This window comes from Myxocyprinus asiaticus, chromosome 3 (assembly GCF_019703515.2).
Source record: "Myxocyprinus asiaticus isolate MX2 ecotype Aquarium Trade chromosome 3, UBuf_Myxa_2, whole genome shotgun sequence".
Taxonomy (NCBI): domain Eukaryota; kingdom Metazoa; phylum Chordata; class Actinopteri; order Cypriniformes; family Catostomidae; genus Myxocyprinus; species Myxocyprinus asiaticus.
The window spans coordinates 55,537,744-55,826,101 of NC_059346.1; the positions used below are offsets into that span (position 1 = coordinate 55,537,744).

A 288,358-nucleotide genomic window follows, 5' to 3' on the forward strand; every position below is an offset into this window, starting at 1 on the left:
CTACAAGTTTTTTTTTTTTTTTTTTTTTTTTTATAAAGTAAATTGCTTCAATGGTTCTTCAAAATTCACGTTTGGGGTATGACTGTGTGTAATTTGTGTTGTAAAGCAAAACGTCATCATATCTTAAAGGGATAGTTCACCCAAATATGAAAATTCTCTCATCATTTATTCACCCTCATGCAATCCCAGATGTGTATGACTTTCTTTCTTCTGCAGAACACAAACAAAGATTTTTAGAAGAATATTTCAGCACTGTAGGTCCATACAATACAAGTGAATGGTGACCAGAACTTTGAAGCTCCAAAAATCACATAAAGACAGCATAAAAAGCAGTTAGTTTTTTTCAGTTTTTTTTTTATTTGTTTGTTTGTTTTAGTCATAGTTTTTGTCTTTTGACGAAAATGTCCTTTAAAATTAGTTAATATTTAGTCATTGCATATTCATTAATTTTAGTCAGTTTTACGCTGACAAAAATGACATATAATTTTAGTCAATGTTCATGATGATGTGCAAAATGGACAAAAAAGTGTGTCAAACTGTAACAGACCAAACTTTAATCAAATATTCAAAGATTTAGAAAAAAATATTATAAACATTTTCTAATTTAAACATACCAAACATATAAATATACATACCTTCTCCTTGTTTTGAAAAACCTGAGCTTCTTAAATGATAATGAATAGACTATTAGCTAATTTTTAGAATTTAGCCTACTGTATTCTGAATTCTTATTACCAAGAGACTTATTAATTTTCTGTGAAAGGATATTACATTGTGTGTAGCGTTTCTTACCGAAACAGCATACTCACAACGCAAGTTGCTAAATGCAAATTACACATATTCTGACTAGCATGTCATTTAGTTTAAATTCACATGATCATTCGCTTCACTGTGCAGATGTAAGTTGTTATATTACATACACATGTTGTGGATAAAGTGATTAAACTACAGTTGTGCTCAAAAGTTTGCATACTCTGGCAGAAATTGTGAAATTCTGGCATTGATTTTGAAAATATTGCTGATCATGCAAAAAAACCTGTCTTTTATTTAAGGATAGTGATCATATGAAGCCATTTATTATCACATAGTTGTTTGGCTCCTTTTTAAATCATAATGATAACAGAAATCACCCAAATGGCCCTGATCAAGAGTTTACATACCCTTGAATGTTTGGCCTTGGTACAGACACACAAGGTGACACACACAGGTTTAAATGGCAATTAAAGGTTCATTTCCCAGACCTGTGGCTTTTTAAATTGCAATTAGTGTCTGTGTATAAATAGTCAATGAGTTTGTTAGCTCTCACGTGGGTGCACTGAGTAGGCTAGATACTGAGCCCTGGGGAGCAGAAAACTGTCAAAAGACCTGCATAACAAGGTAATAGAACTTTATAAAGATGGAAAAGGATATAAAAAGATATCCAAAGCCTTGAAAATGCCAGTACTGTTCAGTCACTTATTAAGAAGTGGAAAATTCGGGGATCTCTTCGGGGACCAAGAAAGATTTCAGCCACAGCTGCCAGAAGAATTGTTTGGGATACGAAGAAAAACCCACAGGTAACCTCAGGAGAAATACAGGCTGCTCTGGAAAAAGATGGTGTGGTTGTTTCAAGGAGCACAATACGACGATACTTGAACAAAAATGAGCTGCATGGTCGAGTTGCCAGAAAGAAGCCTTTACTGCGCCAATGCCACTAAAAAGCCCAGTTACAATATGCCCGACAACACCTTGACACGCCTCACAGCTTCTGGCACACTGTAATTTGGAGTGACGAGACCAAAATAGAGCTTTATGGTCACAACCATAAGCGCTATGTTTGGAGACGAGTCAACAAGACCTATAGTGAAAAGAATACCATCCCCACTGTGAAGTATGATGGTGGCTCACTGATGTTTTGGGGGTGTGTGAGCTCTAAAGGCATGGGGAATCTTGTGAAAACACTGACACACCCCTGGCCCATACAGACACTGGCATTTGGACTTGACGCTGATAACAGCTTGGATGGTCCTTTTCCTCTTTGGCCTGGATAACACGACGGCTGTATTTTAAAATAAATATTTGAAATGTGGACTCATCGGACCAAAAAACTTTCCATCTAAAATGAGTCTGAGCCCAGAGAAGTTGGCAGCGCTTCTGGACAGTGTTGATGTAGGTCTTCTCCTTTACATAGTAAAGTCTTAACTTGCATCTGTGGATGCAGCGGCGAATGGTGTTGACTAACAAAGGTTTACTAAAGTAATCCCAAACCCATGTTCATGATTCATGATTTCCATTACAGATGAATGATGTTTTTTAAGACAGTGATGTCTGAGTGATCAGAGATCACGCACATTCAGAGTTGGTTTTCGTCTTGCCCTTTATGCACCGAGATTTGACCAGATTGCTTGAATCTTTTAAGTATATTGTGCACTTTAGAGGGTGAAATGCCCAAAATCCTTCCAATTTGTCTTTGGGAAACATTGTTCTCAAAGTGCTGGATTATTTGCTGAAGCATCTGTTGGCAAATTGACAAGACTCAAATGATCCTTGCTCGTGAAGGATTAGGCTGTTTTTGGAGGCTCCTTATATACTATGACACGATTGCCTCACCTGCTTAACATCTTCTGTTTCACATCGCCTTGTTATTTCAACTTGTCAAATTGTTATTAGTCTTAAATTGCCCCTGTCCCAACTTTTTTGGAGCGTGTTGCAATCATCTGATTTGAAATTACTGTACATTAAAAAACAAATAATTAAATTTACATAAAACATCATATAATGTTTAGATGTAGTGTTTTCAATTTAGCAAAGGGTGAATATAATTTACAAATCACTCCTTTTTGCTTTTATTAGCATTTGTCATACTGTCCCAACTTTTTTGGAAATGGGGTTGTAGGACGCGTTTGAATGAGGTATTTACCCCGTTTTAAAGGTGTTAGAGTGTTCAACTCACGCAGTTTAAGCAGAGAAATCCCCAACATACTGGATTATTGGATTAGATTAATCCATCTAATATCTTCTTCTATATATAGATTCTCTAGATGTTTTTTTTCTGTTTACATCTTGCGCTGTTAATATCTTGCAGTGTAATTTTTATCTCATCATATTTTCATCAACAGTATGCTTTAATAAAATTATTTATCGTCATGATGCGCATTTTTCATCTCATTTTTGTTACCGTTGACAAAATAAAAAAAAACCTTCATCAACGCATGTTTTTCGTCAGTAATTTCGTTGACGAGATTAAAACTGCATAAAAGTAATCCATATGACTCCAGTGGTTAAATCCATGTCTTCAAAAGCAATATGATAGGTGTGGGTGAGAAACAGATCAATATTTAAGTTCTTTTTTTACTATAAATTCTTCTCACTGCCCAGTAGGTGGCGATATGCACGTAGAATGCAAATCGGCAAAAACAAAAAAGTGAAAGTGGAGATTTATAGCAAAAAAGGATCTAAATATTGATCCACAAGACCAAAAGTTCAAATACGACTTTTAAATGTCACGAAAAGAAGAAAGGAGGAGCTGGATATCTCTCAGGTATGACTTCTGTTTAGAACACTAATTTGAACACAAATTCACATTTTAATTAAAATGGGAATATTATTATTATTTCCCCTGACAACTCTGACAGTTTTTGTGTGTGATTATTTCCTGAGAGTTCTTTTTTTTTTACACCTTTTTTTTAGCTGATCGGATCTACTTTACTCGTCCGGTGAGCTGGAATGATGCGTCTGATCTAATAATAACAGGAGGGAATAATAAATGTCCATGTTTAAGTTGTTATTGATTAATGATCTTATTAACTATGTATGACCTGCTTGTTAGCGTAAATACAGTAAGATCTGTACCAGGGACTAAAAACGATTCAAGGAACACAGTTTTTTGCAGAACGTAACTGAAAACCGGAACAAAGTGATTTTCAATTGTTCCGAAGTGAAAACGTTATTTTTACATGCTGGAAACCGGTTATAACCGGGTTATTTTGTTCCTATTATTTTTTCATAAAACTAAAGGCCTAAGGGTTTTTCACAGTAAATTTTGGAACTGCACTTCATGCTGCCCGAAAAAATGAAACTGATCCTGAAGGAAACTGCTGCATCACAAATTTCTTTGCCTCATTGTTCATTGTGGATGTCATATTCTGGGAATGAAGACCTTTTGAACAACTATCTATAAATACCACATATGCATGCACAGCTAATTCAGATACAAGGAAAACATTATTAGATGTAAAAAGTACTTTTTAATTGTTAGATATGATGCATTAATACAGATTTGATGCTGCCGGGTTTTGACTCAGAAGCAGATCTTTAATTACATTTTTACTTAACTGTTAATTAACTGTATGCTTGTTACTATTTCTATTGTAATAAATCGCTAATTTTGTTTATATATTTTGAGGCAAGTGGCTTATTTTGAGCTTGTTTTTCCAGACCAGATTGCTTGCTTCTCTTGTGAGATCTGGCAACGCTGCAATTGGCATTTCACCCACCTCTTCGCGCAGAGTACTGTCATTTTAAAAAGAACATTATTAACCATTCTTTTATTTTGTTCTAACCGGTAACCATTTGGAAAAGAGGCTGTAGAACTTTTGAACCGGAACGAAAAAAATACAGTTTTTGCTCAGAACGAATTGAAACGAAAAACATTTATTTTTTAATCCCTGATCAGTACAGCATTAACGGTTTAGGCCTCTGGTGGGGAGATGTAAAACAACACAATCTGACTGACTTATTGTTAAATAAAACTGATCATTTCTAAAAACAATAGAAAGAGCATTAATAACATACATATTCTATAATTAACATACCTTTGTACAGTACTCAAAACATAAACAATATTAAACATTAAACATGTATTTGAATGTTAATTAAAACAAAAGAAAACACAACAAACTAACAATGCCAAACAACATGCAAACTTAATAACTTAAAAATTGAACATTACTCAACATTACTCAAGAAGCCATACTCTAAAAGAGGTAAACAAATGTAATTTCTTGATAATCTAATTTAATTTAAAATAGATTGTTTCTCTTCTGAGTCCAGTTTTGTAATTAGAAGCACCTGGTTATTGATGTGTTTTAGTTTCAGTTTCACTGGAAGCTCTTCAAGCAGGTCTTCCGCGCGTCCTGAGTACAGGTTCTCTGGCACTCTGTATTCCTCAAAATCGGCACCAAGAAGGATGATCCCACCACCCCCTTCTGAGACTCCCATCACGTCCATCTCCTCTTCAATAATGCACCTTTCAGCAACCTGTATTTAAACAAAATACATAACCAAAACTCCCATACATCCCCTAAATGCATAACAAGTATTTGTATTGTTAATTAATGCCCCGACTGTGATATTTAAATGTATCACTTTTATTTTGGTGTATAGTGAAAGTTCAGGTCAAGGCTGAATGTGTATGAGTAACATATTAGTATACCAAAGCACAACTGAATGCTGGATTCTAATTGGTTGATTCATCCATTACATTACAGTTATCACTAGAGCCAGAAGAAGAAAAAATAATCTGCTACTGAGAAACCCAATTAACCTAAATACACATACATACTCAAATGACTGTTAATAAACAGCCCAAGCTGTCCCTACTAGTTCTAAATTGACACTGTTGAATAATGAGGGCTTTTATGACTCTTGCCAGCTTGGGCTGTTTCTAACCAAGATGCAGAATCAATGGTGTAAAGAAATCCTTCTACAAACAAGCATTTAAGGGATGAAAACCTGAAAAATGGCTTGTTGTAACCGTGGTATATGCAGAATAACTGACTCTGGACCGTTGTCATTTATTCTATGCATAATGACCAGAATCACATGAACAACCCATAAACAATACTAACCTAAGGGGCAGAGAGAGTTCTCACAATAGCTTTTGTGGGATTGGTGTTTGATGCATGACATTTATCAAGAGAAGTAGCGTATGTGTTGTTGCATCATACTGTGTACCTTGACAGATGTATGAGTGGATGAGTTCAATTTTATTGTTCCATTACTCTTAATGTTGGGGTGGAGGTGTGTCAGTTTAACACTGTCTCTAATGAAGAGCTCTGTTAAGGCCTCATTCCTCCACTGAGAGATTTCAGGCCACACTTTAAAGATGGGTCAAGTACGGGCACTCTGCTGTCCTGCACCTGTGCCATCCTCACTGTGCCAACAGGAATATCACAACCAAGAGTTCACATTGTTGCAGCTGTGTTCAAGGTTAAGTATATTATGGTGTATATATAGTATTATAGTATATTGCATGGTTTCTCAATCCTGGTGCTTGAAACTTTGCTCCCTCTGGAGTCCCTCAATGTTGCACATTTTGGAAATCTCCCTTGACTTTTTTTTTTAATTTTATTTTTTTTATCCCCTTTTTCTCCCAATTTGGAATGCCCAATTCCCACTACTTAGTAGGTCCTCGTGGTGGCGCGGTTACTCACCTCAATCCGGGTGGCGGAGGACAAGTCTCAGTTGCCTCCGCTTCTGAGACCATCAATCTGCGCATCTTATCACGTGGCTCGATGTGCATGACACCGCGGAGACTCACAACATGTGGAGACTCATGCTACTCTCCACGCACAACTTACCATGTGCCCCATTGAGAGTGAGAACCACTAACCGCGACCACGAGGAGTTTACCCCATGTGACTCTACCCTCCCTAGCAACAGGGACAATTTGGTTGCTTAGAAGACCTGGCTGGAGTTACTCAGCATGCCCTGGATTCGAACTTGCGACTCCAGGGGTGGTAGTGGAAATCTCCCTTATCTAAGTTTCCCAATTCAGGTTAAGTCACCTAAATGGGTATTTCAAATAAATCCCAAAAATTCCTAGAGTCGAGTGATTACAGAGTGCACTCTGCTCACCAGGGCCATATTAACGCATGGGGGGGCCCAGTCGCGGCTTTCTCCACCGTATTCTCCCCCGTTGACGTTCTCGGGAAGGCATGCATGTAAAAAGGGTCCAATTCTTCAACTCTCCTCAAAGGTGATGGTAAAAAGAGGGTTTCCTTTGCTACCTTTTCAGCCTCCTCTGTTAGCTCTAGATGTGGTGTTTTGAACTTGTGTGAAGTGGACCCGGCAAAAATGCACTACCGGCAATATATTTGGGACAATGTGTAGTTTTTAACAACATAACTGACCCCCTCTTCAAATCATGGGGTCTCAGCATGCTTGGTTGACAAGTAAATGTTTGTATCATTTGTTAGAACAGTAAATGCTGTTAATTTTCATCTTTCTACCGCTATTATGTCTCCTTGCCTTTCTAGTGACCTTCGTTGCGATACATTTACAATGAAGTGGTCTTGTCCGGCTGGATGGAGTGTTGGTTGCCATCTTGAGGGTAAGATAAGTGTACTTCTTCTAATTTGCATAGAACTTGTAAAACAATGACATCATCACTGTCAATACAGGTAAATGTAATAATTTTTAATAAGGTTATTCAAATATTCAAGTTTTTGCAACATTAAAAAAAAAAAAACTCATTCGTTTTGTTAAAATATAATTTATCATGAAAATCACTATATATAAAGCAATAAAGGTGTCAAAATCTCAAGACACTGTATATATATGCCTAATGAATATAATTAATGGTTGAAATGATATTGAATTCAAGTCATTGAAACAGCCTGAAAAAGACGTCTTTTCAACTTTAACTTAGCAACCAAATTTAGACATAGAGGGATGTCTTTTCAACTCCCACTTTTCAACCAAATATCAACGTTGTTGAGACGTCAGGCAAAGTTGTCTTTTCAATGAGTTTTTGCTGGGTGGGAAAAGGCGAAACTTCACCTGATTCCCAAACATTTGATCAAGTGGGAGGGGCTGTTTGCAGTCTCTTTCATTATTGCCCGACTCTCCACATCACAACGCCTATTAAACCGTGATTATGATGCTAATTCAAAAATTGACCAATAGTTTATTTAAAGGAGCGGAAGTGGGCCGGAGGCTCGCTAGGTTATACGGGGTTAAGCTTGCAGATTTGGCTTTCCCGTTGAAATGAGCATGATGACAAAGTTTTATCGTGCATCTTCTCATCCTGACTTTGATAGCAGAGTTTAGTGATGTGAGGGCCTATCCATGGAGCTCTGACCCCCATATACCCTATCAATCCGGTCGGTCACAGATGAGTGAAAGATTTCCGATCAAGCAACAGTCGAACAAAGTGAACGATTCGCCTGGTAGACTGATCACGCATGTGAAACCCGTAGCCCTGACTTGCCACGAGTATTACATGGAGATTGCGATTAAGGCTGATCTATTTGAGCTTGGTTTACCGGTGGATGCGTCAGAGCTGCGGCTTGGTCCGGACAGTCAATTAATTCCTGCATGTAAAGTGATGGCCTTCTCCTCAAACCAGTTCATCATTGCAGCTGAACTCACTGACTGCGGCACTCAACACTGGGTATGACGAGCAAATTACTTTTACTCAGTTCAAAACTTTTGTATATTTATTTCATTATTGCTTTTTATTTTTTTATATACGTTTTGAGATAACATGTTAAAGTTTCACTCCGTAACTTTAGTCTTTGTGTCATCTTGGACAGTGACACCTAGCGGCTTGGATGTAGCATAATTTAAAATAAACAGTTTTCATTTGCAGATGCTATTGTAGAAATTTAGTATTCACAGTCAGCCATGGTTACTTTAATCAATGAGTGAAAGTGTCAAATAACAGGACGGTTACTGAGATTAAGCGAGTAGTATTCAGCTGGTCATGTGATTCAAACATGGCCGCCCCCATGAGGGGACCCTCTCCATGTAGAATAAAGCTGCTTTTATAAGGTTACTGATATGACTGGAGTCTTCATTTTTTATGTAAGTGGTCATGATTTCCTAAATATATTTCAAAATTACAATTCATGTCTTCAGGAATTAAACTTTTTTTAATGAGGAAAAAATTACTGAGTGCACTTTTAAATGATCCTATATACCTTACTTTTGAACAAACAAAGATTTTTAGAAGAATATCTCAGCTCTGTAGGTCCATATATCGCAAGTAAATGGTGGTGAGAACTTTGAAGCTCCAAAAAGGAGGCAAAGTCAGCATAAAATTAATCCATATGATTCCAGTGGTTTTTTCCGTATCTTCAGAAGTGATCTAATCGATTTTGGATGAGAATAGATCAAAATACAACTTTTTATTTTTTTCACTTGCCATTGCAGTTTTTAGGAACAATCATGATTTCAAGCTCCGTTACACTTCCTAGTGCGCTTTACGCATGCACAGAGATCGATTTGGTCATTATTCACTTTCATTGTATGGACCTCCAGAGCTGAAATATTCTTCTAAAAATCTTTGTTTGTGTTCTGTAGAAGAAAGAAGAAGAAACACATCTGGGATGGCATGAGGGTGAGTAAGTGATGTGAGAATTTTCATTTTTGGCTGAACTATTCCTTTTACATCATTAAAACGTGGTATTTGAAAACAAAACCCACTATAGTAGTTTTCTATATTGGAAATATGGCAAACGGTCCCTTTAAACAACAGGACAACCCAATCCTTCACAGCGTCATTGTCAGTTTCTTCCAAAAAAATAAATGTGCCCATTTATTTATATATATATATATATATATATATATATATATATATATATATATATATATATATATATATATATTTATTTATTAATTATAATTGACAAAACAATGAAAAAATTATAAAAAAATAACACAATCCAAGATGGTTACTGAAAACATGCTTATAATATCTTAGACAGCACATCATAAGTTACTTGCTATTGGATGTTTTTAAGAAAAACTTAAACTCAAAAATGTTGCTATGAAAAGTAATAAATTAATCCTAAAATGAACAAAGGGGTCTAATTTCAAACATTGTCTGTAAAAAGGGAGGGGGTGGGGGCATGAGGGCCCCACTTGTTAAGGATCACCATTAAAAAAATATCAACGATGACGTCATTGTAAATTTGCGAAGCGATTCTTTCAAACAGTTTCAATGAACCGGTTGAAACAAAACGGTTTATTGGTTATGTCATCACATGTTCCCAGATAGCCGTTATATTTTACGTACTTAAACACGTTGTCCATATAAGCGATTATTGCTGTTTATTACTGTTATCAAATATTTTTTTATTAATTACTGCATTTATTGAATGTGTTCCAGTTCAGTTTGTCACTCACACTCTAATGGAATCGTTCATTCCATTGTGTGAACTGGCTTATTGACAACATGTTCAAAGATTCATGCACATCATGAGTATTAAACAATCTATACATGCCTTTCCACCACAAAGATGGTTTTCTTCATGGCAGATCAGCTCTGGTGCAGCATTTCATTTGCCCAGATCCAAAGGCTAAGACTGTAATACTTTTTTTTTTGCTGCAAGCACTGGTTTGTCCTTTTAGACATGCAAATCTAATTTGTTCTTTGCAACTACTTGGGTAAACATAAACAAACCATTTTGGGACAGATTGGTTCAATGAAGACTTTTTGTTCAGATTACAGATGACTCTGTTGTTTACACAAACCTCCTCATCTTCTCTCCGCAACCCTCTCCAGATGGGGTGATTCAACTGGAGAATGCAGTTGTTCCTAGAGAATGCCATTATAGCAGGTAAAGTAGACTGTGCTGTGGAGGTGGTCATGTTAAACTTAAAAAAATTCCTCAAAATATACCATGGTAAAATGTACCTCTTTTGACACTACCATGATGGTAATTGAAGTACTTTTAGTGCCTTATGAATATGGTAATTAAACAGTACCATATTGAAGTGCCCTGGTATTACCATCATTTGTTGAAAAACCCCAAAGAAATGCTTATGGGATGTCTATCATTATTTGGAACCAATTCCCATGAAAAAAAAAAGAACCTTTAACCTACTAGATACACTGAAATTCCTATTTTCATCTCTGTTTTCCCCCAGAATTTCATTGTCTGCCATAGGATCTTATTGGATTCTTTGAGGATTCACGTGTAATCCCATTAGGATTGATTCCAAATGCCATTAACATTCATTTAGAATTAATGTGGGACAATAATATGGGAATTGGGCATGTATTGAAGGAATATTCCTGGTTCAATACAAGTTAAGCTCAATCAACAGTATTTGTGGCATAATGCTGATTACAAAAAATAATAATTTCGACTTGCCCCTCCTTTTCTTTAAAAAAAAGAAAAAAAAAAAAAAAAGAAGCAGAAATCTGGGTTCGAGTGAGGCACTTACAACGGAAGTGAAAAGGGCCAATCTATCAACTTTAAAATACTCACCGTTTTAAAAGTACAGCCACAAGACCTAAACTATATGTGTTAACATGATTTTAGTGTGATAAAATCGCTTACTAACCATATCTGTGTAAAGTTATATCCAATTTTACAACTGTGTCATGACCGCGTACACCATAAACCCTAAAATGACGATTTAAACAACTTTACAGCTCAAATAATAAACTGGTTTTAACAGAAGAATTAATGTAAGTGCTGTTATAAAATTATAAGCTTCACATTTCTGCCTTTTTAAACCCTAAAAAAATGGCCCCATTCATTGCCGTTGGAAGTGCCTCATTGTAACCTCGATTTCTGCTATTTTTGAAATAATTTTCTGTGGTAATAAACATTATGCTACAAATGTTGTCAAGCTGAACTTGTATTGAACCTGGAATATTCCTTTAAAGGCTTGATATACTTCCTACAAAATCGAAGAAAGAATAGTGTGATGACATTTAGAACAAAATTTGGCCAAAAAGGTGTTTTTGAGTTTGTTTTGGTGGTTCGTAACAGCTCACCTGGGTGAAATTTTAACGAAACTTCTTACCGGCTGCTACTGGCTACCAGCAGAGTGGTGGTGGCGTAGTGGGCTAAAGCACATAACTGGTAATCAAAAGGTTGCTGGTTTGATCCCCACAGCCACCACCATTGTGTCCTTGAGCAAGACACTTAACTTCAGGTTGCTCCGGGGGGATTGTCCCCGTAATAAATGAGTCGCTTTGGATAAAAGCGTCTGCCAAATGTAAAAATGTAAACACCTTCTTACTGCCTTTGGTCCATGTCATCGGTAGATGTGACCTGGAGCTCCACCTACTTTGAGGCCGACAGCTATTTTCCGTATAGTCAGTTAAGATCAGTCAACATGAACACATCAGTGTGCAGTTATGCCATAATTGGCGAGCTGCAAATTTATGTACATCTGTATGATCGTTCGCAAGACATCTTCCAAGAACATGTCATGCATTTTAGTTTTTTGTTTAATTGGTCAAAAGGAATCAAATCTACTCAAATACTCTGAAGTGGCCATTCACTCATGTGCCATATGCAGCCGAAAGCCATTCACATATCTGCCCAAAGTAAGCCATCATTCATTTGTCTGTATTCTTCCCATTAACAATCTTTTATACACCCATCTTTGCACCCTAGCAAAAAATGGAATCTAGCCGCAAATTTGCAACTTGTTATTTTCACATGTAAATGAGCTTGTGATATGCAGCAAATGTTTGCCAGAGGTTTGCAGCTCTTCGCCGGTAGTGGTGAACCTCCAACAGACCTTTGGCAACAAAGGACAATTTGCTGCAAGTTTGCCGCAATGCTCATTTACATGTGAAAATTATCATTGCCGAATTTTCGGCAAGTTTGCGGCAAATTTGTCATGAACTAAATTTTCGTAAGGGCAGTACTATCAGCGTCATCATAAATTACTATAACAGTGTAATCAACGCATATTATTGCAGAGTATAGCGTGTTAGCAGATTAGTGTCATGAATTCAGAATGTAAACGACAAATTGTGAATTTTCTACAGCATATATATAACTTTTTGTTTTCTCCCTTTATCTCCCCAATTTGGTATGCCCATTTCCCAATGTGCTCTAAGTCCTATTTGAGTGTTTCATTTGGTGGTACTTGTTGGTGCTTCTTGTACTGCAAACTATTGATGAAATTCAGACATCTCACTAATCGCCTATATTCAATTTGTATTGTTCTTTTTCTCAAGGTGTTTGATGGACGAAAAGCTAACTGGCTCAACATCCCGTTTCCTGCCCAGAATCCAGAATGACAAACTCCAAATTCAGCTGGATGCCTTCAAGTTCCAACAAGAGAAGAGGACAGAGATGTATATAGTGTATTCCCATGGAAACATGTTCTCTGGGACAAAACATTAACATGGTCTGATGGAGGGTTTGTAATGAATGTGAATATGAATGAATATTGGTCAATATTGGAGGAAAAGGGGAGTGGGGATCATTTGTCTTACCTAATTAGGATTTCTTATGATTTTCTAACTATTTACTTTGAATTTTATTTCACTTCTCACTTTGTCATGCAGATATACATCACATGCTCCCTTCAAGTATACCCAGTAATGAATGACGTTAACCCTGTTCATAAAGCATGCTCCTTCATCGACGGAAGGTTTGAATCTTTGACACTTTGACACACAGTATAGTCTAGCGTTGGGTAAAATTCTACATTACAGGGTTCCCACTGTCATGGTGAAAGTGAATAGAAAATATCAGGGAATTTAAAATTAGATTTTCAGGCCAGGAAAATTCATGAAAATTAAGAGTTACTTATAGCAAAGTCTTTTTAGCAAGACAGTCCAATGGCGGCCATCTCTGAAACGCTCTCGGGCAGCTATTTTTCTGTGTAAAGCGGTATACAAGTGCAACTCCTATCTACTTGAATGGGGAAAGACCAATATCTCTAAAACGTTTGGTCAAGTTTACGAACAAATCGGAACGTATTACAAATCAGCAGTAAAATCTGACAACAATATTATCATAAATTGTTCTTTACCTCAGATTATGCTAAAAAATGCAATTTTCCTTTTTTAGCTAATGCACATTTGTGTTCTCGAGTTGATTGACCAGCGATGTCTGTATCTAAAAGGTGATTGGCTCTTTTACCTGCAAGGTGGGCCTTTTCTACATCCTTTTGGGTGTTCAAATTTCTCCCATAATTTTAATAGAAGTGGCCCGTCTCTGCTAAATAGTCTCTGCTTATAGATACACTACGGAATACTGGGCTCTCTATCAACATCTGAAGTTAAAACATAAAATTGCAAGTTACTTGCAGCGCAACATTGAGTGCATTTATACTGTATGCACAGCAGTATGCTAACTACCAAAAATCTGCATATTCAAAAAATTGTAAACGAAAACTGTTTACATGAGAATTGAAATTATAGGGTTATTCTCTGCCTTTGACGTCAAAACATAAAATGTAATATTCAAAACATTTGTGAACAATGAATAAGCCGATGATGTGCCGATAATGAGCAAAAATCAACGCATACCAATTGGTTTATGCTTAAACCGTTTATGACCTTACTCCAATAAAAGAATGCTGTTTTATGGCATTTACATGACTTGTCTGCTTAAGCCCAAAGATCTCCTGACCTCCTCACACACGCATTCTTGACTTGCACAACTCATGTTGTTTACCAGCGACTACATCTTCTAGAGCTTCTTCGTGACAGCAACAGCTCAAATGTGAGTGTTGCCACCTTGTGGACCCACGAATTATAGCAATAATTCCATGCGAATTATGCGTGTTCAAAGACATGGGGTTAGAAAAATTGGGCTGCGTGCGTTCAGTGCTCGAGCACTCTGCTGATGACAAAATTTGCGTCATTCATCCTCTACGCAGACGCTCAGCATTCGCGTCTGACCAGAGTAAACTTTGCGCTTTAAGCATAATCTGTGTAAAGCAGACAAATAGTGCAAGCAAACATCGGTTGTGCTTTGGCACTGCTGAAAAAGATTTAAGTATATCTGTTGTTGCCTGGTGATCACCATATCACCAGCTAGAGATGTATATCCAAAGTAGTTTACAGACATGACGTAAACACGCAAGGACGAATGAGGAAATCACGAGTTACTGGAAAAGTCATGGAAATAAATTGGTCAAGATGTGTGGGAACCCTGACATTTGATAATTATCATACTGCTTGCTAGTTGCAAACAGTAACTGTTGGTACTTTGTTTCTTTTGGGAACAAACCTCAAGTTTCCCTCCTTGTCCTATTTAACCTACAAGCTGGTGCTCTGCAGATGGAGATGATTGGGCTTGTTACAGCTGCCAAAAACAGAAGAATTACGCTCCGTCCTTCCGTTTCAAGCAGGAACAATTTGGGCCACCTGCCGCTTCCATAACAGACCAGACCTCATCTACCCACAGGCTCAGCAAATTCCAACCCAGGATTCAAAACAGTTCTGGAAGTTCCTTAAATGTCCTCCAAACACCATGTGAGCCTGTTCCTCCCTCCTGGAGGAGAATAATTGACCCTCAGGAGGAGGAGAGTGGATCAGTGGGTAAGCAGTGCTGGTGATTGGCCCTGTACCAAATGGTGCCTTCAGCCCTTGTAGTCCACACTTTAGTGATGTTATGTCGAATAGACTAGGTAGTAGTCTGCTGTTAAGTTTGCACCATTGTGGGCTCTGCAAAAGGGCATAGCAACTCATTAGGGCTCATTAGCAACCTTGTAAAATAACAAATTACTTGTCCATATTCACTGAATTTGGCTGTTGTTATTCTTTAGTAGTTATCAATGTAACGGCTCTTAATCTTAAAACTCTTGAAGGTGAAGTGTGCAATTTTTGCACCACTAGCGTCACTAATGAGTTTTGCAAAAATGTGAAAAGCTTGCCAAGACAAACCTTGATGTTGGCTTTACAAAGCCTTATCTGAAGGTTTATAAACTTGAATTTGAAGGTTTTACAGGTCAGACAGAAAGCTAGACACAGAGTCAGAGAAAGAATGGCCACATCCACACTAATGTTTTCGGTTAATCTATACTGTTTCCTAACATCATTGTTCTTCAAATTATGCAGTACTAGAGTGTTTTCGTGAAGTCTTGTTGATTTCAGTTTATTGTAGATATACACACTGCACCTGTGTGGATGTGAGGCGTAATCATAGCGAAATAAATTAATTTTTAACCAAAAACGTATTAGGGTGGAAGTGGCCTAAGACTTTAAGCGTAAGTGTGTGTTTTGACGGTTGGGGGATTGAAATTACGAACACTTCGTTTCAGAATCTTGGCCCATTTGAACATTACATCAGTGAAATGCTGCCTTCACGTGCTTTATCGTAAATACTAGTTTCCCACTCAGAAGTTGCACATGAATGACTCCCAAGTCGTAATTAAGACTGGGAAACTAGGAGATAATTTTTATTCCCAAGTTTCCAAGTTAGGAGTCTTAACTTTCAACATGGTGGAGGAGAGTATGGTTTCTGTAGTGAATGACAGGTTTTATAAATTTTTCTAAATACAGGTAACTGTTGGCGCTTTCCATTTTGGTCATATTCATTTATGTATATCAGCAACTATTTGATGCATGTTGTACATTTTTACACCGTGAAAATAGCTTGTATTTGACAAATTCCATTATCGTCAGCAAGCTAACTGAGTAATATGTATTATGGTGTGACTGATGTCAAAATAAAAAAATATGTATGAATGCGTCGTCCGGGTTTCCTGTGCTTTCCAACAACAAAGCACTTGAATGCGAAGTACTCATAATTCCCACTTCAGAAATGGGAAGTAGGATAATTCTGATAGCACATGAAGGCAGCATAAATCCATGGAATTTTTGGTCATTTTGAAGGGCGGGTATGGGAAAACTAAGTCTGATCTGTCATAAAAGACATAGCACACTAAGTCAGAACAGTTTGAAGGTCTGTGCCAAATTTGTTCAATGTATCTTGATCTGTAGAAGTTAGAGTCAGAAATAATGGTCTTGATTAAGGGACTTGGGGGAATCTCTTAACTCCCAAGTGTGTAGAATAAAGAGGGTCGCACACTAGACGTGTCTGGTGGATGACATGGCACATTCAAAGATTTGAAACAATTGTTTTCTATGACTGTATGCACACCATCGCTGCCGTCTGTCATTTGTGCCCAGCTACAACTCTGTAGGCTGCTCAATTCTGCTGTGTCACAGAACGCCACTTATATAGTTTTCGTTAAATTTGTCCCAAATCATTATATAGCGACATTTATTATTTACTTTAGCTATGGCTAGAAAATACATTGTATAAACGTCGCCATTTGTAATCTTTCAGTTTGCGCAGTTGCACGGTTTTCATACACCAACTTGCAAACTCTGTCACATTGGTCATTTTGCAAATACCTTCGTGACTTTTGTTTGTACGGTGACGAGTCACAGCTTTGGACTGCCACCTGCACAGCACCGACGCGTCCTGTGTCCCATGTCCTTCCCGCAACGTGCCGTGGCGCTTCTCGTCCAGTGTGCGACCGGCTTAACATTATGTTGGCTTAGTCAACATACTAACCATTTTGATAAATGTTGGTCATAGGATGGGAACAGGAGAAGACATTGGGTCCACTGGCCATCTTTCCAAAGAAAGCCGAAATGGGATTTCTGGCTCCCCCCAGAGTGAAGGAGGGTGTTCCGCATTTTCCTTCTCCCAGTAAAGACAAGAAACCAATGCCTCATAGCAGCCTATGGAAAAATGGTGTCACTGAAGAGATGGGTTTGTATTCGACACATGCTGCAGTCTATAATGAATGCATTTTAAAAGCTGATTAAGTCTTGTCCTGGACTGATTTGAAATTTCAATGGTCAACCATTAATGGTGTAACTGGGTCAAGAACTAGAGAACCATCCCCTAAATTATCTTTCTGTGTGTGTACAGAATACAGGAGTGGTTCCCGAAATTAGGTGAAAATTTCTTCCCTTAGAGATGACCTAATTTTGTGTGTTAACTTTTTTAAACTTTGTAAAACATATTTAACTACTTTTAAACTTTACATCCTTGGCTTTAACAGTTCAATAATTTAGACTGCTGTTTTAAGCATTATTATTGTCCCACCAGACACTGAAGGTGATGTAACTAGTCTCCCCACTTTGGAACCCACTGAACTTCCCAATATCACTGCAAGTGAACCAGAAGAAGAGCTGGAAGAAGAGGAGGATAACAGTAATTACTATGAAGAGGAAAAAGGAGAGGCAAGAGAAGCTATTAAAGACATGTGGAAAACTAAAGTCTTGCCAGAAAACGGTACATTTTCTTCCTCCCCTTGTGGTGGTATCCTATTCTTAAGCATATTTTAAAATGTACTTTTCTGAATTGAAATCAACTTAATTTAATGGAAAGTTTAGAAGTACAGTATTTTTCCTCTAAGCTTAGTTACATTGTTTGATGGAATGCATGTTTTTGCTCTGGGAATAATTTTGTCTTGCAGATCTGGAGGAGCTCTTCACAATTCCTGCCTCTACAACTGATGAAGACTATGGAGTGACTGCATTGAGTACAAGCTCTTCTCTACTAGATGAGGTGGAGCAGACTTCCACACATCACCCTCTTAAGGGCTCCTTGGTGACAAATCTATGGAAGGCTATGGATGCTGACAAAGATGAAATGGATCCAACAGTGGTGGAGGACAGCCTAGTCCTTATAACACAAGCAGAAATAAATGCATAACCAAAGTTTCGCCATTTGAACTGATAGTTTAAGAAATAAACATTCCAGGATATCATTTTGTTTGAGTTATTACAGCTCATAGGTTGTGTCAATGTATATGGCAAGATAAAGGATCTGTTCTGCACTGATTTTTGATGGAATACTTTTGTGAAAACACATTTTATTTTTGATATCCTATTCTAGTAAATGAAATCACATATCAAATGGTTGATGCAAAGACCAAGTTGTGGAGTATGCATTCTCCAATGATGCAAACTAGGTGCCTAAAGAAACTGAGCGATGTTGGTGACATCCTCTACCACATTTTGGCTACATGCTCTGTTTTCAAGAAATATGGGTGTTTGCTGTAATCCAAGTCAATTAATGATTTCAAATACTGATATAAAGGAAAATAAGTTTACTTTAACACACTATACACCACATATAGTTTAGCTAGTGTCTATAAGTGGGCTCTAAACGTGACTGTTCTTTGCGTATGTTGCTCATTTTATTCACAGAAATCTGCCTGTTTTATCTTTTCGGGAAGAACACCTGTGGTAAATATTAGAAACTAAGATGATGTAATTTGGCTGGATTGTAGTGAAGACTGTATTATAAAAATATTTTCCTTTGCTAAGTGCATGAATTGTCCAAGCTTATTTCCTTTATAAATAGTGGAAACAGTAGGTCAAATACCAATTTTCAATATATAATTGCAATATTGCAAAAAAGAATCTGCCCATAGCGAATTTTACACACACAAAATCTTCTAAATCCTCTCCTTTTTAGAGCCTTGCTTAAAGGGTTAGTTCACGCAAAAATTAAAATGCTCTAATCATTTACTCACCCTCATGCCATCCCAGATGTGACTTTTTTTCTTCTAAACACAAAGATTTTTAAAAGAATATCTTGGCTCTGTAGGTCCTTACAATGCAAGTGAATGGTGGTGAGAACTTTGAAGGTCCAAAAAGCACATAAAGTCAGCATATAAGTAATCCAGTGGTTAAATCTATATCTTCAGAAGCAATATGATAGGTGTGAGTGAGAAACAGATCAATTTTTAAGTCCTGTTTACTATAAATTCTCCTCCCTGCCCATAGATGGCGATACATGGAAAAAAAAAAGATTTTGAAAGTGGAGATTTATTGTAAAAAAAGGACTTAAGTATTGAATTGTTTCTCACCCAGACCTATCATACTGCTTCTGACAACATGGATTTAATCAAGTCAATTTTATTTGTAAAGCGCTTTTAACAACACACATAATTTCAAAGCAGCTATACAGAAAATTATGCTTTAAAAGAAAAAGCTGTAATATAATAATGTCTTTGAGTCATAATAGTGCGGTTTAATAAAAAAACATGATTGTAAATTGTGCCTTAAAATAAACAAGTACAAATAATTATATTTATATTTAGATCCCCGTTGAGCAAGCCGAAGGCGACTGTGGCAAGGAAAACAAAACTCCATAAGATGGAGAAAATAACCTTGGGGGAAACCAGGCTCACTGTGGGGGCCACTTCCCGTCTGACTAAACAACATGAATATAATGCCAATATTAGTTATTTATGTGTAGTACAAGTCAAGATTTCAAATTAGTAAACTAAGTAAGTGTTAAGGGCAGTGCTGAGTAGTAACGGATTACATGTGATTTAAATTATGTAATAAGATTACAAAAATCAAGTACTTGAAATTGGATTAAAATACATTTTCAAATACTCTTAACTGGACTACAGTTACTTTTTTATAGATTACATGATTACATATGTAATCTATAAAACAAGACAATGACAGTAAATTGTTAATAATTTATTGATAATTTTCATATCAATATCATCATATTCTTACCCTGAAGTGCAATAGTCTCACAGATGTACATTATGAGTCAGCAAACGAGTTTTTTAGCAAAGGATTCAAAAGATTCGAGTCACTGGGATGATTCTCTTTACTCATTTAATTAAGAACAACTGCGTGAATGAATAAAATGCACCCGAATACGCATGCGCACTCCTTCAGTTTCTATCTGCCACGATGACAGAGAGTAACATTATAGGAATTATGGTTTTATTAAGTGTCTGCGTTACAGGCGCCATTCGTACTTTAAAAGATGGGCCGAAGATAGGGCCAGACGGCAGACAGTACAAAACTGCATTTCTACCTAGAGGCGATCTTACAGACGAGCCGCAGAGCAGAGTTGTACCTGTCCAGTTGCGGTGCACTGCGCAGAGCATGATTGTGATCATCCGTGCCGACCTGCACTCGAACGGCCGTCAGGTCACTGCCAAAGAGCTGCACCTCGGCCGGTCAACAAAGAGCTGCGAAGCGACACCTTACAGTGACACTGAATATGTGATTGAAGCGGATTTGCACCTGTGTGGCTCTGAGTTATCGGTATGTAAGAGATCAAAATTGGTACTACCAACAAAGCCACCAATTTGTGATTCCCAGAACGACTTCCTAACCTTTATATTCTGATATCCTTACTGCATGTCAGTTAATTAATGATTAAAATAAGTTAAACACATTATCATACCTACATGAGCCTATATGGAGGATTAAATTAATATGTAAGATGCAATTCTCCCATTGCTATGCAATATTTGCTGTAACTTTATTTTTCTTTTATATCCGTGTAATTTTTTGAATTTCACCCATTAGGACCTTTGATGATTCTTAGAGAATTATTATTTGGTCCTATTAGGATTGATTCCAAATTATATAATGAATATATACATGATTTCAGCAAATATATGATTTTCGCAAATGATCCCTTATCAATAAAATGGGATCAAACAAAAGTATTCTACGATCCCACTGGATGAACCGAAATACAGTGGCGAGAAAAAGTATGTGAAACCTTTGAAATTTCCTGCATTTCTGGAATAATTATGTATAAAATGTGGTCTGATCTTCACCTAAGACCTAATAATAGACGAACACAATCTGCTTAAAGTAATGACAAACAAATAATTATAGTTTTCATGTTTTTATTGAACATGTTGTTTAAATATTCACAGTCCATACTGGAAAAGGTATGTGAACCCTTGTTTTTAATAACTGGTAGAACCTCCTTGAGCAGCAATAACCTCCACCAGACATTCCTGTAGCTGTTGATCCGCTTGTATATCATGGAGGAGGGATATTACACCATTCCTCCCTACAAATTTGTTCCAGTTCATTAATATTTCTGAGATTTCTTGCATGAGCAGCCCTCTTCCGGTCATCCCACAAAATCTCAATTGAGTTAAAGTCTGGACACTGACTTGGCAATTCCAAAACACACATTTTCTTCCTCTTCAGCCATTCTGTTGTTGATTTCTTGTGTGTTTTGGGTCACTGTCTTGTTGAATCACCCAACTGTTAGATAGCAGACTGCTACCCTGACATTTTCCTGTAAAATCCCTTGATACAATTTTGAATTAATCGTTCCCTCAGTGATTGAAAGCTGTCCAAAACCATGATGCTTCCTCCACCATGCTTCACAGTTGGGATGAGGATTTGGTGTTAGTGTGCAGTGCCTTTTTCCTCCAAATATACACAGAAGAGCCAAAACATTATAACCACCTGGCTAATATGCTGTTGGTCCTTTGCGTTCTGTCAAAACGGCACCGACCCGCCAAAGCATGGACTCTACAAGACCCCGAAAGTGTCCTGTGGTATCTGGCACCAAGACATTAGAAAGCGATCCTTCAAATCCTGTAAGTTGCGAGGTGGATAGGACTTGTTGGTCCAGCACATCCCACAGATGCTTAATCGGATTGAGATCTGGGGAATTTGGAGGCCAGGGCAACACCTTGAACACTTCATGATGTTCCTCAAACCATTCCCAAACAACGAGTGCAGTGTGGCTGGGCGCATTATCTTGTGGAAAGAGGCCACTGCCATCAGGGAAAACCATTGCCATGAAGGGGTGTACCTGGTCTGCAACGATGTTTAGGTAGGTGGCACGTCACATCCACGTGGGTGTCCACGTGAAAATGGGACTCATCGGACCAGGCGACCTTCTTCCACTGATCCAAGGTCCAGTTTTGACACTCGCGTGCCCATTTCAACGGTGGACAGGTGTCATCATGTGCACTCTGACCGGTCTGTGGCTATGCAGCCCCATACACAGCGGGGCGCGATGCACTGTGCGTAACCATCGTTAAAATTTTATGTGACTTGTGCCACAGTAGACCTTCTGTCAGTTCGGACCAGATGGGATAGCCTTCGTTGCCCTCGCGCATCGATGAGCCTGGTGCGCCCAACACCCTGTCGGCGGTCTGTGGTTTATCCCTCCTCGGACCACTGTCGGTGGGTACTCACCACTGCTGACTGGGAGCACCCCACCAGCCTTGCCGTTTCAGAGATGCTCTGACCCAGTTCTCTGGCTATAACAATTTGGCCCTTGTCGCTCAAGTATTTACTCCTGCCTATTTCTCCTGGATTCAACATGTTGACTACAAGAACTACCCAGACCTTGTCATGTGGCCTTATTAGGAGATGATCAACGTTATTCGCTTCACCTGTGAGTGGTCACAATGTTTTGGCTCATCAGTGTTGTGTTGTGTGTTTCTGCCAAAAAAGTTCAATTTTGTTCCATCTGTCCACAGAACATTAATCCAGAAGCTTTGTGGAGCATCAAGCTGGTCTTTCGCAAACTTGAGATGTGCAGAAATGTTTTGTTTGGAGAGCATTGGTTTCCTCCGTGGTGTCCTCCCATGAACTCCATTCTTTTTCAGTGTTTTTCTTTTAGTTGACATGAACAGAGATTTAAGCAAGTTCAAGAGATTTCTGCTGATCTTTTGCTGTTTCCTTTGGGTTCTTTTTCACTTCCTTCAGTACTGCATGTTGTGCTCTTGGGGTGAACTGTGCAGGACGCTCACTCCTAGGCAAACTAACAACAGTGCTGAATTTCCTCCATTTGTAAACAATTTGTCGTACTGTAGATTGGTGAACATCAAGGTCTTTTAGAAATGTTTTGTAGCCTTTTCCAGCTTCACACATCTCTTCTTCTCAGGTTCTCTGACATTTGTTTATATCAGGGCATAGTTGACAGGCTTCTTGAGAAGTTCAGACTCTGTCAGTACCCAGACTGTACTGTTTTTATACAGGAGGGCACCTCTAAAGTCCACACCTACAATCTCAGATCACTGACTGGAACACCTGCCTCCAGTTAGCTTTGTTAGGAGTCAGAAGCCCAGAGGTTCACATACATTTTCTTATTTATATATATAAATACATATAAGATTATTTTTATATTTATTTGGTTATTTATTCAGTATTTCTGTATCTAGTAGGATCTAAATTGATTCTTAGATGATTCTTGTTTGATCCTATTATACATTACCTAAATTCCTTATTTAATTGCTTATTTAATTCTCAGATTGAGGGAGATCATTTGGTTTATTCAAACCAGTTGATCTACACCCCTGTGAAGAACAGTTTTGGTATTGTGAGGACAAGTGGTGCTGCTATTCCTATTGAATGTCACTACAAAAGGTTTGGACTCTCACTGTATGCTTATCATAATTTATAGATCTTGCCGCCTTTTTGCATAATTACTGTATGTTTGCTTCAATATACTATACAGGACTCACTTTGTCAGCAGCACTGATGTGAAGCCAACCTGGGAGCCATTAACATCTACAAAAGCAGCTATGGAATTTATCAGTTTTTCCTTTAAATTGATGAATGGTGTGTGTGTGTGTGTGTGTGTGTGTGTGTGTGTGTGTGTGTACAATTAGGTTAAATAAAATGCCTTTTTAGTTTTTTCTTTATGACCTTTCTGCCCCTTGCTGCTTTTAGATGATTGGAGGACTAAAAGGTCTTCCTATGTGTACCACCTGGGTGATATGATGAATATCCAAGCTTCTTTCCTGAAAGAGAAGCATGCTTCCTTCAGATTAGTAATGGACAGTTGTGTGGCCACTCTGCAGCCTGACATCGCATCAGTGCCTCGCTACGTGTTCGTTCAGAACCATGGGTCAGTCGAGATTCCACGGCCTATATTTCAGAAATATGAAGTGCAAGAATTTGCAAATCTCTTTTTTGTGCATGCTATTGTTAATACTGAATTTGGCACCTTAATATTTTCTGAGGAACCAAAGGCCATGTTTATATTAATATACTAATTTTACTATTTTGTGATTTGACCATTTGGTAATGAAGTAATCGCAGCCACATCTCTTTTTGATAACAGGACAAATGAAACAATTATTGTGGAAAAATGCTTTTTTCTAAAACAATTTTTAAAAAATAGTAGGCAGTAAACCGTGTTAACTCTGCAGTATTCAGTAAGTACAAAGTTAGAGTTTCATTCCGAACTTTGCCATACAGTGAGGCCATTGACATTTCTGCCATTACAGACTCCATCTCAAATGGTCAATAGGAATAAATACAATGTTCGGACCCTCGGGTTCCAGAGAAGTGGTCATTCATTATAAAACATTTCAAATCCAAGTTGCATCTGTTTGAACAAATCTAAATTGACACTTAAACTCTTTGCGATATATTTTAGAAATTATATAAAACATTTTATTCACATCACACTGACGATTGTGATAGAAATGTAAAACTATAAATACTTGTTTAACAATAGAATTCCTGTCCCTTGTGTTGTAGTTGTCTTACTGACTCTAAAATGCCAGCCTCCAGTGCCCGTTTCTTGCCTCGAAAACAAAACCACGTGCTTCAGATGCAGATGGATGCTTTCCGTTTCTACGAAGACCACAGAAACTCTGTGAGTCCTTCATAAACTAATGCATTTCATTCCATAGTATGGTAGGAATGTGTTTTGTCATTCAAAGGGTGATTTTGAAGTTTTTTTTTTTAAGTGAGGCTATTACATATTCTCTTTCATTTTTATGATCTAGATCTATATTACATGCCATCTGAAGATTCAGGAATTGAATATCATGAACAAAGCCTGTACTTATTCTGGACAAAGGTATCAGTGTATGGTTATTGTTGTTTTTTTTTTTTTTTGTCTAGATAACCTCCATTATTGGCTAGAATTACCATTGCAATACCAGAGGCAGAACTTCAATTCTTAAAATTCTTAAATTTGATGTTTGGCATGAAGCTTGGTGATATTTCCCCCTGTAATCCAGAATAGACAGTATATTTTATATTCAAGTCATGGAGAGCACTTGGAAGGAAAACATTTACAAGATATGCTAAATGAAATAACAGGGATGCAAACTACTCACCTCTCAGCTAAAGTCACCTTTTCTGAAGCTAATTTGCCCAAATTGTTTGGTAGAATTTCCTACATTTTACTTAAATAACTTGAAAGTGTTACTTTAAGCTTAAACACTTGAAAAAAAGCTTTAAATTCAACAAACAAATCAACTGAAAAGATATTTCTGGAACACCTGCTTTGAACCTCTCTCACCTTTTTCACCTCTCATGAGTTTGCATCCCTGAAATAAGAACTGCACTGTCTTAAAGGGATAGTTCACCCAAAAATGTACTAACCCTCATGCCATCCCAGATGTGTGTGACTTTCTTTCTTCTGCTGAATACAAAGATTTTTAAAAGAATATTTCAGCTCTGTAGGTCCATACAATGCAAGTGAATGGTGACCAGAACTTTGAAGCTCAAAAAGCGCATAAACTAAACATCTCTCTCCTTATCCCTTCCCCTAGAGTCCTCCAAAACCGCCAGATACCTACCCCACTTCCTGAAAAATAAGTCCTCCAGCCCCAGCCTTCCATCTATCATCTTCTCAAAAGCCGCCACCCTCCCCATCTCCGCACACCACTCTGGAAATGGTGGTGCTCCGTCTGACAACTAACCCCTTAAAATAATTTGTCTGCCAATCATCACGCCAGTCAGAACCTAATTTTTCATATATTTGTCCCCTGAATTTATAACTTCCTCATTGCCCAAAATGCAAAGTCTGGGGCAAAGTCAAATTTGAGTGCCCAGAATATCACACAAATAATTCTGAACCTTTAACCAAAACTCTTGGATCTTAACGCATCCCCAAAAAACATGGGTTGTGTCTCTAACTTCTGTTTGGCATCACCAGCAGGTGGGTGTGCTTTTAAGACCAAGCCTATATAATCTAGAGGGGGTCCAATAAAATCTTTGTCAGTTCTTAAATTGCATAAGGCGCACCCTTGCATCTCTAGATGCAGACTTGACATTTTTCAGAATCTTAGTCCACACGCCATCCTCCAATACCAAGTTCAAATCTTTCTTCCATAATCTCTTAATAGAAGTTAAAACTCCATTCCCCAGACTCTGAATCAGCAGGGAGTAATACACTCATGCCTCATGACCTTTCCCAAAAGCAGTAATCACCTCTCCCAAAGTATCTGCCATTTTAGGGGGGTATGTGCTACTCCCAAAAACAGTACAGAGCATGTGGCGCAGCTGTAAATACCTATAAAACTGAGATCTGGGAATCCCAAAATGATGACCCAATTTCTCAAAAGATCTCAACACTCAACTCTCATACAGGTCGCCGAGTGTAGGAACCCCCCTCACAATCCACTCTGACCAACAGAAAGGGGACTTATTAATATATAATTTTGGGTTCAGCCATATGCTCGAGGCAACATTTAAATAAATGTCCGAATTAAATACTCTGGCCACTCTTGTCCAAATCATGTGCAAATGTGAGATAACGGGGTGTGACTTAACTTCTTCAGTTAGTTTGACAGAAATGCTTTGCAATGGTGAAATAGGGGCAAGGACTTCCTGTTCAATAGAAAACCAGGGAGGGGCTCTTTCAGGCGGAAGCAACCAATGAGCCAAATGTCTGAGACCGAATGCATAATAATAAAAAAAATCTTGGGTAGGCCTAGCCCACCTTTGTCAATCGGCCTATGTAATTTGTTGAAATGTAGTCTGGGACGTTTACCATTCCAAATGAAGAACTTTGCTATGTTATCAAATTGCTTGAAATAAGAGAGGGGGAAATCTATAGGGAGTAACTGTAGCAGGTAGTTGAATTTTGGAATACAGTTCATTTTAATAACATTAACCTTCCCAATCATCGATAAATGTAATGAAGCCCATCTGTCCACATCGCTCGAAAACCTTTTTATTAAAGGGTCAGAATTAACTCTAACTAAATCAGACAAATTTGCTGGGAATAAAATGCCCAAATACTTAATGCCCTGTTTGGGCCACTGCAAGGTGCCCGGCTGGAAGGCCGTTACTGGGCAGTATGCTGTCAGAGACAAAGCTTCGGATTTAGACCAATTGACTTTGTATCCTGAGAGCTTGGAAAAGGAATTAATAATTCTGTGGAGGCAAGGCATAGATCTAGTAGGGTCAGAGACAAATAATAAAATATCATCTGCGTAAAGCAAAAGCTTATGCGCCATGCCTCCCGCCATCACCCCTGGAAAATCATCCTCCTTTCTTATCGCGGCTGCTAATGGTTCCAGGGCAAGACAGAACAATGAGGAAAGAAGGCAGCCCTGCTGAGTGCCCCTATTCAGAGTAAAAAAATCTGAAATTAATCTATAAAGTAACTTAATCCATCCAATAAAAGTACTCCCAAACCCATTCATTTCCAAAATCTTAAAAAGATAATCCCATTCTACCTTATCAAATGCCTTTTCGGCATCAAGTGAGATGGCAGCGAATGGAGTCTGATCATTCACTACTGACCGCATGATATTGATGAAACGCCTAATGTTATCAGAAGAGCTACGGCCCCGAATAAACCCCACCTGATCTATATGTATAAGAGATGTCATAACCGGTTAGCCAAAATTTTTGACAACATTTTTACATCTAGCTGGATCAGGGAAATTGGACGGTAACTTTTACACTCGCTTGGATCTTTGTCCTTTTTTAAGAATCAGACTGATCCGGGCTTGTGTCATGGTTGGCGGAAGTTTTCTGTTCTTTAATGATTCTGTATAAACTTCTAGCAAAAGTGGAGCCAGTTCTGTAGCATAAGATCTGAACATTTCAGCAGCAAATCCATTTGGCCCTGGAGCCTTGCCAGTAGGCAGGGCCTTAATTACCTCGTCGATCTTTTCCGAGGTTATCTCAGAATCGAGAGTTTTTTTGCTCAGTCTTCAGTTTAGGAAGATCTAATGGTTCCACAAAGTTTCTAATATCTTCATCAGTAGATGAAGACGTGGAACTATAAAGATCAAGATAGAATTCTTTAAAGGCATTATTAATATCAATGGCCGAGGTAAAAATTTCACCCCCAGCAGATTTTACTGAAGGAATGGTAGAAAAAGACTCTCTGCTTTATATATCTAGCCAAAAGCTTCCCTGCTTTGTCCCCTGACTCAAAATAAGACTGTCTTGCCCTGAATAACCAAAACTCCACTTTCCATGACAAAATGGTATTATATTTGTATTTCAATCGTGTCAATTCTCTGAGGCCATCAGACGACATTCTGTGCTTCAGCTCTGCCTTGGCACTTTCAATATTCCCTTCCAACTCCACGAGTTCTCGTGCTTTGGGTGTTTTGATCAATGAGGCATACTGTATGATCCAACTCCTAAGAACTGCCTTAAGTGCCTCCCAAGCCACGCCCACAGAGGATACTGAGGACCAGTTGGTCTCCTTATAAACACTGATTTCAGTTTTTAACATTTGTTGGAAAACAGGATTTTGCAAAAGGGATACGTTAAAGTGCCAATTATATGATTTCTTTTTCTCAGTTTGTGCCAACACCTCTAAACTCTCCAGAGTGTGATCTGCGATTAAGATGTTTCCAATTGAGCAATCAACAACAGATAAAATGAGGTTTAGATATAAAAAAAAAAACATCTAGAATAAATCTTAAGGACTGATGAAAAAAAAAATTTATAGTCTCCACCAGATGCGTTCAAAAGTCTCCAAATATCTGCAAGACCAAGATTTTTACACATCCTGTGAAGTGTCACAGTTGCTCTAGTGGGCTTACACACTTTTGCTTCACTATGATCAAGGACTGAATCCATCAAAAGATTAAAGTCTCCTCCCAATATTATATCATGAGGGGTGCCAGCGGCTTGCAACATCCCTTCAAGATCTATAAAAAAGCCCTGATCGTCAGCGTTAGGTACGTAAATATTAGCCAAAATCAAACTTTGCCCCTGAATTTCTGCTAAAACAATAATGACTCTTCCTGATTTATCTATGGTCTGTTTGAGAAATTTGAATTGTAGATGTTTACTTATCAATGTAATGACTCCCCTGCTCTTACTTGAGCCCGCACTAAAGAAAACATGTCCACTTCATATCTTCCCAAATTTTTCAGCTTCCTGCTGGGAAAGGTGCGTTTCTTGAAGAAACACTATATCTAATTTCTTACGCTTAAGAAAATAAATAACCTTCCTTCTTTTTTATGGGGTGCCCCAACCCATTCACATTCCATGTGGAGAGAGATAATCCCCTCATATTAACATTTGATATAATAGAAAAAAATAAATCGTGTGTGAAAAACAAGATTATACGGACCACATTCCAACATTATTGCAACTATCAAACCCCGAACTCCCCCTGAACCAAACAAACAGAAAAACGTGCGCTTTAATCCCGCGCATGACAGCGCCAACCGCCGTTAATCCCTCTAAACTCGAAAGGTCCATGTACGCATACGAGAGTCCCTGCGACAACTTTGCCATCGGATTGCTCAAGTCCAATGCTTCTGCACAAATATTTGTATGGCAAAATTACATAACAGAAAATACTTTGTAAAACAGACCCCAGCCAATAGGCAGAATAAACACAAAGAACATATAGATTCATTCACAGAACTGACTCGAAGGCGTGTTCCTCCACAAAACAAATTCCAGCTGATATAAAGCCGTTCAGTTTCCTTGGACAGACAGACAAGTGTTCAGTGAGTCAGTTGTTATGAGTTCGGCAGATGACGTAATCATTCTAATGTCCCTTAAAAATATTCCACAAAAACAAACTCCAGCCAACAGGAGGCATAAGCACAAAGAATGAACAGATTCAACCACAACTGTCCCGAAGGAGAGTTATTCAACAAAACAAGCTCCAGCTGCTAGACGGAACCAGCACAAAAAACATTCAGGTGCCCCGGTTTCTCGAATGGTCAAGTGTGTATTGAGCAAGTCAAATTCACTCGGAGGCTGCATAAAAAAAATATGCCATGACTTACTCAGTCTGTCAACTTTATAAAAGACATCCTTGTGTAGGCATGAAGATATTTTGTAGTCGTTCTTAGTATCCATTCTCAATCTGGCTCCATCCGCTAGATGGAGCCAGCGCAAAAAGAAACAAAAATGGCGCCCAGCTTCCTTAGACAGCCAGAGTAAGTACAGCGAGTTAATCCACTCTGGAGCTACATGAAAAACCCCAAATGGCTTACTTACCCATTGTTTTCATAAAAGACAGTGCTTGCTTGGGGCACGTAAATACCCTGTGACCATCCTTCGTTTCTACTCTCAGTCTGGCCGGAAACATCAGTGCAAAAGTGATCTTCCGTTGAGGTAAGTGTTTCTTACATTCCTTGAACCGATCGCATCTCTCTCTTGTTGAATTTGCAAAGTCCGGGAACAAGAAAATGTGACTCTTCCAAGAAAATCTTCCAATTTTTCCAAAATGGATTCCAAATCTGTTTTTGATGCGGGCGGATTAGCGGATAATTCCCTTTCTGATGACTCAAGATAATCGATCCGTCTTCAACTTCTGCCACTCTTTTGACCAACTCAGAGAATTTTGTTTCCATCGCCGTAATCGATCGCCGTATTACAGCGAGATCCTCCAAGTCAGCAACAACCTTCGTCAGCATCACCGAGATGTTGGACCGTTGACGCTGAATTTCTTCTCCCGACGTGCCATCCAAATTGAGTCCCTGGTCCGCAGGCTCGCCAGAGGTTTCAGTTAGAGTACGTAAGTGTCTTTTAATGTCTCCAGAGTCTGAGGATTTTGACCTCTTTGCCATGTTTACCTCAAAGAGCAAATGTGTAACTGGTGAATCAAATCTCACTGAATTAAACATTAAAATAATTAAAAAACTAGCAAAGTGCGCAGAGCCAGTCGCTCACATGTCTGCTTCTCGCATGGCGTCATGTGACCTCCCGTTTTGGACCCTGCTGACTTGCATTTTATGGACCCACAGAGCTGAAATATTCTTTTAAAAATCTTTGTGTTCAGCAGAAAAATATAAGAAAATAAAAAAATTTGGGTAATCTATTTCTTTAAAATTGCATTGACATGGTTGTAAGATTAAATTAGCACCACAACAAGTTCTATAATACCTGGAAATCTACTCATTGGCATTCCTGTCTCAAAGACAGTTGCTCAGCTGATGCACGACCCCTCAGAAGTATGCAGCCTGCTGTAATAACAATTCGGAGATTCTACTCTGAGATGTTTACATCCTCAGACTGCGAAATGATTTCTTTCTAATGCCAAAACGATCCATGTGTGTCTTTGTTGTTGATGACAGAAAAATACTTAATCGCTCCATTAATACACCTCTGTGTTCTTGAAAATGTTTAATAATAAAGAAAGCACTCCAGGTAACACTGGCCATAACAAAATGGAATATGAAACAGAAATATGTTTAACTACAGTACATATAACTGTTGAGGCTGTCGTCATATTGGTTCTTTTTACATGACGTCATGACTATTATAGATTAAGAATTTACAACTTGTTATTATGATTTCTGCGAAGTTGAGGAGCAACCACATCAAGTCAGGATCTTGTTATTATGGTAATTCCGACATGATGTGAACGCACCATACAGGTTTTCTTAGCCAATCACCTGATATAAATCCTATCTGACTAATCACACTGAAGCCAAAGGAAAATGACATCCTGACGTGCTGACAGCTGATTGGCTGATGGCACTAAAAGAATACGCACAGTCCCAAGCCCTTCACTTGCAACTATCCTATGCCTTATTTCTTAAAAGCAAATGTAAGCCTAAGTAGACTGTAAAAACTATCGTACGAATCAACTTAGAATTACGGGCTGTTTCCCAAACGAATCGTAACTTTAGTACTTGAAAATTGTTGTAGATTTGTGAGTGTTCTGGAGTAATCGAAGAGCACTTAAGAGTATTGTAAATTTATCATTTAAATATAACTATTTATAATTATTTAATCATATATTGAATTATTGTAATTTTAGGGGCTTTCTAAGCAAATATTTATGCATGGATTCATTCGATTAATTAATTGGCATACCATGTAATTAGATTAAAAATGTTAATTAACTGATTGAAATTGTTTGATTGCCCTAATTAAAATTAAATTAATTTCACACTTTTAAAAAATGGTCACTGGCAAAACATCTACTATAATGTAATTAAATCAATGTAATTGGATCAAAATAAATTATATTTGGCTTCTTATGATAATATGAAAAGATTAAAAAACTCAGAATACATGGCTACTTTTGAATGGACGTCAGTTGAGAAAGATGCTATTTGCCCCCATTTTGATAATATCAAATTACAGTGTCTATCAGCAGAGGCTAACCAGTCGAACTTTGACCCTTTGCAAGAGACCCATGGGTTAAACTTAAGGGGAAGAATTCTTAATCTTTGTAATCTTTTACACTTTTTTTTTTTTTTTACATGCATGAATTCCACAAGATACTTTAACAAGACCCCTGTTCCAAAAACAACCACATGTCTCTGATATTAAGGGATGTAATCTGTTTCATCAATGACTTGTTGCTTTCTGAAGGTGGCTGAGTGTGGACGGTATGGATGATGTTTGCGAATGCTGTGAGTCTACTTGTGATGTCAATAGACAGAAACAAATGAGCAAATGGAGCAGACTACCAAAGAGATCTGTCAGTGGAGGTAAGCTTTTAGGACACATTCTGACAAAGAAATGGCAGTATGCTCTGCTGTACACAGTTTCTTCCGTCTTAACTGATAAAGCTAGTATATTTGTCTGTTCTGTTAGACATTTCCTAAAGTCTTCTACAGTACGCTTTGATGATCTGGACCCAACACCGCAGTTAGTTATTAAATGCATATAATTGAGTATTAAATAAAGTCTTGCATTGAAAAGAACAGATTTTTAGTGATGTTAGGTCAGTACTAGAGTCTGTACTGATGTTTGATGTACAATGTTTTTTTTATTTTATTTTTTTTTTATTTTTTTTTTCCAGATTCAACACTGTCCAACATATTGGTGATTGGTCCCATAACAGTTCTTGGCTAAATGTTGTGCTTCATCATGAAGAATAAAAACTCTTGTTTGTCTGTCTATTTGCATTTGTTTTAATCTGATTTAACAGCTTGTAGTTCTGCAAAAGTGGTTGGCAACACTGTATCAATTATTTCTGGTCAGGCTATAATGTGGCTGTGTGTATAATTAGTGCAGTTAATACATTATCATTTAAGTTAGTTTTACTGATCAGACATGAAAGGCATAGTTAAGTACAGTGGCCTCAATTTATTTGGATGTTAAAGCTATGTATTGCACTAGAAAATACAATATAATATAAATGTGTTGGGCTTTAAACTATAAACAACAGATATTCAAAATGAATGCTAAAAGTTAAAATACGTTCACCTATCCCAGCTTAATATGCAGAGACAACTAAAAGTTAGCCATTCATACAGGGTGGCCTGAGAAAAAAAACGAGGCCACATGGCGAAAGAGAATCACTGAAGTGTGCTGCCATTGAAAACTTAGCTAAACGATTTACTTATTTGTAGCAAGTTGTTACTCACGATGATGTCACAGTGATGTCATTTTGTTGTTTACATTTAGTTAAAACAGCAAGTTGTCTGAATTTTAGAAGTTTTTGATTATTTCTGCATGAAAGTAATGTCTATTTTTACATACCATGTGTATCGCCAGATGGCGCCACTTTATTTTGTGCAATTGATGGAAATAAAGTTCACATATGTGTTTGGGACAAAAAGTCGTAAAGGATGCCAAAAATTGTGCAAATGCCTTTATGCATTTTTAAGATAGGAGCAATCAAACATAGTGGCACTGTTTTTTTTGGGGGGGCCACCCAGCAGGTTAATTTTCTCGAAAACTGTAATCACTGTGTCTCTGTGGCACTATGAAAATTCCCCTGTTTGTTTTGAGAGACCCATCTCATGAGACATAACAACATTGACTCGACCAATGGTGTGATTTGGGGACGGGACTATTTGTTTGTTTGATCAACAGCAGACGAGGGGGCATATTCAGAAAACTGTTTTGAAAACATTGTTTATTTTTGAAATTCCGTTTGGTGGTGGTAGTGGTGCAAAAATTACACACTTCAGCTAAAAACTATTTGGATACTTTATGGTTGTCATATGTTACTGCAACATGTAAACAGTTAAAGAACTACACTTACTGGTTACTGCTACACCTCCACATCCACTAAAATAACCTTAGTAACAGTTAAGGGGGTCGCACACCAGGTGCGTCTGGCGGACAACATTGCGCGTTTTAAATTTTGAAACTATTATTTTCTATGAATGTACTCGCACTGCCCAACTACTAATGAACTACACCTGTGGTTACTGCTACACCTCTACATCCACTAAAATAGCATTAGGAACTGTTAGTTAAAAGAAACATGCTTACAATAATGGAAATAATTAGGGAAATTAAGTTAGTTCTGTGAAAAAAAAAAAAATAAAAAAAAAAAAAAATAGCCAAGCATCATTTGTTTACAGATGCCAGTTGATTTGATTATTTAATGCAATGATGTTCACACATTTTTATATGTGGCTTGGTTTTTCAAATATTTTTGGGGCAATTGGGTCATTGGGGCAACTCGTTAAAAAAAACAAAAAAAAAAAACATTACAGATAAATTTGAAAGGCACAATTATAGCGATTTTTGCACCACTAGTGGCATCAAACGACATAAAAATGATTGTTTCCAAACTTTACCCCATCTAACATGGGTGGATCAAACAGATAGTCCCGCCCCACAACTCATGCCATTGGCAGAGAGCCACCTCCCAGTTTTCTGATTGGCTAAGACCCGCGGGCCGCGGTCAGATTCTTTTTTTTAATTTATTTATTTTTAATTATTTTGCTGCCTACAGAGCCTATAGCTGTCAATATCTGTCAGGTTGTAGGGATATTTTTGTGTTGTAATAAAATAAATCGCCTTCAGCAGCTTTCAGTGTGGCTCAAGTGTACAAGTACACTTTTCGGGTCCACTGTATGTAGCTTGTTCAAAATCTAAGGACGTTACAGCGTTTATAATGGGGCATTGGATTGTTTCGGCTCACACCAGGGGGAGGGGAGGGGGCTTCACGCTCCTGCTAAACGTCATAACGCCGCGTTGGCTTTCTCTCTCCTCCCCCAACCTGTATGACGAGCGCTCGCTGGAAAAGTTTGGGAATACTGAGAATGTATGAATACTTGGGGGATTTAACACAACAAAAGGAGACCAACAGGAATACAGTTTATGCTGCAGTTAGTCCAATCTTTACCTCGGACGTAAGAAAAAATGATCGCAAACGACACGGTAAAATCGTTTGTGCCCTAAAATCTGGCTTGTGTCAACTGCTCATCCACTAATCCGCCTGGAAAGTTAGTTTAGTCGGAGCGAAGGAGAAAATAACTGCCGAGGAAATGGCGGAAACCAAAATAATCTATCATATCGACGAGGAGGAGACGCCGTACCTGGTGAAGATCCCCATCTCCTCGGAGGAGATCACACTGTTGGACTTCAAACAAGTCCTTAATAAACCCAACTATAAGTTCTTCTTCAAGTCCATGGATCAGGACTTCGGGTGAGTTGCGGCAGGGAACGCGCATCCTTCACGTGAAACTTTCTGAATGGCTTTCCACAGCCTTACAAATAGTACCGAGGTGGCACCATGATACCGTAATGATAGTACCGTGGTACTTTGATACATAATCTGGTACTGAACAATTACTGAACTCTTGTACCATAATATTTGCATGGTATTCCAAAGTTTAGCATGGTATTACCATGGCACCATGCCCAGAAAACCATGCCATTACCTTCTTCTCTTCTGAATTATCACATTCATGGTTCTCTTTGGTTCTCCAAAGAATATCATGGTGCATGTCCAAAAAAAACATGGTAACACCATGGCGCCATGCCAAGAAAACCATGACATTACCACCTTCTCCTCTGAATTATCACATTCATGGTTATATTTGGTTCTCCAAAGAATATCATGGTGCATGTCCAAAAAAAACATGGTAACACCATGGCGCCATGCCAAGAAAACCATGACATTACCACCTTCTCCTCTGAATTATCATCACATTCATGGTTCAAACATGAAGAACTGTATTACCTTCTTTCAGTGTAAACATGGCATCACCATATTAAAAAAATAACCAAACAAACATGAGATTATCAAGGTACTCTTTCCAAAAAATGGTACTTACATGGTGGTACCTTGTTAAAAATAACATTGTATTACCATGGCACCTTGTCCAGAAAAAACTTGAGATTATCATTGTACACTGTTGAAAATAATATGGTATTACCATGGTACTTTTTTGTTAGTGCATGGACAGACACATTGCACCTATAGAATGAGTGCAGAGATTTCATTTAAAAGCAATTTCACTTACTGTCAACCCTTAACATTTAATATAAAGCTTGTCCTTGGCCACTAAACAATAAACAGAGTTTTCAAAGAGTTTTCAAAGGTGTGCATGGCTACAGATTTGGAAAATCCCCTGTATGTTTACTGAAATGAGCAGGCGGGTAGATTTAGGACTCTAGTTAATGTGATTGAGTGGAATGTGGCTTTAGAGCAGCTGTTGACTAGATTAACACACACCAATGATGCTGCAAATGTTGCCATCAGTTTCTCCTCAAACTATAGGGACAACAGGAACAATACTTGCTATGTTTAACAATATTTACCCTACAGTGGTAAAATGATAGATAGATGGATACATCTAAATATGGTACAAAATAGACCGATGGTACTAGGGTCGGATTGGGAGACACATTTTTACCAGGAATTTCAGGATTCTTGCAGCTCACTGAACATAGGTTTCACCATAGATATCGAATATATCTATTATATTATTATTATTATTATTATTATTATTATTATTGATTGAGATAGGGGTTTAATTGGCTATGTTGCACACAAATCGGATCGAGCTGACCTTTAAGTTGTAAAAAGTTGTAGGGGATCACTATTTCTAATCCGGCTGATCATCCCCATCATTTTTTTGTTTTGTTTTTTAATAACTTGTGTAAACCTCCTATCAAATGTCACTAAGGCATTGCCAAAGTTAAAGGAACTTAGAAACTTGTAGGCAAACTCAATGACATTGTAAGTTTTTGCATCCGTCTGCACTGTTTTTCAGTTGTTTCCAATGTAAACATGCTAGAGAGACCACATTGACCGCTGTTGCATCCCTTGCAGGAACAGTGTGTTTTTTAGACTCCGTGACAAGTTAAAAAGAAAAAATAATTAGTTGGGCATGTTCAGTGTGAAAAGCTTCTTTCTTGATCCTCTGTGACCCGATGACAAAGACATCCACTTGAAACATTCAGGAATGAAGCATTATGGGGTAGTTTTTATTTTTTTAATTGAATATATTTAACAGCAACAATATAATATTTTAAAGGCGATTTATTTGTTTAATTTTTTATTAATGTATTTTAAGGCTATATCAATGTGCATTGGCCTACTAGCGGCACACCGGGAAAAGTCCCGACTCTTCTGATGGCCAGTCCGACCTTGGATGGTACAAAAACTACTATTGTGGTGGGTGATTTTCATGAAAATGTCCTGGTCCTATTGTACTTCAGAGTCAAAAGAAACATGTGAAATTCTATTTTGAATATTTAAAAAAAAATATATATATATATATATATTTTTTAGGGCAGTTAAGAACACAGTTATGCACATTTAACCCCTCATTGTCATTATAGCAATGTAATAAAATGATATATTAAATGATAAATTGTAAAGTATTGAAACATCATAGCAGTACATTGGTACTGACTTTATTTTATTTTTTTATTAAAATGAGGGAAAATGAAAGTTATTGTACAACAGCAAAAAATGTTTTTTTTGTTTTTTTTTTTACTTTAATACAGAAGATACAGTAGTTATGGTAATGAGAATCATCATTTTAAACTTTTTCAATTATTATTTTTTTCTTTTTTGTATTGATTTAAGTATAACCATGAACTTGGAAATCACCCTGATACCAGTGGTCACTCTCGAAATTAATATGTAGCATAGTCTTTTTTTTTTTTGACAAACATGTTTATACTGGAATGTTTTCCGATGGTCTATTTTTGTGGTAATACCATGGTACTTTTTTGTAAGGGTTTCACACAATGAACAGTCTATGGTACAACATACATTGCAATAAATGTAGAATTATTTGCTGCTATTTTTACACAATGCACAATTTACATGGTTAAGACAGGTACAGCATGTACAATGGAAGTATCATGCTACTCTTTGAAGTACATTGGAGTACCATGTAAATGCTATGGTTCGTAAATATGGAAATAATTTAGTCACTTACAAAAAACTACCATGGTACTACCATGTTTTAGGACATGTACCATGGTGGTGCTCTGTAAATACCATAGTACATTAATTTTATTATCATTGTATATAAAAAAGTACCATGGAATTGCCATCTGATACCAACACTGGACCATAGTACCACCATAGTATGTTTTATGTTTTCATGGAATATATAAAAGTACCATGTTGTTGCCATCTGAAACCATCAATACTTGTTTGTAAGGGTGTTGTGTTGGAACAGAAATGGATAATAGGATTGTTTTTAAGAAAGTCATGCCTGTGAAATCCAGGGAGTCGTCTTATCCTTTGTGTTTAAGGGTCTTGTGCCAAACTGGGTGTCTCCTCTCAGCAGTTGTGTGTCCTATATATGCCCCTTCTCCCAATAGACTGCTCAAAGTAGATGCATGTGCTCTCTGTTCCTCTCAGAGTAATCTGATTAAGCCATTTAAGCTCTGATTTCTCTCTGCTTTCTCCATTATTTTGACTTTAGCTGTGGCCAGCTGTAATGTGCAGAGTGCTGACAGTCATTAGTAAGCCATTACACACACACACCGTACGTACATTGTTTTCCTCCAGTGTTTGACTTCTGTCTGACTTCGTACAGCTCACATTAAACATTGCCTGTAGCTGCTTTACTGCGTACAGGACAACAGTCAGTTGTTAGGGGCTCAGTGACTCCACAGCAGCCTCGATATGTAAATAGTAGCTTGTGTTGAGTTGCATTGACACTACATTTACATGGTCCATCTTCTATTGTAAAGTTGTGATTGGACATTGGCAATCAAAGTTGTCTGTACTGATTCATTTCAAAGTCTATAACTCAAGGTTGGACCGTTATATCAAAGTTGTTTTATACTGTATGTTATTCAGTGCAGTGGTTAAGGTTATGTACCATTGTTTTCAAAAGTGCCTGTTAGATTGAACCCTGAATTATTTTTTTATGTTAGTGAATGGCAGTTTTTGGGATGGGAATCATGTGGAATTTAACTATTTAAGTTCTGATTCTGATTTGTCTTAACGATTCCATTAACAAATCTTTAAGTACTTTAGAGGGAGAAATATTTGGAAATAGAAATGCAATTCTTATTAGATTTACTGTGCTCATCAGCCTGTTACCAAATAGGGCTGCAAACTAATGATTATTTTGATAGTTGACTAATCTAACGATTATTAGATCGATTACTCGACTATTCGGCGATTATTGCAACAATTAATCATTAGCTCTTAACCGACTATTCAGCTTGTGCCCTGACTTAAAAGGTTGTATTAAACATGCTTGCTAACAATAAAGCTGAAAAAATCATCTTTTAAAAATACCTCTAAAAATACTTTTTATTATTCAGGAAAAAAAATTTACTGCAAAAAATCCTATTGTTATCAAGTGTTTTTGTCTTGTTTTCCATTTAAAGTGTCTAAAAAATTCTTAAAATACATTTACTTAAGATGCAACATATATTTAGACTGCTTTAAGAGAATGTATCTTAAATATAAGTTTTAGTATATTAGTGTATTCTTTTCACTTGTGTATACTTCTGCGAGTGCAGTAAAGACAAAATATATTAAGATATTTTCTCTAAAAGCAAGTCTTAATATCTTATATGCTGCTGCTCAGGTGAATGCATCTTTTTTAAATGATTTTTAGATATTTTAAAATATTTGCATTTTTTTTAATATTATATTCAACATTCTCAGATAACAATTTTTTTCTTCTGCAGTATAGCTTCTAAAGTAAATGTACATTGTTTTAAAGGAGTTTTAGATATTTATATTGGAAAACAAGCCAAAACAAAAACAAATAAAAACCGTATTTTGTTGCAGTGTATAATGGGGTGAAGACTACCCTCTCTCACTTTTTTTTCACTTCAATACATCTTTAACTCTCAAAAAAAAACAACTCTCTTATTAATAAAGCTGCATATTGCCAATTTTCTTCATGATAAGAAACACACAATGACATATATTATGATTCAATAAGTCACAAGCCATCACGTTATAATATAGCTGCAGCAAGCGCGCGTGAGGGACGAGCGTCCCTGCAACAGAGTGTGCATCAGCCGGGTGCAGTTTCAGGCTCTCCCCCTTAGATCGGGATATTAGCGCAACTCATTGAAGAGGTGCTGACTGCACAGAGAAATGCCAGTTTCTGAGTTTGTAGTTATTTACATGACTAGCTTCCTTATTATTTGAACTTTATTAAAGTTATAACGCATTAAATATAACTGCATTAAAGATGTAACGCGGGGGTGTTTCCTTTAAAGACACTCGACACGTGGAGTCACGTGATGCCATGCAAGGATCAGATGTGTGAACGGCGAGTTCTGTGCACTTTGCTAGTTTTAACTCTTTTAATGATATAAACCGGTGAGATTCGTTACACTCTGTTTCATAACTGTTCTAGGAGGACAATATGTCAAAGAATTCAAAATTCTCGGGCTCTGGAGACATTAAAAGACACTTACGTGCTCAAGCTGATGCCCCCGAAGGGCCGCGAGCCAGGGAGTCGATTTGGTCGGAAAAATGCGGGAAATGCGGCGAGAGTTGCTGGGCATGTCAGCAGTGTTGACGAAGGTCATTGCTGACTTGGAGGATCTGGCTGTGATACGTCGATTGATCACTGCCATGGAGGCGGAGTTCTCCAAGATGGTTACAAGAGTGGGGGATGTCGAGAAATGGATCGATTATCTGGAGTCATCAGAGAGAGAATTATTTTCTAATATGCTAGCAACCAAGTTGGATTTGGAGCATGTCTGGGAGAAGTTGGAGGACGTGGAGAACCGTAGCCGGCGGAATAAAGTCCGTATTGTCAGAATTCCTGAGGCCGAAGTGGGTCGGGATATGGTGAAATAACTGGACGGGCTCCTTCCGAATCTGCTCGACATACCAGGCCATAAGCTGGAATTCGAGCGAGCTCGTCGGGTTCTGGCACGTACATCCACGGAGGATCTGGCCAAATTGAGAATAGATGCTAAGGAGGGCCTTAAAACATTCACATGCCCACAGCAAGCGATGTCTTCCATAAATTCAATGGAGTAAGTCATTTTGTGATACTTGTGTTGCAGCCGAATGGACCGGCTGACTGATCATTCACTTGACTGTTTGAGGAAACTGAGAATTTTTTTGGTGCTGGTTCCGCCTAGCGGCTGGAGTTTATTTTGCACAGTGGCACACCTTCGGGACAGTTTTGTGGATGAATCTACACGCTCTTTGAGTTTGGTCCGCCTATTGGCTAGAGTTTGTTTGAAAGATTATCTTTTGCTATGTAATTCTGTCTCACAAAATTTGTATAGAAACACTGGACTTGGGCAATCCAATGGCAAAGTTGTCGTGGGGGTCCTCGTAGGCGTACATGGACTGTTCGAGTTTGGAGGGGTGGACGCCAGTTGTGCGTGGGGTTAATGCGTACATTTTTCCTTTTTCTGTTTGTTTTGTTCTGGGGGATGTTTGGGTTTTAATGGTCACACCAATGTTGGAATGTGGTCTTTATAATCTTGTTTTTGACACACTATCTGTTTTTTTCTTATGACAGATGTTAATATGAGTGTACTCGCTCTCTCCATGTGGAATGTGAATGGGTTGGAGCACCCCATAAAAAGAAAGAAGGTTATTTCTCTTCTTAAGTATAAGAAATATGATATAGTGTTTCTTCAAGAAACGAAACTTTCTCCGCAGGAAGCGGAAAAATTTGGTAAGATATGGGGTGGGCGTTTTTTTTTATAATGCTGGCTCGAGTAAGAGCAGGGGAGTCATTACACTGATAAGTAAACATCTACAATTCAAATGTCTCAAACAGAGTAAAGATATATTAGGAAGTGTCATTATTGTTTTAGCTGAAATTCAGGGGCAAAGTCTTATTTTGGCTAATATTTATGCACCTAACATGGATGATCAGGGCTTTTTTATAGATCTTGAAGGGATGTTGCAAGCCGCTGGCACCCCTCATGATATAATATTGGGAGGAGACTTTAATCTTTTAATGGACTCAGTCCTTGATCATAGTGAAGCAAAAGTGTGCAAGTTCACTAGAGCAACACTGACGCTTCACAGGATGTGTAAAAATCTTGGTCTTACAGATATTTGGAGACTTTTGAACCCATCTGGTAGGGACTATACATTTTATTTTCATCAGTCCATAAGATTTATTCTAAATTTTTTTTATTTTTTATATCTAAACCCCATTTTATCTGTTGTTGATTGCTCAATTGGAAACATTTTGGTCTCAGATCATGCCCTGGTGTTTCTAGAGGTGTTGCCACATACAGAGAAAAAGAAATCATATAGTTGGCATTTTAATGTATCCCTTTTGCAAAATCCTGAATTTCAACAAATGCTAAAGACTGAAATCAATGTCTATATGGAGACCAACTGGTCCTCAGTATTCTCTGTGGGCATGGCTTGGGAGACACTTAAAGTGGTTCTTAGGGGCCGGATCATACAGTATGCTTCATTCACCAAAAAGTCCAAAGCACAAGAATTCGTGAAATTGGAAGGGAATATTAAAAGTGCCGAGGCAGAGCTGAAGCGCTGAATGTCGTCTAATGGTCTCTGAGAATTGATCCGATTGAAATACAGATATAATACTATTTTGTCACAGAAGGTGGAGTTTTGGTTATTCAGGGCAAGACAGTAATACGTTGAGTCGGGGACAAAGCAGGAAAACTTCTGGCTATATAGATAAAACAGAGAGAGTCTTTTTCTACCATTCCCTCAGTGAAATCTGCTGGTGGTGAAATATTTACCTTGGCCATGGATATTAATAATGCTTTAAAATAATTCTATCCTGATCTCTATAGTTCCACATCTTCGTTTACTGATGAAGATATTAGAAACTTTGTGTAACCATTAGAACTTCCTAAACTGACGTCTGAGCAAAAATATTCTCTTGATTCTGAGATAACCTTGGAGGAGCTTGGCGAGGTAATTAAGGCCTTGCCTACAGGCTTTGCCGCTGAATTTTTTTGATCTTATGCTACAGAACTGGCTCCACTTTTGCTAGAAGTTTATACGGAATCATTAAAGAATAGAAAGCTTCCGCCAACCATGACACAAGCCCGGATCAGTCTGATTCTTAAAAAGGACAAAGATCCAAGCGAGTGTATGAGTTACTGTCCAATTTCCCTGATCCAGCTAGACGTTAAAATATTGTCAAAAAGTTTGGCGAACCAATTAAGTAAAGACAAGACATTTCTTATACATGCAGTATATAGATCAGGTGGGGTTTATTTGGGGCCGTAGCTCTTCTAATAACATTAGGCGATTCATCAATATCATGTTCCGGTTGCTGCCATCTTACTTGATGCCAAAAAGGCGTTTAATATGGAAGAAAGGGATTATCTTTTTAAGATTTTGGAAATGTATGGGTTCGGGAATAATTTTATTGGATGGATTAAGTTACTTTATAGAAACCCGGTAGCGGCGGTACAAACAAATGGATTAATTTCAGATTATTTTACTCTGGATAGGGGCACCCAGTAGGGTTGCCCTCTTTCCCCATTATTGTTCTGTCTTGTCCTGGAACCATTAGCAGCCGCGATAAGAAAGGAGGATGATTTTCCAGGGGTGATGGTGGGAGGTGTGGCGCATAAGCTTTTGCTTTACGCAGATTATATTTTATTATTCGTCTCCGACCCCACTAGATCTATGCCTTGCCTCCACAGAATTATTAATTCCTTTTCTAAATTCTCAGGTTACAGAGTTGATCTTTTTATTCCCAGCACATTTATGTGATTTAGAGTTAATATTGACCCTTTAATAAAAAGGTTTTCGAGCGAAGTGGACAAGTGGGCTTCATTACATTTATCTATGATTGGGAAGATTAATGTTATTAAAATGAATTGTTTTCCAAAATTCAACTACCTGCTGCAATCTCTCCCTATAGATGTCCCCCTCTCTTATTTCAAGCAATTTGATAGCATAGCGAAGTCCTTCATTTGGAATGGTAATCGTCCCAGATTACATTTCAGTAAGTTGCATAGGCCAATTGACAAAGGTGGGCTAGGCCTACCCAAGAATTTGTTTTATTATTATGCATTCGGTATCAGACATTTGGCTCATTGGTCACTTCCACCTGAGAGAGCCCTTCCCTGGTTTTGTATTGAACAGGAATCCCTCTTGCCCCTATTTCACCATTGCAAAGACTTTCTATCAGACTAATCAGAGAAGTTACACCCCGTCATCTCGCGTTTGCACTCTGAATGGACAAAAGTGTCCAGAGTGTTTAATTCTGACATTTATTTAAATGTAGCCTCGAGCATATGGCTGAACCCAAAACTATGTTTTAATAAGTCCCTAACCCATGTTTTTGGTGGTGTGTTAAGATCCAAGAATTTTGGTTGAGGGTTCAGAGTTTTATGTTTGATGTATTGGGCACTCAGATTTAATTTTGCCCCAGTTTCTGTATTTTAGGCGATGGGGCGGTCATTAATATATGAGATAAACGCATAAAAAATCGGGTCCTAGCCAGTGTTATGATCGGCAGACTGATTGTTCTAAGTAGGGATGCACCGATACCACTTTTTCTCTTCCGATCCGATTCCAATATCGGAAATCTCAGTATCGGCCGATCCCGATCCGATACCAGTGTTGTTGTTTTGCATAATCAGTTTAGAATATCTTTACATTATTGTGTGGAACTAATTGGGAGTACTCTTTAATATGTAAAGAAACACAAACCTCTAACTGCACATTATTTCAATATAAATGTATAGCTTATTAAGAAAAACTTTATTGTTAACTAGTATACTGGATAATGTAGCAGCAAAAATTAACAGTAATTCCAGTATAAGTCATCTGTAGAAAAGAAGCCGTTTTAAAAAAATTTTTTTTTAACTTGTATCTGGACTTTAAAGGATTCAGATCTCTTTTTTGTTCAGTTTAGTTGTAAGAAATCAGCTCACATTTCATTCACACAGTCATTTTTTTGGAACCCATTCAACTTAAATATTATTATAATTTGTAAACAAATGATAATAATAATATATTATAATAGTGTTATATAGTAATATATCTCAATTGTGCACCTTTTGTCATGGATCCACCGGTCTCTCTCTCTCTCGCTTCCTCACTGCAGTCAGTGCTCACTCTCCCTTGAGACTGCATATATACCATCACAATCATCTGTTCAATAAACCCTTCTACTGAGTTCATATCTCTGCCTCCGTGAGTCTCTCCATGACACCTTTAACTTTTAAACCCTCATGCTTTTATTTTGACATTCTAAACTCTCCAGGAAGTCCTGTATGTGTCTGTTTGTTGGCAAGTTCACAGTAGTTTAATTCGCTTCTTATTCAAATCCTGGTAAAATGCACTTCCGGTGCCATTCTAAATGCATATTATAAGTGAACCGAACTATTGAGCATCTACATCTGAGATGTTGTTTGTGAGTAATGCTCAAATATTGCACACCGCGTGAAGGCTAAAAATAGCCGTGAGCGTGTAAACAGAGCAGCGCCATTCAATAATGCGTTGGAGCTGCGCATGCATTTTATATATTTACTTACAAAACACAGCCTTTTGTGAAATGCGCGAGTCATATGAACTGCTTTAATGGTGTTTTAATAGTTCTTTTGCCATTTTTTGAGCTTGACAGTAATGAACATGACTAAAACACAGTATCGGATTCGGATCGGGCTCGTCGGACCGATACCCGATATATATATATATATATAATATATTTTGTGTATACTCGTGTGACCACAGGGATGTTTGTTGGGGTTTGGGAGGGTTAATAATGGGGGTTAAATGTTGATTCTGTGAATATATGTTTTGCTTTTCTTTTTTTTCCAATTGTGAATCAATAAAAATTGTTAATCAGAAAAAAGATGCTCGACGCGCAAGTTTTGCTTCAGCGGAGTGGCAGCTCTGTCTCTGCTTATTCCACAACTAGAGTGCTTCTGTATTTACTTATTTTGTATTTTTGTATTATTCTCTCATACTTCGTGATCTACATCACTTGAAACTGGTTGGAAAGTTTGGAGTGCATCTGGTCTGTTTTCTTTCTGTCCTCAGTCAGGCGCGAGCTGCAGTGCTGCTCACACCCGTCGTCATTAGAGTTTAATGTGATCTCATGTTACGTTAAATGAGATCAAACGACTATTCGACAACAAATAAATGTCGACTTTGTCTAACTTCGACTAATCGTTTCAGCCCTATTACCAAATGATGAGATCATGTCATATTAACAGATTCTTGCAAATGGTGTTTACACAGACTTTTTAAATTAAGATATTTTATTTATTCATTCATTTTGATAAAATACAACTAAAAAGTACAACTAGTGCTGCAACAGCTAATCGATAATTAAAATAATTGACAACGAAGTTCATTATTGATTAATTGGATATACTGTATGTGCAGCGTGCACGGAAAAGCTCTGTCAGCGATGTCACTTCACAGTAGGGATGTCAAAATATCGTTATATATCAGTTATTGATCGGCACGTTATTTTATTGATATATTTTTGAGGCATCAATATATTCAAATTTCTAACTTCCATGAGACTGAGCTGCCGGATTAGCCACGCCCCCCTCTTTCCAAATCACCCACTTCAAAGATACCACTGAAACCACCAGAAGAGCAGCATTGGTGCATGTTTTAGATGTTTTCCCATAATCATGTAAGCACATATTGTCAACGAGAAAGAAACAATGCCTTTGCATATGTATTCAAATTAATTAAAACAAACATTCAGACTTTTCTTAATTCAGGCTTTGTTTAAAGTATCATGAGAGTATCAAATCGCGAATTCAGTATAGTGAATTAAACCGAATGGTGAGATGAATTGTTACACCCTTCATTTGTTACGTAAAAAAATCACTTTTTTTTAATCCAATTAATCGAAGAAATAATCGTTAGTTGCAGCCCTAATTAAAACAAAACACAGTGTGTATATCAACTACATATTGTCATATCAACATCCATCTCATTGGCTAATTACTCTTATTTAAGTCTTACACGCCTAAAGTATACATACAGTAACAGTTCTTGATTCATTTAGAGTTGGACATGATGAAATTAATGATTTGCGGTTTAGCGAGTTTTTGATTCACTAGAGCGAAGACTAATAAAAGTCATTAGTTTGTGCGACTTCAGCACCCTGACTCCCGGAAATAAAAGTAAAGCCAGCCATTCAGGTTGTAGTTTGCCGTTTTGGAAAGCTCTTGCCGTTTTTGTGTGCAATATGCATCAGACGGTCAGTTAATGGACTTTGGACATGCTGTCTGAAGCTTAGACTAACCTACATGTAAGATTGATAGAGCATATCAGCCAAAGCCTAAAAATGGAAACAACATATTTGAGAATCAGAACTTTCTGAAGGTAACATAACTTTCCCCTTCCTTTGTAAGACTTGAGTCACTTTTTTATGCTTTCCCATATGGCAAATCCATCAAAGCATGTAAGTAATTGTACTCCAGGGATAGGCCTTTATTGCTTCAGACATTAAGAAATAAACTCATTCTGCATCTCAAGGATTTGTGGAGTTGTATTTTACAGTATTAAAGGAATATTTCACCTAAAAATGAGAATTCTTTCATAATTTACTCACCCTCATTTGTCATTCCAACATACTTACTTCTGCGGAACACAGAGAGAGGTATTAAAATAAATATCCCGGTCTGTCTTTTAATACAACGACAGTGGATAATCATTCACTTTCAAGGTTCAAAAGGGATGCAGAAGTATCTTAAGAGTAGTCTATGCGACTCATGCGTCATATTCCAGGTCTTTTTAAGCCATACAATAGGTGTTGATAAGAAATAACCTGGGCCCGTATTCACAAAGATTTTTATCTTACCACTAAGAGTTCTTCAAAGAGTTCCTAGCTTGGAGTTTTTGCATAATACCTATACACAAAACTGCTAAGAGCAAGTTTTACTAAGGAAATCTTAAGATAAGAGTAAGGCGGAGTTGACCTCGTTGCTATGGATGATGTCATGTTTTATATCGCCCACAGTGATTGGTAGACAGGGAACCGCTTTTGTCAGCAAAGACAGACAACAATGTATACAGTATATACAGAATAGATTTTTTCGGTTGATGAACACTTCCTCATCCTGTGTGCATACAATGAAACAAGTGTCTACTGTATCAAGTGAGCCCCTCGATGGCCGTAAATGCCACTTGTTTTTCCCTCTGCAGCGAGCACGCATCCACAGGAGAAAATATGCTATGAATTGTCGATGATATGCGGTCTAGAGAGGGCAGGGCATATATAGTTTGATAGATGATTCTGCTGATGGCTGACAGAAATTCCCAATTCATCGGCACTACACAGTTTTATTTTAATGTGGCCAGGGAGTGAAGAGATGTCAAAACCTTTATCTCCGGTGTAATTGGGTTGTTTCGATTCGTGGGAGAGGTACCTGCATCTATGTTTACAATAATGAAAACACCCTCGTGATTCAGGCAATACCTTTTTGTAGAGCCGAGGAGGGCGGGGCCGGGCTGGAATGAGACACACCCGGTCCCCAATCAGCCTGATGGGGCGCGCGAGGGATAAAGGCGGCCGGGGACGACAGTTCGAGAGAGAGAGAATTGCAGGCAGCTGTACTGTGTGTTTTCAGTTGTGTGTTTTGGTTGTGTTTTTTTGGTTAATAAATTATTTAAGTTGTCAAGCCGGTTCTCGCCGCCTCCTTTCCACTAAACCCCCTTACACTGGTGCCGAAACCCGGGAAGGAGGAGGGATTCCCGTCGCAGGGTCCTCGACACTGCTGTCCACCCAGGGGAGCGACGCTGCCGTCCGACGGGGGACGGAGTAGCCCGACCACCCGGACGCGGGGAACGGCCGCCGTCCGCGAGGTGAGTGGGAACGGGACTCCCCGACCGCCTGGAGCGAGGGAGCCGCTGCCGGGGGCGGAGGAGTGCCCTGCTGTCCCCCGGGAACGCGGAGGGGTCGAGAGAAGACCGCCGTCCACGGGTGGAGGAGGGAAGCGACTCCCCGACCGCCTGGAGTGGTAGGGCCGCATGTTGTTAAACTCACCGCTGCACTGTAAAAAAAGAATTGTTGAGCAAACATAAAAAATCAAGGCAGCAGGATGCAGTAAGATTTTTGTCTTAATAATTGTTCTCAGTCATATTCTTTTGTTTAGTCAATGTGAATTTGTTTGTTCAATAAATTAGAAAAATTATTTTGAAGAATTATAAATGCAAACCACTGTGTTGGCCATTATGCAGGACTTACGGCGTAGGTTCGACGCATTAGTATAATTTGGCATTTAAAGGTGAAGTATGTAATGTCTGTGCCACTGATGCTATTGGTTGAGCCAGTGCTACTATGTCTTTTTTGGCTGGATGCTCAAACAAACAGGGCAGCGTTTCCCAAAAGCATTGTAAGCCTAAGTAGATCTTAGAAACTATTGGCACCAATGGTCTCAACGATCAACTTAAGCTTGCAGTGCTTTTGGGAAACGCTGCCCAGATCAATGTTTCGAAAGCACCACAGAGAAGTAAATGTTCAAATTTTTGGGGGAATCAACCTATGAATGGCTTACTTATACTTATCTCTGCATATTAAGCTGGGATAGGAGAAAGTACATTTAACAATGGTAAAATCACTTAAATGCAGTTCATCTTGTGATGTATTGCTTTATTTTACTATCCACAGGCATGTGGGAAAATTAAAAGGACCATAGACGGCTAGATACATGCGTGATGTGTTTTCATGACATTCATGCTGTTATCTGAGATATAAGAAATAGGGCATTGTTTGTCATTACTTGCTTCTCTCTTTCTCTTCTCTTTCTATCTCACTCTCTCTTTCAGACACCTCATTGAGATCAGCACTCTGTGGTGTACCCTAACTAAGCCTGTTATATCCATTACATTTGTCCCTTAACACACCCAGCACAATGCAAAGAGAGCTAAACACGGCAGTATGTTTTCTACATTCCCAGACCCACAGTAGTTTAAGTTCATTCAAAGTTAACTAACCAAGCCAGAATATGTTTGTGAACATTTGCGTCCTGTATAATTATGCTATTAAAAACGAAATCACGTGTGCCCTTAAATGATACGAACATAGATTTCTTTGAAATTGTTTCTTGGCTCCGTGGATCCTACTGTTGTAGCTCCCAGTGGGGTCTTTATCCTTAGTTGTCTTGATAATTTCCATATGTGCTGGTCGCTCTCAAAAATTTGAGTAATTTATCGTTTGGGGAAGAAAGCTTGTTCCAAGGAAAAATCATGAGCAAAGTTCCAAGGCCTGCCATACATTGTTGTATTATTTCAATAGGGATGCATTAGCTTGTAATGAAAGGCAAAAATTTTGTAATGGTTTGTCATTTTCAACAAAAAAACCCCCAACATGAACCCCAAATTGAGACTGGTCTTATTGTGAGCGGTTCCTCAGTGTACAGTGAAATTGGACGGGTATGGACCTTAGTTTTGACCATCAAGTGAAGTGACCACTAAGGGTCAGAATCAGCAGGGATCAATATTGGCTATACAATATTTCGATATTTGGGTCAGAATACGATAATATTGTGATCTTTGTGTTTAGTTTATTGTGTTTCAAAGCTGATATCTTGCAATCTTTTACTTGTTTACTTGTTACATCTTAATTGGTGCTTTGCGCAACAGTGCCCCACCCACTTTTTTTCCGTCCATCTAGTTTCTGGAAGTATTTTTCCCACTTATTTTTTCCAAAGTGATTTAATATAATCCTTATGTTAAAAAGCCATGAACCAAACCAACCAGCTTCGAAGTGAATCAAAATATTACAAACTTTGTTTTGAAGCAAAGGAATATTTGAAAATCAGATGAAATGGTTGAAAAGATTGTATACTTAACGTCTTTCATGTGGGAATGAACTACAATCCCATGAAGCATTGAAAATGGCAAAATTAAACAGGAAATTGAATTGGTTGATTTATAAGTACAGAAACAATATATTTGAAATTTATAGCAAAATGTTCAGATACCTTTAAAAAAATATAAGTAGTTTGAGAGTGTTGTCTCGAATTCATCATTCACAGTGTGTCATCGATAGGGATGTCCTGATACCGATATTGGTATCTGAATCGGGTCTGATACGCGCTCATGTATAGTACTCCTGCTTGACAAAAACCGGTACCATCTGACATATGAAAGCATTACATAAACATTCAGCGCACAAATGAATAAATGTCATGTTATTTCCGAGTGTGATTATTAAACCACAAAGGCTGCGATTAAATGAGAGAGACTAAAAAAATTATTAAGGAGCCATTGGCTCCTAAACTGAAACATTGAGGAGCCAAATGGCTGTTTTTAGTCGCCAAATCACAGAATTGCTTGATTTAGATTGCTATTCAGAAACAAGATAGAAAGCAGAAGAAAAGGAAGACAGTTGATAACCCATTCATCGAAGGTTTAATAAACAGTAATACAGTATATAGTTGAGAAGATAAGTGTGCATTCTCTTGTCTCATAAATGTTCATACCCCTTTCATAATTTATACAAATATAAGAGATAAGGATTTTTTTATTTAATACTGCTTTTCACAATCTACATTACAGATAATTACATAAAGTATAATATGAACATAGTAGTTTGTTGTCTTTTGTTTTTTTTCACCCAATTTGGAATGCCCAATTCCCAATGCGCTTTTTAAGTCCTCGTGGTCGCGTAGTGATTCGCCTCAATCCGGGTGGCAGAGGATGAATCCCAGTTGCCTCCGCATCTGAGACCATCAACCCGCGCATCTTATCACGTGGCTTGTTGAGCGCGTTGCCACGGAGACATAGCGCATGTGGAGGCTTCACGCCATCCACCACGGCATCCGCGCACAACTCGCTACGCGCCCCACCGAGAACGAACCACATTATAGCCACCACGCGGAGGTTACCCCATGTGACTCTACCCTCCCTAGCAACCGGGCCAATTTGGTTGCTTAGGAGACCTGGCAGGAGTCACTCAGCACGCCCTGGGATTCGAACTAGCGAACTCCAGGGGTGGTAGCCAGCGTCTTTTACCACTGAGCTACCCAGGCCCCAGTTTGTGGTCTTCTTGAGCATCAATGAATGTGTGCACTTTGTGTAATAGTTGTGAACATGTCCCTCAATTGTCCTAAATGTCAAAAGCTTGATCTCATATGTGTGTGCTTATGTGTATAAACTGTTTTACAATATTGCCTTAGTCTTTTACTGTTACCAGATGGCCCAGACACAGAGACTACAAGAGTGCAAAATGAATGAAATTCCAGATATAGTTTATTGTGCTACTCCAATCACAATCAATAATTACCAGGAGAAAAAAAGTGGTACACAATATGGGACTTTTAATTGTAAAGAAGCCCAAAATACACATGGGACTCTTATTTTGAAATGTCTGCACACCCAGTTGTGAGCTCACTGACGGCTGATTCGCTGAGAAAGTGAATCAGATTCAAACTGCTAGCCTAAGCTCCTGAGTTCAAACCCTCAGTTCTTTTCCGGTGATTCATGAAAAAAATCCGGTTCAAAAGAGTTATTTGGTCACGACTCTCACTCTGGGTTTGTTGCGTGCGGTGCAGCAAGCTCGTCATCACAACAGAAGCAGCGCGAGACACTCTGGTGCGCGCTCTATAGATGTATTCAGTAACTCGCAAGATGATATCTGATGAAACCGCATATGAAGGCACACAACTTGACTGTCGCCAGTGGCGACTAGATTTTAAATTATAGTTGCAATAAATTATTTTTGGTCGCATTTGCGAATGTTTTATTCGCAGTCTGGAGCCCTGATATATAGTGCGCATGTGGTGCATGCTTCAAATGTGAGTGCTTGTGGATGTGTGGAGCCGGTGATGAGCCGACATAGTGTGCTTTCACACTAGCACTTTAAGTGTGCACCCGGATTTGAATGACGTCAATGTTCGGTTAGTTTGGATGATGTGAACACTGTTTTCAGTGCAACTGTGAACCATACCGAGTTCTCTTGAAAAGGTGGTCTGGGGTACGGTTTATGTGCACTCCAGTACGGTTCACTGCTGGTATGAATGCAATCGTACCAAATAGTGGAAGTGAACCGCTTGTGATTTACATATAATTTGTGTCTTTGCAGGCTCCCAATTGCAATTATTAAGGCATAATTCATTTCTCATACCTGCTTGTGTCCAAATAAATCCCCTTCAGAGAGCAGCTCACATTCTTCACATCTCTTGCAATGCATCCGTGGACTCGCGGCAGACAAACGCTAACATTCATAACATCATTGCAGTGCATCCGTGGCAGACAAATACAAGTGTCATTCTATGCATGGCAAGTTTTGATAGTAAATCCAAAGAGACTTTAATAACTTTAATACTACACTTAACAGTGAAGTTGACCTCTTCTTGAGTTGTTAACAACAGTGGTAAACAGCTGCTGCTTGTACTTGCATTGATGATGCAATCGGACCGTGGTTTGGACCCAAATAATAAGATGTGAACAGATATAAGCAGGTGCAGTTGGAGAGGGGGGAAAGGAACTCTTGTTTGGTCCACGAAATCGAACCAAGTGTGAAAGTTCCCATAAAGACGCAAAAGAAAGTGCTCATACCTATTAGAGCTCCTTGGCTTATACACGGAAAACACCATCATGAGCTTTGCGTTCCTTGTTTGCAGCAGATGACAGCGAACAGAGCGCTAATGGACTCTATGCATGGTCACTTCCGCGTTTTGCCTCGGGGGGCGCACTTGCATCCATTATTTACAGGAGTTTCTGAGGATGACATTGAACAATATCCATCACACACTGAGACACAGAGCAGTTGCTCCATCCAGTAAAAAGGAGAAGGGGTTTAACAGCGTTTATTTCAAGTTATGTCAGCAAATATGTGGCTGACCATCACTGGCTTAGCAGTGTCCTTGTTTTTTGGCTATATATACTTATACATGTAATTATGTTGATTAATCTTGCTAAATAAAGTATACCACTGTGATATTATAAGTTCACAATTAACTATACTCCAGCTTCACGTCAAATGTGGGAGCGAACGATGACTATATTTCCTACTTTAATCATATCATCTGTCTGACAGTGGCCAGTATTAGTTTATGCAGTATATATACACTGCCTGGCCAAAAAAAAAAAAAGTCGCCCTTTGGATTTAAATAAGCAGATACTTAAGAGCCCATGATTGGATCATTATTACAGTGATTAATATGTTTCAGCTGGCAGCAGTTCTGTTAACCCTAACTGATGCAGTGTGTAACTTCTCATTTCTTAAACAACCATATCGAATGACGTATCCCGTGGTCATGGAAAAGATGTTACTGTGTTTCAGAAGGGGCAAATTATTGGCCTGCGTCAAGCAAAGAAAACAACTAAGAAGATTGTTGAAATCACTGGAATTGGGTTAAGAACTGTCCAACGTATTATTAAAACCTGGAAGGACAGTGGTGAACCGTCAGCTTTGCGGAAGAAATTTGGTCGAAAAAAAATCTTGAATGATCGTAATCGGAGATGAAAAACGCTTGAAGTCACATCGTAAAGAATCGACAGTAGAACTCACGGCTATGTTTAATAGTGAAAGTAAGAGCATTTCCACATGTACAATGTGACAAGAACTTACAGGGTTGGGACTAAACAGCTGTGTGGCCACAAGAAAGCCACACAGTGAGGCTAATCGGGGAAAAAAATTACTTCAGTTTGCGAGGGAGCATAAAAATTGGACTCTGAAGCAATGGAAAAAGGTCATGTGGTCTGAATCCAGATTTACCCTATTCCAAAGCGATGGGCGCGTCAGAGTAAGAAGGGAAGCGCATGAAGCGATGCCCCCGTCATGCATAGTGCCCACTGTACAAGCCTCTGGAGGCAGTGATATGATCTGGGGTTGCTTCAGTTGGTCAGGTCTATGTTCAGCAACATTATGCGGCAATAAAAAGAAATCAGCTGACTACCTGAATGTACTGAATGACCAGGTTATCCCATCAATCTTCCATGACGGCACGGGCATATTCCAGGATGACAATGACAAGATTCATCAGGCTCAAATTGTGAAAGATTGGAAAGACAGGGAGCATGAGGAATCATTTTCACACATGAATTGGCCACCGCAGAGTCCTGACCTTAACCCCATTGAAAGTCTTTGGAATGTGCTGGAGAAGACTTTAAGGAGTGGTTTGACTCTCCCGGCATCAATACAAGATCTCGTCCAAAATTAATGCAACTCTGGATGGAAAAGTTGTGACGTTGCATAAGGTTGTTGAAACAATGCCACAATGAATGCGCGCCATAATCAAAGCTAAAGGCGGTCCAATGAAATATTAGAGTATGCAACTTTTTTTTTTATTTAGCCAGGCAGTTTATAATATAATTTGTACTTTAATGTGTCATTTATGTAAAAAAATTAATTAAAAAAAAACGCGTCCCGTTTCTGAGAGATTTGTCGTATGAATAGGGAGGGCTCTGCCGAACAGAAAAGAGAGCACTTGTGATGGAGAAATACTTATGAGAAGTGAATTTTTTATTCTCTCCTTTTTCCTTTTATTTGCAGAAAAGCAAAAAGTGATAGTTAACAATGACACTATAATTTGCCACAATAAGTAACGATTACATTGTGTTATTGTCTTGTATCATATTTGTTGATTATGAATATTGTTGTGTGATGTTACGGTTTATACGAACAAAAACAAATTAGTCAGTCCTTAACTAAGTTGTTTTCTTCAGAAGAATATGGTGCTTTGCTCATGTGTAAGCTCATGCAATAATTTACAAAAAAAATAAGTACTGTTTAAATGGTTAGATCACCCAAAAATGAAAATTCGCTCATCATGTACTCACACACTTGGGATGCCATGAGGGTATGACTTTCTTTCTTCATCAGAACACATTTGAATAAAAATAGAAAAATATCTTTGCTCAGTAGGTCCTTAAAATGCAAGTCATTTTTATTTGTATAGTGCTTTTCACAACACACATCGTTTCAAAGCAGCTTTACAGAAAATCATGCATTAACAGAAAATGAAACTGTAATATCTATAAAGTGTTAGAGTCATCATTGTGTAGTTTGATTAAATATGATTGTAAATTGTATCTATATATAAAGATAAATAGTTAAATAATAATTGTATTTAGAACCCTAGTGAGCAAGTCAAAGGCGTCAGTGGATGGTGGCCGGACCTTTGAAGCTCTTAAAAGAACAGTCAGCAAACATCATCCATAGGACTCCACTGGTTAAACTAATGTCTGCTAAAGCAAAATGATTACTTTTGCTGCAAAATGATCAATATTTAAGTACTTTTTAACTATAAATCATCACTTCCAGTCAGCAGCAGTACACGCGTGTGACTTTATCGCGTTGGCATGTTCACGTGAGAACAGACGTATGTGCGACACACTCGGAAGAGCAGCATTGTTTACAACTGAGTAGGAGGAACACTGTACACAAGCTTTTTTGTTTTGGTTTAGATCTGTATCTGTTTGTTTACTCACAATTGGGCATTTGTGTGCTCATCCTGAATGTCGCAACTGAGAGAAAAATGTGTGATTGCATCCATAACATGCCAATGCGAATATGTCACACGAGAACACGAGAAGACTGTCTGACTGTCTGTTCTTTTTGGAGCTTCAAAAGTTGGATCACCATCTGCATTTTAAGGACCTGCTGAGCTAAGATATTTTTCTGTTTCTCTTCAAATGTGTTCTGATGAAGAAAGAAAGTCCTGGGATGGCATGAGGGTAAATGATGAGAGAATTTTCTTTTTTGGGTGAACTAACCCTTTAAGCATTCTGGTGTTAATTTTTCCGATTAACACTTTTTATTGATTCACAAAATTGACAAAGCAAAATGTATATTCACAGAATATATATCACACATATGTAAAACTTCTCTTTCCACTGCCCCTCCTTGAGAGCCCTCCAAGAACGCCAAGTAGCTGCCCCATTTCCCATCAAATGAATCCAAGTTCCCCAGCCTTCTACATGACATTTCCTCGAATGCCGCCACCCTCCCCATCTCTGTGCACCACTCTTGAAATGAGGGCGCTCCAGCCGACTTCCATCCCCTTAGAACAATCTGTCTGCTGATCAGAACACTGGCTAGGACCCAATTTTTTATGTGTTTATCCCCTTTACTAATGACCGCCCCATCGCCTAAAATTCAGAGTCTGGGGCAAAATGAAATTTGAGTGCCCAATACGTCAAACATAAAACTCTGAACCCTCAACCAAAATTCATGGATCTTAACACACCACCAAAAAACACGGGTTGTGTCCCCATCTTCTGATTGGTATCGCCAACAGGTGGGTGTGTCTTTCAGACCAAGCCTATACAATCTAGAGGTGGTCCAATAGAATTGATGTAAAATCTTAAATTGCATAAGATGAACCCTTGCATCTCTAGATGTAGACTTGACGTTTTTTAGAATCCTAACCCACACTACCTCCTAAGTTTAAATCTTTCTCCCATAATCTCTTGAGAGAAGTTGAAGCTCCGACCCCCAGACTCTGAATTAGCAGGGAATAATACACTGATGCCTCATGACCTTTTCCAAAAGCAGTAATCTCTTTCTGGTGTTCTTGATGTTTCGTCGCCCTGTGGATGGCGCTAAAACCTCAGCTGTTCAACAAACTGTCTCGCTACTTCATTTCATTTTATTACTGAGATAATATTTTTATACTTTTACTATGTTAAAGCACATTTGTTGTGCTCAATCTTTTTATGTTAGAAAGAAGAGTAGTTTGCTGCGACTCTTTACACTTTCGCTATTGCTGAATATGATACCGGAAGTGCATTATCGCCCGGAGATTGAACCGGAAATATGTAGGCTAGGTGCTGTGCTTAGTCCATTTACTTTGTAGCACGAGGCACATACAGACTACATATTTCATTAAATAGCAGCCTTTTGCTGTTTAATAATCACATTGGTTCATGTAGCGACCGGCTTTTCCACAAGTGAGAAGCTACCGTCAAAAACGTTTGTCAATAAAATAAAAGTTCAGAATAAAAGCTTCTGCCAAAATATAGCCTAAGCTCAATTTAAATGGAAAAAAGTACGACAGAAATATATCACTACTGTACAGTTATGTATAATATTCACTGTTATATGACTACTACTCCTACTAATATTACTACTACTACTACTACTACTACTACTAATAATAAATCAAAAGTAAATTGCATAATATTTAATCAAAATCTTACATCTGTGATGCTCTGTTACGCAGCACTTTATCTGAAAAAAAGAATTGTATCGGGACATCCCTAGTTATCGGAGTGAGCAGTTGCTGCAAAGCTCTTTTGGCGCACTTTGTTTGCCAAGATTCTCTGATTGGTGGATCTTTCTCTGTAGGATCATGGGTAGTGTAGTTATTCACGAGGAATTCTGCTATTAAACCCAATTTTTTTTTTTACTGAAGTTGAAATAACATGGACTGATGGCTTCAACAGGAGCGTATACCATCGATTAACAACCATGGAGCTCACTGTAGGTCTGTCTTAAAAGATTTATCAGTTATTGCTAATAATCTACTCCCTTATGAAGAAAACGAATGGGATTTTTACTTCCAGAACCAGACTGTTGCATTCTATATGCCTCAGACAGTCTGTGAACAGTCCATGCGTGCGTTTTCTTTGGCTCGGACTAGTTCCTCAAGTTTCCTAAAGCGGTGAACACAAGTTCAGGTTGTATTGTCTTGTTAACAGTAAAATTCTTCCGAAACCAGACGGTGACTTTTATATGATGCATTCTCAGGCAGTTATTGTTTTGTGTGTGTGTGTGTGTGTGTGTGTGTGTGTGTGTGTGTGTTTGTTTTGAGCATAAAGCACCTCACTATTGAGTTCATGAATGATTCCTTATCTAAAGTCTCATGCAGGCAGAGACAGGTCTCAGAGCTCTACTACTGTGAGAGAAAGAGGGATGGAGAAATAGTTTATTGTTCTCTCCATCTTCTCTCTTACCCAAACTAAATAAAAAACAGAGGAACACAAGTCAGGAAAGTCTTCATGTGAAAAATATACATTTTCTGAGGGTTTCTTTTGATTCTTTCCTTTCTTTTGATTTATCCTTTGATTCATTGTGTAATTTTTATACACAACTGAATTAAAAGTGCAAAATAACTCATTAATTTCAGAGATATTAATATAATGTCACTTAGTGAATTATGAATGCATGCAACATAGTGAGATCATGTGACAACAATATCATACATGTTTGTTATACAGTATAGTTTTATACAGAGGTTACTGTCCAGTATGCAATACATTAGGATTCCATTCCGAACATGGTCTTTGTCTTATCTGGGTCTTTGTCAGTGCATTCTGTCTTCCAGCTGGACATATATGGCAGTTATCCACATGTTAACTCTGTGTTTGGTGTGTTTTTGCAGAGTGGTGAAGGAAGAGATATCAGATGACTCGGCAAAGCTCCCCTGCTTTAATGGAAGAGTGGTGTCATGGGTAGGAGACATGCTTACTACTTTATCTCCTGTTAATGTACTTGTATATCATGTATTAGCGGAAGATCAACACTATAAACACACATTTTCCTTATGTCTTTTTAACTAAACCATGTCTTCACACATTCTACACCAGTTTCCAAAATGAACGCTCGCCAAGCACCTAATGAGAGTTAAAATAGCCTTCTGTGACTAAAAGTAATTTTTTCAGTGTTAAAATACTTCTATCCCAGCTTAATATGCAGTGACAACTTTAAGTAAGCCATGCATAGGTTAATATTCTCTAAAACTGTAAACACTGTGTCTCTGTGGCACTATAAAATTCCTGTGTTTGTTTTGAGCGACTTGCTTAGATCCACCCCAAACTATGATACTCAACCAATGGCGTGAGTTGTGGTGGGACTATCTGAACTCCGTTCAGTGGCGCTAGTGTTGTAGAAATTACATACTTCAGCTTTAATCGCTATGCTAAGAAGAGTAGTCTGACCCTCTGCCAAGTTTTTCTTTTATTGCCAGTAGAAAAAACTTAGTGTTGACACATTCCTGGCGTTAAGCCACCTGAACGCACAATTGAATAATAAAATCTCAATGATTTTGTGACGTGCTGTTTCACCAAAATGGGCGACAAGTGACACAATGACCTGCGCTGTTTATCACTAATATACAAGAGGAAGAACAGTAAAATATTTGTTAAAATGTAATAATTATCAAAGAACAAACAACAAAATACACATTTTCATGATTTAATAAAAAAGACCCAGTTTCGTGACCTGTAAGTAGCAATGCACCAATGTATAAAGGCAGTTACCTGCACAGTCGGACATCAATTGATGGTTTGAAAACAGCTGATGATCAGAGCCGATTATTCCCTGTCAATCAAAAGGAAAAGGGCAGAAAAAACACATCGGACAAATAGCATTGTGCTGTGTATGAAAGAAAATGTCTCTTGTGTGGAATTTCTTTTAATTAGGTGACAATCACTGCAGAGTTGAATTTCACGAGAAAAAAAACATACTAAGTTTAACACAACTAATTTGAAAACACACCTTAAAGGGATAGTTCACCCAAAAATGAAAATTCTCTCATCATTTACTCACCCTCATGCCATCCCTGATGTGTATGACTTTCTTTCTTCTGCGGAACACAAATTTAGATTTTTAGAAGAATATTTCAGCTCTGTAGGTCATACAATGCAAGTGAATGGGTGCCAAAATGTTTACGCTCCAAAAAGCACATAAAGACAGCATAAAAGTAATCCATAAGACTCCAGTGGTTAAATCCATATCTTCAGAAGAGATATGATAGGTGTGGGTGAGAAACAGATCAATATTTAAAGAGGCCCTATTATTCTTTTTGGTATTTTACCTTTCCTTTAGTGTGTAACATAGCTTTTTGTGCATGTAAAAGGTCTGCAATGTTACAAAGTACAAAGTATATGCAAAAGGGTGTTATTCTCTCCCACAGACAACACTGCTCAAGAGCTACAAGAAACGGGCTGTTTGTAGTTCAGCCATTTCTTCCGTAAAGCATCTACATCACTATGTAACACATTTGCATAATGCCCGCCTAAGGGCTACTTTGGCCCGCCCTCAAACAAAGGTAGTAATAGCCGAGGCCAGAATGAGTTGGGTAAGTGTTGTCGCCATGTCGAGAGGACGCTGTTTTCTTCACTGCGAAAGCAAAACCTCTTTGTTTGGACTTCCAAATGCAGACGAATTGAAGAATCAGTGGTTCAAATTTATTTTAATTATTTAGCAGTACAATCACAACCAATGCCAGATTTTCAAGACGGTTACTCCTGAAAGATAGTGCAGTTCCCACTTTGTTGGGACAATCTGGCACTTCAGGATCACAATCTGTAAGTATGCTTGATTATTTGTGGATTTATCTGCTACCGAGAGTTCAAATGCGGAGTTTTGTGTTGTAACTACGGTGTAAACCAGTGCACAGCTGTAGGCCTCTGCTAACCTGCTAGCTAATGTTATTGTGTTGAAATAGTTTTGTTAATCAGCTGCGGGCCCACTTTTACCTACAATTGTGTAGAATTATGCCGATTGTTTGTCGTTCTTACTGTCATGAATAGTGATCAAGTGTGGAGATGGATTTATTTTTACAAACGGTAATTTTACATCTGCAGTCCACTGTAGTGCTCGGCTAACTTGCTATGTAATGTTATTGTTTTGGTAAGAGTTTACTATTCAGCTGTGGGCCGGCTTTTACCTAAAACTGTGTAACAAAATGGTCAATCTCAAGAGTCTTATATAATTATATAATTACAAGCTGTAATGTTTCGGCCGCTATCCACGGTTAACTTGCTCTCTTACTCTCTATTACACCCGGTAATGTCCAACCGGGAGTATGCCTCTATTCTCCGGCGAAAAAAGTTTGGCTACACCCTTTCCAGCAAAAGATGACTAACTTAGATGCACTACGTGTCTTTTACTTGAAGCTTTGTTAATTTCACAATAATCAACAGTGTACTTATAAGAAAGCTACAAAGTTAAAACTTACCACTGTGAAACTTCCTGCTCAAGTCGTGCTTGCGAAGGTGGTTCAGGTCGAACAGCTTGTTCTTCCAAACTTTCATTATTTCATTCATTATCGGACTCGGGCTAGAGCTTATACGGCAAAAACCGACGGCACTGTTACCATAGTTACAGTAGTGTTTACAGCTGCTCACAAAGACTTGGGAGCTGAAACTCTGTTATGGTAAGGGCTGTTACATTTCCGACACACACTCTACGCGGTTGACTAATCACAACAGACTAGGCCAGCTGACCAATCAGAGCAGATTGGGCTTTCAGAGAGGAGGCTTTAAAGAGACAGGAGGAAAATCAGAGCATTTGAGCCAGAGGAATAAGAGAGGGGAAAGAAATGTACAGTATGAGAAACATAATGTGTTTTTTGAACATTAAAGCATGGAAACCTATTCTAGTAGACCCCCAAAATAAAATTATGAACCTGTAAATTAGCATAATATGGGCTCTTTAAGTCAATTTTTGCAAGAAGTTCTCCTCCCTGCCCAGTAGGGGGGCGTATGCATGAAGAATGTGAATCACCAAAAACACAAGAAGAAGAATGTGAAAGTTAGGGTGCATTCCATTTCAAAGGGCTCATCCCCAAGCCCTTATCCCTTCAGAAGGTTTACCCTCCAGAGTGAGAGCTTCAAAGGGTTGAAGGGTGTAGGGCTCAAAAATATCAGTAATTCGGAACGCACTTAAGCGTCATCTATCTAAGCCAAAGGAGCTGCTGCCAACGCACAAAGGCTGACACTAATGATCATCACCTGCACCTAATCAGAAATACTTACACATGATTTTGCATCACTAACTGCTTTCAGAATGGAAACGGAAAATAAATTATTTAAATTTTTATGACTTTATGAAAAATTTAATCTTCATGTTTAAATTTTTTTTTAAATTTATTTTAATAAAAAAGAAACCAATATACAAATGTACAGTGCATTTATTAAATAAAATACCATTTTGTATTGTTATTTAACTAAAACTCATTTTGATTAACTGATCCAGTGAATTTCCATTAAAATAACACAAGCATTAACCAGTTTCAAACAAAAAGCCAGGGGTTTAAAATAATTTTTAAAAGTTCATTATAATAATTAAAAGCTTTTATAGACTATGGAGATGAAGGGATGTCACATGTTTTTGTTTATAGAAACAGATTGCAGTTGCAGCTGGTTTAATTTACACTAAATTACACTTGGCAAACCTCCATATTTATGACGTATGCTCCGATTCCTGTCCGCTTGGCAACGAAGTGTCCATCTGTTGAACCCTACAGAAACACCCGTTTCGAAGGGCCCTTTGAAACAGCTATTTATGAGCCCTTCCGTTTAGAACGACCCTTCAACATGGCGGCCACATTCATTCCCACTTCAAAGTGGAGGTAGACCTGAGCAGGGAGAAGTGTTTCTCACCCACACCTATCATATAGCTTCAGAAGACATTGATTTAACCACTGGAGTCATATGGAATACTTTAATTCTGACGTATGTGATTTTTGGATCTTCAAAATGTTGGCACCTTCACCATTCACTTGCATTGTATGACCAAAAGAGCTGAGAAATTTTTCTAAAAATCTTCATTTGTGTTCTGCTGAAGAAAGAAAGTCATACACATCTGGGATGACATGAGGGCGAGTAAATGATGAGAGAATTTTCATTTTTGGGTGAACTATACTTTAAAGCTTGAAAAAAGCATGGAATTAGTTTGTTAGAGCCAAAGCAGAGGCTGCTACAGCTAAAATGAGACAAGCTTCATTATTCAGAAGTCAGTTAATTTGAGTTAATGTGCTTTTCATTTCGGTGTGTTTTGTTTATAACTAAATCCAGTGAATCTGAAACAATAGCCACGTTTGCACTGTCGGGCCAAATGAGGACAGTTAGGTGAATATCTGGTGAATATATAGGCTATAAAAACTTAATTTGAATAATATTTGCATATAGAGCATTGTAACAGAGCCAAGTCCATGGTGTAATTTGGGCTCGTTTATAGTTAAAAGTCCCTTGTTATGCACCAAATCGTAATTTTTTGGGGTTATTATTGGGATTTTGTTTTTGCAATAAACTGCTTTTGGGATTTTATAAATTTTGGACTCTTGTAGCCTCAATGTTTTTGCCCTTCATAATAAGGAAAGATTACGATTTCTTTTTTAATCGTTCTATAAATCAATTTGAAAAAAAAAAATAAAAATTATCGGCCGATAAATCGGTTATCAGCCTTTCCCTACCAACTTATCAGTATCCGCAAAATTCACTATCGGTCGACCTCTAATTGAAAGCATGTAGAGACATTGAGAACTTAAATTTGTTTTGAATTAATTATCAGTGATTTGAAACAAAGTAGCATAAAAAAGCAGAACCACTAAACTAACAGCATCAGCAGAATGTTGTTCTAAACAATCGGTTATCATTATTGGCACACAAATTTTAAATCAGTGCATACATACCTGAAAGAAATATTTTCGCAACCCTTACAAAGACATAGTGTTCCGCCAAACTTAGCAATGCTAGACATTGATGCAAATTTGTTCCAAGTACTTTCATATGCAAATGAGCTTTTATGTGAACAGTTTGTGGTTTGTCTATTGTTGTCACAGGTGCCATAACTTTTTGCCAGTAGTGGAAGTTATTTGCCACTGGTTCACCAAAGAGTTGTTTGCTAGTACTGGCAAACTATCAATTTTTGCCAAAGGCTTGCTGCAGGTTCTGTTTGTGAAGAGCTGCAAATAGTTTTGTTTGCTGCAAATTTTCCACAAATTAACTGTATGTTTATAACCCAGTTTTTGCAAGGGACTTACCCTGCCATTGATTGGCAAAAATTTTATTATAGACCCTGTTGTACATACAAATGCACTCAACACAATAACACAAGAAAATCTGTCTCCTGTCTAATATAGTAGCCACCACAGAGTAAAGTAACCTGAACATTATCTGTTCAAAACATCTTATTTTTAACCTGTTTATGAAATGACACTTGATATATTCCAAAGCGTAATGCTGTCACACAGGTGTCACACCTTCATTGTGCTTTTTGGGATGTTGACGTGGTTTGAATGGGTCCAGGGGTGGAGGTCCACATCTAATATTTCCTCTCTTGTGTCTCCCATTCCAACACGTTCTTCCCTATCTTTTCTAGCTGGTGTCTTCAGAAAGCGCTGCAGTAGAAGTTGCAGCACCTCCAGCCCCTGTTCCAGAAGTCCGGCCAGAACCCTCGCCCCCTCCGCCTCCTCTCCCCCCTCCACCTGCAGAGCGACCGGGTGGCATTGGTGACTCGAGACCCCCTTCCTTTCAGTGAGAGACACACAAAAACACCTAACCTGTCAGATACATAACAAAACGAATCTGTACTAAATTCAGCTAGTCCTCTGGTTTGAATAAATCTTTCACTTTCCAAATTTCATCAACATATCCTAATAAGGTGTGACATGATAAAGCAGCAAGTCATAAATCGAATCTCTTCTGTATTATCAAGTTTTTGTCTTCTCCAGCTGTGACAAGTGATGTGTGTCAAGACATTTGGTGCATCCTTCTTCTGGGTTGTTCCATGTCAAATCAACCAAATTTCCAACGATAAGCATAAATGATGATGAAAGGCAAAATATTAAATGCCATGGATCAGTATTAAATAAGTAATCCATTATTTTCCATTTCTGCAAGAAAAATATTTTTTGACTACTTTAAAAAACTACTTTTTAAAATCGTTATAGGATGTTTGTCTGATTTGCACGAAATTTGGTTTGTATTTTCTAGAGATGAAAATTATCAATATTTTATTTAGGACAATTAATGTTGTTTATTATGTAATTAAAGGAACATTTCTATTTTTAAGAGTTATTTGTATTTCACACCTTTTTGTTTTGTTGAACAAGAAAAACTAGCTTCATACTATGTGACCCACATTTGGTTTTTGGCCATTGAAAATGGGTATGGAGCCACACAGAGTCCCATATTTCTGGGATTTATCCATATAGGGCCTTAAAAATGTAGAAAGGACAGAGCCAGAATCTAAAAGGGTATCTTTAATACTTCTGGAGTTGTAGGCACTCCAACTTTTGTTATTAACAATTTTTATTGATTCCATTCACAAAATAAATGTAACCGAAAATATGGAGTCAAATTATATACATTAAGCCCCTCCCTTTGAACATACCCCCCCCCCCCCCCCCCCCCCCCCCACACACACACACACACACACAAACACTTACTCCAGTGGTCATAAATAATTAGAACATAAAAGTATACTTTCAAAAAAAAAACAATAAGAATACACATAAACATCTAAAACTACAAATCCATCTCCACTAGCCCTCCCCGAGAACCCTCCAAAAAGGCCAAATATCTACCCCCATTTCCTGTTGAACAAATCCCATTTTCCCAGCCTTCTATATATTACCTCCTCAAATGCCGCCACCCCGCCCGTCTCTTTGCACCACTCTCTTTGCACCACTCCTGAAATGAGGGTGCTCCAGCTGACTTCCATCCCCTGAGAATGATCCGTCTGTCGATCATAACTCCGGCTAGGACACAACTTTTTATATGTCTATCCCCTATATTAATGATCGCCCCATCGCCTAAGATACGGAGTCAGGGGCAAAATGAAAATTGAGTGTCCAATACATCACACATAAAGCTCTGAACCCTCAACCAAAATTCTTGGATATTAACACACCACCAAAAAACATGGGTTGTGTCCCCACCTTCTGATTGGCATCGCCAGCAGGTGGGTGTGTCTTTAGGACCAAGCCTAAACAGTCTAGAGGGGGTCCAGTAGAATCAATGTAAAATCTTAAATTGCATCAGGCGCACCCTCGCATCTCTAGATGTAGACTTGACCTTTTTTTAAGAATCCTAGCCCACACTCCCTCCTCCAATACCAAGTTTAAATCTTTCTCCCATAACCTCTTGAGAGAAGTTGAAGCTCCATCCCCCAGACGCTGAATTAACAGGGAGTAATACACCGATGCCTCATGACCTTTTCCAAAAGCAGTAATGGTAACTGCCAGAATATCTGCCACTTTAGGGGGGTGTAAGCTACTCCCAAAAATAGTACAGAGCAGGTGGTGCAGCTGTAAATACCTAAAGAACTGAGATCTGGGAATCCTAAAATGTTGAACCAATTGGAAGGCTTTGCAATGGCGAAATAGGGGCAAGAAATTCCTGTTCAATACAAAACCAGGGAGGGGCTCTCTCAGGTGGAAGCGACCAATGAGCCAAATGTCCGAGACTGAATGCATAATAACAAAACTAAATCTTGGGTAGGCCTAGCCCACCTTGGTCAATCGGCCTATGTAACTTATTGAAATGTAATCTTGGACATTTACCATTCCAAATTAAGGACTTCGCTATGCTATCAAATTGCTTAAAATAAGAGAGGGGGACATCTACAGGGAGAGATTGTAGCAGGTAGTTGAATTTTGGAATACAATTCAATTTAATAATATTAACCTTCCCAATCATAGATAAATGTAATGAAGCCCACTTGCCCACATCGCTCGAAAACCATTTTTATTAAGGGGTCAAAATGAACTCTTATCTAAATCACACAAATTTGCTGGGAATAAAATGCCCTGTTTGGGCCAGTAGAAGGCACCCGGCTGAAAAGCCGTTACTGGGCACTACGCTGTCAGAGCCAAAGCTTCGGATTTAGACCAGTTGACTCTGTATCCTGAGAACTTAGAAAAGGAATTAGAGTCACTTGGCGCAACGCGAGGATTGGATGTGTGAACGGCGAGCTCTGCACATTTTGCTAGTTTTAATACTTTTTATGTCAGAAACCGGTGTGATTCGGTACACTCTGAATCTTGACTGTTCTAGGAAGACAATATGTCAAAAAATTCAAAATCCTTGGGCTCTGGAGACATTAAAAGACACTTACGTGCTCAAGCTGATACCCCTGACAAGGCCGCAGACCAGGGACTCAGTTTGGACGATGCGGTGAAGGAGATTCAGCGTCAACTATTGAACATGTCGGCAATGCTGGCGAAGGTCGCTGCTGACTTTGATGATCTTGCTGTAATATGTCGATCGATCACTGCCATGGAGATGAAATTCACTGAGATGGTTACAAGAGTGTCGGATGTTGAGAAACGGATCGATCATCTGCAGTCATCGGAGAGGGAGTTAGCTGCTAATCCGCTAGCAACCAAGACAGACTTGGAGCATGTTTGGGGAAAGTTGGAAGACCTTGAGAATCATAACCGGTGAAACAACGTCCGAAGTGTTGGAATTCCTGAGGACGAAGAAGGCCGAGATATGGTGAAATTCCTAGATGGGTTCTTCCCGAGTCTGCTTGACATAACAGGCCATAAGCTGGAAATCGAGCGAGCTCACAGAGTTCCGGCTCAGAGATCCGCTGAGGGAGACAGGCCCCGATCAATTCTGGCCAAATTTCTGAGATCATCCGATAAAGATCTTGTGTTACACGAGGCGAGAGAAGTAAAGGAAGGCTTTCTTGGAAGAACCACAACATTTTCTTGTTCCCAGACATTGCGAATTCAACGATACAAATGTGATTGAGTTAAGGAATGCAAGAAACTCTTACATTAATAGAATGTCGCTTTTGCACTGATGCTCCCGGCCAAATTGAGAAAACATACTAAGGATGGCCGCAAAATATTTACATGCTCACTGCAGTCGATGTCCTTCATAAAGTCAATGGAATGAGTAGGTCATCGTGTGATACTCTCTAAGCAGGTGAGTGGGACTGACTCACTGAACATTCACTTGACTGTCCAAGGAAACTGACTGCCGCCTTTGTTTCTTTTTATGCTGGTTCCGGTTAGCAGCTGGAGTTTGTTTTGTGGGATAACACTCCTTCGGGACAGTTTGTGGATGAATCTGAATGTTCTTTGTGCTTATTTCTCCTATTGGTTGGAGTTTGTTCTGTGGAATATTTCTTGCAAAACATTGGAGTGATTAGGGCATCTGTTGCACTCATGTAACTGCCGAGTGGGCCTGACTCACTGAACATTCACTTGACTGTCCGAGGAAACTGGGCACTTTTTTTTTTTTGTTTTTTGTGCTGGTTCCACTTAGCGGCTGGAGTTTGTTTTGTGGAGGAACACACTTTTGGAACAGTTAAGTGGATGAATCTACACGTTATTTGTGCTTATGCCTCCTATTGGCTGGAGTGTGTTTTAAAGATTATTTTCTGTTGTGTAATTCTGTCTCACAAAATTTTTATAGAAGCACTGGACTTGAGCAATCCGATGACAAATTTGTCGCAGGGGATCTCGTAGGCGTACACAAACTGTTTGAGTTTAGAGAGATGGACGCCGGTTGGCGCTGTCGTGCACGGATTAATGCGCATGTTTTTCTTTTTTCTGTTTTTTTTTTTTGTTCGGGGGGGAAGTTCGGGGTTTGATTGTTCCACTAATGTTGGAATGTGGTCATTATAATTTTATTTTTGACACACAATCTATTTTTTCTAATATGTCAACGTCAAATGTTAATATGAGTGGATTGTCTCTCTCCACGTGGAATGTAAATGAGTTGGGGCACCCCATAAATAGAAGGAAGGTTATTTATTTTCTTAAACGTAAGAAATATGATATAGTGTTTCTTCAAGAAACAAATCTTTCCCCGCAGGAAGCTGAAAAATTTGGGAAGATACGGGGTGGACATGTTTTCTTTAGTGCTGGCTCAAGTAAGAGCAGGGGAGTCATTACATTTAGTAAGCATCTACAGTTCAAATGTCTCAAACAGATCAAAGATAAATTTGGAAGATTGATTATTGTTTTAGTTGAAATTCAGGGGCAAAGTTTGATTTTGGCTAATATTTACGCACCTAACGCTGATGATCGGGGCGTTTTTATAGATCTTGAAGGGATGTTGCAAGCCGCTGGCACCCCTCATGATATAATATTGGAGGAGACTTTAATCTTTTGATGGACTCAGTCCTTGATCATAGTGAAGCAGAAGTGTGTAATCCCCCTAGAGCAACATTGATGTTTCACAGGATGTGTAAAAATCTTGGTCTTACAGATATTTGGAGACTTTTGAACCCATCTGATTGGGACTATACATTTGTTTCATCAGTCCATAAGATTTATTCTAGAATAGAATTTTGTGTATATATATATATATATATATATATATATATATATACATATACATATAAGTCCCCCATTTCATCTGTTGTTGATTGTTCAGTTGGAAACATTTTAGTCTCAGATCACGCCCTGGTGTGTTTAGATGTGTTGCCACATACGGAGAAAAAGAAATCATATAATTGGCGCTTTAATGTATCCCTTTTGCAAAATCCTGAAATCAGTGTCTATATGGAGACCAACTGGTCCTCAGTATCCTCTGTGGGCGTGGGTTGGGAGGCACTTAAGGCAGTTCTTAGGGTCGGATCATACAGTATGCCTCGTTCACCAAAAAATACAGTACACAAAAAGTGCCGAATGTCGTCTGATGGCCTCAGAGAATTGACCTGATTGAAATACAGATACTATTTTGTCACGGAAGGTGGAGTTTTGGCTGTTCAGGGCAAGACAGTCATATTTTGAGTCGGGGGACAAAGTAGGGAAGCTTTTGGCTAGATATATAAAGCAGAGAGAGTCTTTTTCACCATTTCCTCAGTGAAATCTGCTGGTGGTAAAATATTTACCTCAGACATTGATATTAATAATGCTTTTAAGAATTCGAATGAAGACATTAGAAACTTTGTGGAACCATTAGAACTCCCTAAACTGATGACTGAGCAAAAAAATTATTTTGATTTTGAGATAACCTTGGAGGAGCTTGGGGAGGTAATTAAGGCCAGATGGCTTTGCCCCTGAATTTTTTTAGATCTTAAGCTATAGAACTGGCTCCACATTTGTTAGAAGTTTATATGGAATCATTAAAGAATGAAAGCTTCCGCCAACCATGACTCAAGCCCAGATCAGTCTGATTCTTAAAAAGGACAAAGACCCAAGCGAGTGTAAGAGTTACCGTCCAATTTCCCTGAACCAGCTAGACCTAAAAATATTGTCAAATTCTGGCTAACCGATTAAGTTATGACATCTCTAATACAGTACTGTGCAAAAGTCTTAGGCACATAAAATGTTTCACAAAAACGTTTATCTTAAGATAGTTATGTATATGTTCAGCTTTAGTGGGTCAAGAGGAAATATACATTTTAGACTCCCAAACATTACTTTTGTAAATAGAATAGATTTAGAATAGAAGAACAAGGAGTTCTTCTTGTGAGTGGATTGTGAGGGGGGTTACTACATTCAGTGACCTATATGAGAGTGGAGTGTTGAGATCTTTTTAAAATTTGGTTCAACATTTTGGGATTCCCAGATCTCAGTTCTATAGGTATTTACAGCATGGCTACCTGCTCTCTATTGTTTTTGGGAGTAGCACACACCCCCCTAAAGCAGCAGATACTCTGGGAGTGGTGATTACTGCTTTTGGAAAAGGTTATGAGGCATCAGTGTATTACTCCCTGCTAATTCAGAGTCTGGGGGTCAGAGCTTTAACTTCTATCAAGAGATTATGGGAGAAAGATTTAAACTTGGTATTGGAGGAGAAAGTGTGGGCTAGGATTCTAAAAAACATCAAGTCTGCATCTAGAGATGCAAGGGTGCGCCTTATGCAACTCAAAATCTTACATAGATTCCATTGGTCCCCCTCTAGATTGTATAGGCTTGGTCTTAAAGACACACCCACCTGCTGGCGATGCCAATCAGAAGATGTAGACACAACCCATGTTTTTTGGGGGTGTGTCAGGATGCAAGAATTTTGGTTTTGGGCACTCAAATTTCATTTTGCCCCAGAGTGTTTCTTGGGTGATGGGGCGTAATTTGGGGGATAAACATGTACAAAATTTGGTTCTGACCAGCATTATGATTGGCAGGCAAATTATTTTAAGGGTATGGAAGTCAGATGGAGCGCCCTCATTTCCAGAGTGGTGTGTGGAGATGGGGAGAGTGGCTGCTTTCGAGGAGTGGTCAAGCAGAAGGCTGGGGAGGTCAGAATTTGTTTGATAGGAAATGGTGCAAGTGCTTGGTGTTTTTGGGGAGAGTAGTTTAGTTTTAATTATATATGATCATTATATTTCTTTTTTATATATTTCTGTGCATGACACCACGGAGACTAACAGCAATGGATGCTCATGCTACTCTCCGCGATCCACGCACAACTTACCACGCGCCCCATTGAGAGTGAGAACTACTAATCACAACCAAGAGGAGGTTACCCCATGTGACTCTACCCTCCCTAGCAACCGGGCCAATTTGTTTGCTTAGGATACCTGGCTGGAGTCACTCAGCACACCCTGGATTCGAACTCACGACTCCAGGGGTGGTAGTCAGTATCAATACTCGCTGAGTTACCGAGGCCCCCAGGAAGCTTTCCATTCTTTAATGATTCTGTATAAACTTCTAACAAAAGTGGAGCCAGTCCTGTAGCATAAGATCTAAAAAAAATTCAGCAGCAAAGCCATCTGGCCCCAGAGCCTTGCCAGTAGGCAAGGCCTTAATTACCTCGCCAAGCTCCTCCAAGCTTATCTCAGAATCAAGATAATTTTTTTGCTCAGTCGTCAGTTTAGGGAGTTCTGATGGTTCCACAAAGTTTCTAATGTCTTCATCAGTAGACGAAGACGCGGAACTATAGAGATTAAGATAGAACTCTTTAAAAGCATTATTAATATCAATGGCCGAGGTAAATATTTCACCACTAGCAGATTTCAAGGAATGGTAGAAAAAGACTCTCTCTGCATTATATATCTAGCCAGAAGTTTTCCTGCTTTGTCCCCCGACTCAAAATATGACTGTCTTGCCCTGAATAGCCAAAACTCCACCTTCTGTGGCAAAATAGTATTATATCTGTATTTCAATCGGCTCAATTCTCTAAGGCCATCAGACGACATTCAGCGCTTCAGCTCTGCCTCAGCACTTTTAATATTCCCTTCTAATTCCACGAGTTCTCGTGCTTTGTATTTTTTGGTGAAGGAGGCATACTGTTTGATCCGGCCCCTAGAACCGCCTTAAGTGCCCCCCAAGCCACGGCCACAGAGGATACTGAGGACCAGTTGGTCTCCATATGAACATTGATTTCAGCCTTTAACATTTGTTGGAATTCAGGATTTTGCAAAAGGGATACATTAAAGCACCAACTATATGATTTCCTCTTTTCCATATGTGGCAACACCTCTAAACTCACCAGGGTGTGATCTGAGACTAAGATGTTTCCAACTGAGCAATCAACAACAGATGAAATGAGGGACTTGGATGGATATATGTGTGTGTGTGTGTGTGTGTGTATATATATATATATATATATATATATATATATATATATATATATATAGTGTTATTTTCCATTTTTGGACTCGCGCCATTGACATATGTTGTTCAACAAGGGGTGACGAAGTCAACTGATTTGAATATTATACCTGGCTATCACTGTGTAAAAATAAAATAATGACGCTTCCACCTTTCTAAGGTTATTTTTTGACCTGTTCCAAAATAATAGGCAAACAATGCCCCAACAAATGTAATTTGTTGATTTGCACAGCTTTTTTTACTGAGGACAAACTTCCTGTTTGGAACACTGTGTAACTGAAAGAGTGTTCAGTTTCAGTTCTTTTGAAGATGCTGATGCGTAATCCCATAATGCACTACAATGTGGAACTGACATAGTGTACCAAGGTTAAAGTAACATGCATGCAATTTAGTTTTTAATTATTTATTAAAAACTAATTATCTCTGTTTCTTGTTCTTTCTTTCTCTTAGTCCTAATGTGGCCAGTAGTGTGGAGACTCTGGACGAGACAACAGAAACCGAATCGGTTGTGTCGTTCAGGAGAGAGAGGCCCAGACGCAGAGAGAGCTTTGAGCAGCACGGTCAGAACATTGTTTTTGCTCTACCTAGATATGTGCATATTATATATTATAATTGCATATGATATTTTAGACTCACTGAGCATTTTATTAGGAACACTATGGTCCTAATAAAGTGCTCGATGTGGTTTTCTACTGTTGTAGCACATCTGCCTCAAGGTTTGACATGTTGTGCATTCTGAGATGCTATTCTGCTCACTACAATTGTACAGAGTCATTACTGTAGGCTTTTTGTCAGCTCAAACCAGTCTTGCCATTCTCCGTTGACCTCTCTTATCAACAAGGTGTTTCCATCTGCAGAACTGCTGCTCACTGGATGTTTTTTGTTTTTGACACCATTCTGAGTAAACTATAATATAATATATAATAACACGATTCGCTATAGATAATCGCATAAGTAGGTGTACAGGTGTTACTATAAAGTGCTCAGTGAGTGTATATTACAACAATGTAGCGTACTACTGTTTTACATGGTATTTCCAAAATGATTATGGTCTATACAACATAATATTTTATTTTAAGTCAGCAGTACACTGGTATTTCATTCTTAACATAGCCATTGAGTTCTGTTGAGTTGAGATTTCACTCAGGATAATGTGCTAACAAATCTGAATCTAGTCTTAGGTGATTTGTTGTTTTTGAATAAATGTGATTTATAAATTCATTGGTTCTGCAGGAGCACGTGTGAATGGTCAGACACGGTTAGAGCACCACCTGGCAGGTTATGAAAGCTCCTCCACCATGATGAGCAGTGAACTGGACACCACCAGCTTCTGTGACTCAGAAGATGACGACACCATGAGCAGGTACACAATGCTGAATAGATGGAGTTCTAATTAAACTGATCTGGGACTGTTGGCATTATAGAGAGATTCACGGTTATCCATAGGCACAGCAGTATCTGAAATGTTTTCTCTAGGTTCAGATATAAGTCTTAGTTTAACCTCATGCGACCCCGTGAACCTGTGTGGACGTTGTATTTTGGCTTTGCAATACGCAAGGCATAATGTAAGTTCATATAAACTGACTGATCTCTGTTTAGAAGACTCAGTAAAGGGTTAAACTTTCAATGTACAGAGTCGTGACAAAACAACACGGTGCAGATCAAAGTGGGGTTTTTCTTTGGGAGAAATGGCAACAAAACTACATCTGGTAAGAGACTTAATTAAACATAATTAACCAGATTTTGTCCTCGCCGGGTGAAGAAAAAAATATTGACACACTCACCTTTGCCTTCTTTGTTGCCACGCGATCCACCGTGAATGTTCGCTCCAGGTGAAAATAGCTTGTTAGCAACCCATTGTTTCGATTAAAGATGTTGATCGTGGCATGAAATCGTAGCGAAAATTAGCTTTGTTGTGCAAAGGCCTTTAGGATGAAAATAAGGTGCATTTCGAATTGTTCTGAGACCAGTGTAAACAGACAGCACTGTGGAGGTTAAGTCATTCACTAAATAGGGAGCAAGGGAGCATCCTTTAGCTCTCTATGGAGCTAAGTGCATACATTTAGGCTGCAGATGATGTTTGGACCGCTCAACATGTTTGGCAGACATGGAATAATGATAGTCAGTACATAGATTCAGAATATATAATTTATAATTTTATTTTAACATGGTTGGCAGTGATTGGATGGTGCTGGCCATTACTTTCGAATCAGAATAAATTATGCTAATTTCTGATGTAATGTCTGTAATGTCATAACATAATTAACCAACACTCTTGGAAACATAAACAATTTGATAAAAAAAAAAAAAATAAATAAATAAATAAATGCCTTTCTATAGCTTGGTGTTATTTAAAATTTCACAACTTAGTCCCGCTGTCCACATATCTGAACATCAATTTTTAGGAAAACTATATGCTATAGAATTTGTTCTGGTTTTTTTTTTTTTTTTTTTGCATGTTTATTAGATGAACACAGCAGTCATGCTCAGGTCTCAGGAGGTTGATCAGAAAATAAGTAGTTAGAGTTTACATTCACTAAGAGTTGATTCGTCAACAGTAACTTACTTACTCAAAGGATATAAGAATGTCTGCCAATGATATGAAATTGATATACAGTTGAAGTCAGAAGTTTACATACACTTAGGTTAAAGTCATTAAAACTAATTTTTTAACCACTCCACAGATTTCATATTAGCAAACTATAGTTTTGGCAAGTCATTTAGGACACAAGTAATTTTTCCAACAATTGTTTACAGACCGATTGTTTCACTTTTAATTGACTATATCACAATTCCAATGGGTTAGAAATTTACATTCAATAAGGTAACTGCCTTTAAGCAGCTTGAAAAATTCCAGAAAATGATGTCAAGCCTTTAGACAATTAGACAATTAGCTTCTGATAAGCTAATTGACTAATTGGAGTCAATTGGAGGTGTACCTGTAGATGTATTTTAAGGCCTTCCTTCAACCTCCACAAGTCTGGTTCATCCTTGGGAGCAATTTCCAAATGCTTTAAGATACCACGTTTATCGGTACAAACAATAGTACGCAAGTATAAACAACATGGGACCACGCAGCCATCATACCGCTCAGGAAGGAGACGCATTCTGTCACCTAGAGATGAACGTAGTTTGGTGCGAAAAGTGCAAATCAATCCCAGAACAACAGCAAAGGACCTTGTGAAGATGCTGGAGGAAACAGGTAGACAAGTATCTATATCCACAGTAAAACGAATCCTATATCGACATAATCTGAAAGGCTTCTCTGCAAGGAAGAAGCCAATGCTCCAAAACCACCATAAAAAAGCTAGAATACTGTTTGCAAGTGCACTTGAGGACAAAGATCTTACTTTTTGGAGAAATGTCCTCTGGTCTAATGAAACAAAAATTGAACTGTTTGGCCATAATGACCATCGTAATGTTTGGAGGAAAAAGGGTGAGTCTTGCAGGCCGAAGAACACCATCCCAACTGTGAAGCATGGGGGTGACAGCATCATGTTGTGGAGGTGATCTGCTGAAGGAAGGACTGGTGCACTTCACAAAATAGATGGCGTCACGAGGAAGGAAAATTATGTGGATATATTGAAGCAACATCTCAAGACATCAGCCATGAAGTTAAAGCTCGGTCGCAAATGGGTCTTTGTGGAAGTGAGGGCGTGGGCGAGCGCCTGTCTGGGGAGAGAGAAAACGGTAAGGACATCCACCTGAGATGATTTGCTACTAATTACTGTTTCCATGTTCGCAGTGAGAGACGGGGGAGATAAAAGCAGCCCAGTCCTCAGTGAGAGCAGAGAGAGTTACACACCAGAGACTTGCGTGTCTGTGTTCTGAGAGTGTTTTGCTGAAAAGCTGATCTTTATTTTCATTGATGCTGAAAAGCAATCTTTTGTTTCGCATAAAGCTGGAAAGCGTTTTCTGTTTTATTTTAATAAAGAGTGACTCATGTTGTCCAAATCACAGTCTTCCAAATGGGCAATGACTCCAAGCATACCTCCAAAGTTGTGGCAAAATGGCTTAAGGACAACAAAGTCAAGGTATTGGAGTGGCCATCACAAAGCCCTGACCTCAATCCTATAGAAAATTTGTGGGCAGAACTGAAAAAGCGTGTGCAAGCAAGGAGGCCTACAAACCTGACTCAGTTACACCAGTTCTGTCTGGAGGAATGGGCCAAAATTCCAGCAACTTATTGTGAGAAGCTTGTGGAAGGCTACCCAAAATGTTTGACCCAAGTTAAACAGTTTAAAGGCAATGATACCAAATATTAACAAAGTGTATGTAAACTTCTGACCCACTGGGAATGTGATAAAAGAAATAAAAGCTGAAATAAATCATTCTCTCTACTATTATTCTGACATTTCACATTCTTAAAATAAAGTAGTGATCCTAACTGACCTAAGACAGAATTTTTCTATGATTAAATGTCAGGAATTGTGTTGAAATGTTGAAATGTATTTGGCTAAGGTGTATGTAAACTTCTGACTTCAACTGCAAGTAACTATATGAGAAGTGTTGTGCAATATATCCCTTTTTTTCTCCTTTCAGCTCTGTTTTACTATTTCTCATGTTTACTCTCTCTCTCTCTCTCTTTCTCTCTCTCTCTCTCTCTCGCTCGCTCTCTCTGTCTGCAGGTTTAGTAGTTCTACAGAACAGAGTACAGCCTCCAGATTGTTGAAAAGACACCGCAGACGCAGGAAACAGCGTCCTCCCAGACTAGAACGGGTACTGCAGTATTACCTCCACAAAGTTATGTACAGTGTTGGGGAGCATTCCCAGTGTGATGAACCTTGTGGCCTTGTGTCGACGGCCAAGTTACAGCTGTGCTCATATTTAGTACAACAGCGTATGGCTAGGCGATTAATACAATTTTATTTTCAATTAAGGTTTTGGCTTCCAACGATTATAAAAATAAGATAATCGAGAGAAAACTTTATTGTGCCGCATTCCGTTTCGCAATGAAACACCCTGGCATTATATCTTTAAAGCATCCTTTATTAAAGTTAAAATATTAATGAAGCGGGTTATGAAAATAAACTCCGAAACTGGCATTTCTCTGTGTGGTCAGCGTCGCATCTACGAGTTGCATGAAGTGACCGGGGAATCAGGGATCTTCTCCCTGCTGATGCACACTCTGGCACGGGGACGCTCGTCACTCACGCGCGTTTGCTGCAGCTAGATTATAACGTGATGGCTCATGATGTAGTGAATCATAATATATGTCACGTTCTTTGTGTGTATCTTATCATGAAGAAAATCGGCAATACGCTGCTGTATTAAGAAGAGAGAGTTCGTTTTTTGTTAAAGATGGATCAAAGTGAACATAAAGGTGAGAGAGTGTAGTCTTATCCCATTATACACTGGAACAAAATGCATTTTTGATTAGTCTTTTTTGGCTTGTTTTCCAAAATAATGTCTAAAACTCCTTTAAAACAACGTTCATTTATTTTAGGAGCTATACTGCAGAAGTAAAAATTGTTATCGGGGAATGTTGAATACAATATTTAATCAGGGCTCGACATTAATGCTTGCCCGCTTGTCTGGGACAAGTGGATTTTTTGAAGAGGCAAGTGAAAGAGAATTTTACTTACCCGACTGGACAAGCAGACTCATTAAAACATCAATAATGAAAAAATAACCGGCTATATTTGTGATAGCCTAGGCCTGTGTCACTTATTAGAAAATTCATATTTTTAATCTGCTGTTGAAAGTAATCCAGAACACGTAATTGTATACTTCGCTAGTGGTCTAATAACAGCTGCGCCCGGTTTGATTGACAGGCGGCGTATGTGTGTGTGCTGAACATGCGCGTGTATTCTGAAAATGCTCATGCTAATGCGCCCCTGTCAAATACATTTCAAAATTCCACCAAAATGCCCGTCTTGATGAGGTATTCATGTAAATACAGAGAGTATATATGTAATATATTTTGGTATTGTGATATGTATAGCCTTTATTGTACATGGTAGATCTTACTGCAATAACATGATGAAAAAGTAGATTTCATTCCATAGAAGTGTGAGCACCCCTGCTGTAAATGATGGCGATGGAGGCTTTCCTTTATTTGACAACCATACTTAACATAAAATAATAATCATATTAAAATAGCCTCCTCCCCTACCCAGTGCAGTTTACATTTCAAGTTCAAGGAAATCCACTGTTTAAAAGACACGTTTTTTTTAAAAGTTCAATAAATGCATGATGTTTATCTTCAGTCAAGTCAATGAGTAATCGTGTTAAATAATCGTGATCTCAGTATTGACCGAAATAATCGTGATTATGATTTTTGCCATAATCGAGCAGCCCTACAAACAGCATGTGTGATATTGCTTAATTAAAGGTCTTCTTAGTTCTCTGTGTGACAGGTATGTGGAAGGGATAGATTTTCAATTGTATTTGTCAGTGCATAAGTTAAATAAACAGAAAAGTGATGTTTGAGATCTATTTGAAAAAAGTATTATAGAGCAAATTTGTGCTGGCAGTATCAGCGAGGCCCGGTAATTGGATGTGATCTTTTTCACCTTTCTGATTATGTAACATGTTCATGGTAATTTGCATTAAAAATACTTGGACATACATGAATGAGAATAAAACTGAAATAGGAATGTGTTCCAGAGACAATGTACATTTATGTAGTTTAGAGACATTTAGAATGTTACACATTTCTATTTCTATTTAAATAAATGTATTCTTAAAATTTTCTGTTTGTCCAAGAATCCTCTTGCAGCAATGCAGGTCTTTGGCATTTAGAAGCTGCTAGTTTAGGACCTGTGAGGAGTCTGTTTCTCAAACTAGAGACTGTGATTTACTTGACTTTTTGTTGTTCATCTGGCGTCCACTTCTCTTTCTATCCTGGTTAGAGATTCTTTTTTCAAAACAGTAATGCATGGAATAGCCTTTATCTCTCTCTAAAAAAAAAAAATAGACTTCAGGAGAAAATAGAATTTCAGGAGAAATGTTTATTTTTGCCTATTTTTAAAACCAAAATTTGACTTGCAAGTGTAAAGCAACTTGTAAGAACTCAATACCTCGGCAAATGGGGAAAAAACCCACTGTATTGTGATTTCTGCATGGTAGTGCAACCATTTTCAATTATTCTAATAATAAGAACATTTTCTTGAGTACCAAATTAGCACTTTAGAATGCTTTTGTAAGGAATAGGTGACACAGTATATGTTTGCCATCACGGGTAAAGAAAAAAATGGAATAAATATCACTTAAAACAGTTATTTCAAACCATAATAATATTGGCAATTAATGTAGTATTTTTGATCAATTTAATGCATCCTTGGTGAAAGGAAGCATAAGTTTCTTTCAAGAACAAAAATGTCTTTGTGTTCTAAAAATGGAGGTGTATATTCTACACTTGAAGTCTTCATACACCTTAGCCAAATACATTTAAACTCAGTTTTTGACAATTCCTGACATTTAATCATAGAAAACATTTATTTTCTTAGGTCAGTTAGGATCACTACTTTATTTTAAGAATGTGAAATGTCAGAATAATAGCAGAGAGTATGATTTATTTCAGCTTGTATTTATTTCATCACATTCCCAGTGGGTCAGAAGTTTACATACACTTTGTTAGTATTTGGTAGCATTACCTTTAAGTTGTTTAACTTGGGTCAAACATATAGGGGTAGCCTTCCACAAGCTTCTCACAATAAGTTGCTGGAATTTTGGCCCATTCCTCCAGACAGAACTGGTGTAACTGAGTCAGGTTTGTAGGCCTCCTTGTTCACACATGTTTTTTCAGTTCTGCCCACAAATTTTTTATCAGATTGAGGTCAAGGCTTTGTGATGGCCACTCAATACCTTGACTTTGTTGTCATTAAGCCACTGTCCATTTGGAAGAGCTTTAACTTTATGGCTGATGTCTTGAGATGTTGCTTCAATATATCCACATAATTTTCCTTCTTCATGATGCCATCTATTTTGTGAAGTGCACCAGTCCCTCCTGCAGCAAATCTGAGCAGAGAGAATTACCCACCAGAGACTTGCGTGTCTGTGTTCTGAGACTGTTTTGCTGAAAAGCTGATATTGATTTCCATTGATGCTGAAAAGCAATCTTTTGTTTGGCATAAAGCTGGAAAGCATTTTCTGTTTTATTTTAATAATGACTCACATGGACTGTGGAAACTGGCTCCCACCTCCTCCTTTATCTGCTCCAGACACGAACCGTTGTCACAGTCTTCCAAATTCCATTTGGAATTCCATTCCATTTGGAAGACGCATTTGCGACCGAGCTTTAACTTCATGACTGATATCTTGAGATGTTGTTTCAATATATCCACATAATTTTCCTTCCTCATGATGCCATCTATTTTGTGAAGTGCACCAGTCCCTGCTGTAGTAAATCACACCCACAACATGATGCTGTCACCCCCATGCTTCACGGTTGGGATGGTGTTCTTCGGCTTGCAAGCCTCAACCTTTTTCCTCCAAACATAACGATGGTCATTATGGCCAAAAAGTTCCATTTTTGTTTCATCAGACCAGAGACCATTTCTTCAAAAAGTAAGATCTTTGTCCCCATGTGCACATGCAAACTGTAGTCTGGCTTTTTTATGGCAGTTTTGGAGCATTGACTTCTTCCTTGCTGACCAGCCTTTCAGATTATGTTGATGTAGGACTCGTTTTACTGTGGATATAGATACTTTTCTACCTGTTTCCTCCAGCATCTTCACAAGGTCCTTTGCTGTTGTTCTGGGATTGATTTGCACTTTTCGCATCAAACTATGTTAATCTCTTAAGAGACATAATTCGTCTCCTTCCTGAGCGGTATGATGGCTGCGTGGTCCCATGGTGTTTATACTTGCATACTGTTGCTTGTACAGATAAACGTGGTACCTTCAGGCATTTGGAAATTGTTTCCAAGGATGAACCAGACTTGTGGAGGTCCACAATTTTTTTTCTGAGGTCTTGGCTGATTTCTTTTGATTTTCCATGATGTCAAGCAAAGAGGCACTGAGTTTGAAGGTAGGCCTTAAAATACATCCACAGGTACACCTCCTATCAGAAGCTAATTGTCTAAAGGCTGGGCATCATTTTGTGGAATTTTCCAAGCTGCTTAAAGGCACAGTTACCTTATTGAATTTAAACTTCTGACCCACTGGAATTGTGATATTGTCAATTAAAAATGAAACAATCTGTCTGTAAACAATTGTTGGAAAAATGACTCGTATCATGCCAAAGTAGATGTCCTAAACGACTTGCCAAAACTATAGTTTGCTAATATTAGATCTGTGGAGTGGTTAAAAAATGAGTTTTAATGACTTCAACTTAATCGTAAGTAAACTTCTGACTTCAATTGTATATATAATATAATTACTTGTAGTTTTTCAGCAAACTACTTATTTACTCTTACTTAAGTCATAATATTTCTTAGTACTTTTACTTGTACTCAAGTGAATTATTTCTTCAGTAGCAGTACTTTTACTTAAAGTAAAAAAAAACAGTGCTCTTTCCACCACTGGTAATTTGTCATGCCATTTCTGTGGCACCCCTTTGATTAGCACTCCTAGTGTAGCATCCCTTCAACATATTCCTTTGAACAGTTCTGCTTTTTATGTCATTAGGCAAGTTTTTCTTTTTTTTTAAATCACAAGTGCATTTGAAAAATCATTTATAGATTTTCATTTTTCTGTGTAAATTTTTTTTGTTTGGTTGGTTTTAAGGCTGTCAAATTAAAATGTGAAATTCGAATATTTGTCGAATTTAAAATAAAATTGCACATTCAAATGCTAAAATGAGCATTTGAATTTTGGATGTGTGCCAAGCACTGATGATGACATTAATAAAAGGTGCAGCGCATCGATTAAAAGAGAATACTGTTGTCTTGAGACACGTTTGTTAAAGGTTGAATTTCATTTTAAATTGACACAGCTTATAAAAAAATATTTATTCCTGCACAAGACCCTTAAAAAAACGAAACTGGATTTACATTGATTTGTTGTGCCCTCTTGTGAACGTAGGAGACAATGTTGATTTAAAAAACAGATGTCTTGTAGTTTTTTCTCCCTACCTAAAATAATGTCTTTATAATTCGAATATAATTATATTTGAAAGAAATTCGAATTTTGTTCCTCTGCCCTGTTGACTGCTCGAGTTGGTATATTTTTAGTAGTGTTTACTTTTTAAAAAAATATTTTTTTCTTTATTTATAGATTTTCAAATGGTTCTTGCCATGAAAATAGCCTTTGTTGCTGATATGGTGTTAAACAAAAAATTGCGTTGTGATTTGTCACCCCTGACTCTGATTATGTTGAGTTGCAATACCATGATGACAGTTGGAAACTTAAATAGATGTAAACATTTACTGTAATTATGGGGAAAGAGAGTTATGGAAAGAATAGGCTGAAATATGATATAACGGGTAATTTTTTTACATAGTCTCTTGTGATTTTAGGCATCATCATTCAGCAGTGTAACTGATTCCACAATGTCCCTCAACATCATCACTGTTACACTAAACATGGGTGAGTTCAGCATATACACTAATTATAACACTGTATACTAATTACTGAAAACTTTTCATAATTGAACCCTGTCATAAATTTGGTGTATTTATGTGTCTCTCTCTGTGCGTAATAGAGAAATATAATTTCCTGGGCATCAGTATTGTGGGTCAGAGTAATGAGCGGGGTGATGGAGGCATCTACATCGGCTCTATTATGAAGGGTGGAGCTGTGGCTGCGGATGGGAGAATAGAGCCTGGAGACATGCTGCTGCAGGTCAGGACACTCCCTGCATCCATCTGTTCATTCAGATGTTTGTTACTGGTGATTTTTAACACTTATTTTTGTGCAGGTGAATGATATAAACTTTGAGAACATGAGTAACGATGATGCTGTGAAGGTTCTGAGAGACATCGTACACAAACCTGGGTGCGTCTTCCACACATTGATCACAAACAAACAGAAATTACACTTATTATTGCTGTGTGCTAAAATATTAATATATTGGGTTAAATGTAACTTAAGCTCTGTCAACACAATCTGTGGCATGCTGCCGAATACCACATGAGCTTTTATTTGACCTTGGGGAAAAAGGACCCATTTTTTATTAGGTGTCTTTAATTAGTATGTATTTAAAGGTGCACTCAGTATCTTTTTCTTCATTAAACCCACTTTTGAAGCATCCGTCTCTAAATAGCGTAGGCACGTTGCAAAGCAAACTCCATGCGGAGTCAGTGATTGTTTTTTATTTAACCTCTAGAGGGCGCTGTTATATCGTTGAACCAAGGAGTTCAGACTGTATAACCCTCCCCTGCCGGCCACGGAGAAATGAAACCAAAAATAAGTGTTGATTTTTGCCGATAGTTAAAAAAACGCAACTATCAACCCCGATTAAGAGATATCGGTCAGCCTCTAGTTGCAACCATCATAATGTTTCGAAAACGTGATCGACACTTAAAGGTGAAGTGTGTAATTTCTGCGTCACTAGCGCCACCGAGCGGAATTGCAAAAATAAACATTGTTTTCAAACAGCTTTCCAAATACGCCCCACGTCTCCGGTTGATCGAACAAACAGATAGTCCCGCCCCAACTGAAGTCAATGTTGTTGTTTTGACTGGATGGGTCGCTCAAAACAAACAGAGGAATTTTTACTGCACCCACAGAGCCACAGTGTTTACAGTTTGAAAAAATGAACCTACAAACGGCTTACTTATAGTTGTCTGTGCATATTATGCTGGGATTGGAAAAAGTATTTTAACACCGATAAAGTTACACACTTCAGCTTTAAACATTACACGTGTAAACCTGATAGTAGTGTGATAGAATTGCTTATCACCAAGGTAACCCAGTCTTTTGACTCTGCTAAAATGTAAACCTGATTACTTTTGCTTATGCGATGGACGTGACATATCTGTAATCCACTGTTTACATGCAGCAAACTCCACCCACAAGATTTGGGAACTCATAACCAGAAGCTCATCCACCTAGAAAAGTAGTCCCACCTCAAAATGACTATTTAGACAACTTTACAGCTCAAATAACAATATCGACAGTGCTTCCAAGAGCTTGTAGTCTTTTAAGATTTAAAATTAATATTGTAAATGAGCTATTTGTAGAGACCCAGTTGTATAAGGGTTAGTTTGTTGATCAACATTCGTTTAAGACCAGTTGTGTTAGTTTTAGTTAAAACATGATGTTTTAGTATGCTGTGTGTGTGTGTGTGTGTGTGTGTGTGTGTGTGTGCTTGCAGACCCATCATCCTGACAGTGGCTAAGTGTTGGGACCCGTCGCCCCAGGGATACTTCATTTTGCCCCGCAGTCAGTCTCGAACCTTACCATTCACTTTACTGTACTTAAACATGTACACACATCTAAATTCTCATATCAGTAGAGACGTAAAATAATATCAGATGAATATTTGCATATATTTTTCTTTATCACACACAGCTGATTAATAGAAGTATTTATTGAGATGTAAAAAACATGTCTTGACTTAAACTCTTATCTGCATCATTGTGACTTCCAGACGAGCCGATTCGACCCATTGACCCTGCAGTGTGGGTGAGTCACTCTGTGGCCATGAGTGGTGGAGCATACCCTCCCTACCCACCCAGCACTATAACATCCAGCTCATCTGTAACAGAGACAGAGAGTAAGTCTCCTCTTAATCACATCCTTTTATTTCAATCCTTTTCACCCACCACTAGTTCCTTTGACCTTTCCTTGCATTATATTATGGCAGGTTCACAAAACAATCTGCACTGAAATTTGTCATTTTCCTTTTTATCCATTTTTACTCTGTCTCTCTGTAGGATTTGATGAGTTCTCGCTCTCCCTGCACTCTGACATGGCATCTGTTGCTAAAGCCATGGCCTCTCCTGACTCTGGTCTGGAAGTCAGAGACCGAATGTGGCTGAAGATCACCATCCCCAATGCGTTCCTGGGTGAGTATGAGAGAGTGTGAGATTTGATAGGTGTGAATGTCATGAGTTAAAGGAGAAATTAGAAGAGTAAAGAGCAAAAAAATAAATAACAGGCTTAAAGACTTGATCAAACTCAAGGACCTACATCCTACATGTGATATCTTAAGGCCTATCAACACAAGTATGAGCACACATTTTTGCAGCAGACAACACATTCTTGTAAACTTTTTTTTTTTTTTTTAAACGAATTAGATATAACTAATGCATTATATGCTGATATAATGCATTAATTTAGTGTGATTAATTAGATTAAAAAAAACATGTTAAAAAATATGCGCAATTAATCATGTCCCAGGAACGTAATAAGGAATATTCCTACCATCTGAGCAGTTCAAGTTTAAAGTGCCACCTGCTTTCAACAGGGGGCAGTAAGCGAAACTCCAGCTGTAAAGGCAACCCGCAGCTGAAAAAAACAAAACAAAACACACTCACTCTTGCATTCAAACACCGCTGGACGGAGTGCAGTTCCGAATTCAGGGATCTTGAGACGTGTTTTCCTAAGTTTCAAACTACTTCTAACTTGACACAGTGACTTAAAAACACTGTGTTAATAATGCGACGCAACCAAAGTGAGATCACATCCCTGAGGAGAGCTTCAAAAGAGTCTGTATGACACGTGTACATTACCGTGTCCTAAAAGCTCTAATAAATCTATCTTGGACAGATTGATGAATTTAATTGCAAAATGGATTGCTGTGGACTCAGTGATAGGCTTATGTCTAATGATATGGAAATAAACAATATTGCCTTATAAAGCTGCTTTTTTTTATTGTTTAATCAATGTTTTAATCATCTGCCAGTATAATGTAATGCATTTTAATTATTTAAATTATATTTATAATGGATTACATATTTATAATTATTAAAATAAAATTGTTTAATCATTATATATTGAATTATTGTTATTTGGGGGGGGGGGGGGGGCTTTCTCTGAAAATATTTATATGCAATTAATTTGATTAATTAATCCCCATGTCATGTAATTAACCCCTTAAACTCTGGTGCATTTGTGGGCTGCCGTCCACAATTTTTCACACTGAATTTTCACAGCTCACCATTCATACACATTCTGGACAAATTGCAAAAAATTGGTCAAATATTTTTCAGAAATCCCCCTAAATAATAAAAATAAAAAGAATCCAATTATTCATAAATAATATTGTATGTGTTTACAATCTTATGATAATGTTTTTTTGAAAAAAAAAAAGAAGTTTGTAAACATTTCATTTCACTAGATGGCAGCAAGCACTAGAAAAAAATATTTTTTTCTCTATCACATTCCATCACAATAACGCATTTTAGCCATCACAGATGTGCTCGTCCATAGACATTTAGTATAATTTTCAGTTCATGCACCACCCTCATTATTTCATTGAATATCTTGCCATCTAGAAGCTCAATTTAAGTGTCATTAGAAAGCTGAGATCCTCCCCTTTGTGATGATATAAAACATTTTATCATCAATAGTTGAAAACATATTTTTCTGATGATTTGTTTAACATAATGTTCCTGCTGGATGACATATTTTGTTCTGGACATCTAAGATATAACATTAGATTATTCATACAAGCAAGCTCACAGACAAGTAAAAAAATTGATTTTTGGTAAAAAGCATTTATAAAAGTTTTAGCTATTTGGGGCTTACAGCAGCAGTGATTGGCGCATAAAAGCGACATTTGTATTTGATGAGCTACAGAAATCATATTTCACTTCTGATTCTTTTGAAAATCTTTCGAACTGTGGTATTAACTTGTGATTTCGGACATAAACTCAAGATGGCACCACAGATGGCTGCTTCGGTGTGGAGCTCTCTAGCGTTTGTATTACTTTTGTTTGTTTATCATGTTTTTTGCCACTCTTTCCCAATCAGTTTCTCCAGGGATGAACTGCTGAATATTTGGCAGAGCATACCTGATCATTTTTTGCCGGTGTTTGATTATTCAGATGTTTTATTAAACATCTTAGTTGGAGGCAGTGCTCTACAAGCGATCCACATGACGCACACGAGGGAAGAGAGCCGGAGTGCTTGTGAAGTTTCGTCAACGCGGCTTTAGGACTCAGCTGCTGAATATTCATCTGGCGAATGTCCGCTCCCTCGCCAACAAAACGGACAAACTGTTTCTGCTCACTCAAACAAATAAGGACTTTTTTAACTCCGCTGCTCTGTGTTTCACGGAAACCTGGCTGAGTGTAGCCATCCCAGACAGCACGTTACATCTGCCGGGCTTTCAGCTGTTCAGAGTGGATCGCAGTGGTACATGCTTTTAGATCAATGAAAGTTGGTGTACAGATGTAACAGCATTGAAGAAGATGTGCTGTCCTAATTTAGAGGCGCTCTTCATCAACTGTAAGCCTTTCTACTTGCCGTGGGAGTTTTCTTAGTTTATTTTGGTAAGTGTTTATATCCCGCACAAGCATGCATGAACGCAGTGTTGCAACAGCTGGCTGATCACATCACAGACACGGAGCAACAGCACCCGGACTCACTTTTATTATTCTGGGAGATTTTAATAAAGCTAACCTCACCCGTGAACTGCCAAAATACAAACAACACATCACATGTCCCACCAGAGAAAGACATGTACTGGGCCACTGCTACACCACTGTTAAGGATGCATATCGCTCTGTACCACATGCCGATTTATGACTCTCTGATCACTGTCTGGTTCATCTTCTCCCGACCTAAAGCAGAAACTAAAATCAGCTAAACCTGTAGTAAGGACTTTAAAGAGAAGGACCAATGAAGCAGAGCTGGAACTAAAAGCCTGCTTTGACTGCACTGATGGACCAATGAAGCAGAGCTGGAACTAAAAGCCTGCTTTGACTGCACCGTTTGGAGTATTTTTGAGGCTGCCACCACAGACCTGGATGAGATACTGTAATATATATCAGTTTCTGTGAGGATATGTGCATCCCTACGAGGACATTTTTATCATTCAATAATGATAAACCATGGTTTACAGGAAAAATCAGACAGCTTCGTCATGCCAAAGAGGATGCTTACAGAAGTAAAACCATTATACAACCAGGCCAGGAACACGCTTATTAAGGATATCAGAGAAGCTAAAAGAAGCTACTCTGAAAAGCTGAAAAACCAGTTTTCAGCCAACGATCCTGCATCTGTGTGGAAAGGCCTAAAAAGCATCACCAAGTACAAGACACCTCCCCTCCGCTCTGTAGAGAGTCAAATAATGGCTGATGAACAATATATTTTACTGCAGGTTTGAAAACCCAGTCTCACACCCCTCCCCCACAAACCAACACCTCCTTGAACCCCCCCTCCTCCCCCCTCCTGCTACTCAATCTGCACTTATGATCTGTGAGGAAGATGTGTGCCGGGTCTTTCGGAAACAAAAGACTAGGAAAGCTTTAGGCCCAGATGGTGTTTCACCTGCCTGTCTGAAAGTCTGCACTGACCAACTGGCCCCCATCTTCACATAGATTTTCAGTAGATCACTGGAGCAGTGTGAAGTTCTCTGTTGCTTCAAATGCTCCACCATCATTCTGGTCCCCAAAAACCCCAAAATCATAGGACTAAATGACTACAGACCTGTTGCTTTCGCATCTGTGGTCATGAAGTCGTTTGAGTGACTGGTTTTGGTCTACCTGAAGGACACTACTGGACCTCTGCTGGACCCCCTTCAATTTGCTTACCGAGCAAACAGGTCTGTGGATGATGCTGTCAGTATTGGACTGCATTATATCCTGCAACACCTCAACAGACCTGGGACTTATGCAAGGATCCTATTTGTGGACGGCAGTTCAGCCTTCAATACCATCATGCCTGAGCTTCTCTCAACCAAACTGACTCTGTGCCCACCTCAATCTGTCAATGGATCACCAGCTTTCTGACAGATAGGCAGCAGCTAGTGAGATTGGGGAAACTCACATCAGGGACCCTCACTATTAGCACTGGTGCTCCTCAGGGATGCGTTCTCTCTCCAATGCTCTTCTCCCTGTACACGAATGACTGCACAGCAAAAGACCCCACTGTCAATCTCCTGAAGTTTGCAGATGACACCATGGTCATCGGCCTCATCCACGATGGTGACGAGACTGCATACAGATGGGAGGTTGATCAGCTGGCTGTCTGGTGCGGTCATAACAACCTTGAACTGAACACGCTCAAAACAGTGGAGATGATAGCGGACTTCAGGAGAATTCCCCCGCACCCCCAGTTTTATTCGGTCCATATTCTCAAATGTTAAGTCAAAAGTAAAATGAGGGGGGAAAACGCTTCAGTAGATGGTTCACATGGTGCTGCACTTGCACTTATTCCTACTACTCCAGACTCGAGCTTCATAATAACAGTAAAATACCACATTGTTTTTTATTCAGTACAGCTGTATGTAGAGTAGTAATATTCACAGATAGCAGTGGTATTCGGCTGAACTCGGTGGTGAAGCGGCTCAGAATATGAGCTCAGGCCAGGGGCTGTTCAAACAGACAGAACACAACAGACTGGAACCGAACGCGAGGATTTCGAGACATTTCCAATTTGAAAAAAGCATTTAAACAACTCATTGCTTAATCTGAGAAACGCTTATAAGAGAGCAAGATGCAACGGCCAAAGACCTCCACCAACAGTAAGGGGCTGTTCAAACCGAACGCTTTTGCAACCATCCATTTGTTTTTCTATGTAAACGTGTGCTAGATGAACGTCTTTGTTTTGTTTTTGTTTATTCAGCGTCTCGTGCAGGAGCACTGTTTTTTTAGATGATGTGTCTACTTAAAAAGAACTTTAAAAGCATGTTGAGACACCTGCTTTCTGTTAAACTGTATTTGTTGTGCTGTGTCTAACCTTTTTTAGCACAAGAATGTGATCAATGTGAAGTCATTGTATTACAGTGAGGATAACAATTTTTTATTGAAATCAGATGCGTTTCTGATTTGTTTATATGTTTCTCTCGGATGCATGAAGATATTAATTTGCTTTCTCACGTCACTAGCTTTAGATATGCAACTTAGCTGGCTAACGAATGCATAAATGTGACCAGCTGGATATAAACTAATGCAAATAAATGGTAATAGATGGTAACAGTCATGACATTTAAACATTTGGGTAGGACTTGCGTGTATTTTTGTCACATTGTTCTAACCGCTTGAGGCTAGCTTTAATGTTAGCATCCTCTCAGCCTTGTCGGCAAACATACTGCTATTCTATACTAATGCAGCATGTAGTCAACAAATTAATTACTTTATAATGATATGACAATGTGTACTGTAGTGTACTGTATACATACCTTTTCGTTGTTGATGGTTTAAATCCGCATCTGAAATGTTCCGCTCCATGCAGAGTGTAGTCTCATGTGTCAAAAAACCCCACCACAAAGCTTCAGTGAAGTAATAGTTTTTATTTCACCTCTAGAGGCCACTCTCATACTGTAAACGACAGCGGACCCTTACCAGCTGCTCCAGCACCGGACGCAATGGGGAAAAACTGTCGATGTCGATTTTTGCCGATAACTGATAGTTCCAGAAATCTGTTATCGGTGCTGATTAATCGGCAAACCTGATATATCGGTCGACCTCTAAAGGAAACTACAACGGACAGTCAGGACTGCCGAGAGGATTATTGCTGCCCCCTGCCCACCCTCCAAGACCTGTACGTCTCCAGAGTGAGGAAACGTGCAGGTAGAATCACTCTGGACCCCACACACCCTGCCTACTCCCTACAGAGCACTGAGCGCAAGGACATCCAGGCACAAGAATAGTTTTTACCCTCAGGCCATTTTCCTCATGAACAATTAAACTGCCTCAGAACTCCCCCATAGTGCAATAATGTAAATACATATCTCATGTACATATGTAAATTCACATATTTAATTCAATAACTGTACATACCCCTACCTTGACATACATTACCTCTTGCACATGTACAGTTGAAGTCAGAAGTTTACATACTCCTTAGCCAAATTCATTTAAACTCAGTTTTTCACAATTCCTGACATTTAATCGTAGAAAACTTTCCCTGTCTTAGGTCAGTTAGGATCACTACTTTATTTTAAGAATGTGAAATGTCAGAATAATAGTAGAGAGAATGATTTATTTCAGCTTTTATTTCTTTCATCACATTCCCAGTGGGTTAGAAGTGTACATACACTTTGTTAGTATTTGGTAGCATTGCCTTTAAAGTGTTTAAATTGGGTCAGACATTTTGGGTAGCCTTCCACTAGCTTCTTGCAATAAATTGCTGGAATTTTGGTCCATTCCTCCAGACAGAACTGGTGTAACTAAGTCAGGTTTGGAGGCCTCCTTGCTCGCACATGCTTTTTCAGTTCTGCCCACTGTTGAGCCTCATGTATTCAGATAGAAGACAAAGGCAGGCCTAATAGAGTCGTAAAAACCTAACTCAAGCCCCCACCTTCCAAGTCGTAAATCTTAATGATAAAAAATCGCACCAAAATCAAACAAAGGGAGTCCAAAACAGACTACAAATCCATGAAGCCTTGCTCACTAAAGGATCGAACTCTCAACTCCTATTGGATGAGGCACACAACAGAACATCCCTCAAACATGACATCATCAGGAGTTGAAATACCTCTGAAATGCTTCTGGGATTTGCTTCCAGCGACTTTGTTTGCAGCGTGTGGATGCAGCTCTTTGCTGCTCTCAGGTGCAACCTCGTGGCACAAGGAAGTAACGTCCGACTTGAAACTGTGGCCATACAATCTCCATCTCGCTGGACGAGTTGAGATTACTCTGTGTTCAACCGAACACTCTAACGGATCCGAAGGAGACCGCCGAACAATTCGCATCTTCATCCGTTTGCCTACAGAAGTGAAGAGATTAAAGATTTCTCTTCCATCTTCAATCAAGTCGACATTTCTGAGTTCTCCGCCAGCCCGCCGAGAATCAACAGCCGTGCCCGCCAACAGAGCGAGGAAACGGCCTCCCGTCATCACCCGAGCCTCAAGGAACCGGGTCAGAGTTAAAGGACGGAGGAAAACACATTCTACCTGTGTCCTCATGCGATTCAAGTAAGAGGTTTACGTCTGGGCAGAGATAGAATATTATAGTGTGTTATTCTTGTGTTTCAAGGTTTTTGCTTGTACAGTTTACGGACCGCCATGTCCGCTCATTATTAATACTCAGGGTATTAATTATCACAAATTTGTTTTGCTGTATTGTGGTCCAACCAAATTGGATTGTTGTGCAAATTTCGCCATCGCGGGTGAGACAGCAACTGAGTTCATCCATTAAAGAGTCAAATAACGCGGGACTTTTACGAGCCCCGCTCGTAAAACCGCGTCTCTGAGTGATAAACACAGCTGCTTTCTCTCCCACTATCACGAAATCGGCTTTAGGGCTGTCACTTAATCATCTCTCTCTCTCTCTCTCTCTCTCGTACTAACCACACACACAAACCCACACACACACCTTATGTGTTATAGGATTATTTCATTTCCATATCTAATCATATCACTGTTTAGTTTGTGTTGTAAGTCGGAAGTTTATTGACTGCATTGTATTAATTATTAATTGATATTACTGCATAAATAAACTTTGTTTATATTACAAAGAGAAGTGTTTTGGTTTGTTTTGCATACACCTGTGTCATGCTGACAAGATGTCAGTGCTCGGATTCAAACCTTCATTCATTGTTTTTCCCGAAAATCGATATTCTTCGGATGCCGATTTTCCTAAGAAAACAATCTAATATTGAGACTGTTACTATCTGGTTATTAGTCCCTAATTCCAGTGTGGTGCCCCGTCAATGTTAAACCTTATTAATATTCTATTGATTTTTGATAATTGATCATTATCTTTGATGATTGAATTTGAATGATCAATAAGCTAGTGTTAATTTTAATTAATGTTTCATCGATGTTAACAATTAACGATTACCTTTGATTTTAAAAAGCTAACATTGATTCTCATCAATGTTCTATTGATTTTAATAATTAATAATTATCTTTGATAATTATTAATTATTGCTAATAACCAAACTTGCTCTTAAACGTAGCACACTACATTTACTGGAGCCCCATATGAGGTTTTAATGAGTTAGATTCAATTGATTAATTTAAATATTAATTAATAACTACAGAAATAATTATTAATTATTTCTGATAGTAACACTGATCTAAACAACCAGTAAAGAGATTGAGATCAGGATTGAGATCAGGGCTTTGTGATGGCCACTCCAGTACCTTGACTTTGTTGTCCTTAAGCCATTTTGCCACAACTTTGGAGGTATGCTTGGGGTCATTGTCTATTTGAAAGACCCAATTGTGACCGAGCTTTAACTTCCTGGCTGATGTCTTGAGATGTTGCTTCAATATATCCACCTAATTTTCCTTCCTCATGATGCCATCTATTTTGTGAAGTGCACCAGTCCCTCCTGCATCAAATCAACTCCACATCCACATCATGATGCTGCCACCCCCATGCTTCACATGCCTCACCCTTTTTCCTCCAAATGTAACGATTGTCATTATGGCCAAGCCGTTCGATTTTTTTTGTTTCATGACACATTTCTCCGAAAAGTAAGATCTTTGTCCCCATGTGCACTTGCAAACTGTATTCTAGCTTTTGTATGACTGTTTTTTCCACAATATAGCACCCCCCTTTGGATCCGCCGGCGGGTCCAATAGTTAATTCAGTTCAACATTTTAATTGATTGACAGCCCTAATAATAACATGTATTATTCTAGGTCAAGTGTATGGAAAAGGCATTCCAGATAATGTTGGCCTCCGAGTACATGAAACATATCAAAGCCATAGTGGTTACAACCAATGGTGAATGGGTGCCATGATGCTGCTGACTGTTTGATGGTCCAAAGGCATATTTAGGCAGCATAAAAGTAATCCACATGACTCCAGTCAATCAATGAATGTGTTCTGAAGCAAATCGATAGGTTTGTGTAAGAAACAAATAGATAATTACAGTTTCTGAGAGAATTATCATTTTTGGGTGAACTAATCCTTTAACACGCATATTGTTTATGTCTTGTGATTATACTTTTTATTGGCTCCCTTTACTTCTGTTGTAAGTGCCTCACTGGAACCCAGATTTGTGCTTTTTCTTTTTTTTTTTAAAGAAAAGGAGTGACGAGTCAAAACAAATGCTGTCGATTGAGCTCATCTTGTATTGAAACTTGAATATTCATTTACAGTAGTGCCAGATGTGAAGGGTGGGGAGAATTTATACATGCATCTGGTGTTTCAACAAAAAATACTTCCACATTGTCCCATTTCGCATATAAAAATGTATTGTTCCATTAAGGCGAAATCTTAACTGTCTGTCTAATACAAACTTTCCACAAAGCCAGACAGTAATTTGTGCGATATCAGTTCTGAGGAGATTTTTTGTCTATTCGAAATTCAAAAAATGCTGTTACTCTTAATTTGAAGGGACTTTACACTGCTAAAAAAGACCAATTAAATAGGTTTAAACTTGTTGTTTCAACTGGACCTTCTGTGCAAAGTGCATTTTTCTTTGACATTGTTGTAAAGTGTTGTGTTTGTACAGGTTCTGATGTGGTCGAGTGGCTTTATCACCACATCGAGGGCTTCCAGGACAGACGAGAGGCTCGTAAATATGCCAGCAACCTCCTGAAAGCTGGCTTTATTAGACACACAGTCAACAAGATCACCTTCTCAGAGCAGTGCTACTATGTGTTTGGAGACTTCAGCGACTGTGAAAACTGTGAGTGTTATACATGTCCAGTTAGATCACATTATCACTGGTGTCAGACCTCTTATGTTAACAGATTTCTATCTCGTTTTCTCTGTCTTCCACTTTCGCCTTCCCTTTTTCAATCAGATATGGTGAACCTATCTCTGAACGATAACGATGGTTCCAGTGGAGCATCTGACCAGGACACTCTGGCACCGTTGCCTTTGCCAGGGGCCACACCCTGGCCCTTGATGCATGCCTTCCCTTACCAGTACCCGCAGCCCTACACCAGCCAGCCCCCTCCCTACCATGAGCTCTCCAGCTATAGTTACACACCAGGAAGTGCTGGCAGTCAACACAGTGAAGGTGAGAGAGCGCGAGCATTGGGTGAACAAATAAAAAAAGCCTTGTGCAATTTTATTTGGCATTAGGGACTCAATCTTGTCTTGATAGAAGTGTTTTCATTCACAATTGCATAGACTTGAGTATGTGTTCAGCCTTTACTCTCTCTTTAAAGGAATAGTTCACCAAAAAATTCTCATGTACTCATCCCTCATGAGAATTCAAGAATCTTCACACTGTTCTTCTCCGTACAACTGTTAATAGTGATCAAAGCTTGTCGAGCTGTAAAAAGGTCGAAATCAAAGCTCATGAAAGTAGAAGGACTGCAACTAACGATTATTTTGATAATCGTCTGATCGAATGATTATTAGAACGATTAATCAATTATTTGGGCAATTGTTGCAGCAATTAATCAACAGCTCTTAACCAACAATTCAGCTTGTGCCTCGAGTTATGAGGTTGTATTAATGATGAAATTATCTTTTAAATATACCTTAAATTTATCTTCACTGAATATAAAGGCAAACTCTCTCTCATGTATATATATATATATATATATATATATATATATATATATATATATATATATATATATATATATACGCACTGTCGGCCAAAAGTTTGGAATAATGTACAGATTTTGCTTTTATGGAAAGAAATTGGTACTTTTATTCACCAAAGTGGCATTCAACTGATCTTTATGTCTAGTAAGGACATTAATAACATGAAAATTACAATTTGAAAAAAAAAAAAAAATAATAATAATATATATTATTATATATATATATTCAGAACTTCTTAAACTACCTCAAAGAGTTTTCATCAAAAAAATCCTCCACGTGCAGCAATGACAGCTTTGCAGATCCTTGGCATTCCAGCTCTCAGTTTGTCCAGATACTCAGGTGACATTTCACCCCACACTTCCTGTAGCATTTGCCATAGATGTGGCTGTCTTGTCGGGCACTTCTCACGCACCTTACAGTCTAGCTCAGAGGTGCACAATTGGCGGACATTGGTCCGGGTCCAGACCGAGTGAAGGTTCTATCTAGACCTCGACACACTTCTCAAATTAAATACTGATGAAGCAACCCTTTTTTTTCAATGTACACATACTGCGCTGGCTCAGCGCAGCTGGGAAGGTCCCAGACAGCGCCCCATACTACTGTGTGTTGTCCAATCACGTGCATTATTTAAATCACTTCACGAAACTCAGCCAATCAAAGTGAATGTTTACAATGCATGTTAGGAGACTGATGTTGTCAGAGAGAGAGACAGCGAGAAAAGCAAAAGCGGAAGCGAGAGGAGAAATTATAGAATGCGTGCGCAAAAGTCAGGAAAGTCGATACAGAAAATCGAGCTTTCAAAGCGGTGTGGACAGACAAATATGACTTTATCCTTCCCGCAGCGAGTGTCAAACCACTCTGCCTGATAAAAATCTAATAAAAAGTGCCAACGTAAAGCGCCACTATGAGGCAAAGCACAGATACATGTCCACAGCAGTCTGAGGTGAGGGCACGCAAAATAAACAAACTCAAAGCCCTGTATGATCGGTCCACCAGAGTCAAGCAAAATCCCATTTCTCTCACTAAAGAAGAGAGATGGATAAGTGAAGTGGGAGAGAGTAGAAAAGATAAATATTAAACCTGTTTTCTTATTTGTTCAAAAATCAAAGCACTTTTTTCTGAAATTTTCAGAAACAGGCACTTTTGTTATTTTTTTGTGAAGATGCAGTAATCCATAACACTCTTTTCCAATTATCTGTTGTCCAATGTCTGTTTCTTTGCCCACTCTAACCTTTTCTTTTTGTTTTTTTGTTCCAAAAGTGGCTTTTTCTTTGCAACTCTTCCCAAAAGGCCTGTACCCCTGAGTCTTCTCTTTACTGTTGTACATGAAACTGGTGTTGAGCGGGTAGAATTCAATGAAGCTGTCAGCTGAGGACATGTGAAGCGTCTATTTCTCAAACTAGAGACTCTGATGTTCTTATCCTCTTGTTTAGTTGTACATCTGGCCTTCCACATCTCTTTCTGTCCTTGTTAGAGCCAGTTGTCCTTTGTCTTTGAAGACTGTGGTGTACACCTTTGTATGAAATCTTCAGTTTTTTGGTCATTTCAAGCATTGTATAACCTTCATTCCTCAAAACAATGATTGACTGATGAGTTTCTAGAGAAAGCTGTTTCTTTTTTGCCATTTTTTACCTGATATTGACCTTAAGACATGACAGTCTATTGCATACTGTGGCAACTCAAAAACAAACACAAAGACAATGTTTAGCTTCATTTAAAGAACCAAATAGCTTTCAACTGTGTTTGATGTAATGGCAAGTGATTTTCTAGTACAAAATTAGCAATTTAGCATGAATACTCAAGGATAAGGTGTTGGAGTGACAGCTGCTGGAAATGGGGCCTGTCTAAATTTGATCAAAAAAGACTTTTTTCAAATAGTGATGGTGCTGTTTTTTTACATCAGTAATGTCCTGACTATACTTTGTGATCAGTTGAATGCCACTTTGGTGAATTAAAGTACCAATTTCCTTCCGAAACAGCAAAATCTTTGCATTATTCCAAACTTTTGGCCGCCTATGTGTGTGTGTGTGTATGTATATATATATATATCTTTATATACAGTACTGTGCAAATGTTTTAGGCACATAAGATTGAAACAACCACACTGTCTTTTTCCAGAGCAGCCTGTATTTCTCCTGCGGTTACCTGTGGGTTTTTCTTTGTATCCCGAACAATTCTTCTGGCAGTTGTGGCTGAAATCTTTCTTGGTCTACGTGACCTTGGCTTGGCATCAAGAGATCCCCGAATTTTCCACTTCTTAATAAGTGATTGAACAGTACTGACTGGCATTTTCAAGGCTTTGGATATCTTTTTATATCCTTTCTTTATAATGTTCCATTACCTTGATATGCAGGTCTTTTGACAGTTCTTTTCTGCTCCCCGTGGCTCAGTATCTAGCCTGCTCAGTGCATCCACGTGAGAGCTAACAAACTCATTGACTATTTATACACAGACACTAATTGCAATTTAAAAAGCCACAGGTGTGGGAAATTAAACTTTAATTGCCATTTAAACCTTTGTGTGTCTCCTTGTGTGTCTGTAACAAGGCCAAACATTCAAGGGTATGTAAACTTTTGATCAGGGCCATTTGGGTGATTTCTGTTATCATTATGATTTAAAAAGGAGCCAAACAACTATGTGATAATAAATGGCTTCATATGATCACTATCCTTAAATAAAAGACAGTTTTTTAGCATGATCAGTCATATTTTCAAAATCAATACCAATTTTTCACCATTTCTGCCAGGGTATGCAAACTTTTGAGCACAACTGTGTGTGTGTGTGTGTGTATATGTGTGTGTGTGTATATATATATATATATATATATATATATATATATATACTACCGTTCAAAAGTTTGGGGTCACTTGCCTGAAATGTTTCTCATGATCTTAAAAACCTTTTGATCTGAAGGCGTATACTTAAATGTTTGAAATTAGTTTTGTAGACCAAATGTATAATTGTGCCAACATATTCATTTATTTAATTACAAAACTAAAATTGTATTAAAAAAAAAAAAGTTTTTGAAATGGATGACTTGGACCGAAAGCAGCCACTAAGTGCCCAGCATATAGAAGGGAACTCCTTCAATACTGTTTAAAAAGCATCCCAGGGTGATACCTCAAGAAGTTGAAAATGTCAAGAGTACATGTCTGCAAATTCTAGGCAAAGGGTGACTACTTTGAAGATGCTAAAATATAACACAGTTTTGATTTATTTTGGATTTTGTTTAGTCACAACATAATTCCCATAGTTCCATTTATGTTATTCCATAGTTTTGATGACTTTACTATTATTCTAAAATGTGAAAAAAATAAAAATAAAGAATAAGTGACCCTAAGCTTTTGAATGATAGTGTGTGTATATATATTAGTATTTGGTAGCATTGCCTTTAAATTGTTTAACTTGGGTCAAACATTTTGGGTAGCCTTCCACAAGCTTCTCACAATAAGTTGCTGGAATTTTGGCCCATTCCTCCAGACAGAACTGGTGTAAATGAGTCAGGTTTGGAGGCCTCCTTGCTCGCAAACGCTTTTTCAGTTCTGCCCACAAATTTTCTATCAGATTGAGGTCAGGGCTTTGTGATGGCCGCTCCAACACCTTGACTTTGTTGTCCTTAAGCCATTTTGCCACAACTTTGGAGGTATGCTTGGGGTCATTGTCCATTTGGAAGACCCATTTGCGACCGAGCTTTAACTTCCTGGCAGATGTCTTGAGATGTTGCTTCAATATATCCACATAATTTTCCTTCCTCATCATGCCATCTATTTTGTGATGTGCACCAGTCCCTCCTGCAGCAAAGCACCTCCACAACATGATGCTGCCACCCCCATGCACGGTTCACGGTTGGGATTGTGTTCTTCGGCTTGCAAGCCTCACCCTTTTTCCTCCAAACATAATGATGGTCATTATGGCCAAAAGTTCCATTTTTGATTCATCAGACCAGAGGACATTTCTCCAAAAAGTAAGATCTTTGTCCCCATGTGCACTTGCAAACTGTAGTCTGACTTTTTTATGGCAGTTTTGGAGCAGTGGCTTCTTCCTTGCTGACCAGCCTTTCAGGTTATGTCGATATAGGACTCGTTTTACTGTGGATATAGATACTTGTCTACCTGTTTCCTCCAGCATCTTCACAAGGTCCTTTGCTGTTGTTCTGGGATTGATTTGCACTTTTCGCACTAAACTACATTCATCTCTAGGTGACAGAATGAGTCTCCTTCCTGAGCGGTATGATGGCTGCATGGTCCATGGTGTTTATACTTGCATACTATTGTTTGTACAGATAAAAGTGGAACTTTCAGGCGTTTGAAAATTGCTCCCAATGATGCTCCCATTTTCTGAGGTCTTGGCTAATTTCTTTTGATTTTCCCATGAAGTCAAGCAAAGAGGCACTGAGTTTGTATGTAAACTTCTGACCCACTGGAATTTTGATATAATCAATTTAAAGTGAAACAATCTGTCTGTAAACAATTGTTGGAAAAATGACTCAAATCATGCCAAAGTAGATGTCCTAAACGACTTGCCAAAACTATAGTTTGCTAATATTAAATCTGTGGAGTGGATAAAAAAATTAGCTTTAATGACTTCAACCTAAGTGTATGTAAACTTCTGACTTCAACTGTGTACACGAGGTTTGTTTAAAACAAGTGAAAAATATCTGTAAGACAAGACACTTATACTCAAGACACATTCTCTAAAGAACTTAACATCTTATGCACTGTAGCTCCTCAAGTAAATGTTCCTTTTTTTAAAGGATGTTTAGATATTTTCTTTGGAAAAAAGTAAAAAAAATCAAATAAAATAGAGCTTGGTATCGCAAATTACCTCACAATAAGATACAGTACACACTGCGATTACATTTAATATTATTCAATACATAGAAAGCCATCACAATATCATAATTGGCTCACAACTGAAGCTGCAGTAAACACTTGTGAGAGACCCAGCGTGTCTCTCGCACGATTTGCTTCAATTCACGCGAATCATAGAAGCGTCTTTGACCGCACAGATAAATGTCATTTTCACATTATTTTTTGCTTTATTTATTGAACTTTTAATAAAAGATGCATTACAGATAAGAGGAAATGTCCCCAGGTGTTTCCTTTTTAGATGCTGTAACATGCAGGTTTTGCTTCTGTGTGGATGCCAGATCCACTTTATTTCACGACAGCATGGATTCTGTATATTAAAGCTGTTGCTGAGGCCATTTTTTTTTTTTATCATATCACCCGGATTGAGGTGAATCACTACACGACCACAAGGACTTAAAAAGTACATTGGGAACTGGGCATTCCAAATTGGGAGAAAAAGGGGAAAAATCCAAAAAAATTAATAAATAATAGCTGATATTGTTACAATTACATACATTGTAATGTTCTTTTGATTGAAAATTATTTATTTTTTCCCGCCGTCCGGTTCCTCACACCATCGCGCGTACAGACGGGCTCTCCGCTTCTATCAATCTGCATCAGTTCGATATTGTACTCCCGCATTAAATTCCGTAACTGTTCGCCCCTTTTGTTCAAAATAAACTGTCATGCTCACGGTGCTGTACTGTACTTCCCTGCCCTGTGCTGCTGTTTGTCTGTCTGAAAAGCCTCACCCGCTAGAGGCCAAAAGTGCGCAAGGGATGGATGTTATATAAAGAAGGTATGAGAAATCACAAAACAATGTAACAAAATGCTACAATTTACTTAATAATAATATCTCATTATGTTAAATAACCATAATGTTAATTAAGACTTTATTATTAAAACTGTAATACAATAATACATATACACAACAACCACTTTTAGTGTTTGAATCAATCATATCTCTCACTAAACACTGTGTGAAATGTTTATTTTTGCCTTATTTTATTCAGTTAACATGTATGAGTTGATAACAGTTTGCTTAATAATCTCATTCCATATCTGGATAATTGCTGCAATATCATAGAGGATAAATTTCCTCCTCTATGATATTTCATTATACTAGTTTTGTTCAGTATGTTAACTTAACCAAAATACTTGGACATACATGAATGAGAATAAAACTGAAATAGGAATGTGTTCCAGAGACAATGTACATTTATGTAGTTTAGAGACATTTAGAATGTTACACATTTCTATTTCTATTTAAATAAATGTATTCTTAAAATATTCTGTTTGTCCAAGAATCCTCTTGCAGCAATGCAGGTCTTTGGCATTTAGAAGCTGCTAGTTTAGGACCTGTGAGGAGTCTGTTTCTCAAACTAGAGACTGTGATTTACTTGACTTTTTGTTGTTCATCTGGCGTCCACTTCTCTTTCTATCCTGGTTAGAGATTCTTTTTTCAAAACAGTAATGCATGGAATAGCCTTTATCTCTCTAAAAAAAAAAATAGACTTCAGGAGAAAATAGAATTTCAGGAGAAATGTTTATTTTTGCCTATTTTTAAAACCAAAATTTGACTTGCAAGTGTAAAGCAACTTGTAAGAACTCAATACCTCGGCAAATGGGGAAAAAACCCACTGTATTGTGATTTCTGCATGGTAGTGCAACCATTTTCAATTATTCTAATAATAAGAACATTTTCTTGAGTACCAAATTAGCACTTTAGAATGCTTTTGTAAGGAATAGGTGACACAGTATATGTTTGCCATCACGGGTAAAGAAAAAAATGGAATAAATATCACTTAAAACAGTTATTTCAAACCATAATAATAATTTGCAATTAATGATTTTGGCAGTATTTTTGATCAATTTAATGCATCCTTGGTGAAAGGAAGCATGTTTCTTTCAAGAACAAAAATGTCTGTGTTCTACAAATGGAAGCGTATATACTATATATAATACAATTTTCATAAAGTAACCTGTAACGTAATTACTTGAGTAGTTTTTTGGAATACTAATTTACTCTTACATGAGTCATAATATTTCTTAGTACTTCTACTTGTACTCAAATGAATAATTTCTTCAGTAGCAGTACTTTTACTTAAGTAAAACAAAAAAAAAATCAGTACTCTTTCCACCACTGGTGTCGACGTTTCGTTTCAGCCCAAAAAAGTAGACCACATGAATTGCGCGCTATATTCTAAGTCTTTTGAAGCCATACAATGGCTTTGTGTGAGGAACGGACCCAAATTTAGGTCCTTTTTGGTCATTTTGGAGCTTGTTCACTGTTGTATGGAAAAAGCTGTGAACATTTCTAAATTCCACTGAGGGAAATAAATACAGGTTTGGAATGACAAGCGGGTGAGTAAATTATGACAGAATAAAACTATTAGTTTTACAAAAGACTAAATGCCGAGACATAATCTACACAAGTATATGAACGCAAACACGCTTGACTAAGCAAGCTCAATTTTGTCTAAATGCAATTTCTTTTTTTACCATTTACACATTGCTCCCTTGTTTCTCGTACAGGAAGTCGTAGCAGTGGTTCAACCCGTAGCGAAGGTGAGCGAAAGCGGGGCAGTAAAGGAGGCAGCAGCACCAGCGGTCGAGAGGAAAAATCCCCCGTAGGAGGCGGTGGTGCTGACTCCCGCTCTGGCAGCGGCAGCGAATCGGAATACTCCGTCCGGAGCAGCCGGAGGCGGGACCACGGTTCCGCCACACCCAGCGAGCACAGCCTCAGTCTGAGCCAGCGGTCGCATCACAGAGTTCCGCCCACCCACCTGGCTCCATATCCCCCAGGTATCCCCATCTCCTACAACCCCATGATGGTCATGATGGTTCCACAGCACCCCCACCCTCATCCGGCCCTGGGTGGCCCCATGCCCACCCTGTCCACCGCGGCCCATCTTCAGGCCCTGCCTCCCTCTTCAACACCTGGCGGCCCACCCGGAGCTCCTCCCACCAGGGATCTGGGATCCGTTCCTCCTGAGCTCACCGCATCCAGACAGTCCTTCCATCTGGCCATGGGCAACCCCAGTGAGTTCTTTGTGGACGTTATGTAGCGGGACGAAGGGGACGAATGTGGTTGGAATGTGAAATGAAAGGGATAGTTCAACTATATTATTTATGCACCTTTATGGAACACAAAAGGAGGTGTTAGGCAGATTGCTGGTCTCTTCCATTGTTTGTAAAAAAAAAAAAAAAAAAAAGATGAAATGAAAGTTTGGATCGAAATTTTGACTAAGGCTAACTCCTTTTGTGTTCCATGGAAGAAAGTTTGGATCAAAATGAGGGTGAGTAAATAATGACAGAACTTTCCCTTTCATTGAGTGTGCCGACAACAGAGAGAGAGAGAGCGAGCGCAAACCAAAACAAGAGAAGTGTCTCGTGGGTTTTCAAAGGAACCTGTCTAATTTCAAGGGGACACTTATTTAAATGTTTGTTTTTGAAAACCAAACAGCCATTTTATTTCTGATTGTCTCATTTTTTCACCCTCTTTGACTCTTGTGTGTGTGCGGTACTTTTTACGAATAAACATTCACTGGTGCCGTAAATGTTGCAATTTGAAACGCATCCAATGTCGTTAACATCTTGTTTTCGTAATATTTTGTTAGTTCCTAATTTGGACAAATACAAGGCACAGTAGAGGTACGGCGACAGGAACTACTACTTTTTCTGTCTACTTGTTCAAGCAAATCTGCATGTTTCCAGTGTAAAATAAATCTTCTGCATCACTTTATATGCATGCATGTAATGCACCAAAAGTGATATGGTGAACATTAGTTAACCTAAACTAACAATGAACAACACTTTTACAGCATTTATTAATCTTGGTTAATGTTGATTTTAAAAATGTATTACTACTATATGTTGAAATTAAAAGTTGTATATGTTAACATTATGAACTAACATGAACTAACAATGAACAATTTATTTTATTAACTAACATTTAACAAAGATTAATAAATGCTGTAAAAATATCGTTCATTGTTTGTTCGTGATTCCTAACGCATTAACCAATGTTAACGAATGGAACCTCATTGTAAAGTGTAAATGTGATATGCATGTGGCATTTTAGGTTGAGCACAATGAAAAGTAAACACAACTAGTACAGTAGTGTGCTTACGAAAGTATACGTTCAGATTTTTGAGTGTTCACACAGAGCAAACAAATCCATTTTAAACTAGTGGCACAGTCTGTTTAATTCAACATTGAGTTTACTCGCAGGGTTTTCAAACAGGGTCCTTAGTGCTGGATTATTTTATCGAATGCAAGATAATTTTCATCTTTGTCTGAGATTTCTGAATTAAGAGTGTTGCCATAGTGTGTATAGACTGTAGTTACATCTTAAACCCTGACCTAGAGACTTTAGATCGGGTTTATTTCTAAGGCACTGACGTTTTTCTTTTCTTTTTTTTTTTTATCATAAAATTCTCATTTTTTGTTTTGTAACTTTTTGAGATTACGTTAAACTGGCAAAATAGTTATATTCAATCATAATTGCTTAGAATTTTTAAATTCCACCATTTTACTTTGTGCATATTGCATTTTTTCCCCTTTATGTTTGTGAATATGTTATCTTGGTCGTTTCGCTCAAAACCGAAACATGTACGTTTAGCCATATTGGAAATAGTGGACACGCTCTTTTATGTTTATATTGTTCAGGAATATGAATTCTGCCGCTGAATAAACTAGATCCAAGTCTAGTTTTAAACTTTGTTTTGTACTTTGAGCCTCTTGAGACTAGACGTTTAGCTTTTTACCTTGTACAACACATTTCTTCGAGCTTGTCCCTGCATTTCTTTCCAAGTTGCTCACATTCTTTGTTTAGTACGTGTTTTAGTTTAGTAGACTTGTTTCACTGATCTGAAACCAGTTTTGTGTTTTTATTATGATGGTTGGGGTCTGGGAAGGTAGGACTGGTGTTAGATTAGTATGAGAAGGTAACTTGGAGCCAAATGCCTCAGCTGGAACGTATCAACTGACATTTTTGTACCGTTAAAAGAATGGGGGCACATTTTGATTTAACATGCAAGCTACTTAAAGATGCAGGTTTAAGGAGCAGTTGTTACTTTCTAATTAACTGGTATGCTTTGGGATGAGCCAAAGGCTAAACTATAGGACAAAAAAAAATTCAAAATCCTTCTTACAGTGTTCTCCTAGAAATCATGTATCATGGTTAAGTTGTCATGATCATACCAGGATAATTTTACCCTCCCTAGTACCGGTAGATTGTATTAATGGAAACTAATGTACAAACAGTAATCATTATAATGATGACTGTGGGGTTATAGTAAAGCTTTATACTGTAGACCTGACATGAACGCATTTCTACCTAGTTTATTTTTGACTTCTACTTTTTTACTTGTATAAATCATTATTATAACATTTTGTAATCTAAATAAAGGTGCTATATGAAGAAAAAAAACATTGTCTTATTTCATTTTGGTAATGATGATAAAGCTTTGTCATCTGGAATATGTAATCAAATGTAAGGTGAATACAGGTAAATTGGGACACTATGTACCAATTGTTTGTCAGATGACATCCTGGATAAAAAGATTTTGATTCAAATCTGCATAAATTAAAGGCAAAACAAAAAGCTCTATCATGATGTTTATACTAGGGATGCATATTTTTGGCTGATACTGATTTTAACAAAAAGCTCTGGAATTATGCTTAAATTGATAGTTCACCCAAAAATGAAAATTCTCATCATTTACTCACGCAGAAGACACCCCAGATACGTATGACTTACTTTCTTCTGCTGAATACACACACAAGATTTTTAGAAGAATATCTCAGCTCTGTAGGTCCATACAATACAAGCGAATGGTGACCAGAACTCCAAAAGCTCCAAAAAGGAGACTCCAGTAATATCTTCTGATGCAGTCAAGCTGGTTTTGGGTGAGAACAGGTCAAAATATAACTTCTTTTTCACTGTACATTTTGACAACAGTCTCCTTGGTTGTGATGATTTCAAGCTCGACTACACTTCCTATAGCACCATCTAGCCAAAGGCTGAGTTCGAAATTGCATGCTGCCATACTACTTGTACTACTTCATTTATGTCTATGGCAGAAATAGTAAGAGTAGTATGGTAGTATGCCATTCCGAACTCGGCCAGTGTCTTTCTAGCAAGTCAGTCCACTGTCGCCAACTTTGGAACGCTCTCGGGAGGTTATTTCCAGTCATGAGAGTGCAGCTCCTATCTACTTGAATGGAGAAAAAACGAAATCTCAAAAACGGTTGGTCAAGATTACGATCAAAGAACGTATTTCAAATCAGCAGTAAAATCTGAACACAATAGTATCATAAATTGTGCTGCTTTACCTGATAATGCAAAAAAAAATAAAAAAATAATAATAATTCAATTTGTCCTGCTTGTATAGCTAATGTGCATGTGCATTCTCGAGTTGATTGACAGGAGATGTCTGTATCTAAATGGTGATTGGCTCTTTTACCTGTAAGGTGGGACTTCCTTTCTACATCTGTTGACTGTTGGGTGCTCAGAGCTCCTTGTCTGAGCATTCCAAATTCTCCCATTCATTTTAATAGAAGTGGCCTGTTTCTGCTAAATAGTCTCTGATCTAGACTGATCTAGTCTCTGATGTCAAGCGCAAGGAATTGTAATCGAGCTTGAAATCATGATCAGCCAAGATGTGCAGTGAAAAAGGAGTTTCATTTTGGTCTGTTCTCACCCAAAACCAACTGGATCACTTCAGAAGACATTTATTAAACCCTGGAGTCTGATGGATTACTTTTATGCAGACTTCATCTCTTTTTTGGAGTTCTGGTCACCATTCACTTGCATTGTATGGACCTACAGAACTGAGATATTCTTTTTTTTAATTATTATTATTATTGTGTTTAACAGAAGAAAGATGGTCAAACACATCTGGGATGGCATGAGGGTGAGTAAATGATGAGAGAATTTTCATTTTTGGTGAACTATTCTTTAATTATGCTATATTTTAAGAGAGCCACAATGAAAAATAAATATAATCAAAAAATGTTTTGGTCAAAAAATATAATTATAGAATTAGAAGTAAATACAATTTGGTCAATAAGTATTTGGCTGATAAATATCGATGGCTGATACATTGGTGCTTCCCAAATAAATGCTATAAAAATAAACAAATACATTTTATTTAATTATTTTGACGTATTTTAGATTTTCCTTCTATTACAGTATAACGTGTTTTTTATTTTTTAATTACATTTATCACAATTGGATGGAAAATGTGTTTGATTATCATGAACAATGTCACTGTATAAAATCTTAATGACCTTAAAAGAGGCTTTTTTTTTTTCTCTATAGGACATGTTCTTGAAAGGACAACTACATTTCCCATAATGCATCTAAATGTACTCCATAAAGATTACCCCTTCCGTTTGCGCTTTCATAGATGTACATTCACTAGAATGCATGTCTGTTGACCGCAGAGAAATGCTGTATGTCAATGAGGCAGTTAGATCTACCACATGAGTTCTATAACCGAATCTTTTCGTTCACGGAAAAGCGTCTATATTTCACACGTTACACAAGCGGCACAACTGCAACTGTTTAAAAGTACAGCGCGTAGCCAGGACGAGCAGAGATCAATAAGAAAAGAACCAAAACAGTGATTCAACACGACTGTTATTGTCTAGAAGAGCTAACATCCCGTTCAGATCTATAAGCCGACAAAATAAATATGCTTGTTAGCAGCAAACTGGCTTTGAATCCCGCCTTGTGCGGCACAGCTCTCCGCTTCACCGCTGCAGTCACTGGGTGAGTTTTATATATTCATCATATTACAATGTAATGTTATGTATAATGAGGATTCTTCAGTACGGTGGCCTCCGTGGACCCAGACATACCCACACAGAATGAAAAACAAATAACAGACACGAGTGCCTAAATTATCATTTGAACTGTTTATGTTTCTGTTGTGTCATTTAAAGGGTTCATAGGCATGTCGGTGATGCAGCGCTCAGGATTGCTCGCTTCTTTGCGACCCAAACCGCCGAGGTAAATGAACAGTCACAGAAGTCACAGTAAATTGAATGTATCTCTATACGGGTTTTGTATTTAGTTGTAGTCTTAGGACGAAGTAGACTTATTAGTCAAGTCTTTAAAAATTGGTTGACCTTTTCTGCTTTTCCAGGCAGCATATTTAATCTAAATATAATTAAATGTAATTATCTGACATACTGGCACAGGAATGAAAAGTCAACAGTGAGGGTTAATGCTATACCTGTATGTCAGTCGGTATTATATGCAACATACGTCATGAAGCAGCTGAAATTCACACATGCTGCACATTCTGATCTTTACAAGTATGAATGCCATAGCTTTAGATAACAAAATATCAAACCAAGTGTCATCTGCAAACAATGATGGGGTCACTGTATGTGCATATGACATAACTGCACCTAATGTAAGTTACTCTGGGCACATGCACTTTTGAAAACTTGTACATTTTTGTGTACGTCTGACCTGTTTTTTGTTTTGTTTTGTTTTTTATACTGTTTTTCTATTTTAATATGCATTAGACTACACAGACGTCTTTAACTTTTGTGCCGTGTTTCATGCTTTTTTAGATGTCAAGTTAATAGAACTTTAACTTTTAAAAACACGCCTCATGACACCTGCGTTCTGTTACACTGGCAGCCAAAAGTTTGGAATAATGCAAAGATTTTGCTGTTTCGGAAGGAAATTGGTACTTTAATTCACCAAAGTGGGATTCAACTGATCACAAAGTATAGTCAAGACATTACTGATGTAAAAAACAGCACCATCACTATTTGAAAAAAGTCATTTTTGATCAAATCTAGACAGGCCCCATTTCCAGCAGCTGTCACTCCAACACCTTATCCTTGAGTATTCATGCTAAAGTGCTAATTTGGTACTAGAAAATCACTTGCCATTATATCAAACACAGTTGGATCGGAACTGCACTCAAGAATTTCACACACCATTGCACTTGTGTATATGGCTGTGTGACATTTGATTTGATTTGATTTGAAAGCAATTTGGTTCATTAAATAAAGCTTATTTTTGAGTTACCACAGTATGCAATAGACTGGCATGTCTTAAGGTCAATATCAGGTCAAAAATGGCAAAAAAGAAACTCTTTCTCTAGAAACTCGTCAGTCAATCATTGTTTTGAGGAATGAAGGCTGTACAATGCTTGAAATTATCTTCAAAGACAAAGGACAACTGGCTCTAACAAGGACAGAAAGAGATGTGGAAGGCCAGATGTACAACTAAACAAGAGGATAAGTACATCAGAGTCTCTAGTTTGAGAAATAGACACCTCACATGTCCTCAGCTGACAGCTTCATTGAATTCTACCCGCTCAACACCAGTTTCATGTACAACAGTAAAGAGAAGACTCAAAAAATCAAAAAGAAAAGTTGCTGCACGTGGAGGATTTTTTTGATGAGAACTCTCAAGTAGTTTAGTTTTTTTTTTTCGAATTGTAATAGTAATTTTTCACGTTATTAATGTCCTGACTATACATTGTGATCAGTTGAATGCCACTTTGGTGAATAAAAGTATCAATTTCTATCCATAAGAGCAAAATCTGTACATTATTCCAAACTTTCGGCCGGCAGTATGTATTTTGCGTTGGGTCTAGCTTTTTTTCTTTGTGTATTAACGCGTTCGGTCTGAACGACCCTTTATTATGGTTGATAATGGAGTTATGAGAGTCACAGAAATTAAGAATTTCAATGTCACAGTGATGGACATTTTACCAAATGCTACCAGAACTATATAAATAGTGCTTGTTTTTTGGACTTTTTAATGGAATAAATCACATGACCTGATGAATAATTAATCACAATTAATTGCATGTATTAATATTTGCTGAGAAAGGCCCCCCCCCCCCCCCCCCCCCAAATAACGATCATTCAATATAAATGATACATAATAATTGAAAAGAACACTAATTATTAAAACAATTATTCAATTTAAATAATTCAGATATTCAGATTAAAGTATATTGCATGATTGTGGCACATGAGTAAATCATTGATTAGACCTGGGGGTTTCAAGCTGGGGTCCGGGGAACTCCAGAGGGCCGCAAGGGGGGGCTAGGGGGTCTAGCATTTTTGTGTACGTCTGCGCTGTTTTTTTAACTGTTTTTCTATTTTAATATGCACTACACTTTTCTACAGAGGGCCGCAGGGGGGGCTAGGGGGTCTGGAGAAAAATGTAAGATCATTTTTTATTTTTTTTTACAATAAGCATTTTTAGGGCTGTCAAAGTTAACATTAACATATTAATTCTCTGGGATTAATAAAAAAAAAATAACACATTTACTGAATTTCAACTATAACTGTTTCACTGCTTTCGAAAGACTGGTTGGAAATCAATAAATGTATTATTTTATTCTATTGACAGCCATAATATTTTAAAGTAAAAAAAAAATAAAAAAAGTAAACCAAATCAGCATTTAATTTTGTGGGGGAAAAAATCTGTTTTGATTTTAAAACAATGACAAGGCCAATTATATTATTTGAAAAAAATGTAGGAAACATATCTTTGTAATATAATGCTTACTATTTTTTTTTCACGCAGTATATACAATATGTTTTTTTAATACATGAAAATATATAGCTGCCTTTATATCTAAAAAAGGGGGTCCCTCTCTAGGAGATCGTCATATTTGGGGGTCCTTGGAATCAAAAAGTTTGAAACACCCTGGATTAAACAATACAAAAAGTGGCTTTAGAGGTAAAAATTATTTTGCCAATATTGTTTATTTTATTCCTATATCATTGAACATAAGTCTACAGTCGACAGCAATACATTTTGCAACTGAGCTCGTCAGTCTGTCCTGTTCTCACAGGACACGTTTTTGTGTTCCGCCTGCACTGTTAATTGTCGTCTATGTATTCAGCCTCAAAAATATTGCGTTTTTAGGTCACTGTGTAAAAATAAAAGTAGTTAAAATGTTGAAAATCATATCTCGAGATCTCTGCATTCTGTTTTGCTTCATCCAGCTATCAAGAAGAATGCGTCCTGAGTGAATGCCTCTTATTCTGTAGCTGCACTGTTTGTGAGGATTGGTGTGGCACTGACTGCCCCCTGCTGATGTGGCTCATCAAAACACAAAGTTACATGTACTTCAAGCTTGAATTGCTCCGATGAAAATACTTACTTTAATTAGGGAATTTATGTATAGGTCAGGAACATGATTAATTGCTCACATTTTGAATGTGTTATTTATTGTAGAATTAATCGTACTAAATTAACTAGTTAAAATGACAGCCCTAATTATCTGTCACTGTAGCTTGCTTAGATTTTGCGATGCATAGTTTTCAGTTAAGCTGTATGAAAAACACTGTTTCTAAATGAATGTACCGCTGCTTGCCCCACTGCTGGTGTTTATCATTTCCTAGATGCAAACGTATCCACTGTATATGTTTGCTGTTTATGGCATCCTTTACAATATTTCTCTGTTCTTCTCATGTCTGTTCCTGTAGGCTGTGCTGGATAAGGCAGAAGTGGGCAGCACTACAGCAGTGAAGGCTAAAGCTGAGAAGAGCATCAAAGCTGTGGTAATCTTCTGTCATATTTCATGTCTTCTCTCTTTTACTCACTGAGATATCCTAGACTCAGTTACTCCAAACCCGTGGATGGTGGGGTTATTTGTCATCTAGCAGATCTTAATCCAATTAGATCTCTTGTAAATCTTATATCTAATATTTTGTTTCTGTCTTACAGTATTCAAATTTGAACATTTAAATGGTTAACTTAAAATAGACTGTAAGATCATGACACAGATATACGTCATAGTTTACCATTGACCTTTTTTTTTTTCACAAGGCATCCAAATCTTTTGCTGTGAACATGTTTAAGGGGCAGATCACCACTGAACAAGTCTTCCCCTACCCTTCAGGTAAACAGTTGCAGCTAACATCTCTCATACTATTGAAAAGCTTTTAGATTCTCCAGATGATGCAGTGATAGTTGTATTTGATGCAGATTGTGTTGTGTTGTATGTCTGTTGTAGTGCTGAATGAAGAACAGACTCAGTTCCTGCAGGAGCTGGTTCCTCCAGTCACAAAATTCTTCAATGTAAGTTTTAATAAGACTTTATAACTTTTTTACATTAGCCTAAATGAGTTATGCATTGAATATTTAATATGCACATTTATCTAAAGTGTCTCTAATATCAAATTCATATCTAGTAGTCCTGTCATGTATTTCTGTGTCTCTCTCTCTGTGCGGGTGTAGGAGGTGAATGACCCAGTGAAGAATGACACTCTGGAAAAGGTGGAAGATCACACTATGGAGGGACTGAAAGAGATGGGAGCCTTTGGGCTGCAGGTGCCCGCTGAGCTGGGTGGACTGGGACTCACCAACACACAGGTAAGACTGAGAGAACATTTGTTCGGATTTGGGTTGGGTGATATATTATTAAATGTTTACAATATGTTCTTGGCAATATAAAATTGCATAATGTTCCGAATAGTGTCCAAGATTAACTTAATGGAAAATAACCAGACATTTTCCATTTTATATATTTTTGTTATACATTTATTTTTTATTTTATATATGTAAACTTAGCAAAAAAAGAAATGTCCCTTTTAAAGGACACTGTATTTAAAGATCATTTTGTAAAGATCCAAATAACTTTACAGATCTTTATTGTAAAGGGTTTAAACAATGTTTTCCATGCTTGTTCAATGAACCATAAACAATTAATGAACATGCACCTGTGGAGACAGTTTACAGACGGTAGGCAATTAAGGTCACAGTTATAAAACTTAGGATACTAAAGAGAACTTTCTACTGACTCTGAAAAACACCAAAAGAAAAATGCCCAGGGTCCCTGCTCATCTGCGTGAACGTGCCTTAGGCGTGCTGCATGGAGGCATGAGGACTGCAGATGTGGCCAGGGCAATAAATTGCAATGTCCGTACTGTGAGACGCCCAAGTCCGTACTGTGTAGCGCTACAGTGAGACAGGAAGGACAGCTGATCGTCCTCGCAGTGGCAGACCATGTGTAACAACACCTGCACAGGATCGGTACATCTGAATATCACACCTGTGGGACAGGTACAGGATGGCAACAACAACTGCCCGAGTTACACCAGGAACGCACCATCCCTCCATCAGCGCTCAGACTGTCCGCAATAGGCTGAGAGATGCTGGACTGAGGGCTTGTAGGCCTGTTGTAAGGCAGGTCCTTACCAGACATCACCGGAAACAACGTCACCTCTGGGCACAAACCCTCCTTCGCTGGACCAGACAGGACTGGCAAAAAGTGCTCTTCACTGACGAGTCGCGGTTTTGTCTCACCAGGGGTGATGGTCATACTCGCGCTTATCCTCGAAGGTATGAGTGTTACACCGAGGCCTGTATTCTGGAGCGGGATCGTTTTGGAGGTGGAGGGTCCGTCATGGTCTGGGGCGGTGTGTCTCAGCATCATCGGACTGAGCTTGTTGTCATTGCAGGCAATCTCAATGCTGTGCGTTACAGGGAAGACATCCTCCTCCCTCATGTGGTACCCTTCCTACAGGCTCATCCTGAAATGACCCTCCAGCATGACAATGCCACCAGCCATACTGCTCGTTCTGTGCATGATTTCTTGCAAGACAGGAATGTCAGTGTTCTGCCGTGGCCAGCGAAGAGCCCGCATCTCAATCCCATTGAGCCCGTCTGGGACCTGTTGGATCGGAGGGTGAGGGCTTGGGCCATTCCCCCCAGAAATGTCCGGGAACTTGCAAGTGCCTTGGTGGAAGAGTTGGGTGACATCTCGCAGCAAGAACTGGCAAATCTGGTGCAGTTCATGAGGAGGAGATGCACTGCAGTTCTTAATGCAGCTGGTGGCCACACCAGATACTGACTGTTACTTTTGATTTTGACCCCCCACTTTGTTCAGGGACACATTATTCCATTTCTGTTAGTCACATGTCTTTGAAACTTGTTCAGTTTATGTCTTAGTTGTTGAATCTTTTTATGTTCATACAAATATTTACACATGTTGAGTTTGCTGAAAATAAAAGCCGTTGAAAGTGAGAGGACGTTTCTTTTTTTGCTGAGTTTATATATGGTGGCTTAATGCAAGGAATATTCAACATGTGTCGCCACATGGAGTTCTGTAGAAAAACACCTGGTAAAAGTTTATAGTAAGGTTCCATTAGTTAACATTAGTTAATGCATTAGGTATCATGAACTAACAATGAACAATATATTTTATACAGCATTTATTTATCTTTGATAATGTTAGTTCATAAAAATACAATTGTTCTTTGTGCCTTAATGTTAAATGTGCACTCAGTAATTTTTTTCTCATTAAAAAAGTTTAACTCTTAAAGACATGAATTGTAATTTTGCAATCTATGTGGGAAATCATGACCACTCACATTAAAATGAAGACTTCAGTCATATCAGTAACCTTATAAAAGCTGTTTTATTCTACATGGAGAGGGTCCGCACATGGTGGCGGCCATGTTTGAATCACATGACCAGCCGAATACAACTCGCTTAATCTCAGTAACCGTCCTGTTATTTGACACTTTCACTCATTGATTAAAGTAATCATGGCTGACTGTGAATAATAAATTTCTACAATGGCATCTGAAACTGAAAACTAGTGATTTTAAATGATGCTGCATCCAAGCCACTAGGTGTCAGTGTAAGTCCAAGATGACAAAGACAATAGTTACTGAGTGCACCTTTAACTAATACAAGTTTTTATTTAAAAAAATTATTAGTATATGTTGAAGTTAATGTGAACTAAAATTAATAAACACTGTAAAAGTATTGTTCATTGTAGGTGCCACATGTCAAATTGACGTCCACATGAATGGGTTTCCCTGGGATATACAGTATAATGAATATTGCCCAAAACGCAGAAAATAATCAAGAAAATACTTTTTTATTGGCTGTGTCTCAAACGAGCCTAATTCAGATTAGACAATTTATTCTTTCTGACATTTCTGTCCATTTTTAGGTTTTTCCTGTAATCTTTTTCTGAATCCACCACTCAACAGTAGTGGAAAAGTAATGTCCATCTTTAAAATTACAGGTAGAGATGAAATGTGAGTGATTGAAAACTGACTGATTCAACCTTTCTCCTTGACTTTATCTTCAGTATGCCAGGTTGGTAGAGATTGTGGGCATGCATGATCTGGGTGTTGGCATCACACTGGGTGCCCATCAATCGATTGGCTTTAAGGGCATATTGCTGTTAGGCAATCCTCAGCAGAAAGAGAAATACCTGCCCAAACTGGCATCAGGTAAGTGACACGCGTGTGTGTGTTATACGTAAGCTTGTAAATTAAATCAAATACACTGTTCCTTGCTCATAATGCTTCCAGTGGCAATTACATGTGATTTGTTTAATTGATCTATTATGTGTGGCTTTGGTAAGAAAGCGTCTGCAAATAATATGAATGTTCTGTGCACTGTAGACTTTAAGAAATTACCCTTTTTTTCTCTTTTTCTCTTGATCCATCTCTGTCACTCAGGTGAGACAATTGCCGCGTTCTGTTTGACAGAACCAGCCAGTGGTTCAGATGCTGCATCCATTAAGACCACAGCTGTGCTCTCTGACTGCGGGACCTACTACACACTTAATGGTAGCAAGATCTGGATCAGGTCAGTCTGTTACAATGAGAAACAAATGGCAAATGATCAATCCACAATAACAAGTAGATAGTAAAGGGATAGTTCACCCAAAAATGAAAATTCTCTCATCATTTACTCACTGTCATAGTATCCCAGATGTGTATGACATTCTTTCTTCTGCTGAACACAAACAAAGGTTTTTAGAAGAATATCTCAGCTCTGTAGGTCCATACAATACAAGTCAACAGAGCTTTAAAACTCCAAAAAGCACATAAATGCAGCATAAAAGTAATCCAAACGACTCCAGTGGTTAAATTTATATCTTCAGAAGCAATAAGATGGGTGTGGGTGAAAAAAGAGATCGATTTTTAAGTCCCTTTTTACTCTAAATCTCCACTTTTACCAACCCTCCTATGCACGCTCACTCGAGGACGGAGTTTTCTTCTTTTGTTTTTGGCGATTCACATTTTTCTTTTATATCGCAACCTACTGGGCAGGGAGGAGAATTTATAGTAAAAAAGGACTTAAGTATTGATCTGTTTCTCACCCACACCTGTCATATCGAAGATATGGATTTAACCACTGGAGTCCAATGGATTGCTTTTATGCTGCCTTTATGTGCTTTTTTGAGCTTCAAAGTTCTGGTCACCATTCACTTGCATTGTATGGACCTACAGAGCTGAGATATTGTTTTAAAAATCTTCGTTTGTGTTCAGCAGAAGAAAGAAAGTCATACACATCTGGGATGGCATGAGGGTGAGTAAATAATGAGAGAATTTTCATTTTTGGGTGAACTATCCCCCCTATTAAAAAAATTTAAATAAATTACATTGTGCCTTCTTAAGCTATATCAAATTAAATCCACCTCCCCATCTCCATCTTTATACTTCATAACGCCTATACCACTTATTATTCAAATAAATAGTGCAGCTGACCCAACAGTTGCACTCAAAATGCATCTCTCTTTTTAAACTTTATCCCTCTTCCACAGTAACGGTGGGATCGCTGAGATCTTCACAGTGTTTGCTAAGACCCCAATGAAGGACGAGAAAACTGGAGAGATGAAGGACAAAATCACAGCTTTCATTGTGGAGAAAAGCTTCGGAGGAGTCACACAGTAAGAGAAAAGGAAAAGAAAGGATGGATAGATACATGTAAAAGGAAATGTCTTAATTATATACATATAGCTTCAATCCAAACAAGTCAAGGGTAGTTGAGTTATGTCTATACACCCGTTTTTTTAACCACACAGACTTCTCTCTCTCTGTGCAGTGGTCCTCCAGAGAAGAAGATGGGCATCAAGGCGTCTAATACAGCAGAGGTGTATTATGAGAATGTGCGTGTGCCTGTTGAGAATGTGCTTGGGGAGGTTGGAGGGGGTTTTAAAGTGGCCATGAACATCCTGAACAATGGGCGTTTCGGCATGGCTGCTGCTCTCTCTGGAACCATGAAAGGAGTCATTGCCAAAGCGGTGAGTAGAAGTGGGAATCAATAGGCACCTCATGATTCCATTAAGTATCATATACAGAGAGATTCTCGATGCATCTCAATTTTTAACAACAGTGCAGTGGGACAGTTTTTTTTGGCCATATAAATGCATATAGACCTAATGATTCGATTTACCCATTCCGAAGTATGCGCAAGCTTTGGTATTTCCTTGAGGGTTCTCTGTATGGAACAATTGACAGTAACAAAAAGCAGGTCATTGTACCTCCAGCTGCCGGTGGAAATGAGCAATATTGTTTTGACTATTAAAGTCATGAATCCTGAAAATGTTTAATTTATTGCAGCAGATTTTGCATGTGGGAATCAAGTCTTTTCCAGCACTAGTAGAAGAACTTCTAATCTGACGTACTGTACAGTCAGGTCTACTTCCTTCTCTTTAGACCTGTATAACATCACTCCTTTTGAGTTCACACTTAGTTTATCATTGCATAATTTAGATTCCATCAGAATAACAAGATAAAAGTGAGCCCCCACTGTATTTGGACTCATTAGTCCAAATTCTACTGCACATACTCTCCACTATATATTAACATCAGATATATTCTGATTGGCTGTTATTTTTTATTTTTTTTCTACAAAAAATACTTGACTATGGAAACTTGTTGCATTGTGCCTGATTCAGATACTGTGTTTTAATTTTGTAATCTTGAATTTCCACCCCACAATCTTGCTGTATCTCTACAGGTGGATCATGCTGCTAACAGGACTCAGTTTGGAAGTAAGATCTACACGTATGGTGCTATTCAGGAAAAGATTGCACGTATGGCCATCCTGCAATATGTCACTGAGGTAACAGGACTGTGTTCAATGATTTTACTACAGTTAAAGGGATAGTTCACCCAAAAATGAAAATTCTCTCATTATTTACTCGCCTCATGCCATCCCAGATGTGTGACTTTCTTTTTTCTGCTGAACACACACAAGATATGGATCGATCAGACGTCTGCATTTTTTCACTTTTCTTGGGGCAAAGGGCAAAATGGCATGTTTACCTATTTAAATGAAAATCAGATGCTAAAACTACATCGAATTATAGTCCTTGTCAGGAATATACTTTTAACGTCTGTTGTTGTTTATGCTTGAGGACATGCTATTGGCTGTTGTCATTGCATAATTAATGAGGTACATCTGTGCAGGTTTTGGGGACTGTTTGGGGGTGTTATTAATTAACATTTAAAAGTTATTGGGGGTTATAGTTATGTTTTAAGCTGCGTTTAATGTTAATTATGTCATTTTATGTTATGACATGGGTTTATTTGTAGTTACCATGGGTGAGATTAGTGTTCCTTTGAGTTAGATGTGATACTCTGACGTTCCGACAGCTAACACAAGTTATTCAGAGCTCTGAGTTAAGTGAATAAAAGGATTCAGTTGATGATTCTGTAAATGCTTCTGTGATTTGAAGCACCTTTACTGTCACACATTGGCGATACTTGCTGGTGAAATCACATGACTTGACCTGTGTGAAGTGTGCCTAGAATCATTAGAGCAAAACAAATGGTTTGTTAAGGTTTCAAAGCTTTTTGAAGCGTGTTTGCTGAAGCCTGACCTTTTGATTGCTTTGGTGAGAAATCAGTTTGATCATTATTTTATATCAAGAATAGGAAAGCAGTGACTCAAAGCAGCTAGTTGTCAGTCCTTTTCAGTCAATTCCCATGCTATACTACTATTACTATTTTTGTCAGCCCAAGTTCCTTTGAGGTGTAGCCCCCCCGGTTCCAGCACCCCTGGCATGAGGTGAGTAAATGATGGGAGAATTTTCATTTTTGAGTGAACTATGCTTTTAAGGGCTGTTGTTAGACATGATGACCCATGGCCTTACAAGGGCTCATCCATTTAAATTTAAAGTCTTAAATGTTTAACTTTCTTTGTGTCATTTTCAATATTGTAAATGGTCGTGACTTGTTATTTTTGCACCTTTTAATCAATTACATATTTTGTATTACTCTTCTCAGTCTATGGCGTACATGATCAGTGGGAATATGGACAGTGGAGCTTCAGAGTTCCAGATTGAAGCTGCCATCAGCAAGATCTTTGCATCTGTTAGTTTCGTGATTCAGTCTTCTAATGGCATGTTGTTTATAATTGTATGTGTTATATGTCAAGCTAATGCAGTGTTATAATGTATTGTTTATGTGGATGTGCAGGAGGCAGCGTGGGCCGTTACAGACGAGTGCGTCCAGGTGATGGGAGGAATGGGCTTTATGAAGGTGAGAATAAAAGCAGCAAACATAAAAGGATGATACTGTTAAATGATTGAATATGATTTACTGGAAAAACCAGGTCATACCATCTTAAGGTGGTCAAGATGGTTTTGGGAACATGGTAGCCTGTTTGTTGCTTTTGTAAGGTGGTCTACCAGAACGGACCAGCTTGACCAAGATGGTCTTCCATGCCAAAACTAGGTCCACTGGCATCAGAAGCTGGTTTCAGCGGGATTTTACACTTGGGTAAGATTCAGCCAATAATATTGTGTATGTGTGTGTGTGTGTATTTAGGACGCTGGTGTAGAGAGGGTAATGAGGGATTTGAGAATCTTCAGGATCTTTGAAGGGACCAATGACATCCTGAGACTGTTTGTGGCTCTCAATGGCTTCCAGGTACACTCGCACTCAGAACTAATTTATCATTCTCTGCATCCTTGTTTACTATCAGTCTGATTGTAATAAAATGTCTTTCTCATGGATGTATTAATCTGAAGTGTATATGTTCAGAATGCAGGCAACCATCTGAAAGATTTACAGAGAGCTCTGAAGAACCCGCTTGGCAATTTTGGACTGATCGCAGGAGAGATCACCAAAAGAGCCAAGAGGTTTGTGTACATTTATTTGCTATTAATGGCAAATTAAAATGACATTTAAAAGGATTTTTTTAAATTATAGGTGCTATAAGCTGTTTCAGCCGTTCTACTTCCACGAGACCGAGACGTTGAATTATCCACGCCCCCTCTTTCCAAAACCCGCACTCCAAAGATATCAAATGAGCTTGATTGAGGCCGACATAATTCAGAAACTGTTGTTAAAAACATGAGCAGCAAAATAGCGCTCTCAACTGACAACTGTTATGAAGAGCATGGCATAGAAATGGCAGTAAGTCTCAATAAGTCTCAGCTTCTATTGTTTTGTTGTTTTTGTTTGTTTGTCCTGTGTTTAGTAATCTTTTTCCAGTCAGTTTTACCAGAGACAAACTGCTGAACATTCGACAGCATATACCAGTCAATCTTTTCCCGGATTTTGAATATTCGGAAGTTTTGTTTGACATTTTAGTCAGAGGCGCTGCTGTGTTGTTTTAACACGCTATGAGACGCAGGCGAGGAAGACGAGCAGGCGTGCTGTTCAAGCTCCGATGGCGAGGCTTTCGAACTGCCCTGCCGAGCATTCATGTAGCGAATCTCCACTCTCTCCCTAACAAAACGGATGAACTACATCTCACCCGCACAAACAAAGACTTTTCAAGCTCTGCTGCCTTGTGCTTCACAGAAATCTGGCTGAGTGAAACCATTCCGGACAGCGCATTAGATCTGCTGGGCTTTCAGCTGTTCAGAGCGGATCGCATCGCGGAGTTAACAGGGAAAACGAGAAGCGGTGGAACATGCTTTTACATCAATGAAAGTTGGTGTACAGATGTAACAACGTTAAAGAAGATGTGCTGTCCTCATTTGGAAGTGCTCTTTATTAACTGTAAGCCTTTCTACTCGCCGCGGGAGTTTTCCTTGTTTATTCTGGTGAGTGTGTATATCGTGCGAAACGTGTGTTTGAATGCCGTGCTGCAACAGCTGGCTGATCAAATCACAGACACAGAACAACAATACCTCGGTTATTATTATTCTTGGGGATTTTAACAAAGCAAACCTCACATGTGAACTGCCCAAATACAAACAGCACATTACATGCCCAACCAGAGACAGAAATATACTGTATCACTGCTACACAACAATAAAGGATGCCTATCGTTCTGTCCCTAGAGCAGCTTTGGGACTATCTGATCACTGTCTGGTTCATCATCTTCCAACCTACAGACAGAAATTAAAATCTGCTAAGCTTGTAGTAATGACTGTAAAGGAATGGACCAATGAAGCAGACCGGGAACTACAAGCCTACTTTGACTGCACTGATTGGAGTGTTTTTGAGGCTGCAGCCACAGACCTGGACGAGCTCACAGATACTGTTACATCATATATCAGTTTCTGTGAGGAAATGTGCATTCCTACTAGGACTTATTTAACATTTAACAACGACAAACCATGGTTTACAGTGGAACTCAGGCAGCTTCGTCAGGCAAAAGAGGATGCTTACAGAGTTGGGGATAAAGTCTTGTACAATCAGGCCAGGAACACACTGAATAATGGAATCAGATTGGCTAAAAGAAGATACTCTGAGAAGCTGAAAAATAAGTTTTCAGCTAACGACCCTGCATCAGTGTGGAGTGGCATGAAACAACTTACGAATTACAGGACTCCTATCCCCAACCCTGTGGTGGACCAACAACTGGCTGATGACCTGAATGTGTTCTACTGTAGATTTGAAAGGCCCAATCTCACACCCCACACCCACTCTGATCTTCACTTCACACAAACACCAACACCTCCTGCAACCCCCTTCCTCCCCCCTCCTGCTACTCAACCTGCACTTAAGATCTGTGAAGATGATGTGAGCCGTGTCTTTCGAAAACAAAGGACAAGGAAAGCACAGGGCTCAGATGGCGTTTCACCTGCATGTCTTAGGGGCCAGCTGGTTAGCACAGGATCTATCGTCACACAGATCTTCAATAGATCACTGGAGCAGTGTGAAGTCCCATGCTGCTTCAAACGTTCCACTATCATCCCCATCCCAAAGAAACCAAAAATCACAAGACTTAATGACTACAGACCTGTTGCCCTGACGTCTGTGGTCATGAAGTCATTTGAGAGACTGGTGTTGGCCCACCTGAAGGACATCACTGGACCCTTTATAGATCCCCTTCAATTTGCTTATCGAGCAAACAGGTCTGTGGATGATGCAGTCAACATGGGATTGCATCATATCCTGCAACATCTGGACAGACCAGGGACATATGCAAGGATCCTTTTTGTAGACTTCAGTTCGGCTTTCAACACCATCATCCCAGCTATTCTCCGGACTAAATTACACCAACTCTCTGTTCCCACGTCTATCTGTCAGTGGATTACCAGCTTTCTGAAATTCACTTCCAGCACCTGTACTATCAGCTGTACTACCCCAGGGATGTGTGCTCTCCCCACTACTCTTCTCCCTCTACACCAACGACTGCATCGCCAAGGATCCCTCTGTCAAGCTCCTGAAGTTTGCAGATGACACCACTGTCATTGGCCTCATCCGAGATGATGATGAGTCTGCATACGGAAAGGAGGTTAAACAGCTGGCTGTCTGGTGCAGTCAAAACAACCTTGAGCTGAACATGCTCAAAATGGTAGAAAGTATTGTGGACTTTAGGAGGAACCCCCCAACGCTGTCCCCCCTCACCATTCTAAACAGCACTGTAGCAGCAGTGGAGTCATTCAGGTTCCTGGGCACTACCATCTCACAGGACCTGAAGTGGGAGACCCACATTGACTCCATTGTGAAAAATGCCCAGCAGAGGTTGTACTTCCTTCGCCAGTTGAGGAAGTTCAACCTGCCACAGGCGCTGCTGATACAGTTCTACTCAGCGGTCATTGAGTCTGTCCTCTGCACTTCAATAACTGAATGGTTTGTTTCAGCTACGAAATCAGACATCAGAAGATTACAAAGGACAGTTCGGACTGCTGAGAGGATTATTGGTTGCCCCCTGCCCCCCTTCAAGAACTATACACTTCCAGAGTGAGGAAAAAGGCTGGAAAAATGACTCTGGACCCCACTCACTCTGCCCACTACCTTTTTGAACTGTTGCCTTCTGGCTGAACAGTGACAATGTGTAATATATATATATATATATATATATTTGTCTATTATGTATTCTATATATACTTTTTTCTTTTCAATATTTATCTATTATTTATTCAATTATAATTATTTTTTTTAAAGTCTTGTTGCTGTTTTTGTATTGTTGTGTACTGGAAGCTCCTGTCACCATGACAAATTCCTTGTATGTGTAAACATACTTGCCAATAAAGCTCATTCTGATTCTGATAATTCACTGCAACGTCAACACTATGAGTACGTGCAAAATGATTGGCAGGTCGAAAGTGTCATTGTCCACAGTCTGCAGATACATTTTTGTTTGCTGTTTACAGAGTCTAGATTTGTCACAGAGACAGGTGAGATATCTTACAACACTATTTCAGTAATATCTCTCAGGGAGTAGGAACATTTTTTGCATACCTTTCCATGAAAAAATTGCTTACAGCACCTTTAAATGTGTAAAATAATTTTTTTATCATGTGCAAAATTTGTAATTTAATGTATGACTCATTTATTGAAAGGTTAGAACATTACATTCCTAAGTAAATAATTTAGATAATTGGGTCAGCTGACACAGAAGTTTGGGAAATGCTGAACTAAGCAGTGTAAAGCAATGTTGTTGTTTTTTTATTTAACTGCATAAATAATATAAGATAGAAATAAAGCCCAATTTATACACAATTATGAGAAAAAATCAAGAAAATCCATTTATTTTTCCTCAGGAGGGCAGGTCTAGGCACAGGGTTGACTCTCTCTGGATCAGTTCACCCAGAGCTGGCTCACAGTGGAGATCTGGTGAGAAAAACACTTACATATGCAGTTTGTCCACAATCTAGCTGTCTGTCTGTCTGCCTGCCTGCCTGTCCGTCGTTACAAGAATAAGTATGTGAACCCTTTGGAATTACCTGCATTTATGTATAAATTTGTTTTAAATTCTGGTTTGATCTTCATCTAAGTTACAAAAATGAACAAATACAATCTTATAACACACATATTATTGTATTGTTCTAGTACATATTGAATACATCATTCAAACATTCTTAGTGTTGGTTGGAAAAAGTATGTGAACCCATTGGCTAATCACGTCAACAAAATCTAATTAGGAGTTGGCAAACCCGGCATCCCATTAATGAAACGAGATTGGAGGTGTGGGTTAGAGCTACTTTGACTTATAAAAAGCACTCAAACATTTTGAGTTTGCTATTCACAAGAAGCATTGTGGACCATGCCTACGATCAAGAATGGTTGCTTTGCTTATCTCGAAGAACTGATTTATTCATCTGTCCACAGTTAGACAAATTGTATATAAATGGAGACAGGGTTCGTACAAGGTGATTGAAGTATTTGAATTTGGCTTTTTCAAATTTAAGTCCTGGAAATATTTACCAAGAGGTGCTTAAAAAGTTAATGAATTATAGGAAATCTTAAAATACGTTGCTTAAATCATTTACTAAATGAAATTTATTTATTTTCGGAAAAACACGACGACAGACCACTAGACCACTGCTGAAGCAGGCAGCGCATTGACGGTGCTGTCACGTGACACCTGTTACTTTTGGCAGCACTGTTCAGAATGGGCCAATCACAATCAAGTGTTACTGGAGGATTTCAAAAATATATACATTGTGCTCAAAAGTTTGCATACCCTTGGAGAATAGGTAATATATGTACCATTTTTAAAGAAAACATGAGTGAGCAGGCAAAACACATTTCTTTTATTTCTTATGGGATTCATATTCAACTGTATGTTATAACAGAATGGCACAATCATAAAACAAAACATGGGAACAAAGAAAAAAATGAAATGACCCCTGTTCAAAAGTCTGCATACCCTTAGTTCTTAATACTGTGTATTGCCCCCTTTAGCATCAATGACAGTGTGCAGTCTTTTTTAATAGTTGTCTATGAGGCCCCAAATTCTTGCAGGTGGTATAGCTGCCCATTCGTCTTGGCAAAATGCCTCCAGGTCATGCAAAGTCTTTGGTCGTCTTGCATGAACCGCACGTTTGAGATCTCCCCAGAGTGGCTCGATGATATTAAGGTCAGGAGACTGTGATGGCCACTCCAGAACCTTCACCTTTTTCTGCTGTAACCACTGGAGGGTCAACTTGGCCTTGTGCTTAGGGTCACTGTCATGCTGTGAAGTTCAAGAGCGTCCCAGAAGAATGCAAGAAGAATGCAAATTGTCTGCCAGTATTTCTGATAACATGCTGCATTCATCTTGCCATCAATTTTCACAAGATTCCCCGTGCCTTTAGAGCTCACACACCCCCAAAACATCAGTGGCCACCACCATGCTTCACAGTGGGGATGGTATTCTTTTCACTATAGGCCTTGTTGACCCCTCTCCAAACATAGTGCTTATGGTTGTGACCATAAAGCTCTATTTTGGTCTCGTCACTCCAAATTACAGTGTGCCAGAAGCTGTGAGGCATGTCAAGGTGTTGTCGGGCATATTGTAACCGGGCTTTTTAGTGGCATTGGTGCAGTAAAGGCTTCTTTCTAGAAACTCGACCATGCAGCTCATTTTTGTTCAAGTATCATCGTATTGTGCTCCTTGAAATGACCACACCGTCTTTTTCCAGAGCAGCCTGTATTTCTCCTGAGGTTACCTGTGGGTTTTTCTTTGTATCCCGAACAATTCTTCTGGCAGTTGTGGCTGAAATCTTTCTTGGTCTACCTGACCGAATTTTCCACTTCTTAATAAGTGATTGAACAGTACTAGCATTTTCAAGGCTTTGGATATCTTTTTATATCCTTTTCCATCTTTATAAAGTTCCATTACTTTGTTATGCAGGTCTTTTGACAGTTCTTTTCTGCTCCCCATGGCTCAGTATCTAGCCTGTTCAGTGCATCCACATGAGAGCTAACAAACTCATTGACTATTTATACACAGGCATTAATTGCAATTTAAAAAGCCACAGGTGTGGGAAATTAACCTTTAATTGCCATTTAAACCTGTGTGTGTCACCTTGTGTGTCTGTAACAAGGCCAAACATTCAAGGGTGTGTAAACTTTTGATCAGGGCCATTCGGGTGATTTCTGTTATCATTATGATTTTAAAAAGGAGCCAAACAACTATGTGATGATAAATGGCTTCATATGATCACTATCCTTAAATAAAAGACTTTTTTTTTTTTTTTTTTTTGCATGATCAGTCATATTTTCAAAATCAATGCCAAAATTTCACAATTTCTGCCAGGATATGCAAACTTTTGAGCACAACTGTATTTTATAGATACTGCTCTGGTGGTTTTAACAAGTATGAATCCTTGCAACTATCAGTTTTAATTATAATTTACTCTCCAGAGTGAAAAAATTACATGAGATGTAAAACGTTTTGAATGATTTGAATGCAGATCAATGGAGGATTCAGTTTTGTGAGCCGTCTAGTTCCCCCTTGTGTAAAGAAAGATTTATGTTTCACAAAATAAGTTATTTCTGACAACATTTCGGTCAATATCAAAATATGTTGACAAAGTCATGTCCCTTGACTTTTTTTTACATTTTAAATTTTATTTTTTTTAATAATTTTATAACCTAACCTTTAATGATATGAAATGGCTTGACTCTGTATTGCAAATTTTTTAGAAAATATATATTTGAAATTGTTAATTGCCTGAAAAAAATACTTGTCCCCTTCATCTGGTACACCACTTCTATGACATGTAAAGATATTTGTGTATTTATTTTGTACTTATTTTTAATAAAAGCATTAGTGCAAGTGTGCAAAAAAGCAAAACAAAGTTATTATTAATAATTTAAATAATTTCAAAAGTGTTTGATTTCATGGCATTGGTGTTATCAATATATATTTTTTTTAAATCATACAAAAAGTTGTGGAAAATAATAAAGTTCAGAGGCTGCTTAAATATGCATATAGTGATTTTTCCCAGCTTGTTAAAATGTTATTAATTCACATTTTAACAAATACTTTCACACAAATATATTTGGTGTTGTACCCCATTTAACCCTCAAAATTTGGTGTTGTAACCCATTTAAACCTCGTTAGTGTTAACTTAGTGTTAACTTGCTTCATTCGTGAAACAAAATTAAATAATAAAAGAACAGTCAAGTTGTCCTTTTTATGAATTAATATTAGTCAACATGTTACAAAATGTTTACCCTCAACGTTTATAGGCAAAAACTGAACTAAATGGAAAATTTCAATATTTTGTAAGTTGGAAAGTCAAACATTTTTGAGAATGACTAATTTGCAGTTTCGGTCAGTTACTCACATAAATCTGTTGTGTGACGTTAGAAAACATGGAACACAGCACGAGTCAAATGGACTGTTTACGGACCCAGTTATTCACTTTTTTTTGGAAAGCGAAGTACGTTTTAAGGGAGCACACTACAACTGCACATCAATTTTGTCATGAATGAGCCAAGAATTATTACTGTGAGAATGTGTAGTTAAAGATGCTCGTTGTTCTTGTAATAAGTGGTGTTTTATAAAAATAAATTAACAAATAGTTTTTATTTCAAATTAACAAAAATAATTTGTTTTAATGACATCTCGAGCATAGTCCTTGAAAACAAATAAAAATGTGCTTGGAAGGTCCTTGAATTTAACTTTGAAGCGTCTGTACGAACCCTGTGGAGATGATTTAGTACTCTCCCTAGACTTGGCCGTCCAGCCAAGATGACTCCGAGGGCACATTGCAGAATAATGAGGTAAAAAAAGTACCCTAGAGTGACAGCTAAAGACTTGAAGGAATCATTGGAACTGGTTAACATCTCTGTTCATGAGTCTATTATACGGAAAACATTAAACAGCCATGGTGTCCATGGAAGGACATCATGAAGTAAGCCGCTGCTTTTCAACAAAAACATTGCTGTACGCCTGATGTTTGCTAAAGACCACCTTGACACTCCACAACGCTACTGGGAAAATGGTTTGTTGACTGAGGAAACTATGGTTTAATTGTTTTTTTGGGAAGAACACGCAGCACTACGTTTGGCGTAAAAAAGGCACCACATACCAACATGAAAACATTATCCTAACTTTGAAGTACGGTGGAGGGAGCATCATGATTTGGGGTTGCTTTGCTGCCTCGGGGCCTGGACTGCTTGCCATCATCGAGTGAAAAATTAATTTCCAAGTTTATCAAGATACTATCCTACAGGATAATGTCAGGTTGGCTGTGTGCCCGTTGAAGCTCAGTAGAAGTTGGGTGATGCAGCAGGACTATGACCCCAAACATCAAAGTAAATCCACTACAGAATGGCTTCAGAAAAAGAAGATACACCTTTTGGAGTGGCCCATTCAGAGCCTAGACCTTAACCCAATAGAGATGCTGTGAAATGACCTCAAGAGACCCGTTTACAAAAGACATCCTAAGAATATGGCTGATTTGAAGCAGTTCTGTAAAGAAGAATGGTCCAAAATTCCTTCTAAACATTGTCCAGGTCTAATCCGCAGCTACCGGAAACGCTGGGTTGAGGTTATTGCTGCCAAAGGAGGATCAACCAGTTATTAAATCCAAAGGTTCACTTTTTCCACAGCACTGTGAATGTTTAATGAGATGTTTTCAATAAGAACATGAAAGATTATAACTGTTTGTGTGTTGTTGGAGTGGTGGTGTAGTGGGCTAAAGCACATAACTGGTAATCAGAAGGTTATTGGTTCAATCCACACAGTCACCACCATTGTGTCCTTGAGCAAGGCACTTAACTCCAGGTTGCTCCAGGGGTATTGTCCCTGTAATAAGTACACTGTAAGTCGCTTTGGATAAAAGCGTCTGCCAAATGCATAAATGTAAAATGTAAATGTTAGCTTAAGCACGTTGTGTTTGTCTACACGTGTGACTTTGACGAAGATCACATTTTATGACCAATTAATACGGAAAACAAGCTAATTCCAAAGGGTTCACATACTTTTTATTGCCACTGTATGTCTGTCTATTAATCTATCTGTCTATTTATCTATCTGCCTGTATGCAGTGCATCTGGAAAGTATTCACAATGCTTCACCTTTTCCACATTTTATGTTACAGCCTTATTCCAAAATTGATTAAATTCATTATTTTCCTCAAAAATCTACAAACAATACCCCATAATGACAACGTGAAAGAAGTTTGTTTGAAATCTTTGCAAATTTATTAAAAATAAAAAACGAAAAAAAAAGATCACATGTACATAAGTATTCACAGCCTTTGCCCAATACTTTGTTGAAGCACCTTTGGCACCAATTACAGCCTCAAGTATGATGCTACAAGCTTGGCACACCTATTTTTGGGCAGTTTCTCCCATTCTTCTTTGCAGGACCTCTCAAGCTCCATCAGGTTGAATGGGGAGCGTCGGTGCACAGCCATTTTCAGATCTCTCCAGAGATGTTCAATCGGGTTCAAGTCTGGGCTCTGGCTGGGCCACTCAAGGACATTCACAGAGTTGTCCCGGAGCCACTCCTTTGTTATCTTGGCTGTGTGCTTAGGGTCGTTGTCCTGTTGGAAGATGAACCTTCACCCCAGTTTGAGGTCCAGAGCGCTCTGGAGCAGGTTTTCATCAAGGATGTCTCTGTACTTTGCTGCATTCATCTTTCCCTCGATCCTGACTAGTCTCCCAGTTCCTGCCGCTGAAAAACATCCCCACAGCATGATGCTGCCACCACCATGCTTCACTGTAGGGATGGTATTGGCCAGGTGATGAGCGGTGCCTGGTTTTCTCCAGACATGACACTTGCCATTCAGGCCAAAGAGTTCAATCTTTGTTTCTCATGGTCTGAGAGTCCTTCAGGTGCCTTTTGGCAAACTCCAGGCAGGCTGTCTTGTGCCTTTTACTGAGGAGTGGCTTCCGTTTGGCCACTCTACCATACAGGCCTGATTGGTGGAGTGCTGCAGAGATGGTTGTTCTTCTGGAAGGTTCTCCTCTCTCCACAGAGAAATGCTGGAGCTCTGACAGAGTGACCATTGGGTTCTTGGTCACCTCCCTGACTAAGGCCCTTCTCCCCCGATCTCTCAGTTTGGCCGGGCGGCCAGCTCTAGGAAGAGTCCTGGTGGTTCCAAACTTCTTCCATTTACGGATGATGGAGGCCACTGTGCTCATTGGGACCTTCAATGCTGCAGAAAGTTTTCTGTACCCTTCCCCAGATCTGTGCCTCGATACAATCCTGTCTCGGAGGTCTACAGACAATTCCTTGGACTTCATGGCTTGGTTTGTGCTCTGACATGCACTGTTAACTGTGGGACCTTATATAGACAGGTGTGTGCCTTTCCAAATCATGTCCAATCAACTGAATTTACCACAGGTGGACTCCAATCAAGTTGTAGAAACATCTCAAGGATGATCAGTGGAAACAGGATGCACCTGAGCTTAATTTTGAGTGTCATGGCAAAGGCTGTGAATACTTATGTACATGTGATTTTTGTTTTTTATTTATTTATTTTTTTAATAAATTTGCAAAGATTTCAAACAAACTTCTTTCACGTTGTCATTATGGGGTATTGTTTGTAGAATTTTGAGGAAAATAATGAATTTAATCCAATTTGGAATAAGGCTGTAACATGAAATTGAAACGCTGTGAATACTTTCCGAATACACTGTATCTGTCTCTTATGCTCTCTCTCATCTGTTCAGGCAGTGAAGGCTGTAGAGCACTTTGGAGTGACTGTTGAAGAGCTCCTGCTGAAACATGGCAAAAAAATAATCAGTATGACAAATCAACTATGAGAGTACAATAAATTATATTGAATTCAGTGAACCACTGGAATGCTCATTATACTGTTTTTGTCTTGCATTACAGATGAACAGTTTGTTTTGAAGAGAGTTGCCGACAGTGCCATTGACCTGTATGCTATGGTTGTAGTGCTGTCTAGGTAAAGCATACTGTTATTTACAATCACACATATATATTGTTTCATTTTCAGAGTATTTGCTAACACATGCGTTTGTCTCACATAGGGCGTCACGTTCACTCAGTCAGGGCCACTCATCGGCGCAACATGAGAAGATACTGTGTGAAACTTGGTGTACGGAGGTAAATGCTTTGTGTTAAAGGAACGTTATAGTACTTGTTCAGTATAAGTTAAGCTCTATCAACAGCACTTGTGGCATAATGTTGATTATCACAAAATATTATTTTGACTCGTACCTCAGTTTTTTAAATGTAGCAAAAATTGTAGTTACTGTAATACATTTACAATTGAAGTTAATGGGACCAGAAAGTAAACATGAAAATGCAAACTTTTTCAAAAGTATAGCAAGTAGTTGTAAACATTATACATGTTAACATGATTTTAGTGTGATATAATCGCTTACTAACCTCATCTGTGTAAAGTTATGTCCAATACCGCAATTACAGGGCTTTGTTGTCATGACATAATATTGGATATAACTTTACCCAAAAAAGGTTAGTAAGCAATTTATCATAGTAAAATCATGTTAACATGTATAATGTTTACGTCTTGTGGCTATACTTTTGAAACTGTGTTTATTTTAATGTTTATGAATTGGCCCCATTCACGTCCGTTGTACACTGATGAGTGAACATTATGACCACCTGCCTAATATGCTGATGGACCTCTGTGTGCCGCCAAAACAGCACCAACCCGCTGAGGCATGGGCTCTACAAGACCCCTGAAGGTGTCCTGTGGTATCTGGCACCAAGACATAAGCAGCAGATCCTTCAAGTCCTGTAAGTTGCAAGGTGGAGCCGCCGTGGATCGGAATTGTTGGTCCAGCACATCCCACAGATGATCAATCAGATTGAGATCTGGGGAATTTAGAGGCCAGGGCAACACCTTGAACTCTTCATCATGTTCCTCAAACCATTCCCGAACAGTGTGTGCAGTGTGGCAGGGCGCATTATCCTGCTGAAAGAGTCCAATGCCATGAAGGGGTGTACCTGGTCTGCAGCGATGTTTAGGTAGGTGGCACATGTCAAATTGACGTCCACATGAATGGCCAGATCCAGGGTTTCCCAGCAGAACATTGCCCAGAGTATCACACTCCCTCCACCGGCTTGTCTTCCCACACTGCATCCTGGTGCCTGGTACATGGGTGTCCACGTGATGTAAAAGAAAACGGGACTCATGGGACCAGGTGGCCTTGTTCGACTTCTCCAAGGTCCAGTTCCGACACTCGCGGTCCCATTGTAAAAGCTTTCGATGGACAGGGGTCATCATGGGCACTCTGACCGGTCTGCAGCTACGCAGCCCCATACACAGCAGGGTGCGATGCACTGTGTGTTGTAACACATTCCTCCCGTAACCATCATTAAAATTTTCTGTGACTTGTGCCACAGTAGACCTTCTGTCAGTTCAGACCAGACGGGATAGCCTTCGTTACCCTCTCGCATCGATGAGCCTTGGGCGCCCAACACCCTGTCGCCAGTTTGTGGTTTGTCCCTCCTCAGACCACTGTCAGTAGGTACTCACCACTGCTGTCTGGGAGCACCCCACAAGCCTTGCAGTTTCAGAGATGTTTTGACCCAGTCGTTTGCCCATAACAATTTGGCCCTTGTCAAAGTCGCTCAGATCTTTACTCCTGCCCATTTCTCCTACATTCAACACGTTGACTACGAGAACAGATTGTTCGCTTACCATCTAATCTAACCAGACATTGACATGTTAGGAGATGATCAGCGTTATTCGCTTCACCTGTGAGTGGTCTTAATGTTTTGGCTCATTGGTGTAAGTGCTTCACTATAGTGATTTTTGCAACAACAAAAAAAAAACAGTTGCAATAAAGGAGAGAGGAGTCAAAATTATTTTATGTGGAAATTAACATTATGCCACAAATGCTGTTAATGGAGCTTAACTTTTTTTTTTAACCCGGACCATTCCTTTAATATACAGTGTTACATACATCGTTTGCCTTTGAAAATTTCATTCTAATTGCATCATTCTCAATTTTTCATTTTTCAGGCACATGACAGAATCATGCAGAACGTCAAGGCACTTAAATCCAGCTCTAGCAAACAGCTCTTCAAAAACTTGAGCGAAGTCTCCACGTCTTTGGTTGAAAATGGTGGGGTTGTGGCCCCTCATCCTCTCGGCTTTTAAATATGCAGACTCAAATGAAGACACAAAACTAGCCTTTCAACAGCAACAATACAATGCAAGCTTATACAGTAAATGTGTTGTGCAAAATTCAATTTCCAGTCAAAATCTATAACCCATTGTACCCTGATATGATTCCATGTACTGAAAGAACCTTTTTTCTATTCATCTGTTCAGTGCCTCATTAGAAATGCTAAAATAGAGATTGATTGGATGATGAAAAGGGGTCACTATATGACCGGTGGTTGGAAGGAATGGGCTGAATAGAAGAGGGATTGAGGGAAGTCGTTTCAGTAAGTTATTACATTTTGATGAAAGATTACGATTAAGACTTTTTTTCTTTGGAATAACGTGGTATGCTGTAGTGGCATTTATTATAATGTTCAATTGTCAAAGGATGTACACACCAACAAAAAAAGTATCAAACAGTACCATTGTACAGTCTTTTTATGGACATGGTACATCAATATGGTAATCGAAGTACCATGGTATTACCGCCTGATAACATAACCATAACCAACCATGGTACCGCCACATTCCTTTTTCTTTCTTTTTTCTTTTTTGTTAGGTACATTTTTGGTTAAGAATGTGTTTTCAGTGCTTTAAATGTAAATTAAATACTATTTTAATGCTCTGCTACAACAGTATAACAAGTCTTTTTAGTCAGGCATTATAAACAGCTAGCCCTTAGAGACTTTAATAGTGGCTTGAATTTCACATGACCACAGATCATCTGTTACAGTTCAGCTGTATCAGACACTTGCTAATTCTGCAATAGTTATATGCCTTAAAAAAGTAGCCTAACTGTAATGTTATCCTTGCATGTAATTAGTTATTTGCTATGGTACTAACTTTCCAGCAGTTTGTAAATGTTTATTTATATTTTGTCATTGGGCAGCCAGATATTCACAGGTATCTCAGGTTCATGTAACCTCTCCACACTACCTCCTCTTATTTCACTGGATCTGCACACATTCCTGTCATTTAATCATCATATATTCCAAGACAATATCATGATTTAATGTTTATTCTACAGTATATGTATTTGGGTAGTTGACATACTGTATCCTGCTGTGAGACAGGCTATACTCCATCTAAAGCTATTTTAAACTGCGTTTTGCTAATTCTTAAAAAATCAAATAAAAAAAAAAACATTTCATGTATATTATGCTTTTTATGATCTCATATAAATTGAGAGAATACATGGAATATTTGTACTTTAAAGAAAATTTGTCACATAGCAGGAGCATTTAAAATGAATTGGTGAAGGCAAAAGGTGATTAAAATGGTGAACAGTAACCACCAAAATATACACTTTCCCTTAGCTAAAATCTTAAAAACGTTATTGGACATGTTTTATGTCAACTTCCTATTTCTCTCAGATTTTAATCATATTTGGAGGGTATTTATAGACAGGGTGGCATGTTGACCTTTAGGGTGGGCAATCAGTTCTCTCTTTGGTCCCCCTTGGTCTTCTCGCCATCCAACTTGGATGTTTATAGATGTTTCTGTACTGAAGGGTAACTCCCACATAAACCTTACAACTCAAATGCTTCAGCTGTATCATGTATTCAAGTAATAAAAGATGTTTTCTTTTACTATTGTACACCTGAGTTGAAACATGAACATATGTATACTCACACACTGCACAGATCTGTTTTGTAACTCATATTTACATTCCAACAGATCAATGCTAATGGATTGGGTGTAAAACAATTAAATCAAATCATGTAACATTTTATTTCATTTTTGCACGTTCATCTGTGTATTTAATTTGACCTCTATTAATAAAAATGGGCTGCAGGAAATAAAATCTTTTTCACGTTTGTTTTACAATTGTAAAATTGCATTTAATGCATGTAAAAACTTTTGAAATCGTCACGGTATTCTCTTTGAATATTTGTGGTTCACATTACAAAATGGCACAGTGCCCAGTTATATCCAAAGCAAATAAAGTAAAAAATGCATATGAACATGACATTTTGGCTTTAAAGGTTTTTTTAAATGTATTTATTCCTGAGGTCCACTTACGCTCACTGATCATTTTGTAAGGAAATATGGTCCTAATAAAGTGCCCGACATGGTCTTCTGCTGTTGTAGCCCATTTGCCTCAAGGTTTGACATGTTGTGCGTTCTGAGATGCTATTCTGCTCACTACAGTTGTACAGAGTGGTTATCTGAGTTACCGTAGACTTTCTGTCAGCTCGAACCAATCTGGCCATTCTCTGTTGACCTCTCTCATCAACAAGGCATTTCCATCTGCAAAACTGCTGCTCACTGGATGTTTTTTTGTTTTTGGCACCATTCTTAGTAAACTCTAGAGACTGTTGTGAGTGAAAATCCCAGGAGATCAGCAGTTACAGAAATACCCAAATCAGCCCGTCTGGCACCAACAATCATGCCACAGTCGAAATCACTGAGATCACGTTTTTTCCCCATTCTGATGGATGATGTGAACATTAACTGAAGCTCCTGACCCATATCTGCATGATTTTATGCATAGCACTGCTGCCACATGATTGGCTGATTAGATAATCACACGAATAAGTAGTGCCTGGTGAGTGTATGTTAAAAGTTATATTTGATGGTCGTAACTTAGTCTGTCCATAACTATCTTTAGCCCTCTGATTATTAGGATTAAACAGATCAGTTTTATGCAAGAAACACCCCCTTCACCTTTGAAATGTTCTACTGTGCTTTGGTCCACTCACACATGGGCAGCGGTCTTATCATTGGGTTCAATATAGTGTTTAACTGCCCCATCCTTTAATAACAGTCTCTTTGCAATGCCTGCTTCACATTGTGACAGATTCATAAAACAGTTTGTGCTGAAATGTGCTGCATTAACAGTTAAGATCGGTCTAAAATTATCAGGGACCTTGGTAAAATAATAATAATAATAATAATTTCACTACTTAAGTTGGGATCCTTCAAGAGTATACACAAAGCTGCAGGTGCTACACACAGCCAGGAACAGCTCAAGGTTTGGTGAAATTTCATACATTTTAATCTTATCGTTAGTTCTTCTGATATTTATCAATAATAATATCTACTGGGATTTCTCTTTATTGCCTCACTGTGACTGGAACAGGTTTCAATGAGCATCACTGAAGCAACGAAGTTAATGTGATTATGTATTCACGCACCTATTGCCAAAAAGCTACGTTAGTTCTAAAACATTTTGCAGTATAGTTTAATTAAATAGTCATTTTTGACTACTTTTGAGTTCTGAAAGTTACCATATTTTCATAGTACATCAAACTACTTTATCTCAAAAGATAAAGGGACACAGGACATTTCTTCCAGGGCTTTTTCCAGACTGTTGGAACTCTGTCTGAACAATGAAAGCAGGTAATAATGGTTATTCCTCAGTCTTCTCTAGAATAAGCAGTCCGGTCAGCTTGAACTACAGTACTGGCTTCTCTGCAGTGATTTGTTCAGCTCCTCCATTAGATGTAGCACTCGCACCAGCAGACTCAGCAGGGACTTGTGTTGTAGTTTGGTCACCGTTGACTGTATTAAGTTCATGCTCACCACTAGATGTCACCACAAGGTTGTGTAGGTCATCAGGCGAAGACTTTTTGAAGAAACCCTTCTAAAGCAAAATCCAGCAGTGAGAATGAAAAACAGAATCAATTAGAAAACAAGAGTAGCAGAACGAAAAGAGATCTATAGACATTTCCAATTGTGTAAATGATGTTTTTTGAACACTGACCTTGTAGAGCACCACAAAGACGATCGCCAAAGCGATGAGTCCAAAGCTGACAGACAATGAGGCAATGAGTACTGCCAGGGCCTGAGATGGGACCTCCAACTCGGTGACAATCTTCAGAATAGAGAGAAATACAGATGATGAAAGCTGAGACCTTCTAAACATTCTCACCAGTTCTTTCTTTGCAGTCGAAAACTTCAGAATGAAGCAGTCTCTTGAGACCTTAAAGCGTTTGTAAAAATCACTAAGTTCAGTGGGTGTTATTAGGCATGACCAGTCCACTCAAAAATGAAAATTCTGTCATCATTTAAGGTGCCAATTTCCTTCTAGCGAAATCGAAGACTGAATGGTTGTGACATAATTTCGAATAAAATCTGTCCGATAAGTTTTTGAGTTCATTGCGGTGTTTCGAAACAGCTTTCCAGTGGCAACTTTTAGGAAAACTTTGTGCTGGCTGTTAAACACCTTCTTACTGCCAATGATCCACATCATCGGTGGGTGTGACCTGGAGCTCCACATACTTTGACAGCATCTTTTTTCCAGTTAATTTTTTCACTAATCGTGCATTCAAGTCTTGTAGGAATAATAGTATATACAAGATAAGTGCTTATGAATGCCACCACAAAGTCATAATTACAAGTGGGAAACAGAATTTTCTTCGAGCCCTGACTTTCAGAGTTGGAGGCGTGTCGATTTTTTTTACTATTTTAGAAGAATGATGATAAAACTTGCCAGAAAATAAGGCTCATTTAGCTGGTTTATGCAGCGACAAGCGTTTGCAACAAAACTAAATTTCCCATCATTATATGTGGCTACACAAGAATGATAAAATAGTTAGATAAAGCATTAATACACATAATGCGTGGCTTTGATCTTCATTTTGTTGCATTTGTGCTAAAAAAGCTTTCTGCCTATGCTAGTATGTAAAAAAAGACAGAAAGAAATATGAAATTGCAAAATGGGTCAGTTCTTTCAGACTAAAATCACTTGAACACACATCACATTGTATTTACGATTTTTCACCTCGTAAGTATGAACTTCTCAGGAGTACGCACCATAAGCTGAAACCACTGAACATAAACACACTGGAGTGCAGATTTGTCACCTTTTATATACTTTTATTTGCAGTAGTATCAATGCCGCTCTTTAAAAACAAGTATAAAAAACCTTTTTCATGATCATAACGTGGAATATTTTCACAAAATGTATCATAAAATACAAGAACAGAGGATAACTTTCGGTTACTCAAGTAGCCCCAGTTCTCTGATAACAGGAATGAGGTATCTCACTATGGGAATTTGACTCAGGCATATCCGACACTGGAAGCAATGACACCACATCTGTTAGCTGACAGACCAATCACAGCAGTGATAAGGGAGTCCCACCTCCCTATACAAGACACTGCCACAGGTCTCTTCTTCATTCTCCGCATATCTCTTCTCCGTGCAACCGCAAGGAGGGAAGTGTGGTGAGATACCTCACTCCTGTTATTCAGTTTTCTTTCTAACATGCATTCGGTATCTCACCATGGGATATAGCCAACTCCCGTATTGCAGATAAGCTTTCTGAAGCAGACCATCAACCGACTTGTAGTGTCCAATGTACACCCACCTAATCAATTCGCAAAGAAAGGATTGGGGGGGGGGGGGGGGGGTGACCAAAATATGACACTTGTGCTTCACAGTGTTGTTGTTGATTTGTGTGTATATTATTATTTTTTCCACATTGGTAGATTGACTACCCACACCAAGGACTGAATGAGCCGAGAGAGAGCCCCTCATAAACCTGCAAACAAGTGGGTGTTGACCTATTATACTCGAGTCAATTCCCACTTGTCAGGCCGATATGGCAGCGAGATAAACTTTGACGGTAGAAAAGGCCCTGCCTTTATCCAAAAGTTCCTGAAGAAAACACACAATGTCTGCCATCGAACATAAAAATGGAATAATTTGACTGTGTGCACACCACTGCTAAAACACACATCATTTCCAGACCAAAATATCACACTTGTGCTTCACTGTGTTGTTGTTGATTTGTGTGTGTATATTATTATTTTTTCCACATTGGTAGATTGACTACCCACACCAAGGACTGAATGAGCCAATGACGGCTCTGTAATACCCAGTCTGTGAAATCGAACAAAAGTGTGAGGCGAAGCCCAATTTGCAGCCGCACAAATGTCCTGGACTGAAATGCACTTAAACCGCACCCACGAGGTAGCCATGCCTCTGGTAGAATGAGATCTCAAGCCCTCTGGAGGTTGCAACCCCAGACTATTATAACTTAATATAATAGCTTCCACTACCCAGTGAGACAGGCAATGTTGTGATATAGGTCTGCCTTTACGAGAATCAGCCCAAGAAGCGAAAAGCTGATTATTCTTCCTCAATGCCTTAGTTCTCTCCAAGTACAAACACAGAGTACGAACTGGACACAGACAATTAAGCCGCTCATCCTCCGACGAGGAAAATGGTAGTGGGTGAAAAGCCAGCAAGTCCACCAGCTTACAGCTGAGCGCAGAGTTGTTCACCTTAGGCACAAAAGCTGGATTCGTTTTAAGAGACACTCTCAACAAATCCACCGCAACGTGCATACAGGAGTGATGTACCAACAAAGCATGGAGTTCACTAAGTTGTTTTGTGGTCGTCAGAGGCAGTTACATAGCTGCCTTTAACGAAAGGAGCTTCAATTACATACATTCAACTGGCTAAAAGGGAGGCTGAGAAAGCACGTTCAGAACCGCGGACATATTCCATGACGGTACTAGCGGTTTTGACACCCTGTTCAAATGCAGAGAGCCCCTCATAAACCTGCAAACAAGCGGGTGTTGACCTATTGTACTCGAGTCAATTCCCACTTGTCAGGCCGATATGGCAGCGAGATAAACTTTGATGGTAGAAAAGGCCCTGCCTTTATCCAAAAGTTCCTGAAGAAAACACAATGTATGCCACCGAACATAAAAACTGAATAATTTTTCTGTGTGCACGCCACTGCTAAAACACACATCATTTCCGATCGTACGCGGACCATTGAGGTAGCCCTTGCGCTCTGAATCATTTCAATCACCCTCTGGGGTAAACACTCAAATGAGACTCAAATTTAGCCTCTCATGGGCCAAGCCCAAATAGCTACTCAGTCTGGGTCGGGGTGAAAAATTTCCCCCTGCGTTTGCGACAGCAAGTCCCTGCGCAGCAGGTGGGGCCAAGGCTGGCCATTCAAGAGTTGTATTATTTCTGCCAGCCACAGTTTCCCTGGCCAGTACGGGGCAATCAGTTTGACTAAGTGACTGTATTCTCTTACTCTTCATAGAGTTGGAATGATTAATCTCAGTAGGGAAACACGTAAAGTAGCACGTATTGCCACGGATGCACCGTCTCTCGCCGTGCGATGTAAAGAGATCTATGGCAGCTCGCCTGTATCTTTCCCACAGCTGACTCACCACCTGAGGGTGAAGTTTCCACTCTCCGTACAGAGGATTCCCCCTGACCAGGAGATCCGCCCCATATTCATCACTCCTGGAATGTATGTCGCCCAAAATGAGAGAAAGCGTGCACCGCTCCACACAATCAGCTTTTGTGCCAAGCTGTGAAGTCGCTGTGAAGATGTGCCACCTTGTCTGTTATTGTATGCCACTGTTGTCGTGTTGTCTGATCTGACTAGGACATAATGGCTTTGAAGGTGCAAAGTGCTTCAATGTTAGAAACACTGTCAGTAACTCCAGAAAGTTTAATTGCGCGTCGCTATGCGACGCCGGCCAAACCCCAATCACTATTCTGCCTTCGCACACCGCGCCCCAACCTGTGAGTAATACGTCTGTCGTCACCACTTTCCTTCGACAGTGAATATATTTGCAAAAGAAAAAGACGCGCTCTGCGACGTACCTGAACGGCTCGTCTAACGAACTGTTTATCGACCACTCCTTGCGAGTCCTGCTGAGGACAGCTTCCAATAATCTTCACGGGGAAGTGATCGAGAATGAAGAGACTTGTGGTGGTGCCTTATATAGGGAGGTGGGGCTCCCTTATCACTGCTGCGATTGGTCTGTCAGCTGACAGACGTGGTGTCATTACTTCCAGTGTCAGATACGCCTGAAGGGAATTCCCATAGTGAGATACCGAACGAATGTTAGAAAGAGTACCATTGCATATTATGGTCATGTCTAGAGTGTTAGCTTTAACATTAGCGCCATGAATGCAGAATGTAAACATGACAAATTACACATTATCTACTGAATATATCTTTAAATCTTCATCGAGTTTCTTTTACTGATCTCCTGTGGATTCTACTCATAGAATGAGGCATGAAGTAATTGATACATTTATATGTCACATTGGTTGATGTTTTATGTATTTAAAACCACTATTAAACACTAGCACCAGGCAGCATAGGCGGTGTCTGAATGTTCGCAAACAGTGTACTGCTGCTCGACCGGTTTCGAGCATCTTTCTAGCTCTAAGCGAAGAGAAACTTCAGAGAATCTTCTTTTTTTAATCAATACAATGGAAAAAGAAAGGTGACATTCTGGTGGCTGTCATTCTGAAAGGTGGCTGTCATTTTGGCAAACATCTCATTTTGTGTCCCACAGAAGAAAGAGTCATACGGGTTTGTAATAGGGATGTGCGAGAGTAGTTGACTAAATGGTTCTGATGCTGCTATTCAACACTGGAATAACTAGTCTGTAAATATTTTTCCCCATTAAACTGTTCAGTAGTTTTACAAATTTATGTTTGGCTTTATATTTTTTTTACAAAGGCTGCACTTAAATTACTGTCATGTTAATGTTACACATTTTAAATATAATTAATAATACAAATATTATAAAAAAAAAAAAATTATAAAAAAAAGGATATCTGGAATACAAGTATACAAAGTTTTATTTCACCTCAGGCTGCGAGTTCTTCTCTCACTCGCTGATTGTGAAGGAAAATGTCCTCTCGTGAGATAAGCAGCTATCACTTGGCTCGCAACGTTGGCTTTCAAGACGCTATGGATGTTTTCACATTTGAGTCTTCTTTAAATCTGTGCGTGCTTGCAAGTTTTTTCCCACCGAGCTGACTTTTTCAAGTTCAGGATATTCACCTCGTCTGAGTCAGGTCCCGTCTTTCACCGGACCATGTTACTCAAGTAAGTAGCCTAGAAATTTTTACCCTGCTGACCAACAAGGCTATTTTCAATGATGTGCCAACTGCTTAAACTATCTTTTATTCTCTGTGCACATCATGTTCAAAACAATACATTAGGCTTAGTGTACATTTCTCACAGGCCTATTTTCTTCTATCCTATAGCAAGTTTTTGGCCCTGTAACTGTTATTGGTTAACGTTTTTAACTGAACAGCTGTCATATTACTGTAGATAATAGGCTAATGCACGTCGTGAAATATGTGCAACTTTTCAGCACATTTTTTTCTCTCGTAGATTTAGCTTACATGTGAATTATTTTCAACAATATCCTGACTGGTTTAATATGTTAAGTTACTTTTACTCGGTAAATTCCATTTATAACAGGCTATTAGGGTTGCTCTGTTGGTCCTGCACTATTCATTCAATTGTTTTCAATAAATATGCCTGTATATAATGTTGCTTCATTAAATGCATGTGATGTTCTATATTTAATGTAGCCTACAATGGTGATAATGCAAGGCAAGTACGTTGCATATAAATGGCCCTTTTTTCAGCGGAATTTAGTGTCAGATTTGGCTGTTGGAAGAATTTTAAATGGATCGCATAATAATGTTTTTTTACTGTTTTCTGAGGGTTGCTTTCTTTTTATACTAGTCGACTCCAAAATTTTCATTTAAACATCAGCGAAATTAGTCGGCCCGCACATCACTAGTTTGAAACAACATGAGGGTGAGTACATTATGACAGAATTTAAATTTTTGGGTGAACTATACCTTCAAGGAGCCATATTTGCCCCTGGAATTAATTTTCAAGGGTATTTTTTTTACTTCTAAAAACACATTTTGCTATCCATTTATGTCAAATACTTGAATTAAATACACTGAAATGGTAACAAGATAGGTAAAGTTTGTCAAGACACTTTGGCTTGACAAAGACTTGTTTGAAAGTTTAAGTTTGAAGGATATTCAGACATTATAGTAAGACAAACAGCCAGCTATTGTGTAACACATTTTAATTTATTTATTTATATATATATTTTTTTGGTTCCTGGGTAGTAAGTGTTATTTCCTAATTGCTTATGCCTCAAAAGTATAGAAAATGGCTATTATTCCCCACAAACTTTGCTTTTGTGACCAGGACAGTGATATTTTGAAATTTACCTATTTTCCAGAACATTCCAGATACTGTAGATTCAGTGCTGAGTAAACTTGGAGTAACTTCTAGAACATTCTAGAACTATCCAGTAATCTAAATAGTAGTATAAATTCAGGGGCCTTAAGCCCACCAGTTCAGTTTAGTTCCAGCTGCCTAAGTGGATACATATCAAGACCTTGCTGGACGCCTTGAAGTATGATGAGTACGGCTGGGAGGTCATAGAAGGCTTCAAAATGGTGGCATTCCTGATGGGTCTCTAAGGCGGTTTTACCAAGTTCCCTGCTATCTTTGCCTTTGGGATAGCAGGAACACCAAGGCGCACTACCACAGGTGGGACTGGCCACAGCGGACCGAGTTCTCTGTGGGGAGGAACAACGTCAAGTGGGAGCCACTGTTGGACCCCCGGAAGATGCTGATGCCACCACTGCACATCAAATTGGGCCTTATGAAACAATTTGTCAGAGCTCTAGATAAGGAGTCGGCAGCCTTCAAGTACCTTCAAGACTTTTTCCCTAAGCTGTCTGAGGCAAAGGTCAAAGCCGAACCACAGATAAAGAAGATCCTGGAGTGCAATGAATTCCCCAAGAAGCTCACTAGTAAGGAGAAAGTGGCTTGGAACAGCTTTGTTGCAGTGGTTCGGGGCTTCCTGGGCAATCACAAGGCCAAAAACTATGTGGAGCTGGTTGAGACTCTGGTGAAGAACTAAGGCGCAATGGGCTGTAGGATGTCCCTCAGAGTCCATATCCTTGATGCTCATCTTGATAAATTCAAGGAGAACATGGGAGCGTACTCGGAGGAGCAAGGCGAGCGCTTCCACCAGGATATACTGGACTTTGAATGCCGCTACCAAGGACAGTATAACGAGAACATGATGGGAGACTACATTTGGGGGCTGATTCGTGAAAGTGATTTACAGTATAATTGCAAATCTCGAAAAACTACTTGTAGTCATTCTTGTATTACTTTAGTATAAATACATGTTAATTTGGATTCATATGTTGTTTTTTTCTTACTTTATGTGAACGAAAAGACACAAATTCACCCCTTTTCTCATTGGAAATAGGTCAATTTCAAAATATCACTGTCCTGGTCACAAAAGCAAAGTTTGTGGGGAATAATAGCCATTTTCTATATTTTTGAGGCATAAGCAATTAGGAAATAACACTTGCTACCCAGGAACAAAAACTGTGTAACATAGTGATCAGACAGACTGTCACAGATAGTCAGATAAACCGTCAGATACAGAGAGAGATAGAGAGAGCAAGAATGAAACCATATTCAACCCAAAAATGAAAATTCAGTCATTGTTTACTCACCCCTGTGTTGCTAACCCCATATGACTTTCTTATTCTTAACACTTAGGGAGAAATTGTGAAAAAAATGCTGTGCTCAGTGATGTCATACAACGGCAGTTTATGGTGACCACCTCTTCAAGCTTCAAAAGGACACAAAAGTATAATTCAGATGTTTAATAATTTATTCCATGAGATTCATGGTTGTTATGAAAGCATACGATAAGGTTTGGTGAGAAACAAACCAAAATCGAATTTATTATTTAGTGAAAATGTTCACTGACCGTTGATCTCCTGTGTGCGTTCATGATAGGGCACAAGAGTAACAGTTTCGCAGCCCCCTCGCGACATTGGGATGTTCGAGCGAAAACTCATTTGTTTATCTAAAAACAGGTCCTCCACAACGATAGCGACAAAAGAACACAACACAGCTGCACACAAACCAGAGAACAGAACTTACTAAACATGTGTGAAGAGTTTGTAGTCAAAGAATTTATGCATTTCTATGCCCAGCCTTATTTTTTTGAGAGTTTTTGGACCAGTGCCAGTTTACAATGGATGGAGTTACCCACACGATGCTGAAAATAGAAAACAAGCGATCATTCCTGTAACAGGTTCAGTTCTCTTGGGCAATGGAGGAGTCAGAAGGCAATGAAGCAGTGCAGGCAAGACTTTTATTTTTCTGCCTCAGATTCTGGGGTGACTTAATGCAGTCTATTCACATAGATTCAAACACTCAATCAGATAACAAAAGAAACTTTTAAACACTCAGTCAGATAACGAATACACTCAGCAAGCGTCAAGTTCATGCTCTAAGGGCACTCTCTCTCCCAACTGGTGAGCTGGTGTGGCTTTTAAGTCTCCCTCCGCCATCACTATAACAAGAGACAGGTGTTAAAGATAATTACAACCCAAGTGACGAGCCTTACCACGCTCTTTCTCCCGCAGACAGACACATGACCACGGCCCCATCACCACAGTTCCGTTGCTCATCACTGCTGGTTAGAACAAAAACTCTGATTACCATAGAAAATATACCTTTTACCACGTGTCGTTTGCCGTCAGGTTAGAACATGATGTGATTGTGGCTGCCTGTAGCCTCCTCTATGTTTCTGTTGGATTTCCGAGTACTCCATTCAAAAAAATAAGGCTGGGCATAGAAATGCATAAATTCTTTGACTACAAACTCTTCAGACATGTTTAGTAAGTCCTGTTCTGTTTTGTGAGCAGCTGTGTTGTGTTCTGTTGTCGCTATCGTTGTGGAGGACCTGTTTTTAGATAAACAAAACAAGTTTTCGCTTGAACAGCCCAGTGTCGCAAAGGGGCTGCGTAAAATGTTGCTCTTGTGCCCTGTCATGAACGCGTACAGGAGATCAACGGTCAGTCAACATTTTCACTAAATAATACATTAGATTTATGTTTGTTTCTCACCAAACCTTATCGTATGCTTTCATAACAATCATGAGTCTCATGGAATAATTTATTAGACTTCTGAATTACACTTTTGCATTCTTTTGAAGCTTGAAGAGGTGGTCACCATAAACTGCCATTGTATGACATCACTGAGCAAATTTTTTTTTCACAATTTCTCCCTTTGTGTTAAGAAAAAAAAAGAAAGTCATATAGGATCAGGGTTGGGAGGGTTACTTTTGAAATGTATTCCACTACAGATTACAGATTACATGCTGTAAAATGTCATTTGTAACGTATTCCGTTAGATTACTCAAGGTCAGTAACGTATTCTAAATACTTTGGATTACTTCTTCAGCACTGGTAGATTTTTTTCACTTGTTTTGACTATAAAAACTCTGCCAGTACATTAAGACAAAATACACATGTTAAAAATACATTCTTTGAAAAACCTAAATATCTTATGCAGTGTTGTTTCTAAAACAAGATTAATCAAATTGATCTTGTTTTAAGGATTTTTAGATATTTTTTCAAGAAAACAATACAAAAATGATTATCAAGAATACGATTTTTGCCCTAATATCAAAGATCTTACTAGAAAAATAGAAATTATGATCCAACGTGAATTTTCTTGATAAAAAATGATCGTGCCTGGTAATGTGCATGTAAAATGGCTAGAAATAGCATTTTAGCTTAGCGTAAAGCTGACACTTTACACAAGGTTTATTTGTATTTCTTCTGCTCCAAACTTACTTCAAACTTACTTCTCTGTCTGCTCGTATGAATGTAACACATCATAAGAAAGTGTTTCACCGCTGTTCAAATGCACTTTGGATCACATCATTTATATGTATAAATGTTTTCCATCTGAAAGGACTAAATATTAAATGAAACAAATGACAATAAAATGCAAAGTAATCTCTTCAGTAATCAAAATACTTTTTGAATGTAACTGTATTCTAATTACCAATGATTTAAATTGTAACTGTAGTGGAATACAGTTACTTATATTTTATATTTTAAATACGTAATCCAGTTACATGTATTCCGTTACTCCCCAACACTATATAGGATTATAACAACACAGGGGTGAGGAAACAATGACTGAATTTTCTTTTTGGGCGATCTAATCCTATAAAGCAGATCAAAGGTCTTTTGTGGGTTCAATGTAAGTCTATAGGATTTTTCTGGTTTTTGATCTTTCGCTGTGTGAAAATCAGTTAGAAAAGACATAGCACACTATTCTTGAACAGTCTGAAGGTCTGTGCCAAGTTTGGTGAAAGTAGCTTGAAAGCTTTAGGATGAGTTCAAGTCAGATATTTTGGTCTTCGTTTAGAGATTTTGAAAAAACCCTAAACAAAATTTGTAGATAAACAGTATGTTGGCTTTGTCAAGCCAACATAACTTCATTGTCAAAACCCATGATTAGATATTATGTAACATAACAAATGTCAGATAACAGATTAAAAACAGAGGACTGATCAATAAATAATAAAATTCTATTATTATTATTATTATTATTTTGTAAATAATATAGCTCATAAGCCTCATTGTACGTGGTTTCTGATTACCAGTTGCAAACTGGTGTATTAATATACTTAAGAATTCAACTGATGTGTGGTCACAGGTGTGTGTATATAAGCTATTTTACAACAGCTTCCAACATGGCTCATCCAATCAGATTTAAAGCTGGAACTAACAGTTTTAAAGTTGATGTTAGAGGGGGAAGAAGTTGACGTTTTCTTACAGAAAGCTGCTGAGAGTCATCGGGGGGATACTGGATGAACTGCTCACTGTCAAACAAGAGAAATCCCCAACTCCTGATGCTAACCTGCAAACCTCTCACCTGAAAATAACACGACAGATATATAATAAACGAAAAGCCAACGACATTTGCCCTTCATATGAATATATAAAGCAGCTATTTTAGAGAACATACAGTATGTGAAATAAGTTAGAACTAATATTTTACCTGCTTGCCTGAACTGATATTCCCAGTAAACACAAAGTTGATTGGTGTATCACGAGTCAACAGATGAATAGTGCAACCAATCACATGACATGTAGATACATCACAATGCTGTCAGACAAAAAGGTGCAAGACACATGTTACCATAGTAAGAAAACTCTGACAGTCAATATGTGAGGTTAAGGGATAAGTTCAGCCAAATATGAAAATCCAACATCATTGTCAATAAGTCTCGCTATTGACATCAAACCTGACACAATTCTTCTTGACATGCCATTTTTGAAAATACTTGAATCTTAATCAGATTATCGGTCAATAACAACTTAACTGTCAGTCTGTTACTTGCACAAAGCTATCATATGACTTCAGAAGACAGGAATATAGCACACAAGTCAAATAAAACTACTTTTATGGAAATTGTATGGTGTTTATGCCCATTTTGTAGCTTGACAGTGTCAGTCCCCATTCACTTTCATTGTGTGGAAAAGAGCAACCAGGACATTCTGTGAAACAAAACTGCTAAAATGTTCTTTTGTGTTCCACAGAAGAAAGTAAGTTATACAGGTTTAGAACAACATGAGGGTGAGTAAATAATGACATGGGTGAACTACTCCCTTGAGGTTCCATAAGCTTACCGATATCATATTGGAGCTTTTAACATTTTTGGGTAGACCTTGCTTTTCACAGTTCACACCAGTTCCATTCTGGATCATAAACACACAACATATACACACACGAGAGAGAGAAAAGAGGAAATGACAGTTGGCAGTGGTTTAGCACAGTAAGTTTATCTCCTACTTCTGCTCTACACTAAAAACTTCATTAGATGCTTTAAGAAAGACTTTCACAAACACACACAATAACACTTTTTCTTGTGACAACTTTTTTGAACACAGTACAGAGAGCACTGCGTACTCACAACACATTTAGCTTATTTTTACTTCAGTTTAATTTGAAGGCCAAAGGGAACACTTTTAGAAAGGGTCAGTCGGGAAGGCTTGAGGATTTTATCATGCAGTCATGCTACTTCATGTTTGTAAATGTGTCCTGACCCCTGATTCTGTCAGATCTCATGTGATGTGATTGTCTGTGACTGGTCATGGGTAAGGATCACTTTGAGGGTAAGGGTCAGTTCGATCAGGTTTAACCAAGTTAGTTAGGGTTAACTTGGTTAGCCAGATAAGTTTCAGGATAACTTGGTATAAATATGGGTATCTACTGGAATTAGGGCTGTCGACTTAACGTGTAAATTAAATGGGATTAATTATATAAAAATTACATGTTAAAAACAATTGGGCAATAAATCAGCAGGGGGCAGTAAGCGCAACTCCAGCTGAACAGACAACAAACCACAGCTACTAACAGCAGAAAGTACAAGATGAGAATGCATTTTTGCATTCAAATACAGTTGGACGGACCTGTAACTCTGAATGCATTGTCTCGAGATGTGTTTTTGTAAGTTTTAAACTATGTTTAACTTGACACAGCGACACGACCAGAGTGAGACACTCCAAAAGCATAAATACTGTCTAAATACTGACGCATCCTTAGAAAGGCCTTATAATAAATCTACCTCATACAGATTGATGAATTCAATAGCAATGGCTTATGTTCAATAATATGTAAACAAACAATTTATTGCCTACTAAAGCCACTTTTTTGTTGCCTAATCATTGATTTACTCGTCTGCCACAACAATGTAATTTATTTCAATTGTCTGAATTATTTTATTTGTTATACATTATATTAAAAATTATTTAAATATCATTATTTATAATTATTTCATAATTATTTGTTGAACTATTTATATATATCAGCAAATACTGATATATGCGACTAATTCGATTAATTAATCAGTACATCATGTAATTAATTTGATTTATTATTGTAATTGATTGACAGCGCTAACTGGAATAATTAGCTTACAAGCGATAAATACCTCTTGTTGTTCTGACAACATTGCTGAATATACTTTACCCTTGCTTGGAAGAGCAGCAAATCCCATGTTCACCCAAAAAAGTTTCACTCTACCCAAGTAGGCAACGTTTGAAAAAATGGGACCCAACTTAACCTCCTGAGAACCCGCGTCCACTTGCGTGGACATTACATTTTGGCTCCGCTATAGGCTATGAATAATTTAATTAAATTTAAAACGATTGATCTCAGTTCAGGACACTCTAGGCTGTCATTAAAGGGTTAAACTTTCGAAGCACCAAGTAATGACCGACAAAACAACATGGCGCAGATCTCAGCTGAGTTTGTCTTTGGGAGAAATGGCAACAAAACTACATTTGGTAAGAAATGTACATCCAAAGTGATTGGATGATGCTGGCCATTACTTTGAATCAGAATTATTTATGGTCATTTCTGATGTAATGTCTGTAACGTCTCAAAAACATGAATAACCAACACTCCTGGAAACATAATAAACAGTTTGATAAAAAAAAAATCTGTCTTTTTATAGCTTGGTATTATTTTAACACAACTTAGTCCTGCTGTCCACATGTGTGGACATACATTTTTAGGAAAATTATTTGGTGTAAACAACATTTATTTGTTTATTTTTTTGCATGTTTATTAGGTGCTATTAGTTACAAATCAAAAAGGGGAATGGAAAATGCACACAGCAGTCATGCTCGGGTATCAGGATGTTAAAAATTCTTCCACAACATTCCTTGTCATTCCAACATCAACTCCCATTAGTACATGTCACAAACTCACTATTTCAGGTAGAGTCAAGCTCCATGAGAACCCTAACCCCAACTTCTCCAGCAACACGAAGGAAATATTCACAGGTACAGACAATTGTCCATTGTTCTCAACCTAGTTTTATTATGTAGGTAGGGAACAGAGAGAAAACTGTTAGTTGTGTGAAAAATCAAATAATAATATGAGTATAAATTTAAAGCCAACATAAAACGGCATTCACAACCCATTTTCTGAAAAGATCAAAATTTTGAAAAGTTTGCTCGTTACTTTATCATGTTGTGCGGCTCACTCCTAGTTAAAACACAGCGTAAAACAATGTCTAAATTGCTATTTGGCTATTAGGTAACATTATTTCGGGGCCTAGTGATGGTAGCTAAAAAAAGAAAAGTAATTACATTTAAAAGTACATTTATATTTATGCATTTGGCAGACGCTTTTAATCCAAAGCGATTTACAGTGCATTGTATCAGTTTATGTGTTCCCTGGGAAGCGAACTTATGAATATGAATGAATTGTGCTTAAGAAGACCAGAAAGAAAGTAAATGGGGTCAATTTTAATTTCATGTTGATTTGAAAAGAGCACTGTATGTGGATTATGGACACCAAGTCCTTTACCATATATTCATGTTCAAGCTGTGTGCTGTGAGGATATCTCACAAATCGTGTTGAGCCTCCACTGAAATATAAACAAGCAACATTTCTGTGAAAACATGCACACTGAAACCACACACAAGCAATTATTTCCTTATTAACATATTACAATTACCCATAATGTACCATAAACAATCTGAAGTGAAAAAAGAAACTTGCCACTTACTCTCTCACCACAACATTAATAGGAAGTTTAACGACCACGGATGCAGTTGCGAGATTGTCTTGCGTTGTGTCATTGTTCTCATTTTTACTATAATGGGAAGAAAAATCTTAGTTTAGCTCTAACAAAAAAGGACAAAAAACAACTTTGTGATGCGGCACATACTGTATATACTGAAGGTAGTGAAGTTTACAGTATGGTTTGGGTTTAAATTCAAGTGTTGGGGACTGACCTTTTGACTAATGCATTCACAACCAAGCGCTTGTTTACAGCTACAGGTGTAGATACTATAAATGACATCAATAATGTGGTCTTTGGAAAAAAAAAAAGAAGAAAAAAAAAAGACAAGATTAATAAATTAATTAATAAAAAACAGTTTATAGCTGTATGCATCAGCAAGCTGCACTTTTAACCAGTATTATATATATATATATATATATATATATATATATATATATATATATATATATATATATATATATACTGTATATATACACATGTATATATTATAATATATGTGTTTGCTAGGATGTTCTGGGTGGTTGGAAATAGGTACAAGTCATATGAGACCATCATCAAGTCTTAATGATATTCAGGTCCCTAGTAAGCCACACAATTTGAGGTATCATTCATGTCCGCAGCACAAATGGTGCGCCAAAATTTAATACTTGGGGTTAGGGGTTTGTTGAAATCTTAGTAACACCCATTTATCAGACGTTGCAATTTACAGTGAGAAAAAGGCTTTGTGAGGTCAGTGTTGATGAAAGTTGTTCTGGTGTTTTACTAACCTTCGCTCTCTGGCGGAAAGTTCTTGCAAGCCGGCATGTTGTGCGTGTGAGGTTTGAGAGCTCAGTCTGATTGGACACACACAACACCTGTCCACTAGACTACAGCATGAGAAAGAACAAGACTTCAAGCTATTCCTGGTAATTATGTTGTTATAAGTACAGCAGGTCAGGTTCTTAAAGGTAAAGTTCACCCAAAAATGAAAATTCTCTCATCATTTACTCATCCTCATGCCATCCCAGATGTGTATGACTTTTTTCTTCTGCTGAACACAAACAAATATTTTTTGAAGGATATTTCAGCTCTGTCGGTCCATAAAATGCAAGTGACCAACATTTTGAAGTGCCAAAATGCACATAAAGGCTGCAAAAAAATAATCCACATGACTCCATTTGTTAAATCTATATCTTCTGAAGAGATATGACAGGTGTTTGTGAGAAACAGGTCAATATTGAAGTCCTTTTTTTACTATAAATTATCCTTCCTTCCCAGTAGGTGGCGATATGTACAAAGAATGTGAATTGCCAAAAACAAAAGAAGAAGAATGTGAAAGTGGAGATTTATAGTAAAAAAAAAGATTTAAATATTGATCTGTTTCTCACCCACACATATTATATCGCTTCTGAAGACATACATTTATCGACTGGAGTCTTATGGATTACTTTTATGCTGCCTTTGTGTGCTTTTTGGATTTTCAAAGTTTTGGTCACCATTGACTTGCATTGTGTGGCCCAAAAGAGCTGAGAAATTCTTCTCAAAATCTTCGTTTGTAAGTCATACACATCTGGGATGGCATGAGGGTGAGTACATGATGTGAGAATTTTCATTTTTGGGTGAACTATAACTTTAATAATGATAAAAGAAGGTGAAACCTGAAAGTGAAAGCAAAGCTGCAACATGTTTCTGAGAGACCCCAAACGGACCTCAGATTGGAGAGATATCTTTCTTTGAATTATTTTTCTTTCAGATACACTTTCAAATTCTATTAATTTATGGAATTGTTACTTTTGATAGGAAATATGATACAGTGGTAGGAGTTCTCTTTATAGAATAACATACTCCTCTTTTTAATAGCATAACAGTATGATCCTACACTATCATGCATACTACCATACTATGCTACCACACACATTTTCTAAACAGCATACTACCACACTACTCTTTCTATTTCTGCAATATGCATCCTGTGCACATCATGCACTCGTTCATTTATCACACTGGATGTGAAAGTTAAGTCAATTTGCATTGCAATCAGGGTATTCCATGCATACCCAATTATATGCTATTCTAAACTTAACCTTGGTGAATGTGTTTAATACAGTATGTCTTAAATGAAGGTCAACTAACATGCTCAAAGGTACTACTTTATGGTCTTTAATCTGAAGAGTGTGTTTTAAGACACATACTATTTGTATCTGTATTATAAACTGTGATAAATTATTTTAGGGAGGTTCTGACCGCTTTGACACGGGTGAAGGACAGGATGGTGGGATGCTGAAGGAATAGTTCAGTGTCTGTGGAATCTTCTCCATTATTGGTCAACTCCACTAAGAGATTAACAGGGTAACCTGCAGTGCTCACCACTGTATCACTGAAAAAGAGATAATAAAAATTATAACACTGATGCAGTTGGATTCATTACACTGCATAAAGAGCATGAGCCAAAAGTGAAATAAAATTGAACACAAACCTCACAAAAGAGAGAGAAACATTTAAGTCCGATACACACACATGATCTTCCCCACACACCTTCTCCAGAAGCACCTGAAAAACACAAGGGGGGCTGTTTGAAAGTAGATTTTTAGGAAATTTGTGTGTTTTGTATGTGTGTATTGAGAAATTTGTGTGTGTGTGTGTGTGTGTGTGTGTGTAAAAAACAACAGTGGCATTATGTAAACAAACTGGCATTTAAAGGGTTAAAATCCTGAAAATGAATGAATATTTGGTAGTTATGATCAGGACTGATGTTGGTTAAAAATAATTAACTAACTGAAAGTGGAAAATAATATTAATATATAATATTATTATGGCAGTTTTTTAATGCAGTCATTTTTGTCCTCTAAGGACCTCTGAGTAACTTTTTTAAATTGACGCAAAAGGGTTAAATATTGATCTGTTTCTCACCCACACCTATCATATCCCTTCTGAAGACATGGATTTAACCACTGGAGTCATATGGATTACTTTTATGCAGTGGCGGGCCGTGTATTTTAAGTCTAGGCCTTCTGTGTGATTCATGCCATTAAGAAAGCAGTTTCATAATGAATAAGACACCCTATGCCTTTGGGCATCATACATTATGTCGCAGCTAACTAGTAATACCAACTGACATTTTATAAACACGTCCATGCACGAAAGCCAGAACTTGAAACGACACTTAATGCTCAAGCAAGCCTAATTTTAACTGCAGCATGACAATGTGAAATGAACGTCTCCCGAACAGACATTCAAAAATCTTAATTTTTCATATGAATCTACCAAGGAAGTCTATAATACCTGGAAAAATATATCTAATAATATTTGTGATTTAAATGTTGCTTGCAATAAATTTCGTTTCGTCAGGGTACACGGTTATGCTGCGTTCATTCAAGTTGGATGTGGGATATTCCGACCATAAATGCATTCCATTCCCCGATATTCAGAACTGCAACGCTACCATTAGCTTAGCAGGGGTTTGACTCTCATTAGAGATGTCTCCTAGCAACCCAACTGATAAACAATGCTGCAGCGCTAGCATTTGTGCTACAGGTGTACGATTATCAAAAGAGATTATAATGTTTTATACACCTGTTTCTGCAGGCATTTGTTAAACAAGCTTTAATATCATGTAATGTAAAAACAAACTAATTTATCGATATTACTTAATAATGTAATATAGAGGGTTTATCACTTACTTTGTATATCTCCCTGAGTGTCGACATGTTTGTGTGACATCATGCCCCTGCATCTCGGCGAAATCGGAGTTGAGAATTTCTGCACGAGCCTACAAGTTGAAATTCTGACTTCAAGATGCATTCCACTGCACTTTTCTTAGTAGGAAGTTGTAAAATCCGACTTTCCGAGTTGAATGGACGCAGCACTACTTCTCAAAACTTGATCCGACACTGAATGCTCAAGAAGCCTAATTTACACTTAGAAAACTCCTGATGTTGCTATAATGCAAAAAGCACTTACCAATTTACTTGAAGTGAAAATCAGCCCTGCTTTCCTGTTTAATTAATCAGTCGCACGATCATCTCAAGTTTGTAAATCCATAAGGATCTCTTTCTCAACGGCAATAGCGGCAGTGATGACAGCCGACTCGTCAGCAAGATCTCGCGCTCTTCACTTTCAAATTAAGTACATCACTTAAAGCGTGATTGCGTCACTCAAGGTCAGCTAGAAGGCCTTGACCGGAACATATCCTAAAGATCACACCCACCAAGAACAAATAGATCAATCTGATTGGCTGATGAATCTGACAATCTAACTTTAGTTGCCCATTCATTTGCACTGTTGGGGGATTCTGAAGAAATTCTGTAGGCCTGAGGGGGTGGAGCTCAGACTCACGCGCTGCTTCGGATTCGGGCATGCGATTTGTGAAACAGTTGTTATGCTGCGCTTGTAAGCATCAGGGAATAAATTCTGACTGGATAAACGTTTTTCTCTATTTGTTTATAGATTAATTAAGCGTGGAAAAATACATAGGCAAAAAGATGATTGAGGAATCGGCACTGTTTTTATTCTACCTTTATGTGCTTTTTTGAGCTTCAAAGTTTTGGACACTGTTAACTTGCATTGTATGGACCTACAGAGCTGAACTATTCTTCTACAAATCTTCACTTGGGTTCAGCAGAAGAAAGAAAGTCATACACATCTGTGATGGCATGAGGGTGAATAAATGATGAGATAATTTCCATTTTTGGGTGAACTATACCTTTAAGGCTTTCGATTTAACGTGTTAATTCAGTGTGATTAATTATATTAAAAAATCTCGATTAACCATGCCAAAGGGAATCGGCATTCTGTCCGAAGGGGGCAGTCAGTCAGCCTCAGATATACAGGCAACAAACCGCACTTACAGAGAGCAAGCAGCACAAAAACAGTCACAGCAGGACGCGTTTTTTAACGTGTTTTAAGTTATTTGATTGGGTCTTGACAGACAAGATATGCTTATACTGTAGCTGCACAGCAAAGACAAAGACTTGCTATTAATAACACACACTGACCATCCCTGTGAATGTAGGGTGGCAGTCAGGGCTCAGCACTGGTCTCAGGCCTCCTGTTCCTGGAATCAATTTTCCTGTTACATTCATCCTTATTGAGAGAGGAACCTCATGGTAGTCTGATATACACTCCTGTTTTGAAAACATACACAATTCAGTCAGACAGAGGAAATGTAAAAGATGAGCTCTGAAAGGTATAAGCACTTTGTGTCTTTATGTTAGCACAACACCAGCTCCACACATTCACTTTGAAGTGTGTAGAACACGCAAACTATACATTTATCTAATTAAATGGCAGCCTTTGTGATTTAATAATCACACTAGGACACAACATGATTGTAATTTGTGCGCTGAATGTTTATTGAATGACATTAGTACAACAGATGTATAATTTTTGGGTATCAGAGCATTTTTACGAGCATGAGTACAAGTACATGAGCATGATATCGGACCTTATTCCGATACCAGTATGTCTGTTAATGCATGATTTTCTATAAAGCTGCTTTGAAACGATGTGTGTTGTGAAAAGCACTATACAAATAAAATTACCTTCTATTTATTTCATGCTTTAATAAGATGATCATAGTTTTTAACATGTAATAATTAGTATTTTCAAAATTGATTTTCATAGTTTAATATTGAAAGTCTGGGTCTGGGACAAGGCTTAAACAGTAAAATCTGTACATAAAAGGCATCTGAGCCAAAAATAAATGAAGGCATGATAAAAAGTTTTAATAACATTTTTAATGAGACCTTCATATTTCAAAAAGGGAAAAGAAAGGGACAAGAAAGTGCCCAAGTCTCTTTCTCAAACACACATACAAACACACACATACATACACACAAATACTGACTGGGATGCTGATGGAGAGAGTAGTGCAGACAGGAGAAGTAGTGGTGAGGTTGCTGCTGGGGGTCCAGAAGAAGGAGGCTGACCTGGGACCGAACAACAACCGAGGGGCCCTGAGCTGAGAGTCCAGCTTCAGAGCCACTGATACCACAGCAGTGAGAGGATCTGCAAAACACACATACACATGTTTGATTTCATAAACGATATTCAAGAATTATCTTTTTAGCATCACACTTGATTAAATAATCATTGCTTAAAAAATGTACAGACTGATCCATACTGGCCTTACTATGGAAAAATTAAACATTCATCATCAACTAGCACATTTCTCTCAAGTTCTCAATCTAACTCACCTTGTATATTACACTTGATAACCTCCTTCAAGGTGACACAAATGGTAAGTGTGGCGACAGAACTGTTGAGGCCGAGGGGAGCGGAGCAATGGAAGAATTTCTGAGGAATGATTGGCGGGTCAACTGTGACGTTTATGGGCAAACACATGACCGGCTGAGTTCTGTTAAAATGTGATTAAAAAAGAATGTGATTATGGCTCTTCATAGCTAGACTATAGACAACTCTTGCTTCTATTCCACCCTTGTACGCACAGACTAGTCTCAGCCTCAGATGGCACACCCACTGACTGTCTAAAGCACACTGCACCTAATAAAGTTCGCAATCATTTGCTAACAAGCTCCAATCATGCTGCATGAATTTCCAGGAGACAGGGTGCACAGGTTTTATCAGTTTGCTGGAAAACAACGACTGCTACAAATCAGAAATATTTATCAAATGTCCACACTCATTTTTCACTAATTACTTCTGTAATATCTAATTAACCATTTGTAGACCCAGCTGAAAAGGCCAGCTTAACCAGTATACTGGTTAGTGCTTGTTTGGTGCTGGTCTAGCTAGTGGACCAGCATAGCCATGCTTTTCACCAGCAAAACCTAGCTGGGGAAGCTGGTTGACCAGCATGGTCTTGCTGATGAAGCTGGTTAAGCTAGTTAAACCAGCCCCCAAAACTCAACATAAGCAGGTGTCCAGCAATGCTGGTCTTTTCAGCTGCACCATTATCTAAATGATCTACCATTTTATTGCTCATAAGTCTATACTGTGGCAAGCAACATTGATTATTAATTTCAGGCTCTGTCCGCATTAATCCGGATGCATTTGAAAACAGCGTTTTTGTTTTCTAAACACTCTCTGTCCACATTGCTGTTTTCAAGCATTTTCAATAAGTTTCTCGTCCACATTGAAACATTTGAAAACGCTTAAATCTCCTTTCTGCACATGTGAAAAATTGCCATTTTCTGTACGGACTGAAATGCAATTGTCCTCGTGTTCCGTCACCGTGCAGCAATTCCGAGTAATCATCCCGTCGCCTTTGAAGGAATGCAATGTGAAAGTTGTACAAAGTAACATTTATCTTTAACAATGCTATCAAAGTGAATAGCAGGCACAACCATTGACATACATACATAGATACCATATTAGCAGCTGTTCCAATTGACCATGGCATGTTGGCGAATCCGCCATATTGGAAAGGTCAAGCACATAAAGGTATACGATCTTCAACAGTCTGGGGTCTTTTCTAGCAAACTTTCACATTATCTGATTTTCCATAAACACTGGGCAATATTTCAGATGATGTAAAATTCCAAATTAAACTGAATATTGGTAAAACGCTCTTATAAATAATGCTGATAATCAGAGCACTGTCTGATGCTGGAAGCTTCAAATATATAAGCGGTGGTACCAGTGATCATAAACCCAATGGGATAGATGGGTTATAACCATAAAGGAATCTAGCTCAAAAACATCTATAATATGTTTTTTAATTCAAACCATGAATTTTTTTTTTTAATCTAACATCCAAAATGTAATATAACTTCAATAGTAAGGGTAAGGGACAATACCCCTGGAGCAACCTGAAGATAAGTGCCTTGCTCAAGGACACAATGGTGGTAGCTGTGGGGATTGAACCAGCAACTTTCTGCTTACCAGTTTCTGTTCTTTAGCCCACTATGCCACCACCACTCAGCTATATACCACTATTTCTACACATAGTAAGTTGTATAGATATATAGAACTTTTCAGAGACTCATGATAGTAAATAAATCTTACTTGATGCAATTTCCTGACTTCACTTATAAAACAAGTTTTTTTTCCCATGGCAAACTGCAAATAAAGCCCTCTACAAATGAATATATCTTGGCAAACATACTGAAAATTAGCACCCAGTCAGTCAATTCATTACTTGATGAACTGTCTTCACACAACAGCGGTTTATGCAGCGGTCTGAGGCTTCTTCTCCATTCACTTATATTCAAACAGCTCTCCTTGTTAACCGTTCCAAGATGGTTGACATATCCAAACCAGCTGAATAAGGCATCTACACATGTATATATATGGGCACAAAAATGTCGCTACAACATGGACCAACATCTTGATTGTTTTGGGTTGAATGGATCACATGACTGCATGACATGGCAGCAAATATGTCATCGTTTTCAGATATCCCAGTTTTCCACGTGCACACTACAACGCGAAGACGATGTTTTCAAATGTATTCACTTATGAGAGCATTTTCGAAAAACTCAATTTTCACTGTCAAAAACACTGTTTCAGTACGGATGGAAGGCCAAAACATAGAGAAAAAGATGCGTTTTCAAATGAAAACTTATTTGCGTGGACGTGGCCTCAGATTTACCCTCCCATAAACATCACATTAAAACTAAACAAACTGTGGTTGGTTGCTTAACATGTTGGTCAAACAGTCTCTTCCTGTCTAAGTGGGTGGTTCTTGTACAAAATAAGATGAAAAGTGGACAAGATTTTATGTCGATAATCGAAAGTGTTGCTCTGCAAAACTACAGATACAAACATGTACTGTTCGAACACACACACTTGCCTGAGTACAGTAACAGCACCTCTAGATCCCACCACTACATCGGTGAGAGAGTCGGCAGTCAGATCACCTGCAGAGTGAACAGATACTCCAAAATACTGCAGCCCACGGCCTACTGCTGATCCACTCACTCTCTACACATGAAAATGGATAGAGGGAAAGAGATATATGAAGGACATCCAGATCTATCTGTTGTGGGTTTTAAAACATGTTCGCTAGTTCAGAGTTCCCACACTTTGACAAATCTTAGCAATCCTTAGACAAGCCCTTATAATAAATCTATCTTGTACAGATACGTAGATTGGGGGGCTTTCTCAGCAAATATTTATACATAATTAATCGGCATTTTATGTAATTAATTTGATTAAATATTTTTATCGATTGACAGCCATACATCACACAACCAAATGGTAAAATATTGGAAAAATTCTCCCTACCTGACTGTATTCTTTTCTGATACCTCCCGGTCGTCCCAAGAAAATGTAAATTGCCCCATTGCCCTTCTCTTCCTGAGGTGCCCCCACTGCCAACTCTTCAAGGCTGTCTCCATTCAGGTCCTGTAGAGCGGCCAGAGAAGCACCAAACTGGCCAAAATCGTTCCCCACTGCTCCACGGAGAAACATGGAGCAGTTCAGTGTCTAATGTGATAATGGGAATTTTAGCACATGCAGTATGCTACTGTAAACATTTTAGTTTTATGTGATGAAAGATTTATTAGTTAAAGGACATGAAAATGATTAGCATTAGCAGAGAGTGTTTATAGGTATGTGGTAAATACTGTCAAGTAACTTCTCACTAATAAAGAGTACCAGGGTCTCACCATAGATCTTGAACATATACCATAGAAGTACCATGTTTTTTTTTTTTTTTGGACAACACCACGATTGTAACAACATGATATTCTTTGATGTACCTTGTTATATGACCATGGTAATCAAACAGTACCATGGTATATATATAAATATCATAGTATTACCATCTGATACCATTACTGAAACACAGAGCCATCACAGTTGTTTCTTGTGTGTACTATACTCTATCAGTATCTTACTCAAGTATGAGTGTGTGTGATAATCCTGACTTACCTCAGTGTTTAGCGGGCAAATCCGGACCTCTCCTCCCACTCCATGAGCATAAAATAGAGGAGCCCCGACTGCTAACAACCCAGAAACACTCAACACACACAACTCTGCTCCAAAATACGAGCCCAGCTGCAGACAGAGAGAAAAAGAAAATGAAGAGATAAAAAAAGTAAAGAAAGCGAGTATGATTTGGAGAAAGTGAAGTAGATTTCCATTAAAGGGGTCATGTCATGAGGAATCAAATTTTCCTTAACATAAAAGAGGTCATTCTACTATAAAAACATATTGTAAATTTCAGGACTCAAAACTTAATCCCCAATGGAATAAAAGCATTTAATGAAACCAAGCGGCAAAAACACCTTGTTCTCTACTTCCGCGACTACCCTACGTCACTAGGGGGCCCATTCATTTTTGACCACCTCTACAGGGAAAAAACATCAATGCCTACTTAAAATCAATGCACCCTTGGCCCCGCCCACTGGTGCTTCAGTTCATAAACTGAGAAAGAGCAGGACAGACAGGCCCAGTGTGGCCTCACTATTCCTAAACACCAAAGGGCACCCATCTGAACTATTTTTAATTATTTCTGTATATAAACATACACTAGACAGATGTCCTCGACTGTTTTCATATATCTCGAGCTGCTTTTTAAACACGCGGTGACAAGTTACAACTCTGAAAAGGAGACGCCATTTGGTTTCATTCAGTTGCTGTGCCTCTTTTTGTTTTGGGCACAAATACGCCATGGTCGCGTTCTCACGCCCATCTGTGCTATTTTTAATTGTTGGTGTATATAAACATGCACTAGATGGACGTCTTTGACCATCTCGATGTGTTTCCGGCGATGTGCATTTCAGTGCAGGATGATACTGGAAACTGGATGTGTGTGCGTCTAGTTTACACCATGCTTTGTACTATGTATGTGCATCAAGTGGATGAGTCTTCAGCGTATTTCAGCGTGGATTGCATGCTTTTTTCGGCTCATATCAGCGTGGATCACTTGTGAACAGTCATTAAACGATTCAAGCTTTGGAAAGGAACTGTTGAAAAATGGGGTAGTTAAAAACACTATTGGTCCCGATGCAAAACCGTGAGTAAACAATTCCATGAAATATTTCAAATGTCATGACTGTTTGATAGTTTATGGTGCTGACACCCTGTCTACACGTGGTGTGTCTGCTGACGCCATTTAATAAGTTTGGATGCAATGTGTTGGATGCATGTTATGTGTAATCCTGAAATTTCGTTTTATAATGTTGTGGAGCTTGTTCATCCTCTTCCGATTGAGTTTCAAATATGGCTGTATTAGAGGGGCTGCATGATGTTAGCCAATCACAACAGAGGGCATTTACACTGAAGTTTCAAGGAGACGCTTGGGCCAAAACCAAGTGTTTGGTAAAAACAGAGAGCCAGAGACAGGGTGGGCAAATGATCATATACTACTAAAATATGACTGTTTTGGTGCAAAAAAATAAAATAAAAATTACTAACTTTATCAGTGGACCTCAGAAAAATAGCATTTCATGACCCCTTTAAGGAAATGTATAATCACACCAAACACCTTGTGCTAAATTATTCCAATTTCCTCTTCACTCTATCATGCAACTATTGACACAAGTAAACACATACATTACTACAAGAATAATACAGTGGCATCTTCAAACAGATGACGCTAAACCTTTCTGAGCCATTTTTGTCATTACATTTACCCAACTGGTTGGGAACTGATTTTTTAGTGTATGTATGAAGTCAGTTCCGCACAGTTGTCCTAGTAGAGTAACTAGAGGTGTAGTTCATCACATTAAACGAATATTCTGGGTTCAATACAAGTTAAGCTCAGTTGACAGCATTTATGGCATAGTGTTGATTACCACAAAATTATTTTGATTTGTCCCTCCTATTTAAAAAAAAAAAAAAAAAAAAAGCAAAAATCTGGGTTACAGTGAGACACTTACAATGGAAGTGAATAGGGCCAATCTGTAAACGTTAAATACCGTTTCAAAAAGGTTTCAAGACACAATATAAGTGTTAACATGATTTTCGTGTGATAAAATCACTTACATACCTTTTCTGTGTAAAGTTATATCCAATTTTACAACTTCATTCCCATGAAGAACGCCGTAAAAAATGCAATCGCGGTAGTCAGCGATTTAAACTTCACTATAAATGAACAGCTCAAATACCACTCAAGTTTTAACAGAAGAATTAAGTGTTTTTTAAATGATATGCTTCACATTTCTGTTTTTAAACCCAACAAAAATTGGCCCCATTCACTTCCATTGTAAGTGCCTCACTGTAACCTCGATTTTTTGCTTTTTTTAAAGAAAAAGAGTCAAATTTATATATATATATATATATATATATATATATATATATATATATTTTTTTTTTTTTTTTTTTTTGGTAATCAACATTATGCCACTAATGCTGTCGACTGAGCTTAACTTGTACTAAACCAGGAATATCATTGTGTTATAAATGTCACTTGGTTTGATTATTTTTATTTTTTATTTTGTCTTATTCAATGTTTTTAATTGTGGCTTAGTTGTCAATTTTGGGTCACTGTACTGTATGTTTAAATTAAGTTTAAATGCTTGTAATGTACTTGTGATCCGTATATCCTGTGCGAGACGGTCCAGCCATGGTTCTGATGGTTTTGTGTGAACCCCAGCACCAGACCCTTGTGTCTATGTCTTGGCGCCCCAGCAAAGTACACAACATCACCATTTACTGTCGCCACAGCTACAGAGTAACCTGCAGTGGGTTATAAAAATGTTGAAAATGAATAAAACTGTGATTATTTTTGCAATTCTGATTGGTGATGCTAACTGCACAGAAATTACACACTTCAGCTTTAAATAGTGGTAAAATATTACAAGTTTACAATTAAAACGAAATAAATAGACTGAATAGTGTGAGTTCACAAAATACTGTGCTGCAAACGTTGTAGTGTAATTAAGTGTGAGAAAGTATTTTCATTGTTTCCTCTACAACAGCACACAGTGAACTGTGGGTTGGGCCTGTATTTTGTTTTGAAACAGAACTGCATTACGGTTAAAGCAGCTGTGATGTCTGCGGTGGTTGCAGTACATTAGAGGCACAGTGTGCATGACTAAAAACTGACGTAGTATGAGTGAATATGTTCAAAAACAGCGCGGCTGCATTAACTGTTCACGACTGCAGTGCAGGATATGGAAACATCTGCAGTTAGATGATAAAAATATCTTACCGCATACAGTCGACACAGTGAGACCAACTAAACAGAAATAAGTTTCTTCCTGCCTAAAATGAACACATCACACTTCATCAACAACACAACTGCATGTTGTATGGTTCAGTAATATTTACATAATTTTACTCAGAGTGAAAGTAAAACTAAAATGTGTGAACATACAAAATGAAAAACCTGGCTTTCTGTTAAAATGTCATTTCTGTAATGATCACTTTTGTCCGTAGCACAAACGGTGCAGGAGTTACACGTTAAAGTTGAATACTTATGTTAGTAATGGTCTTAGCAAGCATTAAAAAAAATAAATAATAATAATAATATATATGGCAAAAATTAATTATTTAAGAGTGTCTTACCCAGATATGAGTCGCGGATGTCCTCCTCTGTTTTTGTGGCATTAATAAATGAAGAATTAATTAGTTGATGAGTAAGATCCTGCACAATCCCTCCTGACCATGAGTATGCCCCAACTGCTCCAAACAACTTCAAACCCTACAGTAATACAGAGAGAGACTTTTCATTTCATTTAGAAAATCATATTACCACCACTACATAACATAACTGTAAAATACCCCATCTGACTGTAGCTGCCCAGATAGCACACATACATGTATGTCTCTGAGATGTCTGTTTTAGATATTTTCATCTGGAAAGCCTCACAATCTAATTAACATCTGCTAAACATCATAAAAAGATCAGATTTACGGGGCCTGGGTAGCTCAGCGAGTATTGACGCTGACTACCACCCCTGGAGTCATGAGTTCGAATCCAGGGCGTGCTGAGTGACTCCAGCCAGGTCTCCTAAGCAACCAAATTGGCCCTGTTGCTAGGGAGGGTAGAGTCACATGGGGTAACCACCTCGTGGTCGCTATAATGTGTGGTTCTCACTCTCGGTGGGGCACGTGGTGAGTTGTGCGTGGATGCCGCGGAGAATAGCATGAAGCTTCCACACGCGCTACGTCTCCGCGGTAACGCGCTTAACAAGCCACGTGTGGATTAGACGTGTGGATTGACGTCTCAGACGTAGAGGCAACTGAGATTCGTCCACTGCCACCCGGATTGAGGTGAGTCACTATGCCACCACGAGGACTTAGAGCGCATTGGGAACTGGGCATTCCAAATTGGGGAGAAAAGGGGAGAAAAAAAAAAATCAGATTTACAAACATTCGTAAATGTCTCAAATACATCTGCTGAATGTCTTATTGACATCTGAGACATACTTATTGACATACATCTTATTGACTTATTGGAGATGAGCAAACAACATAAAAAATACGTCTTCCAGAAGTAAACATACACAACAATGTCTGGGTGATGTACGTGTACTATAAAGGTGATTTTACTAGCTACTAGCTGGATTTGTAGCTAGGCCAAGCTTGTCATTTATGGTCATTAGCTGGTCTAGATGGTTTATTAGTGGGTGGTGCCAAGGTCGATCTTAACTCTCAAGATAGGGGGCTGTTCACACAGGATGCATTTTTGTATTCCGTCTGCAATGTTTTTTTTTATTTTTTTATACAATGGTATATGCTTCTGTTGAAGCCGTCAGTCCACGTCATATCAAATTCATGTTTAATAGCAGAATTCCAGGTGAAAAACTACACTACCCATGAATCCTGAAAGGAAACGATTCCCCAGTCAAAAAATCACGACCAACAAAGCACGCCAAAAGCTCTCTGCAGCGACCGCCCACTCACATGATGCACTGCGAATAAAGCAAATTCAGTCAGTCTCCCTACATTTTCAAACTACATATATATATTTATATAATATCTGAATATTTTGCAATATAATTAAAATATAATCTTATAATCAACAACTTTATGAAAAATATATAAAACTTTTGTTTTAATATTTAATTTCATTACATCATTCTCATTGCTTCATGGGATTGTAGATTATTCTCTCATGAAAGACATTAAGTACACAGTCATGTTTCTTTATGTTTTGTCCGATTTCAAATACTTTTTTGCTTCAAATCAAAGTTTGTAACTGTGAAGGTGAGGGCGTGGTCGAGCATCCATCTGGGGAGAGAGAAAGCGGTAAGGACATCCACCTGAGATGAACTGTGACTAATTACCATTTCTATGTTCACAGTGAGAGATAAAGGATGGCCCAGTCCACCGAAAGAGGGAGAGAGAGCCCAGCTGAGAAGCTGCATATGTGTTGGCCGCTGCCGTTGATCTTTTATATTGTAGAGCCTTAAGTGTGTGTGCGTGTGAAGATGTACTGTTGCGCTATAAAGTTTTGAGTTGATTAAAAGACATTCCTGTGTTGGAATTACCGTCTCCCGCTTCCTCTTTTGAATACGAACATCTGTTACACTGGTGCCGAAACCCAGGATAAGGAGGAATGTACGCTGCAATGGAGTCATCTTCGCCACTGGAGGAAGTGTCATATCCCTCACCAGCATTCACCAGGCTCAACACCAGGCCCTTGTGAATTTGTGGGTGGAGCAGCAAAAGCACTTCGAGGCACTCCTTCAAGGCCAAAAAGAGGACAGACGGGCATTGCAGAGCTTGGTACCCCCGGAGGCACACCACGACCCTGGCAACAATGAACCCCCATGTGATGTTGGTGAAGATGGGGGCGCAAGATCACCTGGAGGCCTTTCTGGAGCTCTTCGAGCACACAGCCCAAGCTCTGGAATGGCCGCGGGCGCAATGGGCAGTCCATCTCCTACCGCTGCTGACCGGGGAGGCCCAACTCATGGCCAACAACTCCCGGTCGACAACCTCCGGAGGTCTGAAGAAAGCCATCCTGCAGCGGGTCGGCCGCAGTCCCAAAAAGCATCATCAGTGGTTCCGATTCCTGAAGCTGAGCAAAGTCGGCCGCCTGTTTGCCTTCGCTCAACAGCTCCATGACGCCTTCCGGTGGTGGGTGCTGGCTGAGGAGCCCAGCGACCTGGGGGATGTCCACTGGTGTGGGCGTGAGGTTTGAGCCGGTCTGTTGGAGTTACGGGGAGCCGCGACACGTCCGCAAACAGTGTCCAGTGATGGAGGTAGGGATGTTGATCCGGGTGCCCAACACTCCACAGGCTGCCCCCGATCGAGCCAGGACATACCAAATACCAGTGAGAATTGGGGGGGGGGTACATACCAAGCCTTTTTGGATTCAGGTTGTAACCAAACCTCCATTCATCAATGCTTGGTTCAAAATGGGGCACTGGATACAAATAATCAGATGAAGGTGAGGTGTGTGCAAGGGGATATTTATGATTTTCCTGTAGTGACTGTCACTATTCTATATCAGGGTCAAAAGCATAACACTGAGGCTGTGGTTAGTTCCCGCCTCACTCATCCACTAATTTTGTGTATTAATTGGCTGGCTTTTCCCAAAAACAATCATTTGTATCGAGTGATGCAGGATGCTCAGTCAAAAGAAGATACAACCCAGTTGTTCGTACCAAAGAGTCGTCAGGAAATGTTGTTCCAGGCGGCTCCTCATAGTCCGATGGCAGGTCATTTGGTATAGGGGAAAACACTAAGCTGTCTCATGGCCTGTTTCTATTGGCCGGGCATTCGCGGGGATGTTAGCCGGTGGTGTGCGATATGCCACAAATGTCAGCTGGTGAATCCAACGGCCACTCCAAAAGCACCATTGCGCCCTCTTCCGTTGATCATGGTTCCCTTTGACAGAGTTGGCATGGACCTCGTCAGGCCATTAGAACGGTCAGCAAGCTGGCATCGCTTTGTGTTGATTCTGGTGGACTAGGCAACGCGATACCTGGAAGCAGTGCCTCTTTGCAACCTCTCAGCACGTAGTGTTGCGGAGGCACTCTTCAGAATAATCTCCCGAGTGGGGATTCCTAAAGAAATCCTCACTGATCAGGGCAGTACTTACATGACACGTACACTACACGAGCTGTATGAATTATTGGGTATTAAATCGATTTGGACAAGCCTGTACCATCCACAAATGGACAGCTTAGTTGAACGATTTAATAAGACCTTCAAAAATATGATTCGTAAGTTCGTGCATGAAGATGCTTGGTATTGGGATAAGTGGCTCGAACCTCTGTTATTTGCAGTGCAAGAGGTCCCGCAAGCCTCCACGGGGTTTTCCCCATTTTAATTGTTATATGGGTGTAAGCCCCATGGTGTCTTAGACGTCATGAAGGAAAATTGGGAGGAGGGACCCTCACAAAGCAAAAATGATATCCAATACGTTCTTGACCTGAGAGCAAAACTCCATACACTGGGGCATCTATCACAGGAGAATTTGCTACAGGCACAAGAACGTCAGTCCCAGATGTATAACAGGGGAGTGTGACTACGGGAGTTTGCACAGGGAGATAAAGTCCTTTTATTACTACCCACATCGAGCTCTAAATTACTCGCAAAGTGGCAAAGGCCCTTTGAGGTCACACGGCAAGTTGGGGAAGTCGATTATGAGGTAGTGCGTATGGATAGAGGTGGTCGCGTATGGGTCTTGGGCAAGTCGCAATTGCTGCAGTTTTATCAATTTGTGGTCACACCTGCCCGTGACCTAAGTGGAACCCAAGATAAATTTGAGGCTTGTTAAATTTACCACCTCAACCTACTAAAACCATGGAGAGAGGCGGTCCCCGTATCCTTGGCAACGGTAGTTCCGGAGAGGGAGGAGCTCAGACCAGAGGTGAATTTAAAAGCCCATCACTTCACCCCGGTCCCTTGCAGAGACCTTCGATAGTAGCCGGCCAGCCCCAGAAACTGTCTCACCTCCTTTGGGGGGGGGGGGGGTTGGGCAGTAATAGAAGAATCCCAGAGCGATTGGGCCAGCCTGGTGATTCTGGTGCCTAAGAGCGATGGCTCCGTCTGGTTCTGTGTGGATTATAGAAAGGTCAGCGTGGTGTCAAAATGTAATGCTTATCCACTGCCTTGTATTGACGAACTGCTCGATCGGTTGGGCTCGGCTCCATTTTATTTGACACTGGATTTGACAAAGGGATATTGGTAGATCCCCTTGATGCCGATGTTCTGTGAGAAAACGGCCTTCAAGTGGGTGGTCCTCACTCTCCGCTACTATTTGTTGGGACGACCATTCACCCTCTGCCAATGCCAGGATCACATGTTGGTATCTGGCACACCAGCCATTTAAGTTCGAGGTGGTCCACAGACCGGGGGCACAGATGGCTGTCACGGACTTCCTCTCCAGAAAAGGGGGGAGGGGGGGTTGGGCAGTCTGGATGGTTCCCCTGGCCTGAGTTGGATGGTGGGCATATGTGGAGGTGTGGCCGTGGTCCAGCGGCCATCTGGGGAAAGAGATAGCGTTAAGGACATCCACCTGAGATGAATTATGACTAATTACCATTTCCATGTTCACAGTGAGAGTCGGGGGAGATATAAGATGGCACAGTCCAACGAAAGAGGGAGAGAAAGCCCAACCCAATGCAAAGCTGCATGTGTGTTGGCTGCTGCTGTTGATCTTTTATATTGTAGAGCCTTGAGTTTGTGTGCATGTGAAGCTGTACCATTGCGCAGTAAAGCGAACGTTTTGAGTTGATTAAAAGACATTCCTGTGTTGGAATCGCCGTCTCCCGCTTCCTCCTTATGATCCAAACACAAACATCTGTTACAGTAACGTTGTGGTTTACCTCAGGGCTGGTTGGTTTGCTTTATGAAATCTCTATGGAAGAAATGAATGGGAAAAATGCTTCCAGAACCAAGAAGACTGAAGTTGGCGGGCACATATACTATGTGAAGTCCCCCTTAAAGCTGTTGTGTGTCATTTCTGCACCACTAGCAGCACCAAATGGTTTTTCAGGTTTAAGTTAGTTTCTTCAAACACTCCTCCGTCTTCCATTGATCCAAAAAACAGATAACCCCACCCCAAATGTACGGCATTAGCAGAGAGGCATACAGTTTTCTTAATTGCTACTACACATGCACCGCTCAGTTAATTTTTTGCTGTTCACAGAGTCCACAGCTGTCAAATAAGCCGTTTTCATACATGAAACCTGCTAAGTTGCAGTAAAATTGCTGGACTACCTTTTCTTTTCGCTAGTCCTTTTATCATACCAAAAGTTATTTAGTCAAAAGTAAAATAATCTCTAACTGTTTCACTAATCTGTCGACTACTTTCTTAATCCGCTTTGAAAGAGAGAAGCACTTTTGTTTCAGTGTGTGTCCAATTAGATGACATTTTCCTCCACAACGTAGATAATCACCATTTTCGACTCACGCATCACAGGCTTACAACTAAACGTCAGTACTAGAATGCAATATTCGGTGGGGCACTTGTATGTTTAGCGGGGGCAACGCTGATCGTTTCGCTATCAGTCCGGGGGGTGGAGTGCCCCTTGATTGTTTCACTGTCAGTCAGGGTGAGGCAAACCTAGGGAGGCAATGCCCCCCAGTTTTTTTTAAAAACCATGCAGAGGGTTTTAATTTTTGATATAAACAAAAGCTACACATATTAATGTCAGACTGATAACATTGGGAAACATTACTGACCTTAGAGAGGGCCACACTTAAGCCGCCCTGTGACAATTCCATCTGAAAAGAGCTGAAATTCCCTGTGTCAGTCCCTAAAGAGAGAGAGAGAGAGAGAGTGAGAGAGAGAGGGAGAGAGAGAGAGAGAGAGAGAGAGAAAGCATGCACTATGAGATTTTGTTTAATGAGATGCTAGTTTATTTTGTTTTTTCCTCTATTATTTCTCTGTACCTTCAATGGAGAATATTTTTTCCCTCAGCTGACTTAGAATTGAGATGAGAGCGCTGAAACTCACTGTCTCGAACACAAACTGAGGAGAGGAAGCGATTTTCTCCAGCTCAGAGAGAGAATACGCCTTACCAACCTGAAGAAGAAGAAAATGACCATCATGACACCCAGCATTTTGAGAATAGAGATGTTGGAAACAGATGCTGTTAATAGATCTTTAATTGTACATAATCCCGAATATTCCTTTCAAAAGTCTGAGTTTACCCCAAGGGCAAATCTCTTAACGCCTCGTTCAATGGCTATGGGGATGACATTTTCAAAAGTTTCATTGTCGTTTGACTTTCCATCAGTGATCACCAGCAATAACTTCTGAGAGTTGTTCCTCATGCCCACCTTCTCAGAAAACATCTGATCTCTGAGACAGAACAAAAGAGAAAGAAGCATGTGTACATAAACAAGTTATTAAAAAAATATTGCATATGGAATACAAGAAGGGGTCCTGTATGAATGGCTCCTAGGTCTTCCTCAGAAAGACTGAACTCAAGTGCAAAATGGATTGCTGTGGATTGTGTACCTGTGATAGGTTTATATTTAAACATATGGAAATCAAACAAACAATATACTGACTTCTAAAACCATTTTTTTGCATGGTCTAATCAATGCTTTCATCAGCCACAATAATGCATTGGCTTTGAATTATCTTCATTTGGGCACTTTTCACAGCAAATTTAGCTTTAAGTGATTAATTCCATTAATTAATCAGCAAATAATGTAATTAAAAGTTTTAGTCATTTTGTGTGGTACACTTTACATGCACTCACAACACAAAGCGTATAGCAGAAGGAGTGTGTGTGTCGCCCTTTGCCTGCGTCACATATTTCATTAGCTCATCGGGGTCTGGATTCACTGCAAAGTTCTCAAAGTGAAAGACAGCTGACACTCTGGTAGAGAATTTCGCCACAGCAACCTGAAATAGAAAATAATATTAAACAATAGAAATGTAACAACAACAGACACACACATAAGCACAAACAAACCTGGGCTTTTGTGTCCAAGAACAAGCCAATCAAGTTCTTGATGAATTTGATCATCATTTTGAAATCCTCATCGGAGATACTGCCAGAGTCATCAAACAGAATAACAGCATCCAGTGGGGGAATAACGTGACATTCTGAAAACACACAAACACAGAATCTGCAGTTTGACATAAAATAACAAATATAACAGTGTTTAGGGTAATGTGTTACAAGTAACATGCATTCTGTTGCATTCCTTCTGACCACCAGAGACGGTGCTACAGCAGTGGATAATCGCAGCACCAGCCAGATAGGTCAAAAACATATACCGTCAAAGTCACACAGTGACATAAGCAGAGCTGAGGGAAATACAAGCCACTGCAGCTCGACACCAAGCATTTATTGTTTTCTCAATCTCGCCTTCGGATTAGATCATAAGAGTATTCATCGCATCATCAAGTGCAGCTGTTCTCTGAGCAGCGAATACTCATCCTCCCAAGTTTTGACGATACTGTTTTGCATTGGATTGAATTATTTTTGTTCATCTTGATTTCGGTTGGTAAGTTAATTTCTAATACAGAGCTCATATTTATATAATGTTGGTGTCACTGTACCTCATGGTTCTATCCAGGGGTGTGTCATTTATGCTATTTGGCTAGGTATCCCCATTAGCTCATATCCTCGTTGATTTTACCTTTTTAATTGCTTATGAACATGTTGTTTTACTGGTTTTTGCATATCGCTGTTTAACACGCAGTAAAGATAAAGCGTTTTGTTGAAACTGACTAGTTTTGCATTTATCAAAAGTCTCACACTCTTTTTCTGTTTTCTTTTTTTTCAGTCTCTGTTATGGTAGAATTGGTTCTTGCTTATATTTCCGTTCCATTATTTTGTGTTCTTTCTCTTACGCTCTTATGTCGGTGCTAACCTTAGTTTTTTTTGAGCCAATAATTCTGAGTCAATGAATTGGTATTCTTCCTCCTCTCTGCTCTTCACGGTTCATCTGGGCAAAGTATATTTAGCAATCAATCCTTGTGGTTCTATCCGAAAGACTCTACTTACCACCACTGAAATTACTTACAACTCCATTTCTACTGCTTATCCCCTGAATTGCCGGCTCAGTTTTAATGAGCTTCTTGCTGATGATGGGCATGATCTTTACCCATCACCCCTGGGACTTCATCATCTGAGGGATGCACTTACTGACCCATGCCTGCATAGTAGTTTTCTGCCCCCTCTGTTCCACAGTTCTTACAGAGGGCCTTGTTGGCACTTCTGACTACTCACCATCAGGTGTGGTTCGCTCAAGCCAGATTTCCCGAGACCTGTAAAAAAACCCTGAGGGACCTACCCATTGCCCCTGGACATCTTTTTGGTATGGATGTCTTTGAGGTGTTGGAAAAGTGCATGAAATTGTCTGAGACATCCAGCAGCTCACACAGGTGCAACGTGACCCATACTTCAGAATGCCAACAACACCTGCTAATCACCATTACACACCTTTGCAGCCAAGCTTCTGTCACTTTCCCACCAATCAACCTCAGCCCCAGCAGAGTTTTCATGGCTCTGAAGATGCACAAATGCATTACCCCATGGTTGCCCCACCCCCCGTCATACCCCGGGGGCACTGCATCAGTACCCCATCATAACCTCGAAATGCATGAGATGTTCGGATCAGTGGTCGGATGTTTATTGGGACAACATCTGAGTTATTGGAGAGGCACAGTGTCGTGCCCTTGGGTCTTGACAACTTGTAAGTAAAGGATATACTTTGCAGTTCCGACTCTGTGCCCCAAAGTTTTCCCCAATGAAACAACTATTGTGGTAGACTCAGTCCATTCAGCAGCACTGTCTCAGAACATGTGTTCATTGAAAAGAGCAGTAGAGAAAGTTGTGCCAAGTTCAAAGGGGTGTTTTTTACTCAACATATTTTCTTGTTCCAAAGCAAGACAGAGGTTTTTGTCCAATTTTAGATTTAAGGAGATTTAAGTTTTTAAAGAGGCTTCCCTTTCACATGTTGCGCATGGCCAACATTCTTCGTTCGGTGACGGAGAGATTGGTTTACGAATGTCAACCTCATGGATGTATATTTTCATGTTCTGATTGCTGTGCATTATAGGAATTTTCTATGTTTCAATTTAAGAACCATACATATCAGTTCAAGGTTCTGCCTTTCGGCCTTTCTCTGGCCCCTCGAGTGATTACAAGATGCATGAAGGCTTTGTCTCAGTCCCGGATGGCGGACATCCTGAAGCTTCTTGCTCAGTTTCTTTTGGGTGCAACTCTTCAGTAGGGGGTGTTACTAAGGCTGATTGGGATGCTGACAGCAGCCATCCCTGTGATTCCCCTGGAGCTGCATCACCTACGGCCCCTGCAGGTGTGGAATAACAGCCTTTGGTTGGACCCATTCCATCATTGTCATCGACAGATTGTAGTCTCACCTAGAAACTGGCTACATCCAGGTGAATGGAGGCTTCAGACCAGTGGATCTGGCAGGAGTTCGGTACGGCGGAGGTAAACCTTTTTGCTTCAGAAGAAACAACTCACTGCCCATGGTAGTTTGCCCAGATGGAAATGCCCAGTTCACTGGGACAAGATGCACTGTTGCACAACTGGCCGGATTGTCTCCTGTATGCTTTTCCCCTGATTCCTCTGTTGTGGGAGACATTTCACAGAATTGCTTGGGACAGGCTTCTGGTAGCACCATGGTGGCTGTCCTGACCATGGTTTCCCTTGCTTCTAACTCTGTTAGTGGGAAGACAGAGGCATCATTCTCATAGTTATCATTGATAATCATAGCTGGATGGCCTCATTTGGTATCCAGAACTGGCTCGTCTGCAGTTATGGATTTGGACTCTGGGAATTCCCTCCTAGTGCACTGTGAGCCCTCGGTCGTTCACAATGTTCTCAATGCGAGGGCTGCTTCTACACGATTGCTTTATGCCTTTCGATGGAAGTTTTTCTGTTCATGGTGTGAGATTTGTGATTTTCTACTTCCTTTTGAGCTGTTAAAGAATGCAGACCTTAAGTTGAAGTCCTTAAAATTGGGCCACCTACTGGCCGTTACATCTAACAAAAGGGTTAGGGAGCTTCATCTATTGTCTGTGAGTCAGTCCTGCATGATGAAAACCGAGGGTACTGATGTCACCATCTGGCCCTACCCAACCTTCATTCCTAAGGTGCTCCTACACCAGTTTATTAATCAGTCCATTGAGCTGTGTTCTTTCCAACCACCAGCACTTGAGTCCGAATGTTAAAGATGATTTCTTTTCTGTGTCCTGTGCCAGCTTTGAGGTGTTATGTAGAGGCTACTGGGCAGTTGAGACAATCTGATCAGTTGATTGTTTTTTACGGTGGTGTTAAAAATGGTGCCCCTCTGTCTAAACAGAGGCTGTTACAGTGGGTTGTTGAAGTCATCGCCATGGCATGCAAGAAGGCTCAGCAATCCTTGCCTGGAGCAGTCACTTGCCATTCCACCAGGGCAGTTTCCTTTATTTGGGCTGCCTTCAGGTGTAGGGGTGTAACAATCCATCTATCTGGATCGATGCATCGATTAAATAACCAACTATGCAATGTCATTGATGCAATGCATAAACATCAATGTATATATTTTTTAAGATGCACATTTATTATGACACTCTTATGCCAGCCACGTCTGTACGTGACGATGCAGCAACCTTATGATATTCATCTCGCTTTATAAACACTAAATATGGTCCTCATGTGGGACATGGTTCTCCATGCGCGCCCATCAACAGGGCTGCAAGCTGCAGTTACAGGAGAGCACAGCGGCTTACATGCGCGATTAAATCAGGCTTCCCTCAATATCATGGTGCATTTGAATTCCATATGTGAATTTTCTATTTTAAAGAGCTATGGAGCAATTCAACCAATTAAAACAGCTAAAGAGCTGCAATATTCTGAACAGCGCTCATGAGGGAAAGAGAAAACACCAGCATCAGTTATAAGACTTTTCCCATCTTCACATCAACCCCCTAACTAACATTTATCACAGTAAACTGTAACTGAATTTTTCAATACAACTGTGGAAGTTGTACACAAGAAAAAACACGGATAGCACATACTCTCCTGTCATGGGTAACTATTTTGGATTGAAAGACTTGCTTGACTGTTGTAGAGAAGACATATAGTCACTGTAGTGTTAAATTGAATCGAATGGATGCGTATCGTGGCAGACTCTGAGGTATTGGCAAACATCGGATTGCTGGCTAAGAGAATCGATAAAAGATTGTATCATGATGAAACTGGTGATTTACCAGAAAGGGGTGTTTCTCTTACTGACATCTGTGCTACAACCACCTGGTCCTCTCCTTGTACCTTCACAAGATTTAACAATGTCAATATTGCCACATCCCATGATGTGAGCTCGGCTGTTCTCCGCGATAACCCCTGTTTTTCAGGAGAGTCCATTCCTTGTGACTTTGTTGGTATTGGTCATCCACTACTGTAGCACTGTCTGTGGCAGCCAGAATTCGACAAGAGAGAAGTGTGATCGATTCAAGGAATGCAAAAAACATTTACATCAACGGAAGGTCGCTTTTGCACTGATTTTCGGCCAAATTGAGAATGCATGCTAAGGATGGCCGTAAAACATTCACATGCCCACAGCAAGTGGATGTCCTTCATAAAGTCAGTGGATTGAGTAAGTCATCTTGTTGTACTCATGTTGTAGCCGAGTGGACTGGCTCACTGAACATTCGCTTGACTGTTTGAAGAATCTGCGTGCTCTTTTTGTGCTGGTTCCGCCTAGCGGCTGGAGTTTATTTTGTAGAGTAACACACCTTTAGGACAGTTTTATGGATGAATCAACATGCCCTTTGTGCTCAATCTGCCTACTGGCTGGAGTTTGTTTTGTGGAGTATTTCTTGCAAAGTCATTGGAGTAAGTCATTTGCTTGCACTCATTTTGCAGCCGAGTGGACCGGCTCACTGAACGTTCGCTTGACTGTTTGAGGAATCTGTGCACTTTTTTGTGCTGGTTCCGCCTATCAGCTGGAGTTTATTTTGTAGAGTACCATACCTTCAGGACAGTTTTATGGATGAATCTACATGATCTTTTTGTTTATTCTGACTATTGGCTGGAGTTTGTTTTATAGATTATCTTTTGCTGTGTAATTTTGTCTCACAAAATTTTGTATAGAAACACCGGACTTGAGCAATCCGACGGCAAGGTTGTCGCTGGGATTCTCGTAGGTGTGCATGGACTGTTTGAGTTTGGAGGGACGGATGCCAGTTGGCGCTTTTGTACACAGGGTTAATGCACACGTGTTTCTTTTTTCTGCTTGTTTTGTTCTGGGAGATGTTCGGGTTTTGATGGTTGCACTGAATGGTACAAACAAATTGATTAATTTCAGATTATTTTACTCTGGATAGGGGCACCCAGCATGGTTGCCCTCTTTCCCCATTGTTGTTCTGTCTTGCCCAGGAAACATTGGCAGCCACGATTAGAAAGGAGGATGATTTTCCTAGGGTTGTGGCAGGAGGTGTGGTGCATAAGCTTTTGCTTTACGCAGAAGATATTTTATTATTCGTCTCTGACCCTACTAGATCTATGCCTTGCCTCCACATAATTATTAATTCCTTTTCTAATTTCTCAGGATATCCAAAGCTTTGGCTCTGACAGCGTATTGTCCTGTAACAGCTTTTCAGCCGGGCACCTTCCAGTGGCCCAAGCAGGGCATTAAGTATTCGGGCATTTTATTTCCATCAAGTTTGAGTGATTTAATTAGAGTTAATTTTGACCCTTTAATAAAAAGTTTTTCGAGTGATGTGGACAGGTGGGCATCTTTACATTTGTCTATGATTGGGAAGGTTAATGTTATAAAAATGAATTGTATTTCAAAATTCAACTACCTGATACAATCTCTCCCCACTGAAGTACCTCTCACTTATTTTAAACAATTTGATAGTATAGTCAAATCCTTTATTTGGAATGGTAAACTTCCTCGGATGCATTTTAATAAGTTACACAGGCCAACTGACAAATGTGGGTTAGGTCTCCCCAAGATTTTATTTTACTATTATGCTTTTGGTCTCAGACATTTGGCACATTGGTCACTCGCACCGGAGAGGGCCCCTCCCTGGTTTTGCATTGAATAAGAGGCCCTTGCCCCTATTTCACCATTACAAAGTCTTTCTACCAAATTGCCCAGAAAAGTAAAATCTCATCCCGTCATTTCACACTTGCAATCAGTGTGGTCAAAGGATTCCTGCATGTTCAATTTGGATATTTAACTGAATGTTTCCTCAAGCTTGGTTGAACCCTAAATTATGCATTGATAAGTCCCCCTTTTGCTGGACGAAGTGGATTGAGGGGTGTTGCTGCGCTTGGAGAGTATTGAGATCTTTTGTTAATATTATACAGCAATTTGTGATTCCGAGGTCTCAATTCTTCAGATATTTACAGTTACGCCATTTATTATGTACTGTTTTTGGAAGTAGTATACAGCCCCCTAAAGCGGCAGACACCCTTAGTGTTGAGATTGCTGCTTTTTGGAAGGGTCACAAAGCATCGGTGTACTATTCTTTGCTGATTCAGAGTCTTGGTGACTGAGCTTTATGATCTCTCAAGGGGTTATGGGTAAAGGATTTGAACATGGCACTAGAGGATGGGGAGTGGGAAAGGATTCTAAAAAATTTCACATCTATATCCAGAGACGCTAAGGTACGTCTTATGCAATTTAACATCGTTTCTATTGGACCCCCTCTAGGTTGTATAGACTTGGTTTAATAGATACACCTACCTGTTGGAGATGCTAGTCGGAAGATGGGGACATAGCCCATGCCTTTTGTTTCTGTGCGAAGATTCAGAAGTTCTGGTCGGAAGTCCAGAACTTCATCAGTGAAGTGTTGGGCACTGATGTTACTCTCTGCCCAAGACTGTGTATTTTGGGGGATGGGACAGCCATTGATATAAATGACAAATATATAAAAAAAGTGGGTTCTATCCAGTGTGATGATTGGGAGGCAAATAATTCTTAGAGGTTGGAAGGCAGCTGTTTCTCCCTCCCTTCAGGAGTGGTGCACCGAATTGGGCGAGGTGGCGGTTTTCGAGGAAATTATGCATAGATGGCTGGGTAACATGGAGGCTTACAGAAAGAAATGGGGCAGATATGTGGCCTTCCTGGAGGGTCTCAACAATGGTTAGGGGAGAGAGACAATGTTGTTTTTTTGTATGTAGTCATTTAAATTGTATTTTTTTCATTGTTTTTCTATGTGGATAAACACTTTTTTTCTGTGTTTGTTTATATATGTGTCTTTTAAAGAAGACTCTTAGGAGATGCTGTACAAAATTCAGAATATAAAGACAAAGAAATTATTTAGAAAATCTTAAATTGATTTTAAATTATTACCTGATAATATTTGCATTAAGAATATATGACACTGTCCTTGGCAAAACCTAAAAGCACAATATAAGTCACAAGTCACAGGACTCACCATGTTCTAGTTTCAATCTGAGTGTGATAACGCTACTTTGTGTTTTTTTGTATAGATAATTTTCTTAGACAATGTCAAGAGAATTTTCTAAAAAGCTACTTCAGAGCCTGCCAGACTACCACATTCATTAAATTCCTTTAGAATATACACATTAGCTCTTTGTCTTAAGCCTGATTCGCTGAACACTACTCCGTTAATGTTTTCACATACATGCGGTTATGAATGACATACAGTACGAATCACTATCATGAATAGTTTGCACCCTTGGAAATTAATGTCGGTTGGTACAACATTTTAATCATAAAACAGTGGTCAAATACTGCATGTTTAGATAGATACTTACATCTCACATGACACTAACACTCTTAACTTGAACTGCATATGAAATCTCATATTACATTGACGAGCGGTGTTAGACTACTGAGTGCGGTAAAAATGAAACTTTTTTAAACCATTATGTTATTCCTGCAACAACTTATTGAATTAGACAGCAGTGCATAATGGACTGCAGCAGAACATCAACAAGGAAATCAATTATTGGGGGGACATGTCCCCCTCAAAGTATATTGTGTTACGGCCCAGGTATCAATTACACTCACCTAAACTGTCCTCTCTCTTATGTACTGCTGGGAAATCATTAACGTGAATATGTTCCTTTGGACAGTTTATGTAAATTAAGCAGTTAAAATAAACGATTCACTTATATTGAACATTGGGAAATCTGATTCATTTTAGTCATTTTAGCTTCCCCAACCCTTGTTTCTGTGAGTTACCATTAGTTATGAACTAACAACGAACAATATATTTGTAAAGCATTTATTAAGATTTGTTCATATTAATTTATTAATATACTACTATTAATTATTTTAATTAGTTCATAATATATTAATTAACATTAAGGTGTATAATTTTAAATGTTAAAAATGTGTTAGTAAATGTTGATATTAACATTATTTAACATTAGTTCATGTTAACTACTGCGTTCATTTATGTTATCATGAACAACCATATTGTATGTGTTACCCATTCTCCAAAACACACACACACACACACACACAATATATATATATATATATATATATATATATATATATATATATATATATATATATATATATATATATATAAATATATATATATAATTATATTATGTGTTTGTTAATATGAATGTATTTTCAGTGAATTGTTCTGATACCTTGGAAAGCAGGCTTCAGTGTGTCAGCCACAGATAAGTGAGGACTTATCTCAACACATTGACCATTGAGATAATTAAACCCCTCACATTTATGCATTAAACGAGGACCGCATGCCTGAAAGAGAGATAGAGAAGGTAAAGAAAACATTTAAAATATACTTAATTACTATTATTATAATTTTTTTTTAAGTTACTGTTACATTAGGGCTTCCTCTTTAATGTTAAAAAGTGTAAATTCTATTATAAACTTAAAAAAAGCATTTTGCAAAAGTCCTAGAAACCAGAGGCAATTCTTGTTCTACTGAATTCCACAAATCCGACATTGACATTTAGATATTGTGATTTTGACCTCTGAAAGGAATTAGTTTAAGGAAACACAGTAGTTTGGTTAACAAAAAAAAAAAAAAACACAAGAAAATTGCAAGAATGTAATCCTGGAATTTTACAGGGGTACTATTATGAAAAAAAAAAAAAAAAAAAAAAAAAGAATCTCCATTTTCATTTCATGTAAAATCGACTGCATGGCCCTCTTCAGGATTAAAATTTTTAACATGATTCATCTTTGACATAGGCACATTCCGCTGTGTTAATTATAAGGGTCTTAGAATTATGTAAGCATATGTAGTTATGTAAAACTTATTTATATTTTTGGTGCAAGGAACCTTGTCTAACATTATAAGAAGGCCTCAGGAAAAAAATTTATGACAAAAAATTATTACATGACCCCTTTAAAGTAATACTTTTTAGAGTTAAACTTTGAAGAATTTACATCTTTTTAGTTAACAGCATTGCACACTGTTTTTGCCTGGCAGATTTGCTTGAAGTTTTCTAGTTGTTACAATAACCAGTAATTCCTCACTGCAGTCCAAATTCAGTTCTATAGTGCTTGGATTGCAACATCTCTGACCTCAGCCATGTCCGAGGGCAAAATGAAGTGCAATATGAAGTCCAATATAAAATGCAGCCAAAGGTAATGTCTTTTCTGAGTCCTCAATCTTATCACAAGTGTGTGTGCATATGTGTCTTTGTTTGTGTGTGAGTGTGACACAACATGCTTTCTCTGAAAAGTTCCTTAATTTTACCAAAGAGAGGAACAGAAACAGTTCAAAAATAGTTGTGTAGAACTTTACAGCATCAGGTCACCTAAAGAGAGAAAGTACATTCCTTCACACTAGTGAAAACAGAATCACAGGATCTCTGTCATACTGGAAGCACACTACAGAAATTTCCCTGTCAACATCTGACCTCAAAAAACCATCAGCGTTTACCAAAAAAAGTTTACCAAGCCCTGTCCCAAATGGAGCACTTGATGTGGACTTGCAGTCTCGTGGCATCTGCTTGCGCATGTTTTGATGTCATTTATATGTGCCCTCGATGAGCCATTTTACAAACCTTTACCTTTGAAGATTTCACAGCATACTACGTACTATTGACAGTCTATGAAGCATCGCATTATTTCAGAAGCTCAGGTTTAACAAGAACAGTTTTCTTATATCTTTCATATGTTTGATACATGTTTAAATTAATAAATGTTTATACCGTATGTTTTTCTAAATGTTTGAATATTTGATTAAAGTTTGGCTTGTTACAGTTTGACACATGTTTTTGTCATTTTGCACATTATCATTAACTAAAATATGTTATTTTCATTGACTAGAATAATATGCCATTTTAAATAATGATTAAATAATGAGTAAATAATGATTAAAACATGATGAAATATTGACTAAATTTAAAGGATATTATTGTCAAAAGAGTACAACTATGACTAAAATATACAACTGTGTAAAAATGAACACTGATTACTTACAATTGCTTGATGGGCATCACAGGCGAGGGACAAGCCGAAAGCAATGCCTGGATCAACTATAAGGGAAAAAAATCGTAAGATTACAATTGATGATAACCATGACAAAAATCTTGCCTCGATGCTCACATACCTTAACTTTGAGAACTCAAAACTTCATCCCCATCCCAAAAAATTAGCAATAATGGAAACTAAGCTGTAAAAATGGCTCATTCCAAATTTCTGTAAATTTCTGACATCAGACAAGATTAATATACACTCAATGACCATGTTATTAGGAACCCCTGTACACCTACTTATTCATGCGATTATATAATCAGTCAATCGTGTAGCAGCAGTGCAATGCAAAAAAATCATGCAGATACAGGTCAGGAGCTTCACGATAAGTCCACATTAATCCATATACATTTGAAAATGGTGTTTTTGCTTTCGAAATGATCTCCGTACACACTGCTGTTTTCAAGCGTTTTCCGAAAGTGGATCATCCACACTAAAACATATGAAAACGCTTAAATCCCCTAACTACACATGTGAAAAATCGCCGTTCCATGTACGGGCTGAAACACAATTGTTCTTGCGTTTTGTTGCCGGACAGCAATTCTGAGTAAACTTTGCGCCGCCTATGAAGGAATGCATTGTGAAGGTAGTACAAAGTAACACTTATCAGGGGGCCTGGGTAGCTCAGCGAGTAAAGACGCTGACTACCACCCCTGGAGTCGTGAGTTCGAATCCAGGGTGTTGAGTAACTCCAGCCAGGTCTCCTAAGCAGCCAAATTGGCCCGGATGCTAGGGAGGGTAGAGTCACATGGAGTAACCTCCTTGTGGTCGCTATAATGTGTGGTTCTTGCTCTCTGTGGGGCACGTGGTGAGTTGTGCGTAGATGCTGCAGAGAACAGCGTGAAGCCTCCACATGCGCTATGTCTCCGCGGTAACGCGCTCAACAAGCCACGTAATAAGATGCGCGGATTGACTGTCTCAGATGTGGAGGCAACTGAGATTCGTCCTCCACCACCCGGATTGAGGCAAGTCACTGTTTTAAGTTGAACGGATCACATGACTGCGTCACATGACAACGAATACGTCATCATTTTGAGATATCGTCGTCCCCGTCCACACTACAATGCAAAGATGGCATTTTCAAATGTATACACTTCAGAGAGCGTTTTTGAAAAGCTCAGTTTTTGCTGACAAAATGCCATCTCAGTGTGGATGGAAGGCCAAAACGTAGAGAAAAAGATGCATTTTTAAACGAAAACTAGTGTGGATGGGCCTCAGTTAATGTTCACATCAACCAAAAATGTGATCTCTGTAATTTGAACCGTGGCATGATTATTGGTGCCAGACGGACTGGTTTGAGTAACTGTAACTGCTGATCTCCTGGGATTTTCACACACAACAGCCTCTTGAGTTTACTCAGAATGGTGCCAAATAACAAAAAAACATCCAGTGAGCAGCAGTTCTGTGGATGGAAACGCCTTGTTGATGAGAGAGACCAACGGAGAATGGCCAGACTGGTTCGAGCTGACAGAAAGTCTACTGTAACTCAGATAACCGCTCTGTACAATTGTAGAGAGCAGAATAGCATCTCAGAATGCACAACACGTCGAACCTTGAGGCGGATGGGCTACAACAGCAGAAGTCCACATCTGGAACTTTATTAGGACCATAGTGTATCGTGGCCTCTATATCATGATGCTTATTGTGACGTTGTTGGTGATACCCAGCCCAGGTTTTGGATGAGAACAAACCAAACTGTAACTCATTTTCACTGTATATTTTGCCATTGCAATCTCTAGGCGCGATCATGATTTCAAGCTTGATTTCACTTTCTAGTGCTTGACGCATGCACAGAGCCCTAGGTGGCGCTATAGGAAGTGTAATTGAGCTTGAAATCCTGATTGCCAAGGAGACTGCTAATGTCAAGGTTTATAGATGAAGGAGTTATATTTTGGTCTATTCTCACCCAAAACCAATTGGATCAGTTCAGAAGACATTGGTAAAACCACTTTAGTCTTATGAATTACTCTTATGCTGCATTTATGTGCTTTTTGGAGCTTCAGAGGTCTGGCCACCATTCACTTACATTGAACTGGCCTACTTAACAGCGATATTCTTCTGAAAATCTTTTTTTGTTTGTGTTCTGCAGAAAAAAAATGAAAGTCATACACATCTTGGATCGAATGAGGGTGATATTTTAAAATGAATTATCCCCTTTAATGGTGCATTCAAGTCACATCAGAATGATCATATTTATGGGATGAGTGTAAATGAACACCATAAAGTCCATAAAATCAGAACATTGATGGAGGGAGTTAAGTCATATTAGTGACCAGAACAGAGATTTGTGGGGGTGGGCTCTTTTCATTTGGGCCAATAAGCAATCACCCAGAACACCCTGGCAACTGCATAGCAATGTGCTGAAACACAGTTAAAACAACTTAACAACAGCATAGCAACAATTTGACAACCACCTAGAACGCCCTGTCAACTGCATAGCAATGTGCAAAAAACACAGAAAACAACTTAGCAACAGCATAGCAACAACCTGGCAACTACCTAGAAAACCCAGTCAACTGCAGAGTAATGTGAAAAAACACAGAAAACAACTTAGCAACAGCATAGCAACAACCTGGCAACTACCTAGAAAACCCTGTCAGCTGCAGAGTAATGTGCAAAAAACACAGAAAACAACTTAGCAACAGCATAACAACAACCTGACAACCACCTAGAACACCCTGTCAACTGCAGAGCAATGTGAAAAAAATAAAAATAAAAACACAGAAAACAACGTAGTTAAAACAACTTAACAACAGCATAGCAACAACCTAACAACCACCCAGAACACTCTGGCAACACAGAAAAAAAAGAACACAGAAAACAACTTGGCAATAGCATAGTAACAACTTGACAACCACACACTGTAGCAATGCACCAAAACACACAGCAGTGATCACCCTGACAACTGCATAGCATGCCCTAGCAACCATCCAGAAAACCCTAGTTACCACATACTGTAGCATAAATGTGCTACAAAGCAAATATAACACTTTAGCAACCACCAGAAAACTAGTTTTGCTTAGACAAAGACCATTCACATCTTCATAAAATATAAAAATATATATTGTTGGACATTTTCATGAGCGCTGGTAATTATTCATACACATCATACCGTGTTTAAATGTAAAATGTAAATGCATGTGATTGACTTTTATACAATAGGGGTCAAATCTTTCAAGCTGCCACTACCACAGGCAGCTCTCACTCGGCTATCACTGGACCACTGTCACACAAGGCTGAATTCGGCTACTTAAACTCTCACCAGTTATATCAATCTAAAATGTTTTTGAATGTGAAAAAATAAGCAGGAAGAGCAATCAAAATTCATTTAAAAATGCTCCAGCGCACGATTTACTGGAATATTATATTCATTATATAGAATGAAACTTGCATCATGTAGAATGTAACTTTTTATTTTGTTTTTAACGCAGAATACACTGTTCTCTAAGCTTTGCGTCAATTCAAATCTCCAAACACAAAAAGACCAAAAATATAGAGGATACTGTATGTGATGTATTTATCATATTTCTATTATATTTGGGTGTGTGTGTGTGTGTGTGTGTGTGTTCATCGGGAGAGAGCTGCCTGTGACGTTTACTGATCGCGTGTGAGAGCAGCCTGTGATGTTTAAGCTGTTCACACTGCCAGCAACACGCAGCGACAAAACAACCTCATCTCATTCATTTTCAATGAGAGCTAGCGACTTCCGGCGACACGAGCGAAGGCAACCATTGGCGACTGGATGTGGGCCTGTCCAGCGACGTGACAAAGTTGAGAAATATTTAACTTTACGCAAATGAAGAGCGACTTTCGGGAGCGACAGCCAATACGAGAGAAAACGGTAGAGCTCACGTGATCCTTCTCTCTCTCAGCTCCTGCAGTGACACGAAGATGGAGGAAAGGCTAATCCTTGCTATTAGCAATTTACCAGTGTTATATGATATGTCTCTGCCCACATACAGGGACATATTTAAGAAAAATGATGCGTGGAAAGGTGTATCTGAGATCGCGGGGATTCCAAGTAGGTTTAAATCATCAAATAGCTTGTAAAATTAACTATTACATAATTTGTTTTGAAAATGTGTTACATGTATGACAGCAAACGAAACCATATAAATGATCAGATATAGTGAATAAACGTACAATATTAATAACCTTACTAATATTTTAATAATAATATGAATTGTATTAACTAATGACCTAACCGCCAGCCACTGGCTACATGCAGCGACAAAGTCACTGGCAGTGTGAACGCAGCTTAACGGATCGCATGTGAGAGCTGCCTGTGCCGTTAACGGATCGTGTGTGAGAGCTGCCCTTGAACATTTTAAGAGCTGCCTGTGGCCCTAACGGATCGCGTGTGAGAGCTGCCTGTGGCGCTAACGGATCACGTGTGAGAGCTGCCTGTGAACATTTTAAGAGCTGCCTGTGGCCCTAACGGATTGCGTGGGAGAGCTGCCTGTGAACATTTTAAGAGCTGCCTGTGGCCCTAACGGATTGCGTGTAAGAGCTGCCTGTGGCCCTAACAGATCGCGTGTGAGAGCTGTCTGTGCTGCCTGTGGTGTTAACAGATCGTGTGTGTGAGCTGCCTGTGGCGCTAACGGATCGCGTGTGAGAGTTGCCTGTGGCGCTAACGGATCGCGTGTGAGAGCTGCCTGTGAACATTTTAAGAGCTGCCTGTGGCCCTAACGGATTGCGTGGGAGAGCTGCCTGTGAACATTTTAAGAGCTGCCTGTGGCCCTAACGGATCGCGTGTGAGAGCTGCCTGTGAACATTTTAAGAGCTGCCTGTGGCCCTAATGGATCGCGTGTGAGAGCTGTCTGTGCTGCCTGTGGTGTTAACAGATCACGTGTGAGAGCTGCCTGTGAGCATTTTAAGAGCTGCCTGTGGACCTAATGGATTGTGTGTGAGAGCTGCCTGAGCTGCCTGTGCTGCCTGTGGCGTTAACGGATCGCGTGTGAGAGCTGCCTGTGGCGCTAACGGATCGCGTGTGAGAGCTGCCTGTGACGCTAACGGATCGCGTGTGAGAGCTGCCTGTGGCCCTAACGGATCGCGTGTGAGAGCTGCCTGTGACGCTAACGGATCGCGTGTGAGAGCTGCCTGTGGCGCTAACGGATCGCGTGTAAGAGCTGCCTGTGACGCTAACGGATCGCGTGTGTGAGCTGCCTGTGGCGCTAACGGATCGCGTGTGAGAGCTGCCTGTGACGCTAACGGATCGCGTGTGTGAGCTGCCTGTGGCACTAACGGATCGCGTGTGTGAGCTGCCTGTGGCGCTAACGGATAGCGTGTGAGAGCTGCCTGTGACGTTAACGGATCGCGTGTGTGAGCTTCCTGTGATGTTAACGGATCGCGTGTGTGAGCTGCCTGTGAAGCTAACGGATCGCGTGTGTGAGCTGCCTGTGGCGCTAACGGATCGCGTGTGTGAGCTGCCTGTGGCGCTTACGGATCGCGTGTGTGAGCTGCCTGTGAACATTTTAAGAGCTGCCTGTGGCCCTAACGGATCGCGTGTGAGAGCTGTCTGTGACGCTAACGGATCGCGTGTGAGAGCTGCCTGTGACGCTAACGGATCGCGTGTGTGAGCTGCCTGTGGCGCTAACGGATCGCGTGTGTGAGCTGCCTGTGACGCTAACGGATCGCGTGTGTGAGCTGCCTGTGGCGATAACGGATCGCGTGTGAGAGCTGCCTGTGGCGCTAACGGATCGCGTGTGAGAGCTGCCTGTGGCCCTAACGGATCGCGTGTGTGAGCTTCCTGTGATGTTAATGGATCGCGTGTGTGAGCTGCCTGTGACGCTAACGGATCGCGTGTGTGAGCTGCCTGTGGCGCTTACGGATCGCGTGTGTGAGCTGCCTGTGAACATTTTAAGAGCTGCCTGTGGCCCTAACGGATCGCGTGTGAGAGCTGTCTGTGACGCTAACGGATCGCATGTGAGAGCTGCCTGTGACGCTAACGGATCACGTGTGTGAGCTGCCTGTGGCGCTAACGGATCGCCTGTGTGAGCTGCCTGTGGCGCTAATGGATCGCCTGTGTGAGCTGCCTGTGACGCTAACGGATCGGGTGTGTGAGCTGCCTGTGACGCTAACGGATCGCGTGTGTGAGCTGCCTGTGGCGCTAACGGATCGCGTGTGTGAGCTGCCTGTGACGCTAACGGATCGCGTGTGTGAGCTGCCTGTGGCGCTAACGGATCGCGTGTGAGAGCTGCCTGTGGCGCTAACGGATCGCGTGTGAGAGCTGCCTGTGGCCCTAACGGATCGCGTGTGAGAGCTGCCTGTGGCGCTAACCGATCATGTGTGTGAGCTGCCTGTGAAGCTAACGGATCGCGTGTGAGAGCTGCCTGTGACGTTAACGGATCGCGTGTGTGAGCTGCCTGTGATGCTAACGGATAGCGTGTGAGAGCTGCCTGTGACGTTAACGGATCGCGTGTGTGAGCTTCCTGTGATGTTAACGGATCGCGTGTGTGAGCTGCCTGTGACGCTAACGGATCGCGTGTGTGAGCTGCCTGTGGCGCTTACGGATCGCGTGTGTGAGCTGCCTGTGAACATTTTAAGAGCTGCCTGTGGCCCTAACGGATCGCGTGTGAGAGCTGTCTGTGACGCTAACGGATCGCGTGTGAGAGCTGCCTGTGACGCTAACGGATCGCGTGTGTGAGCTGCCTGTGGCGCTAACGGATCGCGTGTGTGAGCTGCCTGTGACGCTAACGGATCGCGTGTGTGAGCTGCCTGTGGCGCTAACGGATCGCGTGTGAGAGCTGCCTGTGGCGCTAACGGATCGCGTGTGAGAGCTGCCTGTGACGCTAACGGATCGCGTGTGTGAGCTGCCTGTGGCGCTAACGGATCGCGTGTGAGAGCTGCCTGTGGCGCTAACGGATCGCGTGTGTGAGCTGCCTGTGGCCCTAACGGATCGCGTGTGTGAGCTGCCTGTGATGCTAACGGATCGCGTGTGTGAGCTGCCTGTGAACATTTTAAGAGCTGCCTGTGGCCCTAACGGATCGCGTGTGAGAGCTGTCTGTGACGCTAACGGATCGCGTGTGAGAGCTGCCTGTGGCGCTAACGGATCGCGTGTGTGAGCTGCCTGTGGCCCTAACGGATCGCGTGTGTGAGCTGCCTGTGATGCTAACGGATCGCGTGTGTGAGCTGCCTGTGACGCTAACGGATCGCGTGTGTGAGCTGCCTGTGGCGCTAACGGATCGCGTGTGAGAGCTGCCTGTGGCGCTAACGGATCGCGTGTGAGAGCTGCCTGTGGCCCTAACGGATCGCGTGTGAGAGCTGCCTGTGACGTTAACGGATCGCGTGTGTGAGCTGCCTGTGACGCTAACGGATAGCGTGTGAGAGCTGCCTGTGACGTTAACGGATCGCGTGTGTGAGCTTCCTGTGACGTTAACGGATCGCGTGTGTGAGCTGCCTGTGACGCTAACGGATCGCGTGTGTGAGCTGCCTGTGGCGCTAACGGATCGCCTGTGTGAGCTGCCTGTGGCGCTAACGGATCGCCTGTGTGAGCTGCCTGTGGCGCTAACGGATCACGAGTGAGAGCTGCTGTGACGCTAACGGATCACGTGTGAGAGCTGCTGTGACGCTAACAGATCACGTGTGAGAGCTGCTGTGGCGCTAACGGATCACGTGTGAGAGCTGCTGTGGCTCTCCCTTCCACGGAAAGATTTTACCCCATCTCCTTTTATATGAACAGGTCTCCTGGAAAGGCAGGAGACTGATCACACATAACAGCTTTCATAATGTTTAAGCCTACTTATATTAATTAGTCCAAAAAAAAAATTTAACTCACATGAGCAGTTTCTTGTCTTCCCCAGTGGAGACAGAACATGTAGCGCGCACTTTGCTTGTGATTTTGATTCAGATTCGTGATTCCCAAAACTAATAATTCAGACCTCTTTTTGAATCTTTTTGTTCAGTTCAAAGGAATCAAATTTAAAATATTTGACTGAAATTATTCTTTCAATGAATCACACATCACTATCGCCGATCTGCATGCATTTTTGCACATACAGCTGTAATTTTTATTTATTTCTTTATTTTTTTGCGGTGTTCAGTCGCAAAAGTAACAAAAGGGTCTGGAGAAATTTATCGGAGTAAAAGTATCAATTTTCTCTTCAAAATGTAGTGAAGTGAAAGTAAAAGTCCAAAAAAATATTTATACTCAAGTATAAATATTTAAAAAAACTGTACTTAAGTACAGTAACAAAGTATTTGTACTTCGTTGCTATACACCTCTGGTAATGTAAAATGTAAGACTTTTCTCACACAAGTCTTACATTTACTTCCTCCTTTTGAGTGAGTAAACAGCCCATTTCTCATAGTTCTGAGTGTCAGGCAGGAAATGTGAAAGAAACAATTCATAGAAACATTCATTGTGTGAACACTGTGGCTGTATTTCAACAACAAACCCATTGAGAGTTTTGATTGAAAGAGTTCAAATCAAAACCAAGCAAACAAGCTAAACAGTATCTGGTTTTGATGGTGTTAGTAAATGTATTTAACCTGATATTAACCTTATCTAACTGTCTTACAGAATATGACCTCACCTACTTTCTATATGTTCCAGTCACCCAGACCGGAGATTAGGCAAAACGTTTGTCAGGGTTACAGTAATATGTGATTCACAGTTTGTGAGAAAAGCAATGGAGCAATGCGTTTGACTAATTTTGCAAGTTTGTTGAATTTCAAGATTTTAGAGTAGTGTGAATACATTAAGATGCATATCCACAAATTAAGTTTCTTTAAAGACCTCTTTTTTTAAATAATATTATTTTAACCAACCACAATCCATTTCAATCCATAACCAAATTTACACAGTGATGGTATCAGATGGTAATACCATGGTTCTTTGATATATATACAGTATAATGGTACTGAATAATTACCAGATCTGTGTGCCATGGTATTTACATCCAAGGTAAACATGGTATTTGGTATACATCCAAAACACATGGAAGTACCTACAATACATTGTACCATGCCCAAAAAACAGGGTATTACTAAGAAACCAGAAACATGGAATCAGAACATTGTAAAAAAAAAAAAAGAAAAAGAAAACAAAAAACACACGTTAATACCATTGTACTGTTTTTTATTGTTTGTATATACTATACTTGTATAGTGCAACCTCACCTTTTACAGGGAGTTGTGAACATTGATGACCACTGTAAGAACACCTGTAAATACCTCCAGTGCCATTATCAAGGAGAGGGGCCGTCACCAACACACTATAGACATAAAGAGACAGATTCGTGAGGTAAAGGAGGATGTGCAATGATGGAACAAGATCTTCATGTAACAATGTTGCATAGCTGTGTTAACATCAGAAAGTAAAGATGATTTTGGTCATACTATAAAAATAAGAACATACAATATTCTGGGAATCAGGATGTACCTGGGTAGTTGACATGACATGTGAACAGTGACAGCAGTACAAGTAAAAAAAAAAAAAAATGTGCATTATTATAACAACATCTTAGTTTCCATCCATTTGACTTGTCACAATAATGTAATTTCTAATCTATTTTATGTGCTTTCAGAGATTCAGAATTTCTTCATCGGTAATAAAATTCAAAGTTGCTGAAAAAAATTGGTGGAATGACTGTAGTGACGTACCGACTCACGATTGGTCACTTGTCAGTTACCAGGGTAACTCTCTTGTTTCAAAAAGGACACTCCACGGAAACTGCGCTCCAGTCAGTAACTGAAACCCAGCAGCTGGCAAGTGCAAACTCCAAATAATTTGTCCTCATCCTCCTTGGCCTGGCTGCTGCCTTTGATACAGTGAACCACCAGATCCTCATATCCACCATGTCTGACCTGGGCACACAGGAACTGCACTTGGCTGGTTTGAGTCGTCCCTCACAGGCAGATCCTTTAAGGTCTCCTGGGGAGGAGAGGTGTTCCCCAGATATCAGTGCATGGACCTCTCCTCTTTTCAATCTACACAACATCACTCGGACAGATCATAAAAGCACATGGCTTCTCCTACCACTGCTACGCATGATGATAGGCAGCTCCACCTGACGTTCCAGCCCGATGACCCCATCGCCTCAGCTCGTATCTCAATCCTGCCTTTCAGATATCTCGGCCTGGATGGAGGAACGCCACCTTAACCTTGCCAAGACATCTGGTGATCCCTGCTAACCCATTTGTTGACCACAACCTCACATTTCATCTTGATTCAACAATACAAATGCCAACCAGGATAGCCAATAACCAGCTTTACTGACCAGCTAAACTTCACTCCCAGCATCTCTTCAACCGCCTGGTCCAGCAGGTACATGCTTTACAACATCAGGAAAATCAGACCCTTCCTGTCTGAATATGCTGCACAGCTCGTGGTCCAAGCTCTTGTCATATCAAGACTTGACTACTGCAATGCTCTGTTGGCTGGCCTCCCAGTTAGCATGATTAAGCCATAGCAGATGGTCCAGAATGTTGCGCTGCATCTGGTCTTCAATCAGCCAAAGAGGGCTCACGTAACCCCCTCTTGATTTCACTCCATTGACTACATGTAGCTGCCCACATCAAATTTAAGGCTTTGACTTTGGCCTTCAGGACAGTTCATAGAAGAGTACATCATACATTTAACTCACTCCTCCAGGTCTTTGTCCCCTCCCTGCGATCAAAGAATGAGCGGCACCTAGTGGTTCCATTGTGACGAGGCACAAAGTCAAATTATCAGATGATCTGTTTTTCAGTGGTGGAATGCGCTTCCAAACCCCACTCAATCTGTTGAGACCTTCACAACATTCAAAATAACAGCTGAAGACACATCTCTTCCATGAGCACTTAATCATTCCACAAGCATAAGGCACTAACTTTTTATATTTAAAAATAAAATAAAAAAAACCTCTCCATGTCTGTTTCTTTCTTCTGTGTCTTTCTTCTGCTCTAACTTCTATACTACTCCAGCTACGATTAGAACTTGGCAGTGCGATACTGCGGATATTGTTGGCTTTTGTATGAAGAATTGATAATGTTAAGTCACTTTGGATAGAAGTGTCTGCTAAATGATTAAATGTAAATGCAATAAAAATTAGTGCATGTTAGTGTTAGTAAAAAAACAAAACATGGTATTATCATGGTACTTGTTGCAGTGTACTTCCTGGTATTCTGTGCCTTTTGTGTCCCCAGTAAGAATGATGATCTTATTGCCTTAAAATGTTGAGCAATATCAATTTTAAAGCTATCTTTGACATAAATAACCCCATTTAAACTTTAAGCATATTAAAGTTGATTAAAATTTTTTTATTTGAAACATTTTACAGCATTTTAAACCACCAAATATCACCATTTTTCCTATGGCAAGGCATGTGTATCCCAATATCATGATGAAGACTTACTATGAGTGATTGTTTTTTTTTTTTTGTTTTTTTTACAAAATTTTCACATTGTTGGGTATATCAGTAATAAGATTGTCAAAAACTGGTGACCAGTTGCAGCATCTGAAAACATTTTCCCTTATACATGTCTGTATGTTTTAACCTTAAATCTTCATGTTGGAAAAATAAAAACATTCATGATTATGTTATTTTTCAACGACCACCCGCATCAGCTTTCAGGCCCCAAAGACAGTGATGTGTCACAGTGAAATTGCATTAAACACAGGTCCTCTCACCTGTCTTCTTGCGTTGGGCCAAAATGACAAACCTTATGACCAAAATGTGAGCCTTTCACAGGCGCTGTGAAAACTCTGGGACGCAGCGTCTCTATACTGAACCCCCATGAATGGTCAGCCACTGGAATATACATGACAGAGAAATTTAGTGTACAGAAAATCTCTTTTGATAACAAACTAAACATATTCAAATGTCATCCAACCCTAATTGGATAAATTGGGGGGGGGGGGGGGGGGGATAATTTCTGTTTATCCAGGAAGATCTTATTTGCCTATTAAAGGATTCTTGTCCACTTCTCAAGCAACAGTTTACAAAAACACATGTACAACAATAGATATACGGTTTGAGATGAAGTTAAAGGCTTTTTGGACAGTTTCTGGTTATAAAATGTTAAAGGAGCATGTCCATCACCTGCGGTCACTCTGCAAGGACAACTCATTCATACACTACAAATCACCTTAAAATTTTGCTAATTACAAGTAAATGCAAAAATAATGGAGAAAGGTTAAAAGGTTCTGAGAAAATGTATAATATCTTATGTTAAATGCCACTTGGTTTGGTATTTTTTATCTAATAACATGACATTCCTACATGTTTAAGTGTGGCTTGAGCGTACAAATACTTTTTGGGGGCCACTGTATTTAAAAAAGGTAATAGACAAAAATTGCATGGTTACTTACACAAGAGAAATCCGAAAAACATATCCAGAAATGTCACTTGTTTTAAGCGAGAGATCCAGCACGCTTTCGATTCACCTGATTTAGATAGATAAATACTCATATTTAAAAGCAAAACAGAACATAAAGACAAATGAATGACTTTAGTCAAAGCAACTTTCAAAAAAATGACGATCTGTGGCAGTTGGAAGTTCTGCAATTTAAGAGAAGTGATGCAACATCTGATGTCAGTAATCATGTGGGGGAGTGCAGCTCAGAGAAATTTCACTGAAGGGAGATGAAACCGCACGAACACTTGAACAGCCCACCACCAGCCAGTGTGAGATGAAGATCAGAGAAAGTGAAGAGTAGCCTACCTATCGTGTGTTCTCTATCAAGTTTCCACTGCCACCATGTGTAATGAGAACATCCTGCCCTGGTCCCCTTGCAAAAGGACTGTGTCCTTTTACTGTACATGGCACTGGATGATTATCATATTCATGTGAAGTGGTATTTAAATGGTACTTTAATTCAAAGAACTATTACAATGATTCATGTCCCAAAAAATCTGGTAGTACCAAAATATGGTATTATCATGGTACTTGTTGCAGTGTCCTTCCTGGTATTCTGTGCCTTTTGTGTCCCTAGAAAGAATGATGATCTTATTGCCTTAAAATGTTGAGCAATATCATTTTTAAAGCTATCTTAGACATAAATAACACTATTGTTTAATGATCTATTTTTACTTATTTTATCTGCGGTCAACCTTAATACGTCCACTCTGTTGAGGGAAATATGAAAAAAGTCAGTAGTAGTTCATATGTTTTTTTTCTTTTCTTTTTTTTTTTAATTAACATTTTAAAATCCATTTATTTGATAAACCTTCAGTGTTAGCTTCTTTTTGCTCAGGCATGGTGCAATGTCTGACTTTAGGTCTGAATGGCCACTCTTTTAGTCAGAAGACCTAACAGAGTGGACCGTTAGAGTGTACATAGTGACAGTGAATGTAATTTATGTTTAAGTTGAAGAATTAGTGTATGTGTAATGTTTTATATATTGTTTCCTATTAAAAAAAATTTAAATAAAAAAAAAAAAAAAGCTACATCAAACCCTAAAAATGAATATATACTAATATGTATAGCAAACGTAAAGCCCAGTCAAGAAGCACAGAGGAAACTTCAAAATTTTTGCCAAAACTTTTGACATACGATGGTTGTTGTCTTAATAAAAATGAATATTCATAAATAAAGTGTCACCAAATCATTTATGGTTTCATGTTTTGTCCACCCTGTTATTATTTTGTCCACCCTATTAAGGATTATTTTTTTAAGGTCAGCAAAAAATACAAATAATTCAGTGTCAATGAAAAAGTATTGGAGCATCAATAATGCATTACTATAAAAAGAGAACAAAAACGTCTTTCATGCATTTGTATCTGAAAACAAAAATGTAAAATGATGCGTTGGAGAGAAAGTAAGTACAATTCACATATAATATCTCATACAATCATACATAGTTAATCTCTCTATCATGATTACAAAAGAAGGGATTTGAAAAACTGTGTTTGATTTTCTAAATGTTATGATGCCCAAAAGGCACAGAATACCAGGAATGACCTTAAAGGTTCACTCTGTATTTTTTTACTTTTTTCCTCATTTAAAAAGTTTTACTTCTAAAGAAATGAATAGTAATTTTGAAACATATGTATAAAATCATGACCACTCATGTGAGATGAAGAGTTCAGTCATATTGGTAACCTTATAAAAAGCTGTTTTATTCTACATGGGGTAGGGGCACCTCATGGGGGCAGCCATGTTACATCACATGACCAGCTGAATACTACTCGCTTAATCCAGTAACTGCCCTGTTATTGGACACTTTCATTCATTGATTAAATTAATCCTGGTTTACTATGCTTAGTGAATTTCTACAATGGCACTGGTAAATGAAAACTACTGTGTTAGAGTGATGCTTCATCCAGGCCACTAGGTGTCAGTGTAAGTCAATGTAAGCCACATCGACATACTTCAAAAAATTACTTAGTGCACCTTTAATATCATACTTCGTTAACTTTGGTTGCTAATTTTAGCGTCCACAAATATCTTTTGTGTAAGAGTGGAGACAATAAGTAAATATGGAAAACCTCCAATTATAATAGCCAGTTGTGCAGATAATAAGAACAACATATGTCCTATCATTGATTTGACACCTGTGTAACTACCCTGATAGCACACGTACATCACCCAGACATCTATTTGATGTGTGTGGTTACATCTGGAAGATGTATTTTTTACGTTGTTTGCTCCTCTGCATTATTCTGTTAAGATATATATCAATAAGTATGTCTCGGATGTCAATAAGACATTCAGCAGATGTCTTTGAGACGTTTATGATTTCGAATGTTTGTAAATCTGATCTTTTTAAGATGTTTAGCAGATGTTAATTAGATTGTGATGCTTTCCAGATGAAAAGATCTAAAACAGGCATCTCAGAGATGTACGTGTGCTATCTGAGAAGTTAGTTTGAGTTTTGTTTATTATTTTGGCCAAACAATTTGTTTCTACTGTTTGTTAATAAAACTGGCAGATACTATCGAGACAAATTTTCTAGTGTATATCTTGTATGTAAGCTATGTGTGCAAAAAGACAGAGCATGTATACACATACACACTCTCACAAACAATATCATTTTTATTTCCATGGCTCTAAGGTCCAGGTTTTGTGGTTCTATTTTTCCAGACAAATACAGAAGACACTTTTGTTGCCTCTTCTGACCTTTTCTAATTGTCAGCCCTCTGCTATGAAATCAACATAATTCACATTTGTACCTGCATTTGTTAATGTATGTCATTTTAAAATATGTGAAAACTGAACTACTTATTTACATGGACACTTTGTCCATTTCACAATATACACAGTGTACTATGTGTACATGTGAAAAGATCAGTCATGCAATAGAATGGATCTGTCTCATAAGTGGGTGACCGGATTTTAAACTAATTAAAGTATATTGGAAAAGTATACTATTAATGAACAGAATGGGAATATCTTTGGATTTAGGCTGTCAATTTACTGTACATTGATAGTATCTGAAGGTGAAAAAGTTTAAATAGTGTCTAAAAGGATGTTTTCTGTACCCTATTTAAAATATAAACATTCAAAACTCATGATTTTTGCCTATATGCAGAGGAGACCTGTGTAGAGTATAAATGAATGGATTTCATGATTTCAATCATTGTGAAACGCTGACATCATCTGGACAGCATGTGGAACATCGAGTGTTCCTCAGCTCGTAACAACACATTGAGGATTTGCAGGCAAAATAATAGAAACTCCCAATAAATGCTCCCACAGAAAAATATTTTTATTCAAATAATAGATTAATAATGACATTCCCATTTCAAGTGAAGGGTCACAACGTAGAATTCTAGGAAATTAGCCCCAAAATGAAGCACTGGTCCATTTCACACATGAAGACAAAGGACTGATCAGAAGAGGTTTAAAATGTGTTTTTATAAAATGTGTATGTGCGCTGCGTTTCTTTAGATTAAAGCTTTCACATCTTGGCTGCAGTCTGATTCCTTGAAAAGTGGAATAACTAAAAGTGGAGCTGCTGTATACTGCAGACGAATTTATTCAGACACGTCAACATGATTACACTGAAATTCGACATGTTGCTACCAAATGTTGCGGTACCCTGAAATCAACCTCATTCAGAGTTACTAGTGACATCTCCAATCAGACATTTTTGCGTCAATTTAAAGATGTTTGCTTTTTCCTGTGGTGCGTTTATTGTGTGTTGCATGAGCAGCCTTAGAAACAGGGGATCTGGTCCCACGGAAACTACTAAGTAAACACGTTTGCATAATCAGTGATGAGCGTGATTCGGAGGTTAATAAAATTTGCATTCCTGTTGACTATATTACACAATTTACAACTAAAAACAATGTGCTTTACAACTGGCTTTTGGCGCCACTCTGTGGACATTTCACCCGGAAACTGGTGCTCACACATGCCCATACCTTCAACACTTCCAGCTTCAGCCACTGGGGGCAGGCTTCAAAGTTCGTTGAGCACAGAGAGAATTTAGCTGAAGAACTTTCGACCTCCTGTCGCCGAATTCAGAAGTGTCACTTCTAATCGATGAAAATCTATTTAATCATACATTGATTTCGCTTGATGGGCTGAATGAAGGTGGTGTTCCTTCATCCAGTGTGATATCACTAAAAGGCAGAGATAAAAGTGTCAGGCTGAAACAGCAGGTAAAGCTGCATTTCATCTGTGTGTTAGTGATAGGAGAAGCTGTATGCCTTTATGAATAGGCCCTATTATTACCACTGTAAAAAAAAAAGTACATTGCTCCTGAAAAGACACTAGTAAAATACCAGCAGCTGTGGTTGCCAGAAATTTACCGTAAAAAAATACGGTGACCATGTTTCATTAGTAACTGGATGTAATTTTGATGCCTATATATTTTACAGATCACTATCGTTTATATTATTAAATTATATAAACATGATATACTAAACTTCTGGAAATATAAAAGTCTGCTTTTTACTTTAAATGTATTGTTTATCTCTGTAGTAACTACAAAAGGCCACATGATGACTTGTGATTAATATTTTTTATTGATTCATCTATTAAACAAAAAAAAAAGCAAAACATATACAAACAGAATCAATATTTGACCCTCACTATTGCTCTATCTGTCTGGCGATCATAACGCTAGTTAGGACCCAGTTTTTTATGTGCTTATTCTCCTTCTAAATGACCGCCCCATTACCTAAAATACAGAGTCTGGGGCAAAATAAAATTTGAGAGCCCAATATGTCACACATAAAACTCTGAATCTTCAACCAAAATTCTTGGATCTTAACACACTACCAAAAAACATGGGTTGTGTCTCCATCTTCTGTTTGGCATCACCAGCAGGTGGGTGTGTCTTTAAGACCAAGCCTATACAATCTAGAGGGGGTCCAAAAGAATTGATGTAAAATCATGAATTGCATAAGGCGCACCCTTGCATCTCTAGATTCAGACTTGATGTTTTTTAGAATCCTAGCCCAGACTCCCTCCTCCAATACCAAGTTTAAATCTTTCTCCCATAATCTCTTGATAGAAGTGAAAGCTCCGTCCCCCAGACTCTGAATTAGCAGGGAGTAATACATTGATGCCTCACGACCTTTTCCAAAAGCAGTAATCACCACTCCCAGAGTATCTGCCGCTTTAGGGGGGTGTATGCTACTCCCAAGAATAGTTCAGAGCAGGTGGTGCAGCTATAAATACCTAAAGAACTGAGATCTGGGAGTCCCAAAACGTTGAACCAAATTTTCAAAGGATCTCAACACTCCACTCTCATATAGGTCACCGAGTGTATTAACCTCCCTCACAATCCACTCTGACCCGCAGAAAGGGGACTTATTAATACATAATTTTGGGTTCAGCCATATGCTCGAGGAAACATTTAAATAAATGTCCGAATTAAACACTCTGGACACTTTTGTCCATACCGAGTGGAGATAACGGGGTGTAACTTAACTTCTCCGGTTAGTTTGATAGAAAGGAGTCCATCAAAAGATTAAAATCTCCTCCCAATATTATATTATGAGGGGTGCCTGCGGCTCGCAATATCCCTTCAAGATCTATAAAAAAGCCTTGATCAACAACGTTAGGTGAGTAAATACTAGCCAAAATAAGACTTTGCCCCTGAATTTCTGCTAAAACAATAATGACTCTTCCTAATTTATCTTTAATCTGTTTGAGACATTTGAATTGTAGATGCTTACTTATCAGTGTAATGACTCCCCTGCTCTTACTTGAGCCAGCACTAAAGAAAACATGTCCACACCATATCTTCCCAAATTTTTCAGCTTCCTGTGGGGAAAGATGCATTTCTTGAAGAAACACTATATCATATTTCTTATGCTTAAGAAGAGAAATAACCTTCCTTCTTTTTTTGGGGTGCCCCAACCCATTCATATTCCACGCGGAGAGAGACAATTCACACATATTAACATCTGACATTTTGAATTATGAGAAAAAATAGATTGTGACCACAAAATTATAAAGACCACATTCCAACATTAGTGCAACAATCAAACCCCGAACTTTCCCCCAGAACCAAACAAACAGAAAAAAGAAAAATGTGCGCATTAACCCCACGCACGACAGCGCCAACTGGCGTCCATCCCTCTAAACTTAAACAGACCATGTATGCCTACGAGAGCCCCCACGACAACTTTGCCATCGGATTGCTCAAGTCCGGTGTTTCTATACAAATTTTGTGAGACAGAATTACACAACAAAAGATAATCTATAAAACAAACTCCAGCCAATAGGCGGAATAAACAATAAGAGCGTGTAAATTCATCCACAAAACTGTCCCGAAAGTGTGTTACTCCACAAAACAAACTCCAGCCGCTAGGCGGAACCAGCACAAAAAGAACAAAAAAAGGTGCTCAGTTTCCTCGAACAGTCAAACGAATGTTCAGTGAGTCGGTCCAATCGGCTGCAACGTGAGTACCACAAAATAAATTACTCCATTGACTTTATGAAGGACATTGCTTGTTGTGGGCATGTGAATGTTTTACGGCCATCCTTAGCATCTATTCTCAATTTGGCCGGGAATATCAGTGCAAAAATGACCTTTTGTTGATGTAAGAGTTTCTTGCATTCCTTGAATCTATCACATTTCTCTCTTGTTGAATTCGCAAAGTCTGGGAACAAGAAAATGCTGTGGTTCTTCCAAGAAAGTCTTCCTTTACTCCTCGCCTCACGTAACAAAGTGATCTCAGAAATTTGGCCAGAATTGATCGGGGCCTGTCTCCCTCAGCGGATCGCCAAGCCGGAACCCTGTGAGCTCGCTCAATTTCCAGCTTATGGCCTGTTACGTCAAGCAGATTCAGAAAGAGCCCATCCAGGAATTTTACCATATCCTGACCCTCTTTAGCCTCAGGAATTCCGACGATTCTGACGTTATTCTGCCGGCTACGGTTCTCCATGTCCTCCAACTTCTCCCAGACACACTCCAAATCCACCTTGGTCGCTAGTGGATTAGAAGATAATTCCTGCTCCGATGACTCCAGATAATCGATCCGTTTCTCGACATCCCCCACTCTTGTTACCACCTCAGAGAATTTCGTCTCCATGGCAGTGATCGATTGACGTATTACAGCAAGATCCTCCAAGTCAGCAACGACCTTCGTCAGCATTGCCGACATGTTCAACATCTCTCGCCGAATTTCCCTCATTTCTCCGACCAAATTGACTCCCTGGCTCAGGGCCTTCTCGGGGGTGTCAGCTTTAGCACGTAAGTGTCTTTTAATGTCTCCAGAGCCCGAGGATTTTGAATTCTTTGACATATTATGGAACAGAGTTTATATCATTAATAGTGTTAAAACAAGCAAAGTGCACAGAGCTCGCCATTCACACGTCCGAACCTCACATGGCGTCACATGACTACCCTACTATTTAGTTTTAATACACTTGTAAAACTTGTATACTTGCATTTTAATATGTAAAGACTGAGGATTGATGATGTAAATCCCTTAAATGTTAGCTGAACACTGTAAATGTGAAGAGATTTGCTTTCAAAAGCAACTTGTGATGTACTTTGAGTTCTTGAGCATTGTGACATTTTCAAAATGAAAGCTGAATAGTGTAAATAGAGATTTGCAGTCAGCATGAATTACTTGGGGATGCATTTTGCAATAATTATTGACATTTGTACATCTTCAAACCTATATTTAAATAACGAATGTGTAAAAAACTGGATAAATCCTTAAAATGTCTGATTGTGTAAATATACAGTAATTTCTCTTTGAATGTATTAAAGGAATAGTTTGGTATTTTGAACTCTGGGCCCAAATGACATTTTCGGTTATGGCTGCTACTAGTAGAAACCAGAACTTTGCTAGCTCCCTGCTCCGTCCGTCAGGTAACGCTGGGAAGCCACCTCCTACTCTACTGCATGGGCAGTAACAATGATAAACGATGATAAACGCTGTTTTGCAAGACACGACGCTCGCAGTGTAATCATACCAGTGTCAGTATGTTATCTTGAAATTCTTTTTCAAAAAAGCTTTCTGTCAGCAGTTAATTTTGGATTCTTCTGGCACTCGTGGAGCTTACACTGGATGAAAAGATGCGTCTTTGAGAAAAAATTATTCCTATCCAAATAGCACACAACTATTGACAGCAAGCTTGTTTGTTTATCATTTTTGCAAATAATGTACTGACACCGGTATGATTATACTGTGAGAGTCATGTTTTGAAAAGCGTTTATCATAGTTTTCAAAGACTGTCGCATATGCCCATGCAGTAGAGTAGGAGGGGGCTTCCCGGAGTTACCGGACAGGTGGAGCGGGGAGCTATCGAAGTTCTGGTTTCTACTAATAGTGATCATGAAAACATGTCATTTGGGTCCAGGGTTTAAAATATTGAACTATTCCGTTAAGTATTTTTACTTATTTCCTAGTTTTTTCACATAAAAAAACTATATTTTGGCAGTAAAACACTTTATCGGACAATTGTATAAAATAACTACTGAATACTAAAATGACTGTTTAATGCCATAAATTAAAAGTACATATTCTGTGTTTATATATTGTGTTGTAGTTTTGTTTACTTGGAGAAATAAAAATCTTACAGGAAATAACTGTAGGTAGACGGGGCAGTTGCATAAAGTAACTACTAAATACCCTTAATTTAAAGAGATTGGCATTAAATGTAGCTATTTTGATGTACTACTGATGTATGTTTTTCCACTATCCACCTTTTAAAATATAATAGTTCTGTAAAATGACTGATTAATACTGTAAATGTGCCGACATTTGTCTTTGGTTTTATGTACTTATTGTGTTTCTATACATTAATTCTTAGTTATTGTACATGAAAAAAAACTATATTTTAATAGGAAATTACTGTAGATAGACTGGGCAGTTTCATAAATTACCAATAAAAGGCCTAAATTTACAGAGATTAACCTGAAAGGTAGTTGTTTTTAGTGTATTTTGACATGTAATATCTGTTTTTTCACTGTTTAATGAACATTTATCAACAATAAGATACTGTCATTTAATTAATTTTGACTGTAAAATCTGTTTTGTATTTTTAAAGTTTATTACATGTAATTTTGTGGTATGGTTATTTATTGTAATTTGACGGTATCTGTCTTGAAACTTTGCTGCCAGACTTTTTACAGCATTTTTTTTTTTTTTACTGTTAAAATTATTTATTTTTTTACAGTGACCATGAATACTTTACACATTCTATATAACATGCTCTGCACTCTTCCTCCATGTATGTTTATTTACTTCTAAGATGCACACATACAAATACACACAGATGGTCATTTCTCACTGTGTTGGGGGGGCGGGGGGGGGGGGGGGTTCTTCTGATAAATAAAGATGGGTCAAGGTTGAACACAGTAACAGTAATTTTGCTGCTGAAATGTTCTGTGTAACAGTACTTTTAACCTAATTATTTTTCACTTCTCTATGAACATTCAAAGCACTCACATATTTTAATAGGCACTTTGTAGTCTACATTTTGGACTACATGTTCTCCAAAGACTTTTACAAAGAACAGAATGAAGACTACATACATTTACATTTAAGGCATTTAGCCGTCATATTCACACCCTACTTATGTAAAACAAATCTATGAAGCAGGGAACACCTGAGCCAAAAATGTCTTAATTCAATAGTGAAACAAGATCAAAAATGCTTTCATTCTTAGTCTGTAAAGCCCATCCTGTATATTTAAACAACCAGTCCTAAGTGCTTTTATGTTAAAAGTAATCTGCTAGAGTAACTGTTTTCCTGAGATATATGGCATTCCCTCCTCATATTAGTGTTCCCTCTTTAAAATTTGAACTGCCAGAGAACATACTTATTTAAAAATAATAATAACAATAATAATAATAAAAAAATAAATCAGGGACTAAAAACTAAATGTTTTTAATTTCGGTTAATTCTGAGCAGAAGCAGTATTTTTTTCGTTCCGGTTTCAGCGTTCCGCAGACTCCTTTTCAATTGGAAACGGGTCAGAATGAAATAAAAGAATGGCTCATAATGTTCTTTTTCAAAATAAATGTTCTCTGTTCTAAGGGTGGGTAAATATAAGAATTTCTCCCCCCCCATGTGGGGGAATTGTCAGCATAGAAATTATAGCAGGCATAGTATACAGTAGCCTATATAAAATAACATCTTTTCAATAAATGCATTCTTAAAATTAAATATATCTCCAAAAATATTTTAAATATACATCTGGCCATCTAAATTCAAATAAGAACCTGGATCTCTCTCTCCTGCATACGCGCACACTGCGTAGGCACATTAGGTATAAGCGTCATCTTATGCTAATTATTTTATTTTAATTATTTAATAATTATTTTAATTATTTGTTTTAATTACAGATCTGCTTCTCAATCAAAACCCGGCAGCATAAAATCTGTATTAAAGGAATAGTTCACCCAAAATAAAAATTCTCTCATAATTTACTCACCCTCGTACCATCCCAGATGTGTATGAATTTCTCTCTTCTGCTGAACACAAACGAAGATTTTTAGAAGATTATCTCAACTCTGTAGGTCCTTACAATGCAAGTGAAGGCAGATAAAGTCAGCATAAAAGTAATCCATATGACTCCAGTGGTTAAATCCATGTCTTCAGAGGCAATATGATAAGTGTGGGTGAGAAACAGATCAATATTTAAGTCTTTTTAACATCAAAATTTCCATTTTCACTTCCACATTCTTTGTGCATATCGCCACCTGCTGGGCAGAGAGAAGAATTTAAAGTAAAAAAGGACTTAAATATTGATCTGTTTCTCACCCACACCTATCATATCACTTCTGAAGATATGGATTCAACCACTGGAGTCATGTGGATTACTTTTATGTTGCCTTTATATGCTTTTTGGACCTTCAAAGTTCTGGCTACCATTCTCTTACATTGCATGGACCAACAGAGCTGAGGACTGTAGGCATGATAGCATGAGGGTGAGTGAATGATGAAATAAGTTTAATTTTTGGGTGAACTATCCCTTTAATGCATCATACTTAACAACAATTCAGAGAAGGCTTGGAAACAACTGAGAAATGTACTTTTTAACCTCCCTATTTTTCCTTGCATCTGGATTAATTATGCATGAATATGTAGTAATTACTATATATATATAGTTATGAAAAAGGAATTCAAGGCTACATCCACAAAGTGCAATGAGGCAAAGAAATGTGTAAAGCAGCAGTATCCTTCAGAATCAAAGCACATGCTTATCATATTCAAGAAGCCTCATCTTCGGGGCAACAGGAAGTGGTGTAATTCCGAAAATGCACTATGATAAAACATTTGGTCTTTGTTTTCATGAAAACAAAAATTATTTACCAGAAATTAACTGGTTATTAACCAGTTACCAGCATTTAAAAACAAAGTTTTCACTTCAGAACAATTGAAAGGGACTTTCTTTTCAGTTACGTTCTGTAAAAAACTTCGTTCGCTTTTGGGTTTTGTTCCTTGGACCGTTTTTAGTCCCTGAAAAAAATATTTGCCCATTGACAGTGGCCTCAAAAAGTATTTGGACAATTAAACCATATTTAAAATGTATGAATGTCATTGAATTAGATAAAAAATTCAATCAAGTGGCATCTACAAGCTTGATTCTAGAGCTTTTCTCAGAACTAACTTCACTATTTTTGTGACTGGTGTCAAGGTGATTTTAGTGGATGTATGAAATAAATAGCCCTCAAGATCACACAGGTGTAGCAGAGTAACCACAGGTGTAGTTTATCACATTAACTATTTATATGTTCCACTAACGTTTGGTAACAAGAAGGTGTCCAAATACTTTTTGGCTTTATTCTGAACTCTGTTTCTATCGTATTATCATTTAAAAACCTAACAAACTTCTTATAGTGAAATATTTTGAGAATTATCTCAGCACATAGTCTGAATGTACTTATAGCCCTCATTTATTCAAACACTCACGCAGCGTGAAGCGGGTATGTAGCCTTCTGCTTATTTCAGCATCTGTGTACTGAAGCTGATAGGCTGAAAGCAGAGAAATACCACAGTTAATGTTTCATTTGCGTGAGAATGGAGGGTCTGGACAGGGTAAAGAGAGGGATATTGAATAGAAACAGCCCAAGAGCAAGAGAATGAGAGAAGATTGAGGATGAAAGCTGAAGTGTATCATATCAGGACATTGTCGTACGGTTGCTGGATGGGAACGTGTTGAATGGTGAATGCTTACTTTTTCATTTCAAGTTTTTCAACATTTTTAATTACCTTTTTTGCTTTCACTAATAAAGCTTTTTTTTTTTTGCTTTTCACTGGTTTGAAATAGTTTTAGATTGTTTTAGGAATACCCTGGTTCTAAAAATCCTTTCAACAATATCAAGAACACCAGCAGTTTTTCTTCAGTGAATTCTCCCCTCATTGCTCATGGGGTTGCCCTTTTAAAGTTCAGAATCACTGGAGATCTCATTTCTGTTTCATTTAAGTATCAGCTTTGTCTCGGCTATATCATATTCCTGAGGAATCAAACGAGTACATTTTTTTGCTTACAGTACTAAGGTCATTTTGTCTTGGAAATATGTAAAGAGATGTTTGAGCTCATACTGAAATCTCTGACTTTTTATTTGCAGACCTTGGCAAACCTGAACACGGTTTGAGACACTTTACTGCTGAGATCTCTTCTGCGATGGAGACACATGTCTCTGGGCTGTGGACTCAGTAACTGGTATCTGTCCCTGTCTGTGAGTGATATACAGGGTTGGTCTGGTTACTGAGCTGACAGTTTGGACAACTTCACAACGCACAAGTTGGATTTAGGCTTGGAAATAATCACAAAGGCTATATCTCAGTAAATATAAGGTTCTGAATCAGAAGTCCAATCAAATCTTTGTTTTCTTTAGCAGTGGTCATATCTTGGTTTCTTTTATATACGTATGTATAGTCAGGGGTGCAACTGCCCATTTTCGAGGAGGTATGCGACACAAACTTTTGTGCTCCTTGTATCTGTCGAGTGGTGGGGGGGGGGGGACTGTCATCAAGTGAGCTGCCAGCACCCCCCTTTACATGGCGCCCCTATGCATTGCATACCTTACATATTTAGATATACAGCTCTTGAAATTGAAATTAAGAGACCACTGCAAAATTATCAGTTTCTCTGGATTAACTATTTATAGGTATGTGTTTGAGTAAAATTAATATTTCTGTTTTATTCTATAAAGTACTGGCAACATTTCTTCCAAATTCCACATAAAGATATTGTCATTTAGAGCATTTATTTGCAGAAAATGACAACTGGTCAGAATAACAAAAAAAGATGCAGTGTTTTCAGACCTCAAATAATGCAAAGAAAACAAGTTCATATTCATTTTCAAACAATACAATACTAATGTTTTAACTTAGATTTCAGATATCAATATTTGGTGGAATAACCCTGATTTTCAATCACAGCTTTCATGCGTCTTGGCATGCTCTCTACCAGTCTTTCACATTGCTGTTGGGTGACTTTATGCCACTCCTGGCACAAAAATTCAAGCAGCTCGGCTTTGTTTGATGGCTAGTGGCCATCCATCTTCCTCTTGATCACATTCCAGAGGTTTTCAATGGGGTTCAGGTCTGGAGATTGGGCTGGCCATGACAGCGTCTTGATCCGGTGACCCTCCACCCACACCTTGGTTGACCTGGCTGTGTGGCATGAAGCATTGTCCTGCTGGAAAAACCAATCTTCAGAGTTGGGGAACATTGTCAGAGCATAAGGAAGACATTTTTCTTCCAGGATAACCTTGCATGTGGCTCGAGTCATGCGTCCTTCACAAAGACGAATCTGCCCGATTCCAGCCTTGCTGAAGCACCCCCAAATCATCACCGATCCTCCACCTGGTCGTCTAATGGTTAGACGGAGACCTGGAGAAGCCTACAAGCCACAGTATCTCACACCCAGTGTGAAATTTGGTGGAGGATCGTATATATGCCAGCATTTTGCACCACTTCTGTAGAGTATATTTATACCTTTTTGGTTGTTTTGTGTTTCAAAATAGTTTTACTGTTTAAATTATTGCTGAAAAGTCAATAACTAGCATGTTTAAAAGTACAGATATGTTGTTGAAGATGGCTTTTATGATAGATAGCCTAGTTTAGATGTCATGAACTATTTTTGTCCTGTAGTTTTTTTAGTTTGTTTTTTTTTAGCTGAGACTTTAAGGTATCTGTCTAGAAACTGACTTTCAAAAATAAATCTACCCTAAGAAATGGTTACTAAAGTAAAATGTGTGGCAACTAGCCCCGCTTTCATGTTCATTAGAATGGCGCTATCACGAGCGCTTTAACATCAACTCAAGTAGAATTTGTTCCGAGAGACAAAAGCAAGCACATAACATGCTTTTGAATAATTTTCCCATTAGTAAAATGGTAACGTATTGCACAAGTTTGATAAACTTGTATGTTAGCAAACAAAAATGATGGAGTTTTAGACTGTGTTGTTGACATACAGCTTAAATGGCCTATCACTGCCTTAAAGATGCTGTAAGCAATTATTTTTGGAATGGTATGCAGAAAATTATCCTTCTCCCTGAAAAGTAACACTGAAATAAGTGTCCTGAGACATCTTTCCGGTCTCTGTGACAGCACTAGACTGTGTAAACAGCAACAAAAATGTGACACAGGCCGCAGAACTTTGACGTGCTTTCTGCCTGTCAGTCATTTTGCACTTTCTCATAGTGTAGTTGTAGTTGAATGGGAACATTCAGGCTTAATGTCATATTCAGATTCATAACAGCTGAGGGCGCTATTTTGCCACTGTTGTGTTTGACAACCGTGAGAAGATGCACTTGGTGTTTTGGAAAGAGGGGGCGTGTTTAATTCAACGGCTCAGTCTCCTGGAAGTTCCAGAACGGCTAAAATCACTTACAGCACCTTTAAGCGATGATTTATGTATGGTTTGTTTGTACCTGATGAAAGAAGTAGCTAAAATCATCTTGGTCATGTATTGTAAGATGGTGGTTGCTGTTGCTGATCATTTACCTGGTCCAATCGGGTTGATCAGGTCATACCAGTTTAAGTTTGTCAAGCTGGTGGTTTGTTGGCAGTCCAAAGTGATGTACAAGGTCCCTGGTAGTCAGCTTCCTTCTAAATAATAATAATAATAATAATAATAATAACAATAATAATAAAACAGCCTAAGCCAGCCTAAGGTGGTTTAGGTACACCAGATGGCCTCCTAGCCTGACCAGCAGACAAGAGCCCAGAACCTCTCTAAAACCATTAAACCAGACCAACCTGACCAATTTAAACCCAGCAAACCACCTTATTCTGGTTAATATATTTTTTCCAGCAGGGCTGGAGCAGTTAGAAACAGTTCCTAGTAAAAATACAAATAAACTGAATGAGTTTTAAATAATTAAAAGTTATTGGAAATCTGGTTTATTAGAAGCTCATGAAGATATTCTCTTATCATCAGAGTCTGCAGCGGAAACTGACACAGAGCCCATTCACTGATAGGCCTACTATAAATAAACGAGTTGCCCCCCCCCACCCCCCACACACACACGACTCTCTCCTGTTCCTTTTTCTCTCATACCAATTCCTCCAAGGCAAACTTTCCTGACTAGCCTCTTGAATCTCTTCTGAGAAAAAAGAGAGAGAAGATAAAGGAACGAGTGAGAGAGATGAGTTCTTGCTGTTTGACATGCTGTAAAGTGCTGTAGTGTATCTATTTAACGGCATAATTATAGATACATATTGTAAGTAACGTGTTTGAGTAATTCAGAGAAATGATACACAAGGAATGTACTGTATGTACATAAGGAACATAGCATACATTTCTAGTATGCATTGTTATTTAATGTTTTAATTGTTTTAATATATATATATATATATTCAACTCACAGTACAAATAAAATGTATCACAATTTAAAGGAACCTTTTGAAGCTAATAAAGACTTTTCCCCTCCTTCTTCTTTGTCTCCTCTCGTTTTTTTGTCATTGCATGTCACTCACAGCACAGACATTTTCTCAAGGTCACAGCTTGTAATTAATTGTAAGGTACTGATTGTGAACATTCATGTGCATCATGATAGAAAAAGTGATAATAGTACTTGTGGAAAAGCCCAACTATCAATATGCTGAACTGATTCCTGTTGGGACTCGATGAAGTTAAAGCCCAAGGGGCTCATCTTGCCTGAGATCAAACCATTTAAACAGAAACACACAAAAAACAACCGGTAATTTAGCCTTTTCAAAGCAAAAAACTATTTATTTTAGCAGATGATCAGACAATATAAAGGCACTAACTGAATTCGTTGAGATTAAACTGGTACTGAAACTGCACAACATTTTCACATCTGACAAATGACATGATTTTCAAAATCAAGATTTTAGGTTAAAATGTTTATATTAATGTATCAATTCCTGTTGGGATCCTTATTAGCGATATTGTTGAGGTTAATTTTCAAAAGATTTCCCATTTAGAAATGGATTCTACAAGACTCAAATCTAAATTCATGACCAGTCGTTTTTGAAAGTATACCCCAATTATAAAATGTCAATATATTTAAAAAGTATTTCATATCCACATCGTTCATTTTGATTTCAGAGTTCACGATGAGGACAGTCGAACCACAGGAAAATTTGCACATTTGCTTGAAACTGATAAATTATGCAAAAGCTATTTTAATTGATAATTGCATGCCCATTGAAAATTGAGTGCTCTTTGCTGTCCATCCAAATGATGAAAATACAAGAGAAAAATGATAAGCTTTTTTCTTTTTTGTTTTTTGAGAACCAAAAATCTCATGTCATTATTATTTTTAAAAAAAGGTCATGAGCTATAAGCATTTTTTTTTTAGCTTCTTAAAGCCAGTTCCTATCTGACCCAGATCTGTAGTGTGGGTCACAGCTGGTGTCCCATCGGCTCGGGTGGGTTGGCCCGCAGTGATGCAGAGAGTAATGTGGCAAAGATGGCATCGAGCATGACACAGGACATAACTCACTCCATCATAAATTAAACAGTCAGGGTACTGATTAAAAGGCCCAGGAGAATTGACATCATACCTATTCTGAACCTGTGGAAGGCAAAACTGAGTAACTACACATTTAGTCAAAATTGAGTTATGACTGAAATAGGGTGAGACTATGATCTGTTCCAGACAGGTTTGACTCAACTACTGTTCAGATTCAGAGAAAACAGTAGTGTGAAAATTGGACGATTTCACTTTTGTCTGGACAATAACAAAGCTTTGAAGTCATTTTTTCCCCAGTTTCAATGTTTGCGTAGTTACTGGGTTTTGGATTTGTGAGGCTTATTGTCTAGTCCCGTCTGTCTTAATGCTGCTTTCAGCCTCACAGATAATGCAGATTTGCATTTAATTATGCCCAGTTTTCAGGATTAATGTGCATACTGCCAGTACCTGCACATGCCTGTACAATACAGTTACATAGCACACATTTTCTGCAAGACTTCATATATAGTAAATATCACCTCATATATTCTAAGTTCAAATAAATACTATCTGCCATCACAGTAAATAAAACACAGAAACTTATATATGGTGAGATCATTTTTTTCTCCCAAATTTGGCATGCCCAATTCCCAATGCGCTTTAAGTCCTCATGGTGGCGTAGTGACTCAGCTCAATCCGGGTTGCGGAGGACAAATCTCAGCTGCCTCCGCGTCTGAGACCGTCAATCCGCGCATCTTATCACGTGGCTTGTTGAGTGTGTTACCACGGAGACCCAGCGCGTGTGGAGGCTTCATATGGTGAGATAATATTAATTATATGCATATGTATCAGTTCTATGAGATTCCACTTAAAAAATGAATAGAACTTTGGCGTATGTGTTTATGATGATGTAAACTCACATTAGATGCAGACATATCATTTCAGTGACTAAGACTTTTTTTTTTTTTTCAGTGGGCTTTGTTTCTGCAACAATTTTTCCAATTCATTTTCTGTACTGGAATTTAAAACATTTCTTCAATAAAGAGTTCTACAGGTAAGTCATTAACCAAACCAACTAGCTCCGAGGTGAATCACAAAATTACAAACTTTGATTTGGAGCAAAAGGTACAAGAGTGTGTACATACACAGATAATTAACTACTCATCCCATGAAGCACTACTAATGACATATAATCAAAAATGTCAATATAAAACTATTGACTTTAGTCACTGAAAAACAATATACATGTATTTTATGTTTACTGCAAAATAGTTTCTAAGTGTGCAGGGAGACTTATTCAATTAAATCATTCACAGTGATTGGTACGAGTAGGTAGTCACTTCTGAGCTCTTTTAGCATCATTTCAATTTTCATGGTAACAGCGATTTCTCTGATTGGTGGATCTTGCTTTAGGATTATGGGTAGTGTAGTTCTTCAACGGAAATTCAGCTAAACAAGTTTTTAGAAATCATACTGAATTGTGGCTTCCACAGAACCACATATCATCATTAATAACCTCAGTGTAGAAGTCTGCATGGGCCTTAAAATGAAGCCTGAAAACTCGGCCAGTACACGAGAGCATGTGACCTGACCGGTACCATCAAATTTTATGCCCGAACCCGAGCCGAACCCGAAATTGCTCACTCTTTATAATTTGTTCTCCAAGAAAGTACATTTGTTGCAATAGGCTATATTCTATTTAAGCATAACGGGCAACATTCATAACAGTAAAGTAACAGTAAACATACAGAGTTTAACAAGGTATGGCAGCCACTCAGCACACATTGCAGAAGGGAAAAAACATTTACTTACCGTTTTCCAAGTGCTAATACTTTGCTTGATAAAAAACAATCTGGAATCACGTGTAACATCATAATAGTCACATGAAGGGTTCTATTTTAAGCGTGCAAGAGTTAAGTGCAGTGCAATGACTTAACTCATAATCACAAAGTCAATGGGCATGACCAAGAAGTGTTGGTATTTTCACGCAAGTGTGCGCTAATTCTAGGAGCAAGAGGGTTTGGTGAAATCGCACACACAATATGGTAATGGGGTCAACTGAGGTTCTTCTCTGGCACCGTCTTCATCCTATTATACAGTCCATTCCCTGTCAAGCACCAATGATATAAACAAAGACAGTACATTCATAAGAAGTTGGTAGTGTAAATGGACTGTATGAAATGAACTGGAAGAATAGAAATATGGATTTACATTATTTTGTGCGTCCTTGTTAAATGGGAAATGTTCCTTTTGTACACAATGTTCCGTTAAATTACAGAGAATGTAAGTATTATTAATCATTTTCATCTACTGACACACAGATCATGGCTAGTATTAACAGTGATTTTATTGGAACACACTTCACTTCTACCGGTCGACATTGATTTTGAAAAAATAAATTATTTGATTGAAACACAAACAAATTCAACCAAAATAAATGAAATGAAAATATAATCAAAATAACGAAGTGGTCAAAAAAATCATACCAAATCCAAACATTTTACTCTGTCCAACTACTTTTTGACTTAAAAAAAACAAAAAAACAAAACATACATACAATTGTAAATATAAACAATGATAATAACTGAAAAATAAGCCATGACCATTAGATAGTTTAACACAATCTCATAATATTTTTTTTTTTTCTTAAAATGGCTACGAAAGTGATTGTCAGAGACTAAATTTAATGCTCCACTATATTTTAAGAGTTTGGACATGGGGCCTGGGTAGCTCAGCAAGCATTGACACTGACTACCACCTCTGGAATCCAGGGCGTGCTGAGTGACTCCAGCCTCCAGGTCTCCTAAGCAAACAAACTGGCCCGGTTGCTAGGGAGGGTAGAGTTACATGGTAATTTCCTTGTGGTCGCTATAATGTGTGGTTCTCGCTCTTGGTGGGGCGCATGGTGAGCTGTGCGTGGATGCCGCAGAGAATAGCGTGAAGCCTCCAAACACGTTACGCCTACACGTTAACGTGCTCAACAAGCCACGTGACTAGATGCGCGGATTGACGGTCTCAGATGCGGAGGCAACTGAGATTCGTCCTCCACCACCTGGATTGAGGCGATTCACTACGCCACCACGAGGACTTAGAGCGCATTGGGAATTGGGCGTTCCAAATTGGGGAGGAAAAAACCCAAAATAAATGAGTTTGGACATGAACTTTATTACCACCTGCTGGTGGGATCTCCAAACTGCAAATACAGGAACCTGAATTTGGACTTTGCACTGAGATAAGACATGGTATTGAAACATCTTAGCGCAATGACCAAATTCTTAGGAAGATAGCAAATTGCGCTTTGTGCCACTTAATTTACATACACTACACCTACAGTAGCGCAAACATTCCCACCCATGACCATTTGCGCTTTACGCTGGCACGAAAATTGGATAAGACGGTAGTAGCGCATAGCCCTGCGCACTCGTGAAAATAGAGCCCCCAATCCTCTTTGCAACCAAAACTTCTTGTGTGTGACACTTGCGCTAAAAAAGCTAAATGCAGTGCAATGAATGAAACAGAACACAAGTGTCTTGAGATGCGTTTTTCAAGTTCTTTTTAAGTGTCTTAAAAATGTGGCAGTCCTGTAAGAGATGCTGAAAAAACAGCGAGACATGGTGCAACAGTTAAAGACGTCTGGCCAGTGCGTTTACATTAAAAAAACAACAACTGAAAAACAATTGAAGCGCTCAGAAACATGTTTGGTGTGAGCAGCCCCTAACTCTATTCGCGTGTGTCTGTGAGTGAATGTATGTTTACATTAATTATAAATCTGAACCCGAGCCTAAGTTACACTTGAAAAACTGACTCAAACCCAGCGAAAAACCATCAGGTTTAGGTGGGGTAGGAGACCTCTGCCTCAGAACTCATGATACACCTTTCTTAAGCGGTTTATACGTTATAGTTAAAAATCTATTTCTCTATGGAGAAAATGAATGGAATTTTTACTTCTCGAGCCCTACTGTTGAGCTCTGTAGTACTCACCTTATCTTGGTAACACCCCTTTTTTTAGACTCCTACCTAATCATTGAAGACAATGATACAAACACGGAGATGGTGCGCAACAGCGAAAGCCATCCGTCTAGCATATGTTCATAGGAACATTTTTTGGTCTGCTAAAATCTCATTTTCAGAATGTCTGAACTGCCCCAGTGATTGAAGCTGGAACTACAATTGTGTGCATGTGCACCTTCGCAACTGCATTCTTTCACTTTCTTCTTACACTTACATAATTACATTAATTTCAATATTCTCCTAACCATAACCCAAATCCTGAACTTAACCCTAACCATAACAGTACTAAGACCAAAACAGCCTTTTTTGCACTTCTTTGCAAATTTTTTTTATCTCACTATCCTAAGATTAAAAGGATGTTACATCAAAGCAGAGTCTATTTAGCTCAAGATGAAGCACTTGTATTAAAATGAATAATTGAAATTGGAACAGCCAATATGGCGGATGTAGTAAAAGTCCCGTCTTACAGGTAAAAGAGACAATCAGATTTTAGATACAGACATCACCTGTCAGTTAACTCGAGAACGCGCATGCGCCTTACCTAGACTCGCCTAAAAAAAGAGAGTTTTCTTCTTGATCTGTGGTAAATGAATCACAATTTGATGCATGAACATTTACTGCATGGTGGAGCTTGTCCTGAATTCGTCACATTGGGTCCAAAATTGGGTGAAAAAAATTAGGAACTAACACATTTGGTTGAACTATCCACTACACTAATGAAAGCATACCCTTACAAACTCCAGACAATAAATGTTTCACAATCCTGTGCTCTAGAAGGATGATAAGGAGAATAAACAGTGTTAGATCAATGGCACTTTCTCATTTATGATTAAAACCAGGAACAGACTATGAGGGAGTTTAGACCATTGGGTTTCAATGCTGAATATTGCCTGATGATGATGAATGAATTAATGATGATTTTATTCTCCCTACTGTATCTTCCTCTTTCACTTTTTCATTGCTCTCATTCTGTCTTTTACTTGCATGTATTATTTACAATCTCTGAGTGTTTCCTTTTTTTCCTTCTTTTTATTCCAAACTCTGGGTTGTCTGACTCCCATACAGGCAATGAATGCCATTATTGTTTTTTCTCAAGCATATAAATATGTATAAAGCTAATTTTAAACCGGCCCATCTCTGGCATGTGACTAAAACCAGCTGGAATTGGCAGATAAGTGCTGGAGAGAGACACTGTCTGCAAAACCACATGAAAACATCCCTAGCAAGGCATGTCGGTCCGGTCAGAAGACTTGAGCGCCACCTCAATCACCCATCAACTAGGCCTGACAGTGCACGGCATGCCACTAAGAATGCTAGATTTACATTGCCTATATGTTCTTCTTTCCTTTGCTATGAAATCATTGATCTAGTAAGGAAATAACGTTGAAACACCCCTGTGCTTGATGGTTATTGTTTTTGTCTGCCACATGCAGAAAAAAGCCTTCCCTCTCTGAAATTTTTGTTTGTTCTGTCTTCAGACAAATTGTTATCTCGTTGGTGTGAAGAAATCCATAAGAATGCATTGTTTCGATTCAAAATATTTGTAGCAAATATTCACTCTTGGTGTGAATAAACCTTAATGTTGCATTAAAGCTAGTTATTTCTGTATTGTTGGATGGGTTAGATTTTGAGCTACAGTAGAAAGCAAAGTTGGTCAGGACAAACTTTGATGGTGGCTTAAAAAAGCCTTGCCTGGAGGTTTAGTTTAATTTTAAAAGCTTGAAGTTTGAAGGCTGTACAAGCCTGAAAGACAAACAGACTGAGAGATAGATACACTAGATTCAGCAACCAGAAAACCATATTTCTGATCAGTTAGAAAAGATATAGCAGTGGGATTTTGAATCTAACAACAACAAACACAAGTTTGTGATAAAATGTTGACTTTGACCAACATAATTAAATAGAGAGAAATTTGTATCTGATGGGTTGTATTTTGCATTAAAACATGTAAAATCTGTGTTGTTGGATGGGTTACAACTTGCATTGCTTGCATTCGCTTCGCTGTTTGTGTTAATAGTTCTTTACACTGAAAACAAAGCTAAATTTGTGCACTTGCAGTGCAAAAGCTTCTTTGATTATAATAAGAGTTATCTAGTTTTGTTGGATTACTCGCTTTCAGATTGTGTTACATTTGTCTGCTAAACTAACAAATGATTAATAGCATTATATGTCTGTGTATTACATCATTCTCTCCCTTAAATTAAAACTACAGTACTTTTGATTGGAAATCAAGTTTTCGGTAGTAATGGACATGCAATTCTGATAGTGTAATCAGATTACAAAAGTACTTGCAATTAGATTACATAACATTTTGGAATGTGCTAAATCAGATTAGTTACTTTTTAATGGATTACATGATTACATATAATATATATGTAGAGCCGAGGAGTGCGGAGCCGGGCTGGAATGAGACACACCCGGCCCCCAATCAGCCTGATGGGGCGCGCGAGGGATAAAGGCAGCCGGGGACGACAGTTCGAGAGAGAGAGAATTGCAGGCAGCTGTACTGTGTGTTTTTGGTTGTGTGTTTGTTTAAGTTGTTTATTAAATTATTATTTATATTATTAAGCCGGTTCTCGCCTCCTCCTTTCCACTGAACCCCCTTACATTGGTGCCGAAACCCGGAAAGGAGGAGGGATTCCCGTCGCAGAGTCCTCGACACTGCCGTCCACCCAGGGGAGCGCCGCTGCCGTCCGACGGGGGACGGAGTAGCCCGACCACCCGGACGCGGGGAACGGCCGCCGTCCGCGAGGCGAGTGGGGACGGGACTACCCGACCGCCTGGAGCGAGGGAGCCGCTGCCGGGGGCGGAGGAGTGCCCTGCCGTTCCCCGGGAATGCGGAGGGGTCGAGAGAAGACCGCCGTCCGCGGGGGGAGGAGGGAAGCGACTCCCCGACCGCCTGGAGTGGTAGGGCCGCTGCCAGGGGCGGAGGAGTGTCCCCACGGGATGCCGGGAACGCGGAGAGGCGTTCTGTCCGCTGGGGGTCAGAGGTCTGACTCCGGTCCGCCCGGGGAGGAGTGGCTGCAGTCCGCCTGAGAGGGTGGAGTAGTGATCGAGGACCACGCGACGGCGCATCAGAGAACCGGTGAGTTTCTCTCTCTCTCTGTCTCTCCGTGTTGGCCTTTCCCTCGCCATTTTGTTTTGTTGTTTTTCCCCTCCTGTCTCCTCCCAGGTCGAGGAAGGCGGGGCTGACCCACCGGCAGCCGAGGCATAAGGCACGCCGCCCCCCCCCCCCCCCGGAGAGGAAGGGTGAGGGATGTACGTCATGCCGGGGGCTCCCCAGCCTGAGGCAATGCCGGGAGGAGTGTAGAGCCGAGCCAATCAGCCTGATGGGGCGCACGAGGGATAAAGGCGGCTGGGTACGACAGTTCGAGAGAGAGAGAATTGCAGGCAGCTGCACTGTGTGTTTTTGGTTGTGTGTTTGTTTAAGTTGTTTATTAAATTATTATTTATATTACTAAGCCGGTTCACGCCTCCTCCTTTCCACTGAACCCCCTTACAATATAATAACATAATATAATACAAGTAAAATTGGATTTTCACCAATAGATACAATAAATGAACAAAATTAATCAGATTAGATTATGTATATAAAACATGTAATTTAAAAGATTACACACTACTGATTACAATTTTACTTGTGTAATGTAATAAGCAGTTTATGCCAGAGCAGCATACTGGGGGAAACTGATCTCAGTACTGATGCAACTGATGGAAGATTTCAGCTGTGAAATGCCTGGAGCACAACTGTGAATTCGCTGTTATTCCTCCTCCTTTGAAATTAAAAAATGTATTCCGGCAGGCCCGTAACCAAGGACGTTTTGGTAATTGAACAGGGTTATGGGAGGAAAACAGTCAAAAATAAATCTCTTCACCAGGTTTGAGTACATGACAGGCTCTTGAAGGGGCGGGATTAAAAGTGACAAAATCTTTTGATGCTTCAGCAGAAAAAAGTCAGTCATACAAGTTGACATATTAATTAGGGATTTTGTGGTCAAAATTGTGAAAAAAAAGAGAAAACATTATGAAAAAAAATATATACTCTGATGAGCTAAAACATTATGATCACTCACAGGTGAAGCGAATAACATTGATCATCTCCAAACAAGGTCACATGTCAAGGTCTGGGTAGATTAGATGGTAAGCGAACAATCATTTCTCATAGTCAACGTGTTGAATGCCTTTGCCAAGGGTCAAATTGTTATTGCCAGATGACTGGGTCAGAGCATCTCTGAAACAGCAAGGCTTGTGGTGAGTAGCTACCGACAGTGGTCCGAGACACAAACCAAAAACCGGCAACAGGGCGTTGGGTTCCCAAGGCTCATCGATACGTGATGGCAATGAAGGCTATCCTGTCTGGTCCAAATCGACAGAAAGTCTACTGTGGCACCAGTCACAGAAAATTTTAATGATGGTTATGGGGGGAATGTGTCACCACACTCAGTGCATCACACTCTACTGCGTATGGGGCTGCATAGCCACAGACCGGTCAGAGTGCCCACGATGACCCCTGTCGAAAGCACTTACAATGGGCACCTGAGCGTCGGAACTGGACCTTGGAGCAATGGAAGAAGGTCGCCTGGTCTGATGAGTCCTGTTTTCTTTAACATAACATGCATGGCTGTGTACATGTGCGCCGTTTACCTGGGGAAGTGATGGCACCAGGATGCACTGTGGGAAGACGACAAGCCAGTGGAGGGAGAGTGATGCTCGAAAAGCCTGGGTCCGGCCATTCACATGGATGTTAATTTGACACGTGCTATCTAAACATTGTTGCAGACCAGGTCCACCCCTTCTTGGCAATGGGTTTCCCTCATGGCAGTGGCCTCTTTCAGCAGGATAAGGCGCCCTGTCACACTGCACACATTGTTCAGGAATGGTTTGAGGAACCTGATAAAGAGTTCAAGGTTTTGACCTGGCCTCCAAATTGCCCAGATTTCAATCCGATTAAGCAAATGTGGGATGTGCTGAACCAATAAGTTCGATCCACGGTGGCTCCACCTCACAACTTACAGGACTTGAAGGATCTGCTGCTTATGTCTTGGTGCCAGATACCGCAGGACACCTTCAGCGGTTTTGTAGAGTCCATGCCTCTGCAGGTCAGCACTGTTTTGGCAGCACGCGGAGGACCAACAGCATATTAGGCTGGCGGTCGTAATGTTTTGGCTCATCAATGTATATTTATACGTTTGTTTGAATAAGATCAGTAACATGCATTAAGAAAATAAATAGGGTAAATTCTGATTTCATGCCGACTTTAAATTTCAATTCAATTCCTGGATTAACAGGATGCCGAATTGTAGTTTGAATTTGAATTCACGGAAGTAGAATTCAAATGGCATGAAATTCATATAACTGCTTTAAGTGTAGTTTTTGAATTAATACATTTCAGTTTTATGTATTAATTACTGACGTTATCATACACAAAAACCTATGGAGAACTTATTATCCCAGAAACATTAGATAATATTAAAAAAAATCAATAGAAATTAAACAGAAATCATACAAAATTGGTATCTACTGTATGTTAATTTCATTATATTTAACACATTGCACTATAAGTGTGCCATCAACATTCTTTCACCACACCTTTTACATTGAGTCTACAACTATGCATCAAATACCTTTGTTTATATAAAAAGTAGGGCTGAAAAGGTATCCGAAATGAAACCTTCAGTGCTCCAATTGTGCAGGGAGCAGATGATTAATTTGCTTTTGTTCCTTTCCACTATTTGGGCTGCCTTTACCCACTACAATAGAAGTGCTATTAGAATGTGTGCAGAAGGAGGCCTGGAGAAATGCTATCAATATCCTGGCAGCCCAGGCCCATATAGCTCATTACAGCTCCAGGCTCCAGCCCTGCAGACAATTGAGTCCTTACAGGCCCGTTTTAGGAGCTTGTTTGTAATTGGATGTCAGTTATTCACGTTCCTTACTGGATAAAGTTGTTCAGGCAAAGGGAAGCTTTTGTCTTTTGTCAAATTCACTCATTTAAACATTCAAAATTGGCATTTTAAAGAAGCGATACGATGTCATCACTTTGACGAAAGTGATGTCAAATGCTATTGGAACTTACAAGTCTTGTGACACCCCTAGAAACTTCTGACACCCCCCTTCCAGTCCGATGAAAAGACAGCAACTTGCCGACCCTAAAGATCAAACTGATTTGCTTGTTACGTCTTTTATTGTTGAGAATTTATTAGGTTTAGGTGTAGGGTTGGGTAAGGTGCTCAAAAACATACAGTATATACAGTTGAAGTCAGAAGTTTACATACACCTTAGCCAAATACATTTAAACTCAGGTTTTCACAATTCTTGACATTTAATCGTAGAAAACATTCCCTGTCTTAGGTCAGTTAGGATCACTACTTTATTTTTAGAATGTGAAATGTCAGAATAATAGTAGAGAGAATGATTTATTTCAGGTTTTATTTCTTTCATCACATTCCCAGTGGGTCAGAAGTTTACATACACTTTGTTAGTATTTGGTCTCATTGCCTTTAAATTGTTTAACTTGGGTCAAACGTTTTGGGTAGCCTTCAACAAGCTTCTCACAATAAGTTGCTGGAATTTTGGCCCATTCCTCCAGACAGAACTGGTGTAAATGAGTCAGGTTTGGAGGCCTTCTTGCTCGCACATACCTTTTCAGTTCTTTCCACACATTTTCTATCAGATTGAGGTCAGGGCTTTGTGATGGCCACTCCAATATCTTGACTTTGTTGTCCTTAAGCCATTTTGCAACAACTTTGGAGGTATGCTTGTGGCCATTGTCCATTTGGAAGACCCATTTGCGACCGAGCTTTAACTTCCTGGCAGATGTCTTGAGATGTTGCTTTAATATATCCACATAATTTTCCTTCCTCATGATGCCATCTATTTTGTGAAGTGCACCAGTCCCTCCTGCAGCAAAGCACCCGCACAACATGATGCTGCCACCCCCATGCTTCACGGTTGGGATGGTGTTCTTCGGCTTGCAAGCCTCACCCTTTTTCCTCCAAACATAACAATGGTCATTATGGCCAAACAGTTCAATTTTTGTTTCATCAGACCAGAGGACATTTCTCCAAAAAGTACGATCTTTGTCCCCATGTGCATTTGCAAACTGTAGTCTGGCTTTTTTATGGTGGTTTTTGAACAGTGGCTTCTTCCTTGCTGAGCAGCCTTTCAGGTTATGTTGCTATTGGACTCGTTTTACTGTGGATATAGATACTTGTCTACCTGTTTCCTCCAGCATCTTCACAAGGTCCTTTGCTGTCGTTCTGGGATTGATTTCTGGGAGCCAGATATCACAGGAGCCATGCCTCGGCAGATCGGCGCTGTTTTGGCGGCATGCAGAGGACCAACAGCATATTAGGCAGGTGGGCATAATGTTTTGGCTCATCAATGTGTGTGTGTATATATATATATATATATATATATATATATATATATATATATATATATATATATATATATATATACGCACATTTGAATAAGATCAGTAACATGCATTAAGAAAATAAATAGGGTAAATTCTGATTTCATGCCTACTTTAAATTTCAATTAAATTCCTGGATTAACAGGATGCAGAACTGTAGTTTGAATTTGAATTCACAGAAGTAGAATTCAAATGGCATGAAATTCATATAACTGCTTTAAGTGTAGTTTTTGAATTAATACATTTCAGTTTTATGTATTAATTACTGACGTTATCATACACAAAAACCTATGGGGTATTTTTTTACCCCAGAAACATTAGATAATATAAAAAAAAACAATAGAAATTCAATAGAAATCATAAAAAATTGGTATCTATGTAGATATGTATCTATGTATGTCTCTATATTTCATTATATTTAACACATTGCACTATATGTGTCCCATCAACATTCTTTTACCACACCTTTTACATTGAGTCTCCGTCTTTGCATCAAATACCTTTGTTTATATAAAAAGTAGGGCTGCTGGTTTCATCTGAAACCAGCAGACTCTAATTCAGTGCTCTAATTGTGCAGGGAGCAGATGATTAATTTGCTTTTGTTCCTTTCCACTATTTGGGCTGCCTTTACCCACTACAATAGAAGTGCTATTAGAATGTGTGCAGAAGGAGGCCTGGAGAAATGCTATCAATATCCTGGCAGCCCAGGCCCATATAGCTCATTACAGCTTCAGGCTCCAGCCCTGCAGACAATTGAGTCCTTACAGGCCCGCTTTAGGGGCTTGCTTGTAATTGGATGTCAGTTATTCACGTTCCTTGCTGGATAAAGTTGTTCATGAAAAGTGAAGCTTTTGTCTTTGAAGCTTTTTGTCCAAATTCAAGTTTTCATTTAATTTAATGATCAGCATTCCCATCAGGTGTCTCAAATCCTGCACTCATTTAATCATTCAAAAACTGGCACCTTAAAGAAGCGATACGATGCCACTGGCACTTACATGCCTTGTGACCCCCTCTAGAAACTTCTGACACCCCCTCCCAGTCCGATGAAGAGACAACAAATTGCCGACCCTAAAGATCAAACTGATTTGCTTGTTACATCTTTTATTGTTGAGAATGTATTAGGTTTAGGTGTAAGGTTGGGTAAGGTGCTCAAAAACATCCAGTATATATATATACACACAGTATGCCTTACTGAAAAGTAATTAAAATGATTCTGAATGTAAATTTATCTGCCTCTAACATCATGTTTTACATACAAAGTGGTAAGGTTTAAAATTGGGATTGGGGATCAAAAATATCAATATGATAGTATAATGTAACTAAACTAATGTATTTCTAAGCAATAAAACATATTGTGATTAAATATGTGATAATATCTGAAGATTGCCGAGCCGGTGATGGATTTGTCCAAACTGACATTTTCATAGTGCAAGAATAAGTCACTATGGTGACACCTCGGTTATGAGACTGCCTTGATTTTGGAAAGCTGCATTCATGTTAATTAAATTTTCTCCAATTTATGTGGAAGGTGAGCTGTCAAATAGAGAGAAATGTCAGTTATAAACAAGGGTTTAATGTACAGTCAGCTGGTCATTTAATTAAATAAACCCATAAATGGTGATCAGGACACCAACACAAAGCTGTCGAAAGCTCTAGCTGTGGCTGTTGAAAATCAACTGCCTGGAAAACAACAAAAATATCTGAAAATATCTGACTTTTGACTAATCAGAAGTACTCCAGAAAGCTGTGTAATTAATATTCCATTAATAGAAGTTTAATCTATTAAAATTTTCTATTTGATCTCAAATTTGTGCGGTTTATTTATGCTTAAGAGTATTGTGTTGTTAGCTTAGCAACATGCTAATGTCAAACTCTTTTGGAATCAACTGTGAATCAAGTCTCCTTTGTGCTTCATGTGAAGAGGGCTATTTGTAAGGAGTGCAGAGTTGCTGTCTATGTAGAATATTCTAAATCAGTCACTTGTGAGGTTCTGCTTTCAGTCAGCCTAAATAATGTTTCTTATTGCAGAGACAATTATAAAGTAGGTAAGCCATTTTTAGGTTGATTTCCCCCGAAGAATGTAAACACTGGCTCTGAGGCGCTTTTAAAACTTTGTTCCCTTAGTTTGAGTAATATGTCAAGCTGCTGCAGCCCATGTTGCCTGATTAGTTACGCGGGCCTGCTCCTTTTCCTGATCCTTAAACCTAAACCTAACCGATATAGGATAAAAGCAAATGTGAGATGAAAAATTCAAATACTAAAGCAACCACGTCTTTTTCTTATGAACAAGACCGTAACCATCTCCCTCTAAGCTTCTAATAAAGTCAGTCCCGCCTTCTTTGATTTAATTGGCTCAAATTACATTGACAAGTGTTTTTAGCGACTTTTTAAAACAATTATGTAGGGATGTCCCCATTCCGGGTCCGATACTGTGCTCACATACTCGTACTCGTAAAAATTCTCCAATACCATCTGACGAACGAATGCCATTGCATAACCATTCAGCTCACAAATTAAAATCATGACATGTCCTATTGTGATTATTAAACCGCGAAGTCTGCGATTTAATTAAATAAATATAAACTCTGCATGTTCTGTGTGCTTCAAAGTGAACTAAAACACCTCACCATGAGCACCAAGTGCACTCTTGTGTGTAGTAGATGACAGATAGCAGGACCTTCATTCACGCTTGCAGCACATAAGGCTACATCATTATTGAATTAAATTGCAGCCTTTTGTGGTTAAATAATTACACAGGGTCATGTAATGTCATGTCTAGAAGGTTTGCCCATGCCCATTGCCCAAAGTCTCGTGACTGAGTTAATTGCGCTTATTTGCAGTCCTACAGAAACCCTACACCTACCACCAAACCTAACCCTAACCTTAATTCTAACACTAAATCTAAAGCAAGTCGGAGATCGGACGAGAAGCACGTCGGTGCGGTGCAGGGGGCAGACAGTCCGAAGCTGTGAATCTAGTCACCATACAGACAAACGTTACAAAGGTTTTTGCACTTCTTCAAGAATGAACAAAGTGACTTTGATGAGTTTGCAGGTTTGTGAAACTATTGTAACTGCACAAACTGAACGATCAGAAATGGTGACATTTATTATGCAATTTCTCTATAAGTATCTTTTTGTGGTTTAACATGTTGAAGCAAGTCTAAATATCTTATATGCTGCTTCTCAGGTGAATGCATCTATTTTTAAAGGATTTGTAGCTATTTTAAAATATTTGTATTTTTAATATTTTATTCAGCATTCTCAGATAATGATTTTTTCTTCTGCAGTATAGCTGCTAAAGTAAATGTATGTTGTTTTAAAGGAGTTTCAGATATTTATATGGGAAAACAAGCCATAACAAAAACAAATCAAAAACGTATTTTGTTGCAGTGTATAATGGGGCGAAGACTACCCTCTCTCACCTTTTTGTTCACTTCAATCCAACTTTAACTCACAAAAAACAAACTCTCTCTTATTAATAAAGCTGCGTATTGCCAATTTAAAGAAATGCACAGTGACACCTATGATTCAACAAGTCATGAGCCATCACGTTATAATCTAGCTGCAGTAAGCCCGCATGAGGGACGAGCGTCCCCGCGACAGAGTGTGCATCAGCCGGGTGCAGTTTCAATCTCTGCCCCTTAGACCGGGACACTTCACGCAACTCATAGAAGAGGCGCTGACCGTACAGAGAAATGCCAGTTTCGGAGTTTGTAGTTATTTACATGATCTGCTTCCATATTATCTGAACTTTAATAAAGCTAAAACGCATTAAATATAACTGCATATAAGATGTAATGCTGGGGTGTTTACTTTAAAGACGCTCGACACGCAAGTTTTGCTTCAGTGGAGAGGCAGCTCCGGCTCTGCTTATTCCACAACGAGAGTGCTTCTGTATTTACTTATTTTGTATTTTTGCATTATAATTCCCTCATACTTTGTGATCTAAATCACCTGAAACTGTTTGGAAAGTTTAGAGTGCATCTGGACTGTGAGCTGTGTAATTCTTCCTCTCCTCAGTCAGGCATGAGCTGCTGTGCTGCTCTCACATGTCATCATTAGAGTTTAATGTGATCTTATGTTACGTTAAATGAGATCAAACGACTATTCGACAACGAACATTTTTAACATAGACTAATCATTTCAGCTCTAAATAACAGTAATAATAAATCAATAAAAATTGCATTACATTTAAGCGATCTGTGATGCCCTGTTGTACAGCATTTTATTTGACAAAAATAACTCCAATGTTGTATTTTGGATTGTGCTGTGAGGATCTGTATAAAAGTACTTCATATGATAAAAATAATGCAATATTATGTTGAAAATGAGTTGTTATATTTTCATTTGACTAAAGTTTTAATGATTTCATTTATTAGACACCCCTTTGATGTTAAAATTGAATTAAACTTTCGAATACAGAATTTGTGAAAAAATAAATAAAAATAAAACAGAATTTGAAAACTTCAAAGGGCCCTACATGTTAACATGCAGAGGTGCTTCTGTTCTGTTCATGAAAAAGCCCCTTACACTTCCAGAAGAATCTGTATTGATATCCTTTACATACTGGTTATTATTATGTTTTTTTTTTGTTTGTTTTTTTGTTTTTTCTGTGATAAGTTTTATTTTTGACCATGTTTACAATGTGAGTAAAATGACTTCCTGTTTTTTATTATTATAATTATTTTATAATGTCTTTTAAGTTAGTTACTAAAACCAATAAAGTCAACAGGTCAGCTCTCTTGGTTTTGTTTATAGTGAGTATTTTTCTAGTGTATTCATTTAAAAAAAAAAAAATGTATTGTGATTTTAGATAATTTTGTGAGAGCTAAAACTGAGCATTTTTATATGCGCGTTTTTACACCGATTATGCTTAATAAGCCGACAACATGTGTGGTGATGTAAATGCACTAAACAGCTTTCCTTTATCTGTGTAAGCTCATAAACGGTGTATGAATAAACCGATTGACATGGGTAGATTTTTACCCATTACCCTGATTTTGCATTGCATGTAAACACCTTAACCGGCGTTCTTACTAGCTTATCCAGTGTACATAAATATTGTGCACATGCCTCTTCATGGTTTGAAACTGTCAAAAGCAGTGAATAACTCGATTATTTCAAATCTCGGGTAAATGTGGTTTTCTTGCTTTCTCAGATTTTTTAAATAAGCTGATTTTTGGGAATTATCGGCAAATTGGTTTGCTTGTAAACTGGCATAAAATAGCCACGTTTCCACTGTCGGGCCAAATGAGGGTATGCTAGTGCGTGCCAGGGCCAGTTGAGTTCTCACCGTCTCTTCCGGGACTTCATCGTGCCTTCTCTGGGCTTCCTTGGGGTCAACGGCCAATGGCCTTTGGCCCGCCAATTACCCTTAGGCCAAACTAGGCTGGGGATTAAGGCGGGGTCAATGTCAAAGGCGGAGTTAGAGTCAGAGGGTCAGAACAAAGATTGGCAAATTTGTCAGGTTGTGTATCCAGCGCACAACGTTACAGGTTTGGTAAAAATGTTAAAAAATTGCGGGCACAGTAAAAATCTGTTAAAATGCACAATGGACGAAGCGGTGCTCAAAGGAAGAACTTTCCATGGTTTGAGATTATTGACTATGTTAGTGGAGAGACCACTTGGGACACCATGTCAGTTACAGTCGGTGAGTTGTCAACATTAACTTATTTTGCTAGCTAGCTAATGTTTATATGCAATATAAACTCGATATTCTAGGGGGTACTGGCCCGACGGTGGGAACGCAGATCGAGTTTGGTCTCGCGGTTCAAGGCTATTGGCCCCGGCTGACCAGTTTATAGCCCTGGCTCGCACTGGCCCAATAGTTGGAAAACCGGCTATTGCCCATTGTGGTTACAGCCCTGATTAAAAATGTTCAGCCTACGCGTTGGCTTGTGTGCTCAGCGGGACTCGTACCTCAGTCCTTTGCATCGTATATGCAAGTGCAACACTGTATCAGTTGAGCTACTGTGCAGTTTGATTGCACTTGAACAAGCTTGTAAATGTAGTTGGTTGTGTCATACGTTATAGTAAAAGTGTTAAGATGTCTTTAGATTGCATTGTGTGAGGAACAGGGTGAGGGTAAGTATTTATTAATCTACTGTTTTACTCATGATTTGTGTGAAAGGGAATCTAGTTTATTTCACCAAGAAACTGCAGCGATTTATACGAGTAAATATAATTTAGCAAAAATGTAGGTATATTAATGTGATTCTATGAGACTAAGTTTCTTTTAGTTGAGTTAAAAGGCAGCTGTGTATGTACACAGTAGAGAGCCGAGTTGCTCACACAGTTTTGAATAAGAAAACGATAACTACAATTATTTTTTTCAACAGTACCTTTTATTATTCTTTTAAAATGAAGGAAACTGATATGTTTAAGTAGTAAAGCTTCAGTAAATGTCTCCTCCCCCCAAATAAAGATTTCAGTTCAAAAACTGCAAATATCAAAACAACATAACATAAAATATATCCTTTAAATCCCAAATTACATACTTTCTGAACACTATATAAACACATTAACAAGATGATATGTCCTCTATCATATAGCGCAACACAAGAAATATACAAAATGCCAAAAGGAACTATGCTGTATGCTTCTTCATAAAGAAAACAAATCTATCGAGAACTTGTTCCAAAAAGGTTTCTCGTCTTTGTCAAGGGCCAAACTAAGAGGGCATGGCACATTCTCATCTCTTTAAATGTCCATCAGGAATCCTTACATAATTCTTGCAGTCCAGTTCACACAGCTGTTCTTCATACTTCATACTGTCCTGGTGCTCGTAGCACCAACCCGTCATGCTAAATTTAGGCCTCCACACTCTGTACATGTGCAACAGAGTAAGACGCTAGAGAGTGTGTATTTGTGTAAGTGTATATGGCTGCATCCCAAGCCACATAACATCCGTCCTAGTATGCGAGATAAGAATTAATGCATCCATAATCACAGTAAGTTGAAAGATACCTGGGAGGCATGCTATTTCCAGTGGATTTTTTAATCACGTTCATCAGTTTTTGTGTGTCAGCATCAAGCTTTTTAGGCTGATATTACCATTACAAGGAGGCATTTGCGAATACTCTTAAATGACTGTCTGTTGCAAAAAAACAAAACTGTGCTTTTAAATCTATGAACCTAAAAGTTAAAGGTTAAGTGTGTAATTTCTGTTTCACTAGCGTCACCAAACAGAATTGCAAAAAAAAAGTTTTCAAACAGATCTTTCATTTTTTTACTCACCCTTATTCCGTCTCAAACTCGTATGACTTTCTTTCTTCTGCAGAACACAAACGAAGATATTTTGATGGAGATATTATGTGTTTATATCCATACAATGTAATTCAACGGGGTCCAACACTTTCAAGCTCCAAAAGGGACATAAAGGCAGTATAAAGGTAATCCATACGACTCGAGAGGTTTAATCCATGTCTTCTAAAGCGGTTTTGAGTGAGAACAGACAATCAAGCACGAGGAAGTGTATTTGAGCTTCAAATGGAAGTTTTAGACCCCACTGACTTGCATTGTATGGATATATTCACATCGTATCTCATGGTTTGTGTTCTGCACAAGAAAGAAAGTCATACGAGTTTGAGACGGCATAAGTGTGAGTAAATTATCTTTGGGCAAACTATTCCTTTAAATGTTAATGTAGACAAAAAATGCTAGCACAACACAAGTCTTTTATGTCCCAATTCTGCCATACTGTCTTACTACTACTTAAATTTATGCACTTTCCCATCCCTAGCAAAGTGCATACCTTTAGTGGTCCATTATACAAGCATGCAAATTGGAACACAGCCTATGTTTATGTGTTGTAAGCAGCATGTGTGTGTCTGAAACGTGAATAGATGTATGTATATACGTATATGAGTCTGTGGGAATGTCGTCCCTTTCCGATGGAGCATGTCTGTACAGGATTGCGTAATAGATACTGGATTCTTTTTTGCTGTGACAGCATGTAGTGTTTGAGCGTGTGTTTGTGTAATATATTGGAGCCCTTAGTACATGGCATCTTCATACATGTCTGTTCTAAGGCATAGCAGTATTCCTCCGCCCAGCATGAAGATGGTGGCACCCCAGCCCAGCCCATAGCCCCAGTTGAACTCATGGTACGTTTGCAAGACTTTGCCATCGATGAATTTGATTGGGTACAGCACCAGAGCACACGCCTGGAGGACCACTGCAAAAGAAAAAGAAGAGATATAAGTATGCATGTATAATAAAGCAATAAGCAATGAGACTTTTACTGTATTAAAGAAGAGTTGTTAGGCATGACGTAAAGCAGAGAGGTTAAAATCAATAACACATGGCCTCTCGCTGCTTAAACTAGTATCTGATGCAGAGACGGCGCAACTGCTGTTTATTGTTGCCAAGCAACATTGCAGTTCTGTGCATTAATATAAAATTAAACTGATGTGCAGCAACACGTGTTTTGCAACAGTTTTGAATGCGGCTCAAGCAATTCGATTTATAATGAAATACAGGCTAAAATCTGTTGTTTTTAAAAGAAATATTCCAGGTTTTGTACAAGTTAAGCTCAATTATCAGCATTTGTGTAATAATGTTGATTACAACAAAAAAATTATTTTGATTCACCCATCTTTTATTATAAAAAACCTGTTACAGTTAGGCACTTAAAATGGAAGTGAATGGGGCCAGACCATAAATGTTAAAATACACATCATTTCAAAAGTATAGTCATTATATTTAAACATTATATTTGTTAACATGTTTTTAGTGTGATAAAATCGCTTACTAACCTCACTTGTAAAGTTATAGTCTATTACAGGGTTTCATCATCATGACAACGAAGATGCAATATTGGAAATAACTTTAAACAGATAAGGTTAGTAAGCGAATTTGGCACACTAAAATCACGTCAACATGTATAATGTTTACATAATTTGGCTACATTTTTTAAACAATGTGTATTTTATCGTTTATCCACTGGCCCCATTCACTTTGATTGTACAGTGCATCCGGAAAGTATTCACAGCGCTTCACTTTTTCCACATTTTGTTATGTTACAGCCTTATTCCAAAATGGATTAAATTCATTACTTTCCTCAAAATTCTACAAACAATACCCCATAATGTCAACGTGAAAGAAGTTTGTTTGAAATCTTTGCAAATTTATTAAAAAAAAAAAACGAAAAAAAAAAAAAAAAAAAAAAAACATCACATGTACATAAGTATTCACAGCTTTTGCCATGACACTCAAAATTGAGCTCAGGTGCATCCTGTTTCCACTGATCATCCTTGAGATGTTTCTACAACTTGATTGGAGTCCACCTGTGGTAAATTCAGTTGATTGGACATGATTTGGAAAGGCACACACCTGTCTATATAAGGTCCCACAGTTAACAGTGCATGTCAGGGCACAAACCAAGCCATGAAGTCCAAGGAATTGTCTGTAGACCTCCGAGACAGGATTGTATCGAGGCTCAGATCTGGGGAAGGGTACTGAAAAATTTCTGCAGCATTGAAGGTCCCAAAGAGCACAGTGGCCTCCATCATCCGTAAATGGAAGAAGTTTGGAACCACCAGGACTCTTCCTAGAGCTGGCCGCCTGGCCAAACCGAGCGATCGGGTGAGAAGGGCCTTAGTCAGGGAGGTGACCAAGAACCCAATGGTCACTCTGACAGAGCTCCAGCATTTCTCTGTGGAGAGAGGAGAACCTTCCAGAAGAACAACCATCTCTGCAGCACTCCAACAATCAGGCCTGTATGGTAGAATGGCCAGATGGAAGTCTCTCCTCAGTAAAAGGCACATGACAACCTGCCTGGAGTTTGCCAAAAGGCACCTGAAGGACTCTCAGACCATGAGAAACAAAGATTGAACTCTTTGACCTGAATGGCAAGCGTCATGTCTGGAGGAAACCAGGCACCGCTCATCACCTGGCCAATACCATCCCTACAGCGAAGCATGGTGGTGGCAGCATCATGCTGTGGGGATGTTTTTCAGCGGCAGGAACTGGGAGACTAGTCAGGATTGAGGGAAAGATGAATGCAGCAATGTACAGAGACATCCTTGATGAAAACCTGCTCCAGAGCGCTCTGGACCTCAGACTGGGGCGAAGGTTCATCTTCCAACAGGACAATGACCCTAAGCACACAGCCAAGATAACAAAGGAGTGGCTCCGGGACAACTCTGTGAATGTCCTTGAGTGGCCTAGCCAGAGCCCAGACTTGAACCCGATTGAACATCTCTGGAGAGATCTGAAAATGGCTGTGCACCAACGCTCCCCATCCAACCTGATGGAGCTTGAGAGGTCCTGCAAAGAAGAATGGGAGAAACTGCCCAAAAATAGGTGTGCCAAGCTTGTAGCATCATACTCAAAAAGACTTGAGGCTGTAATTGGTGCCAAAGGTGCTTCAACAAAGTTTTGAGCAAAGGCTGTTAATGCTTCTGTACATGTGATTTTATTTGTTTTTTATTTTTAATAAATTTGCAAAGATTTCAAACAAACTTCTTTCACGTTGTCATTATGGGGTATTGTTTGTAGAATTTTGAGGAAAATAATGAATTTAATCCATTTTGGAATAAGGCTGTAACATAACAAAATGTGGAAAAAGTGAAGCGCTGTGAATACTTTCCGGATGCACTGTAAGTGCCTTACTGTAACTTTTGTTGTTAATAAACAAGGGACGAGTTAAAATTATTAAAAAAAGATTTTGGGTAATCAAAAATATGCCACAAATGCTGCTGATTGAGCTTAAAGGTGCTGTAAGCGATTTCAGACATTCTACTTCAGCGAGACTGAGCTGTTGGATTAGCCATGGCCCCTCTTTCCAAAACCACAAACTCCAAAGATACCAAAATGAGCTTTATTGAGAGCAAAAATGGTTGTTAAAAACAACAGCTGTTGTTTGAGTGCCCTCAACTGACAACTGTTATGAACAACATGGCATAAAGGTGGCAGTAAGTCTCAATAATTTGCTGCAACTGCATAATATTGATTACCACAAAAAAAAAAAAAAAAAAAAAAAAAAAAAAAATATTCAACTCATCCACAAATCGAGGTTACATTGAGGCACTTACAATGAAAGTGAATGCGACCAATTTTTTGATGGTTAAAAGGCAGAAATGTGAAGCTTATAATTTTATAAAAGTAACACCATTAATTCTTCTGTTAAAACACATGATTATTTGAGCTGTAAAGTTGTTTAAATCATCATTTTTACAGTCATTTAAGGGTTTTAGGTTTGTTGACATTACATCGTCATGGCAACAAAGTTGTAAAATTGGCTATAACTTTACACAGAAAAGGTTAGTAAATAATTGTATCACACTAAAATCATGTTAACATGCATACTGTTTATGTCTTGTGGCTCTACTTTTGAAACAGTCAGTATTTTAGCATTTACAGACTGGCCCCACTGCCATTGTAAATTCCTCACTGGAACCCAGATTTTTGCTTTTATTTATATATTCTTTTTTTAAAGAAAAGGAGGGACGAGTCAAAATATTTTTTCATGGTAATCAATATCATGCCACAAATGCTGTCAATTGAGCTTAACTTGTACTGAACCTGGAATATTCCTTTAACTTTCATTGGCTCTGTGCGCAAGATGGCGTCTGTGAGCATAAGTGTGTGCATGCTTACTTCCGGTCATATGTGCGCTCTCTGAAAATGGGTGAGATCATGGTGTGATCGTGGTGTGAGTAGGGCTTTATTGTTGCTGAGGGGAGACTTCCAGATATGTGGCTTTGCCCACACTTACTAAATCGGAAATCAAACATGGCTGTCATGTGCAACTAGCCAATTGAAACTCAATTGTTATAATATGTTGCAGCTATAGCAGCTGTTTGTACAAATGCCAGATTTATCATTCATTTGTTATAAATAATGTAATCTTTTGCATTTCAAATTACAAATAAAATGTGAAAATATTTAAATGAGAAAGCATTTACTTCACTGGATTATAAAAAAAATGCATTATTAAATAGTCATGCAATATTTAAAAACATTTTGGGGTTAAATTCCCAGCACTATTAACTATATTGTGATTAGTACCATTACCGTGATATAAAAATTACTCCTGTGATATAAGATTAGGGTTATACAGCCCTATCCTAGTCAGAACTACAAAAGGAAATCCAGCAAATCAAATAAATATACAAGAAAAAGCATAAAAGGTCACAGACCCCCAAGCAATGGCTTTTAAGTCTCTATGTCTCTCTGTGTAAACAACAAAATAATGAGAGAAACTGTTCATGCTATCAGGCTGCAGGCGCTAGCATAGTATGTGTACTAGATCTGACACACACACTCTCATTCCCCAAGGTTCACATCACACTCTTGCTTCTCACTGTGAGACTAAAATGGCTTCTTGGTGTTACTGTGTAATGTACCGTAAAGTTCCCTGTGTGTTCTAATGAATAGGCAAATACTAATACAGCCCAATAAACTCAGAATAACACACTGCTTTGGAATCAGCCAGTAAGACAGCTTGACAGTTCTGAACCATTAGACTGTATTATGCAGCTCTTATGACTTCTAATGAATTCTTAAAGCTCTAACGTTTCCTGGTAACAGATTTCACCAGCATTCTTTGATGTAGTTGAGTTGTGTTGCACATTCCAACATTCCAAGCCAAATAAACTGGAAGAATCCTGTTGTAGAGTAGCCCCAGACTTCATGCCTATGGACCACACAGTCCATTCACTGACTGTCTGGTGCATTTGCACACAAAAATGGAAAGTGCTTGCCAATGGACCCCACTCAGACGCCATATTTAATTTGATCTAAATGAAATGTCAGGGATACAAGTGCAGCTCATTTCAAGGATTTTAGTGTTGTGTACCATGGCATTGATCATTAAATTTATGAAACATTGAAAATATTCCCAAAAGTGGACAACTTTGGAAAACAGTGAAACAGAATTGTGAAAATTAGACCTTAAAATCAAGAAGTGTAGGGAAGTGTTTAAGTGTTTAATTCTGCACCACTAGTGGCAAAAAAATAATGACTGTTTGTGGTTGTACAAACAGATAGTTGTGGCCCAAACACACACCGTTGGTTGAGTCAGTAAGCACTTTTCCACCATTGGGCCGGACAGCTCTAAGCATGAATTTGGAGGTCAAAAATACCGTATTTTCACAGAAATTGGGCTTCTAATTTAAATGTCGGCTATAATATCAAAAACGTATAGAGGAAATAACATTCTGATCAATATATCGATATTTTATGACATTCCTAGTAAATGGTATTTTCTGTTCATTCATAAATATAGACAAATACCTTATTACTTTCTCTTGCACACACAAAGATACCCACTCTACATAGTGACTTTAAAACACAGACATGCCCACAAAACTGTACACAACCATGATCAAACCACCACACATTCCACCAGAGTGTATCATACAGAGTTGAGCTAAATGCTTGTTTTCCACTAATGGAAAGGTACAAGGAGATGCAAGGGACAAATCCAACTGCTGCAGAGTTGTCCGGACTTTATTTTGATAGCCAGAAGTATGGCTCTGTAAGAATAAAAGGCATTGGGTGGTGATAGACACTATGAGCTGAGCAAAAGTGAGTACTTTTATAGAAAGCAAAGTGTTACTGGGTATGTTTAGTGTGCCTGTTAGATGGCTGTCAGCCATACACATTTAGTCAGACATCTGTGGCCATTGTGTCATATCTAACACAGTATTTGTATTTTTATTTTTTTTTATTTTTTTAAGTCAGCGTATCGTAAAAAATAGGACCAATTTTAAAAACGGGACTCCTGCTTTGTGTTCCACTTAGTTGCGTCTTATATAAACACCCACTAAGAAACATATCTGATTGAGGTGAACATGAAACCAGACTAACTTTGTAGGGCTTTCTTAAGACTGATAAGTCGACTATTTGTTTAAGCAGCAGTTTTTGTTTTTCTATGGGCCAAGTTAAAAGTTCAAAAGAACATCAACTTTTAAACAAAAAGCGTTCCGTTATATTTGTTGCGCTGCGTCTAGCTTTTTTACTGCAAGAACGCGTTCAGTCTGAACAGCCCCTTAGAAAACATTTGGTCACAAAGTGTTTATGGTGGTGTTGGATATCTGGACCTTGTCTCTTTCATTTTGAGAAAATCAGAATGTGAAAGAAAAGGCTTGTATATTTCTAGAGGGAAGGCGTCACACACACAAGAATGTATTCCATAACAGTGACCTCATCAGATTGAGCATTTAATGCGTTCAGTAAGGGAAGTGAAGTTGGCCTATAATATCCTGTTCTGTAATGAAAGGCTAGTCTAAATATCCTCACAAGGTTGACGCTTATCACTCTATTCCCTTTCTTTGGTATTGCATTAGGGAGCGATACTGATATCCATTTAGATAACTGATACCCATAAATGAATTGCAAACTTACTCTTCTCCACTGGTCTCTTGTGGTTTCACCCTTGTTATGACCAGCTAATACATACCAGATTTAAATATTTATCAGACAACCACAGAGTATGTTTGATTTATGCTGCCTGGTAGCTTTGAATCACGTTACAATATAAAAGATATAAAAGAAAACAGGACTCATTAGACCAGGCAACTTTCTTCCACTGCTCCAAAGTCCAGTTCCGATGCTCTCATGCCCATTGTAGGTGCTTTCGACAGTGGACAGGAGTCATCAGGGGCACACTGACCGGTCTGTAGCTACGCAGCCCCATACGCATCAGGGTGCGATGCACAGTGTGTTCTGATACATTCCTCCAGTAAACATCATAAAAATGTTCTGTTACTCTTGCCACATTAGACCTTCTGTCGGTTCGGACCAAATGGGATAGCCTTCGTTGCCCTCGCGCATTGATAAGCTTTAGGCGCCCAACACCCTGTCGCTGGTTTGTGGTTTGTCCCTCCTCGGACCACTGTCAGTAGGTACTCACCACTGCTGACTAGGAGCACCCCACAAGCCTTGCAATTTCAGAGATGCTCTGACCCAGTCATCTGGCCATAACAATTTGGGCCTTGTCAAAGTTGCTCAGGTCTTTACTTCTGCCCATTTCTCCTGCATTCAATACGTTGATTACGAGAACCAGTTGTTCACTTACCATCTAATCTACCCAGACCTTGACTTGTGGCCTTGTTAGGAGATGATCAATGTTATTCGCTTCACCTCTGAGTGGTCATAATGCTTTGGCTCATAGGTGTACAAATCAAAATCGAATTTAGTATTTAGTTCAAATATTTATGTTAAAATACACAAGAGTAGCTGTTCACAGAGACCTGGCTCGTGAGGTACGCCGTTCAAGCGAGAACTTGGTTTGTACTACAACTGGACCACCACACATACTGTTTATTCAGAAAACAGAGAACTCAACAAAGCTGCACACAAACCAAAGAATCAAACTTGCAAAACATGTCTGAAGTGTCTGATGTTTGAAGTTGAAGAGCCTTATTTGTTTGAATCAGGGACCTTGAAAATCGAATTGAGAGAGATGAAGGACTGAGAATGGTTTGTAATCGTACTGTGCCGAACCGTGCTGAAGTTGAAATGCTACTGGAACCGTTCCTCCATCAGTTACTCTATTCATGTTCATCTTCACCTTAATAAAAACATTTATTTCAGTAAATTAAAAGATTGTCAAAACATCAAAATATATCATGCACTGGGGGTATCTGGTGACATCTGATGGAATAAAAATAACAATTACATGAAATGACAACTATGGCCAGTAGATGGCTTCAGTGCTCCATGCATTGGCTGATCTCTATAAACCAATATTGTAACAAACTTAATTTCTAGATATTATCACAAGTTATGCATTGGATACATATTTAGACATTATAAAAGTCAACTATTTGTAAAAAAAAAAAAAAAAAAAAAATTAAACCACTTGTATTGAAGGGTGAGGTTTTACAATGATGCCACGATATGCTTACGGTTAAACCTGACCATGGTCTACAGCTCCCACACCTAAGCATAAACTTTCTCACAGAGGGGTCAGACTGAGACTTTGATCTGACCTTGAAATGTGTATGTGTGTGTGTTCTGCATTGTGGCTGATTTGACAAAATAAAAAAAAAAGCTCTGTTATTCACCTTATTTTTCAGCGTCGCCATTATCAATCTTGAATGTGGCTCTCTTCTAGTATAAGTGTTCTCCAGCCATTTCAGCAATACAAAAAAAAAGCTTCAGTTTTTTAGCAGACTGAAGCAGGTTCTCTTGCAGTATTTCCCTATATTTTGCTCCATCCATTCTTCCTTCAATTCTAACAAGATGCCCAGTCCCTGATGATGAGAAGCATCCCCACAGCATGATGCTGCCACCACCATACTTCACTGTAGGGATGGTGTGTCTTGAGGCATAGGAAGTGTTAGGTTTGCGCCACACGTAGGGCTTTGAGTTTTGGCCAAAAAGCTCTATCTTGGTCTTATCTGACCTTAAAACCTTCTCCCACATAGCAGCTGGGTCACTCACATGCTTTCTGGCAAACTCCAGACGTGCTTTCAGATGGTACTTTTTGAGTAATGGCTTCTTTCTTGCCACCCTCTCATACAGGCCAGCATTATGCAGTGCTCTTGATATGGTTGACTGGTGCACCATTACTCCACTCACAGCCATTGAACTCTGTAGCTTCTTCAAATGATTGTTGGCCACTCTGTGGCTTATCTCACAAGTCTCCTTTTTGTTAGAGTGCTGAGTTTTGAGGGACGGCCTTTTCTTGGCAGTGCTTGGGTGGTGTGGTGCAGCTTCCACTTCCTGATTATTGATCCAACTGTGCTCACTGGGATATCCAAACTTTTTGACATTATTTTGTACCCTTTCCCTAATCTATGCATTTTTATTACTTTATCTCTAACTTCTGTGGAATGCTCTTTGGTCTTAATTTTCCTTAAGATTCACAACCTGACCAACGATCCTTCAACAATGGGGTTTTTTTATCCAGAAAATGTGATTACAACTTTAATGATTCACAGGTGGATGCCAATGGTGTCCTCGTTAGGGCAATTTCTTTCATCGGTGTAACCTGGCAGCTTCCACAGCACAGGGGTTGAATACATATGCAAGCTAGATATTTCAGTTTTTTTATTTATTTTTTTATATTTCCCAACATAAAACCAATGTCACCTAACAATAACTGATTTTGAGTTCCAGTGTTTTAAAATAAAATATCTAACAGAATGAAATTTCATTGCACCATTTGTAATTCAGTAATATGAGATAAATGGTCAGGGGTCTGAATACTTTTGCAAGGCACTGTATATACACACTGTATATTAAAAAAATTCAGAAAATTAAAATGCATTACTTTATTGTGGCAGAGGAGTTATAAGCATTGATAAGACAATACAAAAAGTGGCTTTAGAATCCAATTTATTATTTATTTGCATATTATTGAACATAAGCCTATCATTGGCCTATAGCAATCCATTTTGCAATTTAATTTGTCAATAAGTCCGAGATTTATTATGAGGGCTTGTCTAAGGACCCGTCAACGTACACCTGCATCAGATGGATGCTTTTGGAGTGTCTCACCAAAAAATGTTTAGGTCGCTGTGTCAAGTTAAACATAGTTTAATACTTAAAAACACATCTTGAGATCCCTAAGTTCGGATTTGTGCTCCATCAAGCTGTGTTTTGAAAGCAAGGATGCGTCCTCGTGTTGTGCTGTCTGCCAAAGGGTTAGTTTGTTCTCTGTTTAAGCTGCGCGTTGCCTATACAGAAAAGTTTCGCTTACTGCCCCCTGGAAAAAAAACAGGTGTTACTTCAAGCTTGAATTGCTCAGGAATCTTCCTTATTACTGTCCGGGAACACAATTAATTGTGTTAATTTTTTTAACATTTATTTTTTTATAGAATTAATCGCACTGAATTAATGAGTTAAATCAACAGCCCTAATACTTAACAGTTAATTGGACAGCTACTGTCTGTAGAAAGTTGACCCATGTGAGACTCAGGCAGAGCATATCCATCTACAGAGTGATACAACTGCATTAGTGGAGGTTATGACTGTGCCTGTCTATTTGACGCTTTGTTTTCTTTACCAAATCGTATGCTCCAGATAAGTCGTTAGACTTGAGATGAACCACAGTGCAAATGCTTACCGAAACGTGGGTGGTGAACCATACGGTTAAATATTTTTTTTTTTTCAAGAACTGTTACACCCCTAACATACACAAACCTGTTATCACACATCAATTGAATTCATGGAAAAAGTTAGCAGTAAAAATCAGCTAGATGCCTAACTGTAAATTCAGAGGGATGTACACAGTGGGACTGACCCATGTTTCAACTGGCAGGCAGAACTTGTTTCAGTCCAGATAGATTTAGACTGACTCTTTCCTCATCAGTTTTAAGCCAAAACTACTGAGATTAAATCCACCTTTACATTCATTCATTCATCCATCTATTCTCCTCTGTTTTTCTAGAATGCTGTGAGTATGTGTGGGAAAAACTGTCTGAGATTTGACTTACATAAGAGGAAATATGTCTTATGTAATGACACGAGAGCTGGAAGTTAGCAAGTATGAAGCAGAGATCCAGTAACAGCCGTAGCAAGCGCATGTGCATGTGTGTTAATAGTGATTGTGGTGGCACTCCACTGAAAACAGCTGTACTACGGGACCAAAATTAACACTCACCAACAGCCAAATGGTGTAAATAAATAAAACAGCCAGTAAACCAACCATTAATGGCCAGCTGGCAGATTTTAGGAACTGCAACATAATGCACCATTTTAGTCAGTGTTGGGGAAGTTACTTTGAAACTGAACCTGCCCAAGCTACTCATAATTTAAAATAATTGAAGTACAGTCAAGCTACTCCTTTAATTAGCTACACCACATATTACTAACAAAAAGTAACTACATTAAAGCCATTTAACCCTTTAGCACATACGATCAAACTGGTGTGATTACACTAGGCTGGGCTCAGACACGTATGATCAAACCGGTGTGATCTGCATTTGTGCTTCATTGTCATAATGAACCAGCTGCTCAAACAGTCATTTCAACATCACAATATCTTTATTTTTATATGTTACAAACATTCAAACAATCACTAAATAAAAGCTTAAAGCCATTACTGTCGGAGCGCACTGTTGTAATCAAAGTCTTTCTAGCAAATCAGTCCACTGTCGGCCATCTTTGGAACACTCTCGGGAGGCTATTTCCAGTCATGCCAGTGCAGCTCCTATTTACTTGAATGGAAAAAGACCAAAATCTCAAAAACGGTTGGTCAAGATTACGATCAATAAACATACTGTAAGGCGGGACTTCCTTTCTACATCCGTTGACCGTTGGGTGCTCAGAGCTCCTTGATTGAGCGTTCCATTTTCTCCCATTCATTTAAATAGAAGTGGCCCATCTCTGCTAAATAATCTCTGGTTTTGATGCAGCGATGCGGCCATGTTTTCTGACGTCAAACAAAGAATATACAAACTAGTCAATCCACTCGAGCCTTCTCCTATTTTGTCCATCACTCATTCTAACCACTTCCGGTGCTGGGAAATTGGAAGGGCTAGGTTTTAAGAACCTCGTATGCTTCTATCACGAACTCAGAATCCCATGTTGCATTGCATGTAAACAATATGGCAGCTCGCATAGCCGATAAGCGCAATAGCGATTGCATCTTATCTATCATAAACAATCATTATAAACATCTAAAAAACACATTATAATATATAATCTGACCTTCATTGTACCTACTGTAATATAATCTGTCCTCCAGTGCATCTGCTGTGAAGTGTAACGTAAGATTTTTTTTTTTAATTACAGCATGTATTAAAGAACTCACACCGGGGGGTCATCAATACAGGAGAAACTCATGTGTGAAAAGGTTAAGTAATTGTAGTAAGGCAAGTTAGGCTGATGTAAGTGACCTGAGAAAATCAAAGAGATACAAATGGCAAATGGCTTGAATATCATGCTGGACGTTACACAATGACCAGTGCCGTTTACCACAAATATACAAGGGGCAAACTGCTAAATACAATTAAATAAATTCCACTGTCATAGGTGAAAAAATACATATTTTTAAGGAAATAATGCACAGTATAGTTTCATGGCCAGTAAGAATCATTAATGGCCGGTAAATACTCATTTTGGACCCTAGCTGCACTCCGCTAGCACTCTGGTGTACTATTAATTAGTGTAACGGCCCACTGACCTCAGATCAGATCTTTTATGGCCTTTGCCACAGTGCCGTCCACTCATTGTTATGACTAAACCAAAGAAGGTTCTGGAACAGTATGTAATTCCTCACGTGGAACATGCATTCCTAAAGCCTGACACACACACACAGATATAATAGCTAGTGTGGGTTTCATGGGAGCGTATTTGATGTAGAGTAGACTATTTCTGAAGGTAATTTTCTGGCATTAGAAGTCAAAGTCACAGGAGACATTGCTCAAGGCACATCACAAGCTGTTTTAAAATCTATTCTCTATTCTCTCTATCTCTCCACTGCACTCTCATAAAGGGATAATCCTCAAACACACAGAGCTTGCTGAGGGCCACAGCAGACAGCATGAGTGAGGAGAGGATGGTAGCGGGTGCTTTTTGGGGAGGGAACACATTCCTCCTCACATTACAAAGCATGTGGTTAGTGAGAGAAACAGAGAGAGAGTTCTGTTCTGGGTATAAGAGACCAGAAGGCCCTTGTAATAGTAGGAAAAACATCCTGGGAGTATTGTAGGTACTAATTTAAACTGTGTCATCATTTACTCATCTGTCAAAGTTTGACAAGTGAAAGTGGATGGTTATTTATACTGTTAAGCTCCATAAAGGACAAAAAAGCACCATAACAAAAGATAGAAGTAGACCATATGACTTGTGCACTATATCTGAATTCTTCTGGAGTCAAACAACCTCTGTCATAGCTCATAAATCTGAGAATTAAATGATAATCTTCTGTCAGTGCATGCACTGTAACAGTGTGATTTCCATCGTACTAAAACAATCATTCGTCTTTTTAAAACATTATATATATGCTTTAGTCTGACTGAAAATGTCCCAGTCCAATTTTTGTTTAGTCAGACTAGCAGACCTAGATCATGCAATGGTAGCTCGACTTCATCCAGCATGTATACACCTAAATCGGACAATTACTGGCCTCGGCGTTGTGCCGTGTTAAGTACGATTAACAAATGGCCTCCCTTCTTTACTTTAAATGCCCATAATTATGTATTACAGATGTGACAGTTACGGGCGCTTTAAATCAAATCATATGGATATCAATTGGAGAATCGCAAACCTCCACCGCTCGTTCTATTACCATTATGATTCAGATAGATCGTTGACTATGATCTGTTTCAAACTTACCGCATCTATAGGCAACATTTGGGAAGTGACTATTACGACAATCCTTGCGATTTGAATTGCCATATGATAAAAATGTATCATGCAATATTCCCGCTGCTCAGCATGTGCCGCACACACCCTGCTCGCTCACTCAGATTGAAGTGCTTTATGCAGACTAAAATGCAGCCATATTGTGATTTCAATCTTAGTTAAATCAGTAGTGCAACCTTAATGGATACAATACCAAACTCACAGAGGTCAAAGTCTGCAGGTTAAGCATTTTGGATGGTTTTTTTTTTTTTTTCCTTTTTCCCTTTTGCATGTCTTTTTTTCACATCTGTAAAGCAAGTTCATTTCCTGATCTAAACTGAACAAAACCTTTTCTAGACTGAACATTTTCTGATGTCTGGACTATCTACAGGGGTTTATGATTATACATACAAATGGTTTGATCTACTGGTAATGAGAGTCAGTTTTCATGACAAGTTAACTTTTGCACTTCTAACTGTTTGCACTTTCCATGACCCACTACAAATAACATGATGAATGACCTGTATTTAGCACTGTCCACTGATTGTTGGATGTTACCACCAGGTATGAAAGGCTCATAAGGACACATGTCATATAATCCCAGAGTTGTCCAGCTAAAGGCTCATGAACGGAGGCATTGTGGTCCAGCATGAAGTCAATGTGGATGTGTCTTACCTGCTGTGAAGAGGAACACCGCTACCATACGATAGTGCTTCCTGTGTGTGTCTTTACACAAAGAGATGAGTGCGATGAGGAAGGCCACTAATGTCACTGATGCCCCTGCTAATAACAACACCAGTGTGGCTATCTGCCAGTCTAAGAGAGAGAGAGAGAGAGAGAGAGAGAAACAATTAGCTTAAAGCCAAAGTATGTAACTTTTTTGGTGTTAAAATTCTTTCTCCTATCCGCGCTTAATATGTAGAGACAACTGTAAGTAAGCTGTTTATAAGTTACTTTTCTTGAAAACTATAAACACGGCGTCACTATGAAAATCCCTCTGTTTGTTTTGAGCGACCCATCTCTAGAAAGACAATACCATTGACTCGACCAATGGCGTGAGTTGGGGCGAGACTGTTTGATCAATGGAAGACGGGAACACATGTATTCAGTATTCTGAAAGCTGTTTTAAAAACAATGTTTATTTTTGCAATTTTTTTGTTAATGCATGATTTTCCGTAAAGCTGCTTTGAAACGATGTGTGTTGTGAAAAGCGCTATACAAATAAAAATGACGACTTGAAAATTACAATTCCTTTTGGTGGCGCTAGTGGCACAGAAATTACACACTTCAGTTTTAAAGGAATATTCTGGGTTCAATACAAGTTAAGCTCAATTGACAGCATTTGTGGCATAATGTTCATTTCCACAAAATATCGTTTCAACTCGTTCCTCCTTTTCCTTAATAAAAGCAAAAATTACGGTTACAGTGAGACGCTTACACATTGAAGCCCAAAGTATACTTTGGCCAGACGCCAACTCTAGGTGTCTGCTTACAGGACGACTGACGCAAATTTTGTTATCAGCAGAGTGCTTGAGCACTGAACATGCACGGCCAGATTTTTCTAACCGCACACACTCTGAACGCGCAGTATGCACCTGGAATTTTTTGCACTAATTATTGTGTCCACTAGGGGTGTAACGATGCATCGATCCAATAACCAACGATCCAATGTTATCGATACAACACATAAATATCGATACAGAATTTTTTTTTTCACTTTATGAGCGCTAAATACGCTTTTCATGTGGGACAAGGATGCACACAGGGTCTATGAAGCCAAATTGCGCTCTTCTATCCGTGCTCGCACGCCAACTGAGCTTTCCGCGAAATGCGAGCTCCATTGACAGGATCAGTAAGTATGTAAGTACTTTGAATTAGATTAAAGTGAAAAATAAGCTGCAATCAAATGATTGATGATCACTTGTGTGTGACGTTATTTTTTAAATTATTATCTGTATAATTTTTTTCAACATCTGAAGTACCTTATTTTGTTGTGGATGTCCCAATGTGGATACTTAATTTGCACTTTTCAGAGAGCTCAATAAAATATTAAAATTATATTTTGGTTGCATTTGAGGGCAAAAAATCTTTAATTGATTGTGTAAAATCACTTAATATCAGAATATCAATTGCAGGGCCCTAAATTGAATCAAATCAAAATCGTATCGCGGCAGACTTTGAAGTATCAGGAAATATTGGATTGCAGGCCAAGAGAATCGATATAAGACCGTATTGTTATGAAACATCCGATTTACACCCCTAGTGTCCACAAGGTGAGCCATTGCTGTCACAAAGAAGCGCTAGAAGATGTAATTACCGGTAGAGACAAATGTAGAACAACAACAGTGGATGTGCACGTCAAGAGCGCGTTTGTGTGAAGAGGTAAGGAGATACCAGAACTCGAGTCTTAAAGAATATAAAGACACATATATGGGCCTAAATTCCTGAAGATAAAAAGTCCAGTATCTCATAGCAGTCGTAGCGCGCATGCGCCAAACGCCTGTGCGTGCGCACCGTCAAATTAAGTATACTTTGTAAAGCTAGTGTTCAATTGTACGCAGAAGCTAAACGCTCGTGTCAAAACTGAAGTACACTTTGGGCTTTAATGTAAATAGTTTTGAGGCAAATATTTTTTGGTGCTTTGCGTCACTTTGTTGCATCAATCTTGGTGTGAATGGGTCTTAACACATAGCTCAGTCAACACAATCTAGACATCTCGAACCCCACTGAGAACATTAAGTAAACAGATGTGAGGAAACACCATTGTCTTCACACTTCTCTCTATCTGCCAATGAAAATAGTGACGCGTTTGTGTGTCATTCAGTTAAACTCCAAGCATCACTGAGCCGAACCGCGGGAAGAGCTTGTATAGCGCTTCTCAAGCGCTCTGATGCGCGTGAAGTCAGCAGAAGCTTGCGCCAAACTCCTGTGAAAATATAAACAAACAAAGATAAACTTTGAAAGTGAACGCAAAGCGCTCCAGCTTCACTTTTATTTAACGATCGTGTAATGGCAAATGTTCCTGGTCAAAGCGGGTTCATACACAAAGTGTTAATGACACAGGAGGAGGAGACGCACACTTATCTATTTCTGTGGAGTGATAAAATGATGAAATGGAATCTCAAAGGTTTTGCTTCATGAGAAATAAAGGCTTGTGGGTTTAATCAAAGAGCATAAAAATGACATGTGAAAGTGAAGAAATTAGGACAGAAATATTTTACTATTGCTTAATATAATGTAATATAAATATAATAAAATAATATATTTTGTATAATTTTTTTAATAAAAAAATAAAATAAAAATAATATATATATATATATATATATATATATATATATATATATATATATATATATATATATATATATATATATATACAGGTGCATCTCAATAAATTAGAATGTCGTGGAAAAGTTCATTTATTTCAGTAATTCAACTCAAATTGTGAAACTCGTGTATTAAATAAATTCAATGCACACAGACTGAAGTAGTTTAAGTCTTTGGTTCTTTTAATTGTGATGATTTTGGCTCACATTTAACAAAAACCCACCAATTCACTATCTCAAAAAATTAGAATACATCATAAGACCAATAAAAAAAACATTTTTAGTGAATTGTTGGCCTTCTGGAAAGTATGTTCATTTACTGTATATGTACTCAATACTTGGTAGGGGCTCCTTTTGCTTTAATTACTGCCTCAATTCGGCGTGGCATGGAAGTGATCAGTTTGTGGCACTGCTGAGGTGGTATGGAAGCCCAGGTTTCTTTGACAGTGGCCTTCAGCTCATCTGCATTTTTTGGTCTCTTGTTTCTCATTTTCCTCTTGACAATACCCCATAGATTCTCTATGGGGTTCAGGTCTGGTGAGTTTACTGGCCAGTCAAGCACACCAACACCATGGTCATTTAACCAACTTTTGGTGCTTTTGGCAGTGTGGGCAGGTGCCAAATCCTGCTGGAAAATGAAATCAGCATCTTTAAAAAGCTGGTCAGCAGAAGGAAGCATGAAATGCTCCAAAATTTCTTGGTAAACGGGTGCAGTGACTTTGGTTTTCAAAAAACACAATGGACCAACACCAGCAGATGACATTGCACCTCAAATCATCACAGACTGTGGAAACTTAACACTGGACTTCAAGCAACTTGGGCTATGAGCTTCTCCACCCTTCCTCCAGACTCTAGGACCTTGGTTTCCAAATGAAATACAAAACTTGCTCTCATCTGAAAAGAGGACTTTGGACCACTGGGCAACAGTCCAGTTCTTCTTCTCCTTAGCCCAGGTAAGACGCCTCTGACGTTGTCTATGGTTCAGGAGTGGCTTAACAAGAGGAATACGACAACTGTAGCCAAATTCCTTGACACGTCTGTGTGTGGTGGCTCTTGATGCCTTGACCCCAGCCTCAGTCCATTCCTTGTGAAGTTCACACAAATTCTTGAATCGATTTTGCTTGACAATCATAAGGCTGCGGTTCTCTCGGTTGGTTGTGCATCTTTTTCTTCCACACTTTTCCCTTCCACTCAACTTTCTGTTAACATGCTTGGATACAGCACTCTGTGAACAGCCAGCTTCTTTGGCAATGAATGTTTGTGGCTTACCCTCCTTGTGAAGGGTGTCAATGATTGTCTTCTGGACAACTGTCAGATCAGCAGTCTTCCCCATGATTGTGTAGCCTAGTGAACCAAACTGAGAGACCATTTTGAAGGCTCAGGAAACCTTTGCAGGTGTTTTGAGTTGATTAGCTGATTGGCATATCACCATATTCTAATTTTTTGAGATAGTGAATTGGTGGGTTTTTGTTAAATGTGAGCCAAAATCATCACAATTAAAAGAACCAAAGACTTAAACTACTTCAGTCTGTGTGCATTGAATTTATTTAATACACGAGTTTCACAATTTGAGTTGAATTACTGAAATAAATGAACTTTTCCATGACATTCTAATTTATTGAGATGCACCTGTATATATATATATATATATATATATATATATATATATATATATATATATATATATATATATATTTAAATATTTAAATGAGTTAAAAAACAAGTGTAAATGTAAAATTGACCAGAAGTAAAGTTGACCAAAACGAGAGACATATTTTAAGTATTTAGAAATATTTTGATATTTAAAATTTTTTTTTTTTACGTCATTCATATAGTTTTAAAGATTTAAAAGGAAATCATAACCCCATTTTATTATTTGCTTTATATATTTGAAGTTAAATATGTAAAAATTACTTCTTAAGGTGTACGAAGCACACTTGCACCTTAAGAAATATGACAATTTATGTGACAATTAATCGTGAAAGCCCTAAAACAGACAATTCATCATCATAGCCCTCAAACAGACAATTAATTGTCAGCCAAATTTCATAATTGTGACAGCCCTAATCTCAACCAAATAAATGCGTGTTGACATTGCTAGACGAAGGCAGTCACATTTAGGCCGCATTCACACTAAATCTTTTGGTGCGGACCCGCATACGTTTAATATCAGACTTTGGTTCAAAGCAGTTTTCCGAACTTGGGTGCATATCAGTGTAACTAGGTCAAAAAAACAAACTGGTGTGATTTTAGTTGGAATAAAGCAATAACACGACACTTTAAAAAGGCTTATTATTAAAAATATTACTGTTGAAGTCAGACCAAAATATAACTTTTACAGTGTGTGTAAACATATTAACTGTGTCTAACCAGGCATGATGTGATAAAGTAACAACCAATAAAAGGTATCACCGAACCAGCTGTGACTGCGATAAGCAATACTACATTTTGATCGCTTGATTTCGATTTCTGTGGTGTCACTCTGGGTAGCTCCGCCAACTGGGAAATCCTATTGGTCCAAATCCTGATCCCCATAAATGTATATAAAAAATAAAATATGTTCTGTTCGGCTGTTTTCATTATTGCGGAATTTAATATTTGAAGGAAGGACTTCAAATATGCCGGGTTAAATACACATGCACATCACATCACCCTGAGGCTAGTTATGGTTTGATTAGCATGTATACATGCTGGACGAAGCCAAGCTACAATCGTATTATCAAGGTCTGTTAGTCCGACTTCGCAAAAATCGGACTGTTACAATTTCAGTCTGACTAATGCAGTTACGTGACATTTTAAAAAGAATTATTGTTTTAGTCCAACTGAAATCATACTTTTAAAGTGGATAATCACATCCATGTTAATCTGAGTTCTAGTCCTAACCAGCAGTGTAAACAGACAAATTATTTGATTTAATCGTGTTTATTGCACCTGGTTACGGCACAGTGTAAAGCCCAAAGTATACTTTGGTCAGATGTGCAGGATGCGTGATGCAAATTCCGTCATCAGCAGAGTGCTCGAGCACAGAATGCGCATTTGCCTGGGATTATTTGCGTTAATTAGTGGGTCCACAAGGTGGCAACACTCATATTTGAGCTGTTGCTGTTACAAAGAAGCACTAGAAGATGGCATCACTGGTAAATAACAGAAGAGGAATGTGGAAACAACAGCAGTGGATGTGGACGTCAAGAGCGCATGTTTGAGGAGGTCAGGATATACCTGCTGTAGAGGGGTTCGAGTAGGAAGGACACGGGAGCCGGTTTCACAGTCCACGTGAGTCAACTTTTAATACAACTGCTTTTCAGTTTCACAACAAAGTATTGGCTTTTCAGTTTCACAACAAAGTATTGGCTTTTCAGTTTCACAACAAAATATTGGCTTTTCAGCTTCACAACAAAACACTTTACAGAGCACTCACAGCATCTCTGGTCTCTCTCTCGGTCTGTTGCTCCAGCGGCCTTTTAAAGCCTGTCTCAGTCATCACTGAAATGAGACACAGGTGTTTAATGTTAACAATCACCAGGTGATGGCCCTTACTGCTTGCTCTCTCCTCAGTGACAGACACACGAGCCCCATCTGGCCTGCTAACCCCCCCACCCCCCACCTTAAATTTTAAGGGCTGAATTGCCAGGTACCAACAAGTGATCCACGCATGGTATCCTTCATGTGGTGGAGCCACTGAAGTGGGGCATGTTCTGAGCAGAGGATGAAGGCCCACCCCAGCAGGTAATAGCGGAGGGTTACGACCGCCCACTTGATGGCAAGGCACTCTTTCTCAATCGTGCTGTACTTAGTCTCCCTCAAAGAGAGATTGCAACTAATGTACAGCACGGGCCGCTCCACCCCCTCCACTTCCTGTGAGAGCACAGCCCCCAACCCCCTCTCTGATGCATCCGTCTGCAAAATGAAGGGGAGAGAGAAGTTAGGAGCATGCAGAAGCGGTCCGCCACAGAGTGCAGATTTCACTCTCATAAAAGCCTGTTGGCACGCCTCCACTGGACAGGATCTGGTGCCCCCTTTTTAGTGAGATCAGTCAAGGGGCTGGTGACATCAGAGAAACTAGGCACAAACCTTCGGTAGCAGCCAGCCAGCCTCAAACTATCTCACCTCCTTTTTGGTCTTGGGACGTGGGCAGGCCGCTATCGCCGCAGTCTTATAAATTTGAGGCCGTACCTGCTCATGACCCAAATGGAAGCCCAGATACCGTACTTCCACCCATCCAATTGCGCACCTTTTCGGGTTTGTCATGAGCCCTGCCCGCCTCAGCGACCTCAGGACGGCTCTCAGATGCTGCATATGCCTCTGCCATTCGTTACTGTATATGATGATGTCATCATAATAGGCAGCAGCATATGCAGCATGCGGCCGGAGAATCTTATCCATGAGGCGCTGGAACATGGCGGGAGCCCCGAACAAACCGAATGGAAGAGTAACGAATTGGTCTAATCTGAACGGTGTAGAAAATGCAGTTTTTTCTTGGGATAATGGAGTTAAGGGGATCTGCCAATACCCCTTTGTTAAATCCAGTGTTGAATAAAATTGAGCTGCACCAAACCGATTGAGCAGTTCGTCAATTCGGGGCATTGGGCATGTGTCAAATTTCACCGCGTTGACTGTCCAGTAATCTACATAGAACCGGACTGATCCGTCACTCTTAGGTACAAGAACAACCAGACTGGCCCAATCGCTGTGCGATTCTTCTATTACCCCCATCTCGAACATTGCCACTAATTCTTCCCGAATCACTTTTTTCTTATGTTCAGGCAAGCGGTATGGCCGACTATGTAATACCACTCCCAGTGGAGTCTCGATATGGTGTTGTATGAGGTTAGTACGACCGGGCAGAGGAGAGAACACGTCTGCAAATTCCTTTTGCAATTTGGCCACCCCTGCGAGCTGGGACGGTGAAAGGTGGTCTCCACAAGGGACCGGGGTGAATGGATCAGCTTTGAACTTCACCTCCGGCCCGAGCTCCGCCCTCTCCGGAACTAACTTCGCCATGGACACGGGGACCACATGGACATGGGGACCACCTCTCTCTATAATTTAAGGAGGTTGAGGTGGTACATTTGACGTGCTCTGCCTCTATCTGTTCGTTTAACCTCATAATCCAGATCCCCGGCTTGCTGTGTAACCTCAAAGGGCCCTTGCCACTTGGCGAGTAATTCCTGTAGCTGGGTACCCCTATTACAGAGCCAGCTTTGTGTCTCTTGAGCTTGGAGCAAATTTTGCTGTGACAACCGACCCAGTGTGTGTAGATCTGCTCGAAGATCAAGGACATATTGAATTTCATTTTTGCTTTGGGAAGGTCCTTCCTCCCTTGCCTCCCATATGAAGTCAAGCACCCCGTGGGGCCGGCGTCCATATAGGAGCTTGAAGGGGGAAAACCCTGTGGAGGCTTGCGGAACCTCCTGACTGCAAATAATAGGGCTTCCAGCCATTTGTCCCAATTTCTAGCATCCTTGTGTATGAACTTGCGGATCATATTTTTCAGGGTTTGATTAAATCATTCAACCAGCCCGTCAGTTTGCGGGTGATAAACGTTGGTGAAAATCGATTTAATCCCCAGCAATTCATAAAGTTTACACAGTGTACGTGACCTAAAAATTGTGCCTTGGTCGGTGAGGATTTCTTTCGGAATCCCCACCCGGGAGATAATTTTTAAGAGTATCTCCGCAACACTGTGTGATGAAATGTTGTGTAAAGGTACCGCTTCTGGATATCACGTTGCATTATCCACCAGGACTAATACAAACCGATATTCGCGTGCTGACCACTCTAATGGCCTGACAAGGTCCATACCAATTCTTTCAAAGGGGGCCTCGATCAACGGTAATGGGCGCAATGCCGCTCTTGGGGTGGCCGGTGGATTCACCAAATGACATTCGCGGCATGCCGCACACCAACTGCTTACATCCCCGCGAATGCCTGGCCAATAAAAGCGGGCCATTAAATGGTGCAGGGTTCTCTCTTGTCCTAAGTGACCCATCATCGGATTATGGTGAGCCACCAAAGTGTTTCCCGACGGCTCCTCGGGACTAATAACTGGGTTGTATTTTCATGGGTTTGAGTGTCCTGCATCACTCGATACAACCGGTCCCTAATAACCGAAAAATACAGATATGTGAGGGTGACATCAGGCTGGAGCTGCTGGCCATCAGTTACACTCACTTGTTCAAAAGCTTGCCAAAGGGTTTCGTCACGTGACTGCTCTAGAGGGAAATCCCCCTCCGGGAACTCCCTCAGGGTGGGAGTGCCGGAGGGTCCTCTCCTGCATCATCCTGACGCTCAGCAGACGTGGTCGGCCCTGGCTCTGCCTCCCCAGCCATCGTGTCACACATCACACAGCGAGATTTTGGTTTGCAGGACCCACACACAACGCTTTTAATAATCTTTTAAACCCCGGCCAATTGGTCCCCAGAATCAGTGGATGGGTGAGGTGGGAATTAACCGAGGCCTCCACTCTAGCCTTTCTCCTCCGGAATTGAATAACGGCTGTCACTACCGGATATTCGTGAATATCCCCATGCACACACCTCACCATCACCTTGTGTTTTGCACCCAAAGACCCATCCTGAACCAGGCCGTGGTGGATCGAGGTTTGATTACAGCCCGAATCCACCAGGGCTTGGTATGTACACCCCTTAACTCTTACCGGTATGCAGTATGTCCCAGCTCGATCGGGGGCGGTCTGTGCCGTGTCGGGGACCCGGATCCATGTCCCTACCTCCATTACCGGATACCGGTCTTGGACGTGTCCTGGCTCCCCACAACTCCAACAGACTGGCCCAGGCTCCCCGGCTGCACCCGTGGTGGCAGAGACATCATCCTGGCAAGGTTGATGGAGAGGGATAGGGGGCCGGCACATAGTGCAGCCCGCGGAAGCAGGGCGCCGGTCTGGGTGGAAACACTCCCCGTTTCCGGGGAGCGGGTACACGGCGAGAGGGAGGAGAGGGAGGGACAAGAGGGGGAGAAGTAGCAGGAGATGGGAGATAGAGAGAGGTTTGACTGCTTGCCGGCTTCCGGGTAGGCCGCCATATGGGCTTCAGCCAGCTGGACGGCGTCATCCACCGACGTGGGGCAATGGCACTGGTTCTTCATGGGAGGCGAATGGTCAGCTGCTCCAGCACCATCAGTTCGATGACATCCTCCATGCCGCGCCCTTCCTCGGCTAGCACCCATTTTCGGCAGGCATCACAGAGCTGCTGGGCAAACACAAATGGAAGGCCGGCATCGCTCAGGGTGAGGGAGCAGAACCACTAGTGGTGTTGTTCTGGGGTGTGGCCAACCCGTTGCAGGACAGCGGTCTTCAGCTTGACATAGCAGGCCTCCCCGGAAAGCAGCGGCGCTCGCGGCCAGCCGGAGGTGGTGGTTGACTGCTCGAAGAGGCTCACGAATGCCTCCGGATCGTCTTGGGGACCATCTTTGTGAGCAGAATGTGCGGCTTCATTGTTGCCTCTGGGGTCGTGGCGGAGGATCCGCCTGGAGCTAGCCAGCTCCATAAGGCCTGCCGATCCTCAGCCTGGGCTTGGAGGAGCTCCTGGAAATGCCACTCCTGGGTGAGGAGGGCTTGATGATGGGTCTCCTGGATGCTAGCCAGGGCATAGATGACTTCGCCCAGCAGTGAGGTGTCCATGGCGGCCACTCTTCTTCGCAATCCCAGGTTCTGGCACCAGTGTAGAGGTGTTCGAGTAGGAAGGACACGGGAGCTGGTTTCACAGTCCACGTGACTCAACTTTTAATACAATTGTTTTTCAGCTTCACAACAAAGTATTGGCTTTTCAGCTTCACAACTAGGTATTGGCTTTTCAGCTTCACAACAAAACACTTCACAAAGCACACACAGCGTCTCTGGTCTCTCTCTCGGTCCGTCACTCCGGCGGCCTTTTAAAGCTCATCTCCATCGTCACTGAAACAAGACACAGGTGTTTAATGTTAACAATCACCAGGTGATGGCCCTTAACGCTTCCTCTCTCCCCAGTGACAGACAAACGACCACGTCCCGCTACACACCTGCATTTGGATAACTTAAGTCTGAAGGAATATAAATCTATGTGTCTAAACTCCTGAGGAGAAACTGTCCAGTATCTCAAGTATACTTTGGGTTTAAGTGTTAGAAACTCTACAAAACATCCATCAAAACACAGCAGAAAGGACTGCTTTCTGCTGCTAGGTTTATGTTGTTCTGATAGGGTAGTTAGTTTGAGAATGCTGGATTGCTGATTTGGCAGTAAAAACGCTTGTCAAAGTAAAGATTTCTTACACTGTATGCCAGGCACAAGGCTTATACCCCCAGCACACTTTTCAATAGTCTTTTTTCACCCATAATTCCACTGAAGTCTAATCCCACTTTGCTTGCCCCAAATACGGCAAGAAAGGATGAAATTACGGGCTAATTTCCCCTCACTTCTCAGGGGTTCAAGGAATGTGTGTCTCAGATTCATACATAAAATATATGCATGTACACACACTTCACCTCAAAACACACTCTCCATTTCTCATATCTATAAGCATTTTTTCAATCAGTCTCTGCATCTCCTAGGGTGCTGTGTTTTTAATGAGCTCTGCCAAAAAACAGTGAGACAGTAGATAGCTCAATACAGTCACGACGATCAGTCATGGGTGCGTGCGAGAGAAAGAGATGAGGGCTTTCCCAAGGGATCAATTTAATTGATTATTCATTGAGCAAAGTTCTCTAAAAAAAAAAAAAAACACTGTAAAAGAGAGAGTGATAGTGGGACTAAGGAAATCATTCTGAGTTGGTTTCTTCGTGAATCCAATCCAGCTCTCACCAGAACATCCTTAACTACATCTTTATGAAGAAAGTGTGATTGGTGCTTGCCTATGCAAAAGTCACAGCCATAATGCTAGGGTGTTGTGGGTGGTTGCTATGTGTTTGCTAAGGTGTTCAGAGGGGTATTTAGCACATTGCTATGTGACTGTACTTTGAAAAGTAATACCACACCTCTCCTCACCACGTTGCATGTTTTTAGGTAACATTCACAAAAATAATTTTGACTTGTCCCTCATTAAAAAAAAGGTGGTTACAGTAAGGCACTTACAATGGGAGTGTATGGGGCCAGCCTATAAAAGTTAACCTCCCAAGACCCGACTGTGCATTTTCCATTTCCCTTTTGGATTTGTAACTAGTAGCACCAAATAAACATGCAAAAAATTCTAGAGCAAATAGCTTTCCTAAAAAATTATGTCCACATATGTGGACAGTGGAACTAAGTTGTGAAATTTTAAATAATACCAACCTATAGAAAGTCAGATTTTTTATTTTTTTTTTTTAATTATCTGATTTTCTGTAAAGCTGCTTTGGCACAATGTGTATTGGGAAAAGCACAAATAAAAAAAACTGACACAAATAAAAATGATTCGACTTGATTTGACTTTTATGTTACAATATTTGTTCTACTTTGGCAACAAAATCTCAATGTTCTCTCTTGGCACTGTCAAACAAACATGTGACAGCCAGTGCTGAAGCATTTTACCAATCAGAAAATAGCATAATTCATTCTGATACAAGTAATGGCCATCGTCGTCCAGTCACTGCCAACCATGTTTAAATAAAATGATACATTATATATTCTGAATCTATGTACTGATTACCACTGACCCATGTTTGCCAAACATGTTGAGTGGTTCAAACATCATCTGCAGCCTGAAACAGAACTTTTGATAGGAAATCTGGATTGAATGCACTTGGCTTCATAGGAAAGCTACAGGATGCGGCCTTGCTCCCTTGCACCACATTTAGTGAATGACTTAACCTCCAGTGTGCTGTCTGTCTGCACTGGTCTCAGAACAGTTTGAAATGCACTGTATTTTCATCCTAACTCCATATAAAGCAAAAAAATGTTTCTCAATGTGCAAATCCACAGTAAATACATAGGATTTCAAATGAAAACCTTGTGCTATTGTACACATTGGTGTACATCGTGTTTAGCAGCATGGCATTTCGCGATAAATCATTCATATTTTAAAAATGGCATATCGGACGAAACTAGAGACTAATCTTTTGACTGAAACAGGTTTCAATGTAAAAACTTAATTAGGTTTCTTACCAGATGTAGTTTTGTTTGCGTTTCTCCCATAGGCAAACTCCGCTGTGATTTGCTCCATGTTGTTTTGTAAGTCTGTCAAACTTTTAACCCTTTACTGACAGCCCAGAGTCACCTGAACTGAGATCAGTCGGTTTAAATTAAATTAAATTATGAGTTACATATAGCAAAGCCAAAATACAACGTCTATGCATGTGTATGCGGGGTTGCACAAGGTTAAAATACACGATTTTAAAACTATAGCCACAAAATGTGCACATTTTACGTGTTAACATGAATTTAGTATGATCAATTCAGGGTGTATTCTAATTACAAAGTCATTTACTGTAATTAAATTACTTTATTTAAAAAAAGTAGTGTAACCAATCACATTTTTAATTCTTGTAAACAGATTACAGTTACTGTCTTTCAATTTAGGTAATTACTTAAGTAAATTTTTTGGGTTACACATAAAATATTTACGGCTAAACTTTTGAAAGTTTATATTTTTATATTTTAATTAGTGTTGTCAGTCAATTAAATTTTTTAATCACGATTAATCGCATAATTTTTTGTAGTTAATCGTGATTAATTGCAGATTTTGAAAGTGCTGAAATTTGACACTATACTTCTTTTCCTGTCAAAATGCATTTATTTCCATCTTAGGAAAAAAAAAAACTAAATGTAACAATTTATTGCTTTATTTTTTTTTTTAAATTAATTTGTTTTGGATTTTCTCCCCTTTTCTCCACAATTTAGCATGCCCAATTTCCAATGCACTCTAGGTCCTCGTGGTGGCGTAGTGACTTGCCTCAATCCGGGTGGCGGAGGACGAATCTCAGTTGCCTCCGCGCCTGAGACAGTCAATCCACGCATCTTATCACGTGGCTTGTTGAGCGTGTTACCACGAAGACCTAGCGCATGGAGGCTTCACGCTATTCTCCGCGGCATCCACGCACAACTCACCTTGCACCCCACCGAGAGCAAGAACCACATTATAGCGACCACGAGGAGGTTAACCCAACGTGACTCTACCACGTAGCTCAGCGAGTCGCAAGTTAGAATCCAGGATGTGCTGAGTGACTCCAGCCAGGTCTCCTAAGCAACCAAATTGGCCCGGTTTCTAGGGAGGGTAGAGTCACATGGGGTAACCTCCTCGTGGTCACGATTAGTGGTTCTCGCACTCAATGGGGCATGTGGTAAGTTGTGCGTGGATCGCGGACAGTAGCATGAGCTTCCACATGCGGAGTCTCAGCAGTGTCATGCACAACGAGCCATGTGATAAGATGCGCGGACTGATGGTCTCTGAACAGAGGCAACTGAGACTTGTCCTGCGCCACCCAGATTAAGGGAAGTAACCACGCCACCACGAAGACCTACTAAGTAGTGGGAATTGGGCATTCCAAATTGGGGAGAAAAGGGTATAAAATCAGAAAGAGCTCCCATTTTATCATGGAAGCGCTGTTGTGTGTGTGAAAAGATTATTTTATCTAGTGAGATAACAACCTCCGCGGCTCTATCATAACTGGTGTGTTACGACAGTATCGACCATAGAATGTCTGTGGGACCGCCGCGTTATGCTATTTTATGCTAAGCTTGTCGGCTCGACTTGGTAGAAGGGCTTTGGTGTGTTTTTAAATTGTGTGTCAGTGTAATGACTCCGGGTGGAGGTTCTGCCTTTCAAACCAGTGTTTATGCTGGTGAAGTAATGGTGAATGCGTTAATCGTGATTAAGAAAAATTAACTAGGTTGACCATACATCCTCTTTTTCCCGGACATGTCCTCTTTTTCTGACCTTAAAAAAAGCGTCCGGCCGGGATTTCTAAATTTGCAAAAATTTTCAGAATTCGGCTTCAGTTGCATTATAATGTGCATCTGGTCTAATACTTCATTGTGTGTGCGCGCATATTTGCATTGCTTTAACCCCTCTTTTTAAGTCCCGCCTTCTCGCACACCAATTGGTAGATTATAAGAGGCTTGCAGCAATTATTGGCCAAATTCCTGCCTGTCAATCTCTCTGCGAACGCGTGAAACGCTGTTGTGTTTGGCATCAAACAGTTGCTTGACCGTAGCAGCAAATGACAGCTGAGTGTAAACAATGCCCAAACGAAAGTGCAAATTTACAGAAGATTTGCACAAAAAATTCCCATGCTTTCGACCAGGTCGAGATCCGTGGGAAGCAGAATGTATGACATGTAAAGCTGGCACTTATGTGTCAGTTGATAATAAAGGTGCAAGTGATTTAGAAGCACACATTAGCTCTGCAAAGCATAAAGGGTCAGCAAAAGGTGAAAGTTCATCAGGTAAATTAACGGACTACTTTTTGCGACCAGGTAAAATTGTTATCACACTGCTTCGTTTTCCATGGCCATTCAAAATAATAGTAATAGTAAATGAAGTTACACTCATGGCATCAATATTTTATTTTAGTACATGGACATTCAAAAGAATGTTGGAAATTGTTATTTACTTATATATATTTATGTTATGCTAATAGAGTGTCTTTTTCACTGTATTAAACTTTGCATTCATAGTAACACTGTTTTGAACCCTATTTCCGCATTTTGGAAAAACCCCTAACACGTTTGAACAATCGCAATAGTGACGCTTATTTTAGCAAGCACCACTACTAAATTTCTATTAAGCTCTTAGATCTTTTTAGAAAGTAGTTTATCATCTATATTCATTAAGGAATTAAATATCATCTGTGTGATTTGGAATCTCATAATTTGATTGTAATTAGTTTTTTAGTTTGTTACAAATGGTGCCAATTTCCTGCACACTGATTAAGCCTGGTTCACCAGATGTGATCCAGAACTAAACCACACTGTGTCTTAACCATAACTTAAACTAATACATTTATCAAAGAGACAACGCAAGTTTTACATGAATGGAAGTCCTATCATTGAATTAAACTATACCACTAGCATGAGCACATATTCATTTAGTTAAATCACACATAAAACAGTTTACTAAATCATACAGTGGGATCCAAAAAGACTGATCACTCAGTGAAATCAGAAACTGTAGGTTGACTTTTCCTTAGCTGAAATTGGTCTGTGCTTACCGATATGCGAAACACTGCCCCCAGTGGTCAAAGCGGTAAGTACTGTTGGGCACATAGGCACACGTGCGCTCTATTTCCAGGTGTAATGTCCAGGAGGGGCACCAAAAGTGAACAGTCCAGGATGTAATACAGTGAAGAGGAGTACACATTTTATAAACTGAACACCCCAACCCAACCCTAGCTTCTGATAGGATGTGTACTGAATTGGAGGTGTACCGGTATTTTTAGGCCTACCTTCAAACTCAGTGCCTCTTTGCTTGACATCATGGGAAAATCAAAAGAAATCAGCCAAGACCTCAGAAAAAAAATTGTGGACCTCCACAAATCTGGTTCATCCTTGGGAGCAATTTCCAAACACACGAAGGTACCACGTTCATCTGTACAAACAATAGTACGCAAGTATAAACACCATGGGACCACGCAGCCATCATACTGCTCGGGAAGGAGATGCATTCTGTCTCCTAGAGATTAACCTAGTTTGGTGCGAAAAGTGCAAATCAGTCCCAGAACAGCAACAAAAAACCTTGTGAAGATGCTGGAGGAAACAGGTAGACATGTATCTATATCCACAGTAAAACAAGTCCTATATCGATATAATCTGAAAGGCTGCTCAGCAAGGAAGCAGCCACTGCTCCAAGACCGCCATAAAAAGCCAGACTACAATTTGCAAGTGCACATTGGGACAAAGATCTTACTTTCTGGAGAAATTTCCTCTGGTCTGATGAAACAAAAATTGAACTTTTTGGCCATAATGACCATTGTTATGTTTGGAGGAAAAAGGGTGAGGCTTGCAAGCCAAAGAACACCATCCCAACCGTGAAGCATGGGGGTGGCAGCATCATGTTGTGGAGGTGATTTTCTGCAGGAGGGACTGGTGCACTTCACAAAATAGATGGCATCGTGAGGAAGGAAAATTATGTGGATATATTGAAGCAACATCAAGACATCAGCCAAGAAGAAAGCTCGGTCGCAAAAGCGTCTTCCAAATGGACAATGACCCCAAGCATACCTCCAAAGTTGTGGCAAAATGGCTTAAGGACAAAAAAAGTCAAGGTACTGGAGTGGCCATCACAAAGCCCTGACCTCAATCTGATACAAAATGTGTGGAAAGAACTGAAAAAGCATGTGCGAGCAAGGAGGCCTACAAACCTGACTCAGTTACACCAGTTCTGTCTGGAGGAATGGGCCAAAATTCCAGCAACTTATTGTGAGAAGCTTGTGGAAGGCTACCCAAAACGTTTGACCCAAGTAAAACAATTTAAAGGCAATGCTACCAAATACTAACAAATTGTATGTAAACTTCTGACCCACTGGGAATGTGATAAAAGAAATAAAAGCTGAAATAAATCATTCTCTCTACTATTATTCTGACATTTCACATTCTTAAAATAAAGTAGTGATCCTAACTGACCTAAGACAGGGAATGTTTTCTACGATTAAATGTCAGGAATTGTGAAAAACTGAGATTAAATGTATATTTGGCTAAGGTGTATGTAAACTTCTGACTTCCAACTGTATATAACAAGATGTCGCAGACTTTCAGAGCCCACGTCTTTTCTATGTCAATTCTAGACCAGAGCATTCTTTATTGAAATGTTACCATGGGTTTAAGTAGTGCTCTCCTAACTGAGTTAAAAGAGGACATTTAACTGACTTTCAAGATCAATGGACCATGAAAGAGACAAAGGAAGAAACAGGTGTGTCCTCATTAAAGATGACCCTCAAAGTAAGCAACAATAAAGTAAATGTGTGAGTGTGTGTGCCTTTCTCTCTGTAAAACCTCTTGTCTCTGTCCCACAATACACACAACCACATCAAGTGTAAGTTTGAGAGTCTGTCCTCAAGCTTTCCCTACAGGACAGATCTGTACAGAGAGATAGGCAGATGATAAAAGAAAATGAAGACAGACAAAATGAGAGACTAGAAAGCCACACTCATATTCCCACAGAAAACATCTCCAGGGTTCTCTTATACACTCTCGTGCACACACACATACTCCTCCATCCCATGTGAGGAGCGAGCTATAGCCTCATTATCATCAGAAGCTGCTGTGGGATTCTACAGATTGCAATTTTCTCAGCAGTGTGTACCAGCAGGACAATGAGAGAGCCAGATAAGAATACACCACAGAACTGTTTTAAGACATGCCAGGGACCACACTGCAGCACAGCAGCAGAAAAACATTGTTCAGAACACCATCTCTTACAGCTCCTGCTTTTGACTACACTGCTTGCAAAATTATCCTCAACATTTTGTTTTCAAGCAGTATTTGATTGACCTCACTGGTCCATAGTAGAGGTCGACTGATAGGGAAATTTGCCATTACTGAGAACTAATGTGGTGGAAAAGGGCGATAACAGATTCATCGGCCGATAGTTTTTAAAAAATGTTCTTAGTCTTTCCATACTGTGACAGGTACAGACATAGAGGCTGCAAGAGTACAAAGTAAATGAAATGTCAGATGCAGATCAACCAAATAAAATAAAGATTTGGTGCTTTTAACTATAAACAAGCTAATTTGAGCATTTTATAGATTATATATTCGCCACACAAATGGTTTTAATGAGGAATAAGGTTATTTTTGGAGATGTACAGTATGTGCTGACATGGCACATTTACATAGTCGCATTTTCCGTTGTATGCTGTCCTTTCAAGTTAGAATACTTGATTATCTAATCAAAATAACAAAATATGCATTGAAGGGAGGATAAAAATATAGATGAATATATTCAATGATGAAAGACTTAGATACAGCAAATCCCAAGATGATTGTTTTTATTTCACCTCTAGAAGCCGTTGTATAAATATTTGCCAATAACCAATACTAACGGCACCAATTAATCGGTAAAACCGATATATCGGTCTGCCTCTAGTCCATAGGAATGCAATATTTTTATTCTAAGTCTTGTTTGTGGTATATTTGGTGCAAATATGCAAAAAAGACATCAAAGTACACGAAAAGCACCATAGAAGTAGTCCATACAACTTGTTATCTTCACTGAAAATCTTACTCTCTGCCATAGCTCTTAATTCTCATGAATTCCTTGGGACAGTTAAAGATGGCATTATAGTCCTTTAAAGGGTTAGTTTACCCAAAAAATAAATTCTCTTATCACTTACTCACCCTCATGCAGAACTCGAATGCCATACTTTCTTCTGCGAAACACAAGAACAACACAAGTTTTTGTCCATACAATGTAAGTCAATGGGGCCCAAAACTTTCAAGCTTAAAAAAGGACATAAAGGCAGCATAAATGTAATGATTTAATTAATTCCTTCTGAAGTGATGCAATTGCTTCGGGTGAGAAACAGACCAAAATGTAAGTCCTTATTCACTAGAAGTCTTTACATCTGACCCATTTGGAGCACAGTGCAGGCTTCAAGATGGTGATGCCTTCACTCTGCAAACAGTTGCCAGGTATCATTATACATCAATAAGACGTTGCATTTTCATTTTGTTTACCATATTCTTTTTTGTGACCGCAGTACATTTTAAAAGTATCCCCCCCAAAAAATAAAAAAATAATACACTTAACCCATGACTCATTATACCTCGCCTATGCATTTACAAAATAGCAACCGCGAACCTGGCAACACCGTGTATGGTGCAGCGCTCTGGTACAGGAGACTGTGGATGTCAAGATTTGTAGTGAATAAGGACATGAATTTTGGTCTGTTTCTCACCCAAAGCGATCAAATCGCTTCAGAAGACAGATCAGCGATTATCAACAAATGGCCCTTTTTGCATAAATAACAGGAAAAATAATAGTTTATGCAGCTATAACAGTGCTGGGACATCTTTATGCAAATGCTTATTAGTGATCTGCATTGTTTAACCACAAAGCGCAAAAGAGGGTAAACTATTTTTTTATTTTTTTATTCACTGGAGCACTTTTGGAGTATTACTGGATATAAAATATATGGCCAAAAGTTTGGGGACACCATATGTGCTTGATGAACATTTGATTTCAAAACCTTAGGCATCAGTTTCCCCCTTTGCTTTAATAACAGCTTCCACTCTTTTGGGAAGGCTTTCCACTATACTGTATGTAGTAACATGGCTGCAGGGACTTACTCTCATTCAGACACAAGGCTATCAGTGAGGTCAGGAACTGATGTTGGTCGATGGGGCCTGACTTACAGTTGCTGTTCCAGTTCACCCCAAAAGTGATCAGTGGGGTTCAGGACTGGGCTTTATGCAGGCCAGTCAATTTCTTCCATGCCAGACACAGTAAACCATTTCTTTATGGACCTCACTTTGTTCACAGGGGCATTGTCATGCTGGAACAGAAAAGGGCTATCCCCAAACAGTTGCCACAAATTTGGAAGCACACAAAGCCCAAGCCATTACATAAAGAAACATTAAGATTTGTCTTTACTGGATTTAATGGAGTAACCAAATTCGTTAATTAGAAGGGGGTGTCCACAAACTTTTGGCCATATAGTGCATTTCTCTTGTTTTATAGAGCGTCTCTGGTGTATGCGATGTTGAACACTTGTGGTGTTTACCAGAGGACAGGGTCTTTGAAAGTAACAGAACTGATCATATATATACACCGATCAGCAACAACATTAAAACCACCTGCCTAATATTGTGTAGGTCCCCCTCGTGCTGCCAAAACAGTGCCAACCCGCATCTCGGAATAACATTCTGAGATGATATTCTTCTCCCCACAATTGTACAGAGTGGTTATCTGAGTTACCGTAGACTTTGTCAGTTTGAACCAGTCTGGCCATTCTCTTAATTACATTGAAAGCAGTTTTTTCCTCGCCACAGTCACTTCAGCTTGTTCACAGGGGGCTTTCAGACAACAAGACATGATTTTCTATAAAGCTGCTTTGTAATTATGTGTTTTGTGAAAAGTGCTATACAAATATACAGTAAATGTATATACACTAGAGTGTAGAAAACTTATTTTCTCAAGAAAAACATGAAAATTGAGAGTTCATATTAGTTTCTCAACAATCAAACAAAATAGATGCAGAGCTGTTAAGTTACTTAGAGCTCTGTTTTTTGTTGCCAATGTCAGACAATTTGTGGCATTTATGATTTAAAAGACATTTATGTAAAAATCCTTGTATAAGTTTGAGCGAAACATTTGTGGGTGCTCGTATTGTATTGTCTCGCATCTTGAGGCTATGCATCGTATTGTATCGTGAAATTTGTGTATTGTAACATGCCTAATATTTATATATAAATTAAGAGTGCAGCCTTCGAGGCAGAAGGGATGATTTGAGGCCCTTGAGCTTTCAGATGTTGAATAGCCGGACATAGATTAAACCTCCTGAGTCGTATGGATTACTTTTATGCTGCCCATTTGTCCTTTTTGGAGCTGGGAAGTTTTGTACCCCATTGACTTATACTGTAAGCACAAAAACAACTCATACATCCTTCACAATAGCTTTGTTTGATTTCCGCAGAAGAAATAAAGTCATACAGGTTTTAAACAACATGAGGGTGAGTAAATTGACATAATTTTCATTTTTGGCTAACCTACTCCTTTAACTGCATAACAAACGCATCCAATTGCATTTGGTATCCAGTTTCCAATAAACATCCTCCCATGAGAGTCTGAATACAAAGGCATTCCTGCCAGCTCGACAACAATAGCAAAGAACAGGCCCACCGTGATCACAAAGCTCACAGGGGTCAAAGCGAAAGCCTCCCAGATGGCAAATTATCACTCACCAATACAAAGATAAACTTTAACAGCGTTAAATCAACAGATCCTTTCAGAAGGGTGCAAAATGAATAGCTACACATCTGTCTTTCTGAAACGGTTACTGTGGCTGGTTAGAAAGTAGGCTAGAGATAACTAACAGTTGATAAAAGTGTGCCCAGTCAAAACAAAAAAGGAAAATATTAAAGCAAAAGGATACTATTCTGTCACCCATGTGTCTGTTTGAGAGAAATTGAGGTCAGGTCTCTAACAATGACCCATTGTATGTTCTTGTCATCAGTGACATTCTAAGAAAATCAACGTAAATACCTCACTTTTCTCTGGTCATAATATAAATATGTGTCATATTCGTTAATGAAATAAAGGCGATAGCTTCATAGATAGACCTTGTTATAGACCTTATTCACAGTAGCGCCATCTTTGATTTTTGACGGTAATGAAAATGAGGCTGTGAGCGATAGACTTAAAGGAATAATTCACCCAAAAATTAAATGTCACGGCCCCGGTGAGTTTACCCGGAGAAGAAGATAGATCTCTGTCAGGTCCTTATAATGTATGTACACGGGTGCCAGCACTTTGACGGTCCAAAAGTCACATTTACGCAGCATAAATGTAATCCACATAACTTCAGTTGATCAATGAATGTCTTCTGAAGCGAATCAATTCGTTTTTGTAAAAAAAAAAAAAAAAATCGATAGTTAAAACGTTATTAACTTTTAAAAGTGCTTCCTGCCAGCAGCTGATGCATCACGTAGCTGTCGCGTGACGCAAGCGTATCGGCGAGTTAATGCGTGAATTCGTAAGCTGCGCTTATTAACAACAGAAGAACGAACGTCACGCGAGAGTTCGGCCATTACAAACTGTTTCAGAGCCCTGGACGGCAGCGCCGATTTAAAGTTAAAAACGTTTTAATTATTGACTTGTTTCTTTCATAAACCTATCGATGCGCTTCATAAGACATTCATTGATCGACTGGAGTCGTGTGGATTACTTTTATGCTGCCTAAATGTGACTTTTGGACCGTCAAAGTGCTGACACCCATGTATATCCATTATAAGGACCTGACAGAGATCTATCTTCTAAAAATCTTCATTTTTGTTCTGCTGAAGAAAGGCAGTCATACACATCTTGGATGGCATCAGGGTAAGTGAATAATGAGAGAATTTTCAATTTTGGGTGAACTACCCATTTAATGTCTCTTCAATGACATGCACCATATAAAGCTGTCATAAAGACCCTAGATCACACTTTATTTACCATAACTAATGCTGTCTTGAGTTTTTGGTCTACTGAAATTTCTTGGAATGATATTTTTAATGTTTCATCAGCGGAATGATCCAAAAACAACCCAGATGGCACACGTACATGTATGTCTCTGAGATGTGTGTTTCAGATATTTTCACCTGGAAAGCATCGCATTTTAATTACAATCTGCTAAACATCTTAAAAAGATCAGATTTACAAACGTTCTAAATCATAAACGTCTCAAAGACATCTGCTGAATGTCTTATTGACATCCGATAGGAAACATTTTATACATGTATTGCAGATGAGCAAACAACCTAAAAAAATACGTCTTCCAGATGTAAACACACATCAAATAGACATCTGGGTGATGTACGAGTGCTATCAAGGAACACTTTAAACAACTGTACAGCCCACTGAAGAGACTGTACGTCTGTCCCTCACAGTCTCGTTGTCATTCCCGTCAAAAATCAAAGATGGCGCTGCTTTGAATAAGGTCTCAGTTGTTGCTGGTCCGCTATTTTAAACCAGTATGTTGACAGCGTTCACGTGCAGCGAGTAAACAAACGAAAACATCACTGTAAAATGCGATGAAGTCGACTGGCTCTAACGCACGAATACTTATATAAGTGTAGCATCAATAATAATCGTTATTCAAGTTCTCATTTGGGTGTTAATGTAAGTGACTCACTCCAAAAATGCGTAAAATTGTTCCAATCACCAATGTTTCCAGTTTGAAGACTGTAATTTTCTTCCACAAAATAGTGGATAATAACGTTGGGCTGCTTACCAGATTTGAGGGTGGAGATGCAGTTCCAGTCGCTCTCGATCTCCCTGCATGACTCCCACAGAGACAGCGCGTAGCCCTCCGCCGTTACCCACGCGGGGCTCAGCAGGGCAACAATGTCCAGACAAAGTGCGAGAAACACGCAGAGAAGAGCGATCAGTTTGAACGGCCGAAACACGTACACGTCGTTCAAGGACATCTTCTCATAGCAGATCGTCTGCGTTCGGGATCAGAAGCAACGGAGTTGTTGTGCTCGTACTTCGGCGGCGAAAGTTTTCTGTGAAGAGTTGAGCTCTGCGTGCCAATGATACTTTCCGGAGCGCTTGGCAACAACAACACTCTCCGTGCGCATACAGAGGAAATAATGCGCCACCCAACGATCAATGGAGACACCAGCAAACACTGAAATGGCGAGGTGGAGGTGCATTTCAAGGGAAGGCGTGTAAGTTTTCCAAGTCTGGTAGTTGTCGTATTTTATGTCATAGGGGAAATCTTGAAATTGTTACAGTTTTGTGTAAAAAAAAAAAAAAAAAAAAGAAAAAAAAGCAACATGAATTGGTTTGAGTTTTAGAATTGTTTTAGGCCTACTATTTAAAGGAATATTCTGGGTTCAATACAAGTTAAGCTCAATCGACAGTATTTGTGACAATGTTGATTACAACAAAAATTCATTTCGACTCGTCCATCCTTTACCTTAAAATAAATAAATAAATAAATAAAAATCTGGGTTACTGTGAGGCACTTACAACGGGGCCAATTTTTGTACGGTTTAAAGGCATAAATGTGATGCTTATAATTTTATAAAAGTGCATCCATTAATTCTTCTGTTAAAACTCATGTATGTTTTGAGCTGTGAAGGTCAACTCGAAGGTCAAATCAACATTTTTACAGTCATTTTAGGATTTTTGGTTTGTTGACATTACATCGTCATGGCAACAAAGTTGTAAAATTGGCTATAGCTTTACACAGAAAAAATTAGTAAGCAATTTTATCACACTATAATCATGTTAACTTGAATATTGTTTACGTCTTGTGGCTAAACAGAGAGTATTTTAAGGTTTACGGATTGGCCCTATTCACTTCCATTGTAAGTGCCTCACTGGAACCTCGATTTTTGCTTTATTTTTATTTTTTTTAAGGAAATGATGGATGAGTCAAATAATTTTTCGTTGTAATCAACATTGTCACAAATGCTTTCGATTGAGCTAAACTTGTATTGAACATTCCTTTAAATAATTGCTGAAAAGTAGGCAGTTTGAATGTGACTCTAATAAGTAAAACCAACAGAAATATTCATGCTCATAATCGAACATATAAAAGTGACTACATTATTAGATTTAAGTTCATCCAACAAAATGTTTTATTTTCTGATATGGTAGATTGCAGAGTAAAAGCAACAAAAATAATATAGCTGCAAGCAGCAATTACAGGGCAAAGCACCAGCATGGCAGCCACTGCACAACACTAAGCACATATGATACACAGAAAAAGCAAACGCCATAGGACAAGTCACCCCAGGACAGATTTGAATCTATGACTTTCCAGTCCACAGTTCAGAGAATAAGCCACTGGAACTATCCACTGCACCATAGAAGCACAAGAAGTTTTTTTTCACCTGTGCAATAATGCTGAAAATGTTCAATAGCTTTTTTGCAGTCAAGACAAGGTGTATGTGACAAGACAATGGTATGTGTCTATACATACAGTAAACTGAGTATTAAGTGCGATCATTTTACTTTTTCTGCACTTTTTTGTCATGTTTGAAGCTTGAAACACGTGGCCACTATGAACTACGTGAAGTTTCATGAAAAATTCTCCTCATATTCTACAGAAAATAACCAACATAAAGGTCTGGAACATTGTTTCAGCCCCTACTTGAAAACCTTGGCCATATACAGACCTTAACTGGTTATTCACATTACACAAAACCTTGAACAGTATAAAATACCAAAGGGTTACATTCTGGTGACTTTTCAGAGAAGCTGAAGTTGTGTAGCATTCATGTAACTGGCTATACAAAGCATTTCTAAAGACTTGTTCAAATGGCAGTATTTGTAGAAGGATCTCAAAGTTACCACTCACTTACAATTCACTGAAAGGAACCAACTCAAAAGAATGATTCATTCGTAAATCTTGAAAGGTCTTCTTCAACATGCATGCTCTCAGTATCCTGCTTCCCATTAATGGGCTGTCTTGTCTAGTGAACATGCAAAATGATTGACAGGCAGAAAGTGCTTCAAAGACTTTTGATTGGCTAAGTAAATAATCTTCAACAACCATTTTGTTTACTGTTTACAGAGGCTGTCACAGAGACAGGTGTGTTGTTTCAGGACACATAATTCAATGATATCAGGTAACAGGTATTTTCAGCAAGCCATTCCATTAAAAGAATAGCTTACAACACCTTTAAGTAGGCCAAAGTCTTCAGAAGTCTTCAGCCATTACACACAACCCACGTGTGAACTTCTTCATCCAGCCATAATTAGCTCTGCCCTTTGCTGCTACCAGCTTCCGTGCCTTTAAAATTAAGATGTTAGAAAGAGATATGGGAGTGATTGGAAATACGTAGGAAGAAAGAGAGAGTAAAAGCGTTTTTGTGGGAAATTACAGCGCATTTATGATGTATAAAGAGAGAGTCAGAATGAGCCTTTTTTAAGTTTCGATGTCACACTGCCAGCTGAGCACCGGAACAGAGCGACATCATAAATACACACACAATTACAGGCATGCCTACACAAAAACACATATGCACATACACACCCGCATGCATGCACACAAACAAGCACATGCTGTTCCCAAGAGCACACGTGAGGAATACACATTTCTTGCCGAGGTCAATCTGTCTACTAGCCTCTCTCTTTGTTCGTCCTGTCTCCAGGTGTCCCTTGTTTGCATAATTACCTTTTTCACAGTCTTTTTGTTCATCTGTATACCCTCTTAGTAAAAACAAAAAAGTCATATAATAATACAGATTGTCACATTCACTCACAGACCACTTTATAAGGTACACCTACTTATTCATGCAATTATCTAATCAGCCAATCTTGTGGCAGAAGTGCAATGCATAAAATCATGCAGATACGAGTCAAGAGCTTCAGTTAATGTTCACATCAACCATCAGAATGGGGAAAATGTGATCTCCATGTAGTGGGCACAGGCTCATCAAAACTGGACAGTTAAAGACTGAAAAAACATCGCCTGGTCTTATGAATCTCGATTTCTGCTGAGGTGGTAGGCCCACTGCAGCCTCTGCTTTCTGTTCTTGGCTGACATAAGTGGAACCTGATGTGGTCTTCTGCTGTTGTAGCCCATCTGCCTCAAGGTTTGACGTATTGTGCATTCTGAGATGCTATTGTGCTCGGTACAATTGTACAGAGTCGTTATCTGAGTTACCGTAGCCTTTCTGTCAGCTCAAACCAGTCTGGCCATTCTCCGTTGACCTCTCTCATCAACAAGGCGTATCCATCCACAGAACTGCCGTTCACTGGATGTTTTTTGTTTTTGGCACCATTCTGAGTAAAATCTAGAGACTGCTGTGCATGAAAATCCCAGGAGATCAGCAGTTACAGAAATACTCAAACCAGCCCATCTGGCACCAACAATCATGCCACTGTCTAAATCACTGAGATCACATTTTTTTGCAAATAAAACATTTTACAAATATATTTTTTAATTCACAAACACAACTCTGTCCAGCATTCATTTGTGAATCACGCACATTTATTTAGGTATAGCTTGCTGTGCATTTGTGGATGGCAGCTCACATTTGTGAATTCTGAAATATTTCTTGTGCGAGAGCTGCAGGCAGTCCACAAATAGGTGGACTCCACCCATTGTCTACTCAAGCCAATCAGATAATGGCCACTTTACTCGGACCAATCGTAGCACGTTCTATCTTCAACCAATCACGCTTCGTTTTACTATCAGTGCAGGACCAGGGTCACAGCTCTCATGAGCATGGAATCTAGCACATACAGATATGCTCCAAGGCTGCAAACTTTTAAAGAAATGGATGCCATCAGAGGAAATCTGTGACTTAAGGTTTTTATCATTTTCTCTCAGTTATAAACATGTGTAGTGTCTTGTTAAATGTCGACAGCTGAAAATTGCCCATTTGTAGAATGTCCTGATCATTAGCTTTAAAGCTAACCTGGCTGACTATTCGAGTCTGCTATTTTAATTATAACCAAGTTTCTTGACTGAAACGTGTTGTCAAAACCTTTACTCTTAATGTTACATGGCAGATCCAAACAGACACACTACTAGACACTACAAAAGATCAGTAGGACAGATAGTGTCTTCATAAAACATAAATCATATTAGATGATCTTATGAGCACAAACCTTAAATTAATACCCTGTATTACACAGTGTACAAGATCTGCTATGCCAATAATTTGGTTTCACATTGTTAAATTATATATATATATATATATATATACAGGTGCATCTCAATAAATTAGAATGTCGTGGAAAAGTTCATTTATTTCAGTAATTCAACTCAAATTGTGAAACTCGTGTATTAAATAAATTCAGTGCACACAGACTGAAGTAGTTTAAGTCTTTGGTTCTTTTAATTGTGATGATTTTGGCTCACATTTAACAAAAACCCACCAATTCACTATCTCAAAAAATTAGAATATGGTGACATGCCAATCAGCAAATCAACTCAAAACACCTGCAAAGGTTTCCTGAGCCTTCAAAATGGTCTCTCAGTTTGGTTCACTAGGCTACACAATCATGGGGAAGACTGCTGATCTGACAGTTGTCCAGAAGACAATCATTGACACCCTTCACAAGGAGGGTAAGCCACAAACATTCATTGCCAAAGAAGCCGGCTGTTCACAGAGTGCTGTATCCAAGCATGTTAACAGAAAGTTGAGTGGAAGGAAAAAGTGTGGAAGAAAAAGATGCACAATCAACCGAGAGAACCGCAGCCTTATGATTGTCCAGCAAAATCGATTCAAGAATTTGGGTGAACTTCACAAGGAATGGACTGAGGCTGGGGTCAAGGCATCAAGAGCCACCACACACAGACATGTCAAGGAATTTGGCTACAGTTGTCGTATTCCACTCCTGAACCACAGACAACGTCAGAGGCGTCTTACCTGGGCTAAGGAGAAGAAGAACTGGACTGTTGCCCAGTGGTCCAAAGTCCTCTTTTCAGATGAGAGCAAGTTTTGTATTTCATTTGGAAACCAAGGTCCTAGAGTCTGGAGGAAGGGTGGAGAAGCTCATAGCCCAAGTTGCTTGAAGTCCAGTGTTAAGTTTCCACAGTCTGTGATGATTTGGGGTGCAATGTCATCTGCTGGTGTTGGTCCATTGTGTTCTTTGAAAACCAAAGTCACTGCACTCGTTTACCAAGAAATTTTGGAGCACTTCATGCTTCCTTCTGCTGACCAGCTTTTTAAAGATGCTGATTTCATTTTCCAGCAGGATTTGGCACCTGCCCACACTGCCAAAATCACCAAAAGTTGGTTAAATGACCATGGTGTTGGTGTGCTTGACTGGCCAGCAAACTCACCAGACCTGAACCCCATAGAGAATCTATGGGGTATTGTCAAGAGGAAAATGAGAAACAAGAGACCAAAAAATGCAGATGAGCTGAAGGCCACTGTCAAAGAAACCTGGGCTTCCATACCACCACAGCAGTGCCACAAACTGATCACCTCCATGCCACGCCGAATTGAGGCAGTAATTAAAGCAAAAGGAGCCCCTACCAAGTATTGAGTACATATACAGTAAATTAACATACTTTCCAGAAGGCCAACAATTCACTAAAAATGTTTTTTTTATTGGTCTTATGATGTATTCTAATTTTTTGAGATAGTGAATTGGTGGGTTTTTGTTAAAAGTGAGCCAAAATCATTACAATTAAAAGAACCAAAGACTTAAACTACTTCAGTCTGTGTGCATTGAATTTATTTAATACACGAGTTTCACAATTTGAGTTGAATTACTGAAATAAATGAACTTTTCCACGACATTCTAATTTATTGAGATGCACCTGTATGTATATATATATATATATATATACACACACACACAGTTGAAGTCAGAAGTTTACATATACCTTAGCCAAATACATTTAAACTCTGTTTTTTACAATTCCTGACAATTAATCGTAGAAGTCATTCCCTGTCTTAGGTCAGTTAGGATCACTACTTTATTTTAAGAATGTGAAATGTCAGAATAATAGTAGAGTGAATGATTTATTTCAGCTTTTATTTCTTTCATCACATTCCCAGTGGGTCAGAAGTTTACATACACTTTGTTAGTATTTGGTAGCATTGCCTTTAAATTGTTCAACTTGGATCAAATGTTTTGGGTAGCCTACCACAAGCTTCTCACAATAAGTTGCTGGAATTTTGGCCCATTCCTCCAGACAGAACTAGTGTAACTGAGTCAGGTTTGTAGGCCTCCTTGCTCGCACATGCTTTTTCAGTTCTGCCCACAAATTTTCTATTGGATTGAGGTCAGGGCTTTGTGATGGCCACTCCAATACCTTGACTTTGTTGTCCTTAAGCTGTTTTGCCACAGCTTTGGAGGTATGCTTGGGGTCATTGTCCATTTGGAAGACCCATTTGCGACCGAGCTTTAACTTCATGGCTGATGTCTTGAGATGTTGCTTCAATATATCCACATAATTTTCCTTCCTCATGATGCCATCTATTTTGTGAAGTGCACCAGTCCCTCCTGCAGCAAAGCACCCCCACAACATGATGCTGCCACCCCCACGCTTCACGGTTGGGATGGTGTTCTTCGGCTTGCAGGCCTCACCCTTTTTCCTCCAAACATAACAATGATCATTATGGCCAAAAAGTTCAATTTCTGTTTCATCAGACCAGAGGACATTTCTCCAAAAAGTACGATCTTTGTCCCCATGTGCACTTGCAAACTGTAGTCTGGCTTTTTTATGGTGGTTTTGAAGCAGTGGCTTCTTCCTTGCTGAGCAGCCTTTCAGGTTATGTCGATATAGGACTTGTTCTACTGTGGATATAGATACTTGTCTACCTGTTTCCTCCAGCATCTTCAAGGTCCTTTGCTGTTGTTCTGGGATTGATTTGCACTTTTCACACCAAAATACGTTAGTCTCTAGGAGACAATGTGTCTCCTTCCTGAGCGGTATGATGGCTGCATGGTCCTATGGTGTTTATTCTTGCGTACTATTGTTTGTACAGATGAATGTGGTACATTTAGGCATTTGGAAATTGCTCCCAAGGATGAACCAAATTTGTGGAAGTCCACAATTTTTTTCTGAGGTCTTGGCTGATTTCTTTTGATTTTCCCATGATGTCAAGCAAAGAGGCACTGAGTTTGAAGGTAGGCCTTAAAATACATCCACAGGTACACCTCCAATTGACTCCAATTAGCTTATCAGACGATAATTGTCTAATTGTCTAAAGGCTTGACATCATTTTCTGGAATTTTTCAAGCTGCTTAAAGGCACAGTTAACTTAGTGAATGTAAACTTCTGACCCCTTGGAATTGTGATATAGTCAATTAAAAGTGAAACAATCTGTCTGTAAACAATTGTCGGAAAAATTACTTGTGTCATGCACAAAGTAGATGTCCTAAATGACTTGCCAAAACTATAGTTCCCCTTCTGTCACTCACTCGACGTTGTGTTGATGTAGTGACACTAGGGGTCACTCTTGAGAGCCCCGAACACCTCTATTCTTTTGAGGAAAGGCCAATGAGAATTGACGAGTGGAATTTGCATGCCACTCCCCCGGACATACGGGTATAAAAGGAGAAGGAATGCCCACTCTCGGATTTTTTCTTCGGAGCCAAGCGGTTGTACTATCAGCGAGCTGAATACTACTGCTGTTCCATTCGCCTCTTAAGAAGCGTATGCTTTTGGATATGTGGTGCATTTCCAGCGGCTTTCTCTCCTTCTGCACGACGAGTGTAGATTTCGCCCCTGTGTGCTTCGACAGCGCAAAAAGAGTGTATATTCCTGCTAAAGAGTACATTTTCTCTATTAGAGCACACACATTGACGTTGAATGTCTTTTTAAAGACGCGTCTTTATAAAGATGCCTTTCCTTCTTTGTATGATTCGTCGTCTCTGACGACCAAAGCCTACAGTGCTGCTGGACAGGCCGCCTCCGCCCTGCATGCCATGGCCCTCCTGCAGGTACACCAGGCCAAGGCACTAAAAGAACTGCACATGGGTAGTCCTGATCCCGATGTGCTGCAGGAGCTGCGCTCGGTGACCGACCTCGCCCTCCGGGTGAGGAAGGTCACGGCGTGAGTACTCGGGCAGGCGATGTCCACCTTGGTGGTCCAGGAGCGCCACCTGTGGCTGAATCTGGTCGTGATGAGGGACGCTAACAAAGCACGATTTCTCAATGTGCCCATGTCCCACATTGGACTTTTCGGCGACACTGTTGAGGACTTCGCCCAGCAGTTCACGGCGGTGAAGAAGCAGACGGAGGCCATCCAGCACATCTTTCCCTGGCGCGGCTCAAGATAACACACCCCGTCTGCTCGCTGAGGGCTTCCCCCTGTGGCGGCGAAAGCCCAGGCGGCTCTGCCCGAGCCCAGCTCTCAGCCCCAGCATGAGCCCCCCACAGGAAGCTGACGCCCCCCATCTCACGGGGACCCGGAAGGCTCCTAAGCACCCCTGAGACAGATGACCCAGGGAGCGAGACATACGCTACGGAGCTGGTATCCAGACCACTCCATCCCCCGGTGGAGAGCCGGGAGGTAAATCTTTTGTTTCCTTCTCTTTTTTTTGTTTGCCACACCCCGAACGGGCTGCGGTACCCAAATTGTCAAAAAAAGAGCGGTTTCCTCACTTCTTGGGTCACATAATCGGTGTTCATGACCGCCATTGTCACGGCGACCAGACACAGAGCACTCGCAGCCAGGGCCCCGCGAATGCGGTCCCCCCCGCTTTCGCGCGCCTGGCTGCGCCATGCCTACAGTCAACCGGTTGCGAAGAGTCTCAAGGAGGACCCGAGAGGTCCTCCTTCTCAGTCGCTAACCTGTCCTATGCCGGATACGCAGAGCAAGGTAAGTGCTTCGAGGTCCCCCTCAGTCCAGCCACCTTGGGACGAAGCAACGCTCCTCAACATGGTGTCACCTGCTCCTCCCCACCACGAGGCCCCACCTCCAGGTACGTCAGACTCGATTGTCCCTTTAGGGCCCCTCGCCCGGAGCTTGGACGCATGGCTGGCCAGGACCATCCGACTCGGCTACGCGATTCAGTTCACCAGGCGCCCGCCCTGGTTCAGCAGCGTCCGCTTCACTTCAGTGCAGGGCGAGAACGACGCCACCCTGCGTGTGGAGATCGCGACCCTTCTTCGCAAGGGCACGATAGAGCCTGTCCCTCCAGCCAAAATGGGGGAAGGGTTCTACAGCCCTTACTTCATCGTATCAAAGAAAGGCGGTGGGTTGTGGCCAATCTTGGACCTGTGAGTTCTGAACCGGGCCTTACACAGACTCCCGTTCAAGATGCTAACGCAGAAACACATTCGGATGTGCGTCCGGCATCAAGATTGTTTTGTGGCGGTAGACCTGAAGGATGCGTACTTTCACATCTCGGTTTTACCTCGACACAGACCCTTCCTACGGTTTGCTTTCGACGGCCGGGCATATCAGTATAAGGCCTCTCCCTGTCCCCTCACATCTTCATGAAAGTCGCAGAGGCAGCTCTTGCCCCGTTAAGGGAAGTGGGCGTCCACATACTCAACTACCTCGATGACTGGCTGATTCTAGCACACTCGAGAGAGTTGCTGTGCACGCACAGGGACCTGGTGCTCAGGCACCTCAGCTGTCTAGGGTTTCGGGTCAAGTGGGAAAAGAGCAAGCTCTCCCCGGTATAGAGCATCTCTTTTCTCAGCATGGAGTTAGACTCCGTCTCAATGATAGCACGCCTCACAAGCGAGCACGTGCAGTCGGTGCTGAACTGCCTGAGGTTCTACTGAAACACTTTCAGAGGCTCCTGGGGCATATGGCTTCCTCGGCGGCAGTCACGGCGCTCGGGTTGATACATATGAGACCGCTTCAGCACTGGCTTCAGACACGAGTCCCGAGATGGGCATGGCGCCGTGACACACATCGCGTAGCTAACATGACGCTCTGCCTCCACTTATTCAGACCTTGGACAGACCTCATGTTTTTGCGAGCAGGAGTTCCCCTACAGCAGGTGTCCAGACACATTGTGGTCACCACAGACACTTCCAAGTTGGGCTGGGGCGGCGTGTGCAATGGGCATGCAGCCGCTGATTCCTTGACAGGACCGTGACTGGGTTGGCACATCAACTGCCTAGAGTTGCTGGCTGTACTGCTTGCCCTGCGGAGGCTATTGCTGTTGATCCAGGGCAAGCATGTGTTGGTCCAGTTGGACAACACAGTGACAGTAGCGTACATAAATCGCCAAGGCGGCGTCACAACTCGCCCGCCATCTCCTTTGGAGTCAGCGGTGGCTGACATAATCTGACATAACAGAAAAATAAAGAATCTCATATTACACATTTTAAAAGGTGTCCTGTATTGGAGCTGGAACCACTGAGTTTTGGAGCAGGTCAAGTGCTCATAGTTGATGGGAAGAACACAGGGGAAACAGGGCAAAAACCAGTGAGTCAATTATCAATGTCAGAACATGATGCAGAACATGATGCGAAGACACTGTCTGAACATATTTTAGAAAGGGACCCCGTAATAGAAACTCCTAAAACAAGCACACAAAAGTGCTCAAATGCAACATTCTAATAAATATTACCTTACAACTGCTTTTATTAAATACATTAACATAATGTGAAACCAAATTATTGGCATAGCAGATCTTGTTCACTGTGTAATATAGGGTATTAATTTATGGTTTGTGCTCATAAGATCATCTAATATTATTCATGTTTTATGAAGACACTATCTGTCCTACTGATCTTTTGTATTCTAGTAGTGTGTCTGTTTGGATCTGCCATGTAACATTAAGAGTAAAGGTTTTGACAACACATATCAGTCAAGAAACTTGGTTAAAATTAAAATAGCAGACTCGTACAGTCAGCCAGGTTAGCTTTAAAGCTAATGATCAGGACATTCTACAAATGGGCAATTTTCAGCTGTCGACATTTAACAAGACACTACACATTTATAACTGAGAGAAAATTATACAAACCTTAAGTCACAGTATTCCTCTGATGGCGTCCGTTTCTTTAAAAATTTGCGGCTTTGGAGCATACCTGTATGTGCTAGATTCCATGCTCATGAGAGCGCTGTGACTTTGGTCCTGCCCTGATAGTAAAACAAAGTGTGATTGGTTGAAGATAGAACATGCTACGATTGGTCCGAGTAATGTGACCGTTATCTGATTGGTTTGAGTAGACAATGGGTGGAGTCCACCTATTTGTGGATTGCCCGCAGCTCTCCCTCAAGAAATGTTTCAGAATTCACAAATGTGAGCTTCCATCCACAAATGCACAGCAAGCGATACATAAATAAATGCACGCGATTCACAAATGAATGCTGGACCGAGTTGTGTTTGTGAGTTAAAAAATATATTTGTAAAGATTTTTTTTTTATTTATTTGTGAATTAATTTCATTTTTGTGAAACTTCTTACATTTATTTGTGGATCTCATTCAATTTATTTGTGAACCAACTTTCTATTTGTGAATCTCTTTCCATTTGTCTCTGAATTAGAAAAATTCTAACTCCATTGTTTAACCATACAGTCCCTGCTAGAATGAACACAAATTGAAAGCCACCAATGAATATGACACCACACAAAGCCTCCCCATGCATTTTTAATTGGAGTGAAATTAAAATCAGAATTGAATGGCGTACATCTTAGGTAGACATGGCTTCTCTTTTATTGGGATCTGCTTTATTGTTTTCTCAGAGATGGAAAATTATTGCAATAGAAAAATGATCAGCCTTTCAGAAACAAAATGCAGTTGGAGGTATAATAGCATGAATTTTAAAAAGGTGTGTTGTAGTGGAAAGGCATTAAGAATCTTGTTAAAAGACCTAGAAAAAAAGATTATTCGCTTAAGGAATATGCTCTGCGGCCCACGCTCAGCATGGTAAATATGGTTGTTTTAGATGAAATCATCTCAGTAATTAGTTTGAAAGAAATGTCATAATAGAATCTTGGAGGAGATTTAAAAATGTAAGCTGGCATTCATCACAACACATTAAAAGAGAGACCTTAAACTTCACAGGGTAAATCACATTACAGATATGGAGTAGTTATTTGTTATTCAGAAGGAAAGTCAGAGGGGTTAATGCTTTTTTAAAAGAATCATGAAAAAAAGGAGTGATGAATCACTGATACTGTTGCTTAAGAATTTGAATTAAAATTTTGACTTCTGTTCCACAACTTTTATTGGCATACAGTATCATGTGCCACTTAAAATACATTTAATAACTAGTTCTGGTATTTTGTAAATGTTTTTGTTGCAGTGCTGTGCACCATATAAGTGCAATAGATACTTTTGTGATCAATGTTCAGTTGAACAAGACAATACATGTATTTTTATACTGTTAAATATTGTTAAAGCCATTGGAAAATAATTTCCATGAGGTCATCATATGGCCTTATATTTTACCACCTGTGTTATTTTGGTGGTTTTGAATATATTAATGTGGTTTTGAGTATATTATATATAAACTGGCCAACAGCACAAGAACATTCCATATGCATGAATGAATAACTTTTGCGTGTGATTTTTTTGTTTTCTGTCTCACCATATTAAGATATTTGTGGACGTTCTGTAGAGTCCATGCAGTCGTTCACGTGTGCATGATTTTAAGATGAATTGCGATTTATAAAGTGGGATGCATTAAGAACATTTCTTCATGACTAGAGACATTTTATAAATCATTCATAGGAACATGTAGGAAATTGTCCTACATTTACATTTAACATCATTTTACGAACATCTTTAGAAATGAGGCCACTGGCCATCAGAGTATGAATGCTTTCCATACAGAAGATTCAGAGGCTAACTGCTTTTGAAAAGCCCTTCTGATTAGGAACTCCACACCTCTGGCACAAAAGTTGCAGAAGGTACCACAGAGATTTGAACTCAAATTGCTGGATTCAGAGTTCTAACCATTACACCATGGAACTGAGGCTCTTATTCATTCAGGAGGTGGAGAACATAATTGCTCTGCAGAAAGGTGCATGATCAGTTGCTGAAACCCAGGATCAAACCAGGGACCTTTAGATAATCAGTTTAACACGCTCCCAACTGAGCTACTGTATTTCCACCTTATGACTTAGTTCTACTGCTCTGTACAGATGTCCGTCCATCCATCCATCATCTATCTGTCTGTCTGTCCGTCCATTCATCCATCCATCCATCATCTCTCTGTCTGTCTGTCCATCCATCCGTCCGTTTGTCCATCTATCATCTGTGTCTATCTGTCCATCCGTCCATCCATCCATCATCTATCTGTCTGTCCGTCCATCCATCTATCATCTATCTGTCTATCTGTCTGTTCATCCATCCATCCATCCATCTAACATCTATATGTCTGTCTGTCCATCTGTCCGTCCAACCATCCATCCATCCATCCAACCATCCATCATCTGTCTGTCTGCCTGTCTGTCTATCTAACTATATTAAAAACATCAACTTATCGCTGCTCATTTTGTGTATACTGGTCAGCCTCTATTGATTGTAGTTGTTTAATGCCGTAAGAAAAGGTTTAGAATTAGTTTAAACAATAAGATGATCATTTTATCCACTCTCTCATCACTGTAAAAAGTGAACATGTGCAGTTGTTACCTAAGGAGCTATCAGGTTGATTCAGTAATATTAAACAATATTTTTCACTTTAAATAAAACCAGCTAATTTAGTTACTGCACAAAGAACATTTGACAAAATATTTTTCACAGTGCATGAGAAGTTGAATCTGAAAATATTCTAAACGATTTAGAAAGCAACAGTTTGAGGAATTCACATTAGTGCACGAGCACGGCACTATTAACGGACTACTATTATAAACAGCTGAGAGTCAACGAGAGCCTCGAGCCGTTGACATAATAGCGTTATGTATCCATGCGATGAGATTAAAATCGATTGGTGACTGATGAGATAGACTATGTTTAATGAAGATGCATACTAACGAGCGCGCGGTACCACCAACACGCGCAAGGTCATCAGTGCCATTTTTCATCAAACGGTGTCGTCGTACCTTCTTCCGTTCATGCATTGTTAAACGTTTGCTAGACAGGCAGCGAAGACGCGGATTTAAAATGACCGAACTAGGTTTTTAAACATTTAATTGTCACGGTTTACGCGAAACAAATTGAAATTTAGCGAGTATTTACGCGTTCGTTGTGAAGAAACAGGCGCTGCCATGAACTCTCTCGCTTGACGAACAGACGCTTCTTTCGTTTACGAGGAGGCAACACACACGCATCTGCACTGTTGGACACCTCGAGATGATGGAATCGACATCTGAAGTTATGCTGGATTTGCGCAGAACTGCATTATTTTTTTACAAGCATATGGAAAGCCGAAAACTGGAAATAGTGCCGAATTGATTTCATCAGCTTGCATTTTCAATCCTATACCGCGTCTTACACTGAATAAGACTGCATCCTTGCATCATGATAGACGAGCGCATCATTTGGAGGAACTTTTTCACGCCCACACCTGACGATTTGCCTAGACTTTGGATAAATGGGTCAACCGAAGAACCGATTTGGACCACCACCGTGGCGCACATAAGACGTCCGGAGACCAGACTGCCGAGTTTATCAACATATCTTGGACTTTTTGTGTGTTTATTGCTCTTTCTTCTGGCCCTGGTGATTGTGATGCTTTACCGGATGAAACACACGATCGCCCCGTTACCGTCAGATGTGGAGAGCGCGGGGCAAACGGAGATGTTTCCCGAGGTAGAGTTGCGCGCGATCTGATGATGTGGCTCCAGACAGTGGCGTAGCGTCTGTGTATGCAGGGTATGCAGTTGCACATGGGCCAGGGGGTGTAAAGGGGGCCCGTGAATGCCTGCGGGGAAGAGCATTTATCGCTTAAAATGTGCTTTAGGGATAACTGAATGATGGCTGGCTGGATGGTTGGATAGATAGATACTGTAGCCTATAAAGTATATCATTGACTGATATTAATACATCTGCTTTGGGTGCGAGAGGTCCCGTGTTCTAACCGCGTGATCTATACCAAGGGGGGCCCGGGAATGCTCGTTGCATACGGGCCTGTACCACACAAGTTACGCCACTAGATGCCTTTTAAATATACAATAAATAACTGTTTACAGTCGACATTGGTTACGCACATATTTTGTTTATTTTTCACGTGCTTTTGTCAGTTGAAAAATCAATTGGTTTATCGTTTACCGACGATGTTACATATATCGCCATGTTGTTTTGATCGCTGGATAAACGCATTACGTTACGAAGTTTAGAACTTATTCACAGCAGCGCCATCTTTGTTTTTTGACAGGAATGACGATGAGGCTGTGAGGGACTTATAAATATTTCAGAAGTATTCAATAGGTTGTACAGTTGTTTTAGGATAATTCCAATGACGAAACGTTAAAAAAAGATCTTTCCATGAAATTTCAGTTGACAAAGAAACTCCAGACAACATGAGGTGGAAAATCAGTGGTGATCTAGGAGCTTTGATAGTTTTATACACTGCATGTCATTGAATAGACTGTATGTCTATCCCTCACAGCCTCATGTTCATTCCCTTCAAAAATCAAAGATAGCGCTACTGTGAATAAGGTCCTGAAATACTTTAATGGAAAACACTGAGATGATAAACAGTAGTGGCTATGACGTACAGTAGCCTATAATTACTATACCCACACCATTATGAATGTTTAATGGTAAACATGGTTTCTTTACAGTGTTATAAACTCGCAGTCGAAATTTCAACAGCCGATAAGAGTTTTTCAGTAATCACGATGCTGATACCAATATCTTCAGAACTGGATGACTGATATTATACCAATAAGAAACCTTATATGATGCCTATGCCTATAGTACTTAGTATAGTGTAGTAATTTAATGTTAGTTAGTGATATATGCACAAAACCAGTTGAACATTTGTACACAATAATTAAAATTTCCTGACAAAAAATGTGAAACAATTTTTTTTACATAATTCATTGACAAGGTGGATTTTGGACCTGATACTCTTATGTTAATCGGCCAAGCAGGCACAGCTATCACTCAATGCTGATCATTTCAAAATGGCCAAACACTGGCCAATTACCTGGTTTAAAAAACTTATTAAACCAGCCTACGGTGGTTTGCTGGTCTCCCAGTATTGCCATTTGTCAGTTTTGATGATTTTAGAGGGGCTGTGGGCACTTGTGAGCTGGTCAAGCTTAGAACTAGCTAAACCAGCTATGCACCAGTTGGCCAGGCTTAGAGACCAGCTTAAACCTGTCTAAGGTGGTGTTAGCTGGTATAATCTTAGCTGGGGTTTTATTTTGAGAAGAGCATAACCAGCCCTGCCAGTATATCTTTTTTATATGTCTTTTACAATATTACAGTAAATGGGTGTTTTTAGACCATTTTCTTTTAAGTGCTTTTGGATGGGTATAATATATTTGTTCAGATACAAATTATCACCCAGCTATTACAGACAAACTAAAGGTGCAAATATGAAATGTAGAGATTTGTATTGTTTCAGATTTGGCTATATTAATAATTACCTAACACAATGAGAGCAGTATGATAATCGTCTGAATTGAACAGGGAGATACTGTATGTGTAATGCTCCATAAAAGAGTGCTGTGGCAGGATTGTAAGAATGTTAATGTGCGAAACAGACCAGGTAAAGGAGCTCAAATGTCCCCTGGCAACAAACTTAATGATGCTCATTACTGGCCCACCTCCTGGAGCATTTTAGCTCCAATATAGAATCACTACTGTGTTAGTTGAATTGAGCTGATTCAAGATGACTATTGCTGCTACTCTTTTCAATGCAAGGATAGGTTGGAAAACTGGTCCAAAATCAATTCGAGACTCTGCTCACAGAACATTAGCTAGGAAGCATCATTGCGTGGTGGCACACAAGGGGCTTATTAAGCTATTATTTCCAACCTCCTACGTTTCTTACACAATTGTGGTTTTGTATCGTTTATATGATCAGTCTCTCAGAGCAAGAGAATACTTCCTAGGTTATACATGTGAAAACATGCACTATAAAAATGTTTTGTCAGGTAAGCTCAGTGTGATTCATATTATTATTATCTTTTATTATATTATGTTGAATGACTGAATCAGCCTGACTTTGGGGTTGCTGCAACAATTGTAATTTTTAAATTCAACATAAAACAGCATTCACAACCAATTTTATTTCAGTAATCTAAAATATTTCCATGTGAAACTGGATTTTCAGTAAGATAAAAATAGGGCAGGATTACTAATTTTATCAAATTAATTTATTGGATCATGAAAAGGGGGCTTTACATATAGGAATCGAGCCAGGTGATTGGAGAAAATGGGTTGAAAAATAAGCGGGCTTGGTGACATCAGCTGAAACGGAAAGTCGTTTGAGAGACGATCCGTCATTTACTCATCTTCGTGTTGTTTCAATCCCATTTGACTTTCTTTCCTCGGTAGAAAACTAAACGAAATTTTAGGCAGAATGTTAGTGACTGGCAGTCAATGTTGGGAGGGTTACTCAAAAAAGTAATCCACTACAAATTACTTCTCTAAAAATTGTAATCAGATACTTTACTGATTATTTAATTCAAAACGTAATCACATTACGGATTACTTTACTTTTAAGTT

At 39.2% G+C, this 288,358-nt stretch overlaps 5 protein-coding genes across 10 annotated transcripts; 3 read left to right on the forward strand and 2 right to left on the reverse strand.

Annotated features, from left to right (window-relative positions):
- The first annotated feature begins 20,404 nt into the window (after window positions 1-20,404).
- On the forward strand, window positions 20,405-33,451 carry LOC127420802 (zona pellucida sperm-binding protein 3-like). The gene is made up of 8 exons (XM_051663346.1): window positions 20,405-20,737; window positions 23,712-23,827; window positions 23,919-24,022; window positions 24,134-24,311; window positions 24,950-25,067; window positions 25,201-25,274; window positions 32,966-33,084; window positions 33,399-33,451. Exons 1-8 carry the CDS (start codon window positions 20,405-20,407, stop codon window positions 33,449-33,451), a joined length of 1,095 nt encoding a protein of 364 aa, XP_051519306.1.
- Window positions 33,452-35,562: 2,111 nt separating this feature from the next.
- Window positions 35,563-105,418, forward strand: LOC127417068 (segment polarity protein dishevelled homolog DVL-2-like). The gene is made up of 15 exons (XM_051656788.1): window positions 35,563-35,987; window positions 60,008-60,077; window positions 65,734-65,888; window positions 74,324-74,433; window positions 75,107-75,236; window positions 78,502-78,592; window positions 84,276-84,345; window positions 84,461-84,600; window positions 84,677-84,753; window positions 86,075-86,142; window positions 86,351-86,476; window positions 86,637-86,768; window positions 96,283-96,459; window positions 96,577-96,795; window positions 104,720-105,418. The coding sequence occupies exons 1-15, from the start codon at window positions 35,827-35,829 to the stop codon at window positions 105,250-105,252; spliced, it is 2,259 nt and encodes a 752-aa protein (XP_051512748.1). The 5' UTR covers window positions 35,563-35,826; the 3' UTR covers window positions 105,253-105,418.
- Window positions 105,419-109,641: 4,223 nt separating this feature from the next.
- LOC127417077 (very long-chain specific acyl-CoA dehydrogenase, mitochondrial-like) lies at window positions 109,642-136,508 on the forward strand. 4 transcript variants are annotated; one of them, XM_051656810.1, is made up of 21 exons: window positions 109,896-109,964; window positions 110,138-110,204; window positions 113,186-113,305; window positions 113,669-113,743; window positions 114,012-114,084; window positions 114,199-114,263; window positions 114,423-114,557; window positions 117,289-117,433; window positions 117,665-117,794; window positions 118,756-118,881; window positions 119,037-119,235; window positions 119,955-120,059; window positions 121,226-121,312; window positions 121,418-121,480; window positions 121,769-121,870; window positions 121,985-122,082; window positions 125,890-125,962; window positions 132,746-132,818; window positions 132,912-132,984; window positions 133,070-133,145; window positions 135,034-136,508. In XM_051656810.1, the coding sequence occupies exons 5-21, from the start codon at window positions 114,036-114,038 to the stop codon at window positions 135,169-135,171; spliced, it is 1,737 nt and encodes a 578-aa protein (XP_051512770.1). In that variant the 5' UTR covers window positions 109,896-109,964; window positions 110,138-110,204; window positions 113,186-113,305; window positions 113,669-113,743; window positions 114,012-114,035; the 3' UTR covers window positions 135,172-136,508. The 4 variants fall into 4 exon arrangements, 3 of the variants coding, with proteins under 3 accessions (XP_051512762.1, XP_051512767.1, XP_051512770.1); XM_051656802.1 differs by lacking the exon at window positions 113,186-113,305 and having other exon boundaries at window positions 109,642-109,964; XM_051656807.1 differs by lacking the exons at window positions 113,186-113,305; window positions 135,034-136,508 and adding an exon at window positions 133,710-135,027 and having other exon boundaries at window positions 109,642-109,964.
- A 381-nt stretch (window positions 136,509-136,889) lies between these two features.
- LOC127417057 (integrin alpha-M-like) lies at window positions 136,890-197,117 on the reverse strand. Of its 3 annotated transcripts, none has more exons than XM_051656765.1 (30): window positions 196,876-197,117; window positions 196,195-196,315; window positions 193,704-193,798; window positions 184,530-184,585; window positions 182,720-182,834; window positions 174,089-174,222; window positions 173,873-174,018; window positions 173,316-173,466; window positions 173,055-173,187; window positions 172,845-172,918; window positions 166,767-166,902; window positions 165,787-165,935; window positions 163,185-163,310; window positions 162,537-162,737; window positions 162,103-162,233; window positions 159,545-159,705; window positions 159,196-159,356; window positions 158,345-158,473; window positions 155,827-155,900; window positions 155,595-155,727; window positions 154,139-154,237; window positions 153,583-153,662; window positions 153,354-153,440; window positions 153,152-153,212; window positions 152,549-152,650; window positions 150,463-150,531; window positions 149,831-149,938; window positions 149,606-149,704; window positions 138,884-138,994; window positions 136,890-138,760 (listed from the first exon to the last, which is right to left on the reverse strand). In XM_051656765.1, exons 1-30 carry the CDS (start codon window positions 197,108-197,110, stop codon window positions 138,575-138,577), a joined length of 3,663 nt encoding a protein of 1,220 aa, XP_051512725.1. In that variant the 5' UTR covers window positions 197,111-197,117; the 3' UTR covers window positions 136,890-138,574. The 3 variants fall into 3 exon arrangements, with proteins under 3 accessions (XP_051512725.1, XP_051512717.1, XP_051512735.1); XM_051656757.1 differs by having other exon boundaries at window positions 136,890-138,763; window positions 196,876-197,115; XM_051656775.1 differs by lacking the exons at window positions 182,720-182,834; window positions 196,195-196,315; window positions 196,876-197,117 and having other exon boundaries at window positions 136,890-138,763; window positions 193,704-193,792.
- Window positions 197,118-233,152: 36,035 nt separating this feature from the next.
- Window positions 233,153-271,010, reverse strand: LOC127417149 (transmembrane protein 47-like). Its single transcript, XM_051656885.1, has 3 exons — window positions 270,630-271,010; window positions 247,150-247,290; window positions 233,153-233,404 (listed from the first exon to the last, which is right to left on the reverse strand). Exons 1-3 carry the CDS (start codon window positions 270,823-270,825, stop codon window positions 233,223-233,225), a joined length of 519 nt encoding a protein of 172 aa, XP_051512845.1. The 5' UTR covers window positions 270,826-271,010; the 3' UTR covers window positions 233,153-233,222.
- Window positions 271,011-288,358: the final 17,348 nt, after the last annotated feature.

Coding starts and splice junctions, on each gene's coding strand:
- LOC127417068 (XM_051656788.1), top strand. CDS start 35,827: ATGGCGGAAACCAAAATAATCTATCATATCGACGAGGAGGAGACGCCG. Junction 35,988..60,007: donor TCCATGGATCAGGACTTCGG/GTGAGTTGCGGC, acceptor GTGTTTTTGCAG/AGTGGTGAAGGAAGAGATAT. Junction 65,889..74,323: donor TCGAGACCCCCTTCCTTTCA/GTGAGAGACACA, acceptor TCTTTCTCTTAG/TCCTAATGTGGCCAGTAGTG.
- LOC127417077 (XM_051656802.1), top strand. CDS start 109,888: ATGCTTGTTAGCAGCAAACTGGCTTTGAATCCCGCCTTGTGCGGCACA. Junction 117,434..117,664: donor CCTGCCCAAACTGGCATCAG/GTAAGTGACACG, acceptor TCTGTCACTCAG/GTGAGACAATTGCCGCGTTC. Junction 132,819..132,911: donor ACATGGCAAAAAAATAATCA/GTATGACAAATC, acceptor CTTGCATTACAG/ATGAACAGTTTGTTTTGAAG.
- LOC127417057 (XM_051656757.1), bottom strand. CDS start 197,110: ATGATTACTGACATCAGATGTTGCATCACTTCTCTTAAATTGCAGAAC. Junction 184,586..193,703: donor TTCACAACTCCCTGTAAAAG/GTGAGGTTGCAC, acceptor TTTCCCTTATAG/TTGATCCAGGCATTGCTTTC. Junction 150,532..152,548: donor GCTTGACTCTACCTGAAATA/GTGAGTTTGTGA, acceptor TTTATGATCCAG/AATGGAACTGGTGTGAACTG.
- LOC127417149 (XM_051656885.1), bottom strand. CDS start 270,825: ATGTCCTTGAACGACGTGTACGTGTTTCGGCCGTTCAAACTGATCGCT. Junction 247,291..270,629: donor CATCTCCACCCTCAAATCTG/GTAAGCAGCCCA, acceptor TCTCTCTCTTAG/ACTGGCAGATAGCCACACTG. Junction 233,405..247,149: donor GGTGTTCCTCTTCACAGCAG/GTAAGACACATC, acceptor TTTCTTTTGCAG/TGGTCCTCCAGGCGTGTGCT.
- LOC127420802 (XM_051663346.1), top strand. CDS start 20,405: ATGGTTTTATTAAGTGTCTGCGTTACAGGCGCCATTCGTACTTTAAAA. Junction 23,828..23,918: donor ATTGAATGTCACTACAAAAG/GTTTGGACTCTC, acceptor TATACTATACAG/GACTCACTTTGTCAGCAGCA. Junction 25,275..32,965: donor TGTACTTATTCTGGACAAAG/GTATCAGTGTAT, acceptor TGCTTTCTGAAG/GTGGCTGAGTGTGGACGGTA.